General features: G+C 40.0%; 2 protein-coding genes across 2 annotated transcripts; both read right to left on the minus strand.

Annotated features, from left to right (window-relative positions):
- Positions 1 to 139723: 139723 nt before the first annotated feature.
- Positions 139724 to 148415, minus strand: CAVIN4 (caveolae associated protein 4; the record flags this gene model as incomplete). The annotated part of the gene is made up of 2 exons (XM_082843198.1): positions 139724 to 140454; positions 148008 to 148415. 2 exons carry the CDS (start codon positions 148413 to 148415, stop codon positions 139774 to 139776), a joined length of 1089 nt encoding a protein of 362 aa, XP_082699324.1. The 3' UTR covers positions 139724 to 139773.
- A 1528-nt stretch (positions 148416 to 149943) lies between these two features.
- Positions 149944 to 242446, minus strand: TMEFF1 (transmembrane protein with EGF like and two follistatin like domains 1; the record flags this gene model as incomplete). The annotated part of the gene is made up of 10 exons (XM_082843199.1): positions 149944 to 150029; positions 153524 to 153682; positions 164649 to 164772; positions 176784 to 176849; positions 179025 to 179173; positions 194132 to 194228; positions 196412 to 196438; positions 200049 to 200178; positions 216727 to 216836; positions 242251 to 242446. The coding sequence occupies 10 exons, from the start codon at positions 242444 to 242446 to the stop codon at positions 149945 to 149947; spliced, it is 1143 nt and encodes a 380-aa protein (XP_082699325.1). The 3' UTR covers position 149944.
- Positions 242447 to 255364: the final 12918 nt, after the last annotated feature.

Below are 255364 nucleotides of genomic sequence, written 5' to 3' on the forward strand. Positions count from 1 at the left end.
AACTTCCAGTTATAAGATGAATAAGTTTAGGAGAGCTAATGTACAACATGATGACTATACTTAACAATACTGTATTGTATACTTGAAATTACTAAGAGAGTAAATCTTCAAAGTTCTTTCCACAAAAAAATAAAAAGAAGGTAACTATGTGAGGTGATAGATGTGTTAACTAACTTTATTGTGGTAATCATTTTGCAATATATATGTATGTGAAATCATCACATTGTACATCTTAAACATACCCAATGTTATATGTCAATTATATAATATCTCATAAAGTTAGGAAAAATATAACAAAGGAATTTTTCCAAGAAAATAAAAATTTTAAAAGCTTGAGTCATGGAGTATACAGTGGGAGGGTCTAATACATGTCCAAGCAAGTTCCATTTTGGACTGGAAATGGCTAATATTTTTCCAAATAAGACTCCACTTCTTAGATCCAAAAAGCTTAGTGTACTCCATGTTCACATACACTCCCAGAATAATACACTCCCAGATACATCACAGTGAAACTACAGAGCATGAAGAGGGAAAATAAATTAAATACAGCCAGAAAGAAAGGACAATGCACCAACAAAGGAACGATAATCAGATTGACAACTGACTTTTCAATAACAACAATGGGTTATGGAACATAATTACAACATGCTAAGAGAAAACAACTGCCAAATTCAAGTAATATAAAACCAGTGGAACTATCTTTCTAAAACAAAGTTCTACATATAACAAAATAAGTAGACTACCTTCAAAGACTGAAAGTTTTTTAAAACTCTAAAAGATGTACTTCGTCATAAAGAAGACAATCCCAGGTAGAAAGTCTGAGAAGAAATGTTGAGAAAATATATTAGGAAGTATATGGTTATACTTAAACACACATTTACTGTAAAACCTAGTTGAGAATATATTAAATGTCATTTCAAATTATGAGGAGAAATGATGTATTATTCAATAAATGACATCAGGAAAACTGGCCAGACACTAATTAAAAATAAATAAGCAGATCTTACATTTTACATTTTTTGAATTCCAGATTTATTAAAACTTAAATATAAAACTAAACTGACAAAATTGTCTAAATGTATGCAAAATTTTGACAATTTTTGATAGCAAAGATATTTCTAGCATGATGGCAAAGTCAGAAATCACAAAGGAAAATACTGGTTTAGTGCTAATCAAAAACTGGCAAAGATGTAAGAAACGTAGTGTAAAATAACACACGTAAAACATATTTGCAATATAAATGATCAGGAGATAATTTAAGAACTCACACAAATCAAAATTAAAAGGACAATGACTCCATTCTTTAAATGAGCAAAGCATAAGATCTGACATCTCACAAAAGAGTGAAAACAAATGCTTAATAACCATGCAAAGCAAGCAACATCCTAATTAATGAAGGCCACCAATATTACAACAATTATGAGCTATCGATTTTTCTTGTGATGTGGGTTAAGTTTAAACTAAATAATTCCCATTGTCTAAGAGGGTGTTCAGGCACACTTGGCAATATATATCCTATCGTTTGGCTTCATTCCCCAACTTATGGGAATTTAGCCTAATAAATTGGATAAGAATATAACGACATATGTATAAGGATGTTCATTATAGGGCTGTTTAAAAGAGTAAAAACAATTTAAAGGGCAAAACTTGTTTGGGAATGCAAGACTGCTTAAATAAATAAGAGAAAACCTACAGAGGACTACTACACAACCTTTATAAATGCTGATTCATAAACTGGCCTCCATACATGAAGGGCAAGGAGAGACTGAAGAAAGAGGCAGACCATTCCAGATTGGCTGGTGTTAGTTTTAATAAGCAAGGGAACTTATGAGGCTTACCTTGAGCAGCTGCAAGACAGTAATCTCCATACCTGCCCACCAGAATCTTAAAAGTCTATACAGAGTCCTTAACTGGGTTCAGTGGATGGTCTCAAAGACACCTTATTCTCTCAAGGTTACCTCCTTGAAACAGCTCTGGCTATGGGAATGGTGGATGGGATGTACATTCCAAGGACAAGGAAAGAGGTAAGGAGCCTCCAATTGCCCAGATTTAGCTCGAGGGTCAATTAGTGGTCACATCCTCTCAATAACCTCCTCCAACAATAAATTCTGATGACAAAGAAAGATGCCAATATAATACTGGTAAATTACCACTATCTTGGTAGTGGGAAAAAAGGACTAAAAAGCTATAGGTACAGTGTGATATCAACATGTTTATCTGAAAAATAAATAAATATACATATAATATATAAATTCATACAATCTGAGTAACAACTGCAGAATATTTTTGTCATTGTAGTTGAACCATCAGAAGATAGTCCTATGAAAAACTTTAACTCCAAACCATATTTTTGACAGTGTAATGATCCACAGTTTTGTACCTTTTAGAGTTCACTATGTTTGATGGCAACTAAGCTGAAAAATATGCTAATTTTTCCTTCTTATCACCATCATGTGCAAATTACACATATTCTTGATGAATGCAAATGTTATTAAATCCTGCATGTAAATGATATTTAAGTTTTGAGGGTTTCACTGATTCTTTAGCCAGTATACCTCCACAAATTACATACTGCATACCCAGAACCCACGAAATAAAATTCAAAAGTTCTAGAATCCAATCAAAGTTTACCAAGCCTACAAAAAACAGGAAACTATGATCTAAACTGAGGAGAAAAATCTATCAGAGTTGACACAAATGTTAGCATTAGTAGACAAGGACATTAAAAGAGTTACAACTGTAATCCATAAATTTAAAAAGTTAAGTAGAAACATAGAAGATATTTTTTAAAACCCAAACTGAATTTCTAAAGATTATAACTACAATGCATAAAATGAAAATACACTGATGGGATTAATGGAAGAAAAGAAATTACAGAATAAAAGATTAGTGAACTTGAAGACATACCAATATCCAAAAAGAAAAACAAAGAGAAAAGAAGAATTTTTTAAATAACATAGCATCAGTGAACTGAAGGATGAATTTGAGTGTCCTTAATATATGTGTTTCTAGGGGCCCTGAAAAAGAGGGAGAATAAAAAGAGGATAAAAAAATGTTTGAAAAACTTGTAGCTGAAATTTTTCCAAGTTTGATTTTAAAAAAACAACTATCAACTCAAACATCCAAGAAACTCAATGAACTCCAGATAAAAGAAATGAGAACAAAATTATACCAAAGTACATCAGAATCAAATTGCAAAACAAGTGAAAAAGACAAAGTTTAAGAGTAGTCAGTAAAAAAAAGACATATTATATTTAAAAGAGAGAGATTTACAAAGGTGCACTAGGCAACTCTTGAGGGCTATAGATATGTTCACTGTCTTGCTTCAAGCTATCACCTCACACGGTATTATATATACACGGCTAGGTGTGGTGGTGTGGTTGGGCATGCAACTCAAAGCTTATCAAACTGTATACCTGAAATATGTGCTGTTTATTGTACGTGAGTGATACCTCAGTAAAGCTGTTTCTAAAAGGGCGGCTGAGACAAAAGCATAGATTTTCATCTTGGTCCTATATCTCAAGATCCCTTTTCATTTTGTTTGGTTTTGCCTTTGCTTCTATGTACATCCTCAAATAATACAGTCTTTGCTCTAACATGGTACAATGAGAAGAGCACTGGGTTAGAAACCAGAAATTTGTATTCTGGTACTAAATATCTGTGTCACCCTTAGATATTTGGTACTAAAATATCTGTTACTCGAACCTTGGACTCTCTTTTTTCATCCCCAAAAATAAGGAGGTTTACTGGATAATCTCTTAAATTTCTTTAGCATCTATGATTTCCTGTGAATCAGATTAGAGGTAACACAAAAAGTTTCCTCACCTCAAAAGTGATTCCAGAGCAGCAGCAGGGCTTGCACCTGGGCACAATTCAAACGGATACAGAGAAGCAAAAACAGAAGAAAGAAATATTTGGTATTCCATAGGTTTCCAGCTGCTGTACATTGGAAGGTTCCCAGGAAAGGAAAAGTACTGATCTGTATATTGTGTATCAACTCAGGGAAGTCATTAAGGCAACAGTAAAAGAGCAGGCATCTCTGTCCTGTTGTCCTGGGTAAGATACAGACATCTTCCCATAGGGCTGGCACAAGGGGCCCCATTTTGAATCACAAATGAGGGCTTTCACCATCAGTGAAGGCCCACCCACTTGCTCCAACGTTCTATGATTTACATTTTTATTGTAGAATGAGAATTAAAATGGAAACAGATGAACATTTTTCACACCCAGTCCCAGTTTCCTGTGAAATGTTTCTGCACAAAAATGTTTAATTGCCTTGCAGAAGTCATGAAGATGATTCAATGGCTCTTTCCTCTCCAAATGTATACAACTATTAACTATGCTTGTACAATATAGAAAACATGGTGTTTTTGGATAATCTGGAAACGAACATGGACAATATTCTCTGAAATAGCTACCACTGGTATCTAAGTCAGCAGATGCTTGTGGAATCTTGCTGTGCCTATTTCCCCTTTTGGCTTTGGCCTTTAAGAATATTTGTATCTTTTTCAAGTGTATTTATACAAAACAAAAAATGGAGCAATTTTTCTCAAAAAAATGTTTCTTACATTTATGGGTGGGTGTAGCAGATAAGCCCAACAGCCATTCCTACCTGCCATTCCTCTTCCACCTGCCTGCCTTCATTTAAGTTTCAGTACATTCCCAGCTTATTCTTGAAGATAGGAGTGGCCACATGACACAGTTCTAGCCACTGGGACATAAAAAGAAGTCAGACAGTGGCTTCTGGGAACTTTTGCTTATTCTGATGAGATTTATACATTCCCCAGGACTTATCCCAAACCCATCCCAACCCACCCCATAGCACTTTCTTCCATCCCTGAACACACATATTATGTCTGAACCTTCGATAGCTATAGTGCAACCATGAAATTACCAGTCAACATACCAAGAACAAAGGGGGAAAAGATAGAAAAGACTGAGGTCCCTAATAACATAGTTGAGTCAAAAAAGATAAATAAACAAACTAATAAACACCTATTGTTTAAGCCTCTGTTACCCAGGCTGTCAGTAGTTGCAGCAGAACATATTCCTTATTGATACAGTAGGTCTGGGGGAAAGGATTAGCTGCCTTTTGGTTTTCAAGTGTATGTATCACTTGCAAAACAAATGAAATTAATTCTTTTTTTTATAAATTTATTTATTTACTTTTGGTTGTATTGGGTCTTCGCTGCTGTGCGCGGGCTTCTCATGGCTGGGGCTTCTCTTGTTGCGGAGCACAGGCTCTAGACACGTGTGGGCTTCGGTAGTTGTGGCGCACAGACTTCAGTATTTGTGAGGCACAGGCTTCAGTAGTGTGGCTTGTGGGCTCTAGAGCGCAGGCTCAGTAGTTGCGGCGCACAGGCTTAGTTGCTCCGCGGCATGTGGGATCTTCCCGGACCAGGGCTCGAACCCGTATCCCCTGTATTGGCAGGTGGATTCTTAACCACTGCACCACCAGGGAAGTCCCTGGAAGTAATTCTTAATTGTTTCTTTTTTTAAATATTTTTTTAATTAATTTATTTATTTTGGCTGTGCTGAGTCTTAGTTGAGGCACGTAGGATCTTTTTAGCTGCAGCATATGGACTTCTTAGTTGCGGCATGCATGTGAGATCCAGTTCCCTGACCAGGGATCAAACCCGGGCCCTCTGCACTGTGAGCACGGAGTCTTACCACTGGACCACCAGGGAAGTCCCAGGTCATTTCTTAATATTAAGAACACCACCATTTTTTAACAGGGCTATTACACATTGTCTTGGTTTCCATCACTATTCCAAGGAAGAAATATTAGCATAATATCATCTCCCCAGATAAACAGCATAAGAATATATATATCATGATCCAGGTTCCATTCCCGTTCCTATTACCAAAACCATACTTCAGTATTTAGCATAAGCATGTTATCTGCCTCAAAAGTCATGGTCATTTCATTCATTCAATAATAACAGTTAAAAGACCCACTATGTGTCACATACTGTCATTTCACATTTTCAACCGATAAGTGCAGATACTTGTCAATCGTTGTCATCCAATGTACTTCAAACTCTAGGGATCTATATTTTTTATACCTGGGAGACAGTAAAATAGTTATGATTTGTTATGCTATTTTAGCTATACTGAAATCTATATCAGGGATCAGCAAACCTGTTCTGTAGAGGGCCAGAAAGCAAGTATTTTAGGTTTTACAGGCTGTAAGGTCTCTGCTGCAACTGCTCAGCTCTGCCATCGTGGCACAAACATAGCCATAGATGAGGTGAAAATTAATTAATGTGACTGTGTTGCAATACAACTTTATGGACACTGAAACTTGCATATCATATAATTTTCAGATGTCACAAAATATTCTTCTGATTTTTTTCTCAACCGTATAAAAATGTAAAAGCCATTCTTAGCCCTTGGGTCATACAAAAACAAGCAGCAAGCCAGATTTGGCCCACAAGCCATTAGTAAATGAAACCTGTTGTTTTACCCTGCATGCTTCAGTCACCAGATTAAGTCCATCTTACAGGATAAGCAAATAGAAACTTTCAAAACCTCACTAATGTTTCATGAGTAGTTCTTTCTAACAAAGTGTTCAACAGAATCTCCAATGTGCACTGCTTTAAAAATAAGTGATTCTAAATTTCTTAACCCCTGCTTTCCTTTATATGGGGAAAATCAGCCTTCTTCATAACAATAGGCAGCATTACCATGAATGCATTATGATTTGAAATCACATTTCCAGTGAAACTGATAATCCCCATGGACACTGCATCTACAACACAGGGGAGTACCCCACTCATTTCTGTGCTCATCCCTGTTATGTTCCCGCAGAGATCACCCCATCATGGCTGTTCTTCTCCTGTCACATAAGCACTCTGGCAAGGTAATAAAGGAAGGCATTCTTTGACCTAATTTTAGACATCTCTAGTGTCTTCCCTGAGTTTAGTCTGGCCACTAGAGATGTACACAGTGTCCTCTTTCATAAAGAAGTTAATGGGACACGAGAATGCTAATAATAGTAATAATAATAGCATTAAATAGAAAAAATTGTTTTATCATTCCTGGCAAAAAGAACAAGACAACATTATATAGAGAGTATAAAAAATGATGGTTCTTTTCATTCTAAGGCTCAGAAATGTAACTCCAAAGAATGATGTGGCCATTTTTGACAATTATTGTCTTTATTAAGATCATCTCCTATGGAAAAGCATGGTACCTAACCTGCTGTGTGGTTTGGGGGAAGCCACCCCGTCTCTCTTGGCCTCAGTTTCCTTGTTCCTTAAGGGAGGGAGTTGATAACACTGATGTCAAAGGTCCCTTTCGCTGCTCTCATGTTCTAAGAATCTCCTGCCCAAGAGAAAGTACTTCTCCCCCTTCCTCTGTTGCTGCCTCAATCTCAGTATGTACTTGCAGATTTCTGGCTTCACATGCATTTCTCCACTTTTTTTTACAGTGAGGTGGAAATATCTCTAGGCATGGGGAGGCAGCTATCCCAGGTGTGCTAATGGGAAATAAGCAGAAAACAGCTCAGCCAGCCTTGTGCCTCTCCTGCCCCAGGCTGTTGGGTGAGGTGCAGTTCCTCGGAGAAAGCAAGATGGGTGCTCTGCTTGTCTCCAAGGGTGGCAGACATGCTCCTTCCCCCACACTTGGGTCAGAACCATCACACAGGGCCACCACCATCACCACCACTAGGGAGATTTACATCAGCTTGCTCTTCCATCTCAAAAGTTGGATGGTAGTAAGAAAGCCATCTCCATTACTGTAGATACTGTGAAGCTGCCACTGTGCTACATGCTCTGCACACGTTATCTCATTTCATGCCATGACACTCCTAGGAAGTCAGTACTTACTATTATTCCCACGGTATAGAAGAAGAAACTAAGATCCTTCCACAGTTAAGTGACCAAGCCAGTTTCCAAGGCAAGACCATCTGATTCTCAACCCCTTCTTTCTAGCGTTTTCCACAGCCTCACCTCACCATGGTAAATTCTCGAAGGAAACATTTCAACAACGTCATCGTCATTATTATTATTATTCTATTTTTTAAAAAGAAATCTCAAGGGGACTTGGGGATAAAAATGTCTAGATAAGTATTAAAAATTTCCATTCCAAAAAAAAGATCATCTCCTATGCACATTTGGCATCCATAAATCATATGAATTATCTTTTTATGATCAACTATTTTCTGATTCCTTCATTTTGCTAGCCGGAAACAGAAACCAGCACATTATGAAAGCCTCAGGCAGCTATGGGCCACCCACCTTTGTCCCATTCATTCCGACCTATTACCCTTTCCATGGTGCACACCTGCTTCTAGGACTGGAGCTCTGCCCATATTTCCATTATTTTTGGCTAGAGTCCTATTAAATGAAGGTGACTTTGATTTCCAGGCTCAATAAAAAGACTTGAGGATGGTTAGGTGGTATGGATAGTGAATGATTTACTGAGAGAATCTACTATTAGTACGGTACTATGCTAAGCTCTTCATATATTTAATACATATGTCATATTATTCCTTTAACTTAGCAACACCACAGATGAGGTGCTATTATCATCATCTTATAGATAACAAAACTGAGGCTTAGGGAGCTGAAGAAATGTACTCAAGTTCACACTACTAGTAAGAAGGTGATACCCTTGCATTGCACCATACTGCCTCCTGGATTCTAGTTCTTTCCAGTCTCTTCCCCTAGAGTCTGAATTTATCTCCAATTTCTTCATATGGATATGGGAAGATTTCCCAAAGCACATGGTAGTGGATACTCTGCATTGATTTTGGATTACCTGGAGCTATGTCCAGCTTTTCCTTCCAGAATGAACTTGAGACTATCATGTTTGAGCAGCCCAGGTGTTTGCTCCAGGCCACACCTCTATCACTGGACAACTTCTCCAGCCCCTATCTTGTATCCTGGGGAACAGATCCCACTCCCTCCCTGACAGCCCAGTATTTCTGAATACCTAGTATACCCAAACCATGTCTACTTGAGTCATGTTATTTCACTGTAAATCTTTGAATGCTTAATCGCACCAATGAAAAGGAAGAACACTGTCCCACCTTAAACAACTCCTTAATAATAAATTGCATAATATTAATGTATGCAATTAGATTTGAATTTTTTCTATGAAATTAAAAATTCCAATGAGACTATTATTTTTAATGGTTTTCAAGTACAAGATTCTGGAAGGTGTGATGGTATGTGCAAGGATATACATGGAACTTTTATTATGTATTTAAATAATTAGACCTAGTCCCAATTTCAAAAGTTTGAATAAATTGTCTAGTAAATTTATATCTACCACAGCTGTAAGAGAGTTCTGTTTTGCATTGCATAATGAGGGCATATACAGCTGGAACTCATCCAGGCATACGCCAAATCCTGAAATAGTTGCAGTTGTCTTTGATATCTCTTCACTTCTTCTGTGGTACCTCTCTCTAGATACCCTACTACTGTCATGTATCACCCAGACATGCCCATACAGAAACCCCTAAACTCCAGACCTTTCCCATTCTCATTTTTGTCCGTATCAAAATTATCTGTCCAGGTTCTCATTTTCTCATATTTTTTATTTCCAACAAAAAAATAATCCACAAAATAGTCTAATTATAAGTGCCTTAGCATATCTCCCTTCAAAGGTAACAATTATCATTTTGGCTCCCAAGATTGGAAGCTAGAGGTCACTGGTCAGAACAAGGAGAGTTAGGATAAAGGATTTCAGATGACCTCAAAAGCACAGAAGGTTGGACAGCTTGGCAGATGGCCAAAAGGTATGGCAGGTACAGATGGCAGCAGTCCAGTACCTAGGGATTCAGATGGCAGTTAACTGACAGGAGAAAATAACCAGGCAGGTGGCTTATGGCACAGGCTCAGCTATTTTAAGTTAGGTCAGGCACAGGGTCAGAAAACAAGTAATATTAAGTCTGAGAAATAAGGAATTAATTAAAAACTGAATAATTTTACCTGAAGGGCCTGGATTGCTGAACAATGTCCCTCGCCAAAGTTGGCACAGTCTTGTCCAGGTGTGGTTAATCACATGAGTCTGAGAATGAAAGGGATGTGACATTCAAAGAAGGAGTAACTGGACAGCATCTGAGGGGCTAAGGTTAAGAAGACCACTGACCAAGTTCATGAACAAAGCTCGATTATTCCCCTCCTTTGGGAGAGGGCATATTTATCGTATAGGGAGGACTGCTATGACCAAATCCATTCTAGATGCAACACTCAAGTCCATTATATGGGGGAGGGGTATGCTCAGAGATTAGTTCCACCTGGGAGCAGAAGGCTGCACACGGAATTGAGAAGGAAAAGTCAACAGAAAAGAGATGACATTTGAGCTTGATTACTGACCATATAGGAAGAAAGGCATTCCAAGCAGGCATTACAGCAAAACAAAGGCAAGGAGGCTTAAAAATATACATTATACTTTAGGACTTGTGGGTTGTCCAGTGTGATTAGCATATAGGCAACATGGTAGGAAATAGCAATACACACATACACACACACACTCACACTCATACACATATACAGTTGTTGTTAAACTTTAGATTGTGAAGGTCTTCGACTATAACCCTTAGGGAACTGAACTTGACCTTAAGGAAACCCATTTAAAGATTTTAATCAAGCAGAGAGGCACAATCAGTTTTGTAAAATCAGTGATAAGAATGCAAAGGATGGGGACTTCCCTGGTGGTCCAGTGGTTGGGAGTCCGCCTTCCAATGCAGGGGACATGAGTTTGATCCCTGGTCAGGGAACTAAGATCCCACATGCGGCAAGGCAACTAAGCCTGCACGCCACAACTACTGAGCCTGCACACTCTGCAGTCCACGCACTCTGTAGCCCACATGCCACAACTAGAGAGAGAAGCCCATGCACCACAACGAAGAGGCTGAATGCTGCAACGAAGATCCCACATGCCGCAACTAAGACCTGACGCAGCCAAATAAAGAAAGAAATACTAAAACATAAAAAAAAGAATGCAAAGGATGGATTGGAAGGAGAGAACCACAGCACAGAGACCAGGTTCATCAAAGGTCAGTTATGACAATCCATGCAGATGATGAGTGGCTAAAGCAGGGCAGTGGTTATGGGCAGGGAGAGGAAAAGACAGCTTCAGGAGTCTTTGAGGGGCAGAATCAACACAACTTAATAACCTATTTTACATGGAGGAAGAGAAACACTGAGGTTCCTAACTTAAGCAACTGAGGATAAATGAGATGGTAGTGGATAAGTGAGATGAAGACAAAGAAATAAGAGAAGATTTGGGTGAGCCTGAACCAAGATGGCGAAGTAGAAGGACATGCTCTCTCTCCTTCTTGAGAGAACAACAGAATCACAACTAACTGCTGAACAATCATCGACAGGAAGACACTGGAACTCACCAAAAAGGATACCCCACATGCAAAGACAAAGGAGAAGCCACAAGGAGATGGTAGGAGGGGCATAACCACAATAAAATCAAATCCCATAACTGCTGGGTGGGTGACTCACAAACTGGAGAACACTTATACCACAGAAGTCCACCCACTGGAGTGAAGGTTCTCAGCCCCACATCAGGCTTCCAAATTTAGGGGTCCGGCAATGGGAGGAGGAATTCCTAGAGAATCAGACTTTGAAGGCTAGCAGGATTTGATTGCAGGACTCTGACAGGACTGGGGGAAACAGAGACTCCACTCTTGGAGGGCACACACAAAGTAGTGTGCACATTGAGACCCAGGGGAAGGAAAAGTGACCTGAGGGGAGACTGAACCAGACCTATCTGCTAGTGTTGGAGGGTCTCCTGCAGAGGCGGGGAGCAGCTGTGGCTCACCATGAGGACAAGGACAATGGCAGCAGAAGTTCTGGGAAGCACTCCTCGGTGTGAGCCCTCCAAGACTCCGCCAATAGCCCCACCAAAGAGCCTGCAGGCTCCAGTGTTGGGTCACCTCAGGCCAAACAATCAAAATGGAGGGAACCCAGCTCCACCCATCAGCAGACAAGCAGATTAAAGTTTTACTGAGCTCTGCCCACCAGAGTAACAGCCAGCTCCAGTCCCACCCATCAGGAAACTTGCACAAGCCTCTTAGATAGCCTCATCCACCAGAGGGCAGACAGCAGAAGCAAGAAGAACTACAATCCTGCAGCCTGTGGAACAAAAACCACATTCACAGAAAGATAGACAAGATGAAAAGGCAGAGGGCTACGTCCCAGATGAAGAAACAAGATAAAACCCCAGAAAAACAACTAAATTAAATGGAGATAGGCAATCTTCCAGAAAAAGACCTCAGAATAATGATAGTGAAAATGATCCAGCACTTCGGAAAAACAATGGAGGCAAAGATCAAGAAGATGCAAGAAATGTTTAACAAAAACCTAGAAGAATTAAAGAACAAACAAACAGAGATGAACAATATAATAACTGAAATGAAAAATACACTAGAAGGAATCAACAGCATAATAACTGAGACAGAAGAATGGATAAGTGATCTGGAAGACAGAATGGTGGAATTCACTGCTGTGGAACAGAATAAAGAAAAAGGAATGAAAAGAAATGAAGACAGCCTAAGAGGCCTCTGGGAAAACATTAAACACAACAACATTCACATTATAGGTGTCCCAGAAGGAGAAGAGAGAGAGAAAGAACCCGAGGAAATATTTGAAGAGATTACAGTCAAAAACTTCCCTAATATGGGAAGGAAATAGCCACCCAAGTCCAGGAAGCACAGAGAGTCCCAAACAGGACAAACCCAAGGAGAAATACTCCAAGACACATAATAATCAAATTGGCAAAAATTAAACACAAACAAAAATTATTGAAAGCAATAAGGGAAAAACAACAAATAACATACAAGGGAACTCTCATAAGGTTAACAGCTGATTTCTCAGCAGAAACTCTACAAACCAGAAGGGAGTGGCATGATATACTTAAAGTGATGAAAGGGAAGAAACTACAACCAAGATTACTCTACCCAGCAAGGATCTCATTCAGATTCGATGGAGAAATCAAAAGCTTTACAGACAAGCAAAAGCTAAGAGAATTCAGTACCACCAAAATCAGTTTTACAACAAATGCTAAAGGAATGTCTCTAAGCAGGAAACACAAGGGAAGAAAAGGACCTGCAAAAACAAACCCAAAACAATTAAGAAAATGGTAATAGGAACATACATATCGATAATTACCTTAAACATGAATGGATTAAATGCTCCAACCAAAAGACAGAGGCTTGCTGAATGGATACAAAAACAAGACCCATATATATGCTGTCTACAAGAGACCCACTTCAGACCTAGGAACACATACAGACTGAAAGTGAGGGGGTGGAAAAAGATATTCCATGCAAATGGAAATCAAAAGAAAGCTGGAATAGCAATACACATATCAGATAAAATACACTTTAAAATAAAGAATGTTACAAGAGACAAGGAAAGACACTACATAATGATCAAGGGATCAACCAAAGAAGAAGATATGACAATTATAAATATATATGCACCCAACATAGGAGCACCTCAATACATAAGGCAACTGCTACCAGCTATAAAAGAGGAAATCAACAGTAAGAAAATAATAGTTGGGGACGTTAACACCTCACTTACACCAGTGGACAGATCATCCAAAATGAAAATAAATAAGGAAACAGAAGCTTTAAATGACACAATAGACCAGATAGATTTAATTGATATTTATAGGACCTTCCATCCAAAAACAGCAGATTACACTTTCTTCTCAAGTGCGCATGGAACATTCTCCTGGATAGATCACATCTTGGGTCACAAATCAAGCCACGGTAAATTTAAGAAAATTGAAATCATATCAAGCATCTTTTCTGCCCACAACGCTGTGAGATTAGAAATGAATTACAGGGAAGAAAACGTAAAAAACACAAACACATGGAGGCTAAACAATACATTACTAAGTAACCAAGAGATCACTGAAGAAATCAAAGAGGAAATCAAAAAATACCTAGAGATAAATGACAATGAAAACACAATGATCCAAAACCTATAGGATGCAGCAAAAGCAGTTCTAAGAGGGAAGTTTATAGCTATACAAGCCTACCTCAAGAAACAAGAAAACTCTCAAATAAAAAAATCTAACCTTACACCTAAAGAAACTAGAGAAAGAAGAACAAAACCCAAAGTTAGTAGAAGGAAAGAAATCATAAAGATCAGAGCACAAATAAATGAAATAGAAACAAAGAAAACAATAGCAAAGACAATAAAACTAAAAGCTGGTTCTTTGACAAGATAAAGAAAATTGATAAACCATAAGCCAGACTCATCAAGAAAAAGAGGGAGAGGACTCAAATCAATAAAATTAGAAATGAAAAAAGAGAAGTTACAACAGACACTGCAGAAATACAAAGCATCCTAAGAGACTACTACAAGCAACTCTATGCCAATAAAATGGACAACCTGGAAGAAATGGCCAAATTTCAGAAAGGTATAACCTTCCAAGACTGAACCAAGAAGAAATAGAAAATATCAACAGACCAATCACAAATAATGAAATTGAAACTGTCACTAAAAATCTTCCAACAAACAAAAGCCCAGGACCAGATGGCTTCACAGGCGAATTCTATCAAACATTTAGAGAAGAGCTAACACCCATCCTTCTCAAACTCTTCCAAAAAATTCCAGAGGAAGGAACACTCCCAAACTCATTCTATGAGGCCACCACCACGCTGATACCAAAAACAGACAAAGATGCTACAAAAAAAGAAAATTACAGACCAATATCACTTATGAATATAGATGCAAAAAGCCTCAAGAAAATAATAGGAAACAGAATCCAACAACACATTAAAAGGATCAAACACCATGATCAAGCGGGATTTATCCCAGGGATACAAGGATTCTTCAATATATGCAAATCAATCAAGTGATATACCATATTAACATGCTGAAAAAGAAAAACCATATGATCATCTCAATAGTTACAGAAAAAGCTTCTGACAAAATTCAACACCCATTTATGATAAAAACTCTCCAGAAAGTGGGCATAGAGGGAACCTACCTCAACATAATAAAGGCCATATATGACAAACCCACAGCCAACATCATTCTCAATGGTGAAAAACTGAAAGCATTTCCTCTAAGATCAGGAACAAGACAAGGATGTCCACTCTCACCACTATCATTCAACATAGTTTTGGAAGTCCTAGCCACTGCAATCGGAGAAGAAAAAGAAATAAAAGGGATACAAATTAGAGATGAAGAAGTAAAACTGTCACTGTTTGCAGATGACATGATACTATACATAGAGAATCCTAAAGATGCTACCAGAAAACTACTAGAGCTAATTAATGAATTTGGTAAAGTTGCAGGATACAAAATTAATGCACATAAATCTCTTGCATTCCTATATACTAATGATGAAAAATCTGAAAGAGAAATTAAGGAAACACTCCCATTTACCACTGCAACAAAAGAATAAAATACCTAGGAATAAACCTACCTAGGGGAAAAAAAAAAACCTACCTAGGGAGACAAAGACCTGTATGCAAAAAACTATAAGACACTGATGAATGAAATTAAAGATGATACCAACAGATGGAAGATATATCATGTTCTTGGATTGGAAGAATCAATATTGTGAAAATGACTATACTACCCAAAGCAATCTACATATTCAATGTAATCCCTATCAAATTACCAATGGCATTTTTTACATAAGTAGAACAAAAAATCTTAAAAATTGTACGGAGACACAAATGACCATGAATAGCCAAAGCAGTCTTGAGGGAAAAAAGCGGAGCTGGAGGAATCAGACTCCCTGACTTCAGACCATACTACAAAGCTACAGTAATCAAGACAATATGGTACTGGCACAAAAACATAAATATAGATTAATGGAACAAGATAGAAAGCCCAGAGATAAACCCATGCACCTATGGTCAGCTAATCTGATATACAAGGATATACAATGGAGAAAAGACAGTCTTTTCAATAAGTGGTTCTGGGAAAATTGGATAGCTACATGTAAAAGAATGAAATTAAAACACTCCCTAACACCATACACAAAAATAAACTCAAAATGGATTAAAGACCTAAATGTAAGGCCGGACACTATAAAATTCTTAGAGGAAAACATAGGCAGAAGACTCTTTGACATAAATCACAGCAAGATCTTTTTTGATCCACCTCCCAGAGTAATGGAAATAAAAATAATAATAAACAAATGGGGGCTTCCCTGGTGGCGCAGTGGTTGAGAGTCCACCTGCCAATGCAGGGGACACGGGTTCGTGCCCCAGTCCGGGAAGATCTCACATGCCGCGGAGTGGCTAGGCCCGTGAGCCATGGCCAATGAGCCTGCACGTCTGGAGCCTGTGCTCCACAACGGGAGAGGCCACAACAGTGAGAGGCCCATGTACCGCAAAAATATTAAAAAAAAAAAAACTAAAAAATGGGACCTAATGAAACTTAAAAGCTTTTGCACAGCAAAGGAAACCATAAACGAGACGAAATGACAACCCTCAGAATGGGAGACAATATTTTCAAATGAGGCAACTGACAAAGGATTAATCTCCTAAATATGTAAACAGCTCATGCAGCTCAATATTAGAAAAATCAAACAACCCAATCCAAAAATGGGCAGAAGACCTATATAGACATTTCTGAAAAGAAGACATACAGATGGCCAAGAAGCACATGAAAAGCTGCTCAGCATCACTAATTATTAGAGGAATGCAAATCAAAACTACAATGAGGTTATCACCTCACACCAGTTAGAATGGGCATCATCAGAAAATCTACGAACAACCAATGCTGGAGAGGGTGTGGAGAAAAGGGAACCCTCTTGCACTGTTGGTGGGAATTTAAATTGATCCAGCCACTATGGAGAACTGTATGGAGGTTCCTTAAAAAACTAAAAATAGAATAACCATATGATCCAGCAATCCCATTACTGGGCATATACCCAGAGAAAACCATAATTGAAAAAGACACACGCACCCCAATGTTCACTGCAGCACTATTTTCAATAGCCAAGTCATGGAAGCAACCTAAATGCCCATTGACAGACGAATGGATAAAGAAGATGTGGTACATATATACAATGGAATATTTCTCAGCCATAAAAGGAACGAAATTGGGTCATTTGTTGAGACGTGGATGGATCTGGAGACTGTCATACAGAGAGAAGTAAGTCAGAAAGAGAAAAACAAATATCATATATTAACGCATATATGTGAAACCTAGAAATATGGTACCGATGAACTCGTGTGCAGGGCAGAAATTGAGACACAGATGTAGAGAACAAACGTATGGACACCAAGGGGGGAAAGCGGCAGGGGGGTGGGGGTGGGGGTGTGATGAATTGGGAGATTGGGATTGACATGTATACACTAATGTGTATAAAACTGATGACGAATAAGAACCTGCTGTATAAAAAAATAAATTTAATTTAAAAATTTTTTAAAAAAGAAAAGAATAAACTAGTTATACATGCAACAAAGTGGATACATTAAACAAGTGCTGAGTGATAAAAGCCATACGCAAAAGAATACCTTATGTATGTCTCCATTTATATGAAATTAAAAATTATATGAAATTTTTTTAAAAAAGAGAGAAGATTTGGGGGACAAGATTATGAATTGGATTTAAATGAAAAACATTTAAATGAAAAAACAAAAAACCTGGAACATCAGAATGAGGTTGTGCTACAGAATTTTAAATCAACTATATTAGTAATATTTGAATACTTGGGAATTCACAAAATCACCCAGGGAAAATGTCTGGGGGTAGGGGGGTGGTGAGGAGGAAGAGACAGACCTGCAGAAGAGTACATTTATCTAACATGAAAAGAGGTGTCATGACTAGGAAAGTAACTATGCAGACATTTCAGCCGAATGCGTAATATCCAAGAGAGTGATTTGTATATTTGAATAGGTGAGGGTGAGAGAGACAGATCATGCTTAAGGAAGAAGTACTGAAAAGTAGTAGAAGTCCTCTGCACTCAAACGTACCCACATTGACTGCCAGCTACATTCCTTAAGTCTTCTTGAAAGAATGAGAAAGTGATAGTGGTCTGTGGGGTGTTTTCTAGTCTTTGAATCTATAGTCCTATAACGCTCTCCTCTCGGAAGTACCTGTTAACTTGTTATAAGTTAACAAGATAAGTTATATCTTGTTTAAAGAATCCTGGCCTTTCCATGGGCTGGTGCTAGATTGGCAATGTCAGTCGCTACCTAAGGTGCATCTGAGTTCATAGCAACCAAGCTGACCATTGATATTATGCTGCAGACCTGGATGACAACTTTTTGGAAACACACTACTAGTCCTCCTGTGGCCAAAATACCCCCTTGCAAATTGTCTTTATATTCATCCTTAATTCTGGTAACAATTTAAATGTAACTTTTTAGGTCATTCAGCAACATATAGTAAATGACCTCTTCTATTACACTGATCAGGAACCAACATCCACGTTAATTAATATGATTGTGATAATCATTTCACAAAGGACACATATATCAAAGCATGAGATTGTACACTTTAAATATATTCAATTTTATTTGTCAGTTATACCTCAATAAAACTGGAAAAAGAAACAGGAAAACATCCAGTTGATTACATGCTTAGAAACCTCAGTATTCTCAATAGTAAAGCTGGGATTATAAATGTACCTTACAGGGTTATTGTGAGGGTCAAATATTTGTGGAAGTGTTTTATAAACTTTCAATTGCTATATAACTGTTAGTTGTTATTAGTAGTATCAGACCTCTAGAGTTTAATGTATAGTTCATGATATATAGGAATAAATGGCAATTTCATTTCATTTTTACTACAATTAATAAAAAATGGTAAATGATTATGACATTAACCCAAAGAAATGTGACATTTTAACAAACAAAATTTGTATCCTGATGAGCTAGCTGAAAAATATTCATAAAATTGTTCACGTTCAATTCAGCACCTACATAAATACAAACAGCAACTCACTGTAAATAATGGAATACAGTAAACTAGGTTACCAATGAGAGCCTTAACAGATGTGTTTCATCTAATCAATAACACTCTGAATGGTAAAACTACTGAACATCAGAAAATCAAAAAGACATCAATTTCATTGTTATATTCTTGGAATGGTATTGAATGGGCATTATTTTAGAAGAAAATTCTGTCCCAGAATGATTAATCAAAGCTAGATAAAAATGCAGAAGAGCATGGTTGTTCCAGATACTAGGTTGAATAAAGAATCAGTTCATCATGAGGGAATACATTCTAGTTCCCACATCTCTCTATGCAATATTTTACATCTGTGCTCAAGATAAACCTAAGGTGAAGAAAAAGATATGACCAAATGGTTGAACATTTTAACAGTAAAACTCTTTAACTCATAGTAGAATGATAATGAGATTAGTTAGTTCAGAAGAAAATCAGAACTACGAAAAGTAAACAAAAATTTATAGTCAGGGTAAGCAAAGTAACTGCAGGATCCCACATTTCACGAGAATACGCACGTTCATAAAGGGCAAAAAATATGTTGACAGTGAAGTCAATTCTCTGTATCTCCCAAGCGTTTGAGGGTGCCAGGGAATGCAGTTTCCTGAAAGAAAATTTACGTTCAAGAAATAAGAATTCTCAGGGCTTCCCTGGTGGCGCAGTGGTTGAGAGTCTGCCTGCCGATGCAGGGGACACGGGTTCGTGCCCCGGTCCAGGAGGGTCCCACATGCCGTGGAGCGGCTGGGCCTGTGAGCCGTGGTTGCTGAGCCTGCGGATCCAGAGCCTGTGCTCCGCAACGGGAGAGGCCACAACAGTGAGAGGCCTGCGTACCACAAAAAAAAATAAAATAAAAAATAAGAATTCTCTACAAATGAGGGCTTTGAAAAGACAGAGAGGGAAACAAGAATCATTGTCACTCTAGAAGAAAGCTGCAGGTTCAGACAGTGGTGATCTACTGGGCAGTGGAGGTCTAATTCTACCACTCATAGTGCCTCATGTCTCAAGGAATTTCCAGCCATTTCCTTCCACAGAGGCCCCAGTATGACAGCATATGCTGAGTGAGATGGCCACTAACAAGGAAATGTGGGCCCAGGACTAGAATCAATCCCAGCTGTCTTCTGATGTATCACAAGATAATTTTTAAAGCCCAAATATTTTCCTTGATTTGGCGTTATGGCAATTAAGATCATTTTTCAGTAGCTGAAAATACATGACTATACATTTACCCTTAGACACTTAAAAGGGAAACAGAAAGCCCTATTTCTCAAGAAAACACACTTGGCTTGCGCAAACACTAGATCAAATTAATTGGGGGCCAGGAAGCAAATGAGCCCAGATTTGGGACAACAAATTCTGTCAATGGATTTGTCTCCATTAGACTTGGGTACAAAGCACACCAAAATAACGGGATTTGGTTCCACGGGAGAACAAAATTATGGAGCTAAAAATGTCCCTTCCTTTTACAATCAACTACTAAAGGATTCTGCAAGGGAAATGCACTCAAACAAATTAGTGTATAACTGTTACTTTTTCATTAAAATGATTTAATAGTTCCATAAATGTCATGGCATTAGCATTTTATACAAAGCTGTAAAACAGTAGCAAGTTAAAAAATCAACTGCCTTTAAAAGTCAGCACTTTTAGACTATGTTTATGAGACTACATGGTCACTTTGTGATACAAAATGGCAGCATTGCTAAGATAAATATTGCTTGCTGGCCAGTCTTATTGTGGGCAGGAGGCCATTAAAGGAACAAGGCTGCCAATTTCACCTTTCATTTGGATGGGCTTCAACAAAGCATTCACACTGGCTAACTCATCCTGAGATGTCTCTAAGGAGAACAGCAGCTTTTTGGAGTATTTGCTTAAGAAATTATTTAATTACATATTTTTATTATGTTTAAACTGCTTCTTTGAAGTCAATGTGAAAACATATTTACAGGCAGGTGGCAGACAGAGACATCATGGCAAAAACTTAACAAATGAATACCAGAAAGAAAAAGGGCACATATGTAGAGGCTAACTGCTGACAATCTATCCCCAGTCCATTGGATCGCTAAATAAATATTAGATGTTTTCCATCCTCAATAGAGTATGGAAGGTGATGTTCATATTTTTCACTTGTTATTTCAAAAACTATCCCTTAAACAATATTTTGATAAAAATTAGCAACACTAAGTGTTGTATCCTAAGTGGCAGGACAGTAATCCACAAAGTTCCATAGGTTTAAATTATTAATTGGACATTAGCCTGTTGCTAAGGTTTAATGGGAACAAGTACCTAGTGATAATAATTAGCATTTAGATTAAAAATAAAGTTTTGAATTGTCGTAAGTCTGAGTGTAAGTGCATAAGATTTAAATGGTTAATACACTCTCAACAATCCTTCAGGAGCTGATGCCACGTGAGAGACTGGTTGACAAAAACAAATGGGGAACAAAGTAAGTCTTCTCTTGTCTGTGGTACTGATCTTATTTGGATCTTACCTAAGTTACTCTTTGATTCACATATTCAGTAACATGTATTGCAAAGGAGGCAGCATGTAGTAGGAGAACACTGAATATGGAATATTAAGGCCTAGGTTAAAATTTTTGACCTTGGGAAATTACATAGTTCATCTCTAAAACAAGGAGGCTGGGGCTTCCCTGGTGGCACAGTGGTTGAGAGTCCGCCTGCCGATGAAGGGGACATGGGTTCGTGCCCCTGTCTGGGAGGATCCCACGTGCCACGGAGCAGCTGGGCCTGTGAGCCATGGCCGCTGGACCTGCGTGTCCAGAGCCTGTGCTCCACAACGGGAGAGGCCACAGCAGTGAGGGGCCCGCGTACCAAAAAAAAAAAAAAAAACAAGGAGGCTGGATTGGATGATACCTAAGACGGTGAACTGAACAGTGTGGGCAAGGAGAGCGCCTGTCACCACACAGAATCAAGAAGCCTCTAGTGTCTTGCCCAACGACTGTCAGAGGGTGCGGAAAGCTTCTGTGTGGCCCCCAATATCTATCTAATTGAACTGATGTGGAAGTTTTACCACAATGGATTAGAAGAGGGTTTTCCTGGCCCCCATATGTTCTCACTCCAATAATAAGCTAATTTCATTTATTGCCTTGAATTTCTAAATGGTATGTTAGTCTTAACACTTTTAAAATTCTATATTCTGGGGGAGACCTTCAAGATGGCGAAGGAGTAAGATGTGGAGATCACCTTCCTCCCCACAAATAAATCAGTAATACGTCCACATATGGAACAACTCCTACAGAACACCTACTGAACACTGGCAGAAGACCTCAGATTTCAAAAGGCAAGAAACTCCCCATGTACCTGGGTAGGGCAAAAGAAAAAAAGAAAACACAGAGACAAAAGAATAGGGATGGGACCTGCACCAGTGGGAGGGAACTGTGAAGGAGGGAAGGTTTCCACACACTAGGAAGCCCCTTCGCAGGCGGAGATGGGGGATGGCGGAGGGGGGAAGCTTCAGAGCCATGGAGGAGAGCGCAGCAACAGGGGTGCAGAGGACAAAGCGGAGAGATTCCCGCACAGAGGATCGGTGCCGACCAGCACTCACCAGCCCGAGAGGCTTGTCTGCTCACCCGCTTCGACGGGTAGGGGCTGGTAGCTGAGGCTCCAGCTTCGGAGGTCGGATCCCAGGGAGAGGACTGGGGCTGGCTGTGTGAACACAGCCTGAGGGGGCTAGTGCGCCACGGCTAGCTGGGAGGGAGTCCAGGAAAATGTCTGGAACTGCCCAAGAGGCAAGAGATCACTGTTTCAGGGTGCGCGAGGAGAAGGGATTCAGAGCACCGCCCACACAAGCTCCAGAGACCGGCGCGAGCCGCGGCTATCAGCGCGGACCCCAGAGACGGGCATGAGATGGAAGGCTGCTGCTGCAGCCACCAAGAAGCCTGTGCGCAAGCACAGGTCACTCTCCACACCTCCCCTCTGGGGAGACTGTGCAGCCCGCCACTGCCAGGGTCCCGGGATCCAGGGACAACTTTCCCGGGAGAACACACGGCGCCTCAGGCTGGTGCAATGTCACGCCGGCCTCTGCCACTGCAGGCTCTCCCTGAACACCGTACCCCTCCCTCTCCCCGGCCTGAGTGAACCAGAGCCCACGAATCAGCTTCTCCTTTAACCCCGTCCTAAGAGAAGAACAGATGCCCTCAGGCGACCTACACACAGAGGAGGGGCCACATCCAAAACTGAACCCCGGGAGCTGTGCGAACAAAGAAGAGAAAGGGAAATCTCTCCCACCAGCCTCAGGAGCAGCGGATTAAATCTCCACAGTCAACTTGATGTACCCTGCATCTCTGGAATACCTGAATAGACAACAAATTATCCCAAAATTGAGGTGGTGGACTTTGGGAGCAACTGTAGACTTGGGGTTTGCTGTATGCAACTGGCTGGTTTCTGGTTTTGTTTATCTTAGTTTAGTATTTAGAGTTGATTAACATTGGTAGATTTTTTAATTGATTTGGTTGCTCTCTTCCTTTTTTTAATATATATATATTTCTTTTTTCCGTTTTCACTTTTTGTGAGTGTGTATGTGCATGCTTCTTTGTGTGATTTTGTCTGTATAGCTTTGCTTTTACCATTTGTCCTAGGGTTCTGTCTGTCCATTTTGGGGGTTTTTTTAGTATAGTTTTTAGCCCTTATTACCATTGGTGGATGTGTTTTTTGGTTTGGTAGCTCTTTCTTTCTTTCTTCTTTTTTTTTTATTACTTTTAAACTTCTTTATTTTTAATGATTTTTTTAATCTTAATAACTTTTTCTTTTATTTTCCTTCCTTTTTCTCCCTTTTCTTCTGAGCTGTGTGGCTGACAAGGTCTTGGTGCTCCAGCCGGATGTCAGGCCTGTGCCTCTGAGGTGGGAGGCCGAGATTAGGACTTTGGTCCACCAGAGACCTCCCGGTTCCATGTAATATCAAATGGCAAAAGCTCTCGCAGAGATCTCCATCTCAACGCTAAGACCCAGCTCAACAACCAGCAAGCGACAGTGCTGCAACCCCATGCCAAACAACTAGCAAGACAGGAACACAGCCACACCCATTAGCAGAGAGGCTGCCTAAAATCATGATAAGGTCACACACAAACCAAAACACACCACTGGACGCGGTCCTGCCCACAAGAAAGGCAAGATTCAGCCTCATCCACTAGAACACAGGCACCAGTCCCCTACACCAGGAAACCTACGCAACCCACTGAACCAAACTTAGCCACTGGGGGCAGACAACAAAAACAATGGGAACTACCAACCTGCAGCCTGTGAAAAGGAGACCCCAAACACAGTAAGTTAAGTGAAATGAGAAAAGACAGAGAAACACACAGCAGATGAAGGAGCAAGGTAAAAACCCACCAGACCAAACAAATGAAGGGGAAATAGGCAGTCTACCTGTACAAGAATTCAGAATAATGTTAGTAAAGATGATCTAAAATCTTGGAAATAGAATGGAGAAAATACAAGAAACATTTAACAAGGACCTAGAAGAACTAAAGAGCAAACAAACAATGAAGAACAACATAATAAATGAAATTAAAAATTCTCTAGAAGGAATCAATAGCAGAATAACTGAGAAGAACAGATAAGTGACCTGGAAGATAAACTAGTGGAAATAACTACTGCAGAGCAGAATAAAGAAAACAGAATGAAAAGAATTGAGGACAGTCCCAGAGACCTCTGGGACAACATTAAATGCACCAACATTCGAATGATAGGGGTCCCAGAAGAAGAAGAGAGAAAGAAAGGGACTGGGAAAATATTTGAAGAGGTTATAGTTGAAAACTGCCCTAACGTGGGAAAGAAAATAGTCAGTCTAGGCCAGGAAGTGCAGAGAGTCCCATACAGGATAAATAAAAGGAGAAACACACCAAGACACATATTAATCAAACTTTCAAAAATTAAATACAAAGAAAAAATATTAAAAGCAGCAAGGGAAAAACAACAAATAACATACAAGGGAATCCCCATAAGGTTAACAGCTGATCTTTCAGCAGAAACTCTGCAAGCCAGAAGGGAGTGGCAGGACATATTTTAAATGATGAAAGGGAAGAATCTAAAACCAAGATTACTCTACCCAGCAAGAATCTCATTCAGATTCAACAGAGAAACTAAAACCTTTACAGACAAGCAAAAATTAAGAGAATTCAGCACCACCAAACCAGCTTTACAACAAATGCTAAAGGAATGTCTCTAGGCAGGAAACACAAGAGATGGAAAAGATCTACAACAAATACAAAACAATTAAGAAAATGGTAAAAGGAACATACATATCGATAATTACCTTAAATTACCATAAATGGATTAAATGCTCCAACCAAAAGACGTAAACTGGCTGAATGGATACAAAAACAAGACCCATATATATGCTGTCTACAAGAGACCCACTTCAGACCTAGAGACACATTCAGACTGAAAGTGAGGGGATGCAAAAAGATACTCCAGGCAAATGAAAATGAAAAGAAATATGGAATACCAATTCTCATATCAGACAAAATAGACTTTAAAATAAAGACAATTACAAGAGACAAGGAAGGACACTACATAATGATCAAGGGATCAATCCAAGAAGAAAATACAACAATTGTAAATATTTATGCACCCAGCATAGGAGCACCTCAATACATAAAGCAAATGCTAACAGCCATAGAAGGGGAAATGGACAGTAACACAATCATAGTAGGGGACTTTAACACCCCACTATCACCAATGGAGAGATCATACAAAATGAAAACATATAATGAAACACAAGCTTTAAATGATACATTAAACAAGATGGACTTAATTGATATATATAGGATTCCATCCAAAACCAACAGAATACACTTTCTTCTCAATTGTTTATGGAACATTCTCCAGGATAGATCATATCTTGGGTCACAAATCAAGCCTTGGTAAATTTAAGAAAATTGAGATTGTATCAAATGTCTTTTCCGACCACAATCCTATGAGACTAGATATCAATTACAGGAAAAAAAATCTGTAAAAAATACAAACACATGGAGACTAAACAATACACTACTAAATAACCAAGATCACTGAAGAAATCAAAGAGGAAATCAAAAAAATACCTAGAAACAAATGACAATGAAAACACGACGACCCCAAACCTATGGGATGCAGCAAAAGCAGTTATAATAGGGAAGTTTATAGTATACAATCCTACCTCAAGAAACAAGAAACATCTCAAATAAACAACCCAACCTTACACCTAAAGCAAGGAAAGATATCATAAAGATCACATCAGAAATAAATGAAAAAGAAATGAAGGAAACAATAGCAAAGATCAATAAAACTAAAAGCTGATTCTTTGAGAAGATAAACAAAATTGATAAACCATTAGCCAAACTCATCAAGAAAAAAATGGAGAAGACTCAAATCCACAGAATTAGAAAGGAAAAAGGAGAAGTAACAACTGACACTGCAGAAATACAAGGGATTTGCTTGAGACTACTACAAGCAACTCTATGCCAATAAAATGGACAACCTGGAAGAAATGGACAAATTCTTACAAAAGCACAACCTCCAAGACTGAACCAGGAAGAAATAGAAAATATAAACAGACCAATCACAAGCACTGAAACTGAGACTATGATTAAGAATCTTCCAACAAACAAAAGCCCAGGACCAGGTGGCTTCACAGGTGACTTCTATCAAACATTCAGAGAAGAGCTAACACCTATCCTTCTCAAACTTTTCCAAAGTATAGCAGAGGGAGGAACACTCCCACATTCATTCTACGAGGCCACCATCACCCTGAGACCAAAACCAGACAAAGATGTCACAAAGAAAGGAAACTACAGGCCAATATCACTGGTGAACATAGATGCAGAAATCCTCAAGAAAATACTAGCAAACAGAATCCAACAGCACAATAAAAGGATCATACACCATGATCAAGTGGGATTTATCCCAGGAATGCAAGGATTCTTCAATATACGCAAATCAATCAATGTGATAAACCATATCAACAAACTGAAGAGAAAAACCATATGATCATCTCAATAGATGCAGAAAAAGCTTTCAAAAAAATTCAACATCCATTTATGATAAAAACCCTCCAGAAAGTAGGCATAGAGGAAACTTACCTCATCATAATAAAGACCATATATAACAAACCCACAGCCAACATCGTTCTCAATGGTGAAAAAATGAAACCATTTCCTCTAAAATCAGGAACAAGACAAGGTTGCCCACTCTCACCACTATTATTCAACGTAGTTTTGGAAATTTCAGACAGAAAAATCAGAGAAAAAAAAGAAATAAAAGGAATCCAAATCGGAAAAGAAGAAGTAAAGCTGTCACTGTTTGCAGATGACATGATACTATACACAGAGAATCCTAAAGATGCCACCAGAAAACTGCTAGAGCTAATCAATGAATTTGGTAAAGTTGCAGGATACAAAATTAATGCACATAAATCTCTTGCATTCCTATACACTAATGATGAAAAATCTGAAAGGGAAATTAAGGAAACAATCCCATTTACCACTGTAACAAAAAGAATAAAATACCTAGGAATAAACCTACTTAAGGAGACAAAAGACCTGTATGCAGAAAACTATAAGACACTGATGAAAGAAATTAAAGATGATACCAACAGATGGAGAGATATACCATGTTCCTGGATTGGAAGAATCAACACTGTGAAAATGACTACACTACCCAAAGCAATCTACAGATTCAATGCAATCCCTATCACACTACCATGGCATTTTTCACAGAACTAGAACAAAAAACTTCACAATTTGTATGAAAACACAAAAGACCCCGAATAGCCAAAGCAATCTTGAGAAAGAAAAACGGAACTGGAGGAATCAGGCTCCCAGACTTCACACTATATTACAAAGCTACAGTAATCGAGACAATATGGTACTGGCACAAAAACAGAAATATAGATCAATGGAACAGGATAGGAAGCCCAGAGATAAACCCACACACATATGGTCACCTTATTTTTGATGAAGGAGGCAAGAATATACAATGGAGAAAAGACAGCCTGTTCGATAAGTGGTGCTGGGAAAACTGGACAGCTACATATAAAAGAATGAAATTAGGACACTCCCTAACACCATACACAAAAATAAACTCAGAAATGGATTGAAGACCTAAATGTAAGGCCAGACACTATCAAACTTTTAGAGGAAAACATAGGCAGAACACTCTATGATATAAATCATAGCAAGATTCTTTTGATCCACCTCCTAGAGAAATGGAAATAAAAATAAACAAATGGGACCTAATGAAACTTCAAAGCTTTTGCACAGCAAAGGAAACCATAAACGAGATGAAAAGACAGTCCTCAGAATGGGACAAAATATTTGCAAACAAAGCAACTGACAAAGGATTAATCTCCAAAATTTACAAGCAGCTCAATATCAAAAAAACAACCCAATCCAAAAATGAGCAGAAGCCCTAAATAGACATTTCTCCAAAGAATATATACAGATTGCCAACAAACACATGGAAGGATGCTCAACATCACTAATCATTAGAGAAATGCAAATCAAAACTACAATGAGGTATCCCCTTACACCGGTCAGAATGGCCATCATCAAAAAATCTACAAACAATAAATGCTGGAGAGGGTGTGGAGAAAAGGGAACCCTCATACACTGTTGGTGGGAATGTAAATTGATACAGCCACTAAAGAGAACAGTATGGAGGTTCCTCAAAAAACTAAAAATAGAACTACCATACGACCCAGCAATCTCACCACTGGGCATATACCCTGAGAAAACCATAATTCAAAAAGAGTCATGTACCACAATGTTCATGGCAGCTCTATTTACAATAGCCAGGACATGGAAGCAACCTAAATGCCCATCAACAGACGAATGGATAAAGATGTGGTACATATATACAATGGAATATTACTCAGCCATAAAAAGAAACGAAATTGAGTTATTTGTAGTGAGGTGGATGGACCTAGAGACTGTCATACAGAGTGAAGTAAGTCAGAAAGAGAAAAATAAATGCCATATGCTAACACATATATATGGAATCTAAAAAAAAAAAAGGTTCTGTAGAACCTAGGGGCAGGACAGGAATAAAGACACAGACGTACAGAATGGACTTGAGGACGCAGAAGCGGAAGGGTAAGTTGGGACAAAGTCACAGAGTGGCATGGACTTACATATACTACCAAATGTAAAATCGATAGCTAATGGGAAGCAGCTGCATAGCACAGGAAGATCAGCTCGGTGCTTTGTGACCACCTAGAGGGGTTGGATAGGGAGGGTGGGCAGGAGATGCAAGAGGGAGGAGATATGGGGATGTATGTATATGTATAGCTGGTTCACTTTGTTATAAAGCAGAAACTAACACACAATTGTAAAGCAATTATACTCCAATAAAGATGTTAAAAAATAAAAAAATTCTATATTCTAATTACAATCATTAACTCCCACCAATATCTCTGTCGTTTGTTATTAAAATTGCCTCAATTTTAAAGGCAGGCAAACTGAAGCAGGAAATAAAGATGCAGTGAGTCAGTGTCAGAACCTAGAGAAGTATTCATGAGATTGGGTCCTAATTCTGTGGGGCCTTCAATTATTACCAGATGCTTTAATGGGAAGTTCTATCATATTGAATGTTATACACATACATTTAATTTTGCTGCCTACATCAAAAATGCAAGTATTGAGTAAGCACATAATAAGTGTCTAGATGTCTACTGTAGACTTTGGGATTCAGAAGGTAGTAGTTAACATAATCTCTGATCTCAAAAAGTTTACAGTCTGATTATAGAGGTAAATACAAAAATGATAACCCAGCAAAGTATGCAGTGATTCTCAAAGTACAGTTTGTAAGAATCACTCAGAAAGCTTGTTAACCATTCACATTCCCAGGCTCCACACTTAGACCCATGGATTCTAAGATCTGGGGTGAGTTTAGTAACCTGCATTTTTAACAGCACCTACATAGGTGTTTCTAATCAATGCCCATGGTTAGGAGACCACACACTGAGAAATGCCAGTGGATAAGAGCTCAGACTTGGGAGTTAAACAGTCTAGGTTTGATTCCCAGCTCCACCCCTTCCCAGCTGGGTGACCTTGATTACATTACTAAAGTCCTCTGGGCTTCAATGTTCCCATCTATAAAAATGAAGAAAATAATAGTACCTACATGTTAGGTGGTTGTAACACTGGTACCCAGTAAACACTTGGTAAAAGTTGTTCTTGTTTTTGTCCTCATTAATATTATTAAAACACTAGATATTGACCAAGTGCTAAATCAGTCTGACGTATTGATAACTCCCAAAATTCAATGAATAAAATAAAGAGTTCTGGATAAGGGTAGGGAAAGCTTTAAGGAGGAAGAGGAAATGAACTAAACATTAAAACCAATGAAAGATTTGTATTATCAAAGAAAAGAAATCCTGGAGGAAGGGAACATATTGAGCAAATTATCAAGGAAGACGAGAAAGAGCTGTGTGAGAACCAATAAAGGAAGCAGCCCCTGAAGTGGAGGGTCCCGGTGAAAGTGGGAAGTGGCCAGAAGACTGAAAGCTCAGCAAGTCTGAAGTTCCCCCATCTTGTCATTTGAAACACCTGTTTAGAGGCCACTAGAGATAGGCCCCCACATTAAGAGATAGGATATTAAAAGATCAATGTATAATAACTCTTCTTTTTACAAAAATAATCCTTTATTTACAAAATAAGTTATCACTCGGAACCTTAATTCATTGCCATGTTAACAGGTTTAAGACATTTCAATTTACTAAAGATAAATAATTCAGTCTTTAAATAAAGAACTATAAGGTTTTTTGAGAGCAAGGGACTATCTTACTCATTTTGGGGACCTCAGACTCTACCTAGCACAAGGCCAGGAATGTGCTAATAGCTCTAAAAATGAATGGTTGTTCAACTAAATAGTTATATAAATACTGTTATGACATGAATTGGAATATCCATGAAAAAAAGTTTCTTTCCTTTGAGAGCTGCCACATTTATTTATTGTTCATATTCCCAAGTGAGGCTACGGCTTTGAAAATGCAACCAAATTTATTGTTTTCATTTATACTGAGTGTCCATAACTATATAAGCAGCAATAAATTAAATTAAATATGGTACATGCCAATAGTCAAGCTGGATAATTCAATTGAAAAATACACTGAACTCTCATTTGACTTCATAGGTATCTGAGTAACTTCATTAAATTCATAATTTAGTGGATGATGAAAAATACACAGTGCACTGAGGCACTAAAAGCCTGTCTTGTTTCTCTTCTCAGGCCTCTGTTTACATGGATTCTTAGAGGTTTGCTATTGGTTGCAACTTGATGTCCCAAACACATGCACATCAAACATTTCTAAATGCCCAAAATGCAAATATCCCCAAACTGCTTCCCATTGCCCATGAACTTCTTTTCTGATTTATGATATTTCAACTTCTCTGTCTTTATCTTGAGAAAAATAATATTAAAGGAACAAATGGGATAAGTTGACTTTTCTTCTTTGACTCTTCAAATGATGTCTTGAAAATTAAGTCATGACCATAAGGCACTCAACACATATGGGCCCAAAGCTGATGAGGGTATACACACTTCGCTCTCATAAAGGCTATCCATGTCCTGCAGACAGGGCAGTGTTGCTTATCACCTATATGGCACAAACTGAATGTAGATCATGGGAATCAGTAACCTAAGCAAGGGTATAATGTCTGTGTTGGCTATTAAGATTATCATTACAGTAGAAAAGATATGCCTTAAAAGAACCACGGGAAACCAAGCAGAAAAATGGGAATTTATCTGAAGTGATACTTTTCTACTACTATGCCCACAAAGTAATTACTATAATGAAAATATCATACTAATACAATCTGCAATCTTTGATGAGTTAGAAAATGTGTCTTTGCTCCCACTACCATTCACTTCCTGTTTGTGTGAAGTGGGAATAAAATGACCAACTTAAGCTTCACTTCACTAATCTGATTCCGGTTAATGTCCCAAGGGGAGCTATCAGCATGTCTCTTCCAATTGCCTCCTAGGGAACAAGAGAGAAGCATTTGGCCTATTAAAAACAATGGACTTGTTCACTTCTCTGCTGGCCCGATGGGGACCTGGTGCTTCTGTTTACAACAGCCAGTTCATTCAGCTCTTTGATTACCTTCTATCAGTGTGCTCACAACCAACTCAAGCCAATATTGGGAAACAATGAAATCCACTGAAACTGAGCAGTTTTTATAGTCACACCTACCTAATGTCCCCAGTCTATTTTCATGCATGTGTAATTAATTGTGTTCTTTGCCAGTAACTTAAACTTTTGGCAACTGAGAGTTTGGTGGTAAGAGCTCTGGTTATTCCCTTGGAGTGAGCCAGGTCTGGGTTTATGTTCCAGCTTATATATTTGATGGTTGAGTGACCTTTGGCACATTATTTAATCTCTCTGAGACTTGGTTTCTCTAACTATAAACAAAGATAATAATACCTCATAAGAACATTGATATAAAAAGTCTAATACATGGCATGTACTCAACCAGCATTAGTTCATTTATGAACACTGCTCAAAAATATGTTAAAACAACTATTAATATATCATCCCAACTTTGATCATATGGGACTTAAAGAATGGGAATGAAAACCAGACAATGATGGGTTCAGAATTGTTGGGTTTTAGTCTTACCCAGATTAGGCTACCCCATAAGTTCAAATGGTAATTTGTTACAATAAATTAATTCCCATTAAGTACAACTTTGTCCTTATAAAGAAACACTGCACTTATATGAAGTATCTAAAAATAATCAAACTCATTGAAGTAGAGAGTAGAATGGTGGTTGCCAGGTGTTGGGTGGAGGGGGAAGTGGGAAGTTAATGTTCAAAGGGTATAAAGTTTCAGTTATGCAAGACGAAAAAGTTCTAGAGCTCTGCTGGACAACATAGTGCCAACAGTTAATAACACTGTGTTGTGCACTTGAAAAATCTGCTAACCGCAAATAACAAATGCTGGAGAGGGTGTGGAGAAAGGGAACCCCCTCCTGCACTGTTGGTGGGAATGCAAACTGGTGCAACCACTATGGAAAACAGTATGGAGGTTCCTCAAAAAACTAAAAACAGAGCTGCCATATGACCCAGCAACCCCACTCCTGGGCCTATATCTGGAAAAGACAAAAACTCTAATTTGAAAAGATACAAGCACCCCAATGTTCATAGAACCACTATTTACAATAGCCAAGACATGGAAGCAACCTAAATGTCCATCAACAGATGAATGGATAAAGAAGATGTGGTACATATATACAATGGAATACTACTCAGCCATAAAAAGAATGAAATAATGCCATTTGCAGTAACGTGGATGCACCTAGAGATCATCATACTAAGTGAAGTAAGTCAGACAAATATATGATATCACTTATATGTGGAATCTAAAATATTATTTAAATGAACTTTTTTTTTTTTTTTTGCAGTACGCGGGCCTCTCACTGTTGCGGCCTCTCCCGTTGCAGAGCACAGGCTCCGGATGCGCAGGCTCAGCGGCCATGGCCCACGGGCCCAGCCGCTCCGCGGCATGTGGGATCTTCCCAGACCGGGGCACGAACCCGTGTCCCCTGCATCGGCAGGCGGACTCTCAACCACTGCGCCACCAGTGAAGCCCTAAATGAACTTATTTAAAGAACAGAAACAGACTCAGACATAGCAAGAAAACTTATGGTTACCAAAGGGGAAAGCTAGGAGAGCGATAAATCAGGAGTTTGGGATTAACAGATACGAACTACTATATATAAAATAAACAACAAGGACTTACTATATAGCACATGGGACTATATTCAATATTTTGTTATAAACCATAATGGAAACAAATATGAAAAATTATACACACACACATATATCTGAATCACTTTGCTGTACACCAGAAACTAACACAACATTGTAAATCAATTATACTTCAATTTTTAAAAATTTGTTACGAGGGAAGATAACATATTAAGTATTCTAACTACCAAAAAAATGTTGAGGTGTGGACACAAGGAAACTTTTGGAGGTAATGGAATGTTTATTACCTTGCTTGTGGTGATGGTTTCAGAGTGGATACATAGGTTCAAACTCATCAAATCATACAGTTTTGGGTACAACAATTATACTTCAGTAAAGCTGTTTTTAAGAAAAGAAGGAAGAAAAAAATAGGATCCCTTAGAAAGCCTTTACCATAGCAGGTACTCTCTACCCCAAATATGAAGAAGTGTATCTGGTCTCTAGAAAGCTCTGTAGTCACCATTTACTGCTCCAGCTAACCAAAGGAACCTATTTTCTCTCCCTCTACCTGCCTTCCCCAGTTCTTCCTGCCAGAGTCAGCTTAGACGTCTCCTTCTCCAGGAAACAATCCCTCCAGTGCCCTTTCTCACATGCTCCTACAACACCCTGTTCATATCTCTAAGGTTGCACTTAAACCTTTCTTGTTGTTTAAGTCCCTCACCAGGACCATGCCTTACTTATCCTTGTATCCCCAGCACCTACCAAGCACATGTCTGGTACATGGCAGATGCCCAATAATGACTGTTGATTGACTGACCAGACACTGGCTTTACAGTCAAGGAGATGGAATCAAATTCTGGCTCTACCACTTACCTGTTTGCCTTTTCTGATTCTGTGACTCTTTATATCCTCATTAGTCATGCTATCTTACCAAATAAACAGAATTACGGAATAATACCAAGAGAAACAGGGATTGCATTTGCGTTCATATTCATAGGCACTGCACTGAAGCACTGTCACTGCAAGTCAGGCAGAAGCAGTATGGCACCTTGAACTAGACATCTGTTCTTCAAAGAATCATTTGAGTAGTCTCTCTTATGATGAGCCTGCACCTTTGCTCTGGCAGAAGAATATAATATAAACATTTGTGTTTTACCAAGTCAGACCCCTCAAAATATCTGTTGGCAACTAGGGTTGGTTTCTGGGTGGAAAGGTGGACCAATTTGCATATTGCATATTCCAAGAGAGGATGGTCTAATCCCCCAAACTCTGCTCCCTGACTCAAAGTCAGGAAGACCCATGAGGGCAGACCAGGGTAGTCCAGAATAAGGTCCATAGGAAAGAAAGACAAACCCTCTGGAATGAAATTACCTGTGGGAAGGGGTAGTCTAGGCTAGCGATCTAGGCTTGATAGGCCTGAAATCTGTAAGCCAGGAGGCCTGGTAATGGCACAATATACACTGATAACGGAAGTCTCTGAGGACCCAGGCATCCTTGTGCAATGCGGTGTTTAGAAGACCTCTGGTCTCTGAGGACCCAGGCATCCTTGTGCAATGCGGTGTTTAGAAGACCTCTGAGTGTAGACTAAGGTAACAGTGATCCTGGAGCCCAGTCATGAACGACCATAGTGTTTTATACCAGTACCTGGAACATTATTATATTGCAAAGGGAAACATCGGCATCCATGGGACACTATAGGACCCAGCTTCAACAGCAGTGCCACGAGTTAATATCAAATGAATATCAGACTTCCCACTTCCCTCTGATTCTGGCATTAGAAGGAGAAATAATCCTTTCTCCAATCTGGACAAAGTAAACCTTCAGAGTTCTCATAAACTTTTACATGGGAGTATAGCCCTCAAGGCAAACACTGGACATCCTCCTACTAGAATACCTGAAGTCTTATCCAATAAACTTAACAAAATTAGGATGATATGACCATATTTGTACCCTGAATTAAAAAGTAAGTTATACTGGTTATGCTGATGCAAAGGCAGGATCCACACAGCCCAGCTTGAAGAAGGGGCAACGTTAGCCTATTGAAGAAGCTGTGCTGGCGGGAAACATGCATCTCTCAACACACAGTGTGCCTACCTTCTGAACCCAGACATTTAGTTTATTATCTTCTATGTTAGATTTCCAGATAAGGTGAAAATCTGGGCATGTCTCATTCCTGGTGCCAATTTAGATTATAAAAAAATATATTTAATAGGGAAAAGTGTGTGACATCATCACACAAAAAACACTGAGATATTTCAAACTACTCTGCTGAGGGAACTAGACGGAAGGAAGGGCTGACCATTCCCATGACTTCTTCCATGTGTTGGACAAATTTACGTAAGAAGTAAGTGGAAGAGAACTCAGTAGAACCCATTGAAAGGGAAAAGCAATTGAGGGAGGCAAAGATGGTTGTGGGCCATCACGTGTCACAATGAATTCCCACTTGACCCCTTGGAAAAAGCATGGATGCTAGAGACCACATCAGGCAAGGACCTCAGGAGGGGCTTACTCCTAGCTCCCATCTAGGGAAGACTACCATGCTTGACCACGACAGGGGCACTGCCATAGTGAGCTCATTTTGAGAGCAACCCTGACACACCAGGAAAAGTGACACTGCCCTTGTGGAAATCTGACTGCCACAACCAACATGGAAGTAAACGCTGGTTCTAGCTCCCACTATCTCCCTACTAGGATGCTAGATCTCTACACTAGCTGGCAGCTCAAAGCTTCAGACCACCTAACCTGTTCCTTTCTTCTTTCTTCTTTATCTGTGCCTGAAATATTCAAACATGGATCCATGTTCCATCAGATCCATTTCAACTATCAGTAGAAGACAGGTATTGACATTCCTCTGTAAGATATAGAAACCAGGGGGAAAAAATATCACCAAACATGTAATGCAATAAAGCAAATCAAATGAAAAGGAACAAGCTGGGGAATCAGAACAAGAGCACCCCTTTGAAATATGTGACCACAAAGAACAGGAGAGGATTTTAGACATTTACCAATACATGATCTCAAAAGAAGAGTAGAGAAAAAAAGCACACATAGATGAAACCACAACAGACTATCAAGAAGTCACAGCAGCCTGGCATCAGAAAAAAACAACATGGTAGTGAAAACACTACCATGGATACAGTGAACAGCTGATTGGACCCTTCTAAAAATGTCATCGGGATTATACAGACGTCAAGCTCAAAATATTCTCCCACAAATAGAAAAGAAATTGACTAACAGGCTAATTTAATGAAAGAAAAGATAAGATACATGGGGAGATTAGGACTGTATCTACAGAGTAATGTCAGATGTAAAAACAAGGAGAGAGAGAAAGAAAGAACTCTTTAAAATTAGAAGCAAATGTCTTTAAGATGAAGGATTGATTTTGCAAATCCCAAAGCCTGAAGGAGTACCAGGCAAAATTATTTAGACATAATCTAGATAAAATTTTGAATTTCAAGATTAGTGGGAAAGGGCTTCCCTGATGGCGCAGTGGTTGAGAGTCCGCCTGCCGATGCAGGGGACGCGGGTTCGTGCCCTGGTCTGGGAGGATCCCACAAGCCGCGGCGCGGCTGGGCCCGTGAGCCAGGGCCGCTGAGCCCTTGCATCCATAGCCTGTGCTCTGCAGCGGGAGGGGCCACAACAGTGAGAGGCCCGTGTACCGCAAAAAAAAAAAAAAAAGATTAGTGGGAAAATATGCAAGAATACAATCAGAAGTGAAAGTGATGTGCAAAGAACAAATATCAGATTGGTCACAGTCTTTATCAACTGAACTTTGAGGGAAAAAAGTTTATCGTATCTACTCAAGTAGTTATCTTCAAAGGCAAAAAAGGAATTTCAGACATTTAAATATTCTGAAATTAAAACACACATGAACTCTTCATGAAAAAAAATGTCTAGAGTATATACCACTAAAAGATACCAAAAATTCAAGAAAGGGAAAATTGAGATTATGAAAAAAAATGGTTCATGAAATATACTCTAAACAGTTAACATATACACACACAAAATTAATGCATATGTCAAATTATCATTTAGAGGCTATATATTGCCCAACATAAAAATAGTAATTGTCTAACAATCTGAATTTACAACAATTTACAATAAAGAGCAGCAAATGGGGAGAAAAGGGAAGAAGTAAAGGCATACCGAGTTCCTCATTTTCCACAGGCAGGAAAAGGCTCAGAATGTTGCTCCTCTCTCACCCACTCCAAGTTCAAAGTCATATTAGTAGCCTGAAGTCAGCCATGGGGGGGAGCATTCATACCACAGAAATCAGTGAATGCTACAAATAACTTTTATTTTTCAGAGAGTCACTACTGTCCCACAGGATATAGTCAGCAAGGTGCTCTTTTTTTTTTATTGTGGTAAATCATACACAACATAAAATTTACCATTTTAACCATTTTTAAGCATGCAATTCAGTGGCATTAAGTACATTTACAATGTTATGCAACCATCATCACCATCATCCATCTCCACAACTTTTCCATTATCCCAAATAGCAACTCTGTACACACTACACAGCAACCTCCCTTCCCCACTCCCCTCAACTCCTAGTAACCACTATTCTACCTTCTGTCTCCTCTAAATACCTCATGTAAGTGGACTTACACAATATTTGTCCTTAGCATAATGTTTTCAGTGTTCATCCATGTTACAGCATATGCTAGAATTTCCTTCCTTTTTCAGGCTGAATAATATTCCATTATATATGTACCACTTTTTTATCCATTCATCCATTAATGGAAGTGGATACTTTTTAACACTTGTTCATAAATAGAAAAATATGTTTAAATAATAAAGATCAGTAGAAACTTTGTACTTCCTGCTAATAGAGCATATGCATTCTTAAGCAGTTACCAGGAAAATAAAAGATGAGAACATACTGTTACCCACTATCAGTGAAATGGGTCATACTCCCTCACTGACATATTCAAGGATCCCAGCATGTTGTGTGGAAGCCATACCCACCAAGACTCTTGGTTCAGAAGTTAATAAACGAATAACACACATGCAACAAGCACCTATTCAACATCAGACACTGTGCTTGGTACAGTCACATGCATCATCTCATTAATCCTCATGAAATAGAGATTCTCCTTATTAAAATCCTACTTGCAACCTTTAGGCCAACTCAGTGTACGTCAACATTTAAACATTTTATTGAAACAAATGAACTGGCTTCCTTGTCATCTAGTCTAGACTGGACTGACAATAATCAAGGGGGTATGTATACCTAAACTGTTTCTATATTTTCATAGCAGAAAAACCAGGCCCACAGAGGTCTGTTGATGGGAATGGAAGATGACGGTTTCAAGCAATTTCTACAAGGATATTTGTACTCATTTTACAACAATACAAGGGAAGAGGCCAATTGTTTCTGCTTTCCAGATAAGGAAAAAGGCTTAAAGTGGTCACGTGACTTACCAAGGCAGCCAAAAGGACATGAAGTAGAAGGCAATTTCACCAGGAACTGAAAACCCAGTGTCTAGGGAATCAAACTACCAGATGGATTCAGAGCTGTGGGCACTAAGCAACTCTCATGGAGCTGCATGGTTTCTCATGGCCATGGCCGCCATCAGGGGCTGGGGTGGGATTGTGCCTCAAGGTACCTAACTGCGGATAGGAGCTGCCCAGGGGAAGATGTGGCCTCAAGGGATTCAGGCAGACATTACACTCCAAATAGTCCCCTAACTTTGCCCTTCTGTCTTTCAAATCAAACAAACCAGAAAGGCGTAAGTCAGTGGTTCTCAACACTGGCTACACAATGGAATCACCTGATCAGTTATTTGAAAGCGCTGACACCCAGGCCACCCAGACAAACTGCAGCAGAATCTATGGGAATGCAGCCAGGATTGTGAGCCACTAGTGCAAAGTCACAACTTTTAGGAAGGGACCCCAAACTTGGATGCATCTGCATCAACTATGAAGAGGCTCCTACCTCTGCTGTAACTTTTCTAGTGATCATCATTCCAGGGAGAAAAGGCCAGAGAGAGAATGAACAGGAAATGGAAGGATGGTTCATAAACTGAACATCACAATGAAAGGAAAGCAATGCAGGCAACTTTAAGAACAATAACCAAGATTAAACCAGGAATTCAAACTTAAAATGGAAATTGGCTAGATCCTCCGCTGGTTTCATTTCCCCCACTCAGTTCTTTCTGCTGTTTTTGATTTTGTTGTCTCTCTAGAGGTGATCCTCGTGGATTGTGCCAAACAAGCTTTTTCTGATGGATTCACTGCCGTTAAAATAGTTCCTAAGATTACCCTGCCTCAGTGGGATTATTCAGAGGATTCCCAATCCATTCAGAGGTAGCAAACTATATAAACTTTGGAATATTTGGCTGCTGTAACATTACAGTTAATAATACACTGTCGTCCCACAAATGGGCTATAAGGGCAGACACCCTGAACAGCACAAGATATTACTAAGTTTAATTGGTTGGGTGCCAATGCTGATTAGCATGGGCAATTTTTTTCACCTCCCAAAATAAATGCCCAGTTCACTTTAAGAGTGAAAAATAAGAAACAGGTGCTAGTCTGTGCTCTCCTTGAGAAGGTAGAAAAGGAAAGCGAGCTAGCAACTATGAGACACTGTGTGAACTGCCTCCTGGAAAAGAGAAGCTGCTATGGGAAGCTTTGGCCAAACCTAGGGTAGCTATGGTGCTATCTACTCTTGAGGTGTTAGCAGATGAGGCATCCATTATGGGTGAATTGTGTCTCCAAAAATGACATTGAAGTCCTAACCTCCAGTACCTGTGAATGTGACCTCATGGAAAGTATTGAATAGTTGGAGAAAATCAAGTTAAGACAAAGTCATTGAGGGAAGGAAGGGGCTAATACAATATGACGGGTGTCCTTCTAAAAAGGGGAAATTTGGACACAGAGACTAACATTTACAGACGGAAGATGATGTGAAGACAGAGAAAACACCATCTACAAACTATGGAATGCCTGAGGCTGGAAGCTAGGAGAGTGGCATGGAACACATTCTCCCTCAGAGCCCTCAGAAGGAACCTACCCCACTGAACTTTGATTTCTGACTTCTAGCCTCCAGACTGTGAGATAATAAATTTCTGGTGTTTCAGCCACTGAGTTTGTTGTGCTTTGTTACAGCAGCCTCAGGGAACTAATGCAACATCAAAAGAAAGTATTGGGGGCTTCCCTGGTGGCGCAGTGGTTGAGAGTCCGCCTGCCGATGCAGGGGACACGGGTTTGTGCCCCAGTCCGGGAAGATCCCACATGCCGCGGAGCGGCTGGGCCCGTGAGCCATGGCCGCTGAGCCTGCGTGTCCGGAGCCTGTGCTCTGCAAAGGGAGAGGCCACAACAGTGAGAGGCCTGCGTACCACAAAAAAAAAAAAAAAGAAAAAAAAGAAAGTATTAGTTCATAACCTGGTAGACCAGGACTTCCCTGGTGGCACAGTGGTTAAGAATCCACCTGCCAATGCAGGGGACACGGTTCAAGCCCTGGTCCGGGAAGATCCCATATGCCATGGAACAACTGAGTCCGTGTGCCACAACTACTGAGCCCACACGCCGCAACTACTGAAGCCTGAGAGCCTAGAGTCGTGCTCTGCAACAAGAGAAACCACCACAATGAGAAGCCCGCACACCGCAACGAAGAGTAGCCCCTACTTGCTGCAACTAGAGAAAGTCCACATGCAGCAATGAAGAACCAACGCAGCCATAGATAAATAAATAGACAGACAGAAAGATAAATAAATAAATAAAAACCCACTGGACCATTGAAAATCAGACCACTAATCCAGAAGCCTAGGGAAAAAGAGACTCTCAAGGTATGATGCCAAAGAAGGGAGGCAAGAGAGCTGATTAGAGAAAGTTAAAAGGGTGGTGGGAACAAGACCAGGAGCAAAACCAAAGAGGAGATTAGGTTCACTCCATAAGCATGGACCAGGCACTGTTCCAGGTGCTGGGGACACAAAAGTGAATGAGTCACATGTCATCTGTGCCGCTAGGCTTTGGTGGATGTATAGTGCTGAGACAGTGGTAAGCAAGGTGCTTTGGGATCAGAGAGGTGGGGGATGCTCACAGAGCAACCTGGGATTTGGGGAAGACTTCCTGGAAAACAGGCCACCTAAGCTCAATCTGGAAGGATAAGAAATTGGCAGGATGGACCAAAAGATGTCTGTTTTCATAAAGAATCCAGGGGCCTCTTGGTACCATGTTGACAATGTGTAATAGGATGTGATTTTTTTAAAAAAAGAATGAGGTACCACTTTCACATACACACTTGAACATAAACACCACAGTATGGCACCTCCAGAGCTGGAGAGCACCCACAGTAATAACCAGCAGCAAGGAGCCATGTCACAGAGCAGAGGGAACTGTGGCCAGTGGGAGTAACTCACCCTGGCATATGGGGATATGAGAGCAGAAGAAAGGGGAATAACACGCACATGCCATGTGGAAACCAGCTGTAATTGTTCACAGAGCACGTGGGACACCCCACCCCACTACCACCTTGGAGAACTACCAGAAAAACATAGAGGACTTTGCAGGGGCTCCTGACAGCAAGTGGGAGCAAGCCAGAGAAGCCAGAGTAAAAATAAAAATAATAAGGATCTCATGGGGTTGTCATAAGAAATGAAGAAAGAATAAATAACATTTCAAAGCAACTGAGATACAGCACCCCCACTCCATCTATCAATGTTTGGTCCAATCTGTCTTGCATTTACTGTATCATCTTGTGTTAATTTATCATCATTTTCATTTACCAATATTCTTTTCTTGAAAGCAACCTATTTTGGGAAGGATGCCTCCATATCACAAATGAGGCTAATTTAATGACTCCAATGAGTGGTAATCTACCGGGGAACACAACGGCTGTGGGCACGAGCACAGACAGGCATGGCGTGGACCCCCTTTGTGCTGCAGTGCTCTGCTAATTGGGTCAAATGGAGGAGTTGGAGGTATTCTCCTTCTGTTTTCCTAATGATATTAATGTCTTCATGAGGTTAATGAAACTGCTAACACAGGCCAACTGTGAATGGCTTCATGTAGAATATAAAACCATCTATTCTGAGTCCTATGCAAATGCTAGGGATTATGATTGCTGTGGTGGTTTTGCCTATTTATTGTGTATAACAACGGGGCTTTGTTCCTTCTTTTTCCCTCTAAGGGCCAGAATCGAAGACCACTAACTTGATCTGACACAGGGTTGCCTAGACTGCTAGGTGGACACCAGTTGGGGCCTGTTTAAGGCTAGAGCCCTGGTTTGGTCCTATCCTTTATGGTCTCTACTGCCCCCTGCTGGCCTGGAAAGGGAGGAACAGCTCTGCAGCACCCCCTTGGGAGATGGAATGCACCAGAAGACAAAATATGGACAGCTATTATTTACTGTCACTTACTATATGCTTTCTAATTTAATACATACAACATTCCTGTGGGGTACCTATTGCTCTTTTACAGATGAAGAAACCTAGGCTCGAGTAGTAAAACAAGTTCCCTGAGAACACAGGGGTTTTGAGTGGCAGATCCAGGACAAGGTATAAATCTGTCTGACTCACAATTACTGTTACACTCCCACTGAAGACATGCTATAGTGAAAAGTACATGTACTTTTTTTTTAAAAAAACATCTTTATTAGGGTATAATTGCTTTACAATGTTGTGTTAGTTTCTGCTGTATAACAAAATGAGTAAGCTATATGTATACATATATCCCCATAGCCCTCCCTCCTGCACCTCCCTCCCACCCTCTCTACCCTTCCCCTCTAGGTGGTCACAAAGCACCGAGCTGAACTCCCTGTGCTATGCGGCTGCTTCCCACTAGCTAGCTATCTTACATTTGGTAGTGTATATATGTCCATGCCACTCTCTTTGTCCCAGCTTACCCTTCCCCCTCCCCGTATCCTCAAGTCCATTCTCTACGTCTGCGTCTCTATTCCTGTCCTGTCCCTAGGTTCCTCAGAACCTCTTTTATTTTTTTTAGATTCCATATATATGTGTTAGCATATGGTATTTGTTTTTCTCTTTCTGACTTACTTAACGCTGTATAACAGACTCTAGGTCCATCCACCTCACTACAAATAAATCAATTTCATTTTTTAAGGCTGAGTAATATTCCACTGTATATATGTGCCACAACTTCTTCATCCATTCATCTGTTGATGGACACTTAGGTTGTTTCCATGCCCTGGCTATTGTAAACAGTGCTGCAATGAATATTGTGGTACATGTCTCTTTTTGAATCATGGTTTTCTCAGGGTATATACCCAGTAGTGGGATTGCTGGGTCATATGGTAGTTCTATTTTTAGCTTTTTAAGGAACCTCCATACGGTTCTCCATAGTGGCTGAATCAACTTACATTCCCACCAACCGTGCAAGAGGGTTCCCTTTTCTCCGCACCCTCTCCAGCATTTATTGTTTGCAGATTTATTGATGATGGTCATTCTGACCGGTATGAGGTGATACCTCATTGCAATTTTGATTTGCATTTCTCTAACGATTAGTGATGTTGAGCATCCTTCCATTGTTTGTTGGCAATCTGTATATCATCTTTGGAGAAATGTCTATTTAGGGCTTCTGCCCATTTTTGGATTGGGTTTTTTGTTTTTTTGATATGGGCTGCATGAGCTGCTTGTACATTTGGGAGATTAATCCTTTGTCACTTAATTGGTTAGCAAATATTTTCTCCCATTCTGAGGGTTGTCTTTTTGTCTTGTTTATGGTTTCCTTTGCTGTGCAAAAGCTTTTAAGTTTCATCAGGTCCCATTTGTTTATTTTTGTTTTTATTTCCATTTCTCTAGGAGGTGGGTCAAAAAGGATCTTGCTGTGATTTGTGTCATAGAGTGTTCTGCCTATGTTTTCCTCTAAAAGTTTGATAGTTTCTGGCCTTACATTTAGGTCTTTAATCCATTTTGAGCTTATTTTTCTATACAGTGTTAGGAAGTGCTCTAATTTCATTCTTTTACATGTAGCTGTCCAGTTTTCCCAGCACCATTTATTTAAAAGGCTATCTTTTCTCCATTGTATATTCTTGCATCCTTTATCAAAGATACGGTGACCATAGGTGCATGGGTTTATCTCTGGGCTTTCTATCCCGTTCCATTGATCTATATTTCTGTTTTTGTGCCAGTACAATACTGTCTTGATACTGTAGCTTTGTAGTATAGTCTGAAGTCTGGGAGCCTCATTCCTCCTCTGTTTTTCTTTCTCAAGATTGCTTTGGCTATTTGGGGTCTTTTGTGTTTCCATACAAATTGTGAAAATTTTTGTTCTAGTTCTGTGAAAAATGCCATTGGTGGCTTAACAGGAATTGCACTGAATCTGTAGATTGCTTTCAGTAGTATAGTCATTTTCACAATGTTGACTCTTCCAATCCAAGAAAATGGTATATCTCTCCATCTGTTTGTATTGTCTTTAATTTCTTTCATCAGTATCTTATAGTTTTCTGCGTACAGGTCTTTTGTCTCCTTAGGTAGGTTTATACCTATTTTGTTCTTTTGATTGCAATGGTAAATTGAAGTGTTTCCTTAACTTCTCTTTCAGATTTTTTATCATTAGTGTATAAGAATGCAAGAGATTTCTGTGCATTAATTTTGTATCCTGCTACTTTAGCAGATGCATTGATTGGCTCTAGTTTTCTGGTAGCATCTTTAGGATTCTCTATGTATACTATCACATCATCTGCAAACAGTGACAGTTTTACTTTTTCTTTTCTGAATTGGATTCCTTTTATTTCTTTTTCTTCTCTGATTGCCTTGGCTAAAACTTCCAAAACTATATTAAATAACAGTGGTGAGAGTGGGCAACCTTGTCTTCTTCCTGATCTTAGAGGAAATAGTTTCACTTTTTCACCATTGAGAATGATGTTGGCTGTGGGTCTGTCATATATGGCCTTTATTATGTTGAGGTAAGTTCCTCTATGCCTACTTTTGGGAGAGTTTTTATCATGAATTGGTGTTGAATTTTGTCAAAAGCTTTTTCTGCATCTATTGAGATGATCATATGGATTTTATCCTTCAATTTGTTAATATGGTGTAACAAATTGATTGATTTCCGTATATTGAAGAATCCTTGCATTCCTGGGATAAACCCCACTTGACCATGGTGTATGATCCTTTTAATGTGCTGCTGGATTCTGTTTGTTAGCATTTTGTTGAAGATTTCTGCATCTATGTTCATCAGTGATACTGGCATGTAGTTTTCTTTCTTTGTGACATCCTTGTCTGGTTTTGGTATCAGGGTGATGGTGGCCTCATAGAATAAGTTTGGGAGTGTTCCTCCCTCTGCTATATTTTGGAAGAGTTTGAGAAGAATGGGTGTTAGCTCTTTTCTAAATGTTTGATAGAATTTTCGTGTAAAGCCACCTGGTCCTGGGCTTTTGTTTGTTGGAAGATTTCTAATCACAGTCTCAATTGCAGTGCTTGTGATTGGTCTGTTTACATTTTCTGTTTCTTCCTGGTTCAGTCTCGGAAGGTTGTGCTTTTCTAAGAATTTGTCCATTTCTTCCAGGTTGTCCATTTTATTGGCCTGTAGTTGCTTGTAGTAATCTCTCATGATCCTTTGTATTTCTGCAGTGTCAGTTATTACTTCACCTTTTACATTTCTAATTCTATTGATTTGAGTCCTCTCCTTTTTTATCATGATGAGTCTGCCTAATGGTTTATCAAATTTGTTTATCTTCTCAAAGAACCTGCTTTTAGTTTTATTGATCTTTGCTATCGTTTCCTTCATTTCTTTCATTTATTCCTGATCTGGTCTTTATGATTTCTTTCCTTCTACTAACTTTGGGGGATTTTTCTTCTTCTTTCTCTAATTGCTTTAGGTGTAGGGTTAGGTTGTTTATTTGAGAAGTTTCTTGTGTCTTGAGGTAGGACTGGATTGCTATAAACCTTAGAACTGCTTTTGCTGCATCCCATAGGTTTCGGGTTGTCGTGTTTTCATTGTCATTTGTTTCTAGGTACTTTTTGATTTCCTCTTTGATTTCTTCCGTGATCTCTTGGTTATTTAGTAGTGTATTGTTTAGTCTCCATGTGTTTGTATTTTTTACAGATTTTTTCCTGTAATTGATATCTAGTCTCAGAGCATTGTGGTCGGAAAAGATACTTGATACTGGGCTTCCCTGGTGGCACAGTGGTTGAGAGTCAGCCTGCCGATGCAGGGGACGTGGGTTTGTGTCCCGGTCCGGGAGGATTCCACATGCCGCACAGCGGCTGGGCCCGTGAGCCATGGCCACTGAGCCTGTAGGTCCAGAGCCTGTGCTCTGCAACGGGAGAGGCCACAACAGTCAAAGGCCCATGTACCGCAAAAAAAAAAAAAAAAAAAAAAGATACTTGATACAAATTCAATTTTCTTAAATTACCAAGGCTTGATCTGTGACCCAAGATATAATCTATCCTGCAGAATGTTCCATGAGCACTTGAGAAGAAAGTGTATTCTCGTTTTTGAATGGAATGTCCTATAAATATCAATTAAGTCCATCTTGTCTAATGTGTCATTTAAAGATTGTGTTTCCTTATTTATTTTCATTTTTGATAATCTGTCCATTGGTGAAAGTGGGGTATTAAAGACCCCTACTATTATTGTGTTAATGTCAATTTCCCCTTTTATGGCTTTTAGCATTTGCCTTATGTATTGAGGTGCTCCTATGTTGGATGCATAAATATTCACAATTGTTATTTCTTTTCTTGGATTGATCCCTTGATCATTATGTAGTGTCCTTCTTTGTCTTTTGTAATAGTCTTTATTTTAAAGTCCATTGTGTCTGACATGAGAACTGCTATTCCAGCTTTCTTTTGATTTCCATTTGCATGGAATATCTTTTTCCATCCCCTCACTTTCCATCTGTATGTGTCCCTAGATCTGAAGTGGGTCTCTTGTAGACAGCATATATACGGGTCTTATTTTTGTATCCATTCATCCAGTCTATGTCTTTTGTTTGGAGCATTTAATCCATTTACATTTAAGGTAATTATCCATATGTATGTTCCTATTAACATTTTCTTAATTGTTTTGATTTGTTTTTGTAGGTCTTTTCCTTCTCTTGTGTTTCCTGCCTAGAGAAGTTCCTTTACAATTTGTTATAAAGCTGATTTGGTGGTGCTGAATTCTCTTAACTTTTGCTTGTCTGTAAATGTTTTAATTTCTCCATCAAACCTGAAAGAGATTCTTGCTGGGTTGAGTAATCTTGGTTGTAGGTTTTCCCTTTCATCACTTTATGGACTACCACTCCCTTCTGGCTTGCAGAGTTTCTGCTGAAAGATCAGCTATTCACCTTATGGGGATTCCCTTTTATGTGATTTGTTGCTTTTCCCTTGCTGCTTTTAATATTTTTTCTTTGTATTTAATTTTTGATAGTTTGATTAATATGTGTCTTGGCATGTTTCTCCTTGGATTTATCATGTATGGGACTCTCTGTGCTTCTTGGACTTGATTATTTCCTTTCCTATGTTAGGGAAGTTTTCAACTATAATCTCTCCAAATATTTTCTCAGTCCCTTCCTTTTTCTCTTCTTCTTCTGGGACCCCCATATTTCGAATGCTGGTGCACTTAATGTTGTCCCAGAGGTCTCTGAGACTGTCCTCAATTATTTTCATTCTTTATTCTGTTCTGCAGCAGTTATTTCCACTATTTTATCTTCCAGGTCACTTATCCGTTCTTCTGCCTCAGTTATTCTGCTATTGATTCCTTCTAGAGAATTTTTAATTTCATTTATTGTGTTGTTCATCATTGTTTGTTTGCTCTTTAGTTCTTCTAGATCCTTGTTAAACGTTTCTTGTATTTTCTCCATTCTATTTCCAAGATTTTGAATCATCTCTACTATCATTATTCTGAATTCTTTTACAGGTAGACTGCCTAGTTCCTCTTTATTTGTTTGATCTGGTGGGATTTTACCTTGCTCCTTCATCTGCTGCATTTTTCTCTGTCTTCTCATTTTATTTAACTTACTGTGTCTGGGGTCTCCTTTTCACAGGCTGCAGGTTCGTAATTCCCATTGTTTCTGGTGTCTGCCTGCAGTGGGTGAGGTTGGTTCAGTGGGTTGTGTAGGCTTCCTGGTGGAGGGGACTGGTGCCTGTGTTCTGGTCAGTGGGGCTGAATCTTGTCTTTCTGGTGGTCAGGGCCATGTCCAGTGGTGTGTTTTTGGGTGTCTGTGAACTTAGTATGATTTTAGGCAGCTTCTCTGCTCATGGGTGGGGTTGTGTCCCTGTCTTGCTAGTTGTCTGACATGGGGCGTGACGCACTGGAGCTTTCTGGCCATTGGGTGGAGCTGGATCTTACTGTTAAGACGAAGATCTCTGGGAAAGCCCTCACCGATTGATATTACATGGGGCTGGGAGGTCTCTGGTGGTCCAGTGTCCTGGATTCAGCTCTCCCACCTTGGAGGCTCAGGTCTGAAACCCAGCCAGAGCACCAAGACCCTATCAGCCACACAGCTCAGAAGAAAAAGAAGAAAAAAAAGGAAGAAAATAAATGAATAAATAAAAATAAAATAAATTGTAAAAAAATAAAATAAAAAGAAGAGAGAGCAACGAAACCAATAAACAAATCCCCAATGATAACAAGCACTAAAAACTAAACTAAGATAAACATAAAAATCAGGAACAAATAAGTCACAGACAGCAAACCCCAAGTCTACAGTTGCTCTCAAAGTCCACTGCCTCAATTTTGGGAACATTTGTTGTCTATTCATGTATTCCACAGATGCAGTGTTCATCAAGTTGATTGTGGGGATTTAATCCCCTGCTCCTGAGGCTACATGGTGATATTTCCCTTTCTCTTCTTTGTTCACACAGCTCCTGCGGTTCAGCTTTGGTTTTGACCCCACCTCTGCGTGTAGGTCACCCTCAGGCATCTGTTTTCTGCCCAGACAGGAGGAGGTTAAAGCAGCGGCTGATTAGGGCTCTCTTGCTCTCTCAGGCCGGGGAGAGGGAGAGGTACGGTAGTCATAATTGGAATGAGGGGCAAGTCTGTGGTGACAGAGGCCGGCGTGACACTGCAACAGCCTGAGGCACACCGTGTGTGTTCTCCAGGGGAAGTTGTCCCTGGATCACAGGACCCTGGCAGGGGCGGGCTGCACAAGCTCCCAGGAGGGGAGGTGTGGATAGTGACCTGTGCTCGCACACAGGCTTCTTGGTGGCTGCCACAGCAGCCTTAGCATTTCATGCCCATCTCCAGGGTCCACGCTGATAGCCTCGGCTCGCGCCCATCTCTGGAGCTCATTTAGATGGTGCTCTGAATCCCCTCTCCTCACACACCCTGAAACAATGGTCTCTTGCCTCTTAGGAAGTTCCAGACTTTTTCCCGGACTCCCTCCCTGCTAGCTGTGGTGCACTAGCCTCCTTCAGGCTGTGTTCTCACAGCCAACCCCAGTTCTCTCCCTGGGATCTGACCTCCGAAGCCCGAGCCTCAGCTCCCAGGCCCAACCTGCCCAGTGGGTGAGCAGACAAGTGTCTCAGGCTGGTGACTGCTGGTCGACACTGATCCTCTGTGCGGGAATCTCTCCACTTTGCCCTCTGCGCCCCTATTGCTGCGCTCTCTTCCACGGCTCCAAAGCTTGCCCCATGCCACCCCCTATCTCCGCCATTGAAGGGGCTTCCTAGTGTGTGGAAACGTTTCCTCCTTCACAACTCCCTCCCAGAGGTGCAGGTCCCATCCCTATTCTTTTGTCTCTGTTTTTTCTTTTTTCTTTTGCCCTACCCAGGTATGTAGGGAGTTTCTTGCCTTCTGCGAAGTCTGAGGTCTTCTGCCAGTGTTCAGTAGGTGTTCTGTAGGGGTTGTCCCACATGTACATGTATTTGTGGGGAGGAAGGTGATCTCCACATCTTACTCCTCAGCCATCTTGAAGGTCCCCCCACCATGTACTTTAAAACAAGATAAACTTGGGTTTTGGGTTTAATTCTCCAAGTTAAGAGCTGTTTAAGACAAACCTTAAAGAAGTTATTATATTTATTTTATATTATAGAATGTGAATCATCGCACCTACCTTGGAGGATTGTTAGGAGGGTTAATTATAATAGGCGAAGCACAGGACCTGGAATACAGTGACTGCGTAACAGCTGGCAGGTGCTACCTGGGGCCAGAGACAAAAAGTGGATAAGGACTGGCCTTCCTGTGGCTCAGTGGTTGCTTCATTCAGGCTCTGGAAGGTTTGTAACTCAAGATCCAGGCTCAAAAGAAATACTAAAATGCTCAAATAATGATGTCAACACATCTGAATAGCTCCTTAACCCTTATAAACCACTTTTGTGTGTATTTTATTTGATCTTCACAAATATATACCTATAGATGCATAAATATTCCACAATTGAGAAAACTTACAATATGTCCAACATTACACTAAGCACAGAAAATACATGATCAACACTTTGCTGTACACCTGAAACTATCACAACATTGTTAATCAACGATACTCCAATATAAAATTAAAAGTTAAAAATATAAAATAAAAAAAGGAAAAATATATATTAGATTATCGAAGCTATAAGAAAAAAGAAAATACATGATTGAATTCCGTCTTCATAACAACCCCATAGGTTGGTTTTAATATTTTCCCTATTGTCCAGATGAGGAAACTGAGGCTCAGAAAGGTTAAGTCACTTTCCCAGAATAACACTGTACTAAGTAGCAGAGCTGACTTAAACGCCGGTGCATCTGTCCACAGAGCTCATTTCTCTCAATCAGCAGGCTATGCAGTTTTTTCTAAAGTAGGCCGGGCAAGCATTACGTTTTCACTATATACATGAGAATACTGTAACTCATGTAAGGGTAAGCAACCTGCTCAAGGACTCACAAGTTCTATTTTGGGAATATTAAGACTGAATGGTGGTGTCTGCAACGAGGAGTAAGTTCCTTATCTCTGAAGAAGATCAGAGTGAGCTTAGGTGATCACATTCCAGGTACAATACAGGTAACACTTATGAATCAAATAAATTACATGCTTTATTTGCCTCTAAGATTCTTTTCAAACCTTTGATTCTATAACTTCATTCTTAACGTAGAGAGACTCAAAGTCTTAAGGCTAGAAAAAATTTTCCATTAAGATAAAAATACTTTGGCAAGAGAAGGTTCCAGGTGTGTTAGGTCTGCAACATAACAGCTGGAGAAGAACTTTGTGAAGCTAGTCATTGTCCAAAAGCATTAACATCCAAAGATAAATTAATAATAATGGAGAAAATGAATTATTCATTAAAACTAGAATGAGGTTAGGAAAAAAATTATCTCTGCAAATCTGGCCCAGCACTTTCACTATAAATTAAAATCTATGATAAATCACAAATAAATTGGATAGACATCTGCAGCAGAAATTAAATTACCAAAGAAAAACTGCACATTTGGGGAATTTTACGAACATGGAAACCACCAAGAGAGATAGCTTTCCTTGCAGATTGTTTAATGGATTAATTTCTTATTTAAAATCTTTTAAAGAACAAACATGATGCCTCCCATTAGTTAGCTCCTTTTGAATATTAAAAATTTTCTAAGAACTGGACTGTGAGGACAGGTATCTCCAGCAGTAAATCCAGAAAACGTCATTGCCACAGTGTCAGATAAGTAAGGACATTGCAACACAGGGACTAGACTGCATAACTACGATGTCTAAGTACAAATTTATCAAGTTATGGATACAAGTCTGAAACTTGTAACCATGGCATGTAACATATCCATTTAGTTATAATTATGAAAATCATAAAATCAGAATAGAAAGCCCTTTATAAATATGAATTTTCTCATCTTTAAAGATAGCTTAGGTTTCTATATATCTCAATATCTGCTTTGTATTTAAAATGAACAGTGAGAAGAGTGTAAATAAAATACAAATAAAATAACATTAGTTTTTAAAAGTTGTATATAAAGGGAAATGTTTAAAACTTATTGGAGATCTTGCTATTTAAAATAAACCTGTGGGGACTTCCCTGGTGGAGCAGTGGTTAAGAATCTGCCGCCAATGCAAGGGACACAGGTTCGAGCCCTGGTCTGGGAAGATCCCACATGCCACAGAGCAACTAAGCCCCTGCGTCACAACTACTGAGCCTGCGCTCTAGAGCCCACAAGCCACAACCACTGAGCCCATGTGCCTAGAGCCCATGCTCGGCAACAAGAGAAGCCACCGCAATGAGAAGCCTGCGCACCGCAACAAAGAGTAGCCCCTGCTCGCCGCAACTAGAGAAAGCCCACATGCAGCAACAAAGACCCAATGCAGCCAAAAATAAATAAATAAATCTATTTTTAAAAATAAATAAAATAAACCTATGACTTGGCCCTTCTCTTTTATTAAGTGATAAATAATTTACTGTTCCTATTGTTTTATTTTTATTTTACATTTATATTTTTCCTTTTATTGTAAAAATTTATCTTTCTTCAACCAAGACTTTTAAGGTGAGAACGTGTATTAACTGAGGAAAGTTTGCCTTAAATACAGACTTTCCTGCTTTGGAAGAAGAGTTATCACTTCTGTGACCACAGCATGAATGAAGACACACTTGGCCACTCAGCAAAACTAGCCCAGGAAGTTGCCTGCATCTCATAAACCACTATGGGTCACAACAACACAAGAGCAAGACAGAGAAATGGCAAGTGTCCAGGAACTAAGAAGGAAACCTCCCACCTATTGTGAGATGCTTTTAACGTAGGGGGCAAAGGGTTGTCATCTTGACAAACAATGGCCATCCCAAACTCCCAGCCTCTCCTCTCCAAACCTATGCCATCTCCTGATCCATTAAGAGGCATGATTTTATCCTACACACCATACCTTTCACAGCTTATTATTTCTGCTCTTTCCCATCCCTGTTGATGGCATGATATGTAAGACTTACCTCTATCTCCAACAGTGAGTCTCTTGGCAAAGCAGCAAACAAAGCTATTTTTTTAGTTGTCCCTTGAGACGGATAGAAACCCAGAGTTAGGAGAGATCTAGAACAGCCAAAGCAGACGCAGGTACTCTCCATACCTTAGGTTGGACAATGACCCCTGAAGCAGGCAAATGGGCCCAGGGTGTTCATATGTCAGAATAAAGGCTTACCTTTCTCCTAGCAAGGAAGCTTGCAGAACTCAGCCAGTACAGTAGCTAACAGGGCAGAGGAAACATCCAGCCATCGCATCTATAAAACAAGGTGATTGCAAGAGTTGTGAATTGGCAACCCCTGTGCTGACTGCTCTGTGTTTTGCAAAAAGTGGAATTTAGTCATCTTTAAATGGGGTACATGTTCTCCAGGCAGCCAGGGCCCTGTCATCTTTTTTTTGTCTCATACCTGGTCCTCTTCATATATCTGTGATACCAATCCAGCCCTGAAAGCATTCGAGCTTGAAATTAAAGACTCTTAAAGAGCCTTTCCCAGTCTTTAAAAGAATCTACAGTGTTTTGACCCAGGCAGCCACAGCTAATGCTCCCCTGTTGCCTCTCTACTTGAGAATCTCAGCTTGAACTTCATTTTGAAAATAAGGCAACAGATAAAGGCAGCCCAGCAGGAGGAAGAAACGCATGTGTTAAAGTGTGGCACTGTGAAGCACCATGCCACATTCTAAAAATACAAGCAGTTGGGCATGACTAGACAAAGGGTGTAGGGGGAGAAGTAGGGGAATAGAAAAATTGAGGTGAGATGTGTAGCATGAGGCAAATATTGAAAAGAGTTGTGAGCTAAGCTGAAGATCCTGAACTTTGTCCTGAAAACTGAAGGGAAATGGCAGAAAGGGTGGGGCGGGGGGGGGGGAGTCGTTGAAGGTTTTTAACTCATTGAATTTCTATTTTAAGCCTCTATATTTTGGAGGCCGCAGGGAAGATGGACAAGTATCAATACTTTCCCCACCAGCAAAAAGTACTTTCCCCATCAGTAAAATCAGCTGGTGTAGATCAAGGGTTCACAATGCTGGTTGCATATTAGAATCACCTGAGACATTGTAAAAGTGCTGCTAACCTAGCCTCACTGCTAAGAGATTATTTAATTGGGTTGGGGGAGGGAGGCAGGTAAGGTATTTTTTAAAGTATGATAACCTCAAGGATGCTTCTGGTTCTGAAATTCTATCAACTGTGTCAAAGAAGGTTCCTACTATCTGAAGTGAAATGTGGTAAAAGCCATTTCCTTTGCATCTTCAGACCCCAAATCCGGAACGAGGTTTGGAAAGCACCTCTAAACAGTTCATATCATTCTTCAACTTGGTTTTATTCTTGGGCATATTGAGTTTCTCCCTAAAACAACATAGGATTATATTTTTTAAAATTTCGTGGTGGATAGATTTTTTTATATAAATTTATTTATTTTATTTATTTTATTTATTTATTTTTGGCTGTGCTGGGTCTTTGTTGCTGTGCCCCGGCTTTCTCTAGTTGTGGCGAGCGGGGGCTACTCTTTGTCGTGGCACACGGGCTTCTCATTGCAGTGGCTTCTCTTGTTGCAGAGCACGGGCTCTAGGCGCACAAGCTTCAGTAGTTGTGGCGCACGGGCTTAGTTGCTCTGCGGCATGTGGGATCTTCCCGGACCAGGGCTTGAACCCGTGTCCCCTGCATTGGCAGGCAGATTCTCAACAACTGTGCCACCAGGGAAGCCCTATAGGATTATTTTAGAGAACAACTGCAAACATCTATTTTAGAATTTCACACTGTCAAATTATTTATATGTGAAAGAAAACCAGCACCTCCCAAATAAACAGAAAGCCAATATGGAATAAAAGGCAAAACTTACCCACACCTCATTAAGGATTGTTTTTAATCAATCAGTTAATAGGCATGTATATATAAAACCTTAGTCTTTGTTATACGTTCCAAAATGTGTTATTCCAGCAGGGTAGATGAGCAGGCTCCCTACTCATTGTCTGCCTCTCTCTTCCCCTACCTGAACCTGAGAACGTCTGTTTGCTTGCTTGCTTGCTTCTTTTTAAAGCTATTATTTATTGAGCATGTCCTACGAGCCAGACATTTTGCCAAAGACTTATTTCAAATAAGTTAGAATTTATCACCTTTTTATTAATGAGTAAACTGCAGAGAGGAAACATAACTGCTCAACGACACAGCTAGTAACAAGCAGCACCAGAATCTGAAGTTCTGTCTCCTAAGGTCGTGAGCTTCACCATCTCCCTACACCGTACCGCCATTCATCCCCACTCTCTAATTAGATCTTGTCTCCCTCCCACACCCCCACACTCCCTACCTTGACCTGTGGAGCAGGAGTCCACCTGGAGTTCACTGAAGGTACGTGAAGAAGTCAATTAAGAGTAGACACAGGCACACAACCTCAGATCACCTGCTCCGCACTTGGGCGATCTCTCAGACTGCTGTCAGTAGGGCGCCCTCTGCTGCTCATGATGCCGAAGTGGGTTAGGAACAGAGGACCGTGAAACTTCAGAGGGCTTCCTTATACAGAGCTGACCTAACCTTGAGACGAATTTGTCCTTTTTAAACAAACAACTGTACCTCCCCACCATAAAGAAAACACTCCTGCTCCATAGGTCAATCCCAAAAGGCTTCAACCCAAACAAGCAAGAAACATCAATCTCAGTTTTCAAAATTTTGTCCAAAATCAAGCCACAGAATCATTGCAATGTCCTGAAAATAGTCTCCACCCCTCCGGTTCAATGTTAATTTCCTGTGTTCGCACTGCTCACATTGAACTGAAGCTTTAACCTTGAAAAACTATTGTCTTTTCAAAGTGTGACTGGGGGAAGAAGGAACGTCTCCTATCTGAGACATTATAACAACGCTGAACCAGCTGCTAAGAGCACACAGCCGTGGATGCTTGCTTTCTTTACCCAGAAATTATAAAACATTCAGAGACCCCTGGGGCAAGTTAACCATAAAATATTCAGCAACATCAGTGCCATATTATTTACTGACAGACTAGACCCAGAAAATATGGCCCCTGTATGGCGCAGGCTGCCCGGCACCACGTGGGTCGTTAGGCTGTGGCTGGAAGGTGCTGTTTTCCGGTCCTTCACTCCCACCACCCTCGCTCTCACGCAGGCTTTCCCCCCAGCACCTCAGTCATGGGGCTACCAGGACAAGCTTACGAACAGGTTTGTCCTCAGAGTCTCCGCGAGCAAAGCAATTTCTAACAAAGGCTGCCTGGTCCTGTGGGGTTGGGGTTGTGTCCCTCTCAGGAACTTACACAGGTGACTCCCAGGAAGGCAAGGGCACAGCTTGAGGAGGGAACTGCCTTGAGGAAGCTGGGAGCGCCGCTTCCCTCCCTGGAGTCTGCGCAAGCGCACACGCACGCGCAGGCGCACACAAAAGCTGCTTTGCTCCCGAAATTGCCCGAACTAGAAACCAAGACACGTGAGTTCTGTCAGTCGGTCAATGCACAATCATAACCTTATTTGTGCCAAGAGCAGTGCTAGCTCTGTGTTCCAGTCCTTCCTTTGCCACCTTGTGACCCGAATACCTCTGTGATCCTCAGTGTGGGTTTCAGGGTGGAGGGGACAAGACAGTCACCTGGAGAGCTGTTGTAAACCACACACCCTTCCTGTCACTGAATTCTGGTAAACAACTGCTCTCTCCACCCCACTCTTCCCCCATTCCCAACTGCATGTTCATTTGGGGAAAAAATTTCTCACAGGCTGTAGCACACCCTCTCCAATGACTACTGGATTACATCCTTTATAAGCAGAGTGAACACACACCCAGTTTGTCCGGGACAGTCTCAACTTACACCTGTAGTTCTATTTTATTAATAACATTCCCTTTCACTCTCAGAAGTGTCCCAGTTTGGGATATAAAATATACGGTCTCCCTTTATAAAGTCCCCTCCAGATCTAACGTGACTTTAACACACCCTCACCAAAGATCTCAGGACTTGTAGATTCTTCCCCACAAAAGTCTCCCCATGCTATTTTAAGATTCCCGACTGAACTGTCTCATAAGTGTCTCAGCCTGCACACAGCAGTTTCCATTTTTCCTCCTCTCCTGCGCGGCCTCCCCCAGGGTCTCTCTTCACAGTAAGAAGCTGAGAGAAGACCCCTCGCCCCAGCGCCTGCACCTCCCACCACCGAAGGGGCTGCCAGTGGATGACGCCACAGTGGCCCTGGCACAGTAGCAACCCAAACTGCCCCCGATTCTGCATCATGGAGGCAGAGAACCCCACACACCTGCCGGTGCCACACTCACAGAAGGCTGGGGAGCAGCGTGAGGCCAGGCTCGCAGCAACTCCCAGAGGTCTCTCTCGCATAACACCTCCTCTTACTGCTCATGCCCCTGTTACCAGACACCACAAAATGACGGCCTGTCAGCCAACCTAGGTTACAGGTGTGCTTCTTTCACCAGGTTTTTTGTTTTTTTCATGTTGGGCAACAATTTAAAATGAGGAGATTTTGACTCCTAGAGAAAAAGAGAGTGCCCAGATCAATAAAGTCAGTAACGAAAAAAATAAAATTAGGAGATTTCACTGAAAATCCCTGTTGTAAAAGAACCGCTTGTAAGAACCGAATGTTAAATTTTCAACAATTTTGTGAGCAATTGTTAAACCCAGCTATTATTAAAACTTAAATTATATTAACATACACGTAAATAAATTCTATTAAAAACAAAGGCAATAATTAGATTGCGTTGATGGTTGTACAGTTCAGAAAACATACAAAAATTCATTAAACTTAAATGGACACAAAATATACGAAGGGTGAATTTTATGGTATGTAGATTTTACCTCCATAAAGCTATTAAAAAATAAAATATTTGGAATTCCCTGGCAGTCCAGTGGCTAGGACTCCGTGCTTTCCACTGCAGGGGGCATGAGTTCGATCCCTGGTCGGGTAGCTAAGATCCCGCATGGTACACGGTGCAGCCAAAAAAAAAAAAAGAAAGAAAAGAAAATTTTTAAAGGTAATAAATACTCAAAAGTCATTACTTCTTAATTATATTATTACAACTTACTATGATCTATGCTCTTGAAGTTATTTACATCTATTGCATCTGTGGGGTGGAAATGTCATCTAATAGAATGCTCATCTCTTCCCAGCTCCACATTCTGTAACATCCCTTGAAATAAGCCATGATGAAATTATAACACAGTAGAAATAGGCAAATATTTCAACTCAAGCCTTGGTCCATTGTTTGTTGATTGTCTAGACTTAAGAATATAATGGGGAAAAAATGTTAATAATGCAGATGAAACTTTAAAGTGTGTTGTGCCTGTAGTCTTTACATTGTGTATAGCACCAAAAATTGAGGAAATGTTCTTCCAGTATTTGAAAACTGTTATCCAATTCAGAAGTCACTCACATCACTGATGAACAAGTGTACTTACGAGTGTTGGTTGATACTTTCATTTACCATAACAAGTCAGACAAAACTGAAACATAGATATATGTCAGAACTAAGCTCATAATCAAGATTGCATTCATAGTCTTATTTTTTACCCTATTGTTGGTGATAAAATTATAAAAACTGAGAGTGGATGTGGTATTAAAAAATAGCAAGTCACACAGAGTATGTTAAATTTTATGGGTATTTGCAAGTTGCATGCTACTAGATATTCTTTATATCAGTAAAATTTACAATATGTATCATATATGTATATTTATTTGTATGTGTGTATGTATATGTATATATATACTTACACACACACACACTTTTTGTTGTTAAACACCAGCACAACATTTTAAAATATCCTCATTTTCAGGCTTCTCTTGAAAAGTCAAATCTGGTAATATTGTACCCATACAGCCACCCAATAACTGGAGTTGGCTGGAGCTGAAGTAATGTCTTGTCCCCTTTAGACAGGCACACAGTCTCCAGTTCATGCACAGTCCTCACCACTCCCTATTGTCTTACCCTCTGTGTCTCACGTTTTCATTACCTGCCTGACTCCTACAGGCTTCTGAGTTTAAGCCCCCTGTTGTAGGCTCTCTCCTTGAGATCCAGACGCATGTCCGTAACACTGACCAGAGGACTGATAACTGAAACAGATTCAGTACTGACTTCCTGTGGCAGGCTGACTACTGGCTCCCAAAGATGTCCACATTCTAATCCCCTGTGACTGTTGCCTCACGTGGTTAAAGGGATTTACAGTTTTGATTAAGTTAAAGATCTCGAGAAGGGGAGATTAGCCTAGATTAACTGTGTGGGCTCAGTGTAATCACAAGGGCCCTTATCAGATGAAGGCAAGAGGATCAGAATCAAAAGAAGGAGATGTGAAGACAGTGCAGTGGTTGAAGATGGAGGAAGGCGCCATGAGCCAAGGAATGCAGCTGGCATCTAACTGCTGGTAGAAAAGGCAAGAAAACAGATTCTCCTCCAGAGCCTCCAGAAGGAACACAGCCCTACTGACACTTCAATTTTAGCCCCATAAGATTCATTTCAGACTCTGACCTCCAGAACTGTAAGATAATAAATGGGTGTTGTTTTAAGCCACTCAGTTGGTGGTGATTTGTTACAGCAGCAATAAGAAACTAATATACCTTCCAATCTCCTCAGTAACACATATTCTCCCTCTGCCCAAATTCTCCTCTCTCTTTCCAACCAGCCACATCCCTGCCTAAAGTTATGCAACCAGGCTCTTTAAACCAAAAACTGTGTTTTCACTTAAAACCTTGACTTCAATTCTATGACGAATGGAGGGTCAAGGCAGAGCAAGCAAGGCATCCACATTTTGGAACAGACTCCTATCCCTCCATCTTATTGTTATATCTGATACTCTTCGATGTACTCTGCGTTCTCACTCAAAGTGAAAGAGGTAGCAGGATAATCAGGGTAGATTATTAAAATAAACTTCAACTTCCCTCTAATCTATCAGTACCTCATCCTGCCTCTGGCTATCCCATTTCCAACTCTCTCCTTTTTGCCAACCCCATTTTCATTCTCCATCTCCCCTCCCACAGCCCAACTCACTCACCAGTTTGGCCTCTTAGCTCTTGACCCTCTGGCTTAGTTTTCTAAACTCCATCTAGCATGCTCATTCCTGCTATGGTGTCTCCATGGACTGGTAACTCACAACTAAAACTCCCCTTGGTCCAGCCCTAGAACTTCTCCCCATTTCATGGAAACTGCCCTTATTCCACTGCTCTGGACCCTTCTCAGCTCAACTATAAAGGAATTCAAATACTTAAAGAGCATGAAAATGAAGTGCATTGTTGGAATATATCCTCCTTCCTAACAGAATTACTTGGGGATTCAAATTCATATCACATTTTTCTGTAATAATATTATACATAACAGTGTACCAGCTCAGTCCATTTAAAACACATCACTTGCCTATAATATGAGTAAGCATAGAATGCCCCTGTATTCCAGGGCAAAGAGTAAAGAGGAAGAGGTTAACATGCTCAGACATAGGCAAAATACTGCAGGGAGTTAAGTCGTACTTGGCATCTTTTTCCTTAGTCTTGTCTCGCTATTGCCCTCCTACTCACCTAAGCCTAAAATCCCCCACCACCCCAACTACCAGTTGAACTGTACATTACACTATCTAATTTGGTAGCCACTAGTCACATGTAATAATCGAGCACTTGAATTTCAGACTTAATACCAAGAAAAGAATGTAAAATATCTCGATAGTCTGCACATTAAGTAGATGTTTCAATGGCAATAGTTTGGGTGCATTGGGTTATATAAAATATATTATTAAAATTAGCTTCATTTTAAAAAAAATCTTTTAACATGGTTACCAGAAAATTTTAAATTATATACACAGCTCACATTTGTGGCTCGCACTGTATTTCTGCTGGGCAGCATTGCTTTAGGCTCTTGTTATCCACCGTGTTGTCCACAGACCAGTAACTTGAGGATCACCTGGTAGCAGAAAGCAGAATCTCAGGCCTCATCGCAGGCCCACCGAATTAGAGTTTGCAATTTAGCAAGATCCCCAGATGAGTCATCTGTACAGTAAAATTTGAAAAGCACGGTTCAGGGGTCAGTAAACTTTTTCTTTAAAAAGCCAGATAGTAAATATTTCAGGCTTTGTGGGTCATACAGTCTTCGTCACTACTACTGAACTGTGTCATTGTATTATATATAAGTGAACGAGTGTGGCCATGTTCCTGTAAAATTTTATTTACAAAAACAGGCTACATAGTTTTCCCATCCTGGGTTAGACGAGCATTTTTTTTTTCAGATGTTAACGTTCATCAGCTTCACTTAGGGAGCCTGTTAAAACACTGCTTGCTGGTCCCCACCCTCAAAGTTTCTGATTCAGAAAGTTTAGGAATGGGTCTGGGGATTTATACTTTTCAAACAAGTTTCCAGGTGATAGGAAAGCTGCTGGAGCAGAGACCACACTTTGGGAACCACTATTCTGGAATTAGAGTTTTCAAATCTGGCTGTACATTGGAATTATTTAGGGGTCTTTTTAAAAATACTCAGTCCAGGATAAAGAAGATATGGTACATACATACAATGGAATATTACTCAGCCATAAAAAAGAATTAAATAATCCCATTTGCAGCAACATGGATGGACCTAGAGATTAACATACTAAGTGAAGTAACTCAGAAAGAGAAAGATGAATATCATATGATATCACTTATATGTTGAAACTAAAAAGATAATACAAGTGAACTTATTTATGAAACAGAAAAAGACTCACAAATTTCAAAAACAAACTTATGGTTACCAAAGGAGAAAGGTCGGGGGGAGGGATAAATTAGGAGTTTGGGATTAACATATACACACTACTATATATAAAACAGATAATCAACAAGGACCTACTATATAGCACAGGGAACTCTACTCAATATTCTGTAATGACCTATATGGAGAATCTGAAAAAGAATGGATATATGTACATGTAAAACTGAATCACTTTGCTGTATACCTGAAACTCATACAACATTGTAAATCAACTATACTCCAATATAAAAAAAATTTAAATTAAAAAAAAATACTCATTCCTGGCCCTCCCTCCAGACCAATCAAATCACAGTCTCTAAGGGCGGGACCTGGCCACAGTTATATTTTCTAAAAAGCCCCCAAATAATTCTAATGTGCAACCCGGTATCTGTGTATTACAAAATTACCTACTGTTCCCTAAATGAAAAGGGCAAGGTGTTAGCAAGACAGAAATGTTAACGAGCTAATTTCCAATATCTTTGAAAGACCTGGAGCACCTTAACACACAAAAGACCTAAGTATTTTACAAAGGGTCTTCTTATGGCTCTCAAATTGATGGAACAGATAGTGTGACTAAGTACAATTTTAAACTTTCAGGTTGTTTGGGGAGGTATTAAGTGAGCAGAAAAAAACATGGGCTATCAGGATTTGCTTTCCTATACTGTTTCTGTTTTCAGTTTCACAAGTAAATAGCTCACCAACAGCAAGTTCCAAGATGTGACTCCTAGTTCTTCTAGCTGTGTGACCTCAGACAAGTCACTTGAGCTTGTCCTTCCTTGACTATAAAACGAGAGGGCTTGGCTTCTGTCCCTTCCAGCTCTAAAGGTCTTTTCTTTATAATTTGCATTTTACAAATCATGACTTTTTATAAACATTTCAAATATTTTTCTCTTTGGCAGTAGCAGTGGGTATTGTGCTAATGGGATCAGGCCAAAAGTGAAGGCAACTGCTCATACAGAGATGTCCTGTGTGTGATTTTTTTATGTGCAGCAAATCCTCAGCACCATGTAGCCTGCCAGCTTTATGGACCACCAGCAGAAATCAGAATTATGGCCAGGGCCAGTATCAGGTGGCCAGCCTACTGCGCCAAGCTCTCAGCTACTTTGAATAGTGACATTGAGCCATGTGAGGAGATGGAGAGTAAATAATCTTAACTATGGACAAAGGAAATAAAAGCAAAGACCTGGGATAGAGAAGGCTTTATCCTGGGACTAAGGAAGAACAGAAGAGACCCAAGAGAAGTCAACAAAGATATCCCAGCATTGGTCTGAGAATATAGGTCCAGTGGAGAAGGACAACTGCTACATACAGTAGGGTAAGGAATAGGGACACTCATATGAACCAAGGAAAGTAGATGAGATGGAAAAGAAGCATATGTAATTGACTTCCTGCATCTATATATCAGGCCTAACTCATTTAAAAGTAGTCCAAATACCCTGAGAAAGATGAATACATTTATAATAATAAGATCAATTGTGAGTCTTTGGGAGCCCCCAGGGGACAAATGTGCCCCTATTACTAGACAGACAGACTTTGGAAGCTAGGAGTCATAATTTCTATGCAGGTTTACAAAGGTAGACATTTTATTAACTTACTTCACTAGATGTTCTTTTTACCAAATAGTCTTTTTTATATCATACACCCATGGGGACTATCTTTCCAGGAAGATATTTATCTTTACTACTATAGATAATCTCAATTTAACGAGGAACTAATTTAATTGATACAGTGAAAAAGCAAGTGGAATGATCACTAGCAGCAATCTAGTAATTCTTTTTCAACAAGAGATGAGAATCAGTGCAGGGTGAGCCAGTCTTTTCTTCCCTTGAAGTCCTGTGTCAATTCATAAAATAGGAACTTTCACCAACACATCCACCCTCTTGAGAAATTTCCATCAACCATGCTTCCTTCTTGATCTTCTGGAAGAGAGGAGGAGCGTCTTATCCGATTGTTGGAATTGGGGTAAAATGCACAGCTCAGATATATCTTTGGTTGAGTCTTGAGAACCAAAATGAGACTTTAAAAACTGAAAAGTTATGGAATTTGGCTGAATATTATTGCTAAACATTTCTGTTACTCTGCAGGGAGGAATTTGAAAAAAATATGAAAGTGACAATTATCGTAGAAAACAGAAGCATTACATGTTTATGCTCCAATAAGGTGCATATTTGTATTTGCACTGCTTTTCTTTTTAATCTGGAATGGGATAATATGCTCGACTTTGGTCTCCAAATTGCTTTTTTCACATAATAATATATCATTGGAATCCCTCTAGGTCAATATATGTAAATCTGATTCACTCTTTTTAATTTTGGTATAACAGTTTTGTAGTAAAGATTATTATAATTTATTCTACCAGTCTCCTACTAACGTTCGTTCAGATTGTTCCCAGCTTGTTTATTTACCACTACAAACAACATTAAATAAACATCCTTATTCATATATCCTTAAGTACTTGTGCTTTTGCTCCATAGTAGAGATTATCAAAAAGGGAGTACAAGATCAAATGATATGATGTATTTTGTCTTGACAGATATTGCCAGATGCTTTCCCAAAAAGTTCCAGCAATTCAAATTCCAACCAGCAATGTATGACTACCCATTTTCCATTTTTACCAACACTTAGTGTTTCCAAAATATCCTGTATTTACTTCACTAATGGTTCAATTTTTATTTCCCTGAGTGCTAGTAAAACAGAGCATCTTTTCATGTACTTACTGGCTATTTGCATTCTTCTTTTCTTAATTTAATTTTATTTTTTATACAGCAGGTTCTTATTAGTTATCCATTTTATACATATTAGTGTATATATGTCAATCCCAACCTCCCAATTCATCCCACCACCACCACCCCCCACCCCTCCCGCTTTCCCACCTTGGTGTCCATATGTTTGTTCTCTACATGTGTCTCAATTTCTGCCTTTATTTGCATCCTTCTTTATGTGAATTTTCTGTGCATATACTTTACCAATTTTTTTCTATTAAGTCATTTGCCTAATTCTTATCCATTTATAGGAAGTCACTGTTTATTAGGGCTGTTAAATTTTGCCCATCACAGATGCTGAAATATTTGTTTCCCTTTCATCTTGTATCTTTTGCTTTCATTTATGTTACATTTAAACAAACATTTATAAGTTTTTCAAAGTTTAATATATTAGTCTCTTATTGCAACTGGGTTTCTTGCCTTGCTTAGGAAGTTTACCCTACCCAAGGTTATGAAAATATGCTTCTAAATTTCTTTATTTCATATTTCTACATTGAAATCTTTAATATATCAGAAATGCATTTTTATTGAGGTAAAAATACACACACAGAGAAAAACACAGATCTTAAGAGTACAATTCTAGGAGCTTTGACAAATGTATACATCCATATAAACAAAACCCGGGGCTTCCCTGGTGGCGCAGTGGTTGGGAGTCCACCTGCCAATGCAGGGGACAGGGGTTCGAGCCCTGGTCCGGGAAGATCCCACATGCCGCGGAGCAACTAAGCCTGTGCACCACAACTACTGAGCCTGTGCTCTAGAGCCCGTGAGCCACAACTACTGAGCCCACGTGCCACAACTAATGAATCCCGCGCGCCTAGAGCCCATGCTCCGCAACAAGAGAAGCCACCGCCATGAGAGGCCTGTGCGCCGCAAGGAAGAGTAGCCCCTGCTCGCTGCAACTAGAAAAAAGAAAGCCCACGTGCAGCAACAAAGACCCAATGCAGCCAAAAATAAATTAATTAAATAAATTTAACAAACAAACAAAAACCCGTTGAGATACAGAACATTTCCATCACTGCAACTAGAAAAAAGAAAGCCCACGTGCAGCAACAAAGACCCAATGCAGCCAAAAATAAATTAATTAAATAAATTTAACAAACAAACAAAAACCCGTTGAGATACAGAACATTTCCATCAATGAGTTTTCATGTGGCTCTTGCCATCAATTAGTGGATCTCACTGACAACCACTGTTCTGATTTCTATCACACACTTTTGCCCATCACTGAACTTCCTATTAATGGACTCATACAACGTGAACTCTTTTGTGTCTATTTTATTTCACTCAATAGAATGTTTCTGAGATTTTTTCCATCTTATTGCTAAGCTGTATTTCATTGTATAAACATATAAGAGTTTGTTTACGCATTCTCCTGTTGAGGGACATTTGGGTTGTTTCCAATTTGGAGATCTTACTAATAAAGCTTCCATGAACGTTCACATGCACATCTTTTTTTGGACAAATAGGATAGATGTTTTCATTTCTCCCAAGGGAAATACCTAGGAGTAGAAATGACACATCTCAGGGTAGGTGAAGATTCAAACTTTTTAAGAAACTGCCAAAACTTTCTCCAGGATGACTACACCATTTTCTACGCCCACAAGCAAAATATGAAAGTTCCTGTTGCCTTACACCCTTGCCAACATCTGGTGTAGTCTTTGTAATTTTAGCTACATCAGTAGGTTTGAAATGGTTTCTCACTGTGATATAAATTTGCATTTTCCCAATAACTAATGATGCTGAACCTCTTTTCATGTCCTTAATACCATTTAAATTGGGTTGCTTGTCTTTCATTGTTGAGTCATAGAAGTTCTTTATATGTTCTAGATACAGCCCTTTTGTATATGTACAAATACATATACAATACATACAGATATATGTATTGTGAATACACTTTCCCACCTCAGGCTTTTCTTTTCATTTTCTTCACAATGTCTTTTAATAAGAAGGCATATTTAATTTTAATAAAGTCTAACTCATCAATTTTTTATTTATAGTTAGTGATTTTCATAAGAAATCTGTGTCTTCTCTGAGTTTACAAAGATATTCCATGTTTTCTTCTAGAAACTTTATAATTTACCATTTAAATATGTCAATGATTTATTCTTAATTAAGCTTTTTTTATAGTGTGAAGTAGACCTTGATGTTCATTTTTTTCCATGTGTTTAATCGGTTCTCCCAGAACCACTAGAAATCTTTGTGTGGGCAAGACTAGTCCAGTCAGAATGGAAACATAAAAAATAATTGCAATACCTAGAATTGTCAAAGATAAGGAGAATTAGGCATTCTTATATAAGCTGGTATATACATGTAAATCATATATTGATAGTACCTTCTTCAGAGCAGTTTGACAAAGGACCAAGTTCCTTGAAATATATACAAACTTTAAACTAGCAATTTAATTTCTAAGAATTTATGCTAAGGAAACAATTCGGGTCCCCAAAGATTTCTCTACAACAATAGTCACAGGACAGAGGTAATCTAAATGTCAAAATCAGGAAATAGGTAAAATAAATTATGATATTTATAATAGTTTTGTTTTTTTTTTTTTTTTGCGGTACGCAGGCCTCTCACTGTTGTAGCCTCTCCCATTGCGGAGCACAGGCTCCTGATGCACAGCCTCAGCGACCATGGCTCACGGGCCCAGCCGCTCTGCGGCATGTGGGATCTTCCCAGACCGGGGCACGAATCCATGTCCCCTGCATTGGCAGCCGGACTCTCAACCACTGCACCACCAAGGAAGCCCTATAATAGATTTTATAACAGAATTTTATGTGGCTATTAAAATTTGGCTCATAAATGTTTTACAATTCTATTGTTTTATATTTGTAATATATTAAGTGAAAAAGAAGTATAAAACACCAAATATCTTTTGACTATATTTTTGTAAAAAGATGAAGTAAAAGATCAGAGGGATATACACCAAAATATTCTACTCTTAAAAGAGCAGTTTGCTCTCTGTACCCATTCATTCTTTAATCCTCTACAAGATTGGGAGTTGGGATTATAGGTAATGATATTTTCCTTGTCTGTATTTCCTTTCTTTCTCTACAATTATCATATGTTGCTTTTGTACTAAGAAAAGAACACAATAATTTTAAAAGAAAAAAAGGGGGAGCCTCTAAACCCAGTATGTATTTTGGTCATGTTTCTTCTCAATCAACTTCAAAACAGCTGTATTTCAGTTAATTGCTATTTCTCTTTTCCCTGGTGCAGATATCATGTGACATGGCGCATTTACAATTACTGGCCCTCTCCTCAGCCCATCTAGTATTTTCATCACAGCTCTGGTAGGTGTGTGTCATATGGGCAACCATGGAGAAAAAATGAAGCAGCTAATCAACACTGCCACAGAGTCAAACTAAGTTGAGAAAAGGAGTCGTTTGCAGCAGGTATATCCAGAATTTCAGCTTTCACGGAGAGAAGAAAATTAGGGGAAACTGGAATTGCATTTACTGTCCATGTGTGAGAACAAAGAGAACCTGTCTCCTCACCTGCTCCCTCCCACCTCCATACAATTCATGCTGTCATTTTATATATTTGGTTTGCTTATGCAGATAATAAAAGGAAGATACTGATCTCTTGTTCTGTTTCCTCTTTTGTCGGTAATGTAATTTTAGCTCTAACAGCTGGCCACATTTGACCAGTGCCTAGAACTACAGGCTTCTCTTATACCTTGAGCTAAAAGCACAATTTGTTACAATCTGTTACCCTCTTCTGAAGTCAGTTATTCTACTGGGAAAGGAGTAGTTTGCTCCTAGCTCCCATTCACTCTCTAGTCCTCCATAGAATTGCATCATGTTGAAACCAGGAAGGTCTTAGAAAATAAAAGCTATCACTTAGAGTGCTCACTATAGAGCAGGCATTATTCTAAAAGCCATGCATATATATTAACACATTTAATCCTTACAACTTTAGGGTAGGTTCTATCCTCATTATAAAGATCAGGTAACTGAGGCACATAGTGGTTAGGTTAAATTGTCCAGTGTCACACAGGAAGTATTCCAGGATTGGAACAGAGGTCATCGGGCACCAAAATCCCCTTAACCTCCATGCTCTCTGCCTCTCAGTCATCACAGGTACATCCGGTCCTCTTACAAACCACCAAGCACCATTCTTACTGTAGAAAAATTAGAAAATTTTATAATTCCGTCATCTAAAAACTCATTTATTGAAGAAAAGAAGAACAAACACTGGGTCCCTAAGACAAGGAAGATGGTAACTAGAAGGAATCACAGAATTTTTCTCTTTTTTACCCTTTCTCCAAATAGGGTCTGTTTCATAAGGTTAGGCATGAGTGTGCCAGTACAGGAAGATGAGGTATTTCTTAATTCACCCTCAGTGAACAAGCTTTTTTCCTTTAATATTTTAGGTGGGATAATACAGTTTTAGGATTTTTTTGTGCCCTCATAGACATTTTCATGCAAAGTTGGGAAAAGCTATGTCAGACACTGATAACCTAATACCATTTCAAACATTACAGTTTTCTATCATTAGGCCAATGACAGGGTCTGTGAAAGCCAGTGAAATATATGGTGCACACTGACCTTCCCACCCCTCTCCTACCCCTGAGCCTCTTCCGCAAAGGTTATAGACACACTAACCTGGGAACTCACAGAGGTCAAATGGGGATAAATTGCTACAAACAGCCACAGTTTTAAAATGCATTAATTTGAGGTTAATTCGAAGGATGAGTTTTGTCATAAGGACAAACATTTCCTCTAACCTGAAGGAAAGATCATTCAGAGCCTATAATTCAAGGTGACAGAGAAGACCTAGTGTCACTCAGTTCTTTTCATGGTTGCTGGTATAATTATCTTTATTTATATGGGCTTTTTACAATTTTCTTCCTGAAAATATCAATTCAATAAAAAGGAATGCTGAGAGAGCAGAATGTGATCTGGGTTATAAATTAACAGCTCATACTAGTAAATGATGAGAGTCATTCACTAATGAACTAAATACAATGGACCAAAAAATGCATTTTACTTCTTCCAAGTCATGTGGTGAAATGTTACAGCTTAATTAAGTGTAGCCTGTGAAAGAATATTCTCTAAAAAAATTTTTGACTTGATTCTTCAGTAACTGAAGTGCACTGTTCAGTTTCCAGGGGTCATAAAACCTGTCCTTTATGCTCCTGCTACTAACAGTTTTGTACTTGCAACTACAAGTTACTAAAAATATTGAAGGAATTAGCACAGGGTTACCACAGGCTCTTGGAGCCAAAATCCTATGCCCAGAAATTGCTGTCGGTTTTGAAACAGCCCCGAACGGCTGAGTCAGTTGTTCAGTGCCTGTCTGCTGGGGAGCAATGATCGTGCTGTGCCAGATTTGGCAGGTGTTGTCCCCATATTCCAAAAGAGGGAAGGAAGCTCTAAAAATATATTTCTTCCTTATTCACACAGGCACTTGACTTGGAAATGAATGCGTTACTACCAATGGTAGGGTGTGTGAGTATTCGTTTGTCTTTTGCACCATTCCTTGTTCCAAAAGCAGGTTTGTATTTATGTGATATTTTAGGATGGAGCACCTAACCTGAGGCTTGGAACATAGTACCCAGCAGATGCTGGGGCAATGAATGATTCAGCAAAGCAACTCAGAATCTCTTTCCCAGGAATTATATTGCAAAATACTCAAAGCCCAAAGTCATTCGTTTGTTTTTAAGTACCGGTATATTTCTTGTACCTTTCTATTTGTCTCCATAATGCTCCTCTTTATCTAGATATTGGACAGTTGTTTATGAAAGCACAACTTTCTTTGCCAACATAGCCCTCCCCCCAGCTTGTCTTTCTGAGCTTTCTCCTGTGTGAATCTCCCTAAGATCCTTCTCACTATCTTTGCTCAAGCCATTACCGCCTTCTCAGATGACCTCCTGAACAATCATTTACAACAATCTGAATCATTTAAGTCCCAGTTCAAAATTCGCCTCTTGTGAGACTCTTTTCCCAGCAGTCAGCCATCCCTCCCCACCTATCTTCACCCCTCAACACATACACACTAGGTCTGTGCTCGTCGCCCTGAAATTTCTCGTCTCCCTTCTTTATGGTTGTTCTCCAGCTACTTAGGGTGCACCTATATTTTATCTCTCCTTAATTATAAATACCTTCAGGAAAGCACCTGTTCCATCTTCCGGACACATTCCCTTCCACTGCCCCATAGGATCAATTTCCCTACGTCATATAAAGTAAGAACTCAGTGAATGCTTCACAGTTCAAAGATCACACACTTCACAACGTATCAGCTAAAGCACAAAGCAGTATTTTGTTATTGGCAGTTCTTTGGGCAATCTATACAGCCCTCTACATCTGTTTTCATAAACACACATCTTACTGCAGTCACAACCCGCTCTTTGGTGATATATTCTAAATGTCAATCTTCTATAAGGTCATCCTAACAGGACCTCATGAGTAATTTTATGTCAAAGAAATGTGTGTATGTGTTTTTCTTTCTATGTCTAGAGCTTCCTTCTGCTTGTCCAACCTAACAGTAGACTCTTCAAGAGAAACGTGTCACTTCAAAAAACCATCTTTACTCTGGAAGAAAAACAACTTTTGTATTTTATCATTGTACAGGGTAAAAAATATCAACCACTGTCCTGCTCCAACTTCTCAAATGATAATGCTAAAGGAACTCGGGAAGAGCTCTGTAAGGCAGGGTGGAGTGTTCAGCTTTTCTTCTAGTGCATGGGCAGCCACTGGAGTGCTTTAAGCAGGGTGAGGCTTTCTTAAAGATCACTCAGGCTTCAGAGTGGAGAGCTGCTCACGGGGAAGAGGAGGACTGCAGGAGGAGGCTATAGAGCAGTCCCCCTGAGGGTGGCCTGGACCATATCAATCTTTAAGAGCATACTGCAAAATAACTGTAAAGAAAATAGGTGGATAGTTACAAATAGGAAATCAAATGCATCTTTTTGCAGTGCAGTCTTGTGAAAAGACAACAGAAGTTGACTCAGTAAGCACAGAACCCTGGGGCATTCCTGGGTTGCTGTGAGGGAGAGAGCTGAGAGATGTGCACAGGCATCTAAAAGAGCAGGTACTACTGCTACTGCACCCTTATGTTTCTCCTGTGTCACTGCTTTGCATGGGGCTCAGGAGAGCCCCCCACATATTGGAAGAAGTGCTCTTGGCTGTATGTCAGGATTTCTCCTGGAGCTATACCAAGCTGAGAAGGCTAATTAGAGTCTACCTGAGATACCTGCATCTCATGTACCTGCTGATACCACAGGAGCTGAGTGGCTTAGGACAAGTTCATCTGTGGTCATGAAGCCGTGCTTTCAGCACTCTTCAACCTCTTAAGTAAATGATCCAAGATTTGACCCAACATATGTGGGGAAACTATTTTACAAAGGCGAGGGGATGGGAAATAATATTTATTGATATCCTCTGTGTCAAGCTGTGGTAGTTATTTTATATTTTATGTTCATTGACTCATTTATTTTTTCCATCAGGCTAGCAGAGTAGTTATGACCATCTCCAATTTATAGGAAAGTAAACTGAAGCCCAGAAAAGACAGGGCCATACAGGCAATGAGAGGAGGACTTGAATTTTATTTCAAATCTCATGTTTTAGGAAAGCCATGTACTTAATATAGCTTTGGTTTCTCTAAAAGAACAGGGAAAAGTTGACGTTTTAAAAACTGAACAAAAAATAAATAAATAAAAATAAAAAGTGAACAATTGTGCCTTAAAATAGCATAGCTTTATTTTTGGTTTTATAAAAGAAATACATGTTTAATGTAGAATGTTTAAATAATACAAATGTGTTAACTCTCCCTTCTAGGCAATACTCAACTCAGGTGGAAATCCCTGAGCTTTGGATCCACTTACTTGCTTACTACACTTCCTACACTCCGAGCACTCTGTTGTACTTTCGACAAGTTAATTAACCTCTCCATGCTTCAGTTTCCTCATCTGTCAATAACAGCCCCTACCATAGCAAGAACGTAAGAATTCAATGAGGCAGTACTTGTAAAGAACTTCAAAGAGCACCTGGCACTAACTAAATATTTGTTTAAAAATATTTTTTGAAATGATACAAATGAACTTATTTACAAAACAGAAACAGACTCACAGACTTGGAGAACAAACTTATAGTTACCAAAGGGGAAAGGGGTGGGGAGGGATAAATTAGGAGCTTGGGTTGAATAGATACACACTACTATATATAAAATAAACAACAAGGTCCTACTGTATAGCACAGGGAACTATATTCAATATCTTGTAATAACCTATAATGGAAAAGAATCTGAAAAACAATATATGTGTGTGTATAACTGAATCACTTTGCTGTACACCAGAAACTAACGCAACATTGTAAATCAACTATACTTCAATTTAAAAAATTTGAAAAATAAGTATTATTCAAGCCCTATACTTGTGCCTCATCATTCAACAGATAAGAAAATACAGCTCAAATTCCAACACTTGAACCTGCTTTTTTTCCTGTAACTGTTTTCACCAAGTATTTGTACAGTCAGTGCCTGTGGACAGCTAACATTGTTCTCTATTCTGAAAACAGGGATTTGGTAGCTGGGGTTGATTTCAGAGATCGCTGAGTTTAAGCTTCTCATTTTATGGGAGAGAAGACTAAGGTGAAGTGGCTTTCAGAGGGCACAAGGCTCATTCATGACAGCACTTCATTTGCCAACCCAGTGCTCTTTCCACACATTCTCAGATAATACCAGAAAACTTGAGCCTTGTTAAAATTACTTGAGGGAAAAAAAGGTCAGCAAAACTGTGTGAGCACAGGGCCGATCCTGATTAAACTACTGTTCTTATTCACAACAGACGTCGTTATTTTCTGACCAGAGTTGGATTCTACTCCTTACAGTGAACTACTGTGCCTTCTCCTTGGATAAAATTACCATGAGTCTCAGAAAAACGCCTCTAATTGCTCAATGAGTGGCAGGAAGAATTGCAGAATGTTACTGCCTTAGTGTCACCTGGGGAGAGTGTCTTCAATTTTATGTTTCCAGTGGGCGAGTAAGATGATTGTTACTGTTACAACAAACGTGGGGATATCGAGGGATAGAACGGAAAATATGCATGCTTTTTAGGGTCAAGTGACATCGCAAAGAAATTTCTCACTTCTGCTGTGGAGGCTTCAGGCTACACCTCCACCCACTGGAGATGAAGTTCACTCTCTTTGCCCTCACGGGTAGTTCAGGAGGATGTTTTGAGATGTGGTGAAACAGTAAAGTCAAGGATATGAACCACTCAGTGGTTCACATTTAAAACCTCAGACATACAGTCTAGTCCTAAAGATACAAACAGATCAAAACCAGCATGATCTTTCTTGGGAGATGATTCCTGCTTTTTTGCCTTCTTCCCTTTGACAAACATGATGTGCGGCTGGGAAGAGCCATTTTCATCAATGTTTCATTCCCCTTGCTTCAGGCATAGCGTCGCTGGAGCAGGAATTATGGCCAGCTTGGCTGACACACATCTTTCCATGAGCATATCCTTTCTCATTTGTAGTCACAGTGGCGCCTCCAGTGGAAATGACTGGGTGAAAAGAGCTCCTGTGTCTGCTGACCAAGCCTTTGCCTGAGAGTTTACCAGGCAGTGTACTTATGTTCTTCTCTCAAAGCCAAGATGAACAGGGTTTTCTTTCCTTCCTGCTTGGTTGCAAACATAGGGAAATCCTACTGCTGCTGACTTCGATTCCCATTTAATGATTCCCCTTTCAAGCACTATTTCCATTGCACCATACTTGAAAAATAAATTATGGTTAGTAATTTTTAAAATGGTGAACAACTTTCATGGTTGCTGAGTGATAATATTCATCACTGTTGCTGATCAGGAGAATCTGTTTGTGGGTATTTCCTACTGCCGCTGTAATCACAACACTGCAGGGGACGAGGAGAAAAGAACGTGCTGTAGCCCCAAACATATACATCCCCTCTGAGAGCCCGGTTAATAGATCCTGGAATTCCTCTCCCTTACACATTCCTACTTTGTAACATAAAACCATCCACAGAAGCCCCTAAATTTATTGAAAGGCCCTCATAAAATATTTCCGTAATGCTTAGAAATGTAGAAGTCGCTGAAGTGGAAAAATGGAGTCATCCTTAAAAGGAAGCCTTCGATGTGAGATAAGGCAAAAAGCGTCAACCCTGAGAGGATCGCACTTATGAGGATTCTGCTTCTCCTGAGGCCCCAGCGCACTGGTGGCACCCCTGCCCACCCAGTTACCCAGCTCAAAACCCTCCTCTTCTTCACCTCCCTCCACTTCATCACCAACACAATCAAGTTCTACCTCTTAAAATACTTCCTAAATGCAGCCCCTCATCCCTAACTGTCACAGTCTGAATTCAAATCATTATTTCATCCCCTCATCCCTAACCTGTCACAGCCTTGATTCAAATCATTAGTTCTCATGGTTCTCAAAGTGGGGCTCCCAGACCAGTAACATCAGCATCACCTGAGAACTGTTTGGAAATGCAAATTCTCAGGCCCCACCCAGACTCTGGGGTAGCTCTCTTGGACGTTCTGATGGCTTCTAGTCTGAGAACTACTACTTTATTGCAATAGCATCCTAGCTTATCTCCCTGTCTCCCGTCTTGCCTCCTTCCCTGTCAGTGCACCTTCCCTTAATGATCTTCCTAAATGCAAATATGCTTCTGTCAATTCCCCTGCTTAAAACCTGTCGGTGGTTCCCTCTTGCCCTCTGGATGAAATCCCAATTTCCTAGAACAGCATTCAAGGCCCTCCCTAATCAATAAGTCTCCTCCCCTTCTGTTGATACCCCCCACCAAGTGCCCTAGGATCCAGGTATACCAGACAGCTGCCCTGAACTTGCCTATTGAGGTGCACGCTGCCACCTCAGCCGGGGAAGATGTGGAGAGGTGAGGGAAGGTTTCACAGAGGCAGAGTTCCTTGCCTGGGTCTTAAAAGAAAGGAGATGAAAGCCACTCCAGGTACGATCTTGGTGGGTACAGAGGTCACCGAGGCACTTCTGTGCACATAGCCTTATCTATTGTTGTAGGATCAGTGGCCTCTGGGTTCTAGAATCAGAGATGCTTTTGCAGGGGCAGAAGATCATGTCAACAAATACTGAAGCTGGTGGAACAGGAGCCCTGGCACCAATGGCTTCTTCAGGCTATGGCTTTCATCCACAAACAATTGTTAGCAATATCCATGTGACAGTAAAAAAGCAAAGATAAAATATATTTTGGAAGACTTTCTGGTGACTAGGAACCACTGCAATGTGTTGTTATTTTTCAGAAGATGTATTAAGGGTCAATCAAAGATGAGAAATAGGAGGTAAAGCACTGTTGATAGCTTGTCAACATGAGACAGAGCTGGCTGCATGACCACGGGCAATGAGTACCTTCTCTGTGCCTTGGTTTTCTCATTTGCAAAATGGGGATGGTAGTAGGACCTACCTTACAAAATTGCAGTGAATAGGAAATGAAATTTTGAATGTAGAGTACTTAGCATAGCTTGCCACACAGTAAGCACTCAAAAATATGTAACCACGATTATCACCAATATAAATTCTTGATATTTTAAGAGCCTATCAATGCCACACAGTATGTATTTGGAGAAAAAGCATCTACATGGGACATAACATGTTCTGGAAATCATGAGAGCATAACAAGATTCAAACCACTCATATGGATTCAGTCTTTGCACTTGTCCCCCTGCAATTCATTCCAAATAGTAGATCCATTAGAGGCCCTCATTGATGAAGTTACCCAAGTCCCAAATAACTTGTTCCAAGAGTTTGAGAAGATCATAAGCAGAGATTTCGTCAAGTTTTATACAACTTACCCAAGATGGGGGCACGGGTGGGAATATTATCTGATAAGATCTAGCTCACAAAATGAAACTTCATGCACAGCATTATCTCAATAGCTAGGTTTCCTTTTGAACAATGATAGTATTATTTATCAGTTTTTGATGATAATTCCCATACCTTGTGGACTGGATTGTCACTAGCTGACAAAACTGGGGGTGCTTCAACAAGACAGAAAGATACTGTTCTCACTTCTGCATTCTGTCCAAGTTCCTCTAATGCTTGGTACACGTGCCTAGCTTGACAAGGTATTTATGGCACAATCCAAATCAAAGAACCTCACCCTGGCTTCCCTAGTGGTGCAGTGGTTAAGAATCTGCCTGTCAGTGCAGGGGACACGGGTTTGAGCCCTGGTCCAGGAAGATCCCACATGCCACGGAGCAACTAAGCCCATGAGCCACAACTACTGAGCCTGTGCTCTAGAGCCCTTGAGCCACAACTACTGAAGCCCGTGCACCCAGAGCCCGTGCTCTGCAACAAAAGAAGCCACCACAATGAGAAGCCCGCGCACTGCAACAAAGAGTAGCCCCCGCTCACCGCAACTAGAGAAAGCCTGCGCGCAGCAACAAAGACCCAACACAGCCAAAAATAAATAAATAAAATAAATTTAATTTAAAAAAAAAAGAACATCACCCCTCTGCTGTTCTAACAGCATCTCTTACAAACAAATTCTTGTAGCAATTTGTCATGGTGGAGATTCTAAGTTTCTTCCAAGCTTTCTAAGTTTACTCCATTCATTTTAGAATATAAGTTTCAAATTTTGGAATCTATAATTTGGTGATTGAGAGACGTAGGTAATGGAAACTGAATTGAAGCCACTAATTCATATAAATGGGGCTATCAACAAGAGAACTTATGATTGTTTTTAGTCAGAATTATAGGAGCTATAATGAAAGTAATGACCTAGAGGCAATTCTGTCCCCATCATCTCAGGAACTGCTTAGGGGTCTTTGCGTGATTAGCAAATGTTTATTACAAATTTCCATCTAGCCCTAATTGGCTCAAATAACACATTTGGCTTCTCAGTAGGATTTGGATTGCCGCAAACAAAAAAAAAAGTTATGGATTTATAGCTGAAGTAGCCTGACTTTTAATGAAGGGGTTTCTAACACACTCATGTACCTTCTCTATGTCCATGGTAACAACTACATTTATGGAATGCCAAATCTGTTCTCGATACCATGTTAAATCCTTCTATGGGTCCTCTCTTTTACTCTTTATAGCAAACCTACAAGGAGGCCGCAATTAACATTAGCACTTTATAAATGAGGAAAGTGATGTTTAGAGAGTTTTAACTTGCCCAAGTGCAACAGCTGGTCAGTGTCGGGAAGCAATAGTCAGACTGGGCTGCCTGACCCATGGAGCCCATGCTTTGAATCACAGGGCTCTGCTGACGCCATATTGACTCTGAAAGCCTAGGTTCTGAGCACTTCTTGGGATATTACAGTTCTTTTCACTGATCATCTTTCTCTCCTTTCTTTAGTTGCTAAGGAAGTCAGGACCACTTTTCAGTGCTTCCTGGGGAAAGGCCATTTAGCACAGAGGAGAACGGCTCAGCTCTGATCACTCAGATACATGCCCATGTCCCAGCTCCTCCACTTAACTGTCGTGAACGTAGCCAGTGATTTCAGCTCTCAAAGTCCTGTTTCCTCATCTAGAAAACAGTAACAAGAGTACCTGCTTAGTGTTAATGTGAGGACTAAATTAGATGAATTAATGTGTGTTGTCTTATCAGTAGGCTGGTGGTGGTGATGAAAAGATGTCAGTGTTGCACAGTAAGTATAAGCATCGTTTTATAAAAAGCTTGTCTGGTGTTGTATGCTTATGTACACCCACACTAGGTCACCATGTAAAATATGTTTCTTACAGTCAGTTGGGGCTGAAGTTTGAAAGTCACTGCACTAACCCCTCCTTCCTCGCACCCTGTCCTCTGAGATCTCTGAGGTCCCTTTCCACCCTTTTTGTTCCTCTTGCAATGACAAGTGGAATGCCCCTTTCCTTGGGATTTTAGCTTCCTGGCAGAGACATTAGGCATATACTCATCACAAGAAAATAAACTCTTCTTCAATGGCCCTTTCTGACTTGGGAAAAAGAAACCTAGAACTTATTCACTTCAAAGTGTTTTAAGTTAAGTGCCAGAAATTTAGTCTGACTCTCAAATGCTGCCCCTGGCAATTCTGAACATAGAAGAAAGCCCAGAACAGTCCTCTGACCAGGTGGTTTGCTAATAACTAAGTAGCCAAAAAATTTCCTAAGTGAGAGTGTCTGGTGATTGGGATCACTCACCTCAACCTGTTTGTTTATTGGTTTTCCTGTGTTTATTCCATTCTCCCAACCCCTTCTTACTTATTCCTTTACCTCCTCAAACCCTTCTATTCTTCCTTCCAGCCAGATAACTTTCTGGAACACAAAATGCTGATTTACAACTCTTCAGCATGTATTTTTAATGACAGTTACACAAAACCAACGTCCTTTAATCAATTTAAATTAGCGCAACTCTTCAGTAATTGAATGGTCATCAAAACAGTAGTTTGGATAACAACTGTTTCCACTTTCAATCTGCCATTAATCCATCATTGGGGCATTAAGCTTGCACTGAATTTCCCAAGCTCAAGCAGCACCTCTACATAGTGACTTACGGGGCTGCCCTTTGATTTGCTAACCATGCAGGCTGACAGTAGAATAGACATAACATTCAGAAGGCATCCTCACAGAAGCAAGCAGCTCTGTTAACAACCTGAAACACTGGCACAGTCATTCCGAGCCAGTAGCACCATTATGTACACAGAACAAGATGAATGGTATAGTATATGAGGCCAAGCAGAATCCCTTTCAATACAGGATGAAAAAGACACCTGATTTACCATGAATGCAGGAGACAACTGTCATCCTGTGATACAGAGTTACTTTTCTTCACTGCAGACTACCAGGAAATGTTTCAATCATGTTATCTGGGTTTTTCACTTTTACCACAATAATTATTATTGACAGATTCATTTGGGGTAAGAAATGGTCTTTCAGAAAAACACTGGGGGATTGCAGCAGAGCCCAGGGTATGGGAGCAGGTGTGCATTATAAAGCAATATGTGTCATAATGAGAAAAGCATTCTTCCCTATCCTATTAACTGTTGGCACTACCTGATAATCAAGAATTACTGACCCCTCCCGCCCTCCAGCTAGCAGTTATTTGTGTATTGTAATGCACCATGGCCCAAACACAAACTCAACTCAATGTAATGTTGAAAGCCAGTGTTTTAGTAATATTAATCTGAACTTTACCTATTTCCTCTACATTGCCTATAACACAACTTGTGAATAAAACATAAATTCCTTCCAACAGGTGAATGGTTGAGTAAATGATACGATGCAATTAATAAATTATTGCACAGAAATTTTCATTGTTAACTATAAAGATGATTTTAAAATATGGAAAATGCTTTAGACATGAGGTTAAATAATAAACGTGGAATACAAAACTGTCAGAACACTAAGATTACAGATATGTAAACATGCAACTGGATGTAGAGAAGGAAAAGGCAAGCTGTTGTATTGACAGGGAGGATGATAAGCAATTTCTTTTTTTTTTCTTTTGAAAATACCTTTTAATGTTCCTATGATATTCTTATAATAAAAGTTATTTTAAAATCAAAGCCCACCTCTTATGAGAAAGTTAGTTACTCCTTACTGTGAAATCCATAAAATTAAACCTGCATGTGACAAATGCTGAAACATTTTTTTTTCAGGTTCAAAAATAGTGTTGGAATCTGCCAAGGAATCAGCTCACATTATTCAGTGTCAGACACATTTACACTCAGATGTATTAGTAATTCCTTTGGTTGACTTTTCCTTGCCTTTGTCATGGCAACGGTTTCCACTGTCATTGGCACCTCTAGGGCCCAGCCTCCTTCACATATTTTTAGGCCGTTCCTCTTCTAATAAAGCAATTAATACTGTGGCATATCTGTATCAGAAGCCCCAGTGACCTGTTCTGTCTCTTGGTTTCCATCCTTTCTGCTTTTGTGGTTGCTTCTGTTTCTCTTTGTGGTGCTTCTCTTTACCAATTCTTATAAGCCTCCTTACTGTTTTTAATTATAGCCTATAGAGATTATTTAAAGTTTCTTTTTTTCACACATATTCCATGTGTATCAAATGACCATCTCTCTATCATCAGTAAAATAGCACATTTTCATTAATGATCACTTTGGACCATTGCCATAGAAGAGGATCGATAAGAGAGAAGGAATAATTTAGAGTGATTCTAGACTGATAATCACAGGACTATATAGTCTGAACTTGCATACCTTCAGTCACAGGAGTTCACAGCAGCAAAAGATATGCCCTTGCATTTTCTGACAACTGGAATCATCTAAATGTCTTTTCTAATGAAGAGTAAGGATATTGGCCTCCTTTTCTCAAGTCAAATTAATTTTTTCATAGTAATGACCTATGTAGCGGGGTTGCTATGAAATAGACTTATACTGCTGAATAGAGAATAAATGTATACACTTTCTGTTAAGCAATAACCACTATCAAAAGCCTTATCAACGTTTACTCCCTCTGGCTTTACAGTTCTTATAGGAATCTTTTCTAAGGAAATAATCTAAGATGTAGGAAAAAATAAGGTATATTGTTTATTGCAAAGTTGTTTATAATAGCAAAAACAGTGAAAGCCATCTAAATGTCTAAGAGTAGGAAAAAATACGTGGTAACAACAAGGTAAAATATGTATCTACAGCAATCATGTTTGTCTTATCTACTTTATATCTACATAATCTACCATTATATCTATAAATATTTGTTGTGTATAAGTAGGTGAACAGAGGGACAAACGAATATGTGTACTAAAAACAATGGAAAGTAATGCATTAAATTTTTAAGAATGGCTGTTTTTGAGAGATAACTTTTCGTGTTTTCTAAGTTATACTTAATTGCATTTTCCATCTTATTAACTTTTAAAGACTTTGTGGAGAAAATAAACAAATGGGACCTAATGAAACTTAAAAGCTTTTTTGCATAGCAAAGGAAACCATAAACGAGATGAAAAGACAACCCTCAGAATGGGAGAAAATATTTGCAAATGATGCAATTGACAAACGATTAATCTCCAAAATATATAAGCAGCTCATGCAGCTCAATATCAAAAAAACAAACAACCCAATCCAAAAATGGGCAGAAGACCTAAATAGACATTGCTCCAAAGAAGATATGCAGATTGCCAACAAACACATGAAAGGATGTTCAACATCACTAATCATTAGAGAAATGCAAATCAAAACTACAAGAGTTATCACCTCACACCAGTCAGAATGGCCATCATCAAAAAATCTACAAACAATAAATGCTGGAGAAGGTGTGGAGAAAAGGGAACCCTCCTGCACTGTTGGTGGGAATGTACATTGATACAGCCACTATGGAGAACAGTATGGAGGTTCCTCAAAAAACTAAAAATAGAACTACCATATGACCCAGCAATCCCATTACTGGGCATATACCCTGAGAAAACCATAATTCAAAAAGAGTCATGCACCACAATGTTCACTGCAGCTCTATTTACAATAGGCAGGACGTGGAAGCAGCCTAAGTGTCCATCAACAGATGAATGGATAAAGAAGATGTGGCACATATATACAATGGAATATTACTCAGCCATAGAAAGAAACGAAATTGAGTTATTTGTAGTGAGGTGGATAGACCTAGAGTCTGTCATACAGAGTGAAGTAAGTCAGAAAGAGAAAAACAAATACCTTATGCTAACACATACATATGGAATCTAAAAAAAAAATGATTCTGAAGAACCTAGGGGCAGGACAGGAATAAAGATTCAGCCATAGAGAATGGACTTGAGGACACGGGGAGGGGGAAGGGTAAGCTGGGACAAAGTGAGAGAGTGGCATGGACATATATATATATATATATATATATATATATATATACACTACCAAATGTAAAATAGATAGCTAGTGGGAAGCAGCTGCATAGCACAGGGAGATCAGCTCGGTGCTTTGTGACCACCTAGAGACCACCACCAATAGGGAGGGTGGGAGGGAGACGCAAGAGGGAGGGGATATAGAGATATATGTATATGTATAGCTGATTCACTCTGTTATAAAGCAGAAACTAACACACCATTGTAAAGCAATTATACTCCAATAAAGATGTTAAAAATAAATAAATAAAGACTTTGTGGAGAAGTTGAAATAATCTTAGGTTTACACCTTTCCTATGGAGACAATACAGAACAAATCTATACCCTTTATATATAGAACCCTTCAAACAGTGAGGGTCCATTCCATTGATTTCAAACAGACATCATATGACGTGAATTCCCAACCCCAAGTACAGCTTTCTTCATGTGCTTCATTCTACAGGATCACATGTTAGATGGAAAAGCTATGTAAACTTCAGAACTCTGTATACCGATGAGAATTCTGTACCCTAAAATTACTTTTATTATTTTATAAGTTATATTCCTAAGGCACAGATCAGATCATTTCCCCATTCAAAAAAATCTCCTTGCCAAAAAAAAAGAAAAAAATCTGACGGATAAAACTCAACCCCAGAGTCTGGCATTCAAGGCCTTCAAAACATGGTTCTGAAGTATATCTCCAACTTCATGTCCCACCACAATATTACCCAAACTACATGCACAAGCCTCACCAGATTATTTGCCACTTGCTGTGTACACAATGCCGTGTCTTGCTTTTCTGCCCATTCTCACACTGTGCCCTTAGCTTGAAATGCTCTTTTTCCCTTTCCTCTTATCAAAATCCTTCAACACCAACTCAAATACCACCTTCTCTGGGCCATGAAGTTACAATCAATGATGAAAATCACGTGTGCTGAATACTAAAGATTAAAGCCCTTTTATATTTTCAAATACTCAGGCATTTTAGTTTCTGCTATCAAATCAATAAAAAAATCAAAGCATCAGTTACTCACTGGCCTTCTGATTAGGATATACTGTCAGCAAGTCTCATTAACAAGAGACAGCCCTTTACCTGGCAGAGAGATTCACTCAACTCCATCCTAACACAGAACTGTGTGTGTGTGTGTGTGTGTGTGTGTGTGTGAGAGAGAGAGAGAGAGAGAGAGAGAGAGAGAGAGAGAGAGAGAGAGAGAGAGAGAGAGAGAGAGAGAGAGACATGGGGTTTCGATTCAAGATTAATGTAACCAGCACTCAGCATGTGTGTGTGCATGTGTGTACTGGGGAATGAGGGAGAATAACACATACTGAAGAGAAGAAATTTCTGGGATTGTGGAACCACTGATAACATTTTTTAAAAGTTCCAGAATTGAAGCTTGGATCACTGGTGGTGAGGGGAGAGAGTAGCAATTTTCTAGCCTGGAAGGTTGGCCAAGAATAGCATGTGAGGGGAAAAAACGAACTTCAAAGCACATTTGTTTCCACCTTTTAAGGCATAATAGGAAAATTCACCAAAAGATGACATTTTAAAATGTTTCTCCTTTCTAATGGTTGCTCAATACTAGCCTTCATCATGCCAATGAGCACACACAGGAGATAAAACCCACCAAACCAGAAAAACACCAACTGTCAAAAGAGACTGACACACGGCAACTTGAGTTAATTCAGGCACAGAAGCGCCTTCACCGAAGCACCATGTTCTCTTCTCTCCCTTCTCCTGGGGGTGACACTTCAGCACAGCCAACAATTCTCTCTGGCCTTGCAATCAGCTCTCTGCAGTCTTTTAAAGTACTTATTACATTTCCATTTTTAAGTATCCAAATTTCCATCCTCATCAATAGAGACCATATATAACACTCCCCCTCCAATTTGTATGAAAATTCACTCAACCAGTTCTTTCCCAGTAAAAACAGAGTGTACTTTCCCTCACTTTGTATGTCACTAATTTCCTCAATAAGCTCTAACAGAATTACACCTGTATTTCACCCCAATGCCTTTTTCCACTAATTCATTGGAGGACTGCTAGTTCAAACTATTTCAAGGGTCCAGACAATTGACTGATGCTGACTGGTATTACGCCATCTCTCCAGAAGAGTGAACAAAAAGAAACGGGATTAAATCACTTCTGAGAGGAAATTCTGAGACAGAAGGAAAAAGCTTCATGAGTGTATGAATCAAACGTTACAAGAATTTCTGTGAAGGTTATAGAACAGCAATCATCAAAGTCCTTTAAAAAGGAGTTAAGTCTATTTTTAAAGCCACAACCCCCTTGGAAGAAGTGATTGTGAATGAAAGACCTCTTGATGCCTTTTTCTTCACAAAAATTCTATGCTTAACAAATATTACAGCAGCAGACTCTGTTAACTGCCTACCTGATATTCATTCTTCCCCTTTCTGGCCAACAGACTCCTCTCATGCCACTAGAGATGGCCATATAACCTGGCCAATGAGATGTAGGCCGAAGTGACCGGAAGGTGTTTCTGAGAAAGTTTCTCAAAAAGTAACCACACTCGGGACTTCCCTGGTGGTGAAGTGGTTAAGAATCTGCCTGCCAATGCAGGGGACACAGGTTCGAGCCCTGGTCCAGGAAGGTCCCACATGCTGCGGGCAAATAAGCCCGTGCACCACAACTACTGAGCCTGCACTCTAGAGCCCACAAGCCACAACTACTGAAGCCCATGTGCCCTAGGGCCCACGTGCTGCAACTACTGAGCCCATGTGCTGCAACTACTGAGCCCACATGCTGCAACTACTGAAGGTCATGCACCTAGAGCCTATGCTCTGCAACAAGAGAAGCCACCACATTGAGAAGCCTGCACACCGCAACAAAGAGTAGCCCCTGCTCGCCACAACTAGAGAAAGCCCGCACACAGCAACAAAGACCCAAAATAGCCAAAAAAAAAAGTAACCACACTCAGCTGACCTTTTACCCTTTGACCTTTGCTCTTTACCCTTTCGCATCTTCTGACTGAAAGGCAAACTCAAAGCCTAGAGATACAGTCATCATCTTGCAAATGTGAAGCCACACACTAAACACAGCAGAGGAGGACAACAGAGGCACCTTGTGCTAGTACTCCAGCCACGGGTGGCCTCTTCTAGACTTACTGTTATAGGACCAAAATAAACCCATTCTTTGGGTAAACCACTGTAATAGGGTTTTCCATTATTTACAGCCAAACTCAAAGCTAACTGATACAATTATACTCCCTCTTTGGTAAAACTGTCTACTTTTGGCTTCTGTGACACATTCTCCTGGTTTTCCTCCTTTCTTACTGGACCTTCCTCTTCTTCTCCTTTTCTGGATCTTCTCTGTTCAGCCTCCTAGGAATACTCCAAGGATCAGTCTTAGCCCCTGCAGTAGCAAAATAATACCTGTAAAGTTGTTCATATCCTAATCCCCAGAATGTGAATATTTTACCTTAGATGACAAAAGGGACTTTGCAGATATGATTAAGGATCTTGAGATGGGAGATTATCCTGGAGTATCCAGATGGGCCCAATAAAATCGCAAGAATCCTTATAAAGGAAAAAGGGAAGCAGGAGACAGAAAAAGTTGTGACAATGTACAAAAGGCCAATAGGCATATGAAAAGATGCTCATCGTTGCTCATTATTAGAGAAATGCAAAGCAAAACTACAGTGAGGTACCACCTCACACCAGTCAGAATAGCCATCATTAAAAAGTCTACAGGGACTTCCCTGGTGGCACAGTGGTTAAGAACCCGCCTGCCAATGCAGGGGACACGGGTTCGATCCCTGGTCCAGGAAGATCCCACATGCCGCAGAGCAACTAAGCCCGTGTGCCACAACTACTGAGCCTGCGCTCTAGAGCCTACGTGCCACAACTACTGAAGCCCGTGCACCTAGAGCCCATGCTCCGCAACAGGAAAAGCCACCACAATGAGAAGCCCACGCACCACAACGAAGAGTAGCCCCCGCTCACTGCAACTAGAGAAAGGCTGCGGGCAGCAACAAAGACCCAACACAGCCAAAAATAAATAAATAATAAATAAATTTTTTTGAAAAAAAGTCTACAAATAATAAATGCTGGAGAGGGTGTGGAAAAAAGGGAACCCTCCTACACTGTTGGGGGGAATGTAAATTGGTGCAGCCACTCTGGAAAACAGTATAGAGGTTTCTCAAAAAATTAAAAATAGAGTTGCCATATGATCCAGCAATCCCACTCCTGGGCACATACCCAGACAAAACTATAATTCAAAAAGATACATGCACCCAAACGTTCATAGAAGCACTATTTACAATAGCCAAGACATGGAGGCAACCTAAATGTCCATCAACAGATGAATGGATAAAGAAGATGTGGTGTACATATACAATGGAATATTGTTCAGCCATTAAAAAGAATGAAATAATGCCATGTGCAGCAACATGGATGGACTTAGAGATTACTATACTAAGCAAAGTAAGTCAGAAAGAGACAGACATCATATGATATCACTTATATGTGAATCTAAAATACGACACAAATAAACATATCTATGAAACAGAAACAGCCTCACAGACATAGAGAACAGACTTGTGGTTGCCAAGGAAGGGGGGAGGAATGGAGGAGGGAAGGATTGGGAGTTTGGGACTAGTAGATGCAGACTATTATATATAGGATGGATAAACACAAGGTCCTACTGTACTGCACCGGGAACTATATTCAACATCCTGTAATAAACCATAATGGAAAAGAATACATATGTATAACTGAGGCATTTGCTATACAGCAGAAATTAACACAACATTGTAAATCAACTATACTTCAATAAAATTAATTAAAGAAAGAAAGAAAAAGGTGTGACAATGGAAACAGAGGTTGGCTGCACTCTGAATATGAGGAAGGGGCCACAAGCAAATGCAAGCAGGTTACTTTGAGAAGCTAGAAAAGGGAGAAAAACGAATTCTGTCTTAGAGCCTACAGAGAGCGTTCAACCAAAACCTTGATTTGGGTCCTGTAAAACCCAGTTTTGACTTCTGACCTCCAGAACCATAAAATAATAAATCTGTGTTGTTTTAAGCTACTAAGTGTGTAGTAATTTGTTACAGTCACAATAAGACACTAATCCAGGCCCCATTCCTTTATCTATATGCTCTTTCAAAGGAACCCCAAGGCATCCTGTGGCTTTAAAAACCATCTATATTCCAAGACTACCAAATCTTTCTCAGCAAATCTCCCCAGGATTCCAGATTAGTACATCCAAATTACTACTTGTAGGGAGAAGAAACAAGTAGCAGCCCTTTTACAAAATGCAGGTTTATCAAGCCTATTTTTGCCTGAACGTGTTACCTGTTGAATTAGTCTGTATCTTTCTGTGCTCCCTGTGGTGATGAGGCAGCATCTGATGATAGTGAGGATGTGACCGAGCAGGATACCATCCACTTCACTCATTCATTCTTTCATCCAAATATCATTATTGACCCAACTTACAATGTGCCAGTTGCTATGTCAGTCCCACAAGTGGATAAGGCATGTTCCATCTTGTAGGATATCTCAAACACCACACTGCCATTTGGGGCCCCCTAATATCCTCCACTTCATCCCACACACCAGCATCTGCCCCTCCCCCCCAAAAAATAAACCATGCTGCTCTCCTTTCCCAGGCTTCTTCATCCCAGTCAACTGCACCATCATCAGTTGCTCATGCCAAAAACCTAAGAGCTTACCTTGCATGCATTCCTCTTCTCCTCACTCCACTCATCCAGCCTATAAGCAAATCCTATCAACTCTATCTTAAAAACACACCCAAATGCATTTCTATCTCCCCATCTACCGCTTCTTCTGCAATCCAAACCACCACCATCTCTCACATAGAATATTGCAACCACCTCCAATCATTTATTCTCCACACAGCAACCAGAAGTGCATTTTATGATGTAAATTAGTCCATGTCACTCCCCTCCTTAAAGCCCATCAGTGACATCTCTTCGCACTTAGAATGAGAGTCAATCTCCTTTGCTGGCTTTCAGAGACTTTCTTGCCTCTTCCTAGCTCTCCATCCTTTTCCCTACCTGGCTTGCCATGTGCCAGGCATACTGGCCTTCTTTTGAACATACCAATCTCCATTTTGCATTAGGACATTTCTACCGGCTTTTCTAACTAAAATGCTTTCCCCCTAATCTTCTTTCTCAAACTTTAAGTCTCATCTCAGATGTTACCTCCTCAATGAGTCTTTCCTGACTACCCTATATAAAATAGCCATCCAACTATTCCCCCAAATCATCTCCCTATTTCAATTTTTTGCACAGTATATATTCCTACCAGATATTTTTTCTTTTAGCATGTATCCTGTTTCCCCCCAGGATAATGTAAAAGTTATGAGAGCAGGGACCTTGTCTTTTTCACTGCTATGGGCCCTGATCTTTAAAAATTGTCTGGCAAAACTACCACACAACCTAGCAATCCCACTACTGGGCATATACCCTGAGAAAACCATAATTCAAAAAGAGTCATGTACCACAATGTTCACTGCAGCTCTGTTTACAATAGGCAGGACATGGAAGCAACCTAAGTGTCCATCGACAGATGAATGGATAAAGAAGATGTGGCACATATATACAATGGAATATTACTCAGCCATAAAAAGAACGAAATTGAGTTATTTGTAGTGAGGTGGATGAACCTCGAGTCTGTCATACAGAGGGAAGTAAGTCAGAAGGAGAAAAACAAATACCGTATGCTAACACATATATATGGAATCTAAAAAAAAAATGGTTCTGAAGAACTTAGGGACAGGACAGGAATAAAGACACAGACATAGAGAATGGACTTGAGGACACGGGGAGGGGGAAGGGTAAGCTGGGACAAAGTGAGAGAGTGGCATGGACATATATACACTACCAAACGTAAAATAGATAGCCTGTGGGAAGCAGCTGCATAGCACAGGGAGATCAGCTCGGTGCTCCCACAGATTCTAGGTATTGCTGTGCTTGGTGCTGGAGCTCCCTGTCCCTCCACACTGTGTACCATGCAGCTGACTCTCTTGGCATGGGTGTTCCCTACCCCATAGCTGAGTTCCAGCAACTGAATTAGCATACTTCAAAGTCCTTTGTCATGAAGAGTATATCTCTCCTTGAAGTGGAAAGTTAAAATGATGCCCTCATTGGACAGAAACATCATTTAAGACCCCACGTAAAATGTTCAATTACTTCACGCCCAATTTTGTATAGATTATTCTAGAATACTATAATAGGGAGCAGGGCTTTTTAATCACATTTAATAGATTCTAAATTGAAAACACTTTAATAAATGAAATCATCAGTTACCTTCACTGCTTTAGAATTTCCACCCTGCAGCTCACAACAAGAGCACCAGTTGCATCTTCTCTCCTGTTCATACTCTCTTGGCACTTGGGTCACACAGTAACACGTGTCTTTCCTATACTGCTTTTTGCTTCGGCATTTGGCCATTTACCACAAAGGAGGTGAGGACAACCAGGTAAAAGATTGAAAAGTAGTTCTGCTACTTCTTCTTCCTCCCCTGCCTCCCCCAAAAAAATTAAATGTCATATGGTCTCTACATCATATATCTTTGCTTTGGGTTCACAGTATAGGGACATTCAGAACAGCCTGGGTGAATTCTGGCCAAACTTAAAAGGTATCAGGATAGTTATCAATCATGCCTTCAAGCAGATATCAGCCTATTGTTTAAATATGGAGTAAAAAGGCATATGAATAAGGAATATGCTGAAAATCTTGAAAAAACGCATCTATGTTTTAACTGCTAAAATCTCCTGCCTCACTAAATGCAATATGAAAACTTCCAAATGTGGGCCATGTAGCTTTAAGAAAACTGAGGCCCTAAACATAGTAGAAACATGCCAATCACCATCCTCAAAAATAATTCATGTCCATGTTGCTTAGTGCACAAGACATCACTTACGCCCCAAAAGAAATATTAGGCTTTGTGGCGTTGCAGCTCCTCACAGCTGTCAGAAGCCAGTTCCCTTATCAGTCAAGCAGGAGTGTAATTAAAGACAATACCTAGGGCGGCTGTGTTGAAAAAAACAAGTCGTTTGTCTTCTCCCTTCCCACACTTCTTCTGCTCACGTAGTTAATCTCAACATAGCATCAGCACCATCGTCAAGGCTTCTCAAAAGGCAACCTTCTCAAAAGGTTTCCCACTATGGATTGTGAGGGATGAAGAAATACTTGCTCTTATCTTGCCATTGCATTATATAAAATGCAAGTAATGTAGGTCTGGAAATTCAAAAGCTCCTGAGATAGGAGACTGTTCTTATTGGAGAATAAGAACAATTATCTTCAGGGATAGAGAGAATCTGGGAAAATGGCTTATACTCAGTGGTATTCTGGAAAATGTTTAACAACAGGCTCTCCAGGGGAAAGCCCTGATTTATAGAATTTTCCAGTTTCTATGGTGTAAATATTCCTACCATGACTGATTTCAAGCTACCAATGTGATATCACTGAACATAGAGCTGGAGAGAGATCTACAGTAGGAAGCCATTACACAGTATTTCCACCACACATACAATAGACATAAATAATCTCAAGAACGTAGATAATAGTAAACTAACTAGAAAGTGGTAAATACTGAGTATTTGTTACCTTTGTTTTTAATACAATTTACTGAAATTTTATACAATTTAATTTTTAACAACAGCTATGTTTATTACCTTGCAGAATTCCTGAAAACAATCACCTCTCACAAGTCAGTACAAACTGACTCCAGCCCACCACTATATATACTATACTCTGGCTGCCCCATTACCAGAAGCAATAAATAGCTCCCCAGTTAGTTATAACAAGTGAAAGAGAATGCATAGTAAAACAATATTCATCTTTTCAACAATGGAATTTAGTCATCTCTTTAATAGTTTTCCCAAGACCTACTTTTCCAGAATGATCTCCCTGAAGCCAGAAGAATCATCTAGGAACATGTTTACATGTTGTTACTAAAACAATGAAAACCCAGGTACTTTTTATAATCATGATTGTTGAGAATGTATTTTTGTAACCCTTTCGTCTTCACATGTATATGACTAAATGCTAATAGGAAATTTTAGCTGAGGCACCAAGACAATCTCAAATTCCAAGTGAAGTGCAAAGCTATGCTGAGAAATTGCAGAAGAGGTGATCAAAAAACAGTTACATAGACTTCCACTTCTGGGAGGGTGGAGGTGACATACTTTTCCCTGTCTTCCCCACTAAGTACAACCAAACACCCTGGACATTACATATAAAACGAATGAAAGAAGATGCTGAAAGTTGGAGAAAAGAAGATAGACAAGCTAGGGAATAACACAGTGGTGAGTTTCCTGGCTTTTCTTTTTGCCTCATAAATCCCAGAGTAGGGGCTGAAGAAGCCAACCACCCAGAAACCCAGGGCACAGACTAAAAAGTTCCCCAAGAGTCTTTTCTCTCTAGCCAAAGGACCTTGTAAGGATGGAACTTTAATGCATCTTAACTGTACTGAGGTCAGAATCCTGGTTGTGATATTATACTACAGTTTGGGAAGATGCTATCATTGGGGGAAACTGGGTAAAGGGTACATGGGATCTCTCTGGATTATTTCTTACAACTGCATGTAAATTTATAACTGTGTCAAATTTAAAATTTAATTTTAAAAGAGTTACATGTCTCCTACCCCCTCAGCTATATCAGGATACAAAAGGGTCAGAAGTCAGAGATTAGGAGATTTTGGAGAAAGATGTTGGTGTACCAAGAGATCCAACCCTGCTCCCAAGGTAGTAAACTAAGGGGTGTTTCCCACATCCCTGCAAATCAAAATAGAGGGGCTTTAAGGAGAACACTTAGAGAGTTTGATATTGGGCCTCTAGGGATGGGAATATACAGACTGACTCCCACCTGAAATATCTAAAGGGTGAGACCCAGCTGGCTAGAGGCTTTGACAGAAAAGCAAGTGTGAAATGGCTGCATGGGGCAGCCTATGTTCCCAGAGTCTGTGGAACAAAGGATATGTGACTATTTCCTGTGGACCAGATGGGACCATGCACAGGAGCTAACATAGGTCTTCTTAGATATTGTCCAAGAGAGTCACCTGGAGTGGGAAGAAAGACCTCGGCAGGAAGAAACCAGCATACTTATGAATTCCTAAGGGATGAGGGAGCTTTCCTAAACCTCCATGCAGAATAGAAATGCCCATGGCAACGAAGCAGTGCCTTTTCTCTTCTGAGGGATCAAAAACCAAGTCAGCACTTTTAAATTCAGATGCTGTATTATAAAAGGCCTTGTTCTATGCTGATAAGAAACTTAATTTTATAAGCTTTCAAATTAAACATAACTGGTTAAACAACCAGGGTGAAAGAGTCAAATAATAAATTTAACTGCGTTCTCAAACAAAAGTGACAAATTTCTGTTGGTTTCCTGCTATTCAATATAAAAATAAATAAGTAAAGGTGATTCACTGTTAAATTATTTCATTACTCATTTTAAATGAATACATTAAAGTTTGTCAAGAATCATGAACTGGATTTAGTTAAATAGGAGAAGTCATGAGGCACAGCTAAGTAAAGGAGATAATAATAGTTTAGTCATGATATTTGTGAATCACTTCCAGTAAATCTGATTTTCCAATGAAGTCCTGCTTGGTATTCGGATGTTGTTCTTCATAAGCTATAAAAAGCCCAAATGACTTTTAATTATTGAGCTAGGTACCAGAATTCATTGACTCCTTTCTGCAAAAGTTAAAAACAATCTAGACAGGGCTTCCCTGGTGGCGCAGTGGTTGAGAGTCCACCTGCCGATGCAGGGGACACGGGTTCATGCCCTGTCCGAGAAGATCCCACATGCCGCGGAGCGGCTGGGCCCGTGAGCCATGGCCGCTGAGCCTGCACGTCCGGAGCCTGTGCTCCGCAACGGGAGAGGCCACAACAGTGAGAGGCCCGCGTATCGGAAAAAAAAAAAAAATCTAGACAATATGACCAAATAGTTGATGGATATTCTCCTTATGGAAGTATTCCAGCTACTAAAGAAAGTACGATAGAATTAGAATCCAACAATATGAAATATTCTCACCAAGAAAATCAAACTTGAATCTGATCAAGCCTCTACATCGAACAACCAGTCTTCAGGGAATAAAGAGAGGCAGAGGAATGGGTTGCACAGCACCACGAGGATGCAAACAGTAAGCAGAGACTGTGGGCATGCTACAGGACAAATGACCAGTTCACTCAAATAAATTGTAAGGGGAAAAGAGAGAGAGAGCCAGGATGAGGATCTAGATTTTAGAAGGCTTAGGGGAACATCAGCAAGTTGCAAAGTATGGTCTGTTATGTTATGTTGAAAAATTTTTCAAGATGACCAGAGAAATATGGACAGGAAATATGAAAAGCTATTTGATGTACTAAGCTTACTATGCTGTATTAGATATTTACTGTTAGTATTGTATATCTTAATGTATAATGTTATTAGTATAAATATTAAGAAATTATTGTTAAACTTATGTTAAGAGAAATATGTCAAGAGAGAAAAAGATAGAGTAAATGTGGTACATTCTTAACATACAGGGAATCTGGGTGAAGCATATATGGGAATTCCTTACAACTTGACTGTAAATCGAAAGTTATATTAAAATAAAAAGCTAAAAGAAACAAGCAAAAAAAAAAACAAAAGAACCAAGTCAGCAACACAAGAGAGGATGAACAGAAACCCTAGATTGGAAGGAACACACAGCAGTCAATGCTGTATAACGCTCAAACATGGAGTTTCCTCACATTGCCACAAGCTGGGAAACATTCATTATTATCAGTTCTCAAACTGAGCACTCCTGAGGACTTCTGCAAATGGGGATTATAGATAATTTGATTTTTAATCATCACATAAACAGGTCAGAGTCTTCATTACTGAAACACACTTTGAAATTGTTTTTTAATTAACATGATTACAATATAAACAGCAAGAATAAATTCATTAAAATTAAACAATTCAATGAAATCATTATTTTCCCTAAACACATTCTCTGATGTTGTGGTCTTTTATGAGAAGACATACTTTTTTAGGTATCTCTCTTACCTCCTGTACCCTCCTCACACCCCATTCTCTCCAAAGAGGGGAAATTCTAAGTCATAGTCCAAGATACAAATCAGACCACATCTGCTAGTGGGTGAAGCCACCATGCATAAAAGGGTCAGCATATGAGTGCACTTTCTCTCCCCTTTCTCTTGTTTATATGATGCTGAAGTGATAAGCTGACCACGTCCTGGCCATGCACTCTCTTAGGAGGAAAAATGATTCTCAGGAGATTTTAAGGGGGGAAGAAGGAGGTTGTAGAAAATTACTATACTATGATCACATCTTGTTTCGTTCTCATGGTCTCTATTCCATCCTTTTTTTAAAAAAGCATCTTAACTTATTTTTTATTTTGTACCCAATAACTATATCATTCAAATTCTTGAAGTTCTAGTTCTGCTAATTATTGTTCTGGTGACTCCTACTCCAGGTGAATTGTTTTCATGCTTGTTTTGTACTTTTAGATTACAAGCTCACGTTTAGTGGCGTCTATAATTTCCGAGCTAACTAACTAAATAACAAGAACATTCCCATGATTTACTCATTTAACAAACACGAACTAATATGCCAGGTGGCCCTCTCATAGTCTCTACCCTCAAGAAGTTTAGAATCACATCCACCAGTGCTGGTTGGAGACAATAGTCAACATCCTAGTCAGAATGATAATAGCTAACACTTACTGAACAATCACTGGGTACCAAGCGTTTGACACGCATTACTTCACTTAATCTTCAACACCCCCCAAAGGGAGGTACTACTATTATCCCCATTTTATAGATGAGAAACGCTGATGCTTGTACAGAGATTGGTAACTTTCCCATGGTCACTCTGCTAGTAAACTGTAGAACTGGAATTTAAAATCATGCAATCCTGACTCCAGCACCTAAACTCTTATCCACTAGGATATATAAATTTCAAAACACCCAGGCTCAGGCATGAAGAAAAATAACAACACAAGACCAACAAGGAGAGCGACTTGACTGAGATCCTGAAGTTTCTTATTCACTTGAACATAAAATACAGGCTGAGAGTAGATAAGCCGCTGCAGAAACCCACCTCGGGGAGGACACATCCAAGGTCTGTTCTGAAGCAAGGTTTAATTCCAAGTTTCACAAAATAGATAAGCTGGGGCGGCTGGTCCCGTACCGCCACTGGAATAGGCTCGGGCACTGGAACAATCCTGGGCTTTCAAGAGCCCAGCTGTAGGGCGTTGAGGGAGAAAATAAAGTCAGAGAATCTGTGGTAGTGAAACCGGAGGGAAGGGGGCAGGGCACAACTTTTAAAAGAATGACATACGGGCTTCCCTGGTGGCGCAGTGGTTGAGAGTCTGCCTGCCGATGCAGGGGACACGGCTTCGTGCCCCGGTCTGGGAAGATCCCACATGCCGCGGAGCGGCTGGGCCCGTGAGCCATGGCCGCTGAGCCTGCGCATCCGGAGCCTGTGCTCCGCAACGGGAGAGGCCACAACAATGAGAGGCCCGCGTACCGCAAAAAACATAAATAAATAAATAATAAAAGAATGACATAGCCTTTGAGGATACAACAAAAACTGGTTACAACCGATTAGGTCCAAGATGGCAGAACATTAAACTCCCAGCAGACCTTGAGCCTCATTATGTGCTCATTGTAATATATTAGTATATTTAACTGACACGCCCACAGGCACCATGACAGTTCCGAGACCCACCACAAAAGGCCAAAAAGTGGGCGGTGGCCCAGATCCTGGAAATCCCCGCCAGCTCCCCCAAATAGTTGGAATAATCCTCCCACTCATTAGCCTAGGAAGTTACCCAGCCCATAAAAACTAACCACCCCCATATTTCGGGACCTCTCGCCTTCTGAGATAGCCCACACTCCGTCTACGGAATGTATCTCCCAAGACCTCTTGCCTTCTGAGATGACCCACACTCTGTCTGTGGAATATGTATCTCTCTCAGTAAATCAGCTTCTTACCTATCACTTTGCCTGTCGCTGAATTCCTTCTGTGCTGAGACAAAAAGAACCTGAACTTCAGCAAGTCCTGAGGCCAGGTGTGCGATCACAATTAAAAGGCAGTGGCGGTGAGAAGGCGGAAGATGGCGGAAGAGTAAGACGCGGAGATCACCTTCCTCCCCACAGATACACCAGAAATACATATACACGTGGAACAACTCCTACAGAACACCTACTGAAGGCTGGCAGAAGACCTCAGACCTCCCAAAAGGCAAGAAACTCCCCACGTACATGGGTAGGGCAAAAGAAAAAACAGAGACAAAAGAATAGGGACGGCACCTGCACCAGTGGGAGGGAGCTGTGAAGGAGGAAAAGTTACCACACACTAGGAAGCCCCTTCGCGGGCGGAGACTGCGGGAGGCGGAGGGGGGAGCTTCGAAGCTGCGGAGGAGTGCACAGCAACGGGTGCGGAGGGCAAAGCGGGGAGATTCCCGCACAGAGGATCGGTGCCGACCGGCACTCACCAGCCCGAGAGGCTTGTCTGCTCACCCGCCGGGGCGGGCGGGGCTGGAAGCTGAGGCTCGGGCTTCCGTCGGAGCGCCGGGAGAGGACTGGGGTTGGCGGCTTGAACATAGCCTGAAGGGGTTAGTGCACCACAGCTAGCCGGGAGGGAGTCCGGGGAAAAAGCCTGCACCTGCCGAAGAGGCAGGAGACTTTTCCTTCCCTCTTTGTTTCCTGGGGCGTGAGGAGAGGGGTTTAAGAACGCTGCTTAAAGGAACTCCAGAGACGGGCGCGAGCCGCAGCTGAAAGCGCGGACCCCAGAGACGGGCGCGAGCCGCGGCTGAAAGCGCGGAATCCAGAGACGGGCGCGAGCCGCGGCTGAAAGCGCGGAATCCAGAGACGGGCGCGAGCCGCGGCTGAAAGCGCGGAATCCAGAGACGGGCGCGAGCCGCGGCTGAAAGCGCGGAATCCAGAGACGGGCGGGAGACGTTAAGGCTGCTGCTGCCGCCATCGAGGGGCCTGTGTGCGAGCACAGGTCACTCTCCACACCCCTCTTCCGTGGAGCCTGTGCAGCCCGCCACTGCCAGGTTCCCGGGATCCAGGGACAACTTCCCCGGGACAGCGCACAGCGCGCCTCAGGCTGGTGCAAAGTCACGCCGGCCTTTGCCACCGCAGGCCCGCCCCGCACTCTGTGCCCCTCCGTCCCCGCCGGCCTGAGTGCGCCAGAGCCCCCAATCAGCGGCTCTTTTAACCCCATCCTGTCTGAGCAAAAAACAGACGCCCTCCAGCGACCTACACGCAGAGGCGGGGCCAAATCCAAAGCTTAGCCCTGGGAGCTGTGAGAACAAAGAAGAGAAAGGGAAATCTCTCCCAGCAGCCTCAGAAGCAGCGGATTAAAGCTCCACAATCAACTTGATGTACCTGCATCTGTGGAATACCTGAATAGACAACCAATCATCCCAAATTAAGGAAGTGGACTTTAAGAGCAAGATCTATGATTTTTTCCCCTTTCCTCTTTTTGTAAATGTGTATGTGTATGCTTCTGTGTGAGATCTTGTCTGTATAGTCTTGCTTCCACCATTTGTCCTAGGGTTCTATCCGTCCATGTTTTTTTTTTAATTTTTTTTCTTAATAATTAATTTTAATAACAATATTATACTTTACCTTCGTTCTTTCTTTCTTTCTTTCCGTCCTTCCTTCCCTCCTTTAGACAACGAATCATCCCAAATTGAGGAGGTGGTCTCTGACAGCAAGATTTAGGATTTTTCCCCATTTACCTCTTTTAGTGAGGGTGTATGTGTATGCTTCTGTGTAAGATTTTGTCTGTATAGCTTTGCTGCCAACATTTGTCCTAAGGTTCTTTCCGTCCCTTTTTTTTTTTTTCTAAATAAGAATTTTTTAATTCAATAACTTTATTATACTTTATTTTATTTTTACTGTATCTTCTTTCTTTCTGTCTTTTTCCTTCTTTCCCTCCTTCCTTCCTTCCTCCCTCCCTCCCTCCCTCCTTTCTTTCCTTCTTGCCTTCTTTCCTTCTTTGCTTCTTTCTTTCTTTCTTCCTTCCTTCCTACCCTCCTTTCCTTCTTTCTTTCCTCATACTTCTACTAATTCCCTCTACTTTTTCTCCCTTTTATCCTGAGCCGTGTGGATGAAAAGCTTTTGGTGCTCCAGCCAGGAGGCAGGGCTCTGCCTCTGAGGTAGGAGAGCCAACTTCAGGACACTGATCAACAAGAGACCTCCCAGCTCCACATAATATCAAACGGCGAAAATCTCCCAGAGACCTCCATCTTAACACCAGCACCCAGCTTCACTCAACGACCAGCAAGCCACAGTGCTGGAAAACCTATGCCAAACAACTAGCAAAACAGGAACACAACCTCACCCATTAGCAGAGAGGCTGCCTAAAATCATAATAAGGCCACAGACACCCCCAAACACACCACCAGACGTGAACCTGCCCACTAGAGAGACAAGATCCAGCCTCATCCACCACAACACAGGCACTAGTCCCCTCCACCAGGAAGCCTACACAACCCACTGAACCAACCTTAGCCACTGGAGACAGACATCAAAAACAGGAGGAACTACGAACCTGCAGCCTGCAAAAAGGAGACCCCAAACACAGTAAGATAAGCAAAATGAGAAGACAGAAAAACACACAGCAGATAAAGGAGCAAGATAAAAATGCACCAGACCTAACAAATGAAGAGGAAATAGGCAGTCTACCTGAAAGAGAATTCAGAATAATGATAGTAAGGTTGATCCGAAATCTTGGAGATAGAATGGACAATAGATTGGACAAAATGCAAGAATCAGTTAACAAGGACCTAGAAGAACTAAAGATGAAACAAGCAACGATGAACAACACAATAAATGAAATTAAAAGTACTCTAGATGGGATCAATAGCAGAATAACTGAGGCAGAAGAACGGATAAGTGACCTGGAAGATAAAATAGTGGAAATAACTACTGCAGAGCAGAATAAAGAAAAAAGAATGAAAAGAACTGAGGACAGTCTCAGAGACCTCTGGGACAACATTAAACGCACCAACATTCGAATTATAGGGGTTCCAGAAGAAGAAGAGAAAAAGAAAGGGACTGAGAAAATATTTGAAGAGATTATAGTTGAAAACTTCCCTAACATGGGAAAGGAAATAGTTAATCAAGTCAAGGAAGCACAGAGAGTCCCATACAAGATAAATACAAGGAGAAATACGCCAAGACACATATTAATCAAACTGTCAAAAATTAAATACAAAGAAAGCATATTAAAAGCAGCAAGGGAAAAACAACAAATAACACATAAGGGAATCCCCATAAGGTTAACAGCTGATCTCTCAGCAGAAACCCTACAAGCCAGAAGGGAGTGGCAGGACATACTGAAAGTGATGAAGGAGAAAAACATGCAGCCAAGACTACTCTACCCAGCAAGGATCTCATTCAGATTTGATGGAGAAATTAAAACCTTTACAGACAAGCAAAAGCTGAGAGAGTTCAGCACCACCAAACCAGCTTTACAACAAATGCTAAAGGATCTTTTCTAGGCAAGAAACACAAGAGAAGGAAAAGACCTATAATAACGAACCCAAAACAATTTAGAAAATGGGAATAGGAACATACATATCGATAATTACCTTAAATGTAAATGGACTAAATGCTCCCACCAAAAGACACAGATTAGCTGAATGGATACAAAAACAAGACCCTTATATATGCTGTCTACAAGAGACCCACTTCAGACCTAGAGACACATACAGACTGAAAGTAAGGGGATGGAAAAAGATATTCCATGCAAATGGAAGCCAAAAGAAAGCTGGAGTAGCAATTCTCATATCAGACAAAATAGACTTTAAAATAAGGACTATTAAAAGAGACAAAGAAGGACACTACATAATGATCAAAGGATCGATCCAAGAAGAAGATATAACAATTGTAAATATTTATGCACCCAACATAGGAGCACCTCAATACATAAGGCAAATACTAACAGCCATAAAAGGGGAAATCGACAGTAACACATTCATAGTAGGGGACTTAAACACCCCACTTTCACCCATGGACAGATCATCCAAAATGAAAAAAATAAGGAAACACAAGCTTTAAATGATACATTAAACAAGATGGACTTAATTGATATTTATAGGACACTCCATCCAAAAACAACAGAATACACATTTTTCTCAAGTGCTCATGGAACATTCTCCAGGATAGATCATATCTTAGGTCACAAATCAAGCCTTGGTAAATTTAAGAAAATTGAAATTGTATCAAGTATCTTTTCTGACCACAACGCCATGAGACTAGATATCAATTACAGGAAAAGATCTGTAAAAAATACAAACACATGGAGGCTAAACAATACACTACTTAATAATGAAGATATCACTGAAGAAATCAAAGAGGAAATCAAAAAATACCTAGAAACAAATGACAATGGAGACACAACGACCCAAAACCTGTGGGATGCAGCAAAAGCAGTTCTAAGGGGGAAGTTTATAGCAATACAAGCCCACCTTAAGAAGCAGGAAACATCTCGAATAAACAACCTAACCTTGCACCTCAAGCAATTAGAGAAAGAAGAACAAAAAAACCCCAAAGCTAGCAGAAGGAAAGAAATCATAAAAATCAGATCAGAAATAAATGAAAAAGAAATGAAGGAAACAATAGCAAAGATCAATAAAACTAAAAGCTGGTTCTTTGAGAAGATAAACAAAATAGATAAACCACTAGCCAGACTCATCAAGAAAAAAAGGGAGAAGACTCAAATCAATAGAATTAGAAATGAAAAAGGAGAGGTAACAACTGACACTGCAGAGATAAAAGAGATCATGAGAGATTACTACAAGCAACTCTATGCCAATAAAATGGACAATCTGGAAGAAATGGACAAATTCTTAGAAATGCACAACCTGCCAAGACTGAATCAGGAAGAAATAGAAAATATGAACAGACCAATCACAAGCACTGAAATTGAAACTGTGATTAAAAACCTTCCAACAAAGAAAAGCCCAGGACCAGATGGCTTTACAGGCGAATTCTATCAAACATTTAGAGAAGAGCTAACACCTATCCTTCTCAAACTCTTCCAAAATATAGCAGAGGGAGGACCACTCCCAAACTCCTTCTACGAGGCCACCATCACCTTGATACCAAAACCAGACAAGGATGTCACAAAGAAAGAAAACTACAGGCCAATATCACTGATGAACATAGATGCAAAAATCCTCAACAAAATACTAGCAAACAGAATCCAACAGCACATTAAAAGGATCATACACCATGATCAAGTGGGGTTTATTCCAGGAATGCAAGGATTCTTCAATATACGCAAATCTATCAATGTGATAAACCATATTAACAAATTGAAGGAGAAAAACCATATGATCATCTCAATAGATGCAGAGAAAGCTTTTGACAAAATTCAACACCCATTTATGATAAAAACCCTGCAGAAAGTAGGCATAGAGGGAACTTTCCTCAACATAATAAAGGCCATATATGACAAGCCCACAGCAAACATCATCCTCAATGGTGAAAAACTGAAAGCATTTCCACTAAGATCAGGAACAAGACAAGGTTGCCCACTCTCACCACTATTATTCAACATTGTTTTGGAAGTTTTAGCCACAGCAATCAGAGAAGAAAAGGAAATAAAAGGAATCCAAATTGGAAAAGAAGAAGTAAAGCTGTCACTGTTTGCAGATGACATGATCCTATACATAGAGAACCCTAAAGATGTTACCAGAAAACTACTAGAGCTAATCAATGAATTTGGTAAAGTGGCAGGATACAAAATTAATGCACAGAAATCTCTGGCATTCCTATATACTAATGATGAAAAATCTGAAAGTGAAATCAAGAAAACACTCCCATTTACCATTGCAACAAAAAGAATAAAATATCTAGGAATAAACCTACCTAAGGAGACAAAAGACCTGTATGCAGAAAATTATAAGACACTGATGAAAGAAATTAAAGATGATACAAATAGATGGAGAGATATACCATGTTCTTGGATTGGAAGAATCAACATTGTGAAAATGACTCTACTACCCAAAGCAATCTATAGATTCAATGCAATCTCTATCAAACTACCACTGGCATTTTTCACAGAACTAGAACAAAAAATTTCACAATTTGTATGGAAACACAAAAGACCCCGAATAGCCAAAGCAATCTTGAGAACGAAAGAAGGAACTGGAGGAATCAGGCTCCCTGACTTCAGACTATACTACAAAGCTACAGTTATCAAGACGGTATGGTACTGGCACAAAAACAGAAAGATAGATCAATGGAACAGGATAGAAAGCCCAGAGATAAACCCATGCACATATGGACACCTTATCTTTGATAAAGGTGGCAGTAATGTACAATGGAGAAAGGACAGCCTCTTCAATAAGTGGTGCTGGGAAAACTGGACAGGTACATGTAAAAGTATGAGATTAGATCACTCCCTAACACCATACACAAAAATAAGCTCAAAATGGATTAAAGACCTAAATGTAAGGCCAGAAACTATCAAACTCTTAGAGGAAAACATAGGCAGAACACTCTATGACATAAATCACAGCAAGATCCTTTCTGACCCACCTCCTAGAGTAATGGAAATAAAAACAAAAATAAACAAATGGGACCTAATGAAACTTCGAAGCTTTTGCACAGCAAAGGAAACCATAAACAGGACCAAAAGACAACCCTCAGAATGGGAGAAAATATTTGCTAATGAAGCAACCGACAAAGGATTAATCTCCAAAATTTACAAGCAGCTCATGCAGCTCAATAACAAGAAAACAAACAACCCAATCCAAAAATGGGCAGAAGACCTAAATAGACATTTCTCCAAAGAAGATATACAGACTGCCAACAAACACATGAAAGAATGCTCAACATCATTAATCATTAGAGAAATGCAAATCAAAACTACAATGAGATATCATCTCACACCAGTCAGAATGGCCATCATCAAAAAATCTAGAAACAATAAATGCTGGAGAGGGTGTGGAGAAAAGGGAACACTCTTGCACTGCTGGTGGGAATGTGAATTGGTACAGCCACTATGGAGAACAGTATGGAGGTTCCTTAAAAAACTACAAATAGAACTACCATATGACCCAGCAATCCCACTACTGGGCATATACCCTGAGAAAACCAAAATTCAAAAAGAGTCATGTACCAAAATGTTCATTGCAGCTCTATTTACAATAGCCCGGAGATGGAAACAACCTAAGTGCCCGTCATCGGATGAATGGATAAAGAAGATGTGGCACATATATACAATGGAATATTACTCAGCCATAAAAAGAAACGAAATTGAGCTATTTGTAATGAGGTGGATAGACCTAGAGTCTGTCATACAGAGTGAAGTAAGTCAGAAAGAAAAAGACAAATACCGTATGCTAACACATATATATGGAATTTAAGAAAAAAAATGTCATGAAGAACCTAGGGGTAAAGCAGGAATAAAGACGCAGACCTCCTAGAGAACGGACTTGAGGTTATGGGGAGGGGGAAGGGTGAGCTGTGACAGGGCGAGAGAGAGTCATGGGCATATACACACTAACAAACGTAGTAAGGTAGATAGCTAGTGGGAAGCAGCCACATGGCACAGAGATATTGGCTCGGTGCTTTGTGACAGCCTGGAGGGGTGGGATAGGGAGGGTGGGAGGGAGGGAGATGCAACAGGGAAGACATATGGGAACATATGTTTATGTATGACTGATTCACTTTGTTATAAAGCAGAAACTAACACACCATTGTAAAGCAATTATACCCCAATAAAGATGTTAAAAAAAAAAAAAAAAAAGGCAGTGGCTTCAAGTCCCAGTCTGGGTTTTGGCTGGGTTCGAGTCCCATCTGAGTTGTGCGGTTTCAATAGGAGCAGCCAGGGAAGCTCAGAACCCAGTATGGTTACGCAAAGTTCGCTGATACACTGAAGCCCACCATCTAGTGCACAATTTTCATTAGGATGATGAAATCAGGATTTTCATAGCGTGCCGTGGTATTTGAAAAATGCCACTACATAGGTCTGGAGGACACAGCTCTATAAAATTTATATTTTCTGGATTTTACATAGAAGACAAGTTCAGAAGATCTTTTGAGCTGAAAGCATGATAAGCTAAAGCTAGTTTGGGGAATAAGCTCCTGAGTGGTACTTTTTAAGTTGTTAAGTAGATAGATGGTCAGTGCCCACAAACATCAAGGATGCTTGTGACCACTTACTAGCAGATGCAACCTCTTCTAAAGAAAAGGTATTTTCAAAAACTCAGACTAAATGGGATATAGTAAAATTCTTTCATCTGAATTGAATGTTATTCAGCCTTGAAAAATCTCATTTTAACTGTTTATATTACTATTTGCCATCTACAAAAGTTCTTCCTAGAACAATTAAGAGAAAAAATTGTATACATTGTTTCATAACCTGTGCTCTTGAGTATTACTGAAATAAGCATTATGTAATTATTAAACTATCGGATTACTGTCTGAGGCTGATTAATTGCAGGAGAACACCAGACAAGGTACTAATGAAGCTATGGCCAAGGGTCAGTCCTTAGGAAGGCTGTTCAGGGTCACTGGGTTTCATGACTTCCAGCTGGCGCCTCACCCCAGCTGGTGGCAAGGGGGACAAAGTACGATAGAGAGAGGAAATAGCCCTACTGATAGCAGAGGAGTGCCATTGCCTTACACATGAAGAAAAACGTATTAATAGGTCATGGCTGACATTTAACAGGTAATTCTATCAAATGAGTTACCATTTCATACCGTAATTTGATGTGATTCTCCTTTTAACAGCACTCTGAACCGACGCACGTTTCCCATTTACATTCAAGATCACAGTACATTCTCTTTCCACCAGAATGGCTCTTCTGAAGGATAAATCATAATGATAATGTATGCAGTAAAGGGGAGCGTACTAGGGAACCACAAGGACCTCTGGCCTCAGCTGCTTGTCCTATCATCACTCTGCCCTCTCCACCCCTACGAGCCCCTTTCACCTCCATGTCAGGGCTTCGCCTGCTCTCCTTCCCATTTTAGAGCTACTATCACCTGGAGCGCTCCTCAGGGAACCTCTCCCCTTGTGCTGCGGTACAGGACTCTGTTTCCTGGGTTCCTCCCCTTCCCTTGGGTATGATCTCGCAAAGGAAGTCCGAGGAGCGTTCTTGAGGGTCTTGCTGTTCATCACTCTGGGAAAAGAAGCAGGAGTTATCCATAGTAAAAAAAAATAAACGTAAGGTACAAACTGATAAGACTCCTGAGGTCCCCTAGTGAGTGTCCTCTGGGTGGCACTGTTCTGGGGACAGAGAAGACTTAACATATATTTCCAGAAAGAAGAAACACACTACCATTTAGTAGCTTATGGTATAATTTACAAAGTTAACACCTAAGCTGCCTTTAAACAAAAACAGGACGTAAGGGTATGGGGAGGGGACTCGTATATATGAAATGATCTCCAAATTGTATTAAGTGAAAGCTAAGTGTAGAACAGATACATTTTGTACACAAAAGGGAGAAATATCTAGTTAAACGTATTTACTTGTAAATGCCTAAAATACTCTAGAAACAGACAACACAGATTGCCTCCCTGGAAGGGAACTGGGTGGCTGGCGGACTCCTCCTTATAGTCAAGAAGACTTCTTCTTGTAGTCCCTTTTACATCTTTTGAGGTTCTATTGTCTCCTCTCTCAGGAAAGAATCTACAAGTGAATGTTCTCACACTCAATAGACAGATGCCCGATAGATGGACAGATTGTAATGGTAAGAATCTGAAGAAATCATCCAAGTCTCTGGCAGGAGGAAGGTGACCCTTCTCCCACCTCTCACTCTCAACTCCTGTCTTCACCTATCCATCCATTAAAGGACTGTTGTGAAGTTCAAGTACATTGTTGAAGTGTAAGAGAAATATACAATAAAATCTAAATAGCTCATTCCCTTCTCTTCCCCATTCCTTTACACAGAGCCTTCCTCTTCTTAAAAATAAATTTTGAAGAAGGCTCTTAAGGGATGGTTAAGACCCTACTGATTGTTAAATTGAGCTTCAAAATATTTTTGAACGACTTCATGAAAACATACCTTTCCTTCCCATGGCTTTTTATCTTTATATGAGTAACACCAGCAATACTAAACCACCTAAAGTTTAAACTTTCTCTAAGGATTAAGTTAAAGGCTTTGCAAGCCTTCTTTCAGAATATAAATGACACAGCCTCTTGCACACAATGTCCCCCTTCCATCAAGCATTTTTTTAATATAAAATAAACATCCTCAAGTTTAGTAAGAACAATTTGATTCAAAGGAAAATCAATTGGTCCTCAAATTCTGTGGCAGCTTTGAAAATATTCTTCCTGAGTAACCAAAAAGTGACCTGCATTGTGAGTCTAATGTGAAAAAATTAGAACACAGCTCAGCCATAGCAAATGTAGCAAGAGCCAGTATCTTGCGTTTCTCCCAAGTTGGAATTGAGAAGGAATAGTAGACCCAATAAAGGTACCACGTTAAAATAATCATCAATCGTGGGGTAGCTCATATTAATGTTGACAACTATTTGCTCCCTACCCTGCAACATCTTTGCTGTTTGCCATGACTCCTGCCAGAGCAGCACATCTTACTGCATATTGTCAGACTTGGCCTTGGACTTGACTAGTCAATGAATGTCAGCAGAAATGACAGTGTGCTCGCTCCAAGCAGGAGCTTCTTGAAGAGGCCTGCTCTTGCTTTTTCATCTCTAACTGACGAACAGCTTATCGTAGATGGGATGCTCCATTAGCCTGGATTCCAAAATGAAGACTCATGGAAAAGAGCCATATGGAACAGAGCCCCTGCCACAGCTGCAACCGCAGGCAACCTATAGCAAAAAGGGGAGCTCTTAAGCCCATCCACAGAGGACATGCAATGAGACAAAGAAAAACTTTGACTGAGATTTGGGGGTTGCTTCTTATCACAGGTTAGATGATTAATGCAACACACAAATCATAATGATCCCAAGAACAGGGAAACTAGGTTTCTGTGTTCTAGGAAAAAAAAGAAAATATTTATAGAACATATGCTCTAGGCCAAACTCCAACTGTTCTAGGAATTTTCATGAAATTACCCACCAACCTGATGTCTGAAACAACTCCTTTAGGCTCACCTAGAAAATGAGAGGCTAAGGTTCTATGGACTCTAAGTAAGTTTCCAAAGCTGGCATTCTGTATGAATTCCTTACTGGAGCCTTTCATAAAAATAAGATTCAATACATAGCTTATAGTCACCGTGTTTTCAAGGGAATAGATATCTGGGCTAGATTAATCCCTATGTTTTTTCATAATATGACTGATATTTTAAATGAACCTAGAATTATTAGTACCATTTTCAGAGAAGACTGTCTTTCAGTTCACTAGTGTTTAAATTTTTTTTATTTCAGAGAAAAAGCCCATTTTTATTTCCTATTTTTACCTACTTAATATTATCTAACTACCAAATTTCTTGGAATTCTTCCATTTTTAAGGGCAATCTTCAACTAAAGTTTAGCTTCCTCTTACACTGTCATGAATTTCATTTAAGATGCCTATAAATGTACCAATATTAATGTGAATCTATTAATAATTTGGTTTTTTTAAAGTTTATATGTGATAATAGAGATATCATCAAAAGATTTCAAGTCTTCAGAGTCTAGCATTATTAAAGATCAATACCGTCACCATTAATGACACAAAGGCATTGTTCTGGGAAGGGAAATACATCTGGAGTTTGATAAATGGATTTTAAATAAAGAAGAATGGAAACTAATCTATCCAGGTTGAAAGAAAGCTTTTAAAGGTAGGCAAAGTCAAATGTAATATTCTGAAGCAAAATTCTCCTATGTCTCCTCTGATTTGAAAAGAAAAATATCTGTAGAAAGATAACATATACATCTTATGGTGATGTTAATCTTTTTAACCATTTTATTTGACATCTTAACTATATACCTAATGGACAGAACAAGAAATCTTTAAATTGCCAATCTTTATAATTCTGGGCAAAGAATGATAAGATGTTAGACCACAATTAGAAATGTGGTATTAGAAAAAATATACAGAGGTTATTTTTTAACAAAGTATATCATTAAAACTCAATGTTTGAACACTCACTTAACATGTGCACTGTTTTATCTGCATATGAAATAATGGCACAGAGTGGAAAATAAAGGAGGTAAGTTTAGTGAGGGAATTATCAGTGATGTTTTGGTTTATATATCTTTTATTATTGTTACAATAACATTTTTAAACAATTTTAAATTAATGCTGCTACTAGTATCTTATTACATACACTAATTTTAATGTCCTATGGAGAATTTCAGCAAAGAACTGGAAAGCAGAAAATAAATCAAAATGAAAGTCTAGGACTGAAAAACAAAACAATGTAAATTGACAAGAGATGGACTGAATAAGAGATTACATGCAACTGAAGAGACAATTAGCAAGGTAAAACATTGGAGGAAAAGATATAAGCTGGGAGATTTGTTCAAGATGGCGGAGATTGGTTCAAGATGGCAGAGATTGGTTCAAGATGGCGGAGTAGAAGCACGTGCGCTCACTCCCTCTTGCGAGAGCACCAGAATCACAACTAACTGCTGAACAATCATCGACAGGAAGACACTGGAACTCACCAAAAAAGATACCCCACATCCAAAGACAAAAGAGAAGCCACAATGAGACAGTAGGAGGGGCGCAATCACAATAAAATCAAATCCCATAACTACTGGGTGGGTGACTCACAAAATGGAGAACACTTATACCACAGAAGCCCACCCACTGGAGTGAAGGTCCTGAGCCCCACGTCAGGCTTCTCACCTGGGGGTCCAGCAACAGGAGGGGGAATTCCTAGAGGATCAGACTTTGAAGCCTAGCGGGATTTGATTGCAGGACTTCGACACGACTGGGGGAAATGGAGACTCCACTCTTGGAGGGCACACACAAAGTAGTGTGCACATTGGGACCCAGGGGAAAGAGCAGTGACCCCACAGGAGACTGAACCAGACCTACCTGCTAGTGTTGGAGGGTCTTCTTCAGAGGTGGGGGGTGGCTGTGTCTCACCATGAGGACAAAGACAATGGCAGCAGAAGTTCTGGGAAGTACTCCTTGGCATGAGCCCTCCCAGACTCTGCCATTAGCCCCACCAAAGAGCCAGGTAGCCTCCAGTGTTGGGCCACCTCAGGCCAAACAACCAACAGGGAGGGCACCCAGCCCCACCCATCAGCAGTCAAGCGGATTAAAGTTTTACTGAGCTCTGCCAACCACAGCAACACCCACCAGCAGCTCTACCCACCACCAGTCCCTCCCAGCAAGAAACTTGCACAAGTCTCTTAGATAGCCTCATCCACCAGAGGGCAGACAGCAGAAGAAAGAAGAACTACAATCTTGCAGCCTGTGGAACAAAAACCACATTCACAGAAAGATAGACAAGACGAAAAGGCAGAGGACTTTGTACCAGATGAAGGAACAAGATAAAACCCCAGAAAAACAACTAAATGAAGTGGAGATAGGAAACCTTCCAGAAAAAGAATTCAGAATAATGATAGTGAAGATGATCCAGGACCTCAGAAAAAGAATGGAAGCAAAGATCAAGAAGATACAGGATGTGTTTAACAAACACCTAGAAGAATTAAAGAACAAACACTTAGAAGAATTAAAGAATAAACAAACAGAGATGAACAATACAATAACTAAAATGAAAAATACACTAGAAGGAATCAATAGCAGAATAACTGAGGCAGAAGAATGGATAAGTGACCTGGAAGACAGAATGGTGGAATTCACTGCTGCGGAACAGAACAGAGAAAAAAGAATGAAAAGAAATGAAGACAGCCTAAGAGACCTCTGGGAAAACATTAAACACAACAACATTCGCATTATAGGGGTCCCAGAAGGAGAAGAGAGAGAGAAAGGACCCGAGGAAATATTTGAAGACATTATAGTCGAAAACTTCCCTAACATGGGAAAGGAAATAACGACCCAAGTCCAGGAAGTGCAGAGTCCTAGGCAGAATAAAACCATGGAGAAACATGCCAAGACAAATAGTAATCAAATTGACAAAAATTAAAGACAAAGAAAAATTATTGAAAGCAACAAGGGAAAAATGATAAATAACATACAAGGGAACTCCCATAAGGTTTACAGCTGATTTCTCAGCAGAAACTCTACAATTCAGAAGGGAGTGGCATGATATATTTAAAGTGATGAAAGGGAAGAACTACAACCAAGATTACTCTACCCGGCAAGGATCTCATTCAGATTCAATGGATAAATCAAGAGCTTTACAGACAAGCAAAAGCTAACAGAATTCAGCACCACCAAACCAGCTCTACGACAAATGCTAAAGGAACTTCTCTAAGTGGGAAACATGAGAAAAGAAAAGGACCTACAAATACAGACACATAAAAATTAAGAAAATGGTCATAGGAACATACATATCGATAATTACCTTAAACATGAATGGATTAAATGCTCCAACCAAAAGACACAGGCTTGCTGAATGGATATAAAAACAACACCCATATATACGCTGTCTATAAGAGACCCAATTCAGACCTACGGACACATACAGACTGAAAGTGAGGGGATGGAAAAAGATATTCCATGCAAATGGAAATCAAAAGAAAGCAGGAGTAGCAATATTCATATCAGATAAAATAGACTTTAAAATAAAGAATGTTATAAGAGACAAGGAAGGACACTACATAATGATCAAGAGATCAATCCAAGGAGAAGATATAACAATTATAAATATATACGCACCCAACATAGGAGCACCTCAATACATAAGGCAACTGCTAACAGCTATAAAAGAAGAAATTGACAGTATCACAATAACAGTGGGGGACTTTAACACCTCACTTACACCAACAGACAGATCATCCAAACAGAAAATTAATAAGGACACACAAGCTTTAAATGACACAATAGACCAGATAGATTTAATTGATATTTATAGGCCATTCCATCAGAAAATGGCAGACTACACTTTCTTCTCAAGTGCACACTGAATATTCTCCAGGATAGAGCACATCTTGGGTCATAAATTAAGCCTCAGTAAATTTAAGAAAATTGAAATCACATCAAGCATCTCTTCTGACCATAACGCTATGGAATTAGAAATCAATTACAGGGAAAAATCTGCAAAAAAACACAAACACGTGGAGGCTAAACAATACATTACTAAATAACCAAGAGATCACCAAAGAAATCAAAGAGGAAATCAAAAAATACCTAAAGACAAATGACAACGAAAACATGATGATCCAAAACCTACGGGATGCAGCAAAAGCAGTTGTAAAAGGGAAGTTTATAGCAATACAAGCCTACCTCAAGAAACAAGAAAAATCTCAAATAAACAATCTAACCTTACACCTAAAGGAACTAGAGAAAGAAGAACAAACAAAACCCAAAGTTAGTAGAAGGAAAGAAATCATAAAGATCAGAGCACAAATAAATGAAATAGAAACAAAGAAAACAATAGCAAAGATCAATAAAACTAAAAGTTGGTTCTTTGAGAAGATAAACAAAATTGATGAACCATCAAGAAAAAGAGCGAGAGGACTCAAATCAATAAAATTAGAAATGGAAGAGCAGAAGTTATAACGGACACTGCAGAAATACAAAGCATCATAAGAGACTACTACAAGCAGCTCAATGCCAATAAAATGGACAACCTGGAAGAAATGGACAAATTCTTAGAAAGGTATAACCTTCCAAGACTGAACCAGGAAGAAATAGAAAATATGAACAGATCAATCACAAGTAATGAAATTGAAACTGTGATTAAAAATCTTCCAACAAACAAAAGTCCAGGACCAGATGCTTCACAGGTGAATTCTATCAAACATTTTAGAGAAGAGCTAACACCCATCCTTCTCAAACTCTTCCAAAAAATTGCAGAGGAATGAACACTCCCAAACTCATTCTACGAGGCCACCATCACCCTGATACCAAAACCAGAAAAAGATACTACAAACAAAGAAAACTACAGACCACTATCACTGATGAATATAGATGCAAAAATCCTCAACAAAATAATAGCAAACAGAATCCAACAACACATTAAAAGGATCATACACCATGATCAAGTGGGATTTATCCCAGGGATGCAAGGATTCTTCAATATATGCAAATCAATCAATGTGATACACCATATTAACAAATTGAAGAATAAAAACCATATGATCACCTCAATAGATGCAGAAAAAGCTTTTGACAAAATTCAACACCCATTTATGATAAAACCTCTCCAGAAAGTGGGCATAGAGGGAAACTACCTCAACATAATAAAGGCCATATACAACAAACCCACAGCCAACATCATTCTCAATGGTGAAAAACTGAAAGCATTTCCTCTAAGATCAGGAACAAGACAAGGATATCCACTCTCGCCACTATTATTCAACATAGTTTTGGAAGTCCTAGCAACGGCAATCAGAGAAGAAAAAGAAATAAAAGGAATACAAATTTGTAAAGAAGAAGCAAAACTGTCACTGTTTGCAGATGACATGATACTATACATAGAGAATCCTAAAGATGCCACAAGAAAACTACTAGAGCTAATCAATGAATTTGGTAAAGTTCCTAGAAAAATGGTACAACTGAACCGGTTTGCAGGGCAGAAATAGAGACACAGATGTAGAAAACAAACGTATGGACACGAAGGGGGGGAAGCGGCGGGGGTGGGGGTGTGTGTGATGAATTGGGAGATTGGGATTGACATGTATACACTGATATGTATATAATGGATGACTAATAAGAACCTGCTGTATAAAAAAATAAATAAAAATAAAATTCAAAAAAAATTTTTAAAAAACATATACGCTGGAACATGGAAAATCAAGAGGAAAAAATACAGAAATGAACATAAAGGACACATGGGACATGGTAAAAAGTCCAAGAATTAGAGAGGAGATTAAAGCAGAAGCAATTTTTGAAGAAACAGTACTGTCAAAAATTTTCCCAAAAATGACCAAAACACCAAGAAGTACGACGAACTCCGAGAAGAATAAATATAAATAAAACCAGCCCTAAGCACATTATGGTCAAACTACTGAAAAACGAAGAGAAGACCTTAAAGTCTCCCAGAGGTAAAGAGATATATTACCTTTGAAAGAACAACACAAACCATCAGCTGATTTCTCAACAGGAAAAGAAAAAGAAGCAAGGAGATAACGGAATGATACCTTCAAAATGCTAAAAGAAAATAACTCCCAACACAGACTTCTGTATCCACCAAAAATATACTTCAAAGTTTAAGGCAAAATACACTTAATACAAAAACTGAGAAGATTTGTGATTAGCACAAATGTACTCAAGGAAATACAATTCAAGAGAAAGGAAAATAATCCCCGAAAGAACCACCAAGATACAGAATAGAATGTATAACAATAAAAAGGGTAAATATGTCAGTTATTCTAAGTAAAATCGACTATAAAATAATAGTAACCATGTCATATAGAGTTTAAAATATATCACTAATACCCTTGACATTCATAGCACATAAGGTAGGAAGGGGCTGGTCTACCATTTTTACACTATTCAGAACTACTAAAAGTATTAAGACATATAATACTTAGATAATTATTTGATTAATCAAAAGGAAGGCAAAAAAAGAAAAAAGCTGTAATACTACATTTAATAAGATTTTCTAAGTTACTAGCAATCAGAAAAATCAGATTAAACGATACCATTTTTCACATAACAGAATGCAGACATTCAAATGTTTGGTAATATCAAGTCTTGGTGAGTTTGCTGGGAAACTGAAACTCCTACACACTGCTGTGAGGGGAAATTGGCACAGGGAAATTAAATGGCAATGTGGAGCTGCTATCAAAATACAAAGGGCAGGGAATTCCCTGGGGCTCCAGTGATTAGGACTCAGCGCTTTCACACTGCCGTGGCCTCTGGTTCAATCCCTGGTCGGGGAACTAAGATCCCTCAAGTTGCACAGCACGGCCAAAAAAAAAAAAAAAAATACAAAGTACAAATGCCACATGATCCAGTAATTCTTTGAACCACCTTCCTTAGAAAAGTATTAACGCACTTTTACAAGATGTGAAACAGGATTTTTTTCTTTTCTTTTTTTTGCTGTACGCGGGCCTCTCACTGTTGTGGCCTCTCCCTTTGCGGAGCACAGGCTCCGGACGCACAGGCTCAGCGACCATGGCTCACGGGCCCAGCCGCTCCGCAGCATGTGGGATCTTCCTGACCGGGGCACGAACCCGTGTCCCCTGCATCGGCAGGCGGACTCTCAACCACGGCGCCACCAGGGAAGCCCCTGAAACAGGATTTTTACTGAAGAAATAAAACAAAAACAAAAAAAATTTTTAAGAAGGTAACTGCTAAATTGACATATTTGTACTTTGGAATATTATGTAGTATTTTATAAGTATTTTAGATATAAATCTATTGTTGAATAAAAGAAGCATGTGAAAAAAAATATGTATACTGAATAATAGTTTATATAATTAAATACAAAGAAAAGAAGTCAAGAAAGGAGAAAAAAAGAACAGAAACTAGTAGGACAAATAAGTATTAAGATAAGTTTAAACCCAAATATATCAATAATACATTGAACGTGAATAGATCAAATACATAGATAAAAGAAAAGGTTGTCAGACTGTCAGATTAAAAATGAGCAACTTAATCCCAAAGAACATGAGGTTGAGAATAAAAGGACAGAAAAATTATAAATGCCATGCAAACACTGACCAATTGAAAGTGGTATGCCTTGACTACTATAAGACAAAGCAGACTTTAAGGCAGGAAGCATTACTAGACAGACATAAAGAGGGACATTTTATGATGATAAAAGAGTAGATCTAAAGGGAAAATACAAGAGGTCTAAATATGTATGAATCTCAGAACATTACCTTAAAATATATATAAAACAAAAAACTGGCAGAAATAAAAGAAGAAATAGAAAAATTCACATCATGCTTAGAGACTTTAACACATCCTTCTCAGTAACTAATAGAAAAGGCAAATATACCATCAGTAAGGATATAGATTTGAACAAGATGTACAAATGACCCTAATGGACAAATATAGAACAGTGCACTCCTAGTGTCAAATATACATTCTGTTCAAATGCCACACAGAACATTTACCAAACTGTCCAAAATCTGAGTCAAAAACCAAACAAATTTCAAAAGATTTATATAATATAGTTTATGTCCTAGCAAACCACAGTGGAATTAAGTAATAATTAATATCAAAAAGATAACTAAAAAATCCCCATATGTTTAGAAATTAACCAGTACTCTTCTAAATAGTTCATGGGTTAAATAAGATAATGAATATGAGAATATTTGAAGTGAATGACAATAATTTTTTTTAAACTACATATGCATTTTTGCAGATGAAGAACTAGAGCCACACTTGGAAGAAAATTTATGGTCTTAAATGTGCATATTTTAAACAAGAAAGACTAAAAATCCATTATCTCAACACTCACCTTAAGAAGACAGAAAGAGAAAAGGATATCAAGTTAAATCCAAAGAAAACTGAAGAGAGGAAAAAGTAAAGATAAGATCAGAAATGAATTAAATAAAAAAACATCCATATGAGAGAGTCAAGGAAGCAAAAAGTTGGTTCCTTGAAAGCCCTAATAAAATTAACAAACCCCTGCCAAGATCAAGAAAAATGGCAAAAAAGGAAGAGTTACAAAGGACATCAACTACAGTGTCTACAGACATTAAAATGTAAGTGGATATTACTATATGCTGATAAATTTGAAGTGATAAATAGTCCTTAGAAAAACATAACTTAGCAAAAGCATCAGAAATCTGCATAGGCCTATATCCATTAGAGAAATTGAATATAGCCTGCTTTTTTTCATAGAGCAATATATTATATAAACATTTCCTTATGTCACTTGTTCAGTTATAGAGGACATTAATTATAGCAGTTAGTTAAGATTGGGGTTTCATTTAAGCTTTATTAATTCTTAACCATGTGACCTTTAATAAATTATTACAACCTTTTTATGCCACAATTTTTTTAAAATACTCACCCCAGCGATGGGATATTTCATTTACTTAGTACAATCTGTGGATCTAAGAAATGTTGACAAGGATAGCAATGAGTATGTTTTAATGACTGCATAGTAGCCTATTGTCCCCTCTTATAAACACTATAAGAAAATCCTGCTTATCTTTATACGTATCCCTAATTACTTCAGGATAAAATCCTGGAAGTGAAATTGATGGCCCAAAAGAGATTCATGATGCACAGGGCCCATTGTCCAGAAAACCTAAATCAGCTTACACTTCCAAAAACAGTATAAAAATGCTCATTTCCCTACACTCTTGTCCACTTTGATATTTTCCTTTTATAGTTTTGCCAATTTGGCAGGACAAAGTGGCAGTTCAGTATTATATGTATTTTGCATTTTATTTACTATTAAACATGTAATTTGGCTTTCATAAACTGCCTTTTCCTGTCTTTCACCAGAGCAGAAGAGAGGGAGGAAAACTGGCAAATCACAAAGTCCTGGTGGTCAAGGGCCCCAAGGCAAATACACATTGGTTTGCAAACTGGCCCCAGCATGCAGAGGGCGAGCAGAGACTGAAGAGGCACAGCATTCCAGAGTGGTGGGGGCAGGTTTATACAGCAAGGGGACTTACTCATGAGAGTTCTCTTGGGCGGCCGCATAACTAGTAGACCTCTGTACTGCCCGCCAGAAAGTTTATATGGAATTCCTGGGGTTCGATCGCGTACACCACCCAGATGGTCTCAGCAACACATTGCTCTCCCAAGCCTACAGCCTTGAAAACGCTCCCACATGGGAATGGAGGGCGGAACATACATTCCAAGGACAGGGGAGGGATGAGGAGCCTCTGACCGCCCAGGTATAGCTCACAAGTCAACCAGCGGTCACGTCCTCTCTATTACCTTCTCCAAATAATACGACCTGAAAATTTTTTAGCTAGTCTTCCCTTCCTGGGGACCCAAAACTTGTTTGCCCATGGGCCTTCTTCTTGATGGCCCTTCTTTCCTCCATTTTCCTTCTGGGATATTGTATTTTTTCATATTGATTTATAAAAGCTCTTTATGGAGTTTGTGGTTTACCTTTTAATTCTGCTTAGGTTTTACTTACTTTCATTCTCATTTAACAGTGAAAGTATTAAGGCTATGAATTTGTCTCTGACTGCAGTTTCGGTCATATCCTACGGTTCTTACAGGGAGTTTTCTCATCAACATTATCTTCTCAATTTTTGCATCTGCAATTTGTTTTTCATAGTGTCTGGATTTAGTACATAAATATAAGAAAAAACAAAATCAGGACAGCACAATTACCATTCATATTATCTGTTAGGTTTTGATTCTTTAATAATAATAGAATATTAAACAAAGCACATAAAAACCATACTATGAGGATATTCTCAATTAGAATGGTTGGGCTTCTTCCCAATTCAAACGTTAAAAAAAAATACAGGAGCAAGGAGAGAATATAAATTCTAAAAGCAAAAATTATACATATTCACTGGCAGAAGTTGTATGTAGTTGAAATGATATCGCACCCATTATCAAATAATGTTTTAACATACCAGATGTAATCTATAATGCTTAGGTCTCAGGAAATGAGACAATTCAATGCCAGGCTGTGGACAGACACCAGCTGTAGCTGAGTCTTTAGCAATCTCAAGTGAAAAATATGTCACCACAGCAAACTTCCCTGGGGTCTGTTTTACTGAAACCAGAAATCACTTCCATGATTAACAGTGTATGTAGCATTGTTTATATTGTAGCACTGACAGTTTAAAAACTGTTGACATTTCCAAAAGAGCCATCTGATGAGAGACTTTGAAATTATTTCAATTGAGGACAGCCACGGCTTCTTGTTAAATTAAGCTCCTGTTAGATGCCTAGAGAGATAGGACATGAGGAAGCCCAGAACAAGGCCCTATCCAATGAGATACAGTATAATGGGCTATGAGAGCTTGGAAAAGCAAAGTAACAATAGATGGGTAAAATATACAACTGTAAAAGGGAAACTGACTTTAGCCTCTATTTTGGCACATGTGCCCCTGTTCCTGTCAAAGCATAATTATAAGAATCTGGGGCACAGGCTCTCTCTTTTTTTTTTTTATATAAATTTATTTACTTATTAATTTGGCTGCATTGGGTGTTCGTTGCTACGCACGGGCTTTCTCTAGTTGTGGCGAGCAGGGGCTACTCTTTGTTGCGGTGCACGGGCTTCTCATTGCAGTGGCTTCTCTTGTTGCAGAGCTCGGGCTCTAGGCGCGCGGGCTCAGTAGTTGTGGTGCACGGGCTTGGTTGCTCCGTGGCATGTGGGATCTTCGTGGACCAGAGATCAAGCCCGTGTCCCCTGCATTGGCATGTGGATTCTTAACCACTGCGCCACCAGGGAAGTCCCGGACCTTTTTCAAATGCCACACACTTAGAGGATTTCTTGATATCAGCATTTGGCAAACTGATCTCTCATAGAATCCTCATAACCCAAGACACATTTAACGCTAGTCTGGGAAACGATTTGGAATCTATTTGTAAATATGCTTACTGACATGCATACAATATATTGCCAAGTAGTGTGACACTATATATAAGATAGTAACAATTGTGTTATTATGTATTTTACATATTTCTTATTTATATAGGAAATATAAAGATATGTAAAATGCATTTATATAGTATACATTTTATTATATATACAGTTGATCTTCATTATTCTTGGATTTCATATTTGCAATTCTATTTGCCAAAATTTATTTGTAACCCCAAAATCAATCCTCATGGCACCCTTGCAGTCTCATTCATTGACATTTGAAAAGCAGGGAAAATTTTGAGTTGCCCAATGCCCTCTTTCTCAGCTGAAGTTGAACAAGGCAACATTCTACCTTCTTGTTTCAGCTCTCCTACTTAAACAAATGTCCTTTTCATGGTTTATTTAGTGCCACGTTTCTCACATTTTTATGCTTTTAGTTGGTGATCCTACACGAGCCCCAAGCATAGCGCTGAAGTGCCGTCCAGTTTCCTAAGTGCAAGAAGGCTCTGATGTGGCTGACAGAGAAAATACGTGTGTTAGATAAGCTTCGTTCAGGCATGAGTTATAGTGCTGCTAGCTATGAGTTCAATATTAATAAATCAATAATGATATTAAATAAAGTGTCTTTAGGGCCTCCCTGGTGGCGCAGTGGTTGAGAGTCCACCTGCCGATGCACGGGACACGGGTTAGTGCCCCGGTCCGGGAGGATCCCACATGCCGTGGAGCGGCTGGGCCCGTGAGCCATGGCCGCTGAGCCTGCGCGTCCGGAGCCTGTGCTCCGCAACGGGAGGGGCCACAACAGTGAAAGGCCCGCGTACAGCAAAAAAATAAATAAATAAAATAAAATAAAGTGTCTTTAAATAGAAACACACATAAAACAACTGGTTATATATTGACCAGTTAACAAAAATGTTGTGACAAAAGGCTCTCAGGAACCTAACCCTGTACATCCCTTAGGAGCAATTATGCAGTATTCACTAATTCAGTGTTTGAGGCAAACTTACAGAAGATACAAGAATGGATGATATACATAAATGAGTCAAAGAAACTTTAGGAACTTTAATTTCTTTTAAGCTAGAGAAACTAGCCTGAATAAGGGACATCTCTGGGGACTTTCCTGGTGTGTGGTGGTCAAGAATCCGCCTGCCAATGCGGGGGACACAGGGTCAAGCCCTGGTCTGGGAAGATCCCACATGCCATGAAGCAACTAAGCCTGTGCACCACAACTACTGAACCCCGCGTGCCTAGAGCCCTGCTCCACAACAGGAGAAGCCACCACAATGAGAGCCTGCACACCGCGACGAAGACCCAACGCAGCCAAATATTAATTAATTAATTAATTAATTTTTTTAAAAAAGTGAGAGACATCTCTGGTAGCCATTTATTTATTCAATCAATGAATGTATATTGAGTTCTTCTATGTGCTGGGCCTAAAGTGGGACAGAAAGATATTGTCCTGACTTTCTGGAAGTTTGTGTTCTAGAAAGGAAGGGCCACCACTCATATATGTTGTATAATGCACAACCTGACTGCGGAATACAGATGTAACCAAATAATCACATTAATGAATTAATGGCCACAAACTTGGATCAGTAAGAACATGGTTCGCTTACAGAAAAGACACCCAGCTTAGATGGAAGGTGATGGAGAGAATATTCCAGTCAGAAAACATGGCCTGGGCAAAGGTCTGTAGCAGGAGGGATCGTGACATTCTGTAGAAACTGAGAGAACATTATGCCTGAAGCAAAAGAAAGAAAAGAAAAATGTTCCAAAATAAAGCTAAAGAGAGAGGCAGGGGGTGAACCATGCAAGGCCTTAGAAGCCAAGCTAAAAAAAAAATGTTCGTTTTATTCCGAGTGCAATGGGAAAACTAACGAGAGGTGATTATTTACCTTATAAAGATCACTTTGGCTGCAGTGCAAAGATGGCAGAAGTGGGTGGTCTAAATCAATGTGTGTGGGACTTCCCTGGTGGTCCAGCAGTTAAGACTCCACGCTCCCAATGCAGATGGTCCAGGTCCGATCCCTGGTCAGGGAACTAGATCCCGAATGTCGCAACGAAGATTCTGTGTGCTGCAACTAAGACCTGGCACAGTCAAATAAATAAATACTAAAAAAAAAAAAAAAAGAAAGAAAATAATTCTATACACATTACTCTACACCTTCCCTTTTTCTCTTAACACAAAGCATGGACATATCAGCCAGTGATAAAGGTCAAATTTCTTCATTCTAATATTTGTATGCATATATATATGTATAATTTTATATAGCTGGAATAGTATGCATGTTATTTTTTTCACTTCTGGGTCTTCCATTTTACCACAAGAAAATTAAAACTTCAATGCCTCAGTTTCCTCACCTGTAAAATGAAGTTAATTTTGTGAGCATTTACTGAGTTAGTGTATATAATATATTTATAACTACACCAGACATACTAAATACTATTAATTGTTATTATTGTAAGGAAAAATTGGCAAAGACTCTCTAGGCGTGCAGGCTTCAGTAGTTGTGGCACGTGGGCTCAGTAGTTGTGGCCCATGGGCTTCGTTGCTCTGCAGCATGTGGGATCCTCCCAGACCAGGGATCGAACTGTGTTCCCTGCATTGGCAGGTGGATTCTTAACCACTGAGCCACCGGGAAGTCCCCAATAGACCTTTTTTGAATCTCTTTGTAGATTCATTCCAGCATTCCTTATTTGCCTATATAATATGTGGTTCTTTGAATTTTCCTTTGAACCAACTGTAATATCTTACTGGTTCTCTTATTAACTAATGAGCTAAATAAAATCTTGATACACATTTCATTTTATATTTGTACGGAATCATGATTCCACTTTTTTTTGAAGTACCTTCAACACTATAATTAATAGTCTTTTTTAAAAAAGAAAAACCATTGTCAAAATGGGTTTTTATGTCAAATGTTTATGCCCACTTTTTCTAAACAACACAAGGATATTCTCACACATGTAAAGGTACAGACACATATAAAAAATATGGAACACACATACTTTCATTATTAAAAGTGCTTGAAGAAATCAGCATACTGAAGCATAAATCAACATTAAGAGCTCTAGAAGAGGGACTTCTCTGGTGGTGCAGTGGTTGACAATCTGCCTGCCAACGTAGGGGACACGGCTTCGATCTCTGGTCCAGGAAGATCCCACATGCCACAGAGCAACTAAGCCCATGAGCCACAACTACTGAGCCCACGTGCCATAACTACTGAAGCCTGCGTGCCTAGAGCCTGAGCTCCACAACAAGAGAAGCCCCTGCTCGCCGCAACTAGAGAAAGCCCACGCGCAGCAACAAAGACCCAACACAGCCAAAATGAATAATAAAAAAATATTTTAAAGGAACTCTAGAAGAGCAAAGAAGTTTAACACTGAAATTCCTTAAATTTAAATCATAAATAAATACAGCTCTGGGTTTGTAGCAAATGTATTTTACTGTTTAAAACTTGCAAAATGAATTAATGTGATTTTGACTCAGCGTTGTCTGAGCACTAACAAATTCATAAATAAGCCACAACAACCATGCCAAGAATATTTCTTGAATGAAAGGTAAATAGCTACAAGACCTTTGGCTGGTACCATGAAAAATGAAGTACGGTAATTAGCATAACAGTGACTTACTAATCCTGCTGTTGGAAAGCATGGTAAGCATTTCCAACATGTACGCCCATATCATGTACGCCCATATTTCCACTTAAAAAAGAAAAGATGTAGCACACTTAAATGTGCAACTCTTGAAATGAATTAATAATTTCCTACTTATATGGGGACCACTATAAGTAACCTCAAGGAATCCATATCATTTCCACCCAGAATGTTTACTTCTTGTAAAGAAAGACAAGTCTTTCCCCCACAAGTTCAAATCACTACTTTTTATGGAATGTCAGCTAAATGCTAACCACATATCAAGGCTTCTAAAAAGTTTACAGGCCTCTAGACCAAATGTCCCCTAATTTTGTCTTAAAGGACCAGACAGTAAATATTTTTGACTTTGCAGACCACAGGGTCTCTGTCAGAGTATTCATAGTTGTACAAAATACTGACAGTGTATCAACAAATGGGTATGGCTGGGTTCCAATTAAATTTATTTACCAAAACAGGCAGAGAGCCAGACTTGGCCCTAGGGACACAGTTTGTTGACCCCCTTGCTCTAGACCTTTCCTCTCGAACTCACAGTTAGTGCAAAACAAAGACTGAGAAGAGGGGCATAAATATTCCTGTCGCCTCCGCACGCACTGTCAGGTCCCTATTTTCCCAGATGAATCAGAGCTCAGGGTCCTTGTGTCTCCCTAGAACTGTTCTCTAAATAGCACAGTAGCCCCTCAGGCAAGCAGCGGAGAATCTCTCCTTTGTCTTGCTTATTAGTATCCCAGATTGTTCTTCCGAGTCAGTGAAGAAGTGGAGATGCAGAGAACATTTTCAGAGAAATCTTCTGTAATATGTGACTCAGTCTCACTTCAAAGGGATCCTCTTCTGGCTCAGAGAAAGGCCTTCCTTCTAGCCTGAAACACCACTTCTTTCTCAAAGGAAATTAAGTACCAGAGTGTCTTAGCCTGCCATCTTGTGGAGAATTGGAGTATTTCCAAAGGGAAATCCTTGGACCAAGACAAGGGCAACAAGATATTGAAAACAGTTCCCTTTAGCTCAGTTTCTGGAAAAGAATCCGAAAAGGAATACATATAAATATATATATACATACATATAACTAAATCACTGCTGTGCTGTACACTAGAAACTAACACAACATTGTAAATCAACTATACTTCAATTAAAAACAAAAAAGACAAGGGCAACGAGGTGACATGCCTGCTTCATAACAGCCACTCTGTAACATGTGCTAGACATGCGGCTATACAGGGAACCAAAAGAGCCACAGTCTCTTGTCCTCAAGGAGCTTACGGTCTGTAAGAGAGCAGATAAATACTAATTTTTAAATTGCACAAACATATGTAAAATTACAACCAAGAAAAATGGTCTGAAGGAGCCTTACACAGGTGCTCTGGAAGTAAATAAAAGGCATTCGACCGAGGCAGGGAAGGTGGAGAAGCTTCCCTGAGGATGGGATGATTAACTCAAAGTGAGTAGGGATTGACCAGGCAAAAAAGTGAGGGAAGATGACTTCAGAGAAAGGGAACAGTGTCTGTAAAAGCTCTGTAGCAGGAGGAAAGCAGGGGGGACTCTGGTCTGAGATAAGGCCAGGGAGGTAAAGAGGGGCCAGCTTATGCAGGGCCTCAGAAACCATGAAAATGAGGGGGGGGGGAGTTTTTTATCTTATAAGCAGAGTGAAACTATAAAATGGTTTTAAACAAGGAGGCATGACAAAATCAGATTTACATTTCACAACGATTACACTGTGTTATCAGTCAGGGTCCAATCAGGAGACAGAAACTACACAGTAATTTGAAGAGGGAAAGTTTAATATCAGGAATTATTAACTATTTAACAGGAGGTCAGAGTAATGAGGGACTGGCCTGTAAGACAGGAAAAGAATTCTAAAAAATACAGGTGTAGCAGCTACAAGGAAGAGCCACACCCCAAGGGAGGGCCTCCCACTCCCAGGGCTGAGACCCAGACCTTGTTGGAGAGGGAACCTCTGTGGCTCCCTGGATGGCAGAGAAGCTGCAGAGCTGGAAACCCGTCACCATCCCCCTCTAGGGTGCCAAGGGAAGCCGTTCAAAGGGCAGGAACTCTCTGGAGGCACACTGCTATGAAGCCACCCAACAGGGGCACCACGAGAAGTTTCTGGCTGCTGGGGGCTCCTGGCCACTGTGCACTACAGGAGCTGGGCCCAGGATCCTGGGGCTGGAGAAGCGGTGCACACCGCGGAACCTGCAGAGTGCAGGACATCCCAAGGAGGAAAAAAAACTTCCTCCTACAGTGTCTCTCTAGTGCCCTCTACTGACAAAGTTTAGCATCACGCCAGCCCGCAAAGGAAAAATATTTAAAGGACCCAGCAGAGCAGGCATGCAAGCGGATTTGAAGCTGAGAGGCTATAAATTGATAACCAGAACACATTGGCCTCCATGTGGTGAGCCTTCTAAAAGAGGAGCAAACAGACCAGTTAGGAGGTACTTAAGCAGTCCAGGAGAGAGAAGAGAAAGTGGTAATAATCTATAAGGTGCTGGACAAAATACACTTGCAAGTCCCCCATGGGCTACAGGAAAGACACCAAAAAAGCACAGTTTATGTCCTTGTGCTCAATGGACTTGCAGAAGTGCTGCCTCAGAAATCATGGCTAAGAGAACGAGGAGGGTCAGCTGGCAGGGGTCCCAGGACAAGAGATGGGCAGCAGCCATACTGAGGCAACTCTTTCTATACAAAAGGCACAGGAGTAGTATTGCTCCCAAGAGACAGACTTGCCAGGCTTAACAAACACAGCAGGTGCAATCAAAGCTGCACGCAATCCATGCAAACACTACCACAGCCGGGCTTGCAAGAGCAGGCCTTTTGGGTCTCATAAGTTACTAGAGAAGAGTGAGCATGACTTGCGACAAACCATCCGCTCCCATTTTAAAAAAGCTTTTAAATGAGTGGTCTTTTTTAACAGCCAGCAAGCCTGACTTTCTGGTCTTTCATACAGATCTTGAATCTACCCACTGTATGAAGATCATCAGGGGGGCAGGGTCCAGGGGACGGGGGTGCCACAGCTTGTCTGTAAGCAGTCACCCCCTCATTTTTCCAAACCATTAACATCGCCAAAGAGTAGAACTTGAGTACCAACTGGGAAGCGAAGGTTGAGGTAAATTTCTCAACAACTAAAGTTTACTAAACACAAAGATAAACAACTGTGTATAATGGATCCCTCTGGGCGGTGAGACTGAGGATGGGGAGGGGAGTGGGGCAGTGATTTTTAAATAAACCCTTCTACGTGGTTTGATATTTTTTTAACCAGGCGTGAGAGGAAAGTGGAGAGAAGCTTTCCAGTGGATAAGAGAAAGTTGTTAGATTATGACACTGGACTGGAATTGTTTACTCAAAGATTACTCTTGAGTCTGAAAATGACCAGAGGACTTCTTATCTGAGAGTGGCTAAAGAAGTTATAGGATACGCCTGAGCTAATCAGTGGGGAAAGAACAGTTTCCCTCTGCTGGCTCCCCTTTGATTCCAGCTCTCGACACAACTGCACCCCTAGCGTTGAGAAAGAATTATGTAGAATAAAGCTCTGCTTGTTCAGTGGAACTAGGATTTGGACACGTCTGAATTTAGGGGTAGCCTTGGTTCCTGAGATAGAGATCAGCAAGGTCTTTTATTCCAGGAAAGTTTTGCTTGCTTCTTGCAGTTCAATTTTGATAATGCTGCAGCATCAAACCCAAACTCTTCCTGTTTTGGAGGCGTGAATCGATATATCAAAATATTTTGAAGCATGAATCAGTCATGAAACAGACCATCCTGGTGCGTTTGCAAAGAAGGACTCAGCTAAAAACTTCTTGAATCCATCATCCTGCCCATAAAGAAAATATAAAAGGGCAAGAGTAAAGTTTGTAAGGGAATTGGAGGATTTCTTCAGAGAGCCTTGCTGATCCTCCAGAGGTGGTGGGTGTGAGAGCCCTGCCTTTCTAACTTCAAGCTTAGCAAGGGGACCTCTGCAAGACCACCCAAAGAGCTTACACTTCAGGAGTCCCAGTGGATCGCTGTCTACTCCCACCTGGGAAATCTGGAGAGCAGCGGTGCCTTCCACAGGTGGCTGGTTCTCTTTCTTGTGGTCTTTCAGAGGTTCCTCCTGCAATGCCTCTCCTCCAGCAAATCCCTGACTACACCCCACCACCCTCCGCAACTTCCGCATCTAATCGTACAGCTCTAGGCCCTCTGCTGAGGTCTCCTCACCTCTGAGCAATGCCCTTAAGGAGAGTTCTTTTCCAAGTGACGTCCACGCCAGCTCCCTACCACAGACCCACATGGTGCAGAGAAAACTCACTCATCATTGTCCTTCTCTCATTATAACAACGTGTTCATAATCTAATTCGACCCAGGGAAAGAAAGTGCACTTGTCTCACCCTCAAATCTTTGAATTAACAGCTTGGACACCAGCCATTAATAACAATTCAACGAGAGAATATTGGTACTTCGACTGCAAAGAGACCAAAACACACACACACACACACACACACACACACACACACACACACAATTTAGATTTCTGGCTTGCATGGGTGGGGCTACAAAATATTCCACCCTATGTACATAACCATATTTTAATTAACAAATTCCCTATTTGTTAGACGGTTCGATTGCTACCAACTTATTTTATTAACGCAATTCCTGGAAACCAAAATGCCGAGTCACGTGGGACTCCAGGCAGGCGCAGAGCTGGGATTCTAACGCACCAGAAGAGAAACGCCATGCCCAGCAGGCCTCGGCGCTTGCGCACTGGAGCCGACCCTTCACTGTCGCGCTTGCCGCGCGCATGTATCACCCAGGCAGTGCTTTTTAACATCCATCTTCCCGGCTCCCGTAGGCCTCCTTCCAGAAATTCAGCTTTCACTCTTCCTGCTTCCTCTCTTCCTGCTTCCTAGAGGATCCCGTTTCCAGACGGTTAGGGGTGGCTTCTGAAACCGCCCAGTCCTGGAGAGCACGCCCCCTACGTCCTCCCCTAATGGAAGCGTGCGCTCACCATCCAATCTGGGGGACCGGGCGGGGCCCCGGGGACGGAGGAACCCTATCAGAGTCGAGGCCCCGCCCCTTTCACAGCACCTGTTGGGACAGGGGGCGTGGTATTGTACTGAAAGATTTGTGAGCGTTAAAGGAAGTACTAAAAGTTCCTGACGCTTATAGAGCATAAATAAGCTGTAGCTGTTGTTACTGCCTCCATGGCTACTTATTTTCCTTCCAGCGTCAGTAGTAGTTTATTTCCTCCTCTCCCAAGATTCCTCTTGCGCGCTCGATCATCTTTCACCTTCTCAAGAACTTCTAACCAGCTGTCACTCCTGTGGCCTTCACTTTATAGTTTTCTAACTGGACCTTCTCCTTCATCCCGTCTTCCCATCATTTATACACAAATATCCTGTTCTCTTAGCTCCTCACTGCTGTATCTACCTCTCCTTTGTCGCTCTTCCTGTCTATTGAAAACCAAAGTTACCCCGTCTGTCTCTTCTTCGTCCCTCCAAGCCCATCTACTTCACTGGAATCTGGCTGCTTCTACTCACTCCGCTAAAACTGTCCTCAGCAAGGTCTTCAGTGGCCATATCATTAAATCCAAAGGACATTTCCGTGCTGCGTTCCCTACAGCACCTGACACATCTGCCTGTATTCGCTGTAAACCCCCTTGCTGCTCCCTCTGCTATCCATAGCGCTCACACTCCTGAGAGGTTTTCCTGCCCCTCTGATCACTCTTTATCTGCCACGGGTTTGTCTTCCTTGCCCTGCCTCCCTCTGCTGCTTCCCAGGTCACACTAGTCCTCTGTGTCACTTTCCACACTCCCATGGGTGAGCTGTCTCATGTCATTGTTTTGCTGTGCCAGTGACTCCCAAATCCATACCTCTAGCCCACATCTTTCTTCTGAGCTTCAGACTCTTGGCTATCCCAAAGGAACTTCTGACTTAGCATCTCCAAAACGTATCTTTTCCAGAAAACCTGCTTCAACTTCACATCTTTTCTATGTTCCTCATCTCGGTGGATGGCATCATCTGCTGCCTCAAGCCGGGAATCGAGGCGCTACCTTAGACTCCTCCCTCTCCTCCACGCCCAGTTGTGGATCAGTTTCCCTAGGAAACAGACGCTGAGACATATGTGCAAGTGGTTTGGGGGTATAGGAGTGCCTTCAGAAACAGCACCTGTGAGGGCTGAGGGAGGGAGGATCCGAGGAGGGAGTTGAACTGTTCACGGTAGCCTCAGCCAATCCTGTGGTGAGCTCTGGACCTGGAATGGCCCTTCAAAACTGTCCCAGACTTAGGCAAGGGGTGGAACACATATCCCCCAATCAACCTGTCACTGGATGTGGTGGGCTGCTCTCAGGAGGGAGTGTGACCTTAGGTGAGGTGGTCTCCTTGCTGAGGGTAATTCCTGTGGAGGGATTAGGCTGACTGCCATCGGCCATCAAAACTCCCAGCACCCTGGAGGAATGAATGCCCAGTCTTAAAGAGGGAACCTGGGCATCACACCACAGTACCCACTAGACCCCTCACACTCGAGTTAGTCATCAACCGTTTTACCTATTTCTGCACTTTAATATTCAAATCAGATCCCACCTCCTTCACACTACTCTCTTTACTATTCAAAAAAATATCTGAGAGTCTAAATGTATCAGGCACTCTGCCAAGGACAGAACGACGGGTCAAGCAGACACCATTCCAGCTTTTAAGATGCTTAAGGTCTAGTTGGGAAGCAAATAAATATATACTTTAAAACTGTAAGTGTTCTGAAGAAAAACTAAAAGTGCAGAATGCTATGATATCTTATAACAAGGGAGGCTTGCCCAGCCTGGGAGTGGGGTGGAGTCTGGGAAAGCTTCCCTGAAGAAGTGTCATTTGAGCTGGAATCGGAAAGATGAGTGGGCATTAATTAGCAGGTGCGTACTTGGTTGTTGGGGTGGGTAGGGTGGGAGAGATGTGGACTGGCTAAGGAGACTGCCTGTGCAAAGGTCCTGAGACAGGTGGAACAAGGTGTTGGAGGACCCACAAAAATGCCAGCATATCTCAGCATGTCTGGTATGCAGAAACTGAGGGGGAGTAGTAGTAAGAGATCATCTGAAGAGGCAGGCAGGAGCCAGGTCCCACAGAGCTAAATATTTGGATCTTTTTCCCTAAAAGTAATGAAAGCCACTGAACAATTTTAATATTTATGTAGTATAATGATATACCTTAGGCAGAATATTCAACTACCCCCAATCAATGCAGATAAAATGGATCATATAGATATACGAAATAGTTAAAATCTAAATTCTGCTAATCTTTTTTAAAATTTTAATTTATATATTTAGTTTTGGCTGCGTTGGGTCTTCGTTGCTGCACGCAGGCTTTCTCTAGTTGCGGCAAGCAGGGGCTAATCGTCGTTGTGGTGCACGGGCTTCTCATTGTGGCGGCTTCTCTTGTTGCAGAGCACAGGCTCTAGGCGCACGGGCTTCAGTAGTTGTGGCACACGGGCTCAGGAGTTGTGGCTCACGGGCTTCAGTAGTTGTGGCTCGTGGGCTCTAGAGCGCAGGCTCAGTAGTTGTGGCACATGGGCTTAGTGGCTCTGCGGCCTGTGGGATCTTCCCAGACCGGGGTTCGAACCCATGTTCCCCTGCGTTGGCAGGCAGATTCTTAACCACTGTGCCACCAGGGAAGCCCAATTCTGCTAATCTTCAGTGCTGGGGGGAAAAAAAAAAAGTTTTTTAGTGCGGTACTATTATTACTACAATAGCCTGCTTCTTCTCTACCTCTAATGGCTACTCATGGTTCCTCTGAAAAATAACACCTAGCTGCTACTGACTGCGTACTAAGTGCCAGCATGTTAAGTGCTTTGCATAAATTACCTGACTTAATAAAACACCTTTACAAAGTGGGTACAATTTAGAAACTGAGATACGGAGAGTGCAATTCGCCCAAGTTCTTATAGTCAGTATGTAAATGGCAGCGTAAGACATGAAGCCAGATGTCCAATTATAAAGCTAAAGCTCTTGACTGCTGCACTCAATACCCCATTTAAGCGTTGGGAACCACCTAACTGCACCTGACTTTGAGTATTTCCCCACTGCCCTCAACTCCTCCCATCATGCCCTGCTCGTGAGCTCAGAGCCCTTTTGTAAATCAGTGTCAACCTGACTCCAGGTCAGGTCTGGAACACACACACCCTTAGATACCACACAACAAACCACAGGCTAGAAGGGCACTCGTAGAACCAGAGCACTTTCTCCCAGTGATTCCACCCAGTGCTGACTTATTCTCCCTTTACCAGCCCATGATTTTCCTACCACAATCCTCTGGCAGCTAAACCTACCAGTTTTAACAAATACTTGTTAAAGGAATGCAAACTCACCAGAATATGATCCAAAGAAAAACAAGGAGGCAAATCTACTGTAATCTTCTCCTAAGATTATTATGATTGTTTTATCATCCTGTTTGTGATTTTTACATTAAAGCTCACCTTCTATTTCTAATCAAGAGCTGGAATGTTCCAATTTGCAGGCTTATAAACAATTGTGAAAATATCCACTAGATGTCAGCCTTGAGCTGCAATGGGGTTCCTGGGATGTGGCAAAGCACTAAACTATTAAGGAGAGCATAGAACGGAAAGTGTTTGGAGTTTGGATGATTTTTCCTTTGCACTGTGAACTAAGACAGGAACTCTAGTTAGCTTTTTTTGTTTTTTATTTTTGGCTGCATTGGGTCTTCGTTGCTGCACGCAGGCTTTTCTCTAGTTGTGGCGGGCAGGGGCTACTCTTCATTATGGTGCACAGGCTTATTGCGGTGGCTTCTCTTGTTGTGGAGCACGTGCTTTAGGCACGCGGGCTTCAGTAGTTGTGGCACGCGGGCTCAGTAGTTGTGGCTCGCAGGCTCTAGAGCACAGGCTCAGTAGTTGTGGTGCACGGGCTTAGTTGCTCCGCGGCATGTGGGATCTTCCCGGACCAGTGCTCGAACCCGTGTCCCCTGCATTGGCAGGCGGATCTTAACCACTGCACCACCACCAGGGAAGTCCCTAGTTAGCTTTTTGTATGAACACAATGGTTTGACTTTTCAACAAGTATAAACAGATCAATAAATTACATCTTGTCACTCTGCTCAACAAGCTTAATATGCCCCCTTCTCCTTCAGAGTAAAAATCACACTCCTTACCACAGCCTATGTAACACCCCACTGGTCTCACTCTTCCATCCTCACCCACTTCAGCCACACTGTCCTCTGAACACACCTGAAATTCTTTTCCCAGAAATTCTTGCATTAGATTCAGGACACTGACTGTGGCCACCTTCTCAAGAGAGGCTTTCCTGGACACGCTTTGTAAAACAGCACCCATTGGGCACCACCCCACCCAAAATGTCCCACCTCCTTACCCTGACTTATTTTTTCCTAACACTTTTCACCGCCTAACATATTACATTTACTTACTCATCATTAGTCTCCCTCTGGAATGTTAGTTTAGCTCTCTTTGAAAGCAGGAACTTTTTGTCTTGTTCACTGTTTTTTTTCCCCAGAGCCTAGAAAAGTGCCAGGCTTATAGGAGATGCTCAATAAATACCAAATAAATAAATGACCTTAATTCAAAGATATTAAGAAAAGATGTCATACTTCAAAGAATCATTTGTTTTCATTCAGTAACTACTTAGTAAATACCTAATATAAAGAAAGCACTGAATTATGGGAGGTACAAGATATTATCTTATTGGTGGGAAATAGTCTCTTGCTCTTAACTCATAAAATCCCAGTAAGCAGGCATGAACAATATTTTAAGAGGCTTTACAAAAAGAATAATATGAATATGACAATCATGGCTGCACACTGTAAGAAACTACGGAACAACAAAAATGTGATGCATGCATTCATCTCTAGGCACTTCATTTACTACCCTACCTCAAAACAGAAGAGGGTTCAATTCTTAAACCCTTTGAAAATGTTTCTGCACAGTAGGGGCCTTTCTTTGTGGAAATCCCCTGCATTTGAAACCCATTTATTTTGCTTTGTCCTCAAGGACAATGGAGACCACCCATTTACCCTTATTCCTCAGCGTGTACTATTTCAAGGTGTTCCTGGCTTTGATCTTTAATTTGTAGCTGAGAGAGTTGTTTTTTTGCCCAGAAGACTCATGACTAAGTTTCATGATTTCCATGTCCATTCTCTCCATTCCTATATCGTCTGCCCCTGGGGAAAAAAAATGTAATAATCATTGCCTTTTCAGCACAAAATTTTGAGAGAAAGTCAAGAAACATAATCCACCATATGTATATGTGGCCTCCATCAAACCATAGGAGTGAATTCAGGCTCCTTTGGTCCCTATAACCAATGATTTAGTCTCTCTCCGGCCCCTCTACCCTCACAGATGCTGTCATTCTGGAGAGGAAAAACAAGGAGAGAGATGTTGAAGTAGATTATCACTGGAAGATGATTATTTAAGAATATGGGAGAATAACTAGTAAATCTTAAGTGATTTTACTCTCCAACACAGGTTTGCCTGTAACGTTGGTGATTTTTTATGTGAGACAGATGTATGAGTTTCAGGTAGAGAACATTTGGGTGCACTCTCCTCATGCATCTACAACCTATGGTTTAATAGGATATTTTCTCTCCTCTTGAAGAAAATTTAGTCCTATTTCTTAACAGTTGACAAGCATACGAATGTTTCCCTCTGAAATCTTCTCCGTTGCTTTGAACCAGAGCCAAGCACATCCTGTGCATAATTCTGCTAATTTATTTCTTCTCCTTACAGAAACTTTCCAAATAAATGTGGCCACTTGAAAGGTACTAATACAATTCAAGTGAAAGACTCATTTCAATGGATTTTATTTTACCCTAAAACAACATATCTACATAACCACAGTCTGAGAATTTGAAACTTATTCAGATAAAAGGCCTAATGAGACTGATAAGTTGTGAATATTAGCCCATGAGATTATACGGGTAACTTGGCTGCTTTGTACTATTATGCTGTAGGCAAACTTTAGCCATTAAGTAATACCTTAATGGACTAACAGCCAGAGACTGAACGAAACCCTTCAGACTTCGGTGCTCATTGTAGTTCTAAATTTAAGGTTAGAATATTTAGTCCTTCTCTTATCCTAAAGTGAATTGTATCAGGGAGGTCTGGAAACCAGACAGTGTTTAACAGAGAATTCTTGCCCTTACGAAGATAATAGACTACCTAAGGCCAGTTAATAGACTGACCAGGAGAAAGTTCTTGAAATAAGAGCCCACGAAGAATTGTTCAGAAGAAAAGCTGAATTTACAAGTTAGCCAACTTCTTGACCCACTCCTTTCTTGAAAGATCTTTATCCACTGTTTCTTTCAAAGTCAAACTGCCAGAACTTTCTCATGAAAACCCACAATTTCACTTACCTGTGCTTCGTCTAACAAGTGTTTCTCCAGCCCTCTCCTTCGGTCTGGGACCTGTAGTATCTACTTGCCTGCCCTCCTCGTGGTCCTCAATTTAGTGTGTCCAAAATAGGCCTCAGTGGTAGTGGCTACCTTCCGTGGGCTAGGTTTAACTCTGCACATGAGGCGACAGCACAAGCCAGGCTATGGCTTCAAATCAGACCCTTCGTTCTGGGATGGTGGGTTTTCTGGGTCAGGAGCCCCAGCCTCCCTGCCTCCCATCTCCTTACTACCTGCCCACCTGAGCCAGGGGTCGGAGGGGGTCCCTCCATATCCCCTGCTCCCCCTGGCTGAGTATGTGAGGCTGGCCTGTGGGCTTCATTGCTAGCTGATAAAATGGACCCTGCTTCTGCTCCACAAACCTTGCTCTCTCTACTGCCACACAAAGTATGCAGGTCCCCAGGGACACAGCAGGGTGTCTCTCTCTCTCTCTCTCTCTCATCTTAGGTCTAAGCCACATTCTCCAACAGAATCCACCAGACGCTCTGCATTTGGGGGAAGTATTAGACATTTGCCCAGCCAGTAATAAGATGACACCTTGGTCTCCATTTTGCTGGTGATCCTTAAACGAACTCTTCCATCAGCCAGAACCTTGGAAAAGAAGAAAAATGGGTTGCATCAAAGCCCATCTTGAACCCCTAATACATTTGTGATGCCATGACTCAGATCTCATGTGACAGACACCAAGGGATGAGGTTTGAAACCAAAGCACCCATGATGAGACCGAGGCTCTTACTGTAGCCCCAGCAGCCGAGTAGCTACATGAACCTGGGTGACTGGCCTTGGCCAAGGTACCAGGTTACAGCAGCTTTTACTGTAGTGTCAGCTGCAATACCAAGCACAGCTTTGGCTAGAACCCTTGGGTGCCAAACAACAGCTGAGATTACAGAGAGAAATAAACAAATCAAAAGCATCCATTCTAAGATCAAGGGCAGCTTTTCTTTGGACCATACAATGAGCAAGCAAAAATCTGGCCTTGAACAAAGATACTGATGGGAGAGAAGCTCTCACAATGGCCTTACATCTGAAAGGCAATGCTGCTTCCCAAGAACTTTGGAGTCCTGGTGGAGAGGGCAAGGCACTTGCTAGAACCAGGAAAGGATCACTCCAAACGAGGCTTTCTTCAAGCATGGGTGAGAGCCACAACGGCTAGACTAGGCAGACCTCTAGTGTGGGAGCTTCTGGAGTATACGCATGGCTCGCTCCCCTTTGTTTCTCAGGTTATGCAAGGGACCGGCAACAGAGGCTGTCAGAGCAGAGAGTGAGAGGGGCAGCAGGAGAGTACTGTGTAAGAGTCTCCAGACAGGATACCACATTTCCTGTCTCAGTGAATGGCAGGACCACTCACCCAAGTCAGAAACCTGGCTATCATTTGATCCCTGTCACAAGCCACATCTAAGTTTATCCCGTGCAGAACTCTGTTAATGCTTGAGGTCAGGTGCTATTCTCATCTGGAAAAATGTAAGGGGCCTAGTAACTGGTCTCACTGCCCCTGCTGCTAACAGAACATCCTTCCACAAACATCAGTCATGGCACTCCACAGCTTTCGATCTCAATGGCTCTCTATGGCCTTTGACATAAAACCCAAAACATCTTCATACAACCTCTCCAGCTGCATCCTGCCTTGAATTCTTTTATTTAGCTGACTCTTGATTGGTCTTCAAATGCCAAGTGAAGCACCATTTTCTCTAGCTTTCCCTGACACCCCCTCCCCAGCTTGTTAGACACTCTTCCTCTATGCTCCCATCATCCTTTCTTAGACATGAGGCTCCAATCACATTATGCAATGATGTTGGATTACATGTCTGTCTTCTCCACCAGAGGAAAAGCTCCTTAAGTGCAGGGTCCATATTTTTCATATCATGATACCTAATGATGCCTAGCACTTGGGAGGCTCCCAAGTGCTGGGGACCCAATGATGAACAGAATAGAGTTCCTGCCCCTGAGCAGCACAGTCTAGTCTAGAAGACAATCACACAAATGAACTAAAATGTAATGATAAGTGGTATGACTGACGTATAATCTAAATTCTATATCAACATCTTCCATCTCTACAGTTCCATCATATTATACACATCACTAGTCACGTTGCTGAATTTTGGCTTGACGGACTCCTAGAAACAGTGAGTCTGAGATCAGGGCTGGGAAAGGGGAAGGAAGAAAAGGGGAGAGGGGGAAGGGGAAGAAACAAGGATTATGTTCTATTCATCTTTGAATTCTCAGTGCCTCACACAGAATCTGGCAGGTCAAAGGTGCTACGTATATTGACTATATTGAATTAATCACACCCTTCCTAAGGGGTGGGAGGTAACCAAGGAAAGCTAAAAGAAGGAAATGGACATTATCACTGAACTTGAAACTCATCTCCCAAACCACAAGAGAGACCCAACGGCATGAGCAAAGGCATCAAGTGGCAGAGCAGTCTAGGACAGCCCCTGACAAGCACAGCTGACTTTAGGAAGATGCCCAGAGTAAATTCAAAGCCTGAGGATGTTCTGCCACTCCAAGCTATTCTGTTGGGGATCCTTGGATGTCCTAAGAGACTCACAGTGAAGAGCTAGTTATCCTAGATCTCCTATCCACCCAAGAAATACACTGAAGGATTCTGACATGCTAAGGACAGCTATAAATCCTCAGAAATCACATAACTCAGAAGTGGTCACAAGAATGACACACAAAACTCAGCACTAAGGCTTATTCATTTTTCATTCACTACAGACCAGATACTAGCATGCCCCAAATTCCAACAGAACTGAGGATGAGACCACAGTGGTCATTCTCCCTAGTCTTGACCCAGATATGCCACAGCAATTATTGGGGGATTGTAACCTATAATATTTTTAGTAGGGTTCAATAAAAGCTATAGAAAACATGTCTCAGAAGAAAAACAGGGCCAATAATTTCATGTTTGGGGACTGTAGAGTTAACAGTGATTCTGTGAAATATTTTACATAACATGACCCATGCTCTCTAGCTGATAGAATCACAGTGAACTTCAGACTGTTCTGAACCAAACCCTTATACGTACATGGAAGGTAAACAATAAAGTCAAAATGAAATACTGTAGTTTGGTTTGTATTTTTAATTTATGAAAACCTGTTCAAGGGAGTTTACACACACCACAAATACGCTCTCAACAAGCTGAATTTTCATGCTCCTCTTATCACCATTCACATTGGGCCCTTTTCTCTAACCTATGGCCCAGAACCAGGCCACCATAGACCCTGAGAGGAAAGCCTCTGGATCCATCATGTGCAGGAGACAGAGTTGCACTTCCCTCTTCTCGTCTGTCTATTCTATAGTAGAGCCTGAGAGTGGGCTCCATGCCCTGGGTGTCTATGGATGTCGCATTGTTCTGCCTCACAGAAAGAAAAGGGGAGAAATCCTGCTAATGGTTTTATTTCAATAAACTGTTTAAAATCTAACATATAATTTCAAAAACACAGAAGAGTAAAATGAGGAGAAAATCTGTGTCGTCTGAAACTTTAAAAATAGAGAATGTTGACTATATTCCTTGCATTAAGTGAAGATGTATGATTCTGCAGCCTATAATAAAAACATTCTTTATGTCAAGAGAATGGGGTGAAAGGAGAAAAAAATCATGAATGTGGAATTGAGGAACGCTCTAAACATGGGGGGAAATGTTGAGAGACAGAAGTGACACGGAGGGGAAAATCCTAGTACCAAGAAAGCAGTGTAAGTTACAATGAACCTCTGGGAACATGAAATTGTTCAGAGTCTACCATGATGAAGAGCTGGCCAGGCTATAATGCCTTCTAAATCAAAATTCAAATGTACCTATGTGGGAAATGTTCCATAACATATCAAGTCTGCTTATATAATGGGTCAGTAAGCAAATGGACTTTACAAAAATTCCTTGACAGTGATATTTTGCTCAATTGTAGGACTGTGTAGGGCCAGAAAAAAAAAAGCATATAACTTCTTGACATTCTGCTTAACCTAGAAACATATCTATTATGAGTAGAGTTACTATATCAAATACATGCCATACTGTTTGCATTCATTATTAGTAAAAATATTTACAAAAAGGACATTGACATCAAACTTTGTAATAATGTCTTTTTTAAATTCAAATTTATTATGGCTTTAAGGAAATGTGTGATTAGGCATCCAAGCTCTTTCTAAACTCTAACATTTTAAAAATTATTCCTTTTAAAGTATTGTTCAAAGCTGTATACACTTTAGTTTTCAATAAAAAAAGATAATGAGATTAACAATTCATGATTTTATGTATTCGTGAAGAGGAAATGATGCTGAATCAAACTCCCAAACCCAAACAGCTGGGTAACTGAGTTAAATACTTTAAAGCTGATTCTGTGTGTGTGTGTGTGTGTGTGTGTGTATGTGTGTGTGTGTGTGTGTGTACAATTTTTAATTACTACTTGAGCATCCAAAACTGACTGAAAGCTGACTGCTGTCCAAACTCTTCAAATTCCACAATTCCATCATTTCTTCCCTTTTACAAACCAGAAGATTTAAACATACACAAGTGCAGGACCGGTATGACCATTTCTCTTTCTTTAGCAATAATATCTACTTCTAGATTGGCTAGATCTACAGCTAACAAATAAGTGGAATCTGGCTTCCTCCCAAAGCAGTTAGGATGAACACCTACGAATACTGTTTTGGACGGATGGGCCCTGAGGGGTTCACTCTGGAAATCAGAAGCATCTGAGGTCATTTCCAAGCACTGCACAAGGGCTGACTTTAGAAAGGCCTCTGGAAGACACAGCCACAGTTGCAGGCTTCATGCTGCTCGAAACAATGCTGCTCCAGTCCACCAGAGATCTGAATCAGAAGAAAATCAGAAAAGAATTTTCCAGGAAACGTTTCAAGACCCAACTCAAACCCAAGGTCTGGTTTTAGTCTTTGACAAAAAAGATGTCACCCAAACATTGACTTTTGATTCCTGATTCTGTGAAAACGCTTCTGAAGACCAACTTTAGTGTCTGTCCGACCTAGGTCCTCACTGCTTGGAGCTCAGGACTTTTTCAGAAGATGGAATTATTTCGATTCTGCTTTTGAGGAACCAGTGGGGTTTGTTTTCTCTGGAAATAGCTCTTGTTCTCCCAGAATGTATAACATTTCCTTATCTGCACAACAGTCCTCTGAGAAGGGCAGGACAGGCGAACCCTCTCCGTTGTACTGACCAGACCGTTAGACGACTTGCCAAGTGGCTCCCTGTAAGCAAAGCTGTGATGCCAGAACTAAATGCTCAAGTCCAGCACTTCAACGTTTTTACGCAAAGGCATCAAAAAGGGGTGTGAGTGCTAATTTACTAAAAAATCTATTGATGTGAACATACAGATAAAATCCACATGTGACTTATTCCCCTTTGAGCTTGGCCACAATATTAATCTAGACCAAAATGGAGAGTTCACTTGCAAATAAATGATGGCCATAACTTTGGCCTTCATTTATTGTAGACTACCGAACACCTAACTGGGCCTCACTAGGAAACTATTTTTCTGATGGGCAAGAGAAAGGAACTTAAAGATCCACAGCTGCCATGAGAGGTGGCCTGAGAGAGAAAGCTGGCAGAATCGGCTAAGTCCTGGGGGAGGGGAAAGAACTCCCCAGGAAGTGTATATTAATTAAGCAAATGTATATTAATAATTGTATTACCTTTAAAATTTTAAACCTAAGAAATGAGACAGCCATACCACTTATGTTTTCCTATATGGCATATACATGTAAAGGACTATGCTAATTAAACTAAAACTGTGGGATTAAGGAGACTTACAATTATAATATACTTAATTCCTCTTTATAATTACTGCTTTAAATCTAGCAAAAGAGATTCATCATCCTCTACTTTCACCTGGGGTTTAAAAGTAACTTTTAAAGGCTCGGGGGTCGAGATTTGCCCACCTTCTCGGGGAGGATGTGAGGCTCTGGCCTCCTTGGGGTCTGTTTCACTGAGCACCTCGGTGTACAGCTCACTGATGGGGCCCAGAGACTCACTCCTGGCAATGATGTCCACCCCTATCTCCCTGACCTCTTCGGGACCTTCGGCCGCAGCACGGTCTTTAGTTTTCCGAAGGCTATGCATCTTAAAAGCTTCCTTTGAAGGAGCTGCATTAGAAATAGATTTCTTAAACCTTTCCCCTGACTGCTTCAGCCTCTCCCCCGACTGCCTTAACCTCTCCCCTGACTGCCTTAGCCGCTCTCTCCTCTCTGGTGTCACTATTCTAGTCCTAATTCTGTTCACTTTCTTGTCAAAATTCTGCCGTGTCTTCTGCATGTTTTCTTTGGAAAAGGCCTTTTTGATATTATCAATGCGCTTCCTGCCTGACTTTTTAAGCCTGGCAGATCTGCTCTCTTCAACATAATATTCTTCATCCGAAGACAGATCAACTGGGGGATCGAAGATATCGTCCTCCTCCTCTGGACCCTCAGCAGTCAAGCTTCTGTCTTTCATGATAGACAGGGACGTTGGACACTGAATATCCTCCTGAAGGAGAGAGAAAGCAAGTGTGTTAGCGATGGGTTCTTTAACCTTCCGGCCACGCCTTTTCAATCTCCTCCACGGGCTGCTTATCCTCCCCCCACTCCCTAAATGCTGGCATTTCTCAGGGTTTCTTTTTCTTCATCTCCCAAGCTCACCCCGAGCAAACTTATCCACTGCTCTACCTTCACATCCAGGCAAGCAGACTCACAAATCTTTTACCTTCACCTCTCCCCTTCCCCTAAGACGAAAACCCATTTCTACATGTCAGAAAGACTTCTCCACCTAGATGTAACACAGGAACCTCTAACTTCACATATCCAAAAATCAAGGCCCAGCCATCAACCTTTCCTGGACCTCTCAGCACCAATACCTCCAGGTGCCACCCAGAAAAACCTCAGAAGCATGGTTCCAAATATTCCCTCTCTTCATCCCATATCCAACTGGTCACTAAGCGCTGTCGATAATATTGCTTAATAACTACTAACTCTTCTGTTCCCGCCTCCTTCCTCCTTGCCTCTACCAACGTCTTAGTTCAGGCCCTGTCATCTCAGGCCTGAACTCGTGCAATACTTATACCTCTAAAACATCACCAAAGTACTTCCTGAGAAATGTTTCTAAAACATAGCTCTGATCACATGCTTTCTCTACTTTAAAACATTGGGGAGCTCACCAATACTCAAAGGATAGAGTTCAAATTCTTCAGTATAATTAGAAGGCTCTCCAGTTTGAGCAAAACCTACTTTCCCACTCCTCCAGTCCAGCAACACAACCCCTCTGAGTTCCTTAAACACATACTGTTTTCATCCCTGCATGCCTTCATAAACGTGGTTTTTGCTACCTTTCACCTCTTTCCAGCTTTGTGAATAAAATCTTTCTTCGAGTCAATTCAAATATCCCCAACTTCCCCCAGAGGTCAAACCTGTCTCCAATCTATACCAAAATGATACATGCATTCCTCTACTTACAACATTTATCAGAGTCTGAATTGAATCAGAACTCTACTCATTTATATATGTCTCCCTGAGGCCGTCACTAAATAATAGCTTCCAGGAAAGCAGAGATGTATCTTATTTATGTTTTATGCCTGGCATCTATCAGAGTGCCTTGTACATAGTAGGTATACTCAACAAATGACGGTTGGAACAAATAAGAAGCATACGCCTTCATTCAACAAATTGTTACTAAGCACCTACCATGCACCAGTCACTAGTCTAGGAACTGAGAACCTCCCTCTTTGAATAAAACAGAGTAAAAGGGCTTCTCTGGTGGCTCAGTGGTTGGCAGTCCACCTGCCGATGCAGGGGATGCGGGTTCGTGCCCTGGTCCGGGAAGATCCCACATGCCGCGGAGCGGCTGGGCCCGTGAGCCATGGCCGCTGAGCCTGCACATCCGGAGCCTGTGCTCCGCAACGGGAGAGGCCACGGCAGTGAGAGGCCCGTGTACCGCAAAAAAAAAAAAAAAAAAAAGAGTAAAAGAACTTGTATTCTTGACGAGAGAAATAAACAAGTTACTTACATAGTATGTTGGATGGTGATAAGTGCTAAGGTGAAAAATAGAGCAGGGCAGGGGGATACACAGTGACTGGGGAGGATGCTTGGAAAGGCCTCACTAATAAGGTGACATCCAAGCCTAGACCTGAAGGTAATGCATATAACTGGGAGGAAACGAGAAACAGCAAGGAAGGCAGTGTGGCTGAAGCAGAGTGACCAAGGGGCAAGAGGAGAGAGGGTAAGAGAGGCAGTGGGAGGGCCAGCTCGCGTAGGGCTCTGTATCTGATCATAAGGACCGTGGCTCTTACTCCGAGTGCGATAGGAAGCCTTCTAAAAAGTTTTGAGGATAGTGACATGACTTGACCTATGTTGTAAAAGGGTCACCCTGCTGAAACAAGGCTATCGAGGGCAAGATGAGAAGCAGGGACAGCAGTTAGAGACCACTGAGCTCAATCAGGTAAGAGATGGATCAGGGTGTGGACAGAGGTGGTGGTGAGAAGTGGCCTGATTCTAGATCCACTTTGAAGGTAGGAGCCAACAGGATCTGCTGCTGCTAGATTGAGATGTGGAGAGTGTCAAGGATGATTCTCTAGTCCAGGGCCTGAGCGGCTGAAGGACAGATTAGCCATTCACTGAGATGGGGAAGGATGGGATCTGAACATGCTGACTTTGAGATGCCCACTGTACATCCAAGCAGAGATGTTGAGTGGACAGCTGAGTACATAAGTCTGGGATTCAGGAGAGAGATCTGGACTAGAGATAAATTTAGGCATCATTAACATAAAGATGAAACTAAAAATCATGACACCAGATGAAAGAGATCACCAAGAGATTGAATGAATGGGTCTACACTCCATTATTCAAAACTCCTTGGAACCAAGCTACCTTTCAGGAATCAGAATATTTCAGATTTGGGGAAAATAATATATTACATAACATTGCCAGTGAGATCTTGGGAAGAAACCTTTTTGTGGCAAAAAAATACAAACATTCACTCTAAGGTGGGACAAAGAGTATAAACAGCCTCATGCTACTTGAGGTTGGGTTTTGGCATCCACTGAGTTCAGGTAAAGCTAGGTCTTGCTGCCAAATAAGTTACGATAAAAATTTTATTTTTACAGATTTTTGAATTTTGGTGTTATTGATACATAAATGGATTTTGGACCTGAAGATAAGAAGGAAGAGATGAGGGACTTCCCTGGTGATACAGTGGCTAAGACTCCACACTCCCAATGCAGGAGGGCCCGGGTTCAATTCCTGGTCAGGGAACTAGATCCCACATGCTACAACTAAAAGTTCACATGCCACAACTAAAGACCCTGCATGCTGCAACTAAAGATCCCTCATGCTGCGACAAAGATCTCGCACGGGGCAACTAAGATTCCATGTGCCGCAACTAAGACCCAGCACAGCCAAATAAATAAATAAATAATTCAAAAAAAAAAAAAGAAGAAGAGGAAGGAAGAGATGAGAAAGAACCAAAAAGGATAAATGTCAGCCAGTGAGGCAGGAGGAAATCCAAGAGCGAGAGGCACCCCCAGAAGCCAAGGGGAAAAAAGTTTCAAGAAGAGAGGGAGGGACCAACTATGACAAATATGTCAAAAAGGTAAAAGGACTCATCAAATTGGATTTGGGAACATGGCAGACACTGGTAACCTTGAGAACCAGGCCAGAAACATGGCTGCTAAAGGACCCCAACTTTCTATTTCAGGGTTATTTCTAAAACTAAACAGGAAAAACTTTAAAGATCATGGGATTTTTAACTGAATCCACGAGTTGAAATTTCTAAAAGAAACTGTGCTACTACTTGAGATCCAGATTAAATCTGTTCAACCAAAAAATTTACTGTGTAAGAAATACATTTATACGTATTCCAAAACCTATCATCCTGATAGTCAAGAACGTATCCCCAGAACTTTACTTCTCTGGATACTTATTTAAAATTAACTTCTTTGGCTACAGGATTGGAGAGTCTAGGAACTTAAAAAAAAAAAAAAAAGGTAGAGTGGGTATCTCATAGCTCTCTGATGAATCAGAAGCAGCAACATTATTCCTCTCCTTTCCTGACAGCTACTACAGGGAGTAGCTTCAGCAGCACTGAGTGGGTGGGTATGGACTGAGTAGGTATAATTAGAAAAGGAGCCAAACAATAATTACTGTTTCATATGGAAAAACCCTCACAATCCTGCTGTGAAGAAATCAGTTATGGCTTAACTCAAGAATCACAAACCCTTCTTCAACTGCACAACAAACTCAGGCTTAAAAACAAAACAAAACAGGGGTAGAGACAGAGAAAGCACCTGCTATGTAAATCTATTTGTTGCAACTCCTCTGAGTCAAAGATACCATGAGTTAGTGGTGAATACACTGTAATAATAATTGAAAATTATAGGGCTGAATTATAGTTGATTGCCAAATACAATTATTATACATTTTTTCATGTAAAATTCTAGGTAAAGATGATTTTTGTAACAAAATGAGTATTATGAGTCAGAGTATAATGGCCTTGATTATCAAAGTAATACTGCTAAGAGAATTTCGAATATTTAGAAGTCCGGGACTTATCATTAGGGAATGGCCAAATACCTCATTTGGGAGGCACGGGCATGTGGTTCGTAAGCAAAATTGTTAGAAGATATGGGAAGCCTCCTGGCTTTCTTTCATGGTGAGGAGGTTGCTAAGGTGAAAGCATGTTCAAGGAGAAATCATAATTGTATGATAAAGAGCAGATCATTTTTTTCAATGCCAATGTCCACAATTAGGTGAAAGCTCTGCCGTACACAAAGGTGGGAGATAAAATAGCAATAAAGACTGCCACCAAAAGATATATCTAGGGAAATCTTTTTGAGGAAAAACCCAAATCAAAACGAAAGTATACTAGAGCTGAATTACTCAGCTTCAAGTTAATTTTAGTGGAAGGAGCAATCTCAATATAGCCACTTAAACATATTAACTGTAAGAATGAATTATAAGAATTTTGGGAGTTCCCTGGTGGTCTAGTGGTTAGGATTTGGAGCTTTCACTGCCGTGGCCTGGGTTCAATCCTTGGTTGGGGAACTGAGATCCTGCAAGGTACGCAGTTTGGCCAAAAAAAAAAAAAAAAAAATATATATATATATATATATGCATGCACACACATATATATATATAACTTTTAACTGTTAAGCATATGACTTCTGTTAAACAAACCCATATGAATGCTGTATACAGTGTTCTAATATCTAATGAATCATTGAATCCATTGGTATTTATCTTTTCTTTACATGCTCTCCCATTATAAGAGATAGCCACTGCTTATAGATAAAGTGCTGCTTACTCTGAACAACTTAACTTCACAGACTCTTCATAGCATTATGTCTCTCACTAGTGCCTCTCGCTTCCTTTTTCATACCATCTTCTATTCATTCAAGTAACTGTAGGTGCTCAAAGAAAAAAAATAGCAACTTTCAGGGAATAAACAGGTGAATATAGAAACAACTTTAAAAAAAAAGAATTATGTCAATAGACAAACAAGGGTCAATTAGAACTTCTCAGAAACTCCTCTGCTTTCTTTAGCCTTTGTAAATCTTGATTGTTAACCTGGTCTACTCTTCACACAAAGGTTCTCAGGAGAAATGCTGGATACCAAGAATGTTTCCTGGCATGCCCCATGCAAGTGGAGGGTGAGTTATACCCATTACTGTTTGTTTTTTTTTTTAAACATCTTTATTGGAGTATAATTGCTTTACAATGGTGTGTTAGTTTCTGCTTTATAACAAAGTAAATCAGTTATACATATACATATGTTCCCATATCTCTTCCCTCTTGTGTCTCCCTCCCTCCCACCCTCCCTATCCCACCCTTCTAGATGGTCATAAAGCACCGAGCTGATCTCCCTGTGCTATGTGGCTGCTTCCCACTAGCTATCTATTTTACGTTTGGTAGTGTGTATATGTCAATACTACTCTCTCACTTCGTCCCAGCTTACCCTTCCCCCTCCCCGTGTCCTCAAGTCCATTCTCTATGTCTGCATCTTTATTCCTGTCCTGCCCCTAGGTTCATCAGAACCATTTTTTTTTCTTAGATTCCACATATATGTGTTAGCATATGGTCTTTCTGACTTACTTCACTCTGTATGACAGACTCTAGGTCCAACCACCTCACTACAAATAACTCAATTTCATTTCTTTTTATGGCTGAGTAATATTCCATTGTATATATGTGCCACATCTTCTTTATCCATTCATCTGTTGATGGACACTTAGGTTGCTTCCATGTCCTGGCTATTGTAAATAGAGCTGCAATGAACTGTTAATGCCCGTGGAAAAGTGAATTCAAGAATGGATACTACATTCTCCAGTACTAAATTTAGATCCCCATTACATATACTACAACTGGCTTCTGAGAGTAAGATGACTGATTTTTTTTTTTCAAAAATTTAAGTCTGGAGAAGGACTTCCAGGGACCTGGGAGGAGAGGGAAATGGTAAAGGCCTTCAGATGGCATAGTCGAACTTAACTACCTTTGAAGTAAGCAACCCTCTCTCTCCTCCCATTCTTCCTCCTAAATAACCAACAGGCTCTTAAATACAGATCCAAAATACCACTCTGCCATCCCCGTGTAACCTTATCAGCCAACAGTGGGCTATGGAGAATTGACTGAAGTGTAAAGAATGCCCCGGGAGTTATGGCCCACATCCCTGGTATCTTTCAACTACCTACCAACTGTGTTCCTATTTCAATTTGTTTTTATTCTTCTAGGCCTTTTCTCTATGCATATGGGCATACATGCATTTTAAAAATACAGTGTGATAACACTGCATATATGTACCAGTGAACATGCCCGCACACATTCCTGATTTTATGCTTACAACAAATTCTTTGACATTAAATTTTGGGGCCAAAAGGTTTGCGAATTTTTAAGGTTCTTAACACATAATACCAAAACTGCCCTCCAGAAATGTATCATTTAATATTCTACCAGCAGAATATGAAAGTGCTTATTATTTCCTACTCTTAAACTCTGCGAATGTTTCAGTAACTGCAAATATTTACATAGGTGAAAATGGAATTTTGCTCATTTACTTTGTCTTTTGTGAACCGACTGATAATGACTTTCCAATTTTTCTACCATGAAAGTTCAACTTTTTCCCTTTTAATTTGTAAGAGTTTTAAAATATATTATAGATATTAGGCATTTGCCATGGATGTGTTCCTATTTCAAAAAATATGAGTATCAAGTGCAGAGTAAGATAGGAACTTATTATCTCAACACACAACGCCACACAAAAACTATCATGTAAAATCAGCTAAGTAGGGACTTCCCAGGCAGTCAGTGGTTAGGACTCTGTGCTTCCTCTGCAGAGGGCACAGGTTCGATCCCTGATCAGGGAACTAAGATCCCACAAGCTGTGCAGTGCAGCTAAAAGAATTCAGCTAAGTAAAGACTTGGTAATCAAATATAAGGAATTACTTATGTGACTCCTACATTTATATAACTATAAGAAAAAGAACAACTGTCTGATTGTTCATTAAGAAATAGACCGTTTGTCTTATTATTGTGACTTATACATTATTATAGGTAAAAATTCCAATAGACAAATTATATTCTGAAAAGTTTACATTTTACTGTTTAGGGCTTTCTGGGCTCTCCATAATAAGGGAAAGAACCACTTTGCAGAGCTACAGGTCCTCAGTTTCTTTTTTTCTATAACAAAGAGGTGTTTTAAACTGGAGGCTTCTTAGATATCTTCTAGTCCTAACCTTCTCAAAGGCTTTGAGAGGGCATCATGCTAATACGGCTAATACGCCAAAAGCAGCTTACCAATATTAAGTTTCAAAGGCAAGAAATAGACTCAGCTATGATCCACAGTTCATATTACATGAAACGGCTGAGAAGCTCAAAACACTGACATGATAGTATACCAGTTAACATAGAAATGGTTTTATCCTGAGATCTCTGATGATACAGAACTCCACCACACGCATATACACAATAGTTACCATGTGACAGGTCTGACAAGACCTGTTGGCCATTAAAGGACGCAACAGACAGCAGTAATCGAGCTAAACACAGGTGCCAGCTTACCTGGAATATTACCACACGGAATTTGTTCTTCTTCATTATTTCCTCTTGCTTGGATTCAACTTTTTTGACGTGAGTTTGTTGCTTCTCCACTCGGGCCCTCACTTCTTTAATGTGAGCACTGATCTTTCGCGTTTTCTCCATCAGCTTGTTAATGACATAACCTGTGTTGCTGTGTGACTGCGAAAACTTCAGCAGGTCAATCTGGACGGTCTTCATGGCATTTTCCATCGCCCTGTGTCTCTCCTCTATCCTCTTCTGGCTGGCCTGCACGCTGTCCACGATGGCAGCTACTTTGTCCAGCACAGTCACGATGGTAAGAGCAGCGTCTTGGTCTTCATCTTCTGTCACACTCGACAGGCGATTCTGGTGGATTTTATCAGCATTTGAAGCAGACCCATTATGTTCCATTTTATTTATTTCTCAGTGAAAGATGTCTTAGCGCAATCAATTCTGGCACTGAGAGCAAAAAGTTAGCCTGATAACAGGGAACAGGGTTGTTTAAAGGGTTGGAAACCCCACCCCTGGAGACTGGTCAAGTATTTGTAACTACAAATACCCATACGTGACTGTTCTGCAATATGAACCCTTGCAAAAGCACTGGGTGCTGTTCCAAACATGCTTACTGATGACTAAGGTACTCAAATAAGACTGTGTGGGTAGAAGAGGAAAGCTTTTTTAAAAAAAAGTTCCCTAAGGCCACCATGTTACTAATATTAAGCCTCGAAGCCAAATAACCAAAAAGGCAAACTCCAAGCGCTGGGTGAAGCTTCTACCTTTAGACAATTTCAAGCAGTATTTGTAAAAGCAAATGGGAATTTTGAACTGAAATCTGCTTTTTCTATTAATTTCACATATTAAACATACTGATATGTCAATATCAAAGAATGCAGTAAATAAACACACCAAAACAGAGGCCGTATAGTGAAAACATTATATTATAACATGCTTTTCCAAACCAAATATTAAAATTAATATTTTGAACATATTCTTAAATTCTACATGCATACTTCTGAATACCTAAACTACATGTTAAACAGCTGAATACATTCTATTCACACTTCAGATCTTTAAACACCAACAATCTATTAGTATAGCTATTACTACAGGACAAATTTGGATAGAGGTCTTAGATGATTTTTAAGCTCATGTGAAGAGCACCAATCGTTAACAATCATTTTTGCATTTATTCACAAACACTGATACAATTGGTTTATTTATGTTAAAACAAATATTTCTTTAAAAATGAATGTGTATAGAAGTAGTTTAAATGATAGTGTAGGCTTTATTCCAATCTGTTTGTTAAACAGACTATTTTCACAACATCTAAATCTACTTTTCAGTGATCCGTTCCATCATTGCTACCATATACTTTTAAAAATTCAGAATTACTTTTTCAAGGAGAGAAAGGATCAAATTCCAGTCCATACACCTTATAAATATTTTACATCTAACACACACAGCTTTACAATTCATGCAATAGGCAGTGTCTAAAAAATCGGTTAATAAATCTCAAAAACATTGAAATGTCTAAACACAGAGTCTTCTAGATTTTCTTTTGTAAGAAAAGTAATCTGTAAACATCTTTACCTTCAGTTCATGCTTGGTCATTTGCTGTGGTCATTGTGGAAGAAGTGGGTCTGACTTTATAACCATTTGTGAAGTGGTCCATCTTTGCAAAAATATTACATTCCATGGGTAAAGAACAAGTCTTAGAATTACCATGTGGTACAAATTTGTGAAATCAATTTCTGTATTTAAAAACATAAAACAAAGACTACTAAACAGTCCAAAACTGTTGTAGCTGAATATTCTAAATACGAGCTAACAGTACTACACTAAAAATGTCCAAAAATAAGGCCTCTGAAATAAATATTTCCATTCTTTAAAAAAAGACAAATGTACATCACATGGTCAGTGTACATATAAAAGTCATCAGTTTAAACCATTCTGGATGATGTATCTGAAGTAAAATGACCTAGGTTTTGCTTCTGTCGTCGTCCTCTATTGTTTTTAGGGCATTTTCTGTTGAATTAAGAAAAAAAAAAAGAAAAATGTCATTTTGTTTAGGATATTTCAAATGTTTCCAGAGTAACACACACTTCACACGTAAAGCCATACTGCATGTGACCACATGAAAGGGAAACAGACACTATTTGATGAGAGACCAACATGTCAGACTGCCATCTTCTCTATAAAGCTGGGAGGTAAGAGGGTTTGATATATGATGCAGGTATGAATACAAATGGAACTCACTCCTGGAGTGTCCCCTGGTGCATGTGCATCCCCGAGAGGAATCCCCACCCTTCTTCTGGCCTGGCAGCTCCCAAGACACAGTGACTGCTAACATATAAACTCGTGACAGTAGAAAGGCTCCTGGCTTATGTACTTTCCCTGAGCATGATGACACCCCCAAAAATGACAAGGACAGCTTAAATGAAGGAGAAATCAGGAAGAAATGTGCTTATTAACCTCAGATCAGAATACACAGGAAATGCCTAGCAATTTTAGACAGTAACTAAGAAGTCATTCCACACCCTTCTAGGGCACATCACAGAACCCAGAATAGAACTGCCCTCCGGGGCATAAGGGATATTCCTTGACTCTGCTCTCACTGTTCCGTACATGTTCCTCCGCGGGGGTATAAAGCTCATCGTGCCGTCACTGCTCTTGTGCTTGCCCACTAGAATGCAAACATATCAGCTCCTACTGTGCACAAAGTGCTATGCTACACAACATGGAATAAAGGGACTGAGATGAGTTCCAGTAATTCTGAGTTTCGGCTCTGCTAGAAACTAGCTGTGCAACCTCCTCTTCCTATAAGCAAATATTAAAGTTGGACTAACCTCTAAAATCTCTGCCAGCAAAGAACTTATAATCTAATGGAAAGAAAGTCTTGAGAGAATGAGTGCTTCTACTGTAAGGTTCCAGGATTTTATTCAGTTTCAAAGAGCACTACTTTGTCTTGACTTAAAAGCCTTGGTGGTAACACTTCCATTTTACATAACTGTTTTTCACAGATTTTATCTTACTCATCCCCATAAAAACACTTGGAGGTAGACAGTGATGGAATCATCTCCATTTCATAAATGGGGACACTGGTTTAGAGGGCAAGCAACCCTCTGCAACTGTCACAAACTCACCTTGACATTGGACAAGTTCCAACTTCCCGGGACCATGGTTTTTTCATCTATACAATAAAGGGATCTGGCTAAGGTGATGTTCAACATGAAAGAAGATTACAAGCATAAAAGAAGAAAATTTCACTTATGCAGTCTTGATAAGTGGGTCAGTGAGAACATCCTTTTAAAGGAAGATTCCTCATATGTAACAGCCACCCCAGGATAAGTGAACAGCTGTCCCGTAATGGACTATGTGGGAGAGGCACTCCTTAAAAATGCAATGCAGATAAGTCCAGGCGCATAATCATAATATCCTAAATCCACATGAGCAAGACATTCTAGAGGAGAAAATGCCACAATAAAAAGCCCTCAGGGAGAGATCTATGATAAATTCAATGAGTTGACCCTTCAGACATAGAGATGGAGGGCAGTGTAGACACTGTAACACAGTTAAAAATAAATATATGGCAATGCTGACGTGTCTGTGAAGGCAGCAAATGCATTTGGGGTATAAATTGGGGGGGGGGTACTACCTTGAAAACTACTTGCCGGGTATCTTTAATTTAGTCGTTGAGGATTACAGCACAGTGAGAATCAAAGCAGAGAGCTGGACAAAAGGCTGGATACGATCTGTAAAAGGGCTGAACTATCTCTGTGATCTTAGCTAAGATACTTCCCATCCCAGGGCTCCAGTTTCCTCACTTCTCTAGAATGAAGGGGTTGAATGCAAAATAACTCCCTGCTGACTTTAACATCCTTTGATCTTAAAGATGGCACTGTCACTGGGTTTCAAAATCTTCCCTTACCTTTACCTAATTACCTTATTTCTTTCATTCATCTTCAAAATCATCTATTACTCCACTCCTGCTTTACTCTAATGATGTCCTAAATGGTCTCCCCCAACCTCACATTTTCTCTCCTCTGGTGAATTTTTCAGATGACACTCGGATTAATGCTCTGGAAAAATGGTTCATACCAAGTCCCTCCCCTGTTCAAAAACCCTGAACCACTACAAAATCAAGTTTGAACCTTGCTCCCATGCAATGGTCATACTTGGCACATATATTTCCCAAGATGACTCAACACAGACCCTCTTCCTCTTGGTGGTTCAGTGGAAAGAGGAATGATTTAGGAAATGGGGCAGCACCAAATCCAAATCCAGACACTTCCACTTGCTAGCTGGATGACCACAGGCAAATTACTTAACCTCTGAGCCTATGTTAAATAGCCACAGGCAGCCCTGCTGTTATATGGTAGTTTTTTTTTCTATTTTCCCTTTGTGCTGTCATTATTTTTTATAATATTATGTCTCTACTTTAATCTACTGTCAAATTTTATACTCAGTAGTCTTGCCTAAGGGCAGATCATCTGTTCTACAGAATAAAAGTCCACTGGCTTTAGTGCTTAAATTTTATGAAAAATATCTGCTTCTCAGAGAATATTTTTTATCATTTCTAGATTTATCATTTTAGCTCCAGATGGCTGAGACCACTGAAGATCTGCTTCTATCCTGTCTTTGGATAGAAGAGCCATAAATCCATTATGGCCTGCCAATATCTGCACTTGATAAATTCCAACCCTCTGCCCAGAATAATACAGAAAAGTATAGAGATGATGTTTATGGGACTCTGAACCAAGCCTTAAAGGAGGTAGGACAAAGCAAGCAAGAAGAAAAGACATGAGGCTGGGAAGCATAAAGACAAGATGAACTTAATTTGCTTTTACTTCTCCCAGGTCCAGTTCAGTTCTGACTTACATATTTCCACTCAGCCTGGAAAACACCCATTTTTAGGCTAATTGCACTCCAAATACGTCCTTTAGTTTGGGGGCTAGTTATGATAAACTCCAACAGTTTTAGTTATGATAGAGAATTTTGAAGTTTAATATTTATGACTGTATTCCAGAAAATGAAGTAATGTTAAGACAACATATAAAAAAGCAGTTTTCTTTAACCTCTGATTTCTTCCCTTATTATATTTACTATGGATAAAGTATATTCTTAGGGCATAAGACCTAGTCAGTTCTGCAGGACTTAAAAAGTTTCTGCATGGCTCTTACGTGCATGTGCAGACCATTCTGCTACCATCGCTGTCCCTAAATTCAGTGCTTGAAGCACACACATAGTTCTAAGATCTCGAAATTCCTTTATGCCACTGAATATCCTCACGCTTCCTCTGCTTGCAGCCTGTAACCCTGGGAGTGAGTTCTTGACCAAATTCTAAAGCAGCAAGACACTGAGAGGTCAGACCTACGTGGAAACCTTAGAGAACTGATCCTAGGATTTCTTCCTAATAGGCTGGTGGACGTAAAGTCCCTATCATTTTGAGTGTTTCAAGGTTCTTGAACACAGCTACCCACCTCTAATTGAAAGTTGGTGTTTCTTAGGCCATTACCTACCTTGTTATGCACATGACAATTGCTACTATAATGGCAATCTGTACAGCTCCAATAATTGCTGCAATAAGAACATGAGTGAGCTTTTGCCTACTTGGCACTACATAGAGAATACTAAAGTCTGTCTTTTCACAGTGCTGTCCAGTGTAACCAGATTCACATCTGAAAAAGGGGAAAAAAAAAGGATTCCTATAAATTTCAATAATCCCAGGTTTTAAAATTAAAACATATAAAAGAATGACAAACTTAAACAAAAACAGCAAATCAGGCACTCTCCCACCATCTAAAAAAAAAAAAACATTGCCATCATTTTATTTCCTTCTACTCTTTCTAATATGACTATTGTATAAAGTGCTTCTTCCACTTATCATTATATCACATTAATTTTAAAGCTGCTAAGTAGTCTTTATACTACTTTATTACTGCCATTTAAAAATAGATTCACAATATCCCATTCGGTGGCTATAATACAGCTAACTTATCTATTCCTTGCTCTTAGATGTATCAGTTATTTTCCATTTTTCAGAATTATGGATTAGGTGTGGTGGATATTATGATGAATGTGCACTTTTCTATATTTAGTGTTATCCCTTAGGCTAGATACTTGGAAGTGGGATTACTGAATAAATAGATATAAACATTTACAGTTCTCTGAACATAACACCAAATTATATTCAAGATACTTTTCAGTACACATAATACAATCACTTAAAATGCAGAGGGGGAGATGAAAATAAGTTATTAATGACAGAAACACAGCCAAGCAGTCAAATAGGTGTGAATCTTAGAAATTATCTGAATTCCAATTAAGAGTAAATAAAAAGGCAACATCAGGTGATGATAGTAACTTGACAGGGGGAAACATTTAAGATACTTAATAGAAAATTCCCATTTTTTAGTTGACAGAAGCAAAATGTGTAAATTAGCCAGCCTTTGGTTAGAACTGATTAAGAAAACATCTGACGTATAAGGATATTTATTAATGACCCACACTTCATTACAAAAAAATAATTTTTAATAAAACACACATAGCAAGAAAGAAACCTGGAAGTAAACAGGGGAAGCCAGGGGTGATGTGAGTCCACAATTCCTACCCTTGAGGTTCCTAGCCGCCTACCAGAAGGTTGCACACTGGGTTCTAAGCTTCCTAGCAGACAGTAAATAGTAGTACAGTAGATATACAGATCAGAAAACATAATTGAGAGCCCATAAATACACCCATATATCTATGGTCAACTGATTTTCGACAAGGGTGCTAAGACAACTTGATGGGAAAAGAACAGTCTCTTCAACAAATGGTGCTGGGACAACTGGGCATCCACATACAAAAGAATGAAGCTGGACCTCTTTCTCACAACATACACAAATTAAGTCAAATGGATCACAGATCTAAATGTAAGAGCTAAAACTACAAAACTCTTGGGGGGAAAAAAGGAAAGTAAATATTCATGACCTTAGATGAGGCAATGATTTCTTCATATGACAACAACAACAAAAAAGTTAAATTGGGCTAAATCAAAATTAAATCTTTTGTACATAAGGACACTATCAAGAAAGTGAAAAGATAACCCACAGGAGAAAATTTTTGCAAACTATATATCTGATAAGAGATTGTATCTAGAATATATAAAAATACTACTACAATTCATTAACAAAAAGACCAAAAAATACAAAATAGGCAAAATATCTGAATAGACATTTCTCCAAACAAGATAGGTAAATGACAAATAAGCACTAACATCATTAGTCATCATGGAAATACAAATCAAAACCACAGTATGATGAGGTATCTAATATACCCATTAGAAATCAAAAAGTCAGATAATAACAAGTGATGGCAAGGTTACTGTAAAGAACATAAAATGATGCAGCCACTTTTGATAATAGTCCGGCAGTTCCTCAAAAAGTTAAACATAGAGTTAGCATTTAGCCCAGCAATTCCACTCCTAGGCAATTACCCAAGTGAAATTAAAACATATGTCCACACAAAAACTTGCACAAAATTATTCAAGGCAGCATTATTCATAACAGCCAAAAAGTGGAAACAGTCCAACTATTCATCAACTGGTAAGTGGATTAAAAAATGTGGTATTACCCATCCAATGAAATATTATTCAGCCACAAAAAGGAACAACATACCGATATATGCCACAACATGGATAAACCTTGGAAACAGTATGCTAAGTGAAATACACAGAAGACCACATATTATATGAATATAATCCACTTAAATGAAATGACCGGAATAGATAAATCTATAGAGACAGAGTAGATTATTAGTTGTCTAAGGCTGAGGAGGATGGGGAGATTTGGGAGTAATAGCTAAAGGGTATAGAGTTTCCTCTTGGGGTAATGAAATGTAAAACTGACTGTGGTGACTGCACAACTCTGTGAATACACTAAAAACCATTGGATGAAGGAAAGAAGGGGAGAGGAGAGGAGGGGAGAGGAGAGGAGAGGAGGGGAAGGGAGGGGAGGGGAGGGGAGGGAAAGGGGAAGGGTGGGGAGGGGAGGGAAAGGGGAGGGGTGGGGAGGGGAGGGAAAGGGGAGGGGTGGGGAGGGGAGGGAAAGGGGAGGGGAGGGGAGGGAAAGGGGAGGGGTGGGGAGGGGAGGGAAAGGGGAGGGGTGGGGAGGGGAGGGAAAGGGGAGGGGAGGGGTGGGGAGGGGAGGGAAAGGGGAGGGGTGGGGAGGGGAGGGAAAGGGGAGGGGTGGGGAGGGGAGGGAAAGGGGAGGGGTGGGGAGGGGAGTGAAAGGGGAGGGGTGGGGAGGGGAGGGAAAGGGGAGGGGTGGGGAGGGGAGGGAAAGGGGAGGGGTGGGGAGGGGAGGGAAAGGGGAGGGGTGGGAAAGGGGAGGGGAGGGGAGGGGAGAAGGAAAGGGGAGGGGAGAAGGAAAGGGGAGGGGAGAAGGAAAGGGGAGGGGAGAAGGAAAGGGGAGGGGAGAAGGAAAAGGAAATGAAAAAGGAAGAGGAAAAGGAAAACAGATAAAATCACTGATACAAAATACAATCTCCACAAAATGAAATCAAGCCAGTTGTTCAAAAGAATCACAGTAACTGGACAACTACATGTAAAAGAATGAGATTAGAACATTTCCTCACACCATATGCAAAAATAAACTCAAAATGGATTAAACCTAAACATAAGACCTGAAAACCATGAAACACCTAGAAGAGAACATAGGCAGAACACTCTGACATAAATCGTAGCGATATTTTTTTGGATATAGCTCCCAAGGCAAAAGAAATAAAAGCAAAACTGAACAAATGGGACCAAATGAAACTTAAAAGCTTTTGCACAGCAAAGGAAACCACAGACAAAACAAAAAGACCACCTACTGAATGGCAGAAAATATTTGCAAATAATACGACTTATAAGGAGTTAATACCCAAAATATATAATCAGCTCATACAACTCAATATCAAAAAACAAACCAATCAAAAAATGGGCAGAAGGTACTTCCCTGGTGGTCCAGTGGTAAAGAATCTGCCTTACAATGCAGGGGACGCAGGTTCGATCCCTGCTCAGGGAACTAAGATCCCACATGCCATGGGACAACTAAACCCACATGCCACAACTACTGAGCTCACGCGCCTCAACTAGAGAGACTGCATGCCACAAACTACAGAGCCCACGTGCCCTGAAGCCTGCGTGCCACAACTAGAGAGAGAATACCCACACGCCACAGCTATAGAGAAGCCCACGCACTGCAACGAGGAGACCTCGCGCCACAACTTAAGATCCCGCATGCCTCAATGAAGATCCTGCATGCCGAAACTAAGACCCAATGCAACCAAAAATAAAAATAAATTTTAAAAATTTAAAAAAAAAAATGGGCAGAAGACCTGAATAGACATTTTTCCAAAGAAGACACACAGATGGCTTACACATGAAAAGATGCTCAACAGCTCTATTTATTAACAAAATGTAAAACAAAAAAAATGAGATATCACCTCACATCTGTCAGAATGGCAATCATCAAAAAGTCCACAAATAACAAATGTTGGCAACAATGTGGAGAAAAGGGAACCCTCCTACACTGTTGGTGGGAATGTAAATTGTGCAGCCACTATGGAAAACAGTATGGAGATTCCTCAAAAAACTAAAATAGACCTACCTTATGACACAGAAATTCCACTCCTGGACATATATCCAGAAAAAAACAAAAACACTAACTTGAAAAGATACATACATCCCAATGTTCATAGCAGCACTATGTACAACAGCCAAGATACGGAAGCAATCCAAGTGTGCATCAACAGACAAATGGATAAAGAAGATGTGCTATATATATATATATACAATGGAACACTCCTCAGCCATAAAAATGAATGAAATTCTGCCATCTGCAGCAACATGGAAGGACATAGAGAATATTATGCTTAGTGAAATAAGTCAGAGAAAGACAAATACTGTATGATATCACTTATTTGTAGAATCTAAAAAATAAAACAAATGAATGTAGATAGCAAAAAAGAAACAGACTCACAGATATAGGAAACAAACTAGTGGTTACCAGAGGGGAGGTGGAAGGGAGGAGGTGCAAGATAGGGGTATGGCATTAAGAGATACAAACTACTATGTTTAAAATAGATAAGCAACAAGGATATATTGTACAGCACGGGGAATTATAGCCATTATTTTGTAATAACTTTTAATGGAGTATAATGTATAAAAATAATGAATCACTATGCTGTATACTTGAAACTAATATAATATTGTAAATCAATTATACTTCAATTTAAAAAATAAAGAATCACAGTTACTATTTTTAAAAAATTTAAGGGAACTTTATCTCATTAGTCCTCACTTAAAGAGGGTATTTTCTGGTAATTCCCTGGCGGTCCAGTAGTTAGGACTAGGTGCTTTCAGTGCCAAGGCCACAGGTTCAATCCCTGGTCGGGGAACTAAGATCACCACAAGCCGTGTGGTGTGACCAAAAAAAAAAAAAAAAAGGAGGGTACTTTCTCATACAGGGAACTTCCCTCAATAATATAGCTGCAATAAATTCAATAATGAAGTCTCATAGGATTATTTAAAATAATGCCTTTCATGGTAGGCTAACAGCTAAAACTCAAAGCTCAGTGAAATAAAAATAGTTCCATAGGGAGCTATAACAATGTCCTAGTTATTCAGCTCTCTGACACTTTAGCTTAACCCAAAGATTAAAAATCAGAATATCGGGCTTCCCTGGTGGCGCAGTGGTTGAGAGTCCGCCTGCCGATGCAGAAGACACGGGTTCGTGCCCCGGTCCAAGAAGATCCCACATGCTGCGGAGCGGCTGGACCCGTGAGCCATGGCCACTGAGGCTGCGTGTCCGGAGCCTGTGCTCCGCAACTGCAGAGGCCACAACAGTGAGAGGCCCGCGTACCGCCAAAAAAAATGTATAGGCCATATATGATTCAGGCAATCCTCCCTGGACATTATTTTCTGCACCTGACTTTAGGGTTATACTCTCCAAATACCCAGAGTATTAACTTCTTGGTTAGCACTACTTTTTCTGTTGCTGGATAAAGGCAGATCCAGACATTTGGTCCTCTACTGTCTATTCTTTCATCCCCATACCCTCCATAGTAATCTCATTCACTCCCATGGCCTCATGGGCTGACTCATTCACTCATCCATTTAACACATTTATTGAGAACTTGACATGTGCCGCCAAGTACTATAATGGACATTTAGGTTACAAGAGTGAACAAAGATCTCTGGCCTGTTTACCCTCTAGTCAGGGAGGGAGGGTCAAGAAACACGCTAAGCAAATTAAATGGTTATGTTAGAAGGTGACATGTACTACACAAGAGAGAGGAGAGAGAGAACTAAGGGATAACATGAATGCCAGGTATGGGCCAAGAAGGGAGGACTGCAGCTTTAAGTAAGGTGGTCAAGGTAGGCTTCAGTAAGAGACATGTGAGTAAGGATGTGAAAGAGGTCAGGGAGTTTGCCATGTGGACAAGTGGGAGGACAGCATAACAGGCAAAGGAAGAGTCAGCACAAAGGCCCTGAGGTGGGAGCATAAGTGCACAGTGTGTCCAAGAAATAGCAAGTATGGCTGGAGTGGGCCAGCCGAAGGGAAGCCGGGGGCCAAGACAGAGAGGTAAAGGGGCCCACCTGTGAAGTTCTCCTCATTCAGAAGATGGAGGAGTTGCTGGAAGGGCGTTAGCAGAAGAAGGACATGAACTGACTTTTATTTTAAAAGTTTCACTCTGGCTGCTGTGTTGAATATGGACTATTTAGGATACAATCAGGAAGGCTACTGCATAATGCCAGAGGGGAAAAATGGTGCCTAGACTAGGAATGGCAGTGACAATGATGAGAAGTAATCAAATTCTGGATATATTCTGAAATAGAGCGAACAGGACTCTTCAACTGACTAAATATGGAGTATGACAGAGACAGAAGTCAAGATGTATCAGAAGTGTTTTGTCTAAACCAATGAAAAGATAGAGTTGGCATCAACTGAGATGGAGAAGTTATAGATGGAACAGGTTTACGGGAGGGTAGACAGATCAGGAGATCAGCTTAGGTCCTGTTAGCTTGGGGTGTCAGACAACCATGTGAAAATGGCAGTGAGGGAGAGAGATCTGTGAGTCCCACACTGAGGAGACAGGTCTGGGATGGGGGTCATTAGCATGCGACATGTAAAGCCCTGAGGCTGGAGGGAATCACTAAGGAAAAGGACCAGGGCTGGATCCTGGTGGTACACCAACACTGAGAGACCAGGAAGCAAAAGAGGACCCAGGCAAGAAGGCTGAAAGGAATGGCCAGTGAGGTAGGAGAAAACCAAGAGAGTGTCGTCCTGGAAGCCAAGCGAAGAATGTCTATCACACAGGAGGTCAAACGCCACTGATCGTTCAAAAGTAATTTAAGACTGAGAATTGACTAATGAATTTAGTAACAAGAACAGTCTCAGTGAAGTGCTGGGTGGCAAAAGCCTATTGGGATGGATTCATGAGAGATGGGAAGTGAGAAACTGAAGACAGATTATAGACAACTGTTTTGAGTTCTTCTACAAAGGAAAGGACAGAAATGGGACAGTAGCTGGTAGAGGTAAGAATGACAAATATCTTTCAAGGTAAAAGAAATAAAAATATATTTACAAATATATTTAAAAATATATGTACACAAGAATATATGGTAAGAAGAAAAGGGGGGAGCACTGCTGGCAGTGATAGTAAAAAGTCTGTGGGCATTCTCCTCATATTGCTTCAGTTTTCTCAGTGAACTTGGAAACAAGATCATCAGCTGAGAGTGAGGATGAGAGAGGAGGTGTTGACAGTCTGAAGAGAGGGGTGACGGTATAAAGCAGTCACCTTATCTAGGACAGGAGGATGAATGGACCGCACTTATAGAGTGACTGCAGGCAGTATACAGGGCCCACTGAGTATAAAGGTCAGTGAGACCAGTCAGTCTGGTGAGTGTAGGTATACAGCAGGCGGGAAGCTGGAATGAACCTGGATTATAGTTTTGTCAAGTGAGTATATGATGAAGCAAGAGACGGACTGCAAGGATTGACCACGAGTTAAGCTGAGTAAGGAGGCGATGAGGACATGCAGGGTGAGAGATCAATTACTTGGAGGCCCAGTGGGGTGGAAGGACTGCTGAGTAGGAATTAGAAGGGATACGCTAGAGATGGAATGATTCCCAAACACACCTTCAATGTGCATCTGTCTCATGAGTTCCAAAACCACAGATACCCAGTAGCCTACCAGGTAAGAGGATAGCCCACAGGCACCTGAGACCAAGCATTACTAAGCTCAGTACATCATGTCCCCGCAAACCTCCTTCCCCACTCAATTCTGCATCAGCCAGAAACCAGGGGGACTCTTGATTCTTCCTTCCCATGACCCTCCACCAACTCCCACATTCCCATCTTCATACCCAACTGGTCACCAAAACCTATGGATTCAGCCACCTATTTTCTCTCTGCAACTTATCTCCTCATCTCATTCCCACTACAACTTCTTTACTTGGTTCAGGCTCTCACTGTTCATTCATACACAGTCTCCTAACATTCAGTCTTCTAATCCATTTTTCACCAAGCCACCAGGGTGGCTTTCAGATCTGACCACATCGTTCTTATTTAAATCCTTAAATGGCTTCTCACTGCCTTTAAGACAGAGGACAACCTCCTGGGTTGGCACAAATGTCCCTGTAAGACTTGTCCTTCCTCCTGCAATGTCCTCCATGCCCCCTTCAGGTTGAAGTGCTTTTTTGAAGTCCCAAATCACCTCATGCATATGTATATATGATAGCATTTTTCATATTATATTTTAATTGTGTATTATTTGTCAGTCGCTGCCACCAGACTGTATGTTTTTTTGAAGGCTAGATCCATGTCATACTTGAATTTGAGACCCCAGTGCCAGGTAGGATTTGGTACCAAATAGGCAATAAATAAACAAACTAATGATGGGACAATGCTAAAAGATTTTAACCTAATAATAGGACTGTGCCTAAAAGGTGTTCATCCCTGCCTGTTTCCTGCTACTCAAACACATACACCTACCAGTGGAAATGCACGTGATACTATGGCCTGGTTCTTGTGGACACTATAAATGCTTAGACAAAAAAAAAAAATCACCTGCTTTTTGGAGTTACAAGAATGCAGAAAAGAGATTCTGTAGCATTTAAGAAACACCTCTGGTCTGAAGAAGAGGGAAAAGTTGGCCATCATCACATGTCATTCAAAAACTATTTACTGAGTAGCTACTGGAAGTGGCCCTATGCTAGGCACTAGGGAGAGAGTGGTTGGCAGAGCAGAGTCCCAAACCTAATGGTGTGTACAGTCTAATAACATCAATTGCTATTTCTTAAACACACATTGTGTAACAGGCACTGTGCTCAGCACTTTGCATACACTAGCTCATTTAATTTTAACGACACTAGGAAACAAGTACCATTATTATTTTTTTTTACAAATAAGGAAAATGAGGCTTAGAAATTTTAAGTAACTTCCAAAGGGCATAGCCAAAAACTGGCCAATCCGATATACCTGATTCCAAAGCCTTTAACTACTAAACCATTCAGTCTTCTTTTGTTTTTTTAAAACAAATTTGGTCTATTCTTCAGTTCTGTTTTTGTTTTTTTATTTTATTTTATTTATTTATTTATTTATATTTTTGGCTGCGTTGGGTCTTCGTGGCTGCGCACGGGACTTCCTCTAGTTGCGGTGAGCGGGGACCACTCTTTGCCGCGGTGCATGGGCTTCTCACTGCGGTGGCTTCTCTTACTGCAGAGCACGGGCTATAGGCATGCAGGCTTCAGTAGTTGTGGTGCACGGGCTTAGTTGTTCTGCGGCATGTAGGATCCTCCCGGACCAGGGCTCGAACCCATGTCCCCTGCATTGGCAGGCGGATCCCCAACCACTGCACCACCAGGGAAGCCCCCATTTAGTCTTCTTACTGTCAATGAGTAAAATACTACAAAGTGACCTGGTATCATTTCATTATCAGGACATCATCCTCTCTCATCCCTCAGTGTTAGGTATCTTAAAAGACACTCTCTGATCTGATCTTCTTTCAAGGTATGTATGTCACTGTGAGACAAGTATGAGGAATCCACTGTATGATTTTATTTTAAAACTGGCCTGTTCTCCCTTGCATGGCTGTATTTTTTTTTAATATCTTTATTGGAGTATAATTGCTTTACAATGGTGTGTTAGTTTCTGCTTTATAACAAAGTGAATCAGTTATTACATATGTTCCCGTATCTCTTCCCTCTTGTGTCTCCCTCCCTCCCTATCCCACCCCTCTAGGTGGTCACAAATCACCGAGCTGATCTCCCTGTGCTATGCGGCTGCTTCCCACTAGCTAGCTATTTTACGTTTGGTAGTGTATATATGTCAATACTACTCTCTCACTTCGTCCCAGCTTCCCCTTCCCCCTCCCCGTGTCCTCAAGTCCATTCTCTATGTCTGCATCTTTATTCCTGTCCTGCCCCTAGGTTCATCAGAACCATTTTTTTTTCTTAGATTCCACATATATGTGTTAGCATATGGTCTTTCTGACTTACTTCACTCTGTATGACAGACTCTAGGTCCATCCACCTCACTACAAATAACTCAATTTCATTTCTTTTTATGGCTGAGTAATATTCCATTGCATATATGTACCACAGCATGGCTGTATTTTTTTCAATGTTCAGGAAAAGGGGTGGGGTGGGGGGGAGGCTGGTGCTAGCTCCTTCAAAGACAAGAAAACCTTTCAATCAGGAAGAAGCAGAAAGCTTAACAAAGAATTCTTAGTAACCATTAAAACAGTTTATAGTGTTTTGTTTTATTTTTTAAGTAGGAGGAGAGTGGGGCAGGGGGGTAAAGAGTCAGGAGAGTGGAGCTAAAGGAATAGAGGAACCAGGAGACCTGGTTTCACACAGCTTTCTTTTACTTCTTGAGAGAAAGATTCACTGGCCAGACTGCAGGGGGGCAGGAGTGAGCAGAATGAGAGCAATCTCCCCCAGTCTGGAAACATTGCCTGGCCCACTAGACCATCCTGAGGTGGAGGACAAGCTCCCAGAAGCAGCGGCAAGAAGTGTTATCAGTACAGACACAGAAGAGCAAAAAGCACAAAGATCATCAGGTTGAGTATCAGGAAATTTGAGACCTAGTTTTGTCTCAGCTCTATTTCTCACTTGCTGCTGAGTTTCAACAAGTCGCATAACCTCTCTGGAATCACACAGTTAAAGATTCACACCCTTTCTGTTTCCATCTCTCATATCACACCTGATTCTACATCCACATTCTCTCATTTTTAGAAATCTATTTTACTATAAATTTTATTTGAGTTACATGTCCTCGGTTCTTAACACATTCTCTAGTCCCTCAAACCACTCTGTGATAGACTGCTTAAAAACCAGAATAATGTTGGTTTATGGCATATTTTTATATTAAAAAATACACAGCATAATATTAAAAATGTTAAGTCCATCTCAAAACCCTAAGAGAACATCTGTTTTTGTTTTTGCATATTACTTGCCAGTTTTTTCCAAATGATGCTGCTAATTTATTTTTTAACTCAATTGTAAATAAATACTACCTTTTAGTAATATTTTTAATCCACATTTCATTGCCTTCTATAGAGCAGTGACCAATGATGGAAAAAATGTCTCACCTCTGATCTGGAGGTACTCTGACTTACCTACAAGAAGCCTTCTGAGTAGAATAAATGAATTCACATTTTCCATGGATGCAGTAACCATTGAGGTTTTCAGGGCAAGGCATGTGGTTTCCAATATAAACATCTTCCCTTTGATCACTAGCATCTTACAAGAACATAAAACAGGTCAATAAACAGTGAAAAGCAAACTGAAAAATATGGACTTTTCAAAGGTTCTAAGGCAACAAATAAATTCACCCCTTGCTGGGTAATTTGGAAAGGAAATGTATCAGATAGGAGGCTGGACAAGAACCAAGGTCTCATTATGCCACAAACACAGCAGGTAGGCTGTTTAGACTCAAAGCATTTAAAAGTATTTGCAGGATGTGACCACTGTGAGCTACTGCTGTTTAAAAACAATCTGCCAAAAAAAAAAAACAACCAACAAACCTTCAACATCTTTGCTATAAAAATAAATGTTACTTCTAAAAGAAATCTCACTTCCCTGACAGAGGGATGGTGTATACAGCATTGGCTTTTGGAAAGCTGACTTACTGTAACCATTCACCTTGAGGCTATGAAACTGAGGCCAAAGAACACTGGTATGGCAGAGAACAAGTATGAGATTCAGCAATTTTAAGATAAAAGGTTTATTTTGGTATGAAAACTATCCAGCATACTGATTTTTTCCCAAATGAAAATAGTTTTGCTGTTCTTTTTATATAGTTTTTCTTCATATATGTTACTATAAAAAAAATTCAAATAATACAGAGAACAAATAAAAAAGAAATTTAAAATCACCTGAAATCCCTCTAACCAAAGAGAACCATTGTAAACGTGTTAAGGAACATCTGTTTGGACTTAGGCATACTGATTTGAACTGAACTGTGTTGAACTGAAGAAAATAAGAAGGGTGGTGAGTAATACCACTATCAGAAATGGGAAGAGAGTCAGGAAGGAAAGATAGAAAAGGGCAGGAAAGATGAAGGCATGGAGACCCAGTCTTCTAAATCAATGATATTCATTCATTCATTCATTTCTCTCTCTATCCTTATTTGTCTCTTTCTCTCATATAGTTACATACGCACGTACTCATTCACATACACAATCTGGAATCGATTTTTTTTTTTACTTTTTTTTCTGGCATATACTTAATACTTTAGTCCTCAGCTCTATGGACCCAGAGTTCCATGTTTACAGGCCTGTCCGTGTGTAGCAAAAATTCCCAGGCTTCCTGCCATTTCGTACAGTTCCTGCTTACAGATTCTGTGCATAATTAGCTGTGTGACGTTGAACATACCACCCTCTCTAAGCCTGAGATTTCACCACTGTAAAGTCAGGACCACAACAGGACTATACTTAATGCAGTTTTGAGAGGATTATGTGAGATACTTAATGTACGTACAAGACCACTAAACCAACCAGCTCTCCATGTACCAGATCATGCAACAGCAAAGGCTTATCTCCCCCAAATACAAAAAGTGTTAATATAATCTGAAGAAAGTTAATGGAGACAAATTAAGAAGGAATAAATAGGAGGCTATGTGTATATCTGTTTATACAAGTGTGGGGAGAGGAAAAGCAAGGGAGAAATGGGACTAGAAGTACCAAGTGTGAAAAAACTGAGAACTGAACATGCAGATTTTTCTGGAGATCAAAATTCACATACAAAAGGAAAAAAAATTTAATGACTATTAAGCTCAAAGATATGATAACTACAGCAGAGAGTATCACGTCATCCCTAACAAGACCAAACTTACGTCACTTTACCTCAAATTTTATATATGTACATTATACTAATTTATGCCTAGGAAGAGCACTAAACTAGGAGAAATCCAACACGTAAAGTCTCAATTTTAAGGGTATCTCTGCTATTTTGTAACCTTAGTCAAATCATTTCTAAGAGAGTTGAATGAGATCAGCAAAGTCTATCAGAAGTATAATACAAGACATGTACATAATTTTTTATTTTCTAGTAGTCATATTTTTAAAAAGTAAAAATAGATAAATTAATTTTAATCATATATTTTATTTAACCTAATATATCAAATAAATAGCATTTCAACATATATAATCAACACATAAAATTTTGATAGTTTACATTCTTTTTTCTCAAATAGGTCTTCAAAATCTGATGAGCACTCCACACTCACAGCACATCTCAATTCCGACTAGCCACATTTCAAATACTCAATAGTGTCACATGTGGCTAGTAGCTACCGTATTGGACAGCACAGAATAGATGACTTACTCATTTATCATCATTCATCACCTTCCATATGTCAGGGACTCTGCCAGGTGCCAGGGATAGAAAAACGGTTAAGATATATCCTGTCCTCAAAGGGCGTATAGGGTCTCCTCCAGCTCCCAAACTGTAATTCTGCTGTGGCCAAAGAAATCAATCCCTCCTTTGGGCTGCTATAACTCTAGCACCCACTTCTGTACTATAGTACTCACGATATTGTCTTATAACTATTTAGCTTTTTTAAATCAGTCTCTACCATAAGACTGTGAGCTCCTTGAGAATCTAGATGCTTGTATTACTCATTTCTGTATAACTCCTGACACCTAGCATGTAGTACTTTCTTGCTATGGTATCAAGCCAAAAGTACTATTCTACCTTCGCAATCAAGCCATTAAGTGACTCGAGAAATACAACTGTCTCCCATAGTGCTTATCACCACCCTGCAACTTCTCAGAACATGATATTTTCATGGTATGATATACCAGGAAGTATATAATAATGGGATTATAGAGACTGAGGTTATGTACTAACCTATAATAACAAAGTCCTATAAAGTGTATAACAAAAAGACCGTATTGGTCTATAGAGGCTGTGGTAATGTACTAATCTACCATAAGAGAGTCCTAGAAACAGCAGGAAATTTCAAGAATAATGCTGAGCTGAAAGCGATCAGAGAATTCATATGCACGATAGCAATAAGAAAAAGTTAACTAAATTAATAATGGGTTTTGAGAAATTAATAGACAAAGTATGACACCAATAGCATTTACTGAATGAATTAATAAAGAATGTGGTATCAAGCTCTAGACAAAGCAAAGCCATATAAAACATGGACACGTCTATTAAGACTTTGAAATCTGTGTCTATTCCAGAGTCCAAATTCAGCATCCTGCTCAGGGCCGGCACTATTCATTCCTTTCTACTTACATACTATTTCTGTGCACATCCATATGCTCAGCTAAGCTGCAGAAGGTATAAAGAAAAAGTGGTCACAGTCCCTACCCTTATGAAGCTTATAATCAATTTAGGAAATCACACAAAAAGCTGAACAACAAAAGGGAAGGGGTCCCACATGAGAGTGTACAGCAAAATACCGAAAGAAGGTTTTATAATACTAGGTGCTATGGAAGTTCACATGCAAAGGAGAACTCATTTTAGGCAAGATAACCCAGGGAAGGATTCATAGAAAAGGTAGGACTCAAGTTAGGTCTCAAAGCATAGACAGATTTAGATAGAGGAATGGTGGAAACTGAAAGACAGGTATAACACACCTGTTCTCACTCTCAAGAACGAGAGTTAAATGGACCTAGCAAGAGCTGTACATTCAGACTGGAGAAAGGTGTAAGTCAAAGTTGGAAAAATAAGCTGAAATCAGAGTACGGAAAAATCTGAACCTCAGGTGAGAAATGTTTTCTTAATCATATGGACAGGGAGGACCCTGAACTCCTCCTAGCTGGAAAGCAACACAATGAAAGCCACGTTTTACAAAAGAAGTTAACTGAGAGTGGTTACCTAGGGCTGGTGGTTCGGAGGCAATGAGGAGTGACTAATGGGTGTGAGGTTTCTTTTGAGGGTGATGAGAAATGATCTAAAATTAGATTATGATGTGATGCTAGTACAACTCTGTAAATATACTAAAAAAAAAACACTGCGTTGCACTCTCTAAACAGGTGAACTTAATAGTATGTAAATTATATCTCAAAAAGCTGTTAAGAATTAATTGGAAGATAAAGGTAAAACCAGGTGACCAATTAGGAGGTTACTACATAATCCAAACTGTGGCACTGAAAAGCTTGAGCTCAGAAGTTGGAATAGATATTAGAAACACAGAAAAAAATAAATATGGCTGGAAGATGCTTTGGAAAGTAAATGAGCTCAGAAACTCAGATCTGAAAGGGTCCTTGGAGGCCATTTGGTCTGATGAAGGAATTTCTTTAGTTATAGCCTCGAGATCCCATTTCTACTTAAACACTTCCAGAGATAAGGAACTCAACATAATACAGTTAATTCCAATACTATCAAATTCTCCTCATGTTAAGTGAAATCTCTCTCTCATTAACTTTGTGTGGATTTCCCCATGTCTGCTCACCACCTAACCCACTGCCTACCAATTTTTTTTCTTAAGGTCAAACTTCCCCAGTTCCACCCTTTATATAGTCTGCAACAACCAACTCACTAACATTTAAGTGCTTAGTAAAACAGAACTGTCCTCCTTATTGAAGATGCTCCTAATATAGAGTTGTGTAAGACAACTTTGCTTCAGAGAGGATAAACAATTGGTCAATAAACATACAAAAAGATGCTCAACATCACTAATCATTAGGCAAATGGAAGTCAAAACTACAAGATAGCACCTTAACACCCATTAGGATGACTACTACCCCAAAACCAGAAAATAACAAGTATTGGCAAGGATGTAGAGAAATCGTAACCCTTGAGCACTGTTGGTGAAAATATATAGCAGTACAGCCACCAGGGAAAACAGTATGGTGCTTCCCTGAAAAATTGAAAGTAGAAGTACCTTATGATCCAACAATTCCACTTCTGGATATATACTGAAAAGAACTGAATGCACGGTCTGAAAGAGATAGCTATATACCCATATTCATGGTAGCATTATTCACAATAGCTAAAACAGGAAGCAACGCAAGTGTCCATCAATGGATGAGTGGATAAACAAAATGTGGTATATTCATGCAATGGAACATTATTCCGGCCTTAAAAAGGAAGGGAATTCTGACATGTTATAACACGGATGAACCCTGAGGACATTATGTTAATTGAAACAAGCCAGTGACAAAAAGACAAACACTGTATGATTTCTACTTATGTGAGGTTCACAGAGTAGTCAAAATCATAGAAACAAAAAGCAGAATGGTGGTTACAAGGGCTGAGGGGAGGGGGAAATGAAGAGTTGCTGTTTAATGGCTATAGTTCCAGTTTCACAAGATGAAAAGGCTTCTAGAGATGGATGGTGGTGATAGTGGCACCACAGCATAAGTTTATTTAGTACAACTGAACTAGACACTTAAAAGTGGTTAAGATGGTACGAGTTGCTATATATATTTCACCACAATAAAAAAATTGCAAAAATGACTCTAATGTGAGCCTAACGACAGGAGAGAGAATGTAGTAAACTGAGTTCAAATTTAGACCTCCAGTCCTCCGGAAGGTATTTATTAAGCACCTATCATGTTCCAGGCAAGACGGTAGTTCCTGGAGGTTCAGGCAATGGCAGTTCAAACAAAATGTAAGTGCAAAGACCCACTAGGCAGCTGAACGTACGAAACTAGTTCTTAGAGAAAGATTAAAGCTAGAGAACAAGTGTTCGCCAAGGTGATAGCTGAGGGCAGATTAAATATTCTGAAGAAAATTAGAGAAAGTAGGCAAGAGAAAGCAGGCATTTTTTCCACAAATCCCTACGGTTAAGAAATTCAATATACTCTTTCTTGCTTCCCCTATACCACCCTGCACCCCAAGCTTCATCACTAACACATCCTTCCCTAACCCGAGTCTCCTTGGACCCCAACAGAGAATTATTTACCTAGGTAGAAACTCTTACCTACCCTCCAACACCCCCTATGCTCTCGTGTCTAAATCCCACTCTTTTCTTTATCAACCCTAACTCTTTCTTTCCTGGTCTTTCTACCCTGCCCAGTGAAATACCTTTTCTAATGTGCAGAATTCTGGAACAGTTGTGATACAAGAGAAAGAGCACCAGGGCTTAGGGTCAGAAAGTCTGAATTCTGATCTTTGCTCTGCCATTCTACATGAGCCACAAACTCTCACAGTTTCAGCTTCTTCATCTGCAAAATGACAATAATATGGCTGTGATGAGGATTAAATATGCGTAAGCACCTGGCACACAGTAGGGCGGTGCTGATTAAGAATTGTTGAGTGGATGAACACCCTACTGTCACTCATGAACCACAGGAAACATGCTATAGACAGGTAGACTCACCAATGGCGAGAACTTTTAACACAGCCAGGCTTCTAACAACGAAATTAGAAAACAAAAATATTTACAATCACCATAATAACACTGATAAGGAATTCAGTGACACAGCATTTAATACTGAAAGTAATCCTAGGTAGTAGATATCACTGCCCCCATTTTATAGAAGTGATCACTGAGGCTCAGAGAAATCAGGCCACACAGCCTTTAAAGTGTAGACCAAGTCTGACTTCAGAGCACAAGCTCTTAACCATCACACTATTACTTCACCAAGCTACGCTGGGAGATGGGTAAGGAATGGACATAAGTGGAATGTCCAAGCACCTGTTCTCTAGGCCAAGTAAATTAGATAACTTCAAAAAGGAAAGATTAAAAGGCATTAAAGATGTAATAAAGCACAGTTTCAGAAACCACAGCAGAGATGTAGCCTCACACAGCAAGAAATGGGCACAGTCCTGAACAAACAATGCCCTCGGGCAAGTGGTGACAGGCTCCATGAACAACAGCTGCAACTGTTAGTCTCTGAACAATTATAAAAAGTGTGCTTGGTCACCCATCGGCTCCTTCCACCCACAGAGGCATGCAGAAACAAATCTGCCACCAGCGGCAATGTTTTCAAATACAAAGGGGAGTATGGTTCTAAGTGATTATATTGTAAGAAAGCCCAGCTCCAGATGGCTTATCTGCAAAGCCATGTTTCACTGGCAACCTGTCCTGGTCCATCCATGCCGCACTCAAATAAAGCATCAGGAGTTGCCATTAACAACCAAGACATGCACCTAGAAGATGCTGCTGAGGCGGAAACAACATCAATGCTGCCAAGGTAACTCTAGGGCTCATTATTTCCACAAATCCCTACAGTTAAGAAATTCAGTATACTCTTTCTTGCTTCCCCTATACCACCCTGCACCCCAAGCTTCATCACTAACACATCCTTCCCTAACCCGAGTCTCTTTGGACCCCAACAGAGAATATTTACCTAGGTAGAAACTCTTACTTACCCTCCAACACCCCCTATTCTCTCATGTCTAAATCCCACTATTTCCTTATCAACCCTAACTCTTTCTTTCCTGGTCTTTCTACTCTGCCCAGTGAAACACCTTTTCTAATGCACATAAACTCATCCATCTCCGCAGCTGTTTGCTTAGGAAGTACTCCTTTCATCTCCCTGATATACCAAAATCACATTACTCCTCCATCACCCTTCCTTTCATCTTCCCCTGCTGTGCTCACCACTTGTCACCTCCAGATCAGCATCCCACTCTCATCTCCCAACGACGGCCCTCCCGTGGGGGTCTGTACCATCCACCTACGCAGCCTTCTAACCATCCTCATCATGACTCTCCACCACGCTCCACAACACACACTCTCACCTTCCTTCAGTGATTTTAGCAACTGGCTCAGGCTTACCTTTTGATGAGGCAAATTTATCAAGACCATTTTTAAAAGGGCATATCAAACAAGCTGTATTAATACGGTTAGATTTTAGGCTGTATGAAAACATCTTTGGATAAAAATGGCCACATTAAAATGTCATTTGCCACAAAGGAACTTTCTGGGTGGATGGAAACGTTATAGACTACGATAAGGTGTAATGCAGATGGGGTATATCCATTTGTCAAAACTGATAGCTAACGTTTGTGCATTTCAGTGTATGTACATTACACCTAAAAAAAAAAACCTGTAGGGCTTCCCTGGTGGCGCAGTGGTTGAGAGTCCGCCTGCTGAAGCAGGGAACGCGGGTTCGTGCCCTGGTCCAGGAGGATCCCACATGCCGCGGAGCGGCTGGGCCCGTGAGCCACGGCCGCTGAGCCTGCGCGTCCGGAGCCTGTGCTCCGCAACAGGAGAGGCCACAACAGTGAGAGGCCCATGTACCGCAAAAAAAAAAAAAAAAAAAAAACAAACCTGTAAAATACGAATAATGATAATCCACTGGGTAGAGATATATAGGCAAAACAAGAAAGACAGAATGCTCTTAACCATTGATGGTGGCTGGGTACATGAGGTTTCATCATACTATCCTGTTCGTTCATGTTTGAAATTTTCTACAATCAAGTTTTTAAAATGTCACATACCCAGCTCCCACACACCTCATGCTCTGCCATCATATCCCTTTATGACGTCAACATCTGCAACCAAGCTTCTAACACTGCGATTTCAATATTTACCACAGGTTTTCCAACAGCCCAAGAAAGGCACTGATTCAGCCACCCTGCTGGACATTCAAATACTCCATTCTGGGAGCACCCTTCTCCAAGAGCTCAGCTTTACAACATTCTTACTGAGCACTAGCTTCCAATTTTTCTTTCTGATGCTGTGTCCCTGCTTTTCACTTTGTAGCCTCCATTCCTAGATCCTGCTTACCTAGTCTTGGTTGTATACTGGGGACACGAATATTTACTAAGGGGCTCCTATAAATGCTTGTGAGAACAACAACAAAAAAAACAAAAGCAAATGGGGTAGACATACAAAATAGAGTTACCTCTGACCTTTATTCCTTACTACTAGCACATGTGTTAACTCTTACAATCTGGATTTCTTCTTCACAACTCTATAGAAACTCCTTGGTCCAAGATTACCAATGATCCCCTTGTCTTCAAATTCGATGCTTGTCATCTAAGTCCTTTACGCAGCGTTTTAAACTACTAGCCAACCTTTCTGTTTGACTTCTGTGCCACTGCACTCTTGATTTTTTTCCTCTGGATCCTCTTTCTGCTTCATCCTGGCCTCCTCTCCTTTCTTTTTTCTTTCCTTCTTTTTTTTTTTTTTAATATTTATTTATTTTTATTTTTGGCTGCTCTGGGTCTTAGTTGTGGCATGCGGGATCTTCGTTGTGGCATGTGAGATCTTTAGTTGCGGCATGTGGACTTCTTAGTTGCAGCATGCGGACTTCTCAGTTGCTGCATGCAAACTCTTAGTTGCAGCATGCATGCAGGATCTAGTTCCCTAACCAGGGATCACACCCAGGGCCCCTGCATTGGAAGCATGGAGTCTTACCCACTGGACCATCAGGGAAGTCCCTAGCCTCCTCTCCTTTCTAAATAACAATGCTGTCCAACAGAACTTTCTGCAACTCTTGATATGTTCTATTTCTATGCTGTCCAATATGGTAGCCACGGGTCACATGGAGCTACTGAACATTTGAAATATGGCTAGTATAAATGAGAAACAAAACCTTTAATTTTATTTTATTTTAATAAATTTAAATTTAAATAGCCACGTGCCCAGTGGCTACCCTACTAGACAATACAGCTCTATAATCTCTCTCACTTGTTCTCATAACCTCGACTGACTCACAAATTTATGCTAATAAGCAAAGTCACCTGGGTGAATTCCACAAGCAACTCAAACTACAAAATAAATCACCTCCATCGTCAACTCCTCCCTTACCTTACCCCAAACACCTTTCCCCTCCCAACATTCTTAGTTCTATAAATAGAATCCATCAACTAAGTCATCTGAGCTTGAACTCTTTATCCCCCATATCTAAGCAGGAATCTATTCCTTCTGGGTTTACTTAACTGATCTCCCTGCATCTAGTCCAAAGTACATAATAAGCACAATTTCTGCCAGATATAATGCATTCAACTGGTTAACTTTGTTGTCTTGCCTTTTTCAAATATATAATGATTTTGCCACTGCCCACAAATGAAGTTTAAACGCCCTAGGATAACACAGCATTCAAGACTTTACACATGGGAATTCCCTGGCAGTCCAGGGGTTAGGACTCAGCCAAAAAAAAAAAAAAAAAGACTGTACACAATCTGGCCCCAAGCTACTTTTCCAGTCTTGCCTTCCACTTCTGCCTCTTAAGCCCCCTACTCTCCAGCCAAAAACGGATTCCTTATCATTCTCCAATACATTCTCTATCACAATGTTTGTCTGCATCCATACCTCTACTCATGCTCTTCCATCCTCCTTAAATACCCTTTTGACCTCTGTTCAAATCCTAACCATCCTTCAAGGTTCAGCTCAAATTCCGCCTCTTTCATGAGTTTCTCAGGTCTTCACCAACCCCCACCAAATAGTAATCTCTTCTTTTCTGAGTTCTCACTGCACTTTTCAACAGCACTACATTTATGACAATAACCCATTTCTACTTTGTTGGAATTAGGTTATATTCATTTCTTATTGTATCACAAGCTCTTTAAAGATGGATGTCATGTATTAGATATCTTTCTATCCACCAATAATTCCTAGTAAAATAACCAGTATAAAGTAGGCACTTAGTAAATTATATCTGCTGAGTATGATAATTTCATTTGCATTATAGACAAATTCTTATGTGCAAAGAATGTTCAGTATCTCAAAAATGGCTTAGGCACTAAATTATCCCTGTAATTTTATCAAAGGCAGACAAGTATTTTGGGTATACACAATTCCCCAAATTGCCTTAAGCAGGAGCTTCTACCTACTGAAAAAGAGCCTTCCTATTCTGGTCATGTACTATCAGTATAAAGAATAAAACTAGCACCGATCTATTATGTCTCCTATGAGAATACAGAGACTTCTTATTTTAAATATAGCACTTTGTATCAACAGAGGAAACTGATATGTCAGGGGCTCATGGGATATAACTGATTCAAGTGACAGAAATAACAAATTATTCAAAGATAATAACAGCTACCATTTCTTGCACACTTATGAGTATGTCAGATACTATTCAAAGCACTTGACACGCTTTATCTCATTTAACTTTTATGACACTCCATGAAATAGGGCCTGTTATTCTCATTTTATATATTTTTTAGAAATTAGGCATAAAAGGTAGATCACATATCTTTAAAAAATTGTCCATTAGTATAACCAAATGTGTAGAAGATGCACACGTGGAAAAGCAATTATACAGAAGCCTTGGTCTAGGATCCCAAGATGGAGACCTGCTTTGGTTCACTAGCTATAACCTCACTGAGCCTCAATGTTCCCACTGGTCCTTACTCCTCAGAGTAGTTGTAAGAATCAAATGAAATAATGAATATGAAAATGAGGAGTGAAAGAGCACTGGACCTGCAGTCAAAGGACCTAAGATTCTGACCTTTACTATATGTAAGACTTTGTACAAATAAATCCTACAGCTTCTTTGAGCTGCAGCCATTCTTTTGGCAAGTGTGGAGCATCCATGTAAGTACCAGACATTCTGCTAAGTGTTAGGAATCCCAAAGTGAACATGAGAGATACAGTCTCCTGTCCTCACAGAACTCATAGCCTAGAGGGGGACACAGATGAGTAGAACAGACAGTTATACTTAGAGTAGGTTAAGGGGTTGGAGAGGGGAGTATGCAGGAGAGGCACCTAATCTAGATTTAAAGGTCAAGGGATAGTTCCCAAAAGGAAATGACTTCTACGGTGAGACTGGAAAGATGAATATTAGGCAAAGAAGAGTTCCAGGCAGAAGGAACAAGGTTCAAAGACCCATGCACAGAGGGTAAGTGTTAACAGTAGATTCTAGAGAGGTAAAGAGGATTTTACAAGCAAATATGAGAGAACTTTCTGTATAATTTCTTACAACTGCATGTGAATCTATAATTATCTCAATAAAAATTTCAATTTAGGGCTTCCCTGGTGGCACAGTGGTTGAGAGTCCACCTGCCGAGGCAGGGGACATGGGTTCGTGGCCCGGTCCGGGAAGATCCCAAATGCCGTGGAGCGGCTGGGCCCATGAGCCATGGCCGCTGAGCCTGCGCGTCTGGAGCCTGTGCTCCGCAACAGGAGAGGCCACAACAGTGAGAGGCCCACATACCGCAAAAAAAACAACAAAAACAAAAACAAAAATTTCAATTAAAAAAAAGCATATGTGAAAGTACTCTGTAAACTGAAAGGTACCTTAACTATTTCAGTATTATTACTAATATTCAACTGTATATTGCTACAGAGAGCAAAGTTAGAAAGGTCCTTATAATGGAAATAGAACTACTAAGGACAGCTAGTGACCATATTTCAGTAGTTGGCCAAAATTTGGGAAATTGTGATTCAGTACCTTTCACATCTGGTCGATATTGTAGTCCATCATCTTTCTTTCCCAACAAACTAGTGTCATCTGTGTCTGTAAGAGAAAGTTTTCAAATTAAGATACATATGATGTTTAAGTCATACCACGAAACTCCTAAACATTCCAAATGCTCCAGGTCCTTCCCAACTCTCTCCACTTATCCTGCTCACATTTTCTACCACTCTCTTGATCTATTGTGCCACTTCTATCTCAGCCTCAAGGCATCCCAGATATAAACGCACTCTGCGTGATGAACAGTCTAACTTCACTCAGACTTCAGCTCAAATATCATCTCCTTAAAAAGTCTTCCCTGAAAAAAAAAAAGTCTTCCCTGTGCTAACTGAAATAACACATACCCTGAAGAGAAAGGATTAACCCTTTCTCCAAGGGACAATGGTCTCAAGATTTACCTTCTCCCACCAGTTTCCCTGGAAAAATATCAGATTAAGATAAATGTGGAACCTCAACTGTGTTATCAGACAAAATTTACTATAAAAATGACTGCTGACTGATTAATTGTAGTAGGACAGGAAGACTGTACATGAACCATAAACACCTGTTGAGAAGCACAAGCTTCAGCTTCCCAGTACTAGCGGGGGGGGGGGGGGGGGGGGGGGGAGGAATACTCAGGTGTAAATGGGTACCAAGACAAAAATTAAGGACCAGTGGGCTTCCCTGGTGGCGCAGTGGTTGAGAGTCCGCCTGCCAATGCAGGGAACACGGGTTCGTGCCCCGGTCCGGGAAGATCCCACATGCCGTGGAGCAGCTGGGCCCGTGAGCCATGGCCGCTGAGCCTGCGCATCCGGAGCCTGTGCTCCGCAACGGGAGAGGCCACAACAGTGAGAGGCCCGCGTACCGCAAAAAAAAAAAAAAAAAAAAATTAAGGACCAGCTACTCTAAACTCACTTCTAAATCGGCATGAGTTTCAATTAACAAAATCCTCAAACGAGCAACTGTTCTGAATTTGAAATTCCAGACAGTACCATTCAATCACGTACCAGTTCCTCAGAAAAGATATTCTCTCTCTAAGCTACTCTTTAACCTACCTACACTCTAAATGCCACCCCATGAAAGAAAAGCAAACCATACTACTTCTTCCACCTATAAGGGGTCCCTATCAGCAGTTTCCTGTACCATGTGCACACCTGACCCCCACGTGGCAATCCTATGATGAGCTTCTTGGGCATTCTTCGGCAGCTTAGACCACAGATATTGCAATCAGTTGTTCAGTATTTCACAAATAGCTTGCTATCAGTATAAAGTAGCAAACTTTGGCTTGCAACTTTCTTCCCTTAGCTCAGATAAAAACATATCCCTTTAATAAGTCCAAAAAAGGGACGGGGCTTAGAGGGAGGGTGGGTTAGACTTCGTAAGCAGGAAAGATGCACAATTCTAGGCCATGAGAATGTGTGGGGCCCTTGTTTGTTACTAGGAAATGATATATTATTTCAGCCCATGTGTGTATTACTGAGGAAGAAGGTTGAAAAACTGTGCCTTTAGTGACTGGATACTTCTAGTAGGAAAAGAAACCAAAATTCATTCTTAGTTGGTATCATGGCTTCTAAATGATGGCAAGAAGAGAAAAAGAATTTTAAACTGAAGGTAATAATTTTTCCTTACACTCTATAACTTCACGCCAAAATCTCTAACAGTATATAATATGTAGGAGCAAAAACTACAGAGAAAATGTGAAAACAAAGTAAACTATTATTCTCTAGAAAAAAAGATGAAAAAAAATATGGTTGGGACTTTCCTGGTGGGCCAGTAGTTAAGACCCTGTGCTGCCACTGCAAGGAGCATGGGTTTGATCCCTAGTCCAGGAACGAAGGTCCCACATGACACGTGGCGCAGCCAAAGAAAACAATATGGTAATACTTTTACTATAATTAAAATAAGCTAATTCTTAAGCAACTAAAATCATTACAAATTTGAGACAACTTTCAAGAACTATAAATATATCTACAAGTCCATGTTAGGATCAGCTTAGTAACTAAATAAGTAAACCAAGACCATTGTTTGTATCTTGAGGTAATGAAAATAAGTGGGGAAAAAAAAGCTAAGTTAGTAACAGAACAAAGAAATTCTAAAATATATAGTAATAAAAAAATAAAGCATCAAAGATTTCTCATTTTCCAAATTTGGAACACTACCAAAATGTACAAATAAGACTGCAGACATGTGATATTCAATATTAAAGACAGGTCTCTAGATAAGTAGAATGAATTTTACCTGTGCAATGACCAAGATGCCTTATATCAATTTGTTCTTGTTTTATACAAGATGCTTCTCGAACAAAACAGGGATTGTTATAGGAACTCCCATCAGAAGCACACACAGGATTAAAACTGTATCCACTGCAATCTATATTACATACACACCTGTTGGAAAAAAACAAAAATTACCTATATTTTACAACCAAAGTATTTCACAATGCTGTAACAGCAAAAATGAGCAATTCTTTTTTTTTTTTACTTTTTAACTTTTTTATTGAGGTATAGTTGGTTTACAGTATTACATTAATTTCAGGTGTACAACACAGTGATTCAATATTTTTAGAGATTATTCTCCATTTAAAGTTATTATACAATATTGGCTATATTCCCGGTGCTGTACAATATAACCTTGTAGCTTATTTATCTTATACATAGTAGTTTGTAAGCAATTCTTTTTCTGCTTTCTGTAACAGAAGTCAATACATTGTTTTAAGTCACTGATAAAAGTTTAAGCCAAGTGACTGCTCAGCTAACAGTTTCTTTCAGGTGAGAATTTAGAGATAATTTCATCCAGATATTATTAATCCAGTGGTTTCTCTAAAATTTTCATATCTAAAGATAATAATCAAGGAATGTCAAATGTCAACAACATTAGTTAGAAAGCAACATGGTATAGCAGAAAGGACACAGAATTATAAGTCAAATATCATGAATCAGGCTTCCTTGGTGGCGCAGTGGTTAAGAATCCACCTGCCAATGCAGGGGACATAGGTTCAAGCCCTGGTCTCGGAAGATCCCACATGCCACGGAGCAACTAAGCCCGTGTGCCACAACTACTGAGCCTGCATTCTAGAGCCCACGAGTCACAACTACTGAAGCCTGCGCACCTAGGGCCCGTGCTCCGCAACAAGAGAAGCCACTGCAATGAGAAGCCCGTGCACTGCAACCAAGAGTAGCCCCCGCTCTCCACAACTAGAGAAAGCCTGCGCACAGCAACAAAGACACAATGCAGCCAAAAATAAAAATAAATAAAATAAATAAATTTATTTAAAAAGTCATGAATCTAAATCCTAGCCCAACTAATAACCAGATTTGTGTCCATATTCTCCTTCTAAGTCTTAGTTTACTGATCTGTAAAACAGAGGTAATAATATATGTAACCTTACCAAATAATTGGGAAGATTAAAAAACATAATAGATATAAAACATGTAAAATAGAAGACCCTCAAAATTGTTTCCTAGCTGCACATCCACCTGTAAAACTGACTGTCCACTTAACACTGAGACTGCATTATAGAGAAGGCCAAGAAAGTCCAAGGTATCGTCACTCCTCTCAAGGACAGTAAAATCTAACTGGGAATATAAAAATAAAAAACACAGAGACTCTCCTGCTTCCAGCAACATGGTGAACTCAGAACCTGTACTAATCCTCCTAATGAAAACAACAAAAAATACTGGACGAAATATTTCAAAACGTCCTCAAATGCATTCATAAGTTGTCAAGAAAGCAAGGAATTTTAAGACAAAAGTTATATGAAGACAGGAATAGAGAAAGGTCAGTTAAGTTTACTAAAGCTGATTTTCACCTTGAAGGCATTTACCAAACTAGGTAAATTCAATTATCAATTTTTTGGTTTTGTAGGCCTCTGAGAACAGAAGATGAATAATACTGACCTACCTAAGGTAGAGAGTCTAAAGACCCTAGAAAAAAGCATGAGGGTAGAGTATAAATGAGATGCCATATTCCAAGGGGACTGTTTTAAAGGAAAAAAATATTCTGCTGTGGTTTACACAGCATTGAAGAGAGGGGGAAAAAACATCTCCCCAAGAATTCAAAAGTATAAGCCAGCCCTCACATGAGTAATTACGACTTAAAATACTACTTGGGTGTTCTGAAAAACCTCAAGTCCAGCATTTATTTTAAGAGTCAAAGACTGGAAGGGGCCCTAGACAACTGACAAAAGTAAATGCAATCCTCTCTGTAGAAACCCAACTTTATTATCCTAGACCTCAAACATTTCCAAGATACAGTTCTGAGCAAAACAAGTATATCACACACATGCTCACTCACTCTCATACCCACAAGAGACAAGGAAATAAAACACCATGGGCAGAGCAAGCTGATATGAAAAAGAAACAAAGAGAACTTCTAATAAATAAAGAATGCACTGTTAGAAATAAAAAATTCATGGGCAGATTTAACAGGAGATTAGATAAACTAAAGGTGAATCCGTGAACTGGAAGACAGGTCAGAGGAAACTACTCAGACCATGGCAGAGTCAAAGAGACAGAACATATGAAAAAAAAATTAAGAGACATGGAAGACAGAGTCACAAGAGCTAATAAAAATCTGATTGGAGTTCCAGATGAGTTAAAAGAATAAGGTGGGGGCAATATTCTCAGCAATTTCTCAAACTTTCTAAAACTAAAGAAAGATACTAATCTAAATAACCAAGAAGCTTAATAAATTCTAAACAGGATTATTAAAAAGGAATCCAGACAGTGAAATATCACAGTGGAATTTCTGTAACAACAGCAACAAAATAATATTTTAAAAGCAGCCAGAAAGAAGAGAAAGATTACATTCAAAGAAGCAACAAGAGAGACAGGTGTCTTCAAAAGCAATACTGAAGCCAAATTGTTTATTTATAGCCAAAAGACAGTGAAATAATACCTGCAATGTGCTGGGATAAAATAGAATTCTATGTAAAAAGATCTATCTTTCATGGTTAAGTGTAAAATAAAAATAATTTGGAAGAAGTAAAAATTTAGAGTTTGTCACCTGCCAACTGTCAATAAGGGAAATTATACAGGCAGTAGAAAAATGATCCTACAAGTAAGATCTGAGATGCAAACATAAATGAAGAACAAAAGTGTAAATATATAGGTAATATTAACAAAATACTGACAATATAAAATAATGACAACAATGCTAGGTGCTGCTAAATTTTTTTTAAAACAGTAAATTAAAATATTGATAGCATACAAATTGGGAGGGACTGAAATTACAGTATTTTAAGAAGAGCAAAGATATTGATGACTTTTAGACTGCAATAAGTTGAATAAGCATGTTAATGCTAAGGTTACCACCAAAAGGAGTATGTATAACACTGAAACTAATAGAGAAAAAAAATTCAAAAGAATGCAAGAAAGGAGAAACGAACAGAAAGCAAGACAAAAGTACAAAATAAGATTTTTTAAAAATCAAAGTACATCAGTATTTATTTTATATATATATATATATTAATTCTTACCCTTTATTTATTTATTTATTTTGGCCATGCCACAGGGCTTATGGAATCTTAGTTCCCCAACCAGTGATTGAACCTGGGCCCAAGGCAGTGAAAGTGCCAAGTTCTAACCACTGGACCACCAGGGAATTCCCTATAATATATTTAAGTGAACTAAACTTTCTAGTTAAAATACAAAGATAGTTAGGCTGGATAAAAATACAAAAGCCAGCTATATGCTGCTTGAAAGGTACACATTCAACTATAATGATATGGGTAGTTGCCAGGGGCTGGGGGAGGGGGGAATGGGGGGGTTACTGTTTAATAGATATAGTTTCAGTTTTACAAGATTAAAAGAGTTTTAGAGATGGATGGTGGTGATGATAGCACAACATTATGAATATATTTAATACCACTGGACAGCACACTTAAAAATAGTTAAGATGGTTAATTTTATTATGTGTATTGTACCAAAATAAAAGAATTGTGAGAGAAATATCATACCTGGAATGGAAGAAACCTAGTATGGCTATATATCTTGGCTATATATCTATATATATGTCAAACATAAGAGACTTCAGGGCAGAAAAGATTTATGAGAAAGAAGATCCCTCATAATAATAAATTTTATTCACCAGGAAGATATAATTCTAAATATTTTTAAACAGCCTCAAAATCTATAAAGCAAAAACTGATAAAATCACAATGAGAAACAGCCAAATCTCCCACAGTAGATTTGAACGTGCATCTCTCTGTAACTCATATATCAAGCAGATAAAATATCAGTAAAACTGAAATAACTGGAGATGAAAGGACATAATGCTGGGATTCTCTTTAAAATACTTCCCCCAAAAAAGGTGGAGGGAGGGCTTCCCTGGTGGCGCAGTGGTTGAGAGTCCGCCTGCCGATGCAGGGAACACGGGTTCGTGCCCCGGTCTGGGAGGATCCCAAATGCCGCGGAGTGGCTGGGCCCGTGAGCCATGGCCGCTAAGCCTGTGTGTCCAGAGCCTGTGCTCCACGACGGGAGAGGCCACAACAGTGAGAGGCTCGCGTACCACAAAAAAAGAAAAAAAAAAAAGGTGGAGGGAAAAAGAGATAAAATAAAATTGGATTTTTTACACTAACTGAAACTGAGTGATGGGTATATGGGGAGGGGTCCACTTTATTTTTTTCTCCTCTTCTACATGTTTGAAGATTTCGTTAATTCCTGGTGAATTAAAGACCTAAATGTGAAAGGCAAAACTACAAAAGACTTAGAAGATCAAACATAAGAGACCAATAAATTTAACTTTGAAATAAAGAACACCTCACAAAGAGAATAAAAACGACAATCTGCAAACAAACAAAAAAACTACAGCCCGTGTAACCAGCAAATAATCAGTATCCAGAATACATAGAAAAATTAATTTAGGGCTTCCCTGGTGGCACAGTGATTGAGAGTCCACCTGCCGATGCAGAGGACGCGGGTTCGTGCCCCGGTCCGGGAAGATCCCACATGCCGCAGAGCGGCAGGGCCCATGAGCCATGGCCGCTGAGCCTGCGCGTCTGGAGCCTGTGCTCTGCAACGGGAGAGGCCACAACAGTGAGAGGCCCGCGTACCGCAAAAAAAAAAAAAAAAAAATTAATTTAAAAAATGACATAGAACTTGGAAGCATATAAAAACAATATATGTAAGAAGGTGTTCAATCTGCTCAATAATCAAAAAAATGTAAATTTAAACCACAATGAGATACCATCACATTCACTAAACAGCAAAAATTAAGAGAACAATACCAAGTGTTTACAAGGATGAGGAGCAAAGGGAATTCTTATCCTCTGCTGAAGGGAGAACTTACTGGTACAACCACTTTGGAAAACAGGCATTACCAGGAAAAGCTAGACATGCACATGCCCAATAATTCCACTCCTGAGTAAGGCCCTTGAAAATCTCTTACACATGTGCACCAGAAGACATGCATATGTTCACAGAGCATTATTCATGAGAACAGAAGACTGGAAACAATCCAAATGTCCATCAACATTAAAATGGACTATAAAAGGATGTGGAAACGTTAAGCAACTGAATTCAACTAAGCAACTATGAGCATTAACATGAATAAATCTTAAAAACATAATGCTGAGCAAAAGAAGATACACATAGTATGACTCCACTTACATAAAACTCAAAATCAAACAAAAGCCAAGTAATATATTATTAGGAGGGTTATCATGTGATAAAACTATAAGGAAAGCAAAGGAATGATTTCCACAAAATGCAATAGAGTGGGTGGATCAAAGAAAGATGCAGCTGGGGAGGGTCACAGGGCTGGGGGCAGCTCTAAAGTATTGACAATACCCTATATTTCTTGGCTTGGAAGGCAGGAGTCACAATTTGTTTCATTTTTGCACATTAAACTAAATGTGTAAGTTTTTCATAAACTTTTCAATATATGCTGTTTCACAATTTAAAAATTAAGGCACCATAAAAAAACTTTAAATTCATAAGAATATTTACTAACAAGTCAAAAATGGCTTTTACATTTTTAAAGGGGTGGGGAGGGAGAATATGTGACAGAGACCATATGTGGCCCCCAAAATGTAAAATATTTACCATCTGGTCCTTTATAGAAAAATTTTGCCGACTCCAGGTTTAAGGAATAAATGGTGGCCAATGGAAGAAAGTATTACAGAACAGTTTCAGGGATGAGAAAAGGCTGAGCAACAAAGGCAAGATCCCGAACCAATCTAGTAAGGAGAAACGAGTGACTCAGAAGAGGGCACTACAGCTCAACAGGAACCTCCTTGATCACGTGTAGAAAAGGTCCATGTAAGACCAAGAGCTGTGAGAACAACCATTGCTAATGTTTTCAATAGCATGTGACAAAAGAAAATGAAACCACCATCTCAAGGAACGTCCAGCTCAGTGAGGAGAGGAGGACAGTATTAGACCCTAGAGGCTGCTGACACCACTGATTACAGCGGTTCCCCGTGTCTGCAGACTGGCAACGGCAGCAGAGGGCAGGATGCTCAAGCACAGGAGTGTGCACTAAAATGGAAAGAAATCGCTTCAGCAAACACGTCAAATTCAAAACATTTAACAACCATTTACTCTGCACCTACTGTGCAGGGATAGTCACATTTGCCTCTTTAATCATGACAACAAATTATGAACAGGGAAGCTGAATATGAAAGACATTAAAAACCCTTAGATCACAAATCTAATGAGTGACTGAGATGGTGTTCTCCCCACTCATCACAGTTGTCACATAAAACAGACATCTCAGCAAGGAAAGTGACAGATGAAAGGAGATAAGTAGTTATTTTCCACACTTATACCATGAAAAATCTTTTCATTAAATTGGTCTTGCTTTTCTCTCAAACACACCAGGAACACTCCTGCCTCAGGGCTTCCCCTCTTCCCGGAACACTTTTCCCTCAAACATCCACTCGGTTTGATCCCTCACCTTTTTCAAGTTTTATCTCAAAATATTAAATGAACAGCCAAAAGTTAAATCACTAAGCATCTATTTAAGAAATTAGAAAAAGAGCCATGGAATAAATCCAGTGAAAACAAAAAAAGAAGGGGAAAAATATAGATGACACGGATATGGATACAGATTTATAGATACATCTAAACAGAAATAGAAAACAAAGTTACAACAGAGAAGATCAATAAAGCCAAAAGTTGGTCCTTTGAAAAGACTTTCAAATCAACAAAGCAGGATGAGAGAAAAAACAGTATCTGGACTTAAAAAGACTATAGATTATGGTTTAAAAGATAATAAAAGTTTATTGTAAACAACTTTATGCCAGCAAATTTGAAAACTCTGGTGAAATGAATAGCCTTTAAAAAATATTAACTATTAAATTTGACCAAAAAAGAAATAGAAGCTGAATGGTACTAAAATCATTAAAGAAATCAGTTTAAAAAATGTCCCTCAAAGACAGCATCAGATCCAGGTGTTTTTTTAAAAAGAGTTCATGAACACATTCATTCCAGTCATTCAATAAATAGACATTTCTATTCTTACACAAAATCATCCAGAGAATAGAAAGCACACTTACTAATTCATTTTATAAGGCCATATGACCCCCAAAACAAGTTAAAGTAACAGATTAAAACTCACTGAATAAAAATGAATAAAAGAAAACCTCATACTTATAGCAGATAGAATACCAATAATGCAAGCCACAAAAACATACTGCAATCATAAAACAAAAATAGGATGCTATGAAAAAAGAGCACCATGAGAACAAAAACGAGCTCTTAGAAATTGAAAAGTACAGGAGAAATGACAAATTCAAAAAAACAGCAAAAATTTTTCTAAATAGAAAATAGGAGAGAAAAGAAAATTAAAGGACTAGTCCAGAATGTCCAGCATCCAAATAACAGAAATACCAGAAATAGAAAAGAGAGGAAAGGAAGTCATCAAAGAACTAACTGAAGAAAATTTCTCAAATCAGAAGTCAGTAAGATTCTAGGAACTGTGAAATTTCGTTATACTGAGGACCAAAAGGAGATTCTACATGCTTCAATAGAGAGAAAACAAATCATATACAAAGGACCATGAATCAGAGTGGTTTCAGACTTCAACTGGAAGCTAGAAGCCAACAGAGCAATGCTTTCACAATTCTGAGGGAAAATTATCTGCCACCTAGAATTATGCACTCACCAAGTCATAAGTCAAGTATTAGGTGTAGGATAAAAACACCTTAAATATAAGGTCTCATCTTGTACCCTTTCTCAAGAACCTACTGAAAGATATACTATAACGGAAGAGTAAAACAAAAAAGTTAAAGGTAAAAAAAGCAAGAAACAGGATATCCTATGTAGGAGAGAGGTAAAGGAATTTCTAGGATGATGCTTGTGGTATAACAAAAAATATGTTTAGTCTTTGTCCCCTGCTCCTGGCAGAGCTCCTAAAACCCTTGGAACTTTGACAAAAGAGTCTTTTGTATGCTAATGAGATGACTCAGCTCTTTCCTTAATTCTAAGTCATTTTAGCAAATTATAGAACCTTAAGCGAGGTCTTAGGAACCTCCAGATTCATAGTATCCTGGGCAGAAGTGCAGGGAACCTCATTTGCAGCTGGTGTCTAAAACGGGGGCAATTTGTGGGTCTAAGCCCTTACCCTGTGGGGTCTGTGCTGACTCCAAGAAGTGCATAAAAGAAATGAATTGTAGGACACCCAGTTGGTGAAGGAGAAATGGAGAACTGATTGTTGTTGGAAAAGACACAACATTGAAGGAAGATTCCAAGATGACAGCTATATTAAGAGGGCAACCAGTCCACATTGAATTTTTTTGTTTTGTTTTAATTTTTGGCTGCATTGGGTCTTCACTGCTGCGCACGGGCTTTCTCTAGTTGCGGTGAGTGGGGGCTACTCTTCATTGCAGTGCGCGGGCTTCTCATTGCAGTGGCTTCTCTTGTTGCAGAGCACGGGGCTCTAGGCACGCAGGCTTCAGTAGTTGCGGCACAGGGGCTCAGTAGTTGCGGCACGCGGGCACTAGAGCGCAGGTTCAGTAGTTGTGGCGCACGGGCTTAGTTGCTCCATGGCATGTGGGATCTTCCCGGACCAGAGATCAAACCCATGTCCTCTGCATTGGCAGGCAGATTCTTAACCACTGAGCCACCAGGGAGTTCCCCACACTGAAATATTGATAATTTCACTCTGTGGACAGTTGTATTGCTAGATGCCATTACCAAGATGCCTACTGCCCTCTTTTTAGCCAGAGAAGAGAATGCCCAGGTAAGCCTGGCTCAGATTCTTAATTGTACTTGCCTTGATGAAGTTCCTGCTCTCCCCTTCATGTCAACTACCTGAACCAAACGAGCACACTCATTTAACTGACGTGCTCCTGAGAGCTGGAGGTCAGCTACAGTGAGACTGGAAGTAGAAAACACAGAGCAGTCCACTCTCTGACCACATTTCTGCCAATCATCCATACCTGGTGACATGAGAATCCTACCAGATGTCTCAACTATGAGCCCTATGACATTCCCCATAACACTCAGGGTCTTGCCCACCCACTTCCCCAGAAGGGAATCTTGTAAACCAGGAAGCCAAAAGTCAGACTCTGACACAGACTGTTCAATGTGTCTTTTTCCGTAAGCCTTCATCTAACAGTGCCAGCTAAGTCAACACTCGGTACTGTGAATTTGGCAATATTCTATTTTGTACCCTAGATGTGAGGTATATAGATGTAGTATTCTCTAAATTGCATGTGTATGTTTTAAACACATCTGTATGCAAAATGTACATTTTACAAAAAAAGTTTTAAATAAAGAGTAGAGCAGTATGTATAGTGCACTGCCATTAGTTTAAAAAAAGGAAAGGAAGAGAATTCGTGTACATACATGCTTGTACATGCAAAAAATACCTCTGGGAGATGAAGAAACAGATCACAGTGACTGCCTCTAGTGAAGACAATTGGGTAGCTGAGGATCAGGGGTGGGGTGGGAAACAGACCTTTTACTGTAAAGCCTTTTAAAGCTTTTGAATTTCTAACACTATGAATTTCAAAGGCATGAATGCATACATACATACATGAATAAATTCAATGACTTCTCTGATTTAGCTCTAGGATTTTGGCAAATCACAACTCTGAGTCTTTAATAATAGTGATAATACCTCAAACACTGGTGACAGAATCAAATAAGCTTTTGTAAAAAGCCCTTTGAAATAATTAAATACTATGTATATCTGAAAGGTATTATTATTGAAAAATATCTATCCTATCTCTTCCTTTCCCCTTACTGTGCATAGAAAGTGTCATTCCTTCTCCATATGGTAAGTTTTATTTAGCAGTTAGGAAAACACTGGCTTCAACTAATTCATGTGAAGTTATTTAGATTTCATAAACACCTAACGAAGACTGCAACAAGTTCACCTGCTACAAATTCCTCATAATACTACTAGTCCTTTTCACACATGTTAAACCCTCACAACGAACCTTTGTGTGGCTCTAAGTGAACAGGAAAGCCCTGTGTGAACTGCCACGAGTTCAACAAGACCTATAGAGGGACCCTAAGATACGCAACCTTATGGCAAGTTCATCCAACATAGAAACCAGCAAGACAAAGTCCCTGTACTCAGGGAGCCCACAATCTGTTAGTAATCCCAACAGTATAAGTGCTATGTGGAGGTTGTTTTTCTCAAGACCAAGGGAGGAACACAGAGTTAGTCACCTAACTCATAGGGACTGCAGAAACAGCAAGGGAGGCTGCTAGGAAGAGGTGCTGAAGTCATACTTCATCCAAGCTGGAAGGAAGAGTAGGAATTAAACAAGTAGGTATACAGGGGTGGGACTTCAGGCAGACAGAATAACAGAGGCAAATCATCAAAGAGTAACAGAGCATCCAGCAAACTGCAGGAGGCCATGGGGATACTGTGTTCTGCATTTCTGGACAAAGGAGCCTGTCATTATTAACATCTGGGTTATACTTGGTATAAAATAACGTTTAATAGTGTTTATTTCCTGTTATCAGAGCCTAACGGACAACATACAATTATTTTCCCATTATAATCTAAGGGGCCTTAGTAGAAATTTATTAAACCTAAATAGTTTTAAAAGTCTAGATTCCAAATATCCAGAGTCAGGCAATGTTAAATGATGAAAATTATTGTCATCTCTGATTAGGAGGAAAGCAGAAGCGCAGAGTAGATAACGGTAGAAAAGTACTACTTTGGTTGTTCCTTTTTTTTAAAAGTATATGCAACTTCCAGAAAGGAGGACGTTAATGGAGACGACAGATGTACAGCATTACTCTCTCTGTTTAAACAACAACAACAAAATTTCATTCCACGTTCTGAGGGAGAGACTCATCAGACTGTGATAGTGGCCAGCAACTGTGTCCAAGCAGAAAATGGTACCATAAATGACAAAGATGTCCAACAGGTGAATTAACTGGTTCTCAACGTTGTCTGTCATACTGCACACCTACATGATTCTTTCTCTGAGCAACTCTGACAGCTTACATCACTCAGGGGAAAAGGGAAACAGCATCTCCAAAATGACTGACATCAAAGAGGTAGAAGAGCAGGGACAATTTCCATAAAGCACATGGCAGACAAAGTTCAAAGGAATAATTGGAGGATTTTTATAACTCGCCTGTACTGACATTATGCCAGATGATTTTACAGACTATTCAAATCGTTCATGGCAGGGATTTAGGTCAGGTATATAAAAGGTCTACCTGGCTGAAGGAGTTCTATGATTATCTGGTCCCACTGTCCAGACAAACAGCTGAGGGCTATCTTGCAGCAATAACCTCAGCCTTGGACAGGTTAGAAATATTGTTTAGATAAAGAGGGGGTGTGGTTGCTACGATTATGTAGTTTAAGAAATACAATTTTCTGTAAAGCAGGTATTGTTTCCAAGTTTTAAGACTAAGCAGAAAAAAAAAAAAGACTAAGCAGAAAGTCTAGCCACTGTATGTCACAACGGTCGCAGTGGCATACTGAAACCTCACCCATGTGGGAGTCAAATTTCTTGGAACCTCAACTACCTCGCTCTAGGTATAAATTCAAAAGGTAAGCATCAATGAAGATAGCCATCACAAACCCATGCACAGCCCCACGATGCCATTAGAGAGACACAGTGTGCTTCGGGAAGAAAGAGGAAAAAAGCCTCTCACAAGCAAAAATAATTTAAATTGTAAATAAAATAGCCACTGAGCAGACAAGAGAGACAAAATTCATGCAATATCTGACGTTCATACACTCCACAAAGAACGTATTTACTCTGATTTTACATTTAGAATGTATTCCTACATTAGATATAGTTTCTATAAGCATACTGTTTCCTATTTCAGGGAAGCAGACAGGCAATTAATAAGTTGGAGTCATCTACAGTCAGAATCACTGACAAGGCATACTGACAGCACTCAGATGCAACAGCGAAGAGCCTGACATGGGAGAAGAAAAATCAATTTTATAAAACAATGTAGAACCCAAAACACAAAGCAGAATGGAGCCTTTAGTAGGCGTGAAACAGCTACCACTAAAAACATCAGTGGCCTCTGAGAAGATCATCGTATTACACACGTGTGTGCACAACAGAATGGATAAATCTCTTGTCATGAGACCTGTGTTCTGGTTCTGCTGCTTGACCACAGCCATTCAGCTTCTTCTGAGCTCAGCTCCCCCAGTAAAATCAGGATAATACTTCCTTGCCCTACCCACTGGACAGACTGCCATAAAGAGCTGAAAAAATAATCTATATAACAGCATTTGAAAAATGTAACGAACTATACAATATATGACTCTAAGAATATGTTAGAATATGTTTTGTATACTGTTTAAGACAATATATTTAAATCAATTTCTATTTAAATGGCTAAATAAAAAACTACACTTCTCTTAATAGCAGAAAATTAACTTACATGGTACCATTTATCCCCTCCCCCAAATAGTCAGGTTTTTTCCCTACTATTAGCAAGAAGAAAAGAAGGAGTTGTAAAGCAAGAGAAAGATTTTAGCATCTGAAAAAGGATAGATTATATATATACGTATAATTGAATCACTTTGCCGTACACCTGAAACTAACACAACATTGTACATCAACCATACTTCAATAAAAAAAGAAATTTAAAAAAATAATAATAACCAACTACAAAAGGAAAAAAAAAGATTAGCTGCCCTTTGGAAACCAGATAGGTTATATATAGCATTTCTTTTGATAGGAAAGACATTTCAAAATGAGAAAAGATAAAATTTTTTTAAATGAAAATGAATACCCATACCTAAAAATGTAACATGAAATAAAATATCTATTATAGTTACGTTACAGAACAATTTTTTTAACTGTAGGTCATAATCAGTATGGAAAATATTAGAATACATTATTTTTAGTAAAGGTTAAGTATTATTTTATAGAATTTTGTTTTACTTAATATCTATTATTACTATGTATATATGTACTTATTTTCTAGGTAAAGGTACAGTTTGCTTCCTTAATGTTCTCCTATTATTGCATCAATTTCCTGGCCTGGTCTTGGTTACCTGTCCCAGTCTATCCATGTGCTCCTTAGGAAGCTCCTCAGCCTGCATGCTCCTTACTATTGGTAAGCCCTTCCCTGGTCTATGCCCACTTTCTTATGCTTAGAGCCTGTACCTGCAAGAACTGCAGTTACAAGTTCTCAAATAGACACACACAAAATGAATTTAGTATATACAACAGAGTTGCTCTGACTGGGCATAGGCTACATATTCCATCAAGAAAAGGGGTACACAGAAAGATGTGTATTTTATCATATAGATGTCATACTTGGGGCCACCTCTGAAACTACACAGAATCCATTCTACTTCCCAGCAAAAGCTCTCTATCTCTTTCAATTAAGGGATGGAAAATGAAAGCAGAGAAATGTAAAAAATAGGACTGAAGAGAGGTACTGTCAAAGGAATAACAACAGATCAACTGATCAAGCCAATCAATCACTGACAGCTCTTCTGAATCTGAACACTATTATAGAACAGTCCTGAGGAAAAATACTGAAAAGAACCAAATATCTACAAAAATACACACACACACACACACAAATGCTGGTGTTTCATCATGCATATCATCAGTACAAAGAGAGAAGAAGAGAACATAATACCTATTACCTGTTCTCTCTGCAAGTCCCCATTGCTATCATTTCTCTCATGTTCTACAGGCCAAAATCTACTTTGGAAAACATGTTCTTACAAACCAATCCACTCTGATTGAAACAGAGGGACATGTCAATCCAAGTGATCAATAATGCAGAAACAGAGCAAACTCAGGGTTTGCTGAACTCACTTTTTATTGACCGTGTCTTTTGCCAATTCTCACCTACTTTCAAACATATATCAAGTAAATTATCAGACATTTAATTTTACCAAGTGCCAGACAAATAGGTGATTCTGTACCAAAATACTGAAAATGTGGTTATCCTGATGTGTAAAACTCATTCCGGGCATAAATGCTAATTAAACCATACTACCATTGATCAGTAAAAGGCTCAAATAGTCATTTAAGGGCTGAATAAAACATGAGTCTGGAAATTCACAGTGAAAATACATATAAGTAAGAAAGAACATGCAAATCTCTATAAAATAAGTGCTGTAAAATATGCACTAAGGGAAAATTGAGGAAGTGAAGAAGATCCATTTGTGTTACATAAGGTCCTAAAGACAGCATTAAAGCTTTTAGAATCACCTATGCAAAAAGCAAGCACCACAGAGAATTGAAAGAAAGTTGAGACTGGGAATAAACAAACAGGAACCTGATGAAAGGAGGAAACAAACATAACTGTGTTGATGAGGTCTATATTGTTACTACTCCACCAAACAACACCCTTCTCACAGGGAGTGCACAGGAAATTGGACAGGCAATGCTGTCCAGCTACAAAACCCACCTGAGTGAAGGCTGAACATGAGTGAGAAAATAAAACAAAATGTCAATCAGTGCAGCTGAGATTTCCAGAAATAATTTTTACTTATTATATAATATTTACTTACTATCTCTAAAATTTTGAATGTTTTGAATTTTTCTTAATACACTGAAATACATGAAAAGTTTGTGTATAAAAATGCAAGTTAAGAAAAACTGTTTATCATTGATACTAGTTAAAAATATAATAGTAAGATAATTCCAAATAAGAGCAATTCTGATGAATAAAATTAGCACTTGGTATAAAATATGTAAAACTATCAGTGAAAAAAAGGCAGTGGTAAAATGAAAAAAATTATAAATGGATTTCCATTCTAAAACACTTAAATAGCTATAGTATTATATCAATTTAAAAGACAGTAGACTAGCATTAAACAAAAAAAACATAGACGGCACACACAAAATACACAGAAGCAAATTAGATGATACCTTTCTATAATATAATGATGCTGATAATTAACCTCCAAGTAAGTGTATCCCCTTCCCTCAATCAACTCACCCAACATTTTCTGCATCTTCATCACACTCAGCTTTATATTTGCAAGGTCCACACTTGGAGTGTTTTCTGTGAACTTCTGCCCCTGACCCTTCCTCTTCTGTTTAAAAAGAAAAATTAAATTTTCAACCAAAAGTTGGGATCCTTTCCAGATATGCTTCATGTTTTCAGCAGCCATTATCCTATTTCTGGGGAAAATGTACCCAAGCTCTTGAAAAAAATCAGTTCCAAAAATCTATCAATGCTTGAGTCCAAAAATGTTGTCAGTACAAGAGTACAACATATGCTGTGAAAAAAAAAAAAGTATTGGGGCTAGAAAAATAATCCCTTAACCTATGTACAACGGAACAGTATGCTAGATTTGGTTGATTCTTTAAAAGAATTACCATAACATTAAATAAGAGAGAGGAAAAAAAAACACGAGCCAATAAATTTAGTCCAGTTATTACCCTATTGAAATAGCCTGTGCAATCCAGGTTAGCAAATAAGTGATTAAACAAAGCAGAGTCTAACCACTACCTTTTCGTCACATCAGTTTCACACCTGCCTTAAAAATTATCTCCAAATTTTGAAAAGGAAAGGGGTCTATTTACAAAGGACTTGCCCTTTTCTACTTTACCACCTAGCACAGCCAGCAACACCCAGAATACAGAAGGGTATGCGTCTCCTATGACCCAGCACAAAACAACAGTGCATACCACCAGCCCCCAACTCAGCTCATATCCCACATTTAGGGAACCCTATACTCCTGGGTCTTAACTAGAGTGGATCCTATCCTGATAACCTCAAACTGGGCAGGGAGATCAGTTCCGAAGCCAAATTAGGGATTACAGTTTACTCAAGGGATTTCCCAGTCTGGTTTGGGAAAGCACACCTTACTGAGGGGGTGTCAATCAGCAGAGAAGATGTTGTAAGGAAAGCACACACAAACCTAAGTGCCTGTTTGGTACTATTATCAAACTCGCCATTTTGTGTGTCTGCCTACACTTTAAGTAGAAATCCTCCCCAAATTCTAATGAATACTCCCGAAACAATTCCAGGGAGCATAATCCTAAGTATTTCTAAGGCCTCAGAAACATAATGAGATCTAGAAATCATACAGCCACCATGAGCTCACTAAAGTTTGTATATTAATCTGAGCAAACCACTTAGCCTTTCTAACTCATACTCCCTAAAAAAAAATTGCCAACAACCAACATCCTCAGGGCAAGATATCCAGTATTTGTACCATATAAGCAAATCTGGAGATCAACTTCCACTTCTTTAACATAGTAACAATGACAGTTTCCTAACTGAATATCTGTCCACAGGGGCTGGACCACATGACCCTTTAAAGTCCTTTCCAGCTCTAAGATCCAGAATTTATGATCTCATCCTTCACACATAATCACGAAGTTTCTGCTTGAACATGCCCATTTAAATTAAATTCTATTGTTGGTCAGTTTAAATCTTTTTTTTTTTTTTAAGGTCAAACTGTCATCCTTGAAATTCTTTCTCAGAACAGTTCTTCTACTCTCTAGGTGACCTTCAAAGTCCCTTCCAACTCTAAAATGTTAGGATTCTATGAAATGTAGAAGGGTGGAGTAAGGTTTCAGATAGTACTGAAATGATCACAACTGTAGTTTTCATTTGCGTCAGTGTGAATTTTACCAGAGTATGTTTTTTCTTTTAGTGCATCCCCAGAGCACCTCAAACTTACTTTGCATACAGTGGATACTCATTAAGAATTACAGCCTCATTAGACCATGAAATAGATCAGTCATTCTCAATTCTAATAATTCAGAGTAAACTGAATTACCAAATATTAGTTTTTCAAACCGTTTTTAAATATTGTACCTTGAAAATTCCTTATGAGCAAAAATTTGTAAGCAAGGGATGGGAGAGTGTTACATATACTCTGGTCCAAGCTAAAATCATCTGGGGATGATCCTAAGGGGAGGGCACCTTGGTGTAACTTCAGTTTAACAGGAGCAACATTTCCCCTTTGTCTGACAACAAACCTATAATGAAAAATAAATGCAGGAAAAAAAGAATGCTAAGGGCTAAGGGGGATAGAGGGATTGGGGGTGATAGCTGAGGGGTACAGGGTTTCTTTCCAGGGTAATGAAAATGTTCTAAAGTTGGCTGTGGTGATGAATGTACAATTCTGTGAATATACTAAAAGCCACTGAATTACATACTTTCAATGGGCAAACTGCATGGTATGTGAATTTTATCTCAATAGGGCTGTTTTTAAAAAGTGAAAGAAAAAAAATACTTTTTTAAGGGGTATTTGAAACTTACCTCCCTCTCCAGATCCAGAACCATTATCTGAGAAGAAAAATAAAGAATGAATATGAATACTTTTACTGGAAATCTCATATTATCAAGTAGTAAAATTTCTTATCAAAAATCAAACTGTGGGGTTTCCCTGGTGGCGCAGTGGTTGAGAGTCCGCCTGCCGATGCAGGGGACACGGGTTTGTGCCCTGGTCCAGGAAGATCCCACATGCCGCGGAGTGGCTAGGCCCGTGAGCCATGGCTGCTGAGCCTGCACGTCCGGAGCCTGTGCTCCGCAACGGGAGAGGCCACAACAGTGAGAGGTCCGTGTACCGCAAAAATAAATAAATAAAATCAAACTGTGATATCCATTCTCATGTAGCCCCTTTTCTCATTTTTTCTGGATATCTAACAGTTTATTCTTATATACTTATTTTGTACCTTTCTTCAAATATAAATTACTTGGACACATAATCCATACCTCATATATCTTTGTAGCCCATTCAGGAAATACCCAGGTGCCTTGTACAGAGTAAAAACCAATAAATATTATAAAGTAAATGGCTAAATAGAAATAAATTTAAATAACTCACTTAAAAGGTAGAAGAAATTTTTAATTTTGTTGAAGCTTGAAAGGAATAAAGAATAAACTGCTTTTATTAGAAAGGGAGGAGAAGAGCTTTGGGTCTTGCTCCAAAAATCTTCTTCATTAAATCTGTGGATAACAGCCAAAAGCCAAAAGATATGAAAAGCCCCAAGGTTTAGAAGGAAAGAAGCTCAAGGTTGAGGTTTTCATATTACTGATGAAATTAACTTCCTCTAGGAAACCTCACCAGAAGGAATCTCACCAAGGTGTAGGTGAGAAACTTGTTACTAGTCAAATTAAAGAGCCTCCCTCAAAGTTACCAGCAAGAAGCCAGAGTAAATTGTAATTAATTTAAAATATGTATTTTATAATCCTAAAAGAACCAACATATGGCTCAGAGCATGCTGAAAAGAGGGCAATGGTGTGGTATCATAAGTGTGGAACAGAGATGGCAAGTGATGAACTTAACACTTTACCCAGCACTTTCTAGGGAGGAGGATTTCCTAGAGAATCCATTCCAGTTCTTCAAATAGTTCTCTAGAGTGGGAGACACCCTCAACAATATCGCTCCCTTACCCCCTTCCCTTCAATCTCCTGCAGACTATAATAAAAGTCCCAAACGTGGTAGAAACAGGAAGAACTGGGGAAAAAATACATATTTTATGTAGCATCCACTTCAACTCTTCATGGGATTTTATACAAAGTCTTACATTGTATTAATTTTGATTGATCAACCATAAAATAATTATATCTTCTCTGAGAAAGTAAAGAGGAAACAAGTAAAAGAGTAGAAAAAAAGACAAGGAAAAAGGGAACTCAAAAGTATTTTTATTACCAAACTTTGCTTAGGAAAACTCTCTTTTTCCCTTCTATTCCATATACATTGACTGGGTACTTATTATGTGTTAGACAACATACACATAATAAGTAAAAGGTAGATATAAACTGATAAATAAGACAGTTCCAGTGCATGACATACTTACTCCCAATCTTTTTTCCAACTAATGTCCAATTTTAATAAATATAATATCTCACACCTTCCTTAAGGGTCATTTAAAATTCTGAAATAAATTAAATATACTGTGACTATTCTGATAATGAGGTTGAGTTCTTCTTGTCAATCATATTTTCACTGGACGCACGCCTTCCCCTGCCCCAACCCTGGGATTATGATATACCTCCCTAGGCAGGATATAGTACTTTCCTGTGGAGAAACAGGATCTGGCCAAAGGCAGATGTGTTGGATAAATGAAAAACAGTACGATATTTACATAGAGATATGCACAAAGTGTGAATAAACTCTGCCAGGAGACACCAGAGAAGAAAGATTTCACAGAGTAGAAAAGGCTTAAGCTCAATCTTAAAGCATAAAAAAGTTCTCAAATAAGCAAAGGAGAATGTTGTTCCTAGCACAGGGAATAGGACCAACACCAGACCAAATGACATGAACAACTCTGGCCCCAGCCAGAAGATAACAAAATCAATACAGCACCTTATAGCTTAGCTCATTCAATTCTCACTTAACCCCAGGAGATGACATCCATCACAATTTAGGTATGTAACTGGGGCTCAAAGCAGCTAAGTGACTTGTGTAAGGTCATACAGTAAACAAGAGCTGGAGTTACTTTAAAGCCAAGTCTTGTAACCCTAGTGCAGTGCTCTTTCCAGCTCTTTCCACTCTGCCTCCCAATGCTTAATATTCACTGCTTATCAAAGCAGTTGGTATCTTAAACTTCTCATAAAGGATGCATAATTAATTGGGGATTATAAAGAACTCCATATTCCTTTTTAATTACTAAATTAAGTCTGTGAAACATAATGTACTTAGAGAAGTGTATAAGAATCATATCAAATGATAGTCTATTGGCCTAAGAGCATCTAATTATTTAGTGTATGGAAAAGAATTTGGCCTTGCCCAAAGAGAGTTTTGGCCTTCGCCCTCAGCTTCTGGAAGGCAATCGATGTTTAGGAAGGGAGTTGACCACATCACACCTTAGGGTGGGACAAGCCACACTCAATACCCTTAGGGCAGGGGCTGGCCACACCAGAAATACCAACCACACAGTTCAGAGTGGGGGCTTTGAGTCATGTGGTATTAGTGTACCCAGAGTTTGAGATCAACCACATGGACCATCAATCAATTACACTTATGTAATGGAGCCCCAATAAAAACATAGGCACTGTAATATACAAGGAGAGAAAGGAAATGGAGTAATCGTATAAGAATAGTCTCCACCTTTACCGTTAACCTTCGTACAATAATTCTATTACAATACCTCACTCTGCATCCCTGCCCCCAAATACAAACGCAAGTAAGATACTAATATTAATGTCTTCCAAAATTAACCATTACCAATTCAGGAAGGAAAAGACAAGGAAGTAAATACAAACAATTGGGGGAGGTGGATGACTAGGGCTAGCAAACAGAAATGAAAAGATATAAAAAGAGAAGAGATTGGACAGAGATACATCCTGGGATGCCACTAATGACTTCCTATGGATACTCCCCACTCCTTCCCCATCCCCCAAGATAAAAATCAACAAAATGGATCCCATAGCATTTCCCAACCCAAATCTTATCCTGTCTTATATTCAAACCATAAGGCAAAAGATATGCAAAGTCCCCACCAAAAAAAAGCATTAAGCATTAAAAACGTCCTGAGAAGTAACAGTCAGTACAAGACTACCAGGGGTTAAAAAGCAACGTGAGGGCTTCCCTGGTGGCGCAGTGGTTGAGAGTCCACCTGCCGATGCAGGGGACACGGATTCGTGCCCCGGTCTGGAAAGATCCCACGTGCCGCGGAGCGGCTAAGCCTGTGAGCCATGGCCGCTGATCCTGCGCGTCCGGAGCCTGTGCTCCGCAACGGGACAGGCCACAACAGTGAGAGGCCCGTGTACCCCGACCCCCCAAAAAAAAGCAACGTGAAATGGAGGCAAAAAAGAGCTCCCCCATTCCCCATATAATCATCACCAAATCCATACAGCAGTTTTGGGAATAAAGCTCTGACTGGAAACTTCCTCTTAAAAGTATGGGAGAACCATTTCTAACATTTTTTCAGAAGAATATCACACATACCAGAGTAGCATGGTCCCCTTGCTACTACTGTTATCTCTTTCTGGTGCTTACAAGCAGCCCTTCTGAGGAAGCATTCATTTTGGTACGTGTCCCCATTTGATCCACAGACAGGAATATAATTTGTATGGCACTGCAAAAGAAACAAAAATAAATTCTCAGACTAGGCATGAATATTAATAGTTCATTTCATATTCATGAATGCAATACCATAGTATTATGACATACTTCTACTACAAAAGAGTTTGTTCTTTTATTTGGTTTTTAAAAAGAAGAGTTATGCTTCTTTCTCATACCTTTTTTCACATTCATAATGAAAATTAACTATCAACTATCCATAAAAATGAGAATGAAAATCCCTATCCTATCTACATCATTTGCTTGTGATCCAGGGAGATAATATAAAAGGAAATGCTTGTCAATTTTGTCATGAGCACTAACGATGTAATGTCATTTCATTATTATCAAAATTCACTTATTCAATACGTCTAGTACACAAAGTCTCAAGGTAAATGCTATAGAAGAAAAATGAACTCTGTTCTCAGAGACCTTACGATCTTGTTAGCGAACCATATAAATAGGAAATACATATATATGATCATATACTAAATCAAAAGTGTAGACAATAAGTGTAATATCTAATACCTATTACTGTAAACTGAAGTATTCAAGAAAAGCCTCCTCAGAGAAAGTGAAATGTGAACTGGGCCTTGAAGGATTAGTAGATGAAAAGAAAAAAGATGATTCATGTTTGAGAAATGACACTGAATTGGTATGTTTAAAAAACTTTAACACTTCTAAATGTCAAAAATATCATAAAGAACTAAAGTTTTAAAATCTGGGGAAAATAGTATAATATGACATAACTTATTACTAAAAGAGAGACAGTACAAATTAATACAAAAGATAAATTTACAAAAAATAACAAATGGTCAATTAATATATAAAAAATGCTGAGTTTCACCAGCAATCAGAGTGGTACATGAAAACGCAATGCTATTTTTAGCTTATAAAGCTGGTCATTAGACAAACAAAAAATTCAATTTGGTGGACATACCAATATACCTGTTGTGCTAATTTAAACTGGCTCAATCTTTTGAGAACATAATTTAACAATACATTTCAAGAGTTCTAAAAAAGAAATGTGATTTTTTTTATCTAGAATTACACATTTAAGGATATATCTGAAGGAAACTATTGTAGATGAAAATTTATTACAGTCATTTCAAATAGAAATGTATTCATATCTAAAACATAAAAACAACCTAAATATCCAACAAGGCAATATTTATTTAAACCATGCTATCTCTGTTCAAGGAGTCACTGAGCATTACCCTTTATAAGAATACTGTGTGACAGAAAAAGATAACGTTAGGTGAAAAGTAGGTGATAATACCATATACGTAACTTCTGAGAATTTTGTGCCCTTTTTCTTTTTTTGGATGCGTTGGGTCTTTGTTGCTGCGTGCGGGCTTTCTCTAGTTGCGGCAAGCAGGGGGGTACTCTTCATTATGGTGCACAGGCTTCTCACTTTGGTGGCTTCTCTTGTTGCGGAGCACGGGATCTAGAGCACAGGCTCAGTAGTTGTGGCTCACGTGCTCTAGAGCGCAGGCTCAGTAGTTGTGGCGCACGGGCTTAGTAGCTCCGCGGCATGTGGGATCTTCCCAGACCAGGAATCGAAGCCGTATCCCTTGCATTGGCAGGCGGATTCTTAACCACTGCGCCACCTGGGAAGTCCCTGCCATTTTTAAATGTATTATCTAGTCCACAAAACTGAATGCAAATTTCTTAAATAATTCGATAATATAAAATAAAAATATAGCAAGAAAATAAATTACATATATATACACATATATCTCTCAATTATTTAGAAAAAATAAATATTCATAGAGTAAATCCTGGAAGAAAACACCAATAAATTTTTCACATTACTTGTCACCAGAGTTTTTTATTTCCATGTATATGGTTTTCTGTATTTCTCAATTTTTCTGCAATGAACAAGGCTTATTTTTATCATTTATTTACTTTTTAAAAAGTGGTCAACTTACTTTATGAATCATAAATATGGCATGCTACCCCAGGTCAAACACTGGTAAAAACAATTTCTAATAAAATATTTTGTAACCAAGTTGATTTGCTATACAATATCAGCCGACTCCTACATCAACTTTAGTTAAAATTAAAATGTTACTTTAGGATGCCTTCCTATACTCCTCTAATTCTTCAAGGATCACTTACTTTATTCTCTCCCCTAAAATGTACACAATAACTTGTATGATGTCTGCAGGAATCAATGTTACTCTGTAATTATACAATGTATAATTAGCAAAAAAGACCATAAGCTCCAAGATGTCAAATGCTAAGTCTAATGGACTTCTCAAGCCAACTCTTCACTCAACAAACATTTAATAACTTTCTAACGTAGTGCTTGCAAAGGTGCTAATATCGCCCCCTAGGGGTGGGTGCCCCAATGGAGGCATTTTTGGTTGTCATAATGAGAAAGGGACATTACTGTCATTTAGCAGATGGATTCCAATGGTGCTCGATGTACTGCAAAGGAAAGGATAGTTCCACACAACATACATACCATACAATTTCTGAATGCATCTCTAGCCATTCATGTAGGAACTATGGTAAGGCCATATACAAATAAGACTGTTCTAGCTTCTCCTAATAGCTTTTATTCTAGCATCCACCATACCTCTACTTTTTTGTTTTCAAATACTACTAGTATGAAATCGCTGCTGCTGATCTTTTTAAAAATCCAAATGTTCATTATAAGTAAATATAAGCATCTACTATATTGTCTTCTAGTGTAATCATGCCCAAACATTTACATTTTGAAATACTTTACTATAAATTACTTTCATTTCTCCTTTACATTGCAAGTGTATATTATAGTGATTTCTTTAATTATGTGTTTACGTAGGCTACATTGTATACAAATTTCATTTAAGAATAGAAAAGAAATGGAATATAAATTATTGGTTATAAAAAAGGGTTATTAAGTCTGATAGGGCTGAGAATCTATATGGTAATAGCTAAGATTTATTGAGGAGTTTCTATCTAGTAAACACTGGCTACAACTTTAAATGTCCTAAACTAACTTAAATATAACAATCCTGCAAAGCACATGACTTAGTGCTTAGAGCTGGGGCTCTGAAGCAAAATGCTGATTTCAAATCCTGGGTTGACCATCCGTATGACTATGGGCTAGCACCAGTGCCATTTCCCCTATCTGTAAAATGGTAATTATAATAGTATCTACCTAATAAAATTGTTATGAGGATTAAATAAGAGAAATCCATCTTTAGCATTTACATCTAGCCATAGTAAATTCTCAACAAACATCAGCTGGTTCTGCTACTGCTATTATCATTTCTGAGTCTTAAGTCTTGCCCAAGGTCACAGCTAACAAATGGAAGACCCACAACTCCTGACAAGTGATGTTCTCTAACCACTACACACCAGTTTTTCAGCAGGATCTCACTATATGTCACTTGGTGGTAGCGAGTAGGGGGCTTAAAACAGTGTAGGCAATGTCCCTGAAATGCAACCTAACGAGCACATACCACGGAGTGAGCACGAGATGGGAAAAGCAGACCTACAGTTCTTAGGCCAGCCTGTTTCCAGAAGTCTCTTTTAAAAGCCTCTCATTATGCTATGGAAAAATTAAGGGATTTCGGCAATTTTAACAACATACAACTTCTGACTTGCGCACTGACTCTAACCTAAGGTCTGCCTCCTCTATACTGCCACTCTTGCTGGGGGAAAGAACTCTCCCCTACACCTTCTCTTTAGCTGCAAGAGTGATTTGAAGTAGTTTACAAAGGTGCAGCAGTGTACAACTCTGCAGCCACATCCATTCAAGCATTTATTGTATACCTACTGTGTGTCAGGAACTGTGCTGAATACAATAAATAATATTAACAAAGTTGTGATGGATTAATTTCATGTGTCAACTTGACTGGGCCCCAGGGTGCCTAGATTAAATATTATTTCTGGATGTATCTGTGAGGGTGTCTCTGGATGACATTAGCATTAAATCAGTGGACTGAATAAATGCCCTCTCCAATGTGGGTGGCATCATCCAATCCACTGAGGGTCTGAATAGACCAAGAGGTGAACGAAGGGAGAATTAACTCTCTGCCTGACTGGTGAGCTGGGACCTTGGTCTTCTCCTGGTTCTCAGGCCTTTGGACTCAGACGGGGACTTATATATCAGCTCCCCTGATTCTCAGGCCTTCAGCCTTAGATTGGAACCACACCACAAGCCTTTCTGGGCCTCCAGCTTGCGGACTGCAGATTGTGGAACTTCTCAGTGTCCATAATTGAGTGAGCCAATTCCTTATAATCTCTTTCGCTCCTCTCTCTCTATATATATATATCCTGTTGGTTCTGTTTCTCTGGAGAACTCTGACTAATACAAAGGTCTAATAAGTGGACACAGTACCTAGCAAGAGCAGACACTAAAAAACTCAGGAAAAAAGACATAGGCCCAAGAACTCCAGTCAGAAGAACAAAGAGAAAGAAAGAAGAAAGAAAACAGGGAAAAAGCCATATGCACTCCTCTTTGTATATTACCCAGGTTTTAATGAAAAGATGCAATACTGATCATTTTTCTTTGTTCAACATTAATAAAAGCAGCTTTGTTTATATATGTGGCAAGATACAATAGCTCTTATCAACAGGCTGAACAAAACGATTTTAGAATTTTCAATCCTGTTATTATCTGTTAAAATGTGTTTAAATTATGTCCCAGAAAGCTTATATTAACACTGAAAGCATGAGGAATCATAAGGGTTTTTTTTTTTGAATTTTATATTTTATACAGCAGATTCTTATTAGTATCTCTTTTATATGTATTACTGTATACATATCAACCCCAATCTCCCAATTCATACCACCACCACCACCACCCTCCCCCCACTTTCTCCCCTTGCTGTCCATACTTTTGTTCTCTACATCTGTGTCTCTATTTCTGCCTTGCAAACTGGTTCATCTGTACCATTTTTCTAGATTCCACACACATTCGTTAATATACAATATTTGATTTTCTCTTTCTGACTTACTTCATTCTGTATGACAGTCTCTAGGTCCATCCACGTATCTGCAAATGGCACAATTTCATTCCCTTTTATGGCTGAGTAATATTCCACGGTATATATACATCTTCTTTATCCATTCGTCTGTTGATGGGCATTTAGGTTGTTTCCATGACCTGGCTACTGTAAATAGTGCTGCAATGAACATTGGGGTGCATGTGTCTTTTTGAATTACGGTTTTCTCTGGGTATATGCCCAGTAGTGGGATTGCTAGATCATATGGTAATTCTATTTTTAGTTTTTTAAGGAACCTCCATACAGTTCTCCATAGTGGCTGGATCAATTTACATTCCCACCAACAGTACAAAAGGTTTCTCTTTTCTCCACACCCTCCTCAGCATTTGTTGTTTGTAGATTTTCTGATGAGGCCCATTCTAACTGGTATGAGGTGATACCTCATTGTAGTTTTGATTTGCATTTCTCTAATTAGTGATGTTGAGCAGCTTTTCATATTTCTCTTGGCCATCTGTATGTCTTCTTTGGAGAAATGTCTATTTAGGTCTTCTGCCCATTTTTGGATTGTGTTGTTTGTTTTTTCAATATTGAGCGAGCTGTATGAGCTGTTTATATATTTTGGAGATTAATCCTTTGTGCATTGATTCGTTTGCAAATATTTTCTCCCATTCTGAGGGTTGTCTTTTTGTCTTGTTTATACTTTCCTTTGCTGCGCAAAAGCTTCTAAGTTTCATTAGGTCCCATCTGTTTATTTTTGTTTTTATTTCCATTACTCTGGGAGGTGGGTCAAAAAATATCTTGCCACAATTTATGTCAAAGAGTGTTCTTCCTATGTTTTCCTCTAAGAGTTTTATAGGGTCTGGTCTTACATTTAGGTTTTTAATCCATTTTGATTTGATTTTTGTGTATGGTATTAGGGAATGTTCTAATTTCATTCTTTTACATGTAGCTGTCCAGTTTTCCCAGCACCACTTATTGAAGAGACTACCTTTTCTCCATTGTATATCCTTGCCTCCTTTGTCATAGATTAGTTGACCACAGGTGCATGGGTTTATCTCTGGGCTTTCTATCCTGTTCCATTGATCTATATTTCTGTTGTTATACCAGTACCATATTGTCTTGATTACCGTAGCTCTGTAGTCTGAAGTCATGGAGTCTGATTCCTCCAGCTCCATTTTTGTCCCGCAAGATTGCTCTGGCTATTAGGGGTCTTTTGTGTCTCCATATAAATTTTAAGATTTTTTTGTTCTAGTTCTATAAAAATGCCATTGTTAATTTGATAGGGATTGCACTGAATCTGTAGATTACTTTGGGTAGTATAGTCATTTTCACAATGTTGATTCTTCCCATCTAAGAACATGGTATATCGCTCCATCTGTTTGTATCATCTTTAATTTCTTTCATCAGTGTCTTACAGTTTTCTACATATAGGTCTTTTGTCTCCCTAGGTAGGTTTATTCCTAGGGATTTTATTCTTTTTGTTGCAATGGTGAATATGACTGCTTCCCTAATTTCTCTTTCTGATCTTTCATTGTTAGTGTATAGGAATTCAAGAGATTTCTGTGCATTAATTTTGTATCCTGCAACTTTACCAAATGCATTGATTAGCTCTAGTAGTTTTTTTGGTGGCATTTTTAGGATTATCTACGTATAGTATCACGTCATCTGCAAACAGTGACGGTTTTACTTCTTCTTTTCCATTTGTATTCCTTTTATTTCTTTTTCTTCTCTGATTGCCCTGGCTAGGACTTCCAAAACTATGTTGAATAATAGTGGCGAGAGTGGACATCCTTATCTTGTTCCTGATCTTAAAGGAAATGCTTTCAGCTTTTCACCATTGAGAATGATGTTGGCTGTGGATTTGTTGTATATGGGCTTTATTATGTTTTTCTGTCTTGTTTTGTTTTTAATTTATTTATTTTAATTTTTGGCCATGTTGGGTCTTTGTTGCTGCGCACAGGCTAAGTGACGAGCAGGGGCTATTCTTCATTGAGGTGCCCAGGCTTCTCATCGGGTGGATTCTCTTCTCACAGAGCACAGGCTCTAGGCGTGCGGGCTTCAGTAGTTGTGGCACGCAGGCTCAGTAGTTGTGGCTCACGGGCTCCAGAGCGCAGGCTCAGTAGTTGTGATACATGGGCTTAGTTGCTCCACGGCATGTGGGACCATCCCAGAGCACGGCTCAAACCCATGTCCCCTGCATTGGCAGGCAGATTCTTAAACAATGAGCCACCAGGGAAGCCCAGCCTTTATTATGTTGATGTAGATTCCCTCTATGCCCACATTCTGGAGAGTTTTTATCATAAATGGATGTTGAATTTTGTCAAAAGCTTTTCCTGCATTTATTGAGATGATCATATGGTTTTTATTTTTCAATTTGTTAATATGGTGTATCACATTGATTAATTTGCATACATTGAAGAATCCTTGCATCCCCTGGATCAATCCCACTTGATCATGGCATATGATCCTTTTTTTTTAAAATAGATCTTTATTGGAGTATAATTGCTTCACAATACCATGTTAGTTTCTGTTGCACAGCAAAGCAAATCAGCCATATACATACACATGTCCCCCTAACCCCTCCCTCTTGAGCCTCCCTCCCATCCTCCCTATCCCACCCCTCTAGGTCATCGCAAAGCACCGAGATGATCGCCCTGTGCTGTGCTGCTGCTTCCCACTAGCTATCTATTTTACATTCAGTAATGTATATATGTTGATGCTACTCTCACTTCACCCCAGCTTCACCCTCCCACCCCATGTCATCAAATTCATTCTCTATGTCTACCTCTTTATTCCTGCCCTGCAACTAGGTTCACCAGTACCATTTTTTTTTTTAGATTCCATATATATATGTTTGCATACGGTATTTGTTTTTCTCTGACTTACTTCATTCTGTATGACAGATTCTAGGTCCATCCACCTCACTACAAATAACTCAATTTCATTTGTTTTTATGGCTGAGTAATATTCCATCGTATATATGTGCCACATCTTCTTTATCCATTCATCTGTTGATGGACATTTAGGTTGGTTCCATGCCCTGGCTATTGGAAATAGTGCTGCAATGAACATTGGGGTACATGTCTCTTTTTGAATTAAGGTTTTCTCAGGGTATATGCCCAGTAGTGGGATTGCTGGGTCGTATGGTAGCTCTATTTTTAGATTTTTAAGGAAACTCCATACTGTTTTCCATAGTGGTTGTATCAATTTACATTCCCACCAATAATGTAGGAGGGTCCCCTTTTCACCACACCCTTTCCAGCATTTATTATTTCTAGCTTTTTGATACTGGCCATTCTAACTGGCGTGAGGTGATACCTCATTGTAGTTTTGATTTGCATGTCTCTATTAATTAGTGATGTTGTGCATCTTTTCATGTGCCTCTTGGCCATCTGTATGTCTTCCTTGGTGAAATGTCTATTTAGGTCTTCCGCCCATTTTTTTACTGGATTGTTGATTTTTTTTTGATATTGACCTCCTTTGTCTGTTGTTTCATTAATCCTTTGTCTGTTGTTTCATTTGCAAATATTTTCTCCCATTCTGATGGTTGTCTTTTCATTTTGTTTATAGCTTCCTTTGCTGTGCAAAAGCTTTTAAGTTTCATTTGGTCCCATTTGTTTATTTTGTTTTTATTTCCATTACTCTAGGAGGTGGGTCAAAAAAGATCTTGCTGTGGTTTATGTCAAAGAGTGCTTTTCCTATGTTTTCCTCTAAAAGTTTTAAAGTGCTCATCTTACATTTCAGTCTTTAATCCATTTTCAGTTTATTTTTCTGCATGGTGTTAGGGAGTGTTCTAATTTCATTCTTTTACATGTAGCTGTCCAGTTTCCCCAGAACACCACTTATTGAAGAGACTACCTTTTCTCCATTGTATATCCTTGCCTCCTTTGTCATGGATTAGTTGACCACAGGTGCATGGGTTTATCTCTGGGCATTCTATCCTGTACCATTGATCTATATTTCTGTTTTTGTGCCAGTACCATACTGTCTTAATTACTGTAGCTTTGTAGTATAGTTTGAAGTCAGGGAGCCTGATTCCTCCACCTCCATTTTTCTTTCTCAAGATTGCTTTGGCTATTCGAGGTCTTTTGTGTTTGCATACGAACTGTAAGGTTTTTTGTTCTAATTCTGTGAAGCATGCCACTGGTAGTTTGATAGGGATTGCACTGAATCTGTAGATTGCTTTGAGTAATATAGTCATTTTCACAATATTGATTCTTCCAATCCAAGAACATGGTATATTTCTCCAACTGTTTATGTCATCTTTAATTTCTTTCATTAGTGTTCTATAGTTTTCTAAGTACAAGTCTTCCACCTCTTTAGACAGGTTTATTCCTAGGTATTTTATTCTTTTTGTTGCAACAGTAAATGGGAGTGTTTCCTTAATTTCTCTTTCTGATTTTTCATTGTTGGCGTATAGGAATGCCAGAGATTTCTGTGCATTAATTTTGCATCCTGCAACCTTATGGTGTATGATCCTTTTAATGTGTTGTTGGATTCTGTTTGCTATTATTTTGTTGAGGATTTTTGCATCTATATTCATCAGTGATAGTGGTCTGTAATTTTCTTTTCTTGTAGTATCTTTGTCTGGTTTTGGTATCAGGGTGATCATGGCCTCATAGAATGGGTTTGAGAGTGTTCCTTCCTCTGAAATTTTTTGGAAGAGTTTGAGAAGGATGGGTGTTAGCTCTTCTCTAAATGTTGGATAGAATTCACCTGTGAAGCCTTCTGGTCCTGGACTTTTGTTTGTTGGAAGATTTTTAATCCCCGTTTCAATTTCATTACTTGTGATTGGTCTGTTCATGTTTTCTATTTCCTGCTGGTTCAGTCTTGAAAGGTTATACCTTTCTAAGAATTTGTCCATTTCTTCCAGGTTGTCCATTTTATTGGCATGGAGTTGCCTGTAGCAGTCTCTTATGATGCTTTGTATTTCTGCGGTGTCTGTTGTAACTTCTCCTTTTTCATTTCTAATTTTATTTATTTGAGTCCTCTACCTCTTTTTCTTGATGAGTCTGGCTAAAGGTTCATCAAATTTGTTTATCTTCTCAAAGAACCAACTTTTAGTTTTATTGATCTTTGCTATTGTTTTCTTTGTTTCTGTTTCATTTATTTCTGCTCTGGTCTTTATGATTTCTTTCTTCTACTAACTTTGGGTTTTGTTTGTTCTTTCTCTAGTTCCTTTAGGTGTAAGGTTAGATCGTTTATTTGAGATTTTTCTTGTTTCTTGAGGTAGGATTGTATTGCTATAAACTTCCCTCTTAGAACTGCTTTTGCTGCATCCCATAGGTTTTGGATCGTCGTATTTTTGTTGTCATTTGTCTTTAGGTATGTTTTTATTTCCTCTTTGATTTCTTCAGTGATTTCTTGGTTATTTAGTAACGTATTGTTTAGCCACTATGTGTTTGTATTTTTTATGCTTTTTTCCCTGTAACTGATTTCTAATCTCAAAGCATGGTGGTCCTAAAATATGCTCAATATGATTTCAATTTTCTTAAATTTACCGATGCTTGATCTGTGACCCAAGATGTGATCTATCCTGGAGAATGTTCATGTGCACTTGAGAAGAAAGTGTAATCTGCTGTTTTGGGATGGAATGGCCTATAAATATCAATTAAATCTATCTGGTCTATTGTGTCATTTAAAGCTTGTGTTTCCTTATTAATTCTCTGTCTGGATGATCTGTCCATTGGTGTAAGTGAGGTGTTAAACTCCCCCACTATGACCGTGTTACTGTCGAATTCCTCTTTTATAGCTGTTAGCAGTTGCCTTATGTACTGAGATTTATAACTGTTATATCTTCTTCTTGGATTGATCCCTACTACAATTATGTAGTGTCCTTCCTTGTCTCTTGTAAAATTCTTTATTTTAAAGTCTATTTTATCTGATATGAATATTGCTACTCCAGCTTTCTTTTGATTTCCATTTGCATGGAACATCTTTTTCCATCCCCTCACTTTCAGTCTGTATATGTCCCTAGGTCTGAAGTGGGTCTCTTGTAGACAGCATATATATGGCTCTTGTTTTGGTAGCCATTCAGCAAGCCTGTGTCTTTTGGTTGGAGCATTTAATCCATTTGTGTTTAAGGTAATTATCAATATGTATGTTCCTATTACTATTTTCTTAATTGTTATGGGTTTGTTTTTGTAGGTCCTTCTCTTCTTTTGTGTTTCCCACTTAGAGAAGTTCCTTTAGCATTTGGTGTAGAGCTGGTTTGGTGGTGCTGAATTCTCTTAGCTTTTGCTTGTCTGTAAAGCTTTTGATTTCTCCATCGAATCTGAATGAGATCCTTGCTAGGTAGAGTAATCTTGGTTGTAGGTTCTTCCCTTTCAGCACATTAAATATATTGTGCCACTCCCTTCTGGCTTGTAGAGTTTCTGCTAAGAAATCACCTGTTAACCTTATGGGAGTCCACTTGTATGTTATTTGTCATTTTTCCCTTGTTGCTTTTAATAATTTTTCTTTGTCTTTAATTTTTGTCAGTTTGATTACTATGTGTCTCGGCATGTTTCTCCTTGGGTTTATCCTGCCTGGGACTCTCTGCGTTTCCTGGACTTGGGTGGCTATTTCCGTGTTAGGGAAGTTTTCCACTGTAATCTCTTCAAATATTTTCTCAGGTCCTTTCTCTCTCTCTTCTCCTTCTGAGACCGCTATAATGTGAATATTGGTGCATTTCATGTTGTCCCAGAGATCTCTTAGGCTGTATTCATTTCTTTTCATTCTTTTCTCTTTATTCTGTTCCATGGCATTGAATTCCACCATTCTGTCTTCCAGGTCATTTATCCATTCTTCTGCTTCAGTTATTCTGCCACTGATTCCTTCTATTTTATTTTTCATTTCAGTTATTGTATTGTTCATCTCGTTTGTTTGTTTGTTCTTTAATTCTCCTAGGTGTTTGTTCTTTAATTCTTCTAGCTCTTTGTTAAACATTTATTGCATCTTCTCGATCTTTGCCTCTATTCTTTTTCCGAGGTCCTGGATCATCTTCACTATCATTATTCTGAATTCTTTTTCTGGAAGGTTGCCTAGCTCCAGTTCATTTAGTTGTTTTTCTGGGGTTTTATCTTGTTCCTTCATCTGGTACATAGTCCTCTGCCTTTCATTTTGTCTGTCTTTCTGTGAATGTGGTTTTCATCTACAGGCAGGATTGTAGTTCTTGCTTCTGCTGTCTGCCCTCTGGTGGATGAGGCTATCTAAGAGGCTTGTGCAAGTTTCCTGATGGGAGGGACTGGTGGTGGGTAGAGCTGGGTGTTGCTCTGGTGGGCAAAGCTCAGTAAAACTTTAATCTGATTGTCTGCTGATGGGTGGGGCTGAGTTCCCTCCCTGTTGGTTGTTTGGCCTGAGGTGACCCAGCACTGGAGGCTACAGGCTCTTTGGTGGGGCAAATGGCCAGCTTTGGGAGGGCTCATGCCAAGGAGTACTTCCCAGAACTTCTGCTGCCAGTGTCCTTGTCCTCACAGTGAGCCACAGCCACCCCCCGCCTCTGCAGGAGACGTTCCAACACTAGCATGTAGGTCTGGTTCAGTCTCCAGTGGGGTCACTGCTCCTTCTCCCTGGGTCCTGATACACACACTACTTTGTGTGTGCCCTCCAAGAGTAGAGTCTGTTTCTCCCAGTCCTGTAGAAGTCCTGCAATCAAATCCCACTAGTCTTCAAAGTCTGATTCTCTGGGAATTCCTCCTCCCGTTGCTAGACCCCCAGGTTGGGAAGCCTGATGTGGGGCTCAGAACCTTCACTCCAGTGGGTGGACTTCTGTGGTATAAGTGTTCTCCAGTTTGTGAGTCACCCACACAGCAGTTATGGGATTTGATTTTATTGTGATTGCGCCCCTCCTACCATCTCGTTGTGGCTTCTCCTTTGTCTTTGAACATGGGGTATCTTTTTTGGTGAGTTCCAGTGTCTTCCTATGGATGACTGTTCAGCAGTTAGCTGTGATTCATGTGTTCTCGCAGGAGGGAGTGAGCACATGTCCTTCTACTCCGACATCTTGAACCAATCTCCTCATAAGCAAGGTTTTTAAATGAATCGAAAGATACTGCTAAAGCATTCGGCAGAGTAGTGTTTAATGGGCATGTGAGGTCATTGTTCTTAAACTGGCACAAACCTAAGTCTAACTTGAACAGATTTATAAGCTTGTAAGAAGGCAGAGGAGTCAAAGGAAGGTTCGCTCAGCAGCAGGATCAAATCACACTATAAGCCCTTAGGCAGTTTGCTCCTACAAGGCAAGCAACTTGTCTTGAAACATCCTTATATCCCTAGCACCTAGCCTAGTGCCTAGCACAAAGTAAGCACTGGATAAATGTCTACCGATCTAAACTCCTAACTTTTATTTTCCTTTCTTGCTTTGCCGCAGGTAAGAATACAAGGGATTCCAGACAGATCATGAGAAGATTCTCTAGCTGGTCAAAAGGTCAAAAAGGCTTCATAATCTTAGAGTTGCAGAGAAAGACTTTCAAAGAATGAACAGCAGAATCATAAAGACAAATATAAATATGAAATGAAAATTTTAAACTTCTTTATATCAGAAAATATAAACAAAATGAAAATTAAAATGACACTAGGATAACTTTTTTAAAACACAGAACTCTTTTTATTAATCTATATAAACTAAAAGTAACCATCTCTAAGGTAAATACTATTAAGTGATTTAGTACTTAAAAGAGAAATTAAAACACCTATGTGTTTGTATAACAGAATATTTCTAGAAGGAAGTTTAAGAATTCACAGATGTTGCAACTGGTATTCTAGAATGGAAGGAAGACATTTTTTCATTATATTATATATCTTATAAAATGTTTCAGTTGCTTACTATGGGCATATATCACTCTTCTAAAAAATGTATCAAAATGGAACCTACATCACAGGTTCTCATGAGAGTTTATGAGTTATGTAAACTTATATATATATATATAAAATATTTAGAATAGTCAATGGATATAAAATGCTCAGCACAGTAAGCAATATTTTAAGGACACAAATAGTATATTATATATAGTGTATACACATGTCTGCCCAAATCGACACAAGGGAAAAAGAAAATACTAAAAATGAACAAAGAATATGAAATATTAATTCACAAAAAATGGTCAATAAGTTTATGGCACATTTCCAATTTCCCTAGTAATCAAATGCAAATAAAAAAGCTTTTTCCCTTTCAGATTTATATAATTTTAAAGGACTGACAAAATCCACTACCAAGAGGTTGAAAGGAGACAAGCAGCCTGATACACTGCTCTTAGTGAGAATGTTAATCTGTACATGAACATCTCATTGGCCCAACAATTCCATGTCAAAGAATTTAACCTAAGGAAATATAAGACAGTTGGAAGAAGGGAACAGCCCCAGTTTTCCCCATACAGGATGCCTGAAACACCAACAAAAACCTGCAATCTTTGTGGCATGAAGAACCAAAGCCACTGGAAAGTGAGAGAGAAAATCCCAGAAAGGAGAGAGGGAGCACAGAGTCCCAGATTCTGTGGCTGACCTCTGAGCCAAGCACTCACGAGGCACATTCCAAGTAGCCCAGCTAAGACTAAAAGAAATGATATTTGTGTTTCTACCCCCAACGGGAAAAACAGAGTCTGCAGTGTAAGTTCAGCCAATTTAACTGTTTCAAAAATGACAATACTCAGAGGAACATAATTCAAACACTCGAAAACATATCATTCACAATGTGTAGGATATATTCAAAATAAATATGAATAAAAACACAAGAAAATATAATGTATTCTCAAATGAAAAGGCAATCAACAGAGATGATCCCTAAGATGTCCCAGACATTGAAATTGGCAAAGATTTTTAAAGCAGCAATATCTATGCTCAAGGAAAATATTCTTGTAATGAATGAAAAGACAGGAAATCTCAGATAAATAGAAACTATAAATTCTTAATAAAATATCTGAAATTAAAGACTCACTGGATGGGCAGAATGGAGATGACAGAAGAAAGGATTAGTGACCCTTGAGATAGGTCAATAAAACCTATATAACGTGAAGAATAGGAAGAAGTAAAAGTTCACGAGGGCTTGGTATACACCATGTACACCAACACCTTCTTTTAAGGAAAGAAGCCCACATTAGTTACTATCATTTTTAAGAAGGTTTAGGGAGAAGGAGGGCAGTCAGACACATCACCACTTATTTTTTAACTTAATTTTTATTTTATATTAGAATATAGTTGATGTACAATTTTGTGTCAGTTTCAGGTGTACAGCAAAGTGATTCAGTTATACGTATACATATATCCATTCTTTTTCAGATTCTTCTCCCATGTAGGTTATTACCGAATAGAGTTCCCTGTGCTATACAGTAGGTCCATGTTGATTATCTATTTTATATATAGTAGTTACACTGGCCTGACTATTGTTACATGAGCAACCATGGAGGGGTGGGCACAAGGTTAGCTAAGCGACTTCAAAGGTGGCTAGTGTGAATAAATAGTGGATTGTAAAGTCCCTTTTGACCAAGAACAACCTTTTTGGCTGGTCAACAGTACACTCCCCAACACTTCCTCCTTTACTTAAAATTTCTACTTCTTTTAATGAAAATAAACATGATAGTTAATAGTTTTCAAAAAGGCTTCATATTCAAGCTCCCTTTCTGATTTTAATTCTCATTACAATATCATAAGAAAGGGTGGGAAATACGCCTTCTCTTTTCAGATAGATCATACAAAAACATGCCTGAAGTTATAGGGTTACTAGAAGTAACTGACTATCCTATGCTTTTATTCCTGATCTGTTCCCTTTCCTACCTTTAAAATCCAAAATGTGGGTACAGTTAGAATAAGATTATGAGTTTAAAAAATTCTAGTTCCTTCTTTGTCTCATGTCAAATCCTTAATAAGGGACCATCTTGTGAACAATATTCTGAAGCCAGATTATAACTTAATCACGGAAAATAAACAACAAAAAAGAATTGAGGGAATTCCCTGGTGGTCCAGTGGTTAGGACTGTGCGCTTTCACTGCCTAGGGTGCAGGTTCAATCCCTGGTCAGGGAACTAAGATCCCTTAAGCCAGGTGGTGCAGCCAAAAAAAAAAGAAAGAAGAAGAAGAATTGAATGTAACACATTTCATTTCCATTCCTTTTGTGTTTTTAACAACAAAATCACAACTAAAACAGCATTTGAAAAGGAAAGATATTCACACTTGGTTTGAGGTTCCCCTTTCTAGTCCATCACTAACCCTGATCTACCCTGAGGTACCAAATCAGTCATGTTCTTTGGCCTAAAAAGATGAGACAGCAACAAATAAGAATGGAAGGGAGATAGACTAGAAAGAGAAGGAAATGGGAAAAAAAGGCCAACATTTTAAATAAGTGACTCTACTGCAATCTGTACTTTATTTCCTTTCAGTGACAATTATACCTTACATTTGAATAGAACTGTAATATATTTTTCAAGGCATTTTCACATTCTATTAGAGCCAGTCTGCCCCCGTAATTCAAGAAAAGAAGCATGGAAGGTACAAATAAGAGTGCTTCATCTGACAAAAAAGTATCAGTGGGCTGTCAACCCAAATTTCTTGTGGGGTTCAAGGTGTTTTAATAAGCTTTTTAATTTGAAAAATGTGGAATTACAAAACATGACAAATGTAAAATTTTGAAAAGAGATTTGATTTCCTTACCTGAAATTGACATGCACATTTCAAACCATCTCCATCTTCTTTACAGACTCCTCCATATTTACACGATGATTCATCACAAACTCTTATATCAGATTCCCTCACATTTAATTCTGTAAAAGAGGAAACATTGTTTCATATATATTTGTCTTTTTTATCCAAAGGTACATATACAGATAAAAGAAAAAATCTTTACACCTCATTCACAAGTATAATAATAAGACACAACATACAAAAAACAAGTTCCACTGGACACAAAATGTTCAAGATTCTGCAAAGAGAGTCCTACATAATAATATGCCTAAAAGTATATAAAAGCAAAGAAAAATAAAACTCAGGATTTCATATAATTCCCAAAGATAAATCCAAAGAATCTTTATATTTTTCCTGCCAAGAGCTTAAGACAGTCTTCTTACTACTGTCTTAACATTTTAGATTATTTTTCTAGTGTTTAAGTTACTTTTAAGGATAAAAAATAATAACTAAAAAGAATCTTGATTCTTCTGGTACCCAAAATAAGTTTTGGATGATCATTATTCACTCTAGAACAAATAAACAGTTTTAATTACAAAAGAATTATGAAGTAAGCTTGAATCTCATACAACAGGAACATATGGAGCATTTACATGCAAAGAAAGATTCAAAATCTTTCTCAACTTAAATTTTTTAAATGACTGATTTAATTTTACTACCACAGGAAGCAGAGCCTATCAATAATACTAGTATTCTGTGGTCATGCTGTGCCTGTTCCAAAACTGTCAGTCTTATTCTGGAACTATCAAAATAATCTCTCTAGGAAACGTAATAAACTGCTTCCAGGTTAATGCTAAGTAAAGCAGCCAATCACATGGAATTGGGTGAAAACCACTACAAAGACAATTTTCATATCCTCCCTACTGGGAATGAGAGCTGTAACAACAAATGCACTTATACAAACAGTAAACAAATGGTTGCTTAAAAATTCATCCCAGTGTAGAGGTGAACTCATGAGTCTGGGAGCAGAGAGGCCTAAGTTAGCTTCTGACCCTGTGGCTCAATAGCTGAGAGACTCTGGAAAGAGCACGAGATCTCATGAAGCTCTAGATGGAGACAAGGTCTTGGCAAACAGATCTCAGCGAGCTTTTCTCCAGCAATCCTTCCTCCCTGGTTGTTTTCTACTTCTAGACTTCAAATCAGGACTCGGTGGACTGAGTCAAAGACGTTCTACTTCTCTATCTAGTGACATCTGTCCTGGTTGACCATCATTTCCTCTCTCTGCCCCACTTGTCCTCAGTGCTCTGCAATGTGTCTCAGGTCTCCTCCTCCTAGCTGACCCTCCAACGAGCTGGCAGTCAAGTACCTAAATACACAAGGAGTTGATAGTCACAGTACTTATTTGAGAAGCCACTCTGCACCAAGCACCGCACTAAAGTAAGCATATGTCTATGTAACTATTGGTTACAAAAATTTTTTCTTCTTTTCCTTAAGTGGATATCAGGTGCACAAAATTGGATTGCTCTAAAGTTCAAGCATATGTGTAAAATTTAAAAAAAAAAAAAAGATGAGTAGAAATGAAAACTACAGGAAACTAATGCAGCTGTTTTGTTGCTCTCTCTGTTTCTCTCACTATTCAAGGCACAAATGACCATCTTTCTGTTCTTTCATCCTGGCTCTGGAGGCTTTATGTTCTTGGTTTTCCTCAACTCCCACTTTTTGCTTGTTCTTCTCTTCCCCGCTTAACCTCTTGCATTAGCTCCTGAGGCTCAATCTTAAGTATGGATGTTGCTTTTTTCAATCTGCCTACATTCCTACTGGGAACCTGCACAGGTCTGGGTTCCAATTACTGTCTAATGTACATTTTAAAACCCAAGGAAGATAACTATACATTAATAAAGAACTGCTCTGGAAAAGAAGATAAGAATGCATAATATCTTTGCTCAACCACAGGCTTCATCAATTTAAGGGACCATAGAAATAAAAACAATTGCACAATTTGAGAAATAAAATTTAGTGTATTTCTCTTATTTCTTTTCTTTGTAGCCTTAAAGTTCACACTGGGTTCCAATACAATCACACATACCAAACAAGAACAAAGTTTTTATTTTGTCCATGGGTCAAGATCATGCTCTGAATTAAGACTTGCTATCCTGGCTTGAGATTCTTTTGAGTTGCAATGTTTTACCTGTTGCATTTTAAAAGCGCAACAAGATTGCAATCTAGAGCCTAAACCCTCCCTGCCAGTAAGATTCTCACATCTCTGTGAGAGTTGTTCAAGCATCTGTTTGCATGAGGGACGAAGGAACATTTTTAGAGAATAATCATCCTTACTAAAGTGAGGCAGAAAAGCTCAGCCTGATAAACAAAGCCTTGGTTGGAAAGGAGGAGTGATCCCAAGCACAGGGTGGTATCTCATCCAGACTACCCCAAAGGGTCATCATGACGAGACAGAGAGGCTAAAAATGAGAAACTAAAGAATGCCTTTCACTAAAAACTCTGAAGCACCCAAACAATCCCACTCCTGGGCACATAGCTGGAGAAAACCATAATTCAAAAAGATACATGCACCCCAATGTTCACTGAAGCACTATTTACAATAGCCAGGACATGGAAGCAACCTAAATGTCCATCAACAGAGGAATGGAAAAAGAAGATGTGGTATATATATACAATGGAATATTACTCAGCCATAAAAAAGAACAGAAATAATGCCATTTGCAGCAACATGGGTGGACCTAGAGATTGTCACACTGAGTGAAGTAAGTCAGACACAGAAAGACAAATATATGATATCGCTTATATGTGGAATCTAAAAAAAAAAGGGTACACATGAACTTATTTACAAAAAAGAAGTAGAGTCACGAATGTAGAAAACAAACATATGGTTACCAGGGGATGGGGGGGAGGGATAAATTGGGAGATTGGGATTGACATATACACACTACTATATATAAAATAGACAACTAATAAGAACCTGTTGTATATAGCACAGGGAACTCTACTCAGTACTCTCGTAAGGGCCTATATGGGAAAAGAATGTAAAAAAAAAAAAAGTGGATACATGTATAACTGATTCACTTTGCTGTACACCTGAAACTAACACAACATTGTAAATCAACTATACTTCAATAAAAGTTAAAAACAAAAACAAACCAAACAAAGCTCTGAGGCAACAAGACACAAAGAGCTCCACTTCGATACCCACATGACAAGACATAAGAGGGGTAGAAAAGGGGCTAGGACACCTCACCATCCCTGGCGCAGCACACCTGGGCAGGCCAGCACAAAGCCAAGGAGATAGTGGCGTCAGGCTCCAAGGTGCACCTCTGATATCTAGGGGCAGGTACCAAGGTGCAACTTCAGGGGCAGCTAACATCACAAGAAAAACAAGACATGCTGTGTGGCAGCGGCCAGAATACATTAGTGAGCCTACATGGTACACCCCTGGGTAACTCCAAAAATAAACTTGGCAAGGAGGCGTTCTGTGGGAGCTAGAGGTCCTACATTAACAGGTAAGGGTGAAAAGTCATGAAATTCTGATTATACTGGTTACTTGTCATGTTTTATTTTACACCTATCTTGCTATCAAATCCATGCTATTTTCATGTGTGTTAATGTGGTAAATGTGATTATGTAGTTAGTTGATCAGGAAGCAATTATGTATCTCCTATGTACCTAATATTATGCTAAGAATTTGGGATACACTGGAAAGAACATAACAGGGAGCTTATGATCTTGCTAACATATGGAACAATAAGTGATTAATTCAATATAAATAGTCTATAATAAGGGGGAAATTGTGTTGTACAGACTATGTTTGCTCTAGGAGTTTCAAGAAGTAGGAAATAAAAATAGATTTGAAGTATAGGGTGCAGTGTCAAAGATGGCAAGGCTTGCACTGACCTTGAAAAATTAGTAACACCTTTTCTGATTATAAAACTAATATAGATAGTATCATTACACAAAATTTAGAAATGGCATTGTTTTAATTGCCCACAACATGTGGTAATATTAAAAGAGACAGAAAAGAATGTTCTTATCTATGAACAATGTAAGTGAAAGCAGAGACACAAATAATTTAATAGTATGCATAAATATTAATTATCAGTGGTTCCCAAACCATGTTCCTTAGGAAAACTCGTGTCCTAGACTATAATGTACCTTCATTAAAATCAAGTAGAATTTCAGTTTCTCATTTGAAAGGGAAAAGCTTCAATGGAGAGAATTTTAAGTGAGTTTTTTTTTTTCACTTAGATTTCTTAAACCCTCACTATCTGAGATACTTCCTTGCTAGCTGTCAACAAAACCAATGTTCAACAAATAAGTAAAGAATATTAATAGAAAAATTCCAACAGTGTTTTATTTTTCTTAATGTATCTTTTTTTTTTTTTTTTTTTTTGGCTGCGTTGGGTCTTTGTTGCTGCACACAGGCTTTCTCTAGTTGCGGCGAGCGGGGGTTACCCTTTCTTGCGGTGCGTGGGCTTCTCATTGTGGTGGCTTCTCTTGTTGCAGAGCACGGCATCTAGACCACAGGCTCAGGAGTTGTGGCACACGGGCTTAGCTGCTCCGCGGCACATGGGATCTTCCCGCACCAGGGCTCGAACCCGTGTCCCCTGCATTGGCAGGCAGATTTTTAACCACTGCACCACCAGGGAAGTCCTCCAACAGTGTTTTACGAGAACACAAGATCATGAATGTCACAAGCTCACAAACGTACACTTTAAATTGTTTTTGTCATTGTGGCCGTCGTGGCTAATTGCCTACTTTGGATCTATTCTCTCCTTCTTACTTAGTAAGGGAACCCCAATTTTGTTCTGGGAAACAAGGTACTCAGCTAAGTAATCTATTTCCCCAAATCCCTTGTTGTGTACCATAGTTGATATATAAGCACTGTCCATTCCTCCTTCCTTATTCCATTCTTTGTTCTGCTTGGAAAGTAAACCTCTTGCCTAAGGTTGTGGAAACCATCTTACATGCATGAAGGTGAAAAATACGAGCTAAAGATGGTAGACCAGACAGACAGGAGGAAGAGTGTGGAGAGAATTATGGAATCACCACACCCACCCTGGATTTCATCCCTCCAGACTTACTGTTACGGGAAATGAACACATAAAGTCCTTATCATTTAAGCCACTATTGGTCAGGTCACTGATACATGTAAGTTAAAGACAATCCTGACATAATGATTGCATGTAAATTTAAGATAAACATTTCTAAGGAAGTCTTAAATAATCTGGTGCTACATCACAGTTTACATGATAAAATTACATTATCAAGAGCATCATGACTTTCTGGTGCTCTGACTCCTCCCAAATTTGAGAACTACTGCCTTAGCTCAAACTCAGTATAGTAGGAATTCTATATTGGGATCATCCTCTGAATGTTATTTCTTTTCAAGTATTCTGTTCAGTACCAGGCATCAAAAGGGCACTCTACTACCTGTCAGTGATGATGATAATTACACACCTGGCTTCCTGAGACCAAAATGGAAATTCAGCAAAAAGGATGAGCCATTTCTAAGGCCCTCAAAACTCAGTTCTCCAAATAGAAATATTTTACACAAGGAATCACTCAGCAGAGTGGCTCAAAACAGAAACACTTTGCTCTGGTTACAAATGTGCCAGACATATAATTCTCTAAATGTAAAACTTGTCTCAATTCTCATTAACATTTCAAAGCTGGGGAACAATACACAGTAAGCGAAGGAACCCTACTTACTGTGAACCTGAACTGCCAGAATCCCCAACTTTTGGCAGCACTAACTAGGTTCAGGCTGCAGTTCAAAATGAGACCTATTAGCACTCCAGAATGATGTGACTTTCCTACCACCGTTCCAATTAAACAGAAGGTAGTTGGAGGATCTTATGAGTTAGCTAGAAATTACAGGAGCCAAAAGTGAATTCACTTTGGAAATGTTACGACAGAATTGAGGGCTTCTCAGTCTCGGCACTACTGACATTTTGGGTTAGCTACTTCTTTGCTGGGGGCGGGGGCTATCCTGTTCACTGCAGGATGTTCAGCAACATCCCTGACCTCCACTCACTAGACGCCAGTAGGATCAGCTGTAACAACCAAAAATGTCTCAACATTACAAAACGTCCCCTAGGGAACAAAATCACCCCCGGGTTAGATCCACTATAAAAGATAAAATGAAAGGCTTTACATTTAATTCTCTAACACAATCATTACAAAGAAAGTGAGTCAAATAAGCAGCAATCTGCAAGATCTCTGCACATTACTACGGCTGTTTTTCATTTCAATAGGAGGACCTAAATATACTGCCTCCAAGTTTATGTCAAGTCCTGGCTCAGAGTGGGTGCCCCTCCTTTAATAATGTCTTAACCTCTAGAAAGCCTGGCTTCTTCCCCCTTCATATCAAAACTCTATCAAAGGTCAACATGACCTCTACTCTAAAGATCCATACCTTTTTTCTTAGTCTTACAACTCTTTTCTTGACCTTTCTACAGCAGTTGACACACCTGGCCTCCCCTTCCAAACGAATCATCTTGATTATCCCCCCAACTCTCTGACCACTTCCCTTTTAATCACTTCTTTTCCCTCCTACTGCTCAGTCCATGTCACTCTTAGAATTTATTCCCAATTTAATCAACTCTCCAGATTAACCAAAGTGTGCTTTTCTCTGTAAAACATACAAACCAATGCCCAGGGCTCAATGAATCCTCAAGGCTACTAGGTCACTCTCCAGAACATTCACGAGTACTTTAGCTCCAACCAGGAGAGCAGCTCTTGTGCTTCAAGGGTCAGTTATGTATGTTATACAGCTTGTGTATGCCAACTGTATTTGTTATTGTAATTCTGTGGTTTCAACTCTTCATAAGAGTGAAAATAAATTGTTTCTATGAAAGCAAAATTGAATTCTACAGAAAGACTTAAGATGAGTTGCTTTTTACAAATAGCTATTGCCTTAGGTGTAGGCAAGATAAAAACCTAGATTTTTGTATCCACAAGTCTTTAAGTTCCTTTTTAAAGACGTTAAAACTGGAATGTGTACTCAATGCATTATGAATCTAGTTTATTCAAGAAAGGGGAAATTCCAGCTCTTCTCAAAGAAAAATTCTGGGCCCTCTTTCAAAATACTGTTTAATAAATATATATTTTTAAGTTAAAACGCTACATGCATTTATGAATTATTTTGTCACTCCACACTTAAAAAACTTTGATTAACCAACTACCAGAATCTTAAAGCACTGAGACAAGACGGCTCCTACCATATATAAAAATATTCTGCCCTCAGCCATCCCATTGTGATATCTCATTTTACTTCTTCTCTCTCAGCATTCTCATGCACTCCCACCACTCAAGTCTCCAGCTGCTTTTCCCCAACCTTATTAAAGCCACTTCATCTGCTTTTGCCAATGCTATTTCCAGCCTTCAGAGCATTGTTGGGCAAAGTCCTATAAATGAATACTTAAATAATACTTAACAATAAGTATTATTTAAGTACTTATCAACACGTGGAAATTTTCAGTTCATCGCCAGTTGATTCCTTATTGACTCCCCTCCAGGACATGTTCAAACTCTGTACGTCGTTCTTAAGAAAATGTCAATGGGTTTATTCTCATTCTCTAGATGTTTATAGTATTTGGGAAAACTTGCATACCAATCCAGTCTTACAGGACCCCTGTAGGATGCTTTCACTCCCAAAAACACCCCAGCTTGTTCACGACCCCATATCCAACTGCCTACAAGACAGTTCCATGATCTCTACACTGAAAACAGTGGAAATATTAAGAATATTTAATGTTTAAATATTAAATATTTAAACATTAAAATATCACCAGGAAATGGTGTGACACAGCCATGTAACATTAAACAGCTGTTTAAAAGGTTGTATATATTATATAGCAATGTGGAAATAGCTGATGAATGTCAAGTGAAAAGGCAGAAGACAAAGCTATACACATACACCAAGCTAATGTATAAAAAACACATATAAGGGGCTTCCCTGGTGGTGCAGTGGTTGAGAGTCCACCTGCCGATGCAGGGGACACGGGTTTGTGCCCTGGTCCGAGAAGATCCCACATGCTGCGGAGCGGCTGGGCCCGTGAGCCATGGTCGCTGAGCCTGCGCGTCCAGAGCCTGTGCTCTGCAACGGGAGAGGTCACAGCAGTGAGAGGCCCACGTACAGCAAAAAAAATAAATAAATAAAACACATATAGGAAAATCCAGCCAGGAAAAAACAAAAGTTGGTTAACAGGGGCTGTGTTTGCACCCGTTGAACATGGATGATTTTTTCTCTTTAAAGGTTTCTATACCAGTTATATTTAATGGGGGAAAAGACTCAATGTGATTTCAAACAACCCCAGAGACAGCCTGCCATACAATGGACAAAGTGTGAGTTTGGGGGTCAATACGGGCCAGGTTCACATGTTGGTGCTTCACATTGTAGAGTATACCACCTTCCCTAGGTATTGTAATGATTAGATGAGATAATGTATTAAAAAGCAACAGTACCTAGAACAAGTAGGTATACAACAAAGATTCACTTCTTCTCTTTCCCCAGACCAGTTTGAGAGATACCTTTAATGACACAAATCATTGAAAATCAAACAACAGATCTATCTAGTAAATGTTGACTTCAGGGACTTCCCTGGTGGTGCAGTGGTTGGGAGCCCGCCTGCCAATGCAGGGGACTCGGGTTCGAGCCCTGGTCCGGGAAGATCCCACATGCCACGGAGCGACTGGGCCCATGCGTCACAGCTACTGAGCCCATGTGCCACAGCTATTGAAGCCTGGGTGCCCTAGAGCCTTAGAGCCTGTGCTCTGTAGCAGGGGAGGCCACCGCAATGAGAAGCCCGTGCACCACAACTAGAGAAAGCCCGTGTGCAGCAACGAACATCAATGCAGCCATAAATAAATAAATTTATTTTTTAAAAAAATGTTTACTTCAGTCTCAGCAAATGAGATGAATTAGGAATTAAATTCTCTTCAACTTGTTTACTAAATTAACCATATTACATTACTGATTTTCTGCTATAAAGATATGAGGGGGAAAATAAACTGCACTCATACTTCATGATATAAAACCAAAAGCAGTTTACATTAATATTAAACAGCATCCGCAGCAGAGACGACTAAAAGTTCTCTAAGCTATATTTAACGAAGGAAATTCACATGTGCCACATAATTATCTGACTCCAATACTTTTCATCCCATTCTGCACACTACTGCCAAACCACCCTTTGTTAAACACCACTTTGATCATGTCAATCCTCTACCCCATCACCTACAATCATTCCCTGCTGCCTACTTCAATTCTAAATTCCTCTATGTCAGTATGCTTCAGGCAAGGTGATGGGGAGGACAGTCTATTGCAGGATCAGAAAGAAATACCTAGATCTTGAGCTGGGTATTAATGATACCCAGGGTCTTTCTAGCCCTTTCAAAGATCTCGAACTTCAACACTCTCTCCCTTACTATTTCTCACTAGCTTGGCAAACCTGTGTGCTTCACTCTCACAGATATATAAACTGAAGTCCTATATGGTTGCCAGGGGACAGGGACAGAAGAGTATTGGGACTGTTAATAGGTATGGAAATTCTTTTGGGGGGCAATGGAAATGCTTTGTAATTAAATAGTAGATAGTGGTGATGGTTGCATAACTGAATATATTTAAAAAAAACACTGAATTGTATAAAATGGTGAGTTTTATGTTATGTGAATTTATATCTCAATAAAAAATTAAAAAGTTTAAGAATCAGAAAAAATAATCACGTTACCTAAATTAAACAAAAAATGAACAGGCATTATAATTCAGTGTTTAAGAGGCAGACCCTAGAATCAGACCTCCTAGAGCAGTATCCTGGCTCTATCACTTATCAGCTATGTGACACCTTAGTAATTTACCACTCTGTGCCTCCGTTCCCTCATCTGTAAAATGGGGACAATAACACTAGGGACAATAACAGTACCCATCTCACAATGTTGATGAAGGATTAAATAAAGATAGGGAAAGCACTGAGAGCAGTGCATGACACGTCAAAAGTGCTATGTTAAGTGTTTGCTATTATTTTTTTATTAACACCAGCTCTGGAGAAGGTGTGGAAAATGAGCACTCAAACCAACTATACCAGTATAAATTGGCAGAACCTCTCACAGGATAATATGGCTGTATACATGGAAATTTTAATTGTCTCTATGCCTTAACCCCACAATTCTATTCCTAGGAAATTATGATAGGGATAGAAGACAAAACATAAAAACGTAGGTACAAGATTGGTAACATCAGCTTTTTTTTTTATAGCAGCAAAGTGGAAAAAAACCTAAGTGTCCATATGTTGGGAATTAATTAAATAAGTTATTGATGAAATATTATGCAGCCATAAAAGTATGCAGCAGAAACACATACACTGATATGGAAAGACCAAAATCCATTATGAAGTGAAAAAAAGCAGGTTATAAAATTATATAGGGACTTCCCTGGCGGTCCAGTGGTAAAGAATCCGCCTTCCAATTCAGGGGAGGCGGATTGGATCCCTGGTCGGGGAACTAACATCATCCCACATGCCGCAGGGCAACTAAGCCAGCACGCCACAACTGCTGAGCCCTCGCGCCTCAACTAGAGCCTGCATGCTGCAAACTACAGAGCCCGTGAGCTCTGGAGCCCGCGCACTACAACTAGAGAGAGAAAACCCACACACCGCAACTAGAAGGAAGCCCACGCACCACAACGAAGAGCCCTCGCCGCAATGAAAGATCCCACATGCTTCAACGAAGATCCTGCATGCCACAGTTAAGACCCAATGCAGCCAAAAAAATAAAGAAAAATAAAGAAACTATATAGTTATAATGCAATTTATATTTTGCAACATATACATGTTTACATAAGTATTTTAAAATTCTGCATGTATATTCAGTGTATTTCCTCCATCAAAAAATTTAAAATATCAATAAATAAATCTAAATACAAAAAAACACCCTCTGGTTCTATTTCTTTTTTCTTTTTTTGGCCGCTCCACATGGCTTGTGGAATCTTAGTTCCCTGACCAGGGATCGAACCTGGGCCCACAGCAGTGAAAGTACTGAGTCCTAACTACTGGACCGCCAGGGAATTCCCATCTCTGGCTCTATTTCAAACCATTATTCCTTAGTGTCTGCAATACCAAATGGAATGGGAGGTAGCCAGAAACCAGAAGTCACCCACAAGGACAGAAATCTACAAAACAACCTGCAAGTTGGCACGGAAGAAACTGATATTAACTATTCTAAAAGAGAACTTTAAAAGGACTTCACAAACTCTGGTGCATTAGAAAGAGTTCCAGATTCAGAGTTTTGATTATTTGATTAAGTAACTATATAATCTTGGCCAACACTAAATCTCTCTGAGAAATCCCAGTTCCCTAGAGTAAAAATGGGTATAATAATCACTCCTCTGAGGGTTGCAAAGATTAAATGACATCTTTACAAAAGACCACTGGAAACTGTAAAGGTTACTTCTCCCCTCTGGGACAGAAACTCTGATACAACCACAACCTTAAACCATGGCAAAGTGTTATAAAATAGTGAATAATTTTTTTAAAACTAAGTTTAATTAAATGGTAATTAGGAAGCACTTATGGTCTGAACATGGAGAAGGAAACAATGGTAAACATAATGGCAGCACCTAAAAAATATCTCAAACTACTTTAAAGTGAAAAAAACTATGAAAAAATGAACACAAGACACTAAACAAAGACTGAGCTGACTTGTGAACAATAGAGGATCTAAATATACAATAAGGCTAGAAACAACAGAATTGAAATAGAAATAACAGCAGTTTAGATTCACTTGTAAAACAGTATTATACGAAAGCTGACAAGGCAAAATAAGGTAAACTGAAAAATTCCAAAAGATCTGTCCTGTGAACAATAGTGGCTCCAGGTTAAACAGCATATGCCAAAGCAAACACCCATATCAAGGAAAAAGTTCAAACTTTTTCTGGTATAAATTGAAATCGTTTCAGCATAAACATTACGATACTGCAGAGGAGAATGGCAATCATCACAGACTTCTTCTTTACATTTTTCCATATTCCTCAAATTTCTTATATCAAACAAATACTGCCTTTATAACAAAGAAAAATGGTGTGGGTTTTTTTTTTCCTTTTTTTTTTCTTTTCTTTGCTTTTTTTTTTTAAACCATGGAAAAGAAAGACTCAGAATATTTGCACAAAAATGAGAAAAATGGCGCCATGGCTGAAAAGTTTCTGATGGCAGAAGAATATGTTAAGAACTTTAGAATTCAAAGACTGATGAAACTACTGAGCCATGAAAAATACATGACACTTGTAAAAAGGAAATAGATTCAAATAGTAACAAAAGATTAACAGTAAATCATCTAATAAACTAAAAGCAAATACTGAGGGAGTTTTAAGATTTAAACATAGAATTTCAAAGTGCATGAGAAGAAAAATATGCAAAATCCTAAATGCTTCGTTTCTCCCATGAGAGAAGCTAATGATGGAATTAATAGTAAGAATAATGAAAATAGTTCTGCTAAAACAATGTTTCTAATAATGTAAAAAAGGGGGGAGAGGGAAGGAGGAGGTAAATGGGTTGACATTATCTCCCAATTCAGCTTTTACAAAATTGAGGGCTTCCCTGGTGGCGCAGTGGTTGAGAATCTGCCTGCTAATGCAGGGGACACGGGTTCGAGCCCTGGTCTGGGAGGATCCCACATGCCATTTAACAACTAGGCGCGTGAGCCACAACTACTGATCCTGCGCGTCTGAAGCCTGTGCTCCCAACAAGAGAGGCCGCGATAGTGAGAAGCCCATGCACCGCGATGAAGAGTGGCCCCCACTTGCCGCAACTAGAGAAAGCCCTTGCACAGAAACGAAGACCCAACACAGCCAAAAATTAATTAATTTTTTAATTGAAAATTTACACGCCATTAGAGAAATCACATATATAGGAGAAATGAGGGATAACATATATGAACTTAAAAGATGGTTGGTTATAATAAAAAAGACAATAACAAGTATTGGCCAGAATATGGAGAAATTAGAACCCTCAGACATTGCTGGTGAAAATGTAAAACGGTGCAGCCACTTAGGAAAACAGTTTGGCAGTTCCTCAAAATGTTAAACATAGACTTACCATGTGACCCAGCAATTCTACTCCTAGGTATGTACCCAAGAAAACTGAAAACATATGTGCACACAAAAACGTGTGCATGAATGTTCATAGAGGCATTATTCATAATAGCTCAAAAGTGGAAACAAACCAAATGTCCATCAGGTGATGAATGGATAAACAGAATGTGGTTATTATCCATACAATGAACTATTATTTGGTCATAAACAGGAATGAAATTCTGAAACATGCTATGACATGGATGAACCCTGAAAACATTATGCTAAGTGAAAGAAGCCAATCACCAAAGGCCACATATTGTATGATTCCACTTATATGCAATGTCTAAACTTGGCAAATCTACAGCAAAAGATAGATTAGTGGTTGCCTAGGGCTGTGGGAGTGGGGTTTAGGGAGTGACTGCTAAAGAATATGAGGTCTCTTTTGGGGAGGACAAAAAAGTTCCAAAATTGATTGTGGTGATGGTTGCACAACCTTGTGGCTATACTAAAAACAACTGGATTTTACATTTTAAAAGATAATCATGATCATGGAGGGTAGCACAAATATCGTAATTACTTCACTTAATGTAAACGGGCTGAATACCTATGAAAGCAGAATGGTCTACATATACATTGCGAAACAAATCCCAACACTTAAAAACTAAAAAACAAACACAAATCCAAAAAGGAATGGGCAACATTATGACTTCAGGAGATTCTTTAAATCTGCCTTGCACAAAAATAAAAAGTACAACAAAAAATGAAACAAAAACTATTCAATGTATATGTCCCTAACAGAATAACAAAAATATAAGAAAAATTGTGAAAAATAAACCTGTATCATAACTGGAGGCTTCAATGTTTCATTAACAATAGACGACTACACAAAGAATTAAAAGTACAGAACTGATATAAAGCATAAATTAAACCATTTCCCTTGGTAGGAGCCAACTTGGCAGAGTCAGGTTCAGAAAAGAAAGATTTAGATACATAGATATAGATACAATATAGATATAGATGTAAGGTAGATAGAGATATACATACATATAGATAGAGATAGATAAGACTTAGATACAGAAAGAGACTATGATAGAGCATATGTGGTGAAACCTTAACTGGGAAACCTGGGTATACTACATCAACTTACCTCAAAGTTTAAAATTCAAAAAAAAATTTTAAGTTTAAGTAAAATTAATAGTTATATAATAGGAGGACCTCCCTGGTGGCGCAGTGGTTAACAGTCCACCTGCCAATGCAGGGGACACGGGTTCAAGCCCTGGTCCGGGAGGATCCCACATGCCACAGAGCAACTAAGCCCATGCACCACAACTACTGAGCCTGCGCTCTAGAGTCCGTGAGCCACGACTGTTGAGCCCACGTGCCACAACTAATGAAGCGCGGGCGCCTAGAGCCCGTGCTCCACAACGGGAGAGGCCACCGCAGTGAGAGGCCCACGCACTGCGGGGAAGAGTGGCCCCCGCTCGCCACAACTAGAAAAAAGAAAGCCCACGTGCAGCAACGAAGACCCAACGCAGCCAAAAATAACTACATAAATTAATTAATTTTTTTTAAAAAGTTATATAATAGGAGACTAAGAAGCCAAGGAAATAACACTTTATTTTCTGAGGTATATTTCATAAAATGTGTTCTCATACTAGAACGCAGAGACACAGCCAGTTTTAATGTGAAAACCTAGAAATTCTATGACACATTCTTAGACCATAATGCAAAACCAAAAAACAATCTATCTGTAACATATCTAAATTCATAAATTTTACAACAATGATGAAAGGAATGTTATCAAAAATGCCTGTGGTCTTAAGGGAAAAGAAAAACAATGATCTGTTTCCACCTCAAGAATTTAGAAAGAAAAAAAAGGGAAAGTTGAAAAAGAGGAAGTACTAAAACTAAGATATAAAATTAATAAAGGAAAACTAAATATGATAAAAATATCGTTAGAGAGTGTTTCAAGGAAAATCGTATAGTCAGAGATAGCAGGGTAGCTTTCAAACACGAAGAGGTCGGAGGTGGATTCAAGGCAAAGGTTGAGAAGGAAAAGAACAGAGTGCAGCACTGTGGGTGGAAATGTAAATTGATACAGCCACTATGGAGAACAGTATGGAGGTTCCTTAAAAAACTAAAAATAGAACTACGATTATGACCCAGCAATCCCACTACTGGGCATATACCCTGAGAAAACCATAATTCAACAAGAGTATGTACCACAATGTTCATTGCAGCACTATTTACAATAGCCAGGACATGGAAGCAACCTAAGTGTCCATCAACAGATCAATGGATAAAGAAGATGTGGTACATATATACAATGGAATATTACTCAGCCATAAAAAGAAACAAATTTGAGCTATTTGTAGTGAGGTGGATGGACCCAGAGTCTGTCATACAGAGTGAAGTAAGTCAGAAAGAAAAAAACAAATACCGTATGCTAAAACATATATATGGAATCTAACAAAAAAAAATGGTTCTGAAGAACCTAGGGGCAGGACAGGAATAAAGACGCAGACGTAGAGAATGGACTTGAGGACACGGGGAAGGGGAAGGATAAGCTAGGACGAAGTGAGAGAGTGGCATGGACATATATACTACCAAATGTAAAATAGATAGCTAGCGGGAAGCAGCCGCATAGCACAGGGAGATCAGTTTGGTGCTTTGTGACCACCTAGAGGGGTGGGATAGGGAGGGTGGGAGGGAGACACAAGAGGGAGGAGATGTGGGGATGTATGTATACGTACAGCTGATTCACTTTGTTATAAAGCAGAAACTAACACACATTGTAAAGCAATTATACTCCAAAAAAGATGTTAAAAAAAAAAAGAACAGTGCAGCAGAAGTTGCAAGGAGTACAGGCAGGAGAGGTGCTCAGATGGTAAGGGTTTGAAACTGCAGAAATAAGGATTTGCATTTAAGTTGGTGATGGTGAGTAACAGGAATGAGGGAAGGAATACACACCAATTTGACCCTCCTCCAAACAGGCTCTCCATCCCAAATCAAGAGCATCACAGTTCATCCCGCCTCCTATGGCAGGTGATCCAGAAGCTAAGGGAGAAAAAGGTCAATGAAAGGATGGCTGGGTAGGGACTAACAAAGTGAACAGCTGATGCCCCACTAGACAACTCTGGAGGATTTTTGCCACGTGGCAGGAGCCTAATGTTACCAATACCTCCAAGTTTAGAAGGGCAGACCACAATCCAGATTTTTAAGTGACACCTCAAGATTTTTAATGGTTAACAACCAATGCAATTTTTTAAAATACAGTGCAGGCCAAACAAGTCCTCTGAGTTCTCCCCATTTCCACTACTGTTATCTTTCACCATGCTCCCAGTCTCTTCCCTTCTCCCTTTCATCTTCAACAATTCCAGACTTTGTTTTCCAAAACCACAATGTCACTCGAATCCTTTAAGTTTCCCTTTGTCTTCAGAGCAAGTGCCAAACCTTCAGCTCAGCCTTCAAGGCCTTCCTCTAACATGGTGGCAGTTGTGCGATCACCTCCTGCCTTAATCCCCACATCCCAGTATCCCCAAATATTCCCCTCACTGTCACATCTTTGTACCTTTTCCAACAGCATTCCCATGGCCCAGAGAATACCCCTTCCAACTCTTCTCAGTTTCTACATTCATTCAGTCATTAATTCCACAAATAAATATGAGATGGGGGGCTTCCCTGGTGGCACAGTGGTTTAGAATCCGCCTGCCAATGCAGGGGACACAGGTTTGAGTCCTGGTCCAGGAAGATCCCACATGCCGCGGAGCAGCTAAGCCCGTGCGCCACAACTACTGAGCCTGTGCTCTAGAGCCCGTGAGCCACAACTACTGAGCCCGCATGCCACAACCACTGAAGCCTGCACGCCCTAGAGCCCATGCTCCGCAACAAGAGAAGCCACCGCAATGAGAAGCCCACGCACTGCAACAAAGAGTAGACCCCGCTCGCCTCAACTAGAGAAAGTCCGCGTGCAGAAACAAAGACCCAACACAGCCAAAAATAAATAAATAAAATAAATTAATTAATTTTAAAAAATGTATGAGATGGGCATCTAATTTTGTGCCAGACACAGTTCTAGGCACAGATAACACAGCAGTGAAAGAAACAGACAAAAATCCCTGCCCTCATGGATCTACACAGAGGAGTCGGAGAATAAGTAACATGTATAACAGGTCACCCAGGAAAAGGTGCTTTGGAGCAGGAAGAAAACATAAATGAGGATTAGAGTGGAAGAGGGGCAGAAGGGGTGGAAGGTGGAAAAGCGTGCAATTTTAGGGCATCATTTTGCAAGTGATATTAAAGACGTGAAGGAGATGAGGGGATAAACAACTGGGACAAGAAGGTTCCAAGCAAAAGGAACATCAACAGCAAAGGCCTCGGGCAAAAGTGGGGCTGGTGTTTCAGGCTCACATTCTGCCTGTAAAACCCAGCTAGAGTGCCACTTATTCAGAGAAAGTGTTGTTTTGATGCCTAGAAATCAGAATTATTCATTCCCTCAACACTGTATCTGTATCTTCCTTAGGGCACCTTGCATAGTGGAAACTCTCACTGATGAATTAATCATAAAAGTCAGGTAGAGCAAGGAATCATTTTTTAAAATGACACATACATATTATAACCATTTTTAACTTTAAACATATAAATGTACATTCATTTCCCCGTGTGCCATCAAGACCTCCGGGTCTGCCAAATGCAGCCCCCCCCTTCCTTGGATAAACCACACTCATAGTCCGTTATCTACAATGTCCGTTTTCCTCTCTTTTACAGTAGAACGGGACTTAAAAATACTTGCAAAGTTTGCTAGGAGCAGAGTCCTTCCAGAGATTTATAAGGTTTCCCCAATCTGTTTCAGCTGTCTTTCCCACAATGTAATTCACTGAAAGGCAATTCTTTCAGCTTCATGCCTTTATCAAGTCTTTCCAAAGCAATGCATAAAAACAATTCCTCGTGCATTCACATTTCATCTATTTGAGTAATATTTACTAATTTATACTCACAACTACCAGTGGTATAAGTAAATCTGAGAACAAACACAACTGATTCTTGGTAAGCAGAGAAATCAAATGATACACAGACAAACCAGAGTTAACCTACCCCTGGAGCATCTGTGTGCTGTGGGATTCGGACAGTATGGTTTACTAAGGGAATGTTTAATGCAGAAAGTTAAAATCAAGCCCAGCAAAGGATCTGAATAGACATTCTTCCAAACAAGATATATAAATGGCCGTTACGCATATAAAAATGTGCTCAACGTCATTAGGGAAATGCAAATCGAAACCACATTGATCCACAACTTCAACTAGGACTCCAACTAGGATGACTATAATCAAAAAGACAATAACAAGTGTTGGAGAGGATGTGGAGAAATTGGAACCCTCATACAGTGCTGGGGAAAATCTAAAATGGTTGCAGCTCCTTTAGGAAAGTTTGCTAGTTCCTCAAAATGTTAGAGTTAAACAAGAAAATTGAAAACATATGTCCACACAAAGACTTGTACATGAATGTTCACAGCAGCATTTTTCATAAAGCCAAAAAGTGTAAACAACCCAAATGTCCATCAACTGACAGAAAAACAAAACGTGCCATATACATCCATACTGTGGAATATTACTCAACCATGAAAATGAATAAAATTCTGATACATGCTACAACATGGATGACTCCTGAAAATGTCAGCCTAAGTGAAAGAAGCCAATCACAAAAGGCCACATACTGTATGATTCCATCTATATGCAACGTCCAAAATAGGCAGATCCATAACGTCAGAAATAAGATTAGTAGTTGCTAAGGGCTGGGGGGAAAGAGGAACATGGAATCACTGTTAATAGGTGTGGGATTTCTTTTTGGGGTGAAATGTCTTGGAATTAGATAGTGGTGATGATTGTACAACTTTGTGACTATACTAAAAATCACTTAACTGTACACCTTTTAAAAATTCCAATGCTGTCAGCTTACTTTTGAGTGGGGTGGAGGGAAGAGGGAGAAAGCCCAGGTCTAGTAAATAGAAATTTCCTGTGTATATTTGTAAGAGGCTAACTAACCACCTCTGTTGGAACATAAGGCCCTTGAAGGCAGAGATGACCTCTCATATATTCCCTTAATATCTAGTATATTAGGTTATACTAGGCAGGTATTCAATCAAGTTTCACTAAATAAGTTAATAAACACCCACATATTACATACCAGGGATCTAGAAGTGTCCTGATCAAGATTTTATACTAATTAGGAAAAATTCACTTTTTATTCCCCAAAATCCTGAATTGCCACTAACAAGGCACTTCTGTTAGGTCCCATTTGTTTATTTTTGTTTTTATTTCCATTACTCTAGGAGATGGATCCAAAAAAATATTGCTTCAAATTTATGTCAAAGAGTATTCTGCCTATGTTTTTCTCTATGAGTTTTATAGTATCTGGTCTTACATTTAGGTCTTTAATCCATTTTTAGTTTACTTTTGTACACGGGGTTAGAGAATGTTCTAATTTCATTCTCTTATTTATTTGTTTGTTTATTTTTTGCCATGCCACACAGCTTGCAGGATCTTAGTTCCCTGACCAGGTATCAAACTTGGGCCCCGGCAGTGAAAGTGCCAAGTCCTAACTATGACCACCAGGGAATTCCCTCCAATTTCATTCTTTTACACATAGCTGTGCAGTTTTCCCAGCACCACTTATTGAAGAGGTTGTCTTTTCTCCATTGTATATTCTTGCCTTTGTCATAGATTATTTGACCATAAGTGCATAGGTTTATTTCTGGGCTTTGTATCCTGTTCCATTGATCTATATGTCTGTTTTTGTGCCAGTACCATACTGTTTTGATTATCGTAGCTTTGTAGTATAGTCTGAAGTCAGGGAGCATAATTCCTCCAGCACTGCTCTTCTTTCTCAACATTGCTTTGACTATTCAGGGTCTTTTGTGTTTCCATACAGATTTTAAAATTTTTTGTTCTATTTCTATGAAAAATGCCATTGGTAACTTGATAGGGATTGCACTGAATCTGTAGATTGCCTTGGACAGTATGGTCATTTTATTTATTTATTTTTTAATTTATTTATTTTTGGCTGCATTGGGTCTTCGTTGCTGTGTGCAGGCTTTCTCTAGTTGTGGCAAGTGGGGGCTACTCTTCGTTGTGGTGCATGTGCTTCTCATTGCAGTGGCTTCTCTTGCTGCAGAGCACGTGCTCTAGGCACGTGGGCTTCAGTAGTTGTGGCTCACGGGCTCAAGTGCAGGCTCAGTAGCTGTGGCGTACAAGCTTAGCTGCTCCACAGCATGTGGGATCTTCCCGGACCAGGGATCAAACCCGTGTCTCCTGCATTGGCAGGCGGATTCTTAATCACTGTGCCACCAGGGAAGTCCCAGTATGGTCATTTTAACAACATTGATTCTTCCAGTCCAAGAACACGGTATATCTTTCCATCTGTTGTGTCATTTCAATTTCTTTCATCAGCGTCTTACAGTTTTTGGAATACAGGTGTTTTGCCTCCTTAAGTAGGTTTATTCCTAGGTATTTTATTCTTTTTGATGTGATGGTAAATGGGAGTGTTTCCTTAATTTCTCAACGAGGCACTTCTCTTAATCTGAAGTTTATATCATCCATTTATATCATCCTTACCACCACCACAATCCAGAGGATCCACTTCTAATTCCCGTGACATTTTAAAAACCTACTTCAAATTCTCCACCTTACGTCTCTCACCAGTGCGGCTTGTTGGTCTCTCTGAATGTTTTTCTTTCTCTTTAACCCCATTCCCTAAGACATCTATGTCTCACATGTTCAGCCTCATTTTTTCTTCTCTAACACCCTAGAGCCAAAAAAGACTATTATCATTATCTCCACATTATAAATGAAAAAGGGGAGGGGGGCATGTCTAAGGTTACCTGGTCTCCTGGGTTCAAGGTTCATTTTTCTTCACATAAATCCTGTATTTCCAGACTTTTTTCTCTTTGGATGAACATGAAGCTTTCTGATAAGTTAGATTTTTAAAAGAATAAGCACAAATAAAAAGATAAAATCAAAACAGTAAGTATAAAGTCCACAATGAGTGGAGAACTGAGACAGGACAATTTTTTTTTTAAGTCTTGTTTAGAACAAGAAGAGATAAACAAAGGGCCCACTGCTTAGGGAAGATGTTGTAATATCAAGAAATAACAGGGATAATACAGATCCTTTCAGTTTCTTCTTTGTTTACGTAATCTTCTCCAAAGAGCATGATCTTCAAACTAGGAAAGGTAGAACTCTGATAAAACAAAGCTAACATCTAAGGTAAGTGGCATGGAAAGTGGACAGTAATGGAATAGAGAGCTAGTTCAAAAGAATTTGCTTTCTGATCCAAACAAATCATACTCCATGGTACTGAAAAAACTTTAAGATCTGACTGCTGATTATCTAAGCTGTCTTGACAAGGTGCCAGAAGACCAGAAATGAGAGAATGCATTCTCAATTTTCAAAAAAGGAGAAATGGAAATCCAGAAAAAAAATCCATAAGTGAAGTTGCCACATATCCACTGAAAAACTCTAGAATGGGTAAATAAGTTTTTGAACACAATAAAAAGAAAAGGCCACCATGTGCTCTTGATTAAGGCAGACTATATGACATTTGCTTTTTGATATGATTACTAAAATGGAAAATGGATGATACAGACATATATATATACTGATTCAAACAAGACAATCTGACAGAATCTTTTAATGATAGGCTGGCGAACAAAATGGGAAAATGTTGAACAGCAGAAGCTCAAAAATCTGTCAAATGCGACTAGGAGGATGCATAGCTGGCTGAACATCTGGTTGATTAATGTATCAACATCAACCGACTTAGAAGCAAGTCAGCAGTAAAATATCACATAGTTCCATTCTTTTCCACAATCTAGACAACTTCTATTAATTTAATAAAGCCACAGATCTGCTCTTCACATTTACAAGGGCCACAAAGCTGTGAGTGACCCAACTTACACAGCCAGACAGAATCAGGCTTCAGAAAGGTCAGAGTAGGCTGAAATGACGGTCCAAAACCCAAAATGAAAATCAACAGGGAGTCAAGGCCAGCATTTAGATTTTAAAACTCAAACATGTAAAGGAGTAAACTTTGTGGAAAATACCTAGGTAATAAAAGCTACTAAAAAAATCTATGCACAATCTCAACCTGCATTAATAGATGCCTATGTTCAGACTGGAGTATTATAGCTCTCTAATTAATCAACTTAAAAAAATTTATTTTCCGGGGCTTCCCTGGTGGCACAGTGGTTAATAATCCACCTGCCAGTGCAGGGAACACGGGTTCGAGCCCTGGTCCGGGAAGATCCCACGTGCCACAGAGCAACCAAGCCCGTGCACCACAACCACTGAGCCTGTGCTCTAGAACCCGCGAGCCACAACTACTGAGCCCACATGCCACAACTACCGAAGCCCATGCGCCTAGAGCCCGTGCTCCGCAACAAGAGAAGCCACTGCAATGAGAAGCCCGCACACCGCAATGAAGAGCAGCCCCGGGGCTTCCCTGGTGGCGCAGTGGTTAAGAATCCGCCTGCCAATGCAGGGGACACGGGTTCGAGCCTTGGTCCAGGAAGATCCCACATGCCATGGAGCAACTAAGCCTGTGCGCCACAACTACTGAGCCTGCACTCTAGAGCCCGCAAGCCACAACTACTAAGCCCGCGTGCTACAACTACTGAAGCCCATGTGCCTAGAGCCCCTGCTCTGCAGCAAGAGAAGCCGCTGCAATGAGAAGCCTGCTCACCGCAACGAAGAGTAGCCCACTCGCCGCAACTAGAGAAAGCCCGCATACAGCAACGAAGACCCAATGCAGCCAAAAATAAATAAATAAACTAAATTTATTAAAAAAAAAAAAAGAGCAGCCCCCTCTCGCCGCAACTAGAGAAAGCCCACACACAGCACTGAAGACCCAACGCGGCCAAAAATAAATAAATTTATTTTTTAAAATTTTATTTTTCATATGAATCATTCCCAGATCTTCATCCTAGAAAGAGTTATGACAAGAATCTACAAATATCATTTAGTTAAAACTCTTGCTTTAGACCCAGTTATTCAAGTATATCTTAGCATTAGGAAACATTTTATTTGATGAGCCTAATTTACTGTTATATATATCAAAATATCAATATACCCTTGAAAGAAGACTCAGATATTATTAAATCCAAATCCCTCTTTTAATAAAAGAGGAAACTAAGAAGAATTAAGTAACTTGCTCCGAATCACACAGTTGCTTAGCAAGGGCCAAAATCCCCAAATCAGTCCCTTTTTTCCACACCCTGTGGGTTTCCAGCGCTGTATGTCCTTTCTTAAAACTTGTACTATCCATAAAGAGTTAGAATGCATACACAAAAACATCCGTCAATACACACTTTATTTTGCTAAGGACAAATTATCTCAGCAAGAACAAATAACCACAGCACATTAGCCCATAAAATATTTTGACATGGTGTGATCACTTACTAGTTTGATAACCAGTATTTGTTACAAAAAGGCACTCTAATATACAAATGACTTTTATTTTTAACCATTAAAGTGTGATTAATGGTTAAAATATTATCCCATATTCCACTTAACATTAGAAAAATAGGGACTTCCCTGGTGGCGCAGTGGTTAAGAATCTGCCTGCCAGTGCAGGGGACATGGGTTCGAGCCCTGGTCGGGGAAGATCCCAGATGCTGTGGAGCAACTAAGCCTGTGCGCCACAACTACTGAGCCTGCGCTCTAGAGCCCACGAGCCACAACTACTGAGCCCGCGTGCCGCTATTACTGAAACCCGTCCACCTAGAGCCGGTGCTCTGCAACAAGAGAAGCCCGTGCGCCCCAACTAGAGAAAGCCCACACGCAGCAACGAAAACCCAACACAGCCAAAAATAAAGTTTTTTTTTAATTAGAAAAATAAAGTAAAAGTTATTTCATGGGTGGAAAAGTTTTAATGGACACACTGTTGTTTACTATGCTAACCCCTCCCCGATCATAAAACATGTCATTATGAAAATTATTAAAAGAATTTTAGACCTTCAAACCTTAACAGCAGGCCAAAGGTTTTCTTCATGCAGGGTAGCATAAGCATCTGTGCTGAGGCCCTCTGGCTCCCTCCTCACTCCCCCCAAAAAAATGCCCCTTCAAGAGCCCTTTGGGTACAAAGGTTGTCTGGCAGGCAGACTACCCGGATTCCCTGTGGCCTGTCCACCCTCTCTTTCCCCCTCTCCCCCACCCCCCATGCTGCTTCTCCCACCCTTGGTTCAAAGAAGACAAGTGGAGAATGAGAACTGATAAAAGGGCAAGTTAGCAAGGCTGTGGCTTACGATCACTAGCATCTGCCAGGCCAGCTCCAGGAGGACCTACCCACCCCTAAATGAGACCTGGAAGCCTCTCCTTGCCCCAGGGCTCCTCTGGGACCCATTGTGAAAGGAAAAGGGAACTTCACGTCCAGGATACCCTCCTCCACAGTCTCGTCCCCAGCAGGCTCTTTGTTTCCAGCAGCTGCGGGGGTGCAGACGGCCTTGGAGAGAGGGGAGAGGTCACTCCCGTGCTCCCGTGGCTGCCAACCTCCAGGCCCTCCCGCAAAGCAGACAAACGCACGCACACGATCACTCCCTCGGAACCGCTTCCCTCTTTCCACACCACCTTAACCAGGCTCACACCTTGCTACACAGAGGCACTCCCTGAGACCTAACTGCCTCTTTCTGTTAGCCAAATCCTACACAGGATGATTCCCTAGCTACCCTCCCTCTGAATCGACACAAACGAGGTTCACCCCAGGACCCGCACCCTTCCTCTTCAGTGCATACCCCCGGCACATCTCTGAGCTCCTGGCTTCACCCAGCGCAACACACAAAAGCAGAGGGTCACTTCCCGGGCCCCAGGACCTTCCCTGCTCATATCCATAGACCCGGGGTCACTACAAGCTCCGAGCGCCCACCTCTCAACCCAAAAGACACACACACCCACTATCACTCTACTTGGTCAATCTGCGTCCTCTGGGCCACCCGTTCCCTTTACCCACACGACCCCTCTGAGACCCGAGTGCCCGAAGAAGGAATCTCCCCAGCTCACGTTCACTCCCCTGGCCCCTCACCGTCACACATACACACAGAAAATCCCTGCCTGGGGCCGCCCTCCCTCCCCTGAGCCTTCACAACACAAACACGCGCTCCCGCGTGTACACCCACGATCACACCGGGGGCCCCGGCCGCTGCCTCCCCTTCGCCGGCCGGGCCTCACCTCCTCCCAACACTCCCGGCCGCCCGTGTGCAGCCACCCGGCACACACGGACTCACGCACAGCCACTCCCCGGCCCCACGCCGGTCCCCAAGCCCGCACCGCGCGCTTGCGCCCTGCCCCGCGCCCTCGCTCACCCTCGGCCCAGCTCCCGGGACCCCCACGCCCGGGCCCGGCCCAGCCGGGTCGCGGGGACCTGCAGGGAGGCGGCAGCGGGAGCGGAGGGAGGGAGGGGCCGCAGGGGCGCGCTCCGGCCAGTCCTACCTGAGCAGTTGATGCTCTTGCCTTTGCCGCCGGGACAGTCCCCGCCGCCGCCGCCTCCGCCTCCCGGGGGCTGGTTGGACGCGCGGCTCCCGGGCAGAGAGAAAGCGAAAAGCAGAAGCACCGACGTGTAGCAGCAGAAGGCGAGCGGGGGCGCGGCCGGCAGCCGGAGCGGCGCCTCAGCGGCCGCGGCGCCCATGACTGGCGCCCCTGGACGGCGGGAAGCGCAGGGAAGCGCAGGCCCCGGGCATCCAGCCGCGCGCCGGGAGCCCCGCCGCTGCCTCGGCGCCAACTACCAGCCGCGCCGCTGCGCCCGGTAGCAGTCCCCCAGCATCCCCGCCCCACCCGCAGCGCCCGCCAGGCCCTGGCCCGCCGCGCTCGGGACGGAGTCGGAGGGTCGGGACGGGTGCGCGCGAGGGTTCGAGCCCGCGCCGGGGAGACCGAGGCCGGGGGACGAGCGGGCGCGCGCGCGGCGGGAGGGGGTCGTGGGGCGGGGGTCGCGGGGCGGGGGCAGGCCCAGCCCCTCGCTCGCCTGCTTGCCTTCCCTTTGTGTCCGCAGCCGTCGCCGCCGCGTCACAAAGACCCCGGCCCGCCCGGTGAGGGGAGCGTGACAGAGCCGCCGGCGGGAGGGGTGGCTACGACCCCGCCCCGCGCATACCCCCAGCGCTCGCGCCGGCAGCTCCGCCCCCGCCCGCGGCCGGCGCCGCCTCCGGGGGAGCTATTGTTCCTGCGGCGGGGCGGGAGCAAGGGGGGTGGGAGGTGCTGTCGCCCTTCGGTCCGGCCACGGGGAGCTGGCGGGCGCCGTGGAGGCTCCGAAAGCATTACCCTAACAGACGTTTTTGCCGCCCTTTGTGAGCATTTTTGAAGCGTTTCTTTGGCCCAGCAAAAGGGCAGGTGGTCTATGATATAGCTGTTTTCTAGGTGAAGAAACTGAGCCGCGGAGAAGTGAAGGTGACTTGTACAAGGTCACCTACGAGGAAACGGGCAGGACCCCAGAATTGGAATTCAAGTTCTGACTCCAGCTTTGTAGTTCTTAGAGATGGGGATAAATGGCTAAAGTACTCGGATCCTCATCCCTACCCTATTCCCACAAACACCAAATGAATTTAAAATAGTTTTTTAAATTCTATACTGCCCTCTCCCCCTAATAATAGCTAATATTTAGATAGGATTTGCTACATACAAGACCTGGGCAACGTACTTTACATGAATCCCCTCCAGTTCTTTTTTACAGCCTGCAAGGGAGTTTTCATTCTCATCCCCATTCTACAAAGGAGGAAGTTGAGACCCAGAGAGGTAAAGTGATGACTCCCAATCCAGTGCTCTTCCTACCACATTGTGCAAAATGAGACCCAGCCACAGGCAGTAAGAGTATGGACTGAATTGTTTGAAATTCCTCTACTTTTTTCATTATATTATGCTGCCTCTCACCTCAGAAGGAATTTTAAAATCTCATTGAAAAACTGATAAATTTGACTCATAAAATTTTTTAATGTGTGGAAAGCCACTACAAGCAAAGCCACATTAGGGATAATGTCTTCAATATAAATAGGAGACAATATGCTTAATATAAATCAGAAGGAAAAAGTTGATACAGTAGAAAAATGGGAAGCTAATGTCTTATTCACATAAAATACAGACAATAAGTATATGAAAAGATACTTAAACCCACTACTAGTAAAAGGCAGATTAAACTTACAAAACTTTTTTTTCCTGTTGATGACTAACGAGTTAAAAGAAGTGACAAAACCTAACATTATTAATTTATATGTTTGAGGAGGGCAATTCGACTATGTATCAAAACCTTTAAAATGCTTATCCTTTAATCTAGCAATTACACATATTGGAATTTTGCCTAAAGAAATAACTGGACAAGTACACAAAATGTCTGTGTGGATATCCACCACAGCCTTTTTATAATAGTAAATGTACTCTAAATATCCATCTGTGGGAACTAAAGTATGGTACCTCTTTTTTTTTTTTTTTAATTATTTCTTTCTTTATTTTTGGCTGCGTTGGGTCTTCGTTGCTACGCGAGGGCTACTCTTCATTGCGGTGCACGGGCTTCTCATTGCGGTGGCTTCTCTTGTGGCAGAGCATGGGCTCTAGGCGCGCGGGCTCAATGGCTGTGGCTCGTGGGCTCCAGAGCGCAGGCTCAGTAGTTGTGGCGCACAGGCTTAGTTGCTCCGCAGCATGTGGGATCTTCCCGGACCAGGGATCGAACTCATGTCCCCTGCATTGGCAGGTGGATTCTTAACCACTGTGCCACCAGGTAAGTCCCAGTATGGTACCTCTTTGTACGATGGAGTATTATGCAGTTTTAACAGTGATGATTGGTTAGTGTTTACTGACATGGAAAAAAATGATACTAATGAGTATGTATAAGAAAATCCTATTTTTCTGAAATAAGCATGTGTGTGTACACATCCATAGGAAAAAAGTTCAGAAGAATACACAGCAATATATTAGCAGTGGTTATCTCTGAAAGGTGGGCTTATGAATAAAAGATTCCTGTTCTGGGGGCTTCCCTGCTGGTGCAGTGGTTGAGAATCTGCCTGCCAATGCAGGGGACACGGGTTCAAGCCCTGGTTTGGGAAGATCTCACATGCCATGGAGCAACTAGGCCCGTGAGCCACAATTACTGAGCCTGTGCGTCTGGAGCCTGTGCTCTGCAACAAGAGAGGCTGCAGTAGTGAGAGGCCCGCGCACAGCGATTTAGAGTGGCCCCCACTTGCCGCAACTAGAGAAGCCCTCGCAGAGAAACGAAGACCCAACACAGCCAAAAATAAATAAATAAATAAATAAATAAAATTTAAAAAACTATTAAAAAAAGATTCCTGTTCTTTATACTTTTCTATATTTTTCGAATTTTTGTCAATGAAAATTTTTATTGTTATAACTTTAAAAAGCTATTTTCTTTTAAATCATACTTTTTTCATGCTTTTTATATAAATTCACATTTGTAACATTTTATTAAGATTGCCTCGAACCTCTAAACTGGGCAGTGGCATGGCAATTATTCAGCTAAACTTCAACTGGCTTCTGCATCAGGTGTGATCTCAGGTTCCTAATTGCTAAGCCACAGCTGAAGGCTCCTCTCAGACCACTCCTTCAGCAGCTTCTCCCCTAAACTTGACCTCACCAGTGATTTTTTTTCCTGCCATGTGTTTTGACTCACCCAGCCCCAGTCTTCTGCTTTTAATTTTCATTTGACTGCTAACCATAGCCCAGGCAGAAATACTAAGAGGAGACAATCCTTAAATAAAAAACAAAACTCCTGGGCTTCCCTGGTGGCGCAGTGGTTGAGAGTCCACCTGCCGATGCAGGGGACGCGGGTTCGTGCCCCGGTCCGGGAGGATCCCGCGTGCCGCGGAGCGGCTGGGCCCGTGGGCCATGGCTGCTGGGCCTGCGCGTCCGGAGCCTGTGCTCCGCGGCGGGAGGGGCCACGGCGGTGAGAGGCCCGCGTACCGCAAAAAAAAAATAAATAAATAAATAAAAAATTAAAAAAAAACAAAACTCCTATGGCCATAAATCACAGCTAATTTACTTCTGCATCTTTCTCCAAATCAGCTAAGAAAAATTCAACACAGATTTCTCAAAAGTTTTCAAATTGGAAAGGATTGTACTTCAGAAACAGGAGTTCTCTGACTTCAATCATCCAGTCTCAGAGACAAAAAATGATCTTAAGAGGTACAAACTACCATGTATAAAATAAATAAGCTACAAGGATATATTGTACAGCACAGGGAGTATAGCCAACATTTTATAACAACTTTAAATGGAGTATAATCTATAAAAATTTTGAATCCATATGTGGTACACCTGAAACTCATATTGTAAATCAACTATAACTCAATAAAATTCTTTTTTTATTGCTTTTTTTATTTGAATTTTATTTTATTTTTTTATAAGCAGGTTCTTAGTTATCTGTTTTATACATATTAGTGTATATATGTCAATCCCAACCTCCCAAATTAAAAAAATCTTAGTGGTTGTTTAATAGAACCCCCATCACATGCTTTAATATTGGTGACCCCAAAATGTCAGATAACAAAAGAGTGGGGGACTCACTACATAAAAACCACCCAGAGAATTTTAAAAGAATATAGATTTCTGAATACCACTCCAGACATTCTGGGGGAAGCTCAAGTATCCCTTATTTATTTTAAAGTTCTCTAAGTAATTCACGTACACTGCCAGTTTGGAACCCCCTGGGCTAACCTTATTAGTTAGTTATTGCTCCATAACAAACAACCACAAAATGTCAGCAATGTACTGTAGTAAACACTCATTGCTCATAGGGCTAGGGGTTGACTATAGGCTTGGCTGGATGGCTCTGCTCTAAACTACAGGTTCAGCTTGTCTTGGCTCCTGTGTACAGGTTGAGTTCTGATCTTCTCCAGGAATATTCACTTTGGGGTCCCAGCTGAAAGGGCAGAAGCTACCTGGGGGAACCTCTTTTTATGGAGGTGGTAGTGGTACAAGGGGCATGCCCAATTGTGCAAGCACTTTTCACACCCCTGTTTGTACATGTCTGCTAACATCCCACTGGCTAAAGCAAGTCTCATAGCTGAGCCCAAAGACAAAGGGGTAGAGAAGTCTATTCTTTTTATGGAGGTAAGAAGGAGTGACTATGTAATGAATATTTTTCAACAATAATCTATCAGAGATCCCATACCTGAACACCATTAGTTATGCTCTATCAGCATGTTTTCAGTTCCAAGTAATAGAAAACAAACACTACCCAAATTAACTTAAACTAAAAGAGATTTATTGGCTCAGGTTTAAAAAAAAAAAAGCCATAGGTAGTGCCCTCTCCTGTGAGTTGGTTTTTGTCCCCAGTAAAGCTTCATTCATGGAAAACATTGCATTCCTTCAGGAAATCTTTGTGAGCATCAGCTGCATGCTAGGCATCACAATAGCCTCTGGGAGAAAGAGATAGTCCTTCCTTGCTGGGGGAGGGGGAGGGCGTACATCTAAAAATTAATCATTGCAACTCAGTGTGATAAACACTAAACAGACATAGAGTGGGGGCGGAGAGGAGGAGTAAGTGGCAAATCCTACTTCACACTCCCAACCCAGCCAAAATTCTGGCCTTGCTGGAGGGTCTAGCTGCATAATGAAGCCCTGATAAGCAGTAATGAGAACTCTGGGACTGACAAATTGGCCCTGGTAGGAGAGGATCACAGTACTTGAGTTCAATCCAGAAACACTGGAATGATTTATGGTGCAGCCCCAGTGCAAGCCTGGGACTGACCTCTGACCCAACTCAAGAAATTGGACCCCACTTCCTAGAGAAGGCGGGGTCTTTTTAAAAAATGAAAAAAGTGGGAAGTTCCCTAGTGGCCTAATGGTTAGGATTTTGGGCTTTTACTGCCGTGGCCTGGGTTCAGTCCCTGGTGGGGGAACTGAGATCCCACAAGCATCAAAAACAACAGTAACAACCAAAACAAAAAACAAAACAAAACAAAAAAAAAATGGAAAGAGTGGATAAAGTCATTCATTCATTCAGCAAATTTATACCGAAAGTCTACTTCTAGTCCCCGAAAATACAGTGATGGGTACAATAGATCTGGTCCCTGTCCTTATGAAGTTTACTGTCAAATATTAATCAAACAGTTATACGAATAAAAGGAAAATTGCGGGGCTTCCCTGGTGGCGCAGTGGTTGAGAGTCTGCCTGCTGATGCAGGGGACACGGGTTCGTGCCCCGGTCCGGAAGGATCCCACATGCCGCGGAGCGGCTGGGCCCGTGAGCCATGGCCGCTGAGCCTGCGCTTCCAGAGCCTGTGCTCCGCAACAGGAGAGGCCACAACAGTGAGAGGTCCGCGTACCGCAAAAAAAAAAAAAAAAAAAAAAAAAAAGTAAAATTGCAACAATGTTGACAGAGGCTATGAAAGGGAAGGTCAAAATCTGAAAGAGTGATACTTGTGCTAAGATCAGGAGGATGAGTAGGAGTTAACTAGGTGAAGAAGGATTGTTCCAGGCAGAGGGAACATCAGAGCAAAGGGCCTGTGAACAAGAGGGTCTGAATGCTGGCCAGCATAGTGGGGACAGAGAACAAGATCAACCGGCTTTAAACTTCATTCAACAAATATTTACTGAGCACCTACTATGGCCTATGCACTGTTCTAGATGCTGAGAAACAACACTGAACAAAACAAAGTCTCTGCTTCTCACAGAACTTATAGTCTAGTCGGAGAGACCCCATAATAATATTGGTGGAAGAGAATAATTGTTGGGTTGAGCCATGACAATAGTACCTATAATTCACTGAAGACCTGCTACATCCCGGGTACTGCCAGGCACTTCCTATTTGTTGTCACTGATTTTCCCACCTACCCTGCTGGTGGGTATTAGTTGCATTTTATAGATGAGGGAACCGAGGCTCATGAGGTTAAGTAACCTACCTAAACAACAAAGCTAGGAAGTTGGAGTCACCTGGCCCCATCTGACTCCAAAGCCCCACCACATCACAAGCATGAGCAGGTGGAGAGGCATCATCACCCGATACAAGATGGAGCAAAGACTGGCACCACTAATAGTACACCCACCAAGGGGTGTGCACAAGTCATCCTGAGCCCCCTGCCAGCGCGTCAGGAGACTTTTGTTGGGGCTTCTTGTGATTACATGCAGGGATTATTGTGATTACATTGCTTGTAATTACAACTCCAGTTGAAGGCACCGTTCTTGTTACCCACATGGCCTTAATGGTCCTCAATTCTGTAGATGGGCAGAAGCCAAGGAGGCCAGGGTTACAGACGTCTGAACAAAAAAGTGCTGTAGGAATTCAAAGAGTAGCTTTACTCTGCCTGAGGAGAAGAGACTTCAGCACTATAATTCTGTCAATATGAAAGGCTTCTCACCCAAACAGTCCCTGTGAGTGGGTAGAGAGACTGAAGAGGTATCTCTGGGTTTTGCCTGCAGGTCTTCTTGTCATTCAGTTGTTCAGTATTGCGCTGAATACAGAATGAAGATTTTCTCCATCTTTCAGCAAATGGAAATTTTCAGATGCAATTCAAAAATTTCTCCAAGGGTTTAACTCATAAAGGATTGTACCAAAGAAATAGCTTCTCTGACAAAGACAATCACACATAAATTGTAGTAAGAGGTATAGCATAGTAATTAAGAGTGTACGCTCTGGAACCAAAGCATCTGGTTTTGCATCTTGACTCTGCCACTTGCTAGTTTAATGACCTTGGATAAGTTACTTCAATTCTCTGGACCTCAGTTTCATAATCTGTAACATGGAAACAGAATTTTTACTTACTTCATAGGGTTGTTGTAAGGATAAAATGGGTTTGCACAGGTAAAGTGCTTTGAACAATGCTTAGTACATTGTAAGTATTCAATAAGTAATTGGCTAGAGGTAGTAGTGGCATAATAAGCAAATAAATGTGAGCTGTTATGAGTGGCAATAGCCATTAACTGCATTTATATACTAGGCTAAGAGCGCCACTTGTATTATCTAATGTAATGCACCCAGAAACCTAATGGGGAGGGTGCTCTGATAATATTATCCTCATTCTGTAGATGAGAAAACTGAGGTTTGGAGCATTTAATTATTTGTCCAAGGTTACACAGCTAGTGGGCAGTAGGACTGGGACTCAAATCGAGGTCTGTCTGACTCCAAAGCCTATGGTCACCTTAAGAGTTAAAGTCAGCAGTCAAAGGAGCTCATCTGACCTGGCTGGCTACTAGAGAGACCTGCAGGAGGGCAGCCTGGTGCCTAGCAGGGGCAGCCAAGCTACTGGAGGGGCAAGCTGTGACAGTTAGCCAGGTAGGTCAAAGGGAAGGGACACGAGGTTACAGGCAAGGGCCTGGGAACTTGAGAATGGCATCCATTGGGCTAAGAATCATGAAGCAGAGATAAAGCAAGGAGTTAAGTACACGGAGGAATTAGAGTGAGTCAAATGGAGCTAAATAATTCTATTTTACCACTGTGTATGTTTAAGTATGTCAGCTTGACTCTGTATGTACACATATGTACTGAGCATATGTCATTTGCCTATGTGTATATATATATGTAATGAGTATATCAGCTTGCCTCTGTACATATGCATAAGTGCCAAGCATATGTCCTTTTACTCTCTGTGTGCATATGTAGGGAATGAGTATATATGAGGTTGCCTCTGGGAGAGTGTGTATGTCTGCATATTTGAGTGTGACAGCTGGACCCTGTATTTGTACATGCAGCACATTTAAATGTGTGTATCCATGCACACATTACTGTATACAGCAACTCATCAGTACATGTACATGTGAACTTGAATTGAGTCGGTGGTTTTCTAACTCTCCTCCCTTGGCAAACAGTTGAAAATCATTCCCTACAGTCTGATGGCCTTGGGACTGAGTATCAGGGTCAACATAGTTAGACCTGGCACTTAATCTGGGTTCCTAATTAAGAGAGTTGTAAAGGCGAAACAGCAAGACCACATTCTAAAGCTGTTTCTCTCAAAGCAGAACAATAGTGATGAGACTTTGGGCAGCTCTGATAGTGGTGACTTCAACAACAATGGGAGCAGGGGTCAGGGCAGGGCATGGAAAGCAGTGACAGTAGCCGCATTCATCCAACAATATGTAGAGATTGCCCATTATGTGCCAGGCAACCATGTTAGGCAGTGAGGATGAAGATGTGAATCAGATAGACACAGTCCCTGTCCTGTTGTCTAACAGGAAGTCAGACTTTAAACAATCAATTACAGTTATGAAGGGTTTTGCAAAGGAGCTGTAAAAGCACCAGACAGGGACCCCTACCTCCTAGGGGTTGGGTACTAGTATCAAGGAAAGCTTCCCCTAAGACGTGATGTTAAGCCAAACCTGGGAGACTGGTGAAGAGTTAGAGGGGGGTAGAGAGGGAACAGTATTCTATGAGGAAAGTTCAACATGTAAGAATGATAAAGAATAGGGCAAGTTTAAGAAACAGGGAAGGGCTTCCCTGGTGGCGCAGTGCTTGGGAGTCCGCCTGCCGATGCAGGGGACATGGCTTTGTGCCCCGGTCCGGGAAGATCCCACGTGCCGCGGAGCGGCAGGGCCCAAGGCCACAACAGTGAGAGGCCCCCCGGCAGCAGCTGTGGTTGAAGCCTGGAGAGTGAGGAGTCAGATGACACAAAGGATGAAGTTAGAGACCAGACCACACAGGGCCTTTTAAGCCAGAATAAGGATTCAGATTTGATCCAAAGATTATGAATGGGGAATAACCTGCTCAGATTTATGTTTTTAGAAGATTACTTGGTTATGAAACACTGTAAGTCAACTATACTTCAATTAAAAAAAAAGATTACTTTGTTATATGCATGACCTGTAAGGTATGTTAATTGTATCTCAATGACACTGTTGAAAAATAGCTTGGGCTGTAGTGTGCAGAATGGATTGGAAAGCCAAAATGTACCCAAGAAAACCATGGGAGAGCTATTAGTGGTCTGGGTAAGTGATGATGATGGCTTGAACTAGGGAAGATGGGGGTAAGTAAATGAATTAGACAGGTTAAAGAGGTGAAATCAACAAAATTTGATGACAAACTAGATGCGGGAGCTGAGGGAGAGAACGTATCAAGCCATGGTTATCCCTAGGTTCAAGGGTGTTTACTAAAATAGCCACCTCTGGAGAAAAAGCCAGTTTGGAGAGAGGATGAGAAGCTCAGTTGTAGGCACACTGAGTTTGAGGGGCCACTGAGGCATCTGTAACAAGACATCCAGTAGCAGTTGGATGTATAAGTCTGGTGCTCATAAGAGATTTACAATGGACATGTAAGTGTGGGAGTCATCAGAGAAAAAATTAATTGAAGTCATAGAAGTGGGTGTGACAACTTAAAAGTATATGAGATACAGTTGGCCCTCGAACAACATGGATTTGAACTGCAAGGGTCCACTCGATTTTTTCAATAAATAGGTACTACAGTACTACACCCTATGAGGTTGGTTGACTCCTCCAACGCAGAGCTGTGGATTCAGAGGGCCAACCGTAAAGTTATACTCGGATTTTCAACTGTGAGGAAGGTTGGTCCCCCTAACCCCCATGTTGTTCAAAGGTCAACTGTACTATAAAATTAGAAGAAGGTCTAGCCTGAATCCCTGAGGAATTCCAATGGAGGGAAATGTGAAAGAACTGCCAGAAAATTAGGAGGAAAACCAGGGAAAGAACAGGGTCACAGAGACCAAGGAACAAAAATGTTTCAAGAAGGAGGACATGGCTAACTGGTCAAATGCTGCTAAAAGGTCAAGCAAGACGAGTACTGAATAGTGTCCAATGGATAGAGTCACTTGAAGTCATCGTTGATCTTAGCAAGAGCCATTTGGTAAAGTGGTAGAGGCAGGATCCAGATTGGAGCCTCCTGAGACATGAGTAGGAAGTAGGAAGTGGAGACAGAACGTTTGGACAGCTTGGCTGTGAAGAGAAGAAGAGACACAAAGCTAGAGGTGACTGGGTGGAGGAGGGACTTTTTGAGATGAGACTGTAAAATATTTAAACAATGATGGAAAAGATCCTGGGATGGGGGAATTGACTATACAACACAGGAAAAAGGATAATCAGATGTGTAAGATTCTTGAGAAGACAAGGAGGCGTGGAATTCAAAGCATGGATGGAGGGACTGATTTTGAGGGAAGACACTTTCTTCTTTGAAACAAGAGGGAAGAGTGGAGGCTGATATGGGGGTAGGGTTGGGGGTTGTATGTATGGTATTGAGACACTGAGGAACATCCTGGATCTTGGCTTCAGGGTCTCTTTCTCCAAAGAGCAAGGAGGGCAGCGTGGAGTGGGGATAGTGGGTGGGGGAGTGGCTGCATCAAAAGGTAGCTGAAGGCAGCTTTGGCCCCCTGTAATCTCCATCAACTCCCTCAGCCTTTCCACCCCCATCTTCATTACCATCTTTGCTGTGAGCAGTTGCAGCCTCTCAATCTTATGTAAAAAGTTACTTTCTCTTTAAACTGACTTCTGACATGCAATATATACAACAGATACCACTTCAGATCAAGTACCCTGACCCCTCCCTTTCAATTGGATTACTGCCCCAAGTCCCTACTACACAGCAATTTGAGGTCAGATTTGAGAAGGAAGAGAAAATTGTGAAGTGGTCATTGATGATAAAGGAAGAGAAAGCACATGATTTTCCCCAGTAGCGCTCAGGAGAGATCGACAGCACCAGAGGCAGACACGAGAGGGACCCTGGAGTAGGCGTGCTTAGAAGGAAATCGGGAGCCTTTCCTTTCAGGTGGGCATTTATTAGCATTGGGAAAAGAAAACAACACCTCTTACCACTCACCTCTGGCTCGGGAGTTCTAAGGAAGATGGCCTCTTGTGAAAGTTGGAGCAAAGTGGACCCTATGCTTTCCGAGTAGCCAGGCGTGACTTGAGGTGACCTAAATTCAGATTTTCTCCAATCTGGCATACCTTCTTTCTGTATAAATGCTAGCAAATGGCCAAGATTGGTTTAATCACCATTGAAATCCCCATGAAATAATTGATTTGAGTAATGATCATTGATGGATGCTAAAACCATGGGGTGAAATGTGGCTGGGGACAGGATATTCAGAGAGACTTAAACTATCACCCCACATATAACTAATTAACTATGAGTGAAAAGAAGTAACTTTATAATGGAGAGATCTAGCAGATGCTGCCTTCTCCAGGTGATCAAATTTAGCCTCACCAATGGGGGGGCAGCTTTCGACCATGTGGCTCCTGAAACTATGTAAACAGAGGTACGTGAAGTTATCTATAAGATAGTCTTGCCAAAGAAGTTTAACCTGAACCTAATCACGAGGAAGTAATCAAATAAATCCAGAATGTGGGGCACACTGATGAGGCCTGGACTTTAAAAGAAATTTAATGTCATGAAAAACAACAAAGGAGAGAGATTTCTTCTAGATTAAATTAGACTAAAGACACAAAACAACCAACCGCAATAAACCTTGATTGGATCTGAGAAAATAAACAGCAATAAAAGACATTCTTAAGACAACTGGATAAATTTGAATGTAGACTACATATAGAAGATATTACTGAGTTAATATTAATTTTCTCCAGTGTGATAATGGAGAAACGTGGGATAATGGGATTGTGGATGTAGGAAAATGTTCTTATTCTTAGTATATGCACGCTGAAGAATTTAGGGGTGAAGTGTCAAAGTCTGCAACTTTCAAGTGGTTCAAAGAGAGGAAAAAGCAAACTGTTAACAATTGGTGAATCTAGGTGAGGGGTAAAAAAAGGATTTTTTAAAAATTCCATGCAATCTATTTCATTACTTCAAATATTTTTTTGCCATGACCTTGGATAGCTTCATGCTTCTAAGCATAAACTGTGCTTCTTAATATGCTAAATTAGATTGAAATCTTTAAAAGCGTCATAGAAAGAAAATTGCTCTGCAAAGCTTTTTAGACATAAAAGAACTTCTAATTTGTGTAGGACTATAAGTGAAGATATGGTAAAGTAGGAGAGAGAGCCATGAAATAATAAAAAGAAAACTTTCTGGGAATTGAAGACCTTTGGGTCTAGCACTTAACCACCGGAGGTGTCCGTTTCCTCATCAGCAAAGTGGGGCTAATTGTATCGCCTTCATTATCCTGCTGTACAGGCACAGGAGAAACAGGATCTAAAAAGACTTTATAAACTGGAAATGGAAATAAAGTGATTTTTGTTATCATACTATGGTGATGTCCTATTAGCAGTGGTTCTTCAACTTTATTACACATAACAAGCAACAGGGAAGCTTGTTAGAAGTTTAGATTCCCAGTCTTGCCCTCAGAGATTCTTATTTCAGTAGGTCTGGGCAAGGGTGCAGAACTTGCTTTGGGAAAGCACCCCAGATTCTCTGATGCAAGGGATCTGAAACACTTAGAGAGCTGCCCTGGAAGTTCCTGTGATCTAAAATCCTTGCTACTCAATGTTTGGTCCATGGATCATCAATATCACTGGTACCTGGAAGCTTGTTAGGAATGTAAAATTTGGCCCTAGCCCAGACTCACTGAATCAGAATCTGCATTTTTAACAAGATGCCCAGGTGATTCTTATCCACGTTAACGTTTGAGAAGCACTAAATGGCAAGACTGATGGGCGACCTCTCTTTTTTGCCTTGGTCACTGATTCTCAGCTTGCTGTCAGACAGAATTGGGTACCAC

The sequence above is a fragment of the Leucopleurus acutus genome (genome assembly GCF_964270905.1).
Source record: "Leucopleurus acutus genome assembly, chromosome: 7".
Lineage (NCBI taxonomy): Eukaryota > Metazoa > Chordata > Mammalia > Artiodactyla > Delphinidae > Leucopleurus > Leucopleurus acutus.